Raw genomic sequence first — 288,358 nt, 5'->3', positions numbered from 1 at the left:
TGTGAATTGAACCTTTTTTTTTTTTATGGTGTTGGGGGTGTGTGTAACAAGTCTGCTTAACTTATTTGGTTTTGTTTGCTGAGATCAGAATCCATCTCAAGCTGTTTAAACACTAAGAGATTTTGTTTATCAGTGTGCTAACAGGAATTAATACAAGGAAATTTAGCAGCCATCTTCTATGTGTGGTTATTATTCAGATATGCAGAAAAAACACCAGGAACTCAATTATCATTATTCTGCTGACACAGTTGGAATCAGGACTTACTAGAAATCTACAACTGCTTGTCATGACATTTCCAGGCCACTTTCAAGACCAACATTTCCCAGACTGTGAAATGTGGGCTAGAGGGCTGTAGAGAGATGACTGTTTAGATGGGGTTGGCTTTCCTCCCTGTATAAGTAAATGGAAATGAAGAGGAGGACCTAGTGCCTGGCTACCTCTGCTTGGGGTCGCTGCTACATAAAAATAGTTGAAACTGCTTTTTGGGACCAGAGTTTTTAGTGAAGCTGCCAGTGACCAGTAGAAGAGGACTGTCCAAGGGAGATGAAAAAGATCTAGTATGGCCAGGGAAGAAGGGTACCTTGTAGCAGAGAAGCCCATCAAGGAACATGGGAGAAGAAAGATGGGCTTGTGTTAAGGCACTAAACTAGTACTTGGGAAATCTGGGTTCTGCTCTTGACTCTTCTACCGACTTCCTATGTGACCTTGGGCAAGTCAATTAAACACTCAGTGCCTTGGTTCAGAGGCAGCAGAAGGTTGCTTTCAGTGGGGAACCAGGATGGGTGTTGTGCATGGGGAGTGAAAGGAGCTACCGCAACTTGGTGGGGGGTAGCCAGCTCCAACCTGGGAAAGAGGGTCCCAGCATTTTTTGTGTCTCTTGCTGGCTGCTTGATGTATTTGCTCCCAGCTCCAGCCCCAGCCCAATCAACTTGCTTGCTACTTGCTCCCTGGTCTCATCCCAGACACCATGGCAGCCACTACAGGTCCCCTCTCTAGCCTCCACTCCTTGCATGTGCACACACTTAACGGAGAACACTGGTTCCCAGAATGTGTAGCAAAATGACACCTTGGGATGGAAATTTAGATCAGCCCCATCACCTCCTAATTCTGCTGTCCCTGCCTCAGTTTCCCTTATGTAAAATTATATAATGAAAAGAAAAGCAATAAGGAAAATTAAATTATAACAATGCCTTTGTCTGCCATGTCTATGTAGAAGGGAAGCTCTTTGGAGCATTGACTGGATCTTGCTATGTGTTTTGTACAGCGTTGCACAATGGAACCCTGACCCCTAAAATAAGGGTACATCTACACTGCAAAAAAACCCCATGATTCTCAGATCCTGGATAAACTGAATTGGGATTGTTGGACTTTATTGGGGCTGAAAATAGCAGTGTAGCTGTTCCTGCTCGGCACTGGATCTCGGGCTCTCAGGCCTTCCCCTTCAGCAGTTTTCAATGCCTGGGCTCGAGTCTGAGTGAGGAAGCTACATTTTTTTTAACCCCATAGCACAAGCTTGAATCAGTTGACCCGGGTTCTGAGACTCGCTGCTATGTTTTTGGTTGTGTGTTGTGAGGTTGTGTGGGGTGGGCTTTTTTTATTTTTGGTTTGTTATTTTAGTGTAGACATACCCTAAGAAAAATAATAAATAACAGATGGAGAGAGGAGTTGAAATCAGCTAAAGTTGACACTGGTTAATTTTTTCAGGGAGAACAAACCATTTATCACCATAAAATGCATAAATACTTACTTACTTTATCATGACAACAATTGCTATAGTTGCCTCAGAGATTGAGTAGGAGTGAGGTGCCTGGTGTGACAGTAAATGGGGAAGGAAGATGAACTTTGAAACAATCTGTGTATTAAAGTGTTGTCCAGATTATGAAAAAGCTTGAGAACTCCTGTTGTTGCAAGCTAGAGAATCTTCGATCAAGGATGGGCAAACTTTTGCTACTCTTAAACTCATTTGAACAGTATAGGTTTGAAATTCACATCAAAACATTCAATCTTTGATATTTCTAAGGCACCTGTCCTGTTGGCAACTAAGCATTGTTATATTGTTTGCATTCCTCTTAGTGGAGAAAACAAGGGGCAGAGTGAAAAAAATAAAATGGAAAAACAGTGCTAGAATGGAGAAGAATGAGGAGGGGGGGGGGAGAATCTGGGGGAGGGGAAAGAGACACAATCTAATGAAAAAAATGGATGCAATCCATACACTGTATGTAGGCCACCTAGTTGTGCCAGTTTAGATTAATTCAGTATTAATTCTTCTGCTCCTAAGAGAGAGCACAGACTTCCCTTAAACTAGCAAAACCTGTTTTTAATTGAATCTCTCTTAAAAACAAAATCATTGAAACAAATTAGTTTTAATTACAGAGAAAAGGGGGTTGAAAACTTGTTCAAGGTTTGCCAAGTCAAAAATTAGTTTGAGAGCTTCTCAAAATCCCAAGCTCTGTCAGGTTTTCCCATTTTTATTTTGGAAATAGTGGGATAAGATTTGAATCTGAGAATTTATCTGATTATCGGAACTGAATGGCTGAACTATTGATTCACCAACTTGTGCTGATGTGTTATGAGCTGCAATGGAAAATGCCATGATATTATGCAGCACACCTCTCAAATACTCTTTATTTCATGAAATGTCACTCCTCTGAGTCCCATAGTTCCCTACATTTCACATAAATCTGGTGGCTGTTCATCATCTTTATTCAGAAAATTGTTTACATCAGAACCAGAGGATCATGAAACTGAAATTACAGAGAGTCATATACACAAAATGTTTCCTATATTAATAATGTTTGTCTTTCATTTGGGGGTTTGTCACCGGTTGCATCCCACATTTAAGCATTGCGGCGATGAGAGAGATGTTGCACAGCACAAAATAAAGCAGCCCCTGCATTTAGCATTTAATGAGTGGCTCCTTTACTGTAGGTAGGATATTGAGGCCCATCTCTACAGGGAGGTGGCATAGGGTTCTACCTAACACTCAGAATCCATCTCCTGGAGGAACGCTTGAGTGTTGCCAACTCTGACAATATCTGGATTCATGTTCATCTCACCTTTCAAGATTTTTGGAAAAACTAGCTTCTAGCCCTCATGGTTGCAGAGAAAAGCTGGAAAATGTAACCCAGGTTTAACCTAAAGGCTCAAAAATCAGCAGGCAAATGAAAAATCTCAATTTCATTATTTTTGTTCAAATCTCATGATTTTTAAGACATCATATGATTTTTGAACACCTGTGGTTGGCAATTCTCTGTCTCCCTGGCTGAGCCTGTTTAGCATTAGGCAGCTGGGATCTTGCCATGGTGTTGAAGGAATGAAGAAGAGGTATGGGAGTGCACAAAGGACTCTACAGGAGGTGCAGGATTGACAAGCTATTAATTCTGTCTGGGGCCATGTTCCTCTTCCCACACAACATGACACAGACCCATCATGGGGAAGGAGGAAGCAGCAGCTGAGGACCTCTAAAGGGAAGAGAGAGAACAAACCATGTGGGTAAATTGGAGGAAGGCACAAAATCAGTTTTGATGCAGTGTGGAGGGTGGGACATGACTCGGGGTCTGTTTTGCTGGGAGAGGGAAAACACAGTTTAACTCATGGGAAGGTGGAGGCAGATGATCAGTTGGGGTGGGGGGGAAACGAAATTGTGTCAGTTTTTCTGGGAAGGCCTGCAGGGTACAGATTTGCGGGGGGTGGGAGGATGGGAGTGAGAGAGGGGGGCTGTATTCTAGTGAGAATGGAATCAGTTGGTGGGGGGTGTTTACAGCATATGAACTGATCTAAGGGACAGACTATTGACCCTTGTGGGGATGGACAGTGGATGGGAGTTAGGAGAAGTGATTTGAGAGGTGAGGGGGAAATGAACGGTGTGGCCGATATTTGATAGAAACTCTATGAGGGGATGTTTATAGAGTATCAGTTGATTGGGGTTTCAGAGAATTGATTAGTTTGGGGTAGCGGATGTATTGCATTATTGGGGCTAGAGGCCAAAGAATGAATTGGGAGTGCTGGTGGGAAGAATATGAACTGAGGAAAAAATGAGCTGTTTTTTGGAGCCTAGGTTTTAAGTGTGCATATGTTGATATTTTAATAAAATTCAATTTGCCACTGGCAAAGTATTCAAAATAATTAGTGGGTTGGCTTCCTTTTTCTGTGCTTGTTTCTCCCTAAGTTCTTATTTTATTTTTTTTCTAAAAAGCAGGAAATTGTACCTATTTCATAATGGGACAACCCCAGTCTCCCCATCTAAGGCCCCAGTCCTGTAAATGAATCAACATGGGAGATCATTGTGCCCACACCGAGTCCCCCACAATTTGAATGGAGCTCCACACAAGTACAAAAGGTCTGCCTGAGTGTATCCAGCTTGCAGGATCAAGGCCTAATTCTGGATTTCCTCCCCATTTTTGTTTACTTAGCTGTGAGCCTGAGGATACTTGTACCCACAGTTGGTTTATGTAATGGGGGTTTAGGCTTAGTGTATTCAAAGCAGAATCCAATGAGGATATATCTGCACTCAGCATTCATTAACTTAATAACCCTGTACAATATCCACCATCATAGAACACCGACCGGCAGAATAATAACTCAGCAGTAGAGTTATTTTCTGTTGTGTTTTAATTTTGGCTTGCCTGAGTTATGTAAGTTTCCAAGAGCTTGTGTATTTCAAGGCTAACCTGTGGTCACACCATTTCTTTTTAGGGAAATGAGATGTAACACAACCCAATCTGTTTGAAGCAAGTGAGATTGCTGCTCCTTTATTTTTTTTATCATCACCATTGTTTCTGCTCATTGGTGTCTCCCGCCCACTCTTTTAGCAGCTGCTTACTGTGACAACTTACCTCCAGCTAAGTGGGAAGATGAGCAGCTGCTTGCAAAACCAAAGCCAATCTTCTGCCTGGATCAGTTGGCGAGGGTTCTTGTGAAAGAAGTGAGGACTGCACTAAATGATATGTGCTGAATTAATTGCACCTACTACCAGCCTCTTTCCAAAACTTACTGGGAAACGTATCCATTTGTGTAACAACAACAAAAAATCACTCACTAATCATCTTTTGAAGGTTAAAGATATTTAGAAACTCAGATCAGTCTATTCATAGGAACTATAGCATCACTGATGAGTTTAAAAAAATCAAATTACATTTGTTTCCTTTCAGACTGCTTTCAATCAGGTTTCTGTGAAAGTGTTCATGTGTGGCTGTCTGGGTGTGTGTGTGTGTCTGGGTGTGTGTGTTACCCTGGTGTTTTGGGGGATGACTCATGTTGTAATTCACTCTATTCAGCTGCATAAATAATACTGATAGAAGAATAAGATGACATTCAAATATTTGGATTCTTGCTACTGTTCTGTAGCTAGCTATTGTCCTCCCTACCCCCCATCCCACCATCATCATCTCTCTATCTTTAGGCTGTGACGTATGGCAGGCTCCTCCAAATCCCTTATCTTCTTGTGGGCAGGCAGCTTGCTCATCCTCCTCATGACATAGCAGATACAGAAAGAATCCCCTTCCTGCTGCTGTTGGCTCTGGCCTGGCCTAATTCTGAGGCTTCTGGATGCCTGAGAGCAGTAGTTCAATTAGGTCAAAATAGGGGTCTGGATGCTGTCTAATTCTGGTGACTGCACAGCTTAATGTGAAATGCAGCATCACATCTCTTGTGGTGATGGAAAAAAAGGAAAGGGGACAGAACAGAGACAAGAAGTTATTTGACAGGAGTTCATGTCTGCAAAAGAGCTCCTGGGGCAGTCATACATACGTTCAATGTGTACATTGCATATGGTCTTCTTAGCTGGGTAGGGTCACATCTCTGTAACTTGAGTAGAATGGAGAATCTGCAGTGACAACAAAGGAAAATTGAAGTTCTGAGAGCTCTTTGCCAGAAAATGTTGAAGTAACTATTTGCTGCATCCTGGATATAACTTTACAAAAGACCAATTAATTATTATTTATTGGCAGTAGTGCCATCCATCTTCCCTCAAAAGGAGAGAGAATTAGCAGCCGTGGGATGTCTGCTGTCTCCCCTTAGAGGGCTGGGAACAAACTGGAGGCATATCTTTGGATAAGGAACTCCCAACTGGCACATCTCTTCTTTGATCAGGTGGTGTTACTGCTTCCCATGTGTCCATTTCTGGAAGCCCCAGAAACTCTGCAGGTAGCACCAACTCCTCCTACCAAGCCCAGATCAGTTCCTTCTGCTTGTGAGTCCTCACCTTGACAGCCAAGAAGGAGGTTGACCTCTAGCAAAATAATGTATTTTTTAACCTAAAGAGAAGTGGGAAGAGTGGGGACGCTCTCTTCGCTTTAACGAAGGACCGGGAGCTGTGCTGTCCAGAGAGCACCCTGAGTATAAGGAAATACCCATTCTCACACCTGAATAGGGTTTTCAGGAAGCCAGTGCACTCTGGACTGTGTCTCAACCACAGAGTGAACGGTGAGTCTACAGTTCCACCACCGTAGGGTGTCTCAACTCCAGTACAGTTTTTAAAGGGTTTTTCCTTTCCTGCTGCTGCAGTGTTGGGAGATGGGACTAAGATCTCAGATATATGAAGATTTGGAGGAAAGCAGGTCTTACTTGCTGGCACCTTGGAAGAAGCAGTATGGTTGTGCAGGTCACCCAGACATCTCCTTTTGAGAGAGCAAGCTAACCAGCCATTCATGAAGACTTCAGGAGAGGAGAGGTAGTAGAAGGCCATCAGATCATCACTTGTTCCCAAACCTCCTGAAGATGAATCCAAGTAGGTGACAGGAACCTGGAACCTGCCAGAGCAGGATAAGGAGTGTCAGGGTTCTTAGCTTAATCTTCTCTACCCTATTCCCCAGGAGGCAAGTGTGGGTGAGAGATGTTCTCTTTCCCCATCTATATGATACAAAAGAATTGCATCATTAGACGACTGGGACAGAGTGCTGCTTCCCAGTTGTTGGAAGAGCCTTCTTTTTCTCTATCCTCTTGTGCTTGAGAAGGGGCCGGTCTGCAGGCCAGGAAGAGCAGCTGCTGTTGCTGTTGGCAGTAATCAGGGTGGGTGAATTACATGTTCAACCACACAAATTTAGCTGAAAATTATTTAGCTGAATTCAGATGGCCAAATATTGTTGGTGTTTGTGTTGCTCAGCATTTTCCTTTCATTCTGTTCACCTGTGTCCAGCTGCAAATTACTCTAGGGGATGGAGGCTGAGCTGTGGTATACAGAGGCTGAGTTTCATCAACCAAAAAATTTGCATCTTCTAAATATTAGAAATCATCTGTCACAAAAGGAATTGAAATTGGCAGTCAGAACAAGTATGAACCCAGCCATGAACATCCATTTGGAGGCCCTGGGAGTAAATCCATATGCAGTGTTCGACAAAGGTATTTCAGTGCAAAACACTCTGGGTACTGTAACTTTTAAAAGTAGAATAATATTCTGGTGCATCTGATTTCATGACACATGAAATACTTTCTGCAAAAATCTTCTGTTTCTTTTACCAGCTCTCTCATATAAAAGACAGAGGAACGTGAGCATATCCTTTTAAAATGGTTGTGACAATAAAGTGACACACTGCCATTTTTTAATCTTCATGCCTACATCGGTCTTGAGACTGGTTAAACGTGCCATTCTCTGTTATGTGACCGTTATCTTTGACACTGAAATGAGTTATCACAGAATGTTAATGCCTCTCATGTTCTCCTCATTATACATTCTCATTTTCATGACAAAGACTGTAAGGGGAACAGAAAATGGTGCAAAATTAATACATTCTCCTGACAATCTGGAGATGGCATTGCATGGTCCTATACAGAAGGCACAGCTGGGGACCTGACAACAGCATGTGCACAGCTGCTTGTTTTACAAAGTTCGAAAGATTTTCCTTGTGGTTTTGATTGGGGTTGTTTTTATTATTTTTTTGGTGTGAATGTGGTTAACATGCTTTCAGTATCCAGGAATATCATTTTTAGCCAAATCTGCATACACTTTTGGATTGCATACCCCAATGTTGTGTTGTAACGTATATAGTATGTATGAGAGAAGAGGTGGGTTGATTAGTAAATATAGGTAACTTGTGTCCTGAGCTAAAATTTAAAGTTTGTATTTAATGCTCTAATACATTATATTGTTGTTATTTATAACTACGGGCCAATACGCTGATGTGCTTGTCATTTGTTTTATGATCTACATCATAATCTTGATTATGTGGCAAGCAAATTGAACTTTACAGCTCTCTTTGACTTCCTTAAATCATTACAAAACTCCCCTCCAAAAAAAAAAATCTGTGAAGGAAGTTCAAGAACAAAAGAATTGTATATAGTTCACTTGACTATGGAGCTAAAGAAACTGCTTTATGGTAGTACTGCTATTGGTCTCTTACCATTCAAAACCTTGGCATGCATCAGTGAATAAATACATTTTTAAAAATATGTAGCAAAATAAGTGAGAGAATTTTATTTCATAACCTCTCTGTACCAAAAATCCCCAGTCTAATACATCTCTAAAAAATCCAGATTCATTATACATTGATATGCCTAGGTTTCTATTTCTGAGCATTGTGAGGCTAAGGAGATGGTTTTAGGGGTTGTTTTGGAGGAAAGAAAAAAGACCTGGAAGACTTTAAATGATCAGAGCCAGGCAGCTCTGTGGCAGATCACTGTTACTAGCTAATGAACAACAGCTGAATGGAGGCATGTAGCCAGCCGAGATTGGGATTCCCCCAGAAGAGGCTGCTATAAGCATTTCTAAAGATGACTATACTGATGAATTAATAGATAATGTTATCACTCAAATAAAAACTAATTAGTGTAAAAATAAAACGATGCACTGAAATTTTAGAGATTGCTGTTTTGAGGAGGATGTTCACTGATCAAATATAAATGATAAAAACATCAGGATTTGGCAAAAAAAAAAAAGAGAATGAGTATTAGAACATTTAAAAAATCATGCCAATGCAATGACATGGATCAGGTCTACACTTAAAAGTTTTGCCAACATAGTGATGTCAGTTAAGGTGCTGATTTTATTTTTTTTAAACATTTTTATACCAGTATAAGTCCTAGTATAGCTTTTGCTGGTATTGTTATTTTTTTGTGGGGAATTGATATAAACTGTACTGGCAAAAGCAGTGTTTACTCAAGAAGGGTTTCCTGGCATTACTAGGACTTAGTAGAAATGAATAGACCAGAATTCAGGAACTGAATCCAGTTTCACACGGGGTAGAGTTCTCCATTGCCACATCTGGACCTAGGGTTGATTTCTGTGCACCTTTTCTATTACTGCCTGGTATGATGAAGGCCTGGGAGTGCTGCGTAGGCAGTACATTCAGAAGCTGGCAAGAAGAGAGTCCTTTCTATCATTCAACAGTGAATAAGGGACTTGTTGTTGGGCATCTTGGCCTCCACAGGTGGGAAGATAAGTTATGAGTCCTCAGTGGTAAAGAACTAGAGTGAGAGGAAAATGAGGATGAGGTGAAATTAGGACTGTGTCAGGAAGAATTAAAGGAAAAACAGTAAAATGAAAAATTAAAGCATAAGCCTTTTGAGATGGTTGAAACTACTGCAGTCAGGCAAAAGAATAACTAAGAAGAAAATTGCATCATATATGAAAAATAATGAATACACTTTTTCCCAACAGCATTATTGACCCAGAGCCTAAAAGAATTCAAGAAGATTGATACATTAGAATGTGTTCCTAAGGTCTGAATAATTAGAATACACTTGGAGTGCCCTAATTAACAAATTTGGGGAGAGGGAGGGTAAAGGATAAAAGAAACTAGACACTAGTTTTAAGGTCCCCCGGAGCCAGATGGAAAAAGATATGAAATGTTTGCTTTGTGACCTGAAAGGATCAAATGCATTGTTTTGCACAGAACTGAAGGGAAAAGGGATAGCTGGCTTAGAACTTGTAATCAATAAACAGTAGCATGCTGATTCATAATGCCACAGTATGATTCAGATGATGACACCTTCAAAAAATGAAAGCAGAAAAGAAAAATGGCAGAAAAAGGTAAGCAAGAGTGACACAAGAATGATAGGACTAAGGAGCAGAATGTTTGATTAGTCTCTATGCATTTTGGAGAATAAAATTTGAAGATGACTTGGAAAACAAGTTACTGCATTAAAAAAAGACAAGTTTTCAAAATATTTAGAAAAGCAGCAAAAATATGCAGAAATCGTTTTACAAAGTCAAATAATATAAGAGTTTGCTTGTATACTTCCTCTTCCAAAACTTCATATTAGCGTGCTTCCCTTTCCCCCTTCCTCCCCCCCAGCAGTCCAGAAGCATTGCTTTGGCCTTTCTTGGTGAGTGCATTACCACAGAAATGTAATATATGTGTTCCGTATGGTTTCTTGTATTGTATGTGTGGGTTGTGGTTGTTGCTTGAGTTCCCATGACTATTGAGTGAGGAAGTTAGGTATAATTCCTGGTAGCATGGTAGTTTAAGAGCATAAAAGAACAGCTCATATTTCAAAATGTTTTTTCTGAGATCGTTACAAAAATAAAAAACAAATGGTGAGGTTATCAGCTCTCATTACCAATTGCCAAGCAAATGTAAAAACACCAAAAATAGCCACAGGAAGCAATAATTTCTATGACAAATTATAGCGCTATTTACTTAGTGTGGTAAGTAATATAGTTTTGATCAAAGATAAACAGTTTAAAAAGTTACATTTGTTTTGTTGTGGAGGAAAAAGGAAATTGCTATTCCCTTCAGGCTGATGTACCTTGTAAAGCAATCTGTCTTCAAACACAGAATGAAAGAGAGCCAAAAAAAATCTCTGAATTACATGACGAGGCCCTTGAGATGCTGCTAGTTGCTCTGCTGTTGAGGACCACAGATGTCTCGTATTGTGGGTCATACTGTGCATTTTCTTTGGTTTTTAAAATATATTGTAAAGTACCATAGATTTATACATGTTGGGGGTTTTTGGAGTGCTCTTTCCTCATTATTGACCTAGTTCAATCAAGCACTTAAGCACGTGTGTCAGACCTACTTCAGTTGAATAGGACATTGGTTCTCAACCGGGGTACATATACCCCTGGGGGTACGCAGAGGTTTTCCCTGGGAGTACATCAACTCATCTAGATATTTACCTAGTTTTACAACAGGCTACGTAAAAAGCACTAGCAAAATCAGTACAAACTAAAATTTAATACATTGACTTGTTTGTACTGTTCTATACACTATACACTGAAATGTAAGTACAGTATTTATATTCAATTGATTTATTTTGTAATTATATGTTAAAAATGAGAAAGTAAGCAATTTTTTGTAATAGTGTGCTGTGACAGTTTTATATATTTATATCTGATTTTGTAAGCAAGTAGTTTTTAAGTGAGATGAAACTTGGGGGTACGCAAGACAAATCAGAGTCCTGAAAAGGGGTACAGTAGTCTGGAAAGGTTGAGAACCACTGGAATAGGACACGAGCAAACCCTGGCCCTACTGAAATCAGTTGGGAACTGGGCTATTGACTTATTGACTCTTAGATGCAATTCAAGAGTTGTTACTTAGTACAATTGTTGGCATGATTACTCCCTTTAAGAGTTTCTAGGTGAGATTCTATGAAATGCCTCTTTGAAGCACAGCCCAGAACTTGCAGTTTAGGGCAAAGGAAAGATAAGGTGGCTTTAAGCCATCTTTATTCCCTCCTTATCCTGGGCTGTTTTGCAGGCTGGAAAGGCCACTGGTGTAATTAGACAGCCTTGGAGGCCTGTCTAAGTTATGGCATCCTCCCCAGGATTCCATAGGGGCTGCAGCACTGCCTGAAATCTGCAGCATTGTGTGGTGGAGCATCCTTTTCCCAACATGCCTCTCCATCCTCGAACCTGGCCACCAGCACACACACCCCTATGCCAGATCTTGCCAGGTGATCTTTATAGCTGTGTTCTACAGAGCCTATGCTGGGGGAATACTTCCCTGGCTGGGGAGGGCTTTTAGAGCAACTTTACATTGCTCTGACTCCTTTTTCATGATGTAAAGAGGCTGTAGCAGGAGTGACTATGTCATCATCTGTTTTAAATGTGCTACTTAAAAAGCTTCTGTCTCCCAAATATCTCAGGAAACTGATAGAAAATGTCCTTTTTATAAGGTTCACCCAGCTATGACATAGGAAAATCAGGACTTGCAAAAGCTGTATAGAGTGCATTGTGAGGTGATCTCTACGATGCCAACTCCACACATCAAATAGTCCATTCTAATGCACTGTACTTAAAAAGAAAAAAGTCAAACTATGGTGAATGCTCAGACTAAAGTTAATAAAAACTCTTTTAAAAGCAAAATTAGTTCTAGTGAGAGACTGCTTTCTTCAGTAGTTCTCTTGGAAAGTCGGGTTTGTAGGTCATAGTCTATGGCAGTAAAAAAGAAAAAATATTCCTTTTTCTTAATTTTGAAAAATGTCATTATGCCTTGGGAAGTATTACAATATTTTAGTAATCAGCTGCAATGCTCATTAGTCTGCTTATTATATCTGAAGCACTTGTATTTGTTGAAGTAGCAGCAGCTGAGATAAAAGAAATTTGAAAGTGAAATCATACAAATTTGAGTCAGTGCCTTTTTCAAATTGGAAGCCTGCTATATTACCCTTAATGAGCTGATGCCCCGAACTCTAAAAGTGGATTCATATCTCTAACCTCTTTTGAACTTCTTATTAGAAACTACTGTATGATGTGAATTTATTAAGAGACAGGAGACAGTAAATAAGAAAAAAAAGTATTTACTAATTTTCACACAGTTATTTATCACACCTCAAATGTTAAAAAGAGGAACATGAATCACTCAGTAAAGAAGAAAAAGGAGTAGCAGTAGGATTATTTTGATTTAAAACAAGTCTGATCGTAATCATACAGATTGCTAATAATGTGAGACTAATATATGTTGGCAGAGTTCATCTACTTGCAGAAAAATCAGGTGGAGAGCGTATATTTTAAAATCATTATATTTAAAAAAAAAAATTAACAGATTTTATACTGGTTCATCCATAGTTTAAACTGACAGTTGCAAGATCTGTGAGGCTCCTAATCAAACCAGCAGATTTATTTTGGAGTTGTTGTTATAATGTAATATTCAAAAATAATAATTAGAAAATTCTTAAAACACAGATGAAACAGTTAATGGGGATTTGTAAATCATGTGAAAAAGTGTGGGGACTTACTTGTCTTCTGGAGCCTTATGAACCTCAAATAAACTTTCTAAGTGCTAAGTAATCTTTGATACCGTCTGCTTCTTTTTGTGCACGGCACAACTTGTCCTAGATGAGTGTTCCTTGGATGGAGGGAGTGACTGGAGACTGTGGGATCTGCCCATGCTCTGCCATCATGACCAGATTATATTATCGTTCCTTCTCCTTTTCTAGGGCTTCCTTTTCTAGGGCTTTCTGCTCCATTACTTGGTGGTGGTGAAGTGCTGCTTTCTCCTCTCCCTGCCTCTCAGCTTCCAGGGCCCACTGCTGCTGCCTTTCTGCCTCCCTCTCCATGGCTGTCATATCTGCTTGCCACTTTTGGTATTCACACTCAGTTTTTTTGTTCTTTCTCCGACCTGGCCTGCTCTAGCTTTATAGTTGCCTCACTGGTGCTCATATTTTACTTTACTATTCTATCTCCCTTACCCGAAATAAACAAACAGAAAAGAATAAAACGCTGACCTTTCTTGTGACTGTTCCCAGCCACCACACTTGAGACTCACTTAAAACTGTTAGACCAGTACTTGAAGTGTAAATCTCAGTTAGACTAACAAGCTGTGTATAAATCCTGCTTTGTCTACACCACTGTCATATTCCTGGGTGCAATCCAGACCAGTGAGGGGTTGTGTCACAACCTACACTGCAGCCTTGAGTGCCTCACAATGTTTTGTTGTTGTAGCTCCCAACCTGGTCCACTCACAAACAGCCTACCAGCATGCAGGTCACACCCTGAGTATCTGTGGATAGTTGCAGCTCTGACCCCAGCAGCCTGTCAGCAACACACAAGTCATACTCTGGCTTCCACCAGCCTTGGTTATTACCTGCAGGTGACCCCATCACTCTCCCAGTCCTGAACTTTCCCCCAAAAATGTGTGTTCTGCACTGTCCAACCCTCTCCTGGGCAGTTCAGATATTAAAGGCCTGTGTTCCCTGTAAAGGGTCAATATTCAACAGTTTTCTACTTTAGCTGGAGTCACTCAAATAGTTCAGTTTAAACACGGCACTGGATTGGTTTAGATTAAAAAATAAAACAAGTTTATTAACAAAAGAAGATAGGATTTCAAGTGAATTCAAATATCAGGTATTAAAGTCAGAAATGGTGACAAGAGAAATAAAGATAAAATGCTTTTTAGTAGCTAAAACTTAACAAGCTAGACTTGGTTCATGGTAAAATTCTTACCATGTGTTCCCAGCAAACATGGCTGACCAAATTTGCAAGTGAGGATCTCCCACCGAAGTCAAAGGGCTGATTTCTTTATCATATGAGGTGAAAAAAAGAGAGACTGTGGGGTTTTCTGTCCCTTTCTTTTGTAATCCAGTGAACCTTTGAAGTGAATTCTTCTGCTGGTTACCCTTCAACAGGGCCGGCGCAACCCATTAGGTGACCTAGGCTGTTGCTGAGAACGCTACAATTTGGGGGGCGGCGACCATGGTGGTATTTCAGGGTGAGACCTTCCGCCGCCTAGGGCGGCAGAAAAGCTGACGGTGCTGCTGCCCTTCAAAGCAAAGTTAATTCAAATAGTAAAGAAGGTGACAGAGTCTGCTGGGGAAGAAAGCTTCATGTTCTTTCTTCTCACCTGTGTTTGCTGAATTGCAATTTTTTTTATCTCCTGTCATCTCTTCTCCCTGCTGTCTCAAGGATTCTGTTTGCTACTTATCTGTAAATTGAGGTAAACATACATTTCTTTGTTCAGGATACTTCTTCCTGGGCAGGGCTATGTGTTTTTTTGAACATGTGCTAAGAACATCATACAGAGGGATTTCATAAGTTTACATATAATGTTGCTACATACGTTTCACCATGATATTATTGACCAGCCTGTTATTAGTTAACAAATTCCTGGTGTCGTGCGTATAGAAAGAAATTCGGGACAGGCAAATGCTTGTGTTGTAGAAGTGGAATAGGAGGAAGGCATCACTCTTAATTAGGCAATTCTAAAGTGATATATAATGCTGTAGGAAAAGTACCAGATCAGAAGAAATGAAAACATTTATGTTTTAAAAGTTTCCTTTTGGTGACCTTAACTATGCTAATTTGTCTTTGATGAAGTGTGACACGGACTGTCAAGTTAAATGGTCAACATACTCATTATTTAAAGAATAACATTTTTGTAGCAGTAATTCTGGATGTGTTCAAGACATAACCTTGTTCATGGAAGCCTTATAGTTTTCATGTAAGTTAAACTCAAGGCCTCTGGAGTCTGCAGCTATTCTGGACCAAAGGCTAGAGAAAAATAGAGAGAATTCTATCACAAGTATTTTGTGACTGTTATTCTAACACTAGGGTAAAGACAGGTATTTGTTCATGAAGCCACATGTACAGAATCAACTGTTAGAATATTTGGCATTCTAAAGTTTCACAGCTATCACCATGATATTCACTCCTCGTAGATTTATTAATCCTTTCAGCCTATTTATTTATATGGCATAGAGAGAAATTTAAGTGGCAGGCAGTGGGACCAATACATACATTGCATCCAAATCCTTGTTTTATAGTTTCACTGTAGTACTAAAATAGTAACATTTGATCCATCAGTCCAGCACAAAGCAGAGAAGATGGTTTAAAGCCACAATGGGAGATATTACATAGGATAAGTTTTTAGACAGACGTCTTATGTCCAGGACTATCAAGCTGTGACAGTTTAAATAAAAATGATTTTTAAAGAAACTTCAAAATGTTTTTAAATGTATCTGAAGTAAGGGCCTGCAGCTAGTCTGCTTATCTACTAGCTCAACCCCCAGGCAGTCTAAACAGCTCAGCTGGGCCTCGTTTGTGCCTCCTGATTTGCCCAACTGCTCAGTTGACTGAGGAGGATCAGCAGAACTGCTCTGAAGACCACCACCAGGAGCATCAGCTCTCAAAGCATTTGACTGTGCTAGTTAGCCTGCTCTTGCCCTTGTTCCTGTTTGCTCCTACCTTGTTCCAGTCCTGCCCCAGCCTCACTCCCCGCTTGGACTTTGCTCCTGCTCCTGCCTTTCCTGACTCCGGGTTACCGAGTTCTGACTTTTGGGTCTGATCTGGCTTGACCTTTGGTTCCGTCATCCAGCCTCTAACTCTGAGTATTTCCCTCGGCATTGGGTACCTGACTCATGCCCGACCCACTAGGCCAAACCACCCACATCCTGGTCCCAAACAGTATGTCCTAATGAAACACAACAAAATCCTCAATCTTCATATATCCCTCCCCAAACTCTTAAAATGAATTCAAAATAAAGTAATGTCCACCAGATGCGTGAGATTTGAAAGTCTCTTTTGGCATCAGAGCATGTGAAACACCAATCAGAGTCACCAGGTCAACAATATTCGTTTGATGTTTATATATTTCACTAATGCAATTTAAGAGCATTGAAAAGAGCAGTCCACCTCTCCCCAAATAAACTTCTGGTGATTTTAGTAGGACAGGATTACCCATTAAATAGCTATTTATTAGAAAAAGACCCAACCTAGAAAGTTTGGATCCAGAGTTGAACTATCCCAAAGTCTAGCATGTTAAGAGCCAGGATTTTGTTTTGACATATATGCAGACAGACACCAGAAGCGAAGTTTGGTTTCAGATCCTGTCTTTCCTAAAGATTGGGGTACTCCAGGCCATCTTTATACCAACATTGAGAAAAATGAACAAATCAAAAAACCCAACTAAACAACCACCAAAAAAAACCCTAAAATAGTATCTTTTAATAACTTTGGGAAGGGATTTGCCATACTGAAACAAAACATTACTCAGCTAAATCAAATATGAGCTAAGATCGCATGTAGTATCAGTTTAATATCTTATCCGTCATCAGGACACTATATCTTGCTCTTGCAGTGGGATGAGCTTTTAAACGTCCAAATGCACATTCTACCACCCTTCTGCACTTGCTCAGCCTATAGTTGAACTGCTCCTTACTACTGTCCAGGGTGCCTATGTATGGCTTCATGAGCCATAGCATTAAGGGGTAGGCTGGGTCCCCAAGGATAACTATAGGCATTTCAACATCCCTAACGATAATTTTCTGGTTTGGGAAGTAAGTTTCTTCCTGCAGCTGTTCAAACAGACCTGAGTTCCTGAAGATGCAAGCGTCATGCACATTTCCTGGCCATCCCACGTTTATGTCAGTGAAACGTCCCTTGCAGCACCATTGAAAAGTACTCCTTGCGGTTTACGTACTGGCTGCCGAAGTGGTCCGGTCCCAAGATAGGGATATGCATTCCGTCTATTGCCCCACCACAGTTAGGGAACCCTATTGCAGCAAATCCATCCGCTATGACCTGCACATTTCTCAGAGTCACTAGCTTTGATAGCAGTAGCTCAGTGATTGCGCTGACTACTTGGATCACAGCAGCCCCCACAGTAGATTTACCCACTCCAAATTGATTCCCGACTGACGAGTAGCTGTCTGGTGATGCAAGCTTCCAATAGGCTATCGCCACTCGCTTCTCAACTGTGAGGGCTGCTCTCATCTTGGTATTCTTGTGCTTCAGGGCAGGGAAAAGCAAGTCACAAAGTTCCATGAAAGTGCCCTTACGCATGCGAAAGTTTCGCAGCCACTGAGAATCATCCCAGACCTGCAACACTATGCGGTCCCACCAGTCTGTGCTTGTTTCCTGGGCCCAGAATCGGCGTACCCTGGCATGAACCTGCCCCATTACCACCATGATGTCCAAATTGCCAAGGCCCAGGCTTTGAGAGAAGTCTGTATCCATGTCCTCATCACTGTTGTGATCATGCTGTTGTCACCTCCTTGCCTGCTTTTGCAGGTTCTGCACATATTGCAGAATAATGCACGAGGTGTTTACAATGCTCACAGCAGCAGTGGTGAGCTGAGTGGGCTCCATGCTTGCTGTGGTATGGCGTCTGCAGGAGAGCAGAGTTTCAGCGGAAGCGGTGGAGGATGACGGTTAGCACCGTGCACATTTCCCGAGGAAGAACACACGTACCCGGGAGCCCATTTCAGACAACATGGAGAAATTTGTTATTGAGGAAAGAGCCGCAGAGCAGAGTTGCAGAGGAAGTGGTGGAGGATGACAGTTAGCACCATGCACATTTCCCAAGGAAGTCCACATGTACCCGGAAGCACACGACAGACAACATGGAGAAATTTGCTATTGAGACAATAGCAGCAGAGCAGAGTTGCAGCGGAAGCAATGTATGACAACAGTTAGCAGTCCTATTGCACCGTCTGCTGCCAGCAGCACCAAGGACACAACAGCGGCAGTGTCGGTGAGCTGAGCTGAGCAGGCTGCACGCTTGCCATGGAATGGCATCTGCGCAGAAAAAAGGCGCAAAACAATTGTCTGCCATTGCTTTCATGGAGGGAGGGGCAACATGTACCCAAAACCACCCGCGACAATGTTTTTGCCCCATCAGGTGTTGGGAGCTTAACCCAGAATTCCAATGGGTGGTGGAGACTGCGGGAACTGTGGGATAGCTACCCATAGTGCACTGCTCCGTAAGGTGATGCTAGCCACAGTAGAGAGGACGCACTCCGACTTAATGCGCTTAATGTGGACATATGCAATCGACTGTATAAAATTGATTTCTAAAAATCAACTTCTATAAAATTGACCTAGTTTCGTAGTGTAGTCACACGGATACTGCAGTTAATTCCTATACTAAATAGAGGGCATTACAGCAGTTCCTCCAATAAATCAGTGGTAACTCATGGTAAATATTGACTTTTTAATAGCAACCACTGTATAATTAGAATTGTTATTGTTGGGCAAAAAAATTATCCTTCCCCACTCAACATCCAGCTATGTTATTTGATTAATTAAATGAATCAGTTTCTTGTTTCTTCCACACTGCAATTCTAGCTGTGTCTTGGCATTACATCATTGGTCGTCATTGCATATTTATTATAATATTTACAATCAATACTAGCCTAAGTGTTTGCTGGGTAGACAATTAATCCTTGCTTCAATTTTTAAATGATTTAGGGTTTTTATTAACTTGTTGCCTGTGAAGGAATCCAGAATTACAGATGTTTTTCAGTTACTGCACTCAATAGTCTCACTTGCTCTCTTTCTGTCATGGATTTTTCTCCAAAGCATGATGCCTGCCAGCAAGATCACATGAGAGGAGGTTTGGATTTTATTTTAAACATTACTTTTTTAAAACCCTGCTCCTAAATGAGAGTCTAGGTAAATTGGTTCATGGCTTCCTTTCATTTGAAGGTTTGGACTAAAATGTAAAAACAGGTACATTTACTATCTAAAGGTTAGGGTTTGACTTTTTTTTAATGTCTCCTGTGAAGAAATGTAGCCAGATAGTAATAGTAGCCTTTTTTTAAACCAATAATTGGTGTTGGTAATAAGAGCTGTGCTGACTACCAGCTGTGCAATCGCCCTCAATCCTGCAGTGAGGAAGGGAAAAGGAGTCTGCAAATGATTACCAACTTCAAGTATTCCTTGCAGTCAAAGTTTCATTAAAAAAATTAGTAAAATACCTTTTTGCTTTTAAAAATGTATCCTGGGTTTGAAAGAAAGTCTGTATAAAGAGTTTAGAATAGAACTGCTACGAACTGCACAAATCAAGGGGTTTGCCCAGTTGGGCTGCCGGCCTACATTGTAGACTCAGTCTTTAGTAAAAGGGCTTCTCCTCCCAATTAAAGAATAAAGGTTGAGGTACCTGCAGTCCTTTCAGCACGTTTGGAGTGACTTTTAACCCCTCTTTTTTCCCTTTTTATATGGCTCTCTCTGATATAACACTGTCCTCATATGTCAATGGCGCCTAGTAGTGCTGTTGTAGGTCAAACTGGGCTAGCATTTTCGTTACAAACTTTTTTTCCTGGGATTTTGTAAATCACGCAGAAAACTCTATTTCAAGCTAAAACTTTACATACACACACTTTGGTCATAGATTATCATTCTTACTTTCTATTTCCAGTGAAAATTGGCTGGACCATTTTCAGTTTTCCTGACTATAAAATGCACAATTACCATATTAAAATGCAGTAATTTTTAATAATGAAATTTGCCATTTGTTTTTAAGAAGTAAACTAACACAAGATTTTTGATGAAGATCAATTCTGGGTACAATAGGGGATATGAATCAGGATTCTTTGATTCCATTCTGGACTCAGGCACTGACTTGCCAACATAATGCCTTTTATCCAGTGCTCTCCAAGAGTACCACAAACATTTAATTCTCTGTAGCTCTGAGAGGCACAGTATATTTTTATTCCCATTTTACAGTTGGGTAAACAGAAAAGCAAAGAAGCTTAAGTGGCCTGCCTATGATCACTCCGCAAGACTGTGGGAGAATAGGGAAAAGTCATTTAATCTTTCCATCCCTCATTTTACCCACATATAAAATATACCTACAGAACTTCATAGGATTGCTGGGAGAATGATATGCTTGGAAAATGCTTTGAGGATCCTTGAATAAAAGGCATTATAGAAGTACAGATTGTTGCTATTTATTACTAAGGGTAATAAGCTATTAGCATTTTTTTCTGGCTGTGCATAATGAAAGAAGTTATATTCTATAGGGAAAACAAAAGACATTTTATAATTGTCTAGATTAAAGCCTATTTCAACTGGGACTAGTTGCTGAGTAGGGGACCCAAATTATGTAGATTTCCTCCAGGGTATGCTCTCCAGAGCAAATCCAGCCCCTTTCTTTGTGGCTGTGGAGGAGCTGTTGGCAGCAACACTAATATGTTTCCACCAGGGGAGGTGGGACCTGAATGTGACACTGCTGTATTCAGTGTTCTGTCCTCCATGATCTCCCTGGCTGGCAGTGAGCATGGAACATGGAGGAATGCAGCATTATGGAAAAAATTCCTGTTCTCTCTCCCACGGAGGAGAGAGAAGACTATAACAGTAGTGTGGCACAAAGCAGCTTTACAGCTTCTCCATAAACCCCACTTCCTCCCCACTCTCATCCCTGTACCTCTCTCCAGGCTCATCCTGGCTACTCAGGCTGTATGCTGGGTTTAGGTTTTGGCCCTCCAGGTAGTATCATCACAAAGGTGATTAATCTCTTGCCAAGGGCACTCATTGATTCACAGAAAGTAGTGAAAACAGGTTCTGGGGAAAAGCTTTCATGATCTGAAGGTGGGATGGCCAACTATGTTTAAACTTGGGAACTAAGAAAATGGTTAGAATGAAGTGAAGAAGAGTATGTAGGAACATAATACTTAAAAGCGGGAGGGGGAGACTATTACACCAATTGAATTCATCCCACTGCAAGAGCAAGATATAGTGTCCTGATGACGGATCAGATATTAAACTGATACTGCATACGATCTTAGCTCAAGGGGTTAGAGTAAACAGTAAAAATGTGAGAGGAAAAATAATGAAAACAGAGAAAATTTGTAAGAGGAGTCTGATAACATTATTTATAACAAGTATTTTGGTAATAATTTCACTGATTAAAGTCTTTAACCTATAAGAATATTGCATAGGCAGTTACACCTGGGGAAAGAATCATCGAAACTTTATTTTAAAGGGTGTTATATAAACTTTGATGTTACTGGAAACCAAGTTAATGAGCCACGGTGCAGAAGTGTATCAAAGGATTTAAAATGAGAGCAAGAAACTACAGGACTACCAAAACATCCAACCTCTAAATCCATGAATAATGTTTCTCTTAAAATTACTAAAAAATAGTGTTTTCTCTCAGTTTATATAGGTTTAAGAGAAACTTGCAAATCTTTAAACCAGACAAAAAGATTAAAGTTTGTTTACAAAACTGTGAATGTAGAATGGAACTCAGTACATACAAATAGAAAGGGAGAGCTTACATTGTTTGGACCTGTATAAGGGGAGGAATTAAAAAAAAAAAAAAAAGGCTGCATTCTAGACTTCGTGGCTTATAAAATTCTGGTATAAAGAACTAACATCATACACTTTTGTATGTTTTGTTTTTGTTTTACTTGTAACATTTTTAAAATTTGAAAGTACTTCTTGTATAAATTAGCAGTTTATCTGTGTGGAATAAAATCCTAGAGTTACTAGGTTATAAAGTGAATTGTTCTGCAGCTGCAAAATCAAGTGCCTTAGCTGAGTTAATGCTTTTCATTTCTTTTGCATGTGTCAGCATTAATGGAGGCGAGCTTCTGTAAAGCCTTGCTTGTGAAGATGGTGCTGAGCAGACTAGATTCAGTTCTGTTGAATGCTTTTTGCAAATTTTTTTTTTTTTTGAATAACGCACAAAAGGAGACTTCAAATCAGGCTGAACTTCAAGCAAAAGTTAATGCTATTCTCTTTTGGGTTCAACCACCCACTTTGCTTAAGGTCACTAGTTGAGGCTAATGCTGCACAGAGGGGCTGCAGCAAACTTGGCATCTCCTTGATTAGGCTCCCTGCTGATCTAATACACATACCAGCTCACTTGCCAAGTCAAATAACACATTTAGTGAATTGGAAATAAGATTTAAGTGAGCTAGCACAATGCGGCTTCCCCTCTCATCTTTTTACCGAATCCTTCTCTTTGTATGCTAGATTGTGAAAACTGCTCTTGTTAGAGGACTTAATCTTCATTTTTTCCTGTAGATTATTTGGAAACAGGTCAATTGAATGTTGGAGCTGCTGACTCCTCCTACCAAAGAAAGAAACCGCTTGTGGCATACTGATTGCATCATTTAAATGAAAGACTCCTATTATTAAAAAGAAAATACTGTCATATAAGGATCTCTCAAAATGAAAAAAAATCTTGATATTAAATGCAGCCCTTTTTTAATAATGTGTTTGTTTCTTTGTCTCCTAGTCTCTCTTCTCAAGATTGCCTTATTAACTGCTGGTGAGTAGTAATTGACCGGGTTGATCACATCAGTAAATCTTCATCTCTTGTGGCTGTACTACTGTCATTAATTCTTAAATATGGTAGGATGCAATAGAGTGACATTTCTATAAGATATTTCTATAGTGACTTTCAAAAGAACAATCTAAAGCACTTCACATAATTGACTTTGAACTATTTTATCTTTTAGTGAAAATATTGGGAGAGAATTTAAGCCTTCATAGCTTGTGTTTTGGTTTGCTTTTATGTTATTTTTAGAAAGGGGGAGTCATTGTATGCAGTATAATCTGAGATTTAACATAGATTTATCATAGATTTTCATGCCATCCATGCCATAATAATCTGTAACTGTCTCATATCTCTGTGTTAGGTGTTCAGGGTTATGATGTGTATTGACTCTTTTATGATCTACTTATCTCTTCTGGTCATATAGATTTATGTGCATCTCTTCTATGACTAAATCCTGAAATATAAGAGCTTGAATTTTGAGGTGCTCAACTATATTTTACATAACACTAAAATACTGTAACACAATACAAAGCTGAAAATGGAGAAAATGGCAGTTATAATAGCATCTCCAAAGAAGACAGAAGATTTTAAATAGTACATGGAAAAAGTAAAATATATCTGTATGAAATACAAGTTTATGCAACTGCTGGAAAAATGGGTTCCTATTTTTTTTCATGGTAATAACCAGAGCATGTGAATTCTAATGAGCTGAGTTACCATATATTAACATGCAATTATAGTTTCCAGGGCACTAGTATAACATCATGGCATGTAGGCAGGGCCAGTTGTAGGGGCAGATGCTGGGGCTTTTTTCCATTCTGATTGGTTGGCGTTTTCTTTTCCTCCGCTGATTAGCCAGAAGCAGGTTGTGTGGGGTGTTTTTGTACTCAGCCTTTGAGGGAAACATGGGGGAAGTCATGCTGAAAACTTTTCTGCATTGGCCAGCAAACTGGTCAGGCCAGTCCTGTGTGAAGAGCTGGCAGTGAAAGTCACTAAGCCGCTGACTTCCCCAAATATCTATTTGATACTAATGGCAAGATTGTGACTTGCCCAATGTAGTTGTGGTTGTGCTTGAAAAGTGTGTATTTCTCCCCACATTTTGACCCATCCAGATCCCTCAAAGATCTTTATAGTTGAGCCTCAGACTTTGCGATATGTGCAGTCCTTTCGCAGTTTACCATCCCTCACCAGTTACTTCATCCCTGAATCTTTTTCTCACAGAAACTCACTCCCACAGAGAGAAATTATGATGTGTGGGCCAGGAACTCCTGGCCATCAGAGCTGCCTTTGAGGAATGGCAGCACCTCCTCAAAGGAGCTCATGCTTGTCTGAACTGATCACTAGAATCTGGAGCATCTATAGCCAACACAATGGCTCAGCCAACATCCGATTCATTGGGCCCTTTTCCTCTCCTGAGTTGACTTTATGGTTACATACCATCTGGGGGACTAAGAATGGTAAAGTAGATGCCTTGTGTCCCAAGGATGAGTACCGTGAAGTAGAGCAGGAAACTCCCACCACCATCATTAAATACTCCCACTTTGTCTGCAAGACACTCCCTTGCCACCTGATGACCATTATCTATTCCTTACTTCCAAGTGACCCATTCGTGGCCCAGTCTGCCATACTCTAAAAGGAACACTGGTGCTTCCCCTTTCAAGACTTCCTTTATCCTGGGGAATGTCTCTACATTCCCAAGGGAAGCTCCTAGCTTGAGGTGCTAAGGTTGTACCATGACTTATCCATGGCAGGATATTTTGGCCATTTAAAACCTAGAACCTGATCACTAGGTACTTCTGGTGGCCAACCTTATGAACTAATGTCAAATACTATATTAGGTCATACAACCTCGGTGTCCATATGAAGAAATCCTGAGGGCTTCCTTCAGCCCTTTCCCATACCGCTGCACCTCTCGATGGACTTTGAGTTACTGTGCTTTCAAGGGCACTCAGTTATCCTCTCCGTAGGGCACCTCCTGACCCAAATGGCCCATTTTATTCCCTGCTGTACAGTTCTGTCTTCCCATGAAACTGCTTGAGCACATCTGTTGATACCACATCATGCTAACATACATCATTTTGGATCAAGACCTCACATTCTTTTCTTGGTTCTGACAGGAATTTCTCTGCCTTCTTGGCCCCAAATCCCTCATCTCGACAGTCTACCATCCGCAGACAGATGGCCAAACTGAAAGAGTCGGTCTGAATCTGGAACTATACCGCTGCTGTTTTTTGAATTTCCATTAGGATGATTGGTTTTCACTGCTGTATTTGGCTGAGTTCACATACAACAACTCTACCCTCACTTCAACTCAACACACCCTATTCTTTGCCAATTTTGTTGTCCACTCCCATTTCCATCCAAAGTTGCACAAAGACTTTGCCATACCAGAGTCATGGGCCTGGTCCACCATCTACAGTAAACATATCAGGAACTCAGGTGCACTAACTTGCTGCAAAAGAAACAAAAAAGTATTACACCACCTGAAAGCGACAAGCTGCCCCTAGTCTTGTAATAGGAGATAAGGTTTGGCTCTCAACTTGAAACCTGAGAATCAGCCACCTTTCAGCCAAGCTTGACCACCAATACCTCCTGGGTCCTTCTGAAATAATCGAACAAATAAACCCAGTAGCCTTCAATCTTCAGCTCCCAGAATCCCTCAAGATTCATCTTGTCTTTCGTCTTTTTCTCCTCAAACCATTAGTTGATAACTGCTTCCCGAGCCAAGTAGACCCTCCTAGTAATTGTCCACAGTGTAGCCTTAGTGATGGGTTGATGTACTGATTATTCTCTTAGAGAACAGTGGTCCAGAATAGCTCAGATTCCTGAGGGCTACAGTATCAGGAATATTATCATCAGTATCATCGGAATGAGAGACCCTAGAAGCATACAAGACACAATTGAAATTCATAACAAGTCCCTTTATTAATATATCCACTATGCAGATAAACAATCCCATAAACGTTGAAGTACCATAGCAGATTGAAAGAGAATGCAAAATGTTTTAGCCCTATGACTAGCCTCACTCACATGTCCTGCTAGGGGAACCTAGAATATTAGTCATTATCTTCATCACCAGTGGTTGTCATCCTAGCATCTCCTGATGTTTTCTTTCCCAGAACACAGGCCAGGCAACTCCTTTTATCCTGAGTTATGTTTATGCCTACTAAAGCTCATACATATGCATAAGGATTCCAACCCCTTTTTCCTTATCCATACTTCCACACCCCACTAATTTAGGAGTGCCCCATTTTTCACAGGCTACTTTCATTAGTTTCTCTTTTACTCCCTTACATTTACATTAAATAGTTACCATAGCAATCAGTAGGTCCTGTATTACAACATTAATTACTATTATATATTTCACTTCTAACTCCTAAATATACTTGATATTTTGAATTCTTGGCTACAAAACGTCCATCAGCCCTTCGACTCCTGATGGGTCCAGGGGAAGCTCCAGTATCTGATAGACTGGAAGGGGAACAGGTCAGAAGAGAGATCCTGGGATCCAGAAGAAAATTTTCACACTTCCAACCTTCTTTGGGAATTTCACCAAAGATACCATGATGAGCCAGGGCCAACTGCCCGTAGGAGAGGAGGGTAGGCACTGTCAAGAACTCAGCTGCTTCTGTGCCAACCCAATGAGCTTTGCTGGACCCAATAAATACTTACTAAGTGATTGTGCTCCCTGATTGGTCAGAAGAGCCAACAGATCACCACTGAAGCCCTGTAGCAACAGTATCACAGTGGCTGCTCAATGTGTTCCATGCCTGCAGCTAAATAAGGCCTACTCCCTTTCTAGCCTTTGCTCCAACCCTTGCCTGCTCTGCTTCAGCCCTAGTTCCTGCTTCCCTCTGAACGCCTGGCTCTGCCCAGTGATTTTTCTCCTGGCCATGCCTCTGGCTCCGTCCTTTGGTTCTTTTCTGGCTTGTGACTTCTGGCTCCTGGTTCTGACCCAGAACCAGGAGCCAGAAGTCACAAGCCAGAAAAGAACTTGGCTTCCCTCCTAACCATGGCTCCAATTCTGCCCTCTGATTCTTCTTTGACCACTAGGCCAGGCTCCTGCTTTGAGCACTAGGTCATACTGACTACACATATGTGTGTGACAGCCTAATGGTGCAACTTTAATTTGGCCTCTTTTTGAACCTGCATTATGATACAGTCTTTAATTATGTGAACAAATCCTATTGACATCCACATGACCTCTGCCTCACTCAGGGCACAGGATGAACTGTGCTCAGGGAATTTAAGGGTTCTTGCTTATAAGACCCCTGCATCATATCTAATCAAGGAGACAGGGGCTTGCAGGAAGAGAGAGGGTAGTTTTACTGTTAAAGCACTTCACTGCCATTCTCCAAGGTGGCATTCTATCCCCACCATCTACAAAGGAATTCCTATATGATGGTAGGCAAGACACTTAAACCAACATTTGGTGGCAATTAACTGCGTGTTTCTCACAAATACTGAACATTTAAATTGCAACTGAAATCAACAGGGAACTGTGATTTAAATGTATAAATAAGGTGCTATGAACTACAAAATACCCTGAAAAATCCATCTCTAGGCATCTCATGTTGGGAATTCAAACTAGTGGATGCTTTTGGCAACTTTAGATTTAGTATCTCTGTTCCTCAATTCTCCATGAGGATGAATACCCCTTTGTGTCATATGGATGTTGCAAAGATAAATTCACCAATTGTTTGTGAAACATTCAGATATTACGGTGATGAATGATGAAAACCCTGAGAAAATTAATTTTGGATTCAGTGCAGGGCTTGGATGATGTGCAATAAATAAATCATGGGGCCACATACTGAATGATGAGCATAAAAAGAAATACTGGTTACCGATCTATTCTGTGATTGCTGTCTGTGCTGTGCACTGAATGAGTGTGAGGTCCTTTTTTTTTTTTAAACCATGAGCATAACATATATAAACAGGCAGCCCCTTAATTCTGGCATAAACTAACTTTTGAGTGCTTGTCTTTGCAATCTTAGCCCTTTAACAAAGTTTATGTTATATAATATATAATATATAATATATAATATATAATATAAGTTTATGTAACATAATATATCTTCAAAACACTTCCCTACTTCATACATGTTCTATAGCTCTCTTTGGCTTCTGTGAGTGTGAGTATGTATATATATATATATATATATAAGAAATTAAATTAGTTGAGGATTAGGAGATGTTGGATCTCCTTATTCTTCTCCTGAGTGCCACATGTGTCTTCTAAAGCCATAGTTTTAAAAATCCACCAGCTCAGGCTTCCACATAAATGTGCCCTCTAGCATTTTTTGCTGACAGTGTTAGATGTTAATATATTTCTGTACTCCTCTCTGTTGCTACATTATTTTATTACTATTACTTAATTGCACTGTTTTTAAGCCTGATATTTACATCTAACCCTTATTGAAGACAATAGCAAAGTTTGAGGTACTGCACTTTACAACGTAAAACATACAGTTCCTCAGCAACTTATCTCTTGATTTTTCTCTACTGGTTAGAACTGTATTGTTCCTTAATGCCTTAGCAACAGCTTGATGTCTGCTAACCTTAAGGTAAGTTTTTAATGCAGTGAGGCACTTTTACCTCACTACAGCCTTGTCAGTAGAGGAAAATAAAAGTGGCATATTAATGTTCCTCTGGTTAGAGAATGTACATACTCTCCACCAATGTTTTTCCTCTTGTTGTTTTCCTTGCAACTCTTCAGAGCAACTCTTAGACATTAAGACCATTAATAATAAAACTCCCATCTGTTATTGATATCTTAAAGTACCTGCAGTACCTTTAAATTCAGTAAGCCCCTCATCAAAGTGTAATGGGTGGCTGCTGAGAGCAGCTGACATCCAGACAGCAGATGACATGAGACAGGTGTAAAATAAAAAGACTGGTATTGGGGGATCATGACATCCTAATACTTCCCAGGTTTGGATAATTTTGTTCCACCTGCCAAAGTTCCCCCTCGCAGTTTCTATCATACAAAATGTTCTTTCCCATTTCGAACAGTTTAGTGGTTCTGAGCATTGTTAAGCACATCTGCTCTATTTCAATATGGGTTGTAATGAATCCTGCTGTGTGTCTATAACGTCTTGTGTGTGTTTACACAGGGTACCATTAGCATAAAGCACTTTGGGATCCCTCAGGATGAAAGTCACTATATATATATTGGACTGCAAATGTAGCATATCATTTATTATTTATGTAGATCATAGGATAATTTCTCCATACCATATTTGATCTTGTTTAAAAATGAATGCTAACCTTAAAGGATATCATCAAAGTGTTTTTGTAATTATTTTTAAAATAGGCTTTTACTTGTTTTGGGGTTTTTTGTAATTAGAATTATGCAAAATTTGATCACTTTATTTTGAAAATTTTATGTACATTTTGAAACTTAATGTCTCACAATTTTGGATGCTATACATTTCAGTTTGTGCCATTTACACTCAGTGGTTATTTTTTTCCTGGAAACATGAGAAAAATTCTAATTTCCATGTGCTTTTGATGCCAATATTTCTATAATAAAAATTGGCTTATTTTTCTTAGGGAAAAAATGGGCATTCCTTAGTGGAATTTTTACACCAAAATTGACATTTTTGAATATCATAATACAATTTTTTAAATCCACAATTTAGTACAAAAATGTCACATTCCCAATTAAGTGCTTGAAACTGTATTTTTCTTCCTCCATTTTATGTGTGCACGCACATTGGCTTGTTCTGATATGGTTGCTGCTGGCCCGCTAAATAATCAGTTCTTTTGGGGAAGAACAAACCTGTTACATACTGTATTTTTAAAAATATTTTTAAAAATTATTTATATGAACTAAATCTTTCCCCTTCACCAAAACCACGTAACAGAGGGGGAAAGGAGGGTGGGGTATTTTATTTGCCTTCACTTCTCTGCAACTGTGAGGAGTCAAGGTAAAAATTTCAAGAGCACCTATGTGACTTAGGAGCCTACGTCCAAATGAAAGATAATAAACTTTAGGCTACTAAGTGATTTAGGCACTTTTGAAAATTTTACCACAGAAAATAACTTTTTAAAATCAAAGCTGAGATTGTTACACAATCATGTGACTCCAAGAGCTAAGGCTTTAAGGAAAACACCAAGTAGCATGAGATTTTGTGATAATTTTATCAGCTGGCAACACCTACTGCAGGGTTCCAGCTAGTAGGATTCTGTGTTCCCTGTGCAGACTCCCCATTTGAGAAAGTCTTTGACAAGGCTATTTAGGAATATAAGCAGTTGTGGTAGAAGAGGGAAGGTCCTCTTGTGGATTAGTAGTGGTTAAAAGATCACAAACAAAGAGTAGAATAAATGGTTAGTTTTCACAGTGGAAAGAGAGAAATAGTGGGGTACCCCAAGGATATGTACTGGGACCAGTGCTGTTCAACATATTCATAAATGATCTGGGGAAAGGGCTAAACAGTAAGGTGACAAAATCTGCAGATTATACAAAACTAGTCAAGATAGTTAATGCCAAAGCTGACTGTGAAGAGTTAAAGAGTTACAAAACTGGGTGACTGGGCAACAAAATGGCAGGTGAAATTAAATGTTCATAAATGCAAAGTAAAAACATTGGAAAACATAATCCCAACTATGGATACGAAATGATGGAGCCTAAATTAGCTGTTACCACTCAAGATGGAGACCTTGGAGTCATCGTGGATACTTCTCTGAAAATATTTGCTCAGTGTGAAGTGGCATCCAAAAAAGCTAACTGAATGTTAGGAACCATTAGGAAAGGGATAGATGAGACAGTAAATATCATAATGCCACTATATAAATCCATTGTACTTCCATGTCTTGCAAACTGCATGTAGTTCTGGTTGCCATATCTCAAAAAAAGATATATTAGAATTGGAAAAAGTACAGGGAAGGGCAACAGAAATAACTAGGGGTATGTAACAGCTTCCATGTGAGGAGAGAGATTAAAAAGACTGGGATTGTTCAGCTTGGAAAAGAGATGGCTAAGGAGGGGGATATGATAGAAGTCTATAAAATCATGAATGGTGTGGAGAAAATAAATAAGGAAGTGTAATCTACCCCTTCACATAACACATGAACCAGGAGTCACCCAATAAAATGAATAAGCAGAAGGTTTAAAACAAACAAAAGGAAGTACTTCTTCACACTACACACAGTCAACCTGTAGAACTCATTGCCAGGGAATGCTGTAAAGGCCAAAAGTATAACTGGTTCAAAAAATAATTAGGTAAGATCATGAAGGACAGGTCCATCATCAGCTATTAGCTAAAATGGTCAAGAGTGCAAGCCTGTAATCTGGGTGTCCCTAAACCTCTGACTGCTGAAAGCTGGAACTGGATGACCAGGGGTAATTCATTCAATAAATTGCCCTGTTCTATTCACTCCCTCTGAATCATCTGGCAACCACCACTGTTGGAAGACAGGATACTGAGCTAGATGGACCATGGGTCTGACCCAGTATGGCCATTCTCATGTTCTTATTTGTTTACATCTTACACTGGTTCAACTGTGGCAATGGCTTCTTATATAGTTACAGAGAAGGCAAGACTTGTCCCTAAGAAAAAGAGAGGAGTCAAAGTTTGAGCACATCAGCTTCTCCAGAGTTCTAAATGTGTAAATGTTTTTAATGCTGTTAAAAACCAAGTGACTGTACTAAAGTATTAAGTTTAAATCTGAACCTCATTGTAGCAATTCCATTTTAAGCTAAGAATATGAAATTTTATTAGGAACTGTAGATATGTTTTCAGAACATGGATATGTGTGATGTCATTAAAGACAACACATTATACTGTTCATCTATGGCAGCCAAAAAATTTTTCCCCTGTCCAAGAGCCTTTTCTTTCATTAAATTAGTGACAAAGTGAATACAGAGATATGAAAGGTCATCTTTTTTTTTTTTTTTGAGATTACAGCTCTAGGGCATGGGAGGCTCTTTAAAATAAAAATATAAAAGTAAACATATACACTCAAGTAACGATAACTGCAGCAGTGATTACCTGGGAAGCTTATCTTCCAAAGTCACCACACTTTTCACATATCAAAGTAGTAGAATAAAGAAGCAAAAGAAAAAAAACATTCTAAATATAAGAAGAAAATGAAGGATTATATTTCATGGTATTTACCTGCTGCTTTAGTGATTGTGTATTACTCCTGAATTTGCTTTTTTGACTCTGTCTGAAATTCAAACTTCCATATAAACTGCCTGTAAACAAACCACAATCAAATATTATATTTGATAGGACCAGAGTTTGCAAGTTTTGCTAGACTATATCTTTCTTTTAAGCTATTCCAGTTCTGGCTCTTGTACTAGTTTCTCTAGTAGTTCATTAGCTATTTAAAAAAATACCTTCAATTAACTAAAATATTTACCAGTTGTAAAAAGAAATATGTGACTGAGAGAGTGAATTTATAACCTTACACAAAGGAGCAAAAGAAATTCATTACTCAGTACTGGACATATTTTATGTCCTAGTTCTGCATTCTACTTTGTTCATCTCTATTCTGTCTGAGCCTTCCTCCCCACATAGATGCTTTTACAGTGCACATACTATCAACAAATATGAACTCGTTTCAATTTACAACACTGTAAAAGTGTTACCACATTTTCTTATTATCTGAGTTGATAGACTAATTAGAAACAGTCAAGGTTATATCTAGGTGTTCCAATAAAAATGGTTCTAATTGCCCTGAGACTAAGGATAATTCAATTACAAATCTTTTCAATTTGATTCATTCCTTTCTTCCTAAGGAAGGATTATGTTGATGGGTTTCAGGTAATGGAACTTGGTGGCTTCGGAGGGGCATTAAAACATCCTTCCAGCTTTAACTAATGTGATTAAGTTTTATGAAGTTTGTTTTTCTTCTTAAAATCTTAGAGGTCAAGTACTCATGTGATTCCCTTGAAGCAGTGGTTGAGAGGCTGGTTAAATTGAGGAGGTGGTAGTAATCTCTTGAAATGTGCTCATTAGAGTTCTAAAAAGATTTGAAAAAGTCCTTTTCCCACATCACACGACGTAAGTTAATAAATGAAAAAGGCATACTACTTTTCAAGTCCTTAATTTTAATTCCTGGTATAGAACTGCTTCTTGGATAACACCCTTTTATTGGATCACACTTCTGTGATCAATACTGGATAGATAGACAGGGTTGACAAATATTTTGAAGTTGAGTTCAAACCTTTGCCCTGTCAGTAATCTAAACTAAACTAGATATTTACTGAGTCAGCAAAAAAGATATTGCCAATCTTCCATGGAGTGGGAGGGGAATTTGTATAGCTTATCATTTCTTCTCCAGTTTGTGGATAGAAACATAGGTTTCCAAAATATTGTAGTCACTTATGTTTACAGTTGTGCATGTCCATACTGTTTTTATAGAATCAAAATGATAACTCTTATTAGAAATGTAGTAACTCAGCCCATTAAGGTAGCACTCAAATATTGTGCTTATGGGTAATTTGGTATTCTGAAACATCTGAAAAAGAGCCTGGTAGATATTTGGTATCCAAATAAATCATTTTGTGTCATGAAATACACCTAACTGCTTTGGAACATTGTAAAGATTGATGATGTGCTTCAGAGGATGAGTGAAATACAGGGTCTTAATTCTGTTTTAAGACCTGGATTTATCATTGCCACCACTAGCTCTGGCTGAATAGTGGGAGTGGGAGAAATGCACTGAAAAGATGTTTTGCAAATCCCAAATCACAATTCAGTGCAATTCTTTTTGACAAAGGGATCACTCAGTTCACCAAAAACAGATTCTCTAGTCACTGTACTGCAGGCTGGGCACTGTGCTGCTTTATTCAACTGCATCACAGTCGTGTGTGTGTGTGTGTGTGCATGCGCGCGCACAGAAGGGAATTCCCACCCAAAAAACAGGAAGTAAGGGAGGGATGGCAAGACAACTTTACTAGAATGGTCAAACTTTTTACTTTCTGCTCCACAAACATTCAGGTGATGGAGTTGTGTTGGCTTGAATGTTTGAGGAAGTGAATTTATTCATATGAATGTATTCTGAAAAATGCTTGCCTAGCTAAATTGTATAAGTTGTCATTGGATGTTTGACAGGGAGACAAGGCGAATACTTTGAAATCAATGGCTTTCTGGCCCCAAAACTCTGGAACAGCAGCAGCAGTAAAGAGGAAAGGGACAGGCTGGGTTTGGAGGTGAATGCTCAAGCATCAGGAGTGTATTATGGTGAGTGGAACTGGAGTCAGAGAGCTATATTCCCTGGAGGGATGTTACTGAGGGGTCACCAGCAGGGAATGCAGGGAGCTAGGCTGGAAGCAACACAGACATATGGGTGGAACAGTGCATGAGTCTTAAAGTTCTAGTTGTTCACCTTACCCTGCATTCAGCATTATTTGTTGCTAAGGAAAGGAGGAGGTCCTTTCCTGGAGAAACTTCAGATATCTTTCAGCCCCAGGAGAAATGGCAAATGTTCTTCAAATATTAAAGTGGGAATCAACTCCCAACACTACTGCCTTATGGAACAACCTTTAGCTACCGCACAGCTATGCATATCCTTCTGCAGCCACATTGTTGTCCTCTGATATCATATGAAAAGGCTGCTGATAGCCCTGCCACTGTTAGGATGAAATGGAAAGCCCAGAAAGCAACAGTACCAGTCAGAAAGAAAGGAGAGTTCTGAGGCTACTTTAAATTATATTTAGGACTGGCCCAGATTCTAGTCATGCAAGGGGGCATAAAAGAGACATAAAGCCACCTTTGCTCCACCTCGGAGTTGCACCAAGCACGGTTTGGGTACAATTCAGGATTGTAGCCAATTATTTGTTTGTGAACTGTTTGCAAATAGAAAAAAGTCACATTTGATTAAAATTTTGTGCAATTTAATATTTTGATCAGATCGACCTACCACACAGTTCATTCTCTATGACATTCCACTGATTCTAGATTCTGTCAAGAAGTTACACTTTCTATCAGACTGGCTCCCAAATTCATTTTTGATGTAAGCAGGTGCAATCTCATTGAAGTCAATCGAGTTGCATTTTCCTGTATCAGAGATGTACTCATCTCAACAAGAAGTCGAGAAAGATGCATTTAGATATTGGTGGTATCCTGAATATGCACTGAGTCTCAAGTGCAAGCATGTGTAACATCTAGCTTTACAATCTTATGCTTAGAAGCCAAAGTTTACTGTTAATGAAAAATGTCAAACATTTATTTCTTGGAATTTGAACTTTCAACAAATTGGACCTTCCTGATCTTATATTTCTGCAAATTTGCCAGAAGCTGGGAATGAACAACAGGAATGGATCACTTGGTGATTACCTGTTCTGTTCATTCCCTCTGGGCACCTGGCATTGGCTATTGTCAGAGGATGGGATGCTGGGCTGGATGGACTTTTGGTCCCATCCAGTATGGCCGTTCTTATGTAATTGTTTTTTCCAGGAGTTGGGTCATATTTTTTCCTGATTTTGTCAGAATAGTCAAAATGTCCTTAGATCTTGCAGCCTGCCACTAGCAAATATTTATCTTTTAAATCAATGTTAGTACATAGAAATTAAAAAGCATAGCCTATTGCTCAGATCATGCTGGCACTATTGTCTGCAAAACTGAATCCAGGCTTGTTGGCATGCCACATTCAAAACTGGTGCTGCAAACCCTGCATTATTTTTATATATGTTAAAAAAAGAAAGCTATAATGTTCAGTGGTGCATGCTTTGCATTGACACTTAGTGTGGAACTGGGCTGTGCAGAGCTGGTGGGCTGGAAGATTGCCCACTGTGCTGCAATTGACATTAGTGGATCATTTGGCCACTCTTCATAGAATATCAGGGTTGGAAGGGACCTCAAGAGATCCTCTAGTCCAACCCCCTGCTCAAAACAGGACCAATCCCCAACTAAGTCATCCCTAGGTTATGCCAGGGAACAAAAGAATCTGGCCAAAGGCAGAATGGCCTAATGGATAGGGCACTGAAGTAGGAATAAGGAGACCTCTGGCCTCTGATCTGCTGTGTGACTTTGGGCAAGTCATTTTATTTCTGTTCTCCTCATTCCTGTTGTCTGTCTCTTCTGTTTAGACGGTAGGGTCTTCAGCACAGGGACTGTCTCTTACTGTGTGTTCATACAGGTGCCACAATCTTGGTTGTGGCCCCTCCTGCTATGATAATACTAATAGTACTAATATAACTTTGTTAATGGTAATATGTGATTTCATAGTGATGATAATTTTGTCTTTATTGCTGCAATCAGAGCCTTTAGAGAGCAATCTGAGTTCTCTTGGTTTCGCATATTGCTGCTGTATTTCTTCTGAATCCTAAAGCACCTTGAAGTAAACTTGGCTGCTTGTTACATATGCTTGCAGAGCCTTAAGATTCCGCTTCTCAAGGGAAGTCCATTGGGTTTGGTTCTTGCACCCCTTTAGACTGTACAATAACTTTCACATACTTAGCTTTAGTATACATTTTTCACTAGCTCAAGACAATGTCTAAAAATGTATTCTCCTTAATTTATGATATCACATGCATGTTCTGGTAATGCATCTTTAGTTTGGAACCAGTATATTGGTTTACTGTTAGATTATACTGAATTATCAAGGAGTTTTATTCTTTGGTCCACATCTTAAGGTCCCGTCAAGGTTTCCATTCCATATTGTTGTTTACTGGACTCTAAATATGATAAAGTTATGAAATTGTGTGTTATTCCCTCTAATATTTAATTTATATAAGGGAGATTTCATCTTGGGTTTTGGTGTCAGGAAGGACAATGAACAAAATGACACCTCTCCTTTTTGTAACCTACTCTCACATTCTATGTTTACTTAGCATTTTCTTCAAAGCTTTCTTCTAGGAATAGTTCTCTAGTTGGGTTACTACTCCTGATTATCTGCTCAAATTATGAGCCCTTCCAGTACATCAAATGATAAAATATTCAATGAAACTGCTGGACCACTAGTAAAATGAGTCTACCACATTGCAGTAGGAGTAAGGAGACCTCTGGCCTCTGATTTGCTGTGTGACTTTCGGCAAGTCATTTAATTTCTGTTTCTCCAATTTTCCCATGTGCTTCTGCATTTTCATATGAAAATTAGCATAGTTCATTGTGATGGTCAAACCAGGCTTCTACTGCTATCTTTGCCTTGCTTGGATATAAGGGAATCATGCTTATGATCTATTTTGACTTATATAGGGTCTTTGCATGAATTAAGTTCACTTCAAACTAAAGTTATTCTATTTGACTGTATAAATGTGCCCTAATTACATGAACAAAACTGTAGCCAGATTCCTGAATCAGTGCGGATTAAAACATCGTTTCACAGCCAAACAGAAACATGTTTCTAATCACTGCACTTGAATTATTGTTATGTAGCTCAGGGCTTGTATTAAAATCGCTGAATAATTGCAATCAGATTATTATAATCAAGTACAGGAACAGTAATTACAGGTTACAGTCATTTTAAGCTGCCCTGGAAGTCCCATATACTGATCATATGCATATTAAAAGTTTATGTTAGTGATAAAATTAATGAACAGGATTGCAAGCTCCTGTCTGTGAGATAGGTGTCACATATCTTACTGTACAGGGAGTTGTGTTTTGCATAGCAAGGACATCCAGCATGTTTACATGTTTTTTCAATTTTCACACAAGCCAGCTATAAACAAAAGGGGATGCGGGGGGGACGACGGGGGTGGGGGGGCAGGAGAAATCCACTTCTCCACTCAATGTCAGAGTAAACTGCTGCTTTACTGAAGCTTAATTTAATTCCCATTCGAAGACATCATTTTACTTATTATGGTGACTGTGTCCGGACCCTCATTTATTTTATAACTATTTATTATATCCACTAGAAATTCATGAAGTGGTCTGGGAAAGGCAGAGAGGGGAAGAAATCTTGGTCTTTTCCAATTTGAGGGCATTTGAGACAAATGTTTAATTTCTGGAAAAATTATATTTTATTTTAGGCAGAGAAGAACAGGAATTAAGAGAACTTTTCCAAACCACTTCATATGGTCTTGTTTTGGAGAGGCCATAAAATAAATAAGTATTTCTGATTTCCAGAAGAGTTGTATTAAAAACAGAAACTCCTGCTGCCTTAATATTCTGATTAAAAGACAAAACCCCACTGGTTTAGCTATAATAGCCTTGTTCTTTGATTCCAACAATGAATATGGAATATGAGATATGAATTGGATTGTGATGGTCTGGATCTAAAATTAGAAGCAGTAGAGCTTAGGGCTATAATCACAAAGAAATGTCTCTTGCACATGTATGCTAACCACTGAATAATTTTATTATGGTTTTGCTTCTGATTTACAAAGAAAATGGGAACATGATAACATTGAGATTAAGACTAGCAAATATAAGCACAACGCCAGAAGCTGGGACTGGACAACAGAGGACGGATCACTCAATATATTTCCAGGTTTCAGAGTAGCAGCCGTGTTAGTCTGTATCCGCAAAAAGAAGAACAGGAGTACTTGTGGCACCTTAGAGACTAACAAATGTATTAGAGCATAAGCTTTCGTGGACTACAGCCCACTTCTTCTATTGCCCTGTTCGGTTCATTCCTACTGAAGCATCTGGCACTGGTCACTTTTAGAAGACAGGATCCTGGGCTAGATGGACCATTGATCTGACCCAGTATGGCTATTCTTTTGTTCTTGTGTTAAGGATGTACGAGCATGAAAAAAAGCCTTTGCTATATATAAAGGTTCCATACCATACATAGATCACAAAGAGAATTTACTTCAGCCCTTTATTCGGACCTAAAGCAGGTGATAAATTTATGACAATTAAATGTGAATGAATAAGAAAATGGCATTTGGGAGGACAAGATAGACCAATAGAATAATCCTGTGCCAGCCTCACAGACTTTCTACAGCCACCATGACAGTCAGCATAAGCCAGATAAAAGGCCTACCAAACACCCAGATGCTGCTGCTGGAAAATTACATGCTAGAGCTCAGCATCTGGGCTGCACAGCTGCCAAGTTCACCCCATGGGTGCCCACAGTGCTTGGCTCAGATGCTGGATCAGACAGAAGGGGAGTGGGCAACTTGAACATGCTGAACACCTCAGCTAACAACTAGAAAATACAGAGCCAAGTGAGTAATAAAATTGCATGAACCTGCCAATGTGGTTTAGAATTCATGAAAATACAAGTTTAAGTTTAAAAATAAAAATCCTTAGGATTTGTTAGGCAAGAAATCTCTGTCTAAGTAGTCAGGAGTAAGAACAAAGTTGTAATTGGAAATGGGATGGAATGAAATACCCATTCAAACCACCTACCTCTCCGTGTCACCAAACAATCTGAGAATAGTCTAAAAAAAGTTCCTGTATCTGGACCGTAGGAAGTCCTATACAGTATCAAGGCACTGGCCCAACATCTGGTCTCTAACAGAGGACATTGCAAGAATAGTGGACAGTTATGGAATAATCTGCCCATCATGGAACATTCTTCTGTGAGTTAGTGGTTGGTTTATTCAGCAAGAGAGTTTATGTCCCTTCTGTCTGGTGTTTGAAGAATAAGAGGGGAAAAAAGGGTGATCATCAACATCAAAAATGGTCCTTAATCTAATTGTTGATTTGATTTGTTTGTTTTATTAAATAAAAGGTCTGCAGTATTCTACAGTAATTCTTCAGAACACTGCAATTTACAACAGTACCACTAGCAATTGTTTTATCCAAAAGTATAAGACAAATATATGATTTTCATATGTAGAAATCAAAATGAACCTGTGGATTTTACTGATACTTTTAACCTCCCATCCTCCACCTGGCCACTTCCCAAAATAATAATAAGGCTCCGAGCAAAACCAATATGGAAAATTTCAGTCCAAAATAATTTTGTTTGAGAAAGTTATGTGCCTCTGAGGAAAAAAGAAGGGTTGTAAATGGAAGCTACATTTAAACTAGAGCTATATGACAATCACTAATACTCCATCTCTTGCACAGGCTGCAGGCATTAGCTGACAGCCTTGTAGCTGGAGACCAGACCTGGTCACCTGTATGTTAGTTTTGCTAAAAATAGATATAAGAACTATAAGAATGTATTTAGTGCTTAGATTCTATGAAATACTTGTAGGTTGCTACATGCATTAATCTCACATAATGTCTACATCCCATGTTATAAGGTATTATTTTAACTTGTGCTCTGTATCTGTAAAAATTCTTGCTCTGAAACTATAACCAGTGGTGCTGGAACCCTTTTAATAATGGGGGTGCTAAAAGCTAGCCCCCTTACCCCTGTCTGCCCCCCCCCCCGGGTGGGGCCGGGAGTAGTGCCATGTCTCCAGGATGGGGTGAGGACCCAGACAAGAGTAAGGGGCAAAGGCTGGGGGCAGGCATGGGGCCAGGAGCAGAGCTCCAGGCACAGGGCTGACAGCCAGAACCCTGCATGCGAGGCCAGTATCAGAGTCCCAGCCATGAGGCCAGCAGCCGGGACCCTGGGAGCAGAGCCTTGAGAGTGAGGGGCTGGGTGTGGGGCTCTGGGCATGGGGCCAGCACCCCAAGGTCAAAGCCCTGGTCATGGGACTGAGAGTGGGGCCCCAGATGCGGGGCCCCGGGCACAGGGCCAGCAGCCGGGACCCAGGCGCAGGGCCCTGGGCGCAGGGCCTAGACCCAAGCCCCCACACCTCTAGTTCACCCCCGCAGTCAGGAGAGAAACATTACCACGTGTGAAATACTGGTTTGCCATAGGAGGTGTTATCTCCTGCCCAACAGAAGAAGGCCCATAGACACCACACAAACCATTGTGGAACATTGGAGGACAAACAACTTTGTTGATTGCTCCCCTCTACACATGAAGAGGAGATGTGCATATGAACTTGTCCCATCATCTTGAATTCTGGGGGAAGGGAATAAAAATCTGACAAGAAGAAACTGCATCTCTTTTTGGCTGTTTGAATCACTGTAAAGCCAGAAATCTCCAAGGGCTGCCTCCTTGGTCTGCCCTGAGAGACACATTCAATTGACAGATCACTACAACTCTGTAACTGTTAGGATTTAGATGGTATCTCATTGGTGTGTGTATGTTTGCTTGCTTTAAACTGTAAGTAGCTCATATTCCGTTTTCCTAGTTAATAAACCATTTGATAGTTTATTACAGGATTGCCTACAGGTGTTGTCTTTGGTGTAGGATCTGGAGAGTCTAAGTAGACCATCTGTGACTCCATGGCAAGATAGTTATAGTGATCCAGGAATTCACGTTTGTTATGGGTTTGATGAAATTTAATTATAGAGCACACCACCATTCTGGTGTGTCTGCCCTGTTTTTGACAGTCTGCCTTGAGGGTAAGCAACTCACAGTTATGAGCCACTCCATACAGTGACAAGAATTTTCCAATTATTGTCTAAGTAAATGTCCAGTTGAGGAGCAAGTGATTACTTTCCCATGGACTAGCACAAATATTCAGCTCCAGCTCTATGCTTTCCTAGAGAGAGAGAGAGAGTGAGAGTGTGTGTGTGAGAGAGAGAAAATACGTTTTGAAGGGCTTTCATTGAAAACCACTCACTAATTGGTCAAGCAATGTATCGCACTGTATGTGTGGAGGGATAGCTCAGTGGTTTGAGTATTGGTCTGCTGAACCCAGGGTTGTGAGTTCAATCCTTGAGGGGGTTACTTAGGGATCTGGGCTAAGTCAGTACTTGGTCCTGCTACTGAAGGCAGGGGGCTGGATTCAATGATGGCTCCTTCCAGTTCTAGGAGAGAGGATATCTCCATTAATTTATGCAGTGAATTAAAAGCTGCAGACTAAGGATTTTGGCAAAAATGAACAGAGGCCTAATGCTCTAGTATATAATGAACTACTGGATCTATGAACTTTTTTCATGCCTTGTTTATGCAAAATAGTTCAATGCCCAGTTAGAAGAAGGAGTAGAGTCTGAGATCTCTATCAAAAACTGATTCAGAGTGGTAGCCGTGTTAGTCTGTATCAGCAAAAATAACATTATCAGGAACAGTGTTATCATGGTTCACCTATAATGAATGGTAGTTGCACTTGAAATACAGAGAAATGTATCAAGAAAAAGCTCCCCCATGTTGTTTACTCATTCTTCTGGGTTGATAATTTGACTCTGGTTAGTAGACACCTGAAAATTTCTAGCAGCAGGAAGGGATTTTTTTTTTTCTTGCAAAGTCACCAAGAGCTATCTTTTAAAGGCCTGTGGCTTGCACGCTGTTAGTGAAATGCATGAACAGTGACATTCTGATAAGTTCTACAGTTTGCTTAAAAGACCTGTGGATAGATGCTGGACTTATAATGATTATAGTGGTGCCGATAGATGGTACTCCATTTAAGTGACTATGAATGTTTCCCTTATAAATGCTGGATTTCAGGTATTTGTCATCCAGTAAAACAGCACTAAGGCTGAAATATGGAATACAAAATTGCAGCACAGAAACTATTTTTAAATTTACAATTCAGCCTTTTTAGGATTCATTGTGTAATGGTTAGATTAAAGGGTGAGAGGGTAGATTTTAACCTGGATATTGCCAATATTATGACTCAATGTGTGACATCTTGGGTAAATCACTTGATCTTCAGAAGCGACTCAGTTTCTACCCAGTTCTATAGCTGGGTTAACAAAGACATTTTTGGAAATGTTACATCGGAGCTGAGTTTTTGTGAATTGAAGAGAGAAAATAAAAATTGGTAGGGAAAAGGGGGAAGAAAGCAAAGCAAATAAGACTCCCCATTAGGGTAAGGTATTTTTACACTGCTGCTAGATAGAATAAAAGCCACAGCACCACTGACACACTAGCAAGAAGTTTCTGTATAGCCATTTAAGCGCTCGGAGTACATGTCTTCTCTAGAAATTTTCCCCTCACTTTACATATGCTTGAGGTTACAGGGAGTGCCAAGACCAAACTTGTAGAAACTGTGGCCATAATGATGTTAAAGAGAGGGTTGCAGTAAGGAGTTGGAAAACATCAATTCAAGGCCATTTTGGCATAATAATAATAATCATCATCATCCAAGACATTTTGTTGTTCTATAGAACCAAGGAAAAGGTAAATTTTGCTAAATTCACCCCCCCAAACTGTTCTAGAAAATGCTTTATATGAACTTTTCTGAATGTATGTAACAAGAGTAGCTGGGTCTGTTCTCACATATTCACATTAGTTTTTGTTTTCTTTATTCTGTTTTAATGTCACTACCACAGCCAACCAAAAATATGATAGCCCAGATCTGCATTTAGAGTAATGCTAATGTGCAAAGCAAGACCATCCATAATTCTAAAAGAAGCTGCAAGTAGAAAACTCACTTCATTGTGTCTACTGCTATATATGTAACAGTCATGGTAAGCCCCCTGCTTCAGTTTGGAGAGATTTCCCTTTAGTTCTCTTGCTAGAAATACTGTCTTTTGTGATTGATGATGTTGACTTGAATGCACAAGCACATCATTTTAGGATGGCACAACAGAAATGTTCACTGGTGGTGAAATTATGAAACAACAAGGATGATTGAATAAATTCTGTAGGAATCTAAAACGGGGCTCTGTGTAGGAGCTGTTACCTATAGACTGTTATCTCTAGACTTCCAAGGAAAAAGGTATGGAATAGTGGGTTTCAAGCTTAGAATATTCTTCTAGGAACTGAGAGCTCCTACTGACGTCAATGGGAATTGAGGGTGCTCAAGCCCCTGAAGCAAGATTTATCTAGTCAATCTCAGCAGAGTTTATGAAGTGGTCTTGAAGTGAAAGGGATATCATTGCCCAGAGAGGAAATTTCATTAGTTTTATAAAAATAATTTAGGACTGGGACACATTTATAATGTCATTTCTTCCTTTGAGAGAAGTTTTTCAATAGAGAACAGATGCAAAGTAAATATTGAGATAAAATGAACTGAATTTGCCTTTAGAGGCATGTTCTATTGACTGTACCAGGCCACTGACAGGGTTGCTGGGAATGCACTTAAATCAAAGAAGTGACCGAGTTTGACAAGTCGTCCTCCAATGGCTAACTGGAATTGTTAAGGATTAGAAGAGAAGCCAAACTAAATGTATGAGACTTATTTCCTATCCAAAATCCACATAAAAATACTCCCAGTTTATGACCACTCTACCAACCAGCATTCCAGTGAGCTGCACCATGTCTGAATAAAAAAATGTACAAGTAAATAGCCCTGTATGGGCATGACTGATGATGTGCATTATGTGTGCCAGTTAGAGTGCTGCATCATGTTTAGCAAGGCCGACCCACCCACCCCTATGCCCATCCATCACTGACTTCCCTCAGACACACCCTTGTTTTCTGTGACCCTGGGCCACTTTAAAGGGTCAGATAATAATCTTGGACTTGGATAGGGGAGTTGGCGGGAGCATGAACTTCCCTCTTGTACCCCAGAGTTCGAGGGCAAGGAGTAGATGGGGAGTGGTTGGCCTCTTGGGTTGGCCAACCCAGACACTCAATAGCTAGCCAATCCATCAAGCAAGTAAATGACTCCCTTGGGGAGCAAGGAGGAAGTAGGAGAGGAATTGTGTTTCAGAGGTCTCGCTCTGAGGAACAGTGTTTCCCAGAGCTACTCCTGTGATGGTGGTGCTTATACACCACCCCCTTCTCAGAGATGTGATCTATCCCTTTACTTGTAAATACATTTATTTACCTGTTATTAATTACAGAATTTTAAATATACAACTTTTTGCTACAGTGCCCTACTTGTTCAAGTCCCTGTCAGTTCTTTCTCTACTTCCACACTCCCAACTTGGACAATACAAATCAGTGAAGTCAGATTTATTTTAGTTTATAATCATTTATATTTTCAGGTGCTTAGAACTGCAACGTTTAATTTTTAAAGAATGCAGGTATTTATTTTATTTCCTTAGGATTTTTTTTTATGGAAATATTTGTATTGGTCCATTTTTTTAAAAGTTTGCTTTCACAAATCCCTGTCATTGGAGGTTTTTAAAGAACAAGTTGGATAAACACCTGTCAGGGATGGTCTAGGTCACTGGTTCTCAACTAGGGGTACGCAGAGGTCTTCCAGGGGGTACATCAACTCATCTACATCTGTGTTGCTCAACCTGGGGCTTAAAGGTCGTGGGATGGGTTTAAGGGGGTGGCAAATGCAGGGCTGGCATGGGGCAGGGAGGAAGCAGGGCAATTTCCCAGAACCCCACACCACAAGGGGCCCCTCAAGGCTAAGTTACATGCTTCAGCCCTGGGTGGCAGGGCTCGGGCTTCAGCTCCACATGGCGGGGCTTGTGTTTCAGAGGTACAGTAGTCTGGGAAGATTGAGAACCATTGATCTAGGTTTACTTGATTCTGCCTCAGTGTATGGGGCTGGAAGGGACCTTGCAGATCATTTAATTTAGCCCCCTGCACCAAATAAACAGGACCAAATAAATCTGGACCATTCCTGGTAGGTATTTAAATAACATCTCAAGGTTCCTTCCAGCCCTGCCTTTCTATGATTTTGTGATTCTAAAATCTGAAGTTTGCACCCACTTTTTGATGGCAGTATCCCTTTAAATAAGTCCTGCTACAAACTATTGTAAACTTCAGGATAGTAATTATTACCCAGTTTGAAACAACAATGCTTTAGGAGAAATCAATTATCACTTTTAGAGTTCTAGTTGTGAATTGCTGAAATTGGGGAAGATATAAGATCCTTTCCTTACAGCCTTGTTTTGTCCATAACACTCAAGCACTTATTCCATTTTTTTCCAAACCCAAATTAGCAACATAGCAGTTAGCTATGTTGTCACTTGTAGCTGCTCTGATAAAAGAAAAGTGCATATAATGCAAGAGGATCCATAATCCAAGTCCATCTACAGTTTTGAAGATTTTACAGGCGCCTTTTCTTTACTGTTATCTTAATTTTCCACTAACATGTCATTCTCACTCTGCCTGTATCTCCTTGATCTTGGGAGTGCTGCTTTGCCTATCCAGAATTGGCTGCTGTGTCAGACTGAATATCTCAACTATATTTTCTTTCAGTGGGAGTTGAGGAAATTCGGCACCATGCAAGATCAGTCCAAAAGCAGGCTAGAACATGTTAACAATGGGACTAGCCTGTCTAAGTAGCCTAGTAGCGGTTTCCATGAAGAAAAAGGTTTGTCAGCCTTGAATCAGGATAATTTTTGGTTAGGTTCAAACATTACTGAAGCTTATTGTGATCTTTATGCTCATTACAGTCTGGACAACAAACATAGCATACCTAAGCTGTATATGAATAATAATAAACCCTCACTCAGTAGTACATAACAATACCTTTTCCTGCAGTAGGGTCTCATTCTGACTTCGCTTCTACTGGTTTTTACTGCAGTGTAACACTATTAACTTTGGGGCCACCAAATCTCTATAGTTCTGCCACTCAAACAGATGGTGGGAGAGGAGAGAGGGAGTAAGCCCACTTTTTAGGGGAAGATATTGAAAAATTCACCAGAAAAATTCACAAGTGGTTTTAATTTTGTAATCTTTTTATATGTTCACAAGTTATTGAACAATAGCTAAAAATTAACCCATTTGGAAGTTACATTGGAAAAAGCAACAAGGAATAAACTCTGCAGAAGAGTGCTCCCAGTGAATCCAAGTACTATTGATTAACGCTGTTGGGGGGGTGGGGGTTGTTTGTATTTTGTCTTTTTTTTTTTTTTGAAATGATAATTAGTTTTACATATAACAATTTGTCATTGTATAAAAGGGCATAGGAGCAAACTTTACAAAGTGAAGAATGAGGAATTTTTAACTGGTGCCAGGAATTTGTGCACATTCCTTTGCTCTCAATAGACAAGAATTAATTAGCTTTGGTGATCAGTAAGATAAAAGAATCTAAGTATCTGAATTAGTTAACACTGGCAAGATGTAGAAAAAAAATTATATCCAATAAATTAAGATGTACACACTGGCTTAATGGCCAAAAGCTAGCTTGATCCTCATTATTAGGAATGGGAACGTTTTCCAAAATATGACATTTCCCCATAACGCCTATTAAAAATGTCTATTTGCATTATTCAGTAAAGGTCCACTTGCTGCCACACTGAAAACATTGACATATACTATATTTAGAAATAATTTTGCATGCCATCTCAATTATTCTGTTTTATTTTTATTACTCGAGTCATTAATATGAAAATGACATCTTTTGTTTCTGGTTTTGTGGGTTACTTCTCACATGAAATGTTTTGTTCGTGATTATTTTGAGAGCAAATAGAAGATGTTATATAGCTGTAGCCTATTGAGTTCTGTAGGACCCCAGATCTGAGCAATGTGAATAGGATTTGGCCCTGTGACTTCAGAAGCCATTGGCTTGTTTAACTGGTGGGTAGGGGAGGGGAAAGCTCCATTTTCATTGATATAAAAGAGAAGTGACAGATCCCAGAGAACAGAAAATTTTCAGATGCACATATAAAGTCCACCCCCTTCCAAAGAGTGACTACAGAACATCCCAAGCATGGCTCACTAACGTAAAGTAGACAACTGGACTATATTATAACTAGCAATGGGGAGGGAAAGAGATAAGCAGGCCCCTTCCCTTGTGTCGCCCATCAAGACCTGCACAGAATTATAGCCCTTGTGTAATGCCGACAGACCCCGGTTGGTAGTGGCCAGGATCAAACCTGGGATCTCTGGAGCTTAACACATGAGCCTCTACTGCATGAGCTAGAGATTGATGAGCCTGCTACAGCCTTGGCTGAAGATGTGCATCTTGCTCTGCTCTGCTCAGACAATTCAGACAGGGTGGCTCAGTGCCTGGGAGCAGAACAGGGAACTCATATAAGCAGGACCCCCATGCTATTGCTCTTTCCCCGGCCCAACTCCTCCCCACCCGGAGAGAGAGTCACCCCGAGTGATGAACTTGACGGCTTCTGCCCCGCATTCCACCCTGAAAAGACACATCTTTAGCAGGCTCATCAATCTCTATCTGGCCTTGCTGTCCCTAGAAGGGGACAGAGTACCACAATGGGTTACACTTGCACAAACAGGCATGGGTTACACTTGCACTTGGAGAAGATCAAGCTTCTTCTGATATGCTTCCCCCCCCCACACACACACACACCTCCCATCAGGCCCGCCAATGGGGGGAGGGGGATCAAATGGGGTGATTGTCCAGAGGTACGGGTGATTTAAAAGGGCCCAGGGGCTGCTACTGCCATGGCAGCTGGGAGCCCCGGGCCCTTTTAAATTGCTCGGGCAGGCCGCAGGGCACCTAGGCACGCGAGACCACTCCGGGCACTTTGGGGGGCCCTGCAGGCCTGCGTGGGGGGTGACAGATTCATCACATCCACCCTGCCACCTCCCCGCCCCCGGGACGGCCCTGGCCCTGGGGCCCAGAATTTCTGTTGGTGGTCCTGCCTCCCATGTGCTCCCAAAGCAGTTTGCCAAAAACAGGGCAGAATGTAGGCAGAGCTATGGCTACAATCTAACCACCCCTACATGCCAGCCAGCAGAGATGACCAGCCACGTGGGGGCAGTATGTTGCACTCCTTAAAATAGTATACCAGTTGTGTTCATGTACTCTGTCAGAGGGCAGGTCTTCACCACGAATAGCGTAGCTAAATTCGACGTATCGGAGCCGACTTACCCTGCTGTGAGGATGGCGGCAAAATCAACCTCTGCGGCTCCCCGTCGACGGCGCTTACTCCTACCTCCGCTGGTGGAGTAAGTGCGTCGATTCGGGGATCAATTGTCGCGTCTCGACGAGACGCGCTAATTCGATCCCCGAGAGATCGATTTCTACCCGCCGATTCAGGCGGGTAGTGTAGACCTAGCCTGAGGTGGTGCATGTCAGCACCACCCTTTACTATAAGCTGTGTGTGACTGTCACAATCTACTCACACCTTGAAATAAAAATGGACTACAAATACTTACAAATAAAGAAGTATGTGTGTAGGGAGGGAGAAGTAAATATATCCAAGGGAAGGAAATATAAACAAATTGCAAATCAGTGTATGTACTGTGATATCTACATGCTGCATGCTGGATTTAACAACTTAATGTAATGTAGTACAAAAAAAATGTCTAAGATCTTGCTTTACACAATACCTACATAATTATAAATTAAGACCAGTGTTAGATTTAAGCTTGATTAATAAATGCATTTAGTTACTTTACAGCTGGTCCAGCTTTGCAGTTTTCATTGAGATTCATGAGATACTTTATAATGGACTAAAGAAGAAGGGGAAGAGTCTAGTAATGGCAATGTAGAAATGCATCTTTGGATGATACATTTCAGTTTAAATCATTGCTATGTAATGTATAAGAATTTATTCTTTTGTTTTTATCAGAGATGGGTTTTGGGCCATGATGACTCTTACTTGTAGATCCTATATTACAGTCAACCCAAGCTGGCAGTGACCAAAAATGTTAACATATGATATAACGGTTCTAGGTTCTATATGAAAAGAGTGACAAAACCCCCACTACAGATAGACTTTGGGCTTGTCTACACAGTCCATTAGTCCAGAGGGGTGTAAATTCTAGTGCTAGCATGTTGCACACTAGCTGGCCCATATGGACCCTGCTGGCATGCACTAAAAGTTCCAGTATGTGTATTAATGTAGAACTGGAACTACCTAATGTGCGCTCCGGGACTTTTAGACCTTGCTAGCAGGTCCATATGGGCCAGCTAGTGTGCAACAAGCTAGTGCACACCATAATTTACACCCCTCTGGTCGACTAATGCACTGTGTAGACAAACTTTTAGCTGACACTTTTATAGGTAGCCAGAGAGACCAATGACTGAGCATGAAACACTGAACTAACCTCACCCCTTGAAGTTTTACATCCACAGCAGGATTGTTGCATAGACGGGGCAATGTGGGGAAAGTGCTGTGTTTCTGCCTATTTTGTATGTGTCTGCCACATAAATAGTGGACCAACTCTTCAAAGTTGTCAGTCCAACTTTCCTGGGCACTAAATTCTCTCTCTCTCTTAAGTTAAAAGATAAATGCAGAAAATGCACTACATTAGAAATTAGGCGATCCTACGGATTTTCTATTTAGGTTTCAGGTTCTGCTGTTGACCACAACATTTAGACAACTTGCAAAGCTAAACACAGCATCTTCTGATGCCCATGATTTGGGAATGGGGTCTGGTAGTGTGGAGCTGTTCTGGGGCTGTCAGTTGAGGTTGCAGAATGTTATTGCAGCTTGCAGTATTTTAATTTTGGCAGATTGAAGCGCAGTAGATGGCTCTGTGGCTGGCTCAAATTTCCATGTGAACTCTTAAACCAGTTGTATTCTGCATTTAGGGAGAATTGTCTTTACATCAATTAATTAATTAATTAATTGTAGTTCTCCATGTGGTATTAGCCAGTCTTTAATGAAAAACATTGTATCATGAGTTAATCTACTTACTTTGTTTTGTTTTTCCTATGAGATTTTAGCATTTGAATAAAGCCAAAGTGAACTTTGGCTAACTCTGAAGTCATTAGTTATTTGAGGTGGAGAATCCATTTTGATACATTCTCCCCTTAACTCCCCCCTTTCCCGGAAAAATACATGGCAAGCAAAAAAAAAACCAGTATGATACTAAAACCTGATTACTATAAAGGGAGTAAAGTAGCATTTTAGACTCAAAAGAATCACCTTGCCATGTTCTAAAACTGCATTTACAAGTCTAAAAAAACCTGAGTCTTTAGGGTGTGTGTGTGTGTGTGTATCTTCTTTTTAAGAGGAAAAAAAGGAAAATGAACTGTTTTCAGAAACTGCAGAAGCTGCATTATCTGTGTACAATGTGGATATAATACTACATTGGTCAGCAACCATAATGTAAAAGGTAATGTGTAAGAGGTTTTTATACGCTTCTCAGAACTATAAAGGAAGTGTGAGTGGATTTTAAACATTTTGATTAGCACCACAAAGATTTTAATGCTTTATTTAAGCAGTTTGCTATAGGGCAAACACATTTGGTAGACAAGTAAAATGAAAGCATGGGCATCAGTTTCCCTGTTTTCTATTAAGTAATGTTGCGAAGTAAGCAGAAGTTGGATTCAGATATCAGATAATTATCTCCACACTATGTGTCACAGTAAATAATTTTAATTGGTTTAACTTCAGGGACCATTACTAGCCTAATTAGAAACATGAAAAGGCTACAAGTATTAGGGAATATCCTGAAGGAATGAGAACATTAGCAATTCTGTCAAGCCATTTTTAAAATAAGTACATAGTAGCAGTCACATTTCAGTAAAAGGCAGATAACTTGAAAGGTGCTTTTAGAAAAACAGTACTTGTGGGTTTGTAATAAGAACTCCAAGGGTAAGCATAGAGATTCTATAGCAGGCTGGCATGTGTTATTACTGTGTTAAAGACACACTAATTTTGTTCTGATTGCTTTTTTTAAAAAGATATAGAGAAAGTTAACCTAAGTCACACAAGAATAATAGAGTTGTGAGATGTTGGGGGGTGGGAGGGGAGAATCCACACAGCAAGCAAGTTCACTTGGATAAAAAAAAGGGGAAAAAAGGTTGGGAATCTGGAAAAACTTCATTGAAAATCTCTATCAGTCTCTCCAGTGTTTCATTGGAGCTCTGTAAAAATGACTCTTTTGGTCTCTTCCTTCTCTTCTTCTCTGCCTCAAACCTTGGCTCTTGTACAGTGAGATCATTCCAAATGAGATCATAAGGAAGTGATCTTGTAGTAAATGTTACCTTTGGTTGCAGTGCAGCTCCACTGCCTCTCGTGCCTAGAGCAGTTTTTAAATTTCCTACTGCCTTAATGTCTTAGAGGTACGATCTTTGCCTCATTTGTCATTGTAAGCCAATGGGGAAACAGCAGTGAGCTGAGAGCTCAAATCTCTACTAAATAGTTCAGTTTGAAAAAAATACAGAGAGGCGTAGCTTTCCTTCGCTCTGCATTAAGCTGGCCACTGTGACTGTCAAAAGAAATTTTAATTGTGCCCCTTCATTTTATTGATCAGGCACTTAGTTTTGTGTTTACTCTGCACATGGTAACTTCTTGTTGCTTGCTCGTCCCTCTTCCTAAATGTTTATTTGTATCATGTAGGGAAACCTGTCCACAAGGGGTGTTTGGGATTTTTGGAGTGATCAAACAGCTCTATGAAACAAGTTGCAATCATATATCTTCAGGAACAAAAAAACAGGAAAAGAGAGATACAAATGGATGGAGGTGCAATGAAAGAATTGCCATACTGAATCAGACTACTGATTCATTCATCCAGCCCAGTCTCTTAAGGGAAATGTAGTAGGTGGTTCTGAGGAATGTGCAAGAAATATCATAGCAGAGACTTATGAAATAACCAGCCTATTGGGGAACTAGTCTAGTTAGTTGTTGGCTTGAGCTCCACAGAGTGTGTGTGTGTATTCTCCATTATGGCTAAGAGTAATTAGGCTTCAGAAAAGATTTTTCTAGACATGTACTATATAAATATGTGATATCTATATATCTTCTATCTTTGTACCTCTGGGTAATCACATACATATCCAGAAAATCTTTTCTGAATCCTACTAACTCTTAAGCTTAAAGATATTTGGTGTCAAGGAGTTTCACAGGTTAAATATATGATCTCCTTTTATGAGCTTTATATTAGTTGCCTTCCATTTTAACTGATTGTCTTCTTGTTCTTGCACTATGAGAAAAAGTAAAAGAAGGGCTCATTTTAGCTTCGCGATATCATTCATTGTTTTGTATACCTCTACCATGTCCCCTTTTTTCATCTCCCATTTCAATCTTTACAGTCTCTTCATACTGAAGTCTTGTCATGCCCCAACTTTTCATGTAGTTGTATTTGACAAACTGTGTAAGTTCACGTGACAAAAATGATTTGGGGATGTTATAGCTCGATGGTAATTTTGAAGAGTTTGAGAGGTGTATATAATTCAAATAGGCTTTAAATGTACAATTTAACTTTAAAGCACAATTTTATAAATTTAAAATTCAATACATTAGATAGCTTACCCATTTTGCTATGTTTTCTGTTATTTAGGTAGTCACTAATGACCATAAAATTGTTTCAGTTCATAATTTTGTCTTCAGAGCTTCATAAACATCCAGGGGGAAAAAATCCATATTGAAACTTGGCTCATGTACTGAATGCATATGAAGAGCTCTAATTGTGTGAGAGTAATTACTATATCATGAACACATAAAAAACAGATTTTCAGCAAAATGTCTCCCTATTACACCCTGAGCTTCCAGCTGTATCCTCTATTATGTTTAAAAAGTCTTTTTTCTGACTCGACATGGAGAGATTCAGGGCAGTTGAAGCTTGGATCTAGAACGGGGCAGGTGTAGAGTCTAGGCATGGATGGCCCTGTGTCCTTAATGGATCTTGGGTATGTCATATATGTTTGAGGGCTGAACTGGTGCATGCCCCGTCCCCAGTGGATGGTTTTCAGAACATGACAGAATTTCCTTTCCCTTGGGTATCCATCCCATGGTTTGCTTCTAGAAGATGACAATCTTCACGCTGAGTTTTATTCATCTCTGTGTAAGAGCCACAGATAATATATTCTTGGATGAGGAGGGTTCATCTATGGAATCTTTTCATTAATGACTAGAAAGAAGTGATGGGAAGAGGGAAGAAGAAAAATAGGAAAAGAATACCCCAAGTTGTACATTCCAAGAAGAGTTTCTTTCTAACCAGAAAAGAGAATAAAACTCCTTGGAGTCCACTGTGGACTATATATCTAAAGTATGTGGGAAGATATTATGGCGATGAGGGCTCTAGATAAAACATTAGATAGAATGTGATATGTGCCTTGCTCCACTTAAGAAGCCTGGAGTCTGGATCTGTGACCTTTTTGGATACTCAGGCCCCCTTAAGTTTTGCCATACAGCTCAGGGATGCTGCTGCCTAAATTAAGCTGCACCAAAGAGAAATCTTGTTTAACAAAGGAGAGAACATTGTGTCACCCTTACAAATTTTGGAAATTTTAATACTGCAATTCAACATTTAAACCTATTTCTGTTTAAAAAAAAAAACTTAGCAGAACAAAGTTCTCATCATCATTTTGTTTTTTCCTTTCTTCCCTGTCCAAACTACATTAATGTAGGATTCATTGTTTCATGGTGTGTCTGGTATTTTCATCTGAACGTGATTCTACATTTTCATGCAAGGCTTTACCATATACTGTAGCAATGCGAATTGGGGCTTATATCTGTGACTATCTCCAAGTTTCTTTATCTGTCCTAGGCTGCAGGTTTCTTATCTGACAGCCTCATAATTATAAAAGTAGCTGCATATTAATGATTCAGTGCTTACATAAACAACTGGCCTTGGAGAAATCTAATGAACTAACTTTGCAGGATTTGATCTTGCCTAATTAAATGTAAATAATGTTTAATGTTGTGTATGACAGGATTTCTCAAGAAACTTATGACACTTTTTATGTATACAAAACAATATTATGAATGCAGAGTTTTTAATTGTTATCCATCCCCTGCTCAGGTAGTAAAATGCCAGGTAGTTTATGAATGTTGCGTACCAATGTGTACATTGTATCTTTATATTTACGGGGGGTGACATTCTTAAATGTTTCTCTTTCCTTTTGAAGTTGGCAATTTGTGAACGTAATCTGCATGTTTGACTCTGAATCATATTTTTGTAAAGAAATGATCTTCCCTTGGCATTTAGCTTTTTCTTGCCCTCTACAGAATTGTCAATTATCAATGTGAAATAAAACATATTGGGCCAGATTCTCAGCTGGGGTGAATCAGCTTAGCTCTGTTGACTTCAATAGACATATATTATGTATGCAGTGTGAGGTCCATAGGGGATTCCATGAAAATGTACCATCATTTTTTTGCCTTCAATGGTGCTATGCCATTTTATACCAGCTGATGATCTGGCTCAGGGACTGTATCACATACTTATGGTTCTATCCTGTCTTTTTAAGAGCAAGGTATACCTCTTCTCTCCTGTGGATCTTCTCTGCACAGTGCTTTGCCCTACCCAATCAGTATATTAAAAATATGCATTTATACAGGGTTTAGCCAATGATGGATTTAAACGAAGACTTCAAATATATGTATGAAATTCAATTTATGAAGCATTTTAAAGAAACAGCATAGTACTTGTCTTCAGGGATCTATTCTTTATTTGAGTCATGCATGAACATGAATATACAAATGCATGGAGAGAATAAACCCTTTATTCACAACTGTGAACTTTAGAGAGTTCATTCTAAAGCTGCAGACTCAGCCAGTGAGTGGGCACTTGCAAGAAACTTCTAGAATTCATGACTAATGGATAGTGAAACAGTTTCCTCTGTGTGTGCTTGTGTATATATATCTGTAAAATGCAGGCCTATGGAAAAGTCCTATAGAATTTACTAAAATATGATAACCGTATGTTTTTAACCATCCTATAGAATTTAAAAGAGTGCTATATAACTCTACAGGAGGATTTTTTAAAAAAATCTACAAATGATATAATCCTAATTTTAAATTTTGAAGGTTTTAAAACAACATACATATAACTTTATGTATGAGTGTGTAGCTATTTACACTATGTGGGCGAAAGTCTGTGTTTCATTTCTAAAATGATCCCGGGAGGAGGGGGACTAAATGTAGCTGAGGTCTGGCTTGAGAAATTAACTCATGGAGGGAGGTCTCATTTCTTGGAGGATAGGTTTGGAAGGTAAACAGATTATTAGGTTGAAAACAGCACATTTGTGCTAAATAAGATAAATAAATAGATCAGTAGGCTAAAAAGACGCCATGTCTGAGCCAGCTAAGATAAGAGGGAGAACATGGAGGGAAGCATTTATTAACACTGGACAAGATAATTTAGGAATATAGAGATGAGGTTAAGAATAGGCTGAGCATGGACAATGCATGCATAGCACATGCTACAGCGGGATTGGTTCCTGCAAAGTAACCAAGCCAATCCCCAAATGTGTATTGCAACATATAGTAAATGCAACGCAATGTGTAAATGTATATAAAGGAAGTGTAGTATACCCTATGCCTACCCGTCTGCTTGAATTTGATCAACTCAGCATATGACAAATAAAGGAATCTGAATGGCAAAATCTGGAGCCGAATTGAGTGTTTTGGATGCTAGAGAACTGGATGATGTGTTCTTCCAGAAACGAAAAAGGTGTTCTGGATAAACTGAATGGAAAAGATTTCGGAGGAAATGCCAACACTAACGTGGCTTTAATCCTCCTTTGTCCTAATCCACCATCCTCCCCTGGTATGTGGCCCCCTGCATAATTCAGACAGCCCTAGGGCCCAGCTAAATCATGACAGCTACCCTGAAATGCCTATGTGATGCAGTGCAGCCCAGAATCTCCAGGTGCTGCATGCTACGGTTTAACTTCAGTATGCCTATATGAGTGTCCCCAAAGGTCTTCATTCTGATCTCACTTTCACTTGTGTAAATCCAGAGTAAATTCATTGAAATCATTGGATTCACAATGTTTTTCCAATCATGGTGTATGTGAGATCAAAATCAAGTTCAATGTGTACCTTCCTTTGATTGCTATCATAACACATCAAAGGAGCATTAGTGACTGTTTCTATTCCAGATAGTCCTGGAACCACAAGGGGAGAGGCAATTCTTGGTTTAGTCTTAAGCAGCACACAGCATCTGGGCCAAGAGGTGAATATAGTGGAACTGCTTGGTAAGAGTGACCATATTGGAATTAAATTTAACATCCTTGGGGGGAGGATACCAAACAAATCCATCATAGTATTTAACTTCAAAAAGAGGACCCATACAAAAAGAAAAAACTAGTTAAATGGAAAATAAAAGGAACAGTCACAAGAGTGAAATGCCTGCAAGCTACATGGAATGTTCACCCCAAATTTAAAAAAAAAAGGAAAAAAAAAAACAAAACCTGCCATCATGGCTAAACAGAGTAAAAAAGGTGGTGAGAGACAAAAACACATCCTTTAAAAATTGGAAGTCAGATCCTACTGAGGCAAATAGAAAGGAGTGTAATACCTGGCAAGTCAAGTGTAAAAGTATAATTAGGCGGGCCAAAAAAGGAATATAAAGAGACTACCAAAAGACACAAAAACTATCAGCATTTTTTAAAAGTACATCAGAAGCATGAAACCTGCCAAACAACCAGTGGGGCCACTGGACAATCAAGGTGCTGAAGGAGCACTCAAGAAAGATAAAGCCACTGTAGAGAAGCTAAATGAATTCTTTGAATCAGTCTTTACTGCAGAGCATGTGAGAGAGATTATCAAACCTGAGACATTCTTTTTAGGTGACATATCTGAGGAACTGTACCATACTGAGGTGTCAAAAGAGGAGGTTTTGGAACAAATTATTCAACAAATTGTGCCTAATAAGGCACAAGGACCAGATGTTATTCATCAAAGCCTTCTAAATGAATTTGAATATGAAATTGCAGAACTATTAGTGTGGTGTGTAACCTATCACTTAAATCAGCCTCTGTAACAGGTGACTGCAGAACAGCTAATATAATGCCAATTTTTTAAAAAGCTCCAGAGGTGATCCGGCAATTGAAGGCTGGTAAGCCTGATTTCAGTACCAGGCAAATTGGTTGAAACTATGAAAGAACAGAATTATCAGACACAGAAGAACACAACATGTTGGCATGGGTCAACACAGTTTTTATAAAGGGAAATCATGCCTCACCAATCTATTAGAATTCTTTGAGGGTGTCAACACACATAAGGACAAGGGTGATCCAGGGAATATAGTGTGTTTGGACGTGCAGAAAGCCTTTGACAAGGTCCCTCACCAAAGGCTCTTAAGCAAAGTAAGCTGTCATAGGATAAGAGGGAAGGTCCTCTCATGGGTCAGTAACTGGTTAAAAGACAGGAAACAAAGTAATTTTCACAAATGGTCAGTTTTCACGTGGAGAGAGGTAAATAGTGGGGTACCCCAAGGATCTGTTCTGGGACCAGTGCTACTCAACATATTCATAAATGATCTGGAAAAGGGATAAATAGTGAAGTGCAAAGTTTGCCGATGATATAAAATTACTCAAGATAGTTAAGACCAAAGCTGCAAAGAGTTACAAAGGGATCTCACACAACTGGGTAGTTGGGCAAGAAAATGGCAGATTAAATTTAATACAGTAACTCCTCACTTAATGTCCTCCTGCTTAACGTTGTTTCAAAGTTACGTCATTGCTCAATTAGGGAACATGCTCGTTTAAAGTTGTGCAATGCTCCCTTATAACATCGTTTGGCTGCCTGCTCTGTCCACTGCTTGTAAGATTCAATGGAAGAGCAGCAACTTTACAAGGGAACATTGCACAAGTTCCTCTTCTCCGCCTCCTCTCCCTCCCTCCCTCCCAGCACTTCCCCCACCATCAAACAGCTGTTTGGCGGCACTTAGGACTTTCTGGGAGGGAGGGGAAGGAGCGGGGAAGTGCAGTGTCTCTGCTCCTGCCCCTCCCTCCCAGAAAGTCCTAAGCGCCTCCTAACAGCTGTTTGGAGGCGCTTAGGACTTTCTGGGGCAGGGTGGGGGAAAGGAGCAGGGATGCGGCATGCTCCGGAGAGGAGGTGGAGTGGGGATGGGAAGAGATGGGCCTGGAGTGGAGCAGGGATGGGAAGAGGTGGGCCTGGAACATCCCCCAGCAAAGTCGGCATCTGTTCTTTTCTGGGGAAGCTGCCTGCAGCGGGCTCTGCCTGTGTGAGGTAATCCAGGGGCACTTCCCAACCACAGTACAGTACTGTACTGCCTTTTGTCTGGCCAAAAAATATTTCTTTGGAACTTTACCCCCCGCATTTACATCTAAATTTAAATCTTATCGGAAAATTGGATTCATTTAACATCATTTTACTTAAAGTTGCATTTTTTAGGAACATAACTATAATGTTAAGTGAGTTACTGTATTGATAAATGCAAAATAACGCATATTGGAAAACATAATCCCAACTATACATACAAAATGATGGGGTCTAAATTAGGTGTTACCGTTCAAGAAAGAGATCTTGGAGCCATTGTGAATAATTCTATGGAAATGTCTGCTCAATAGTCAGCAGCTGCCAAAAAAGCTAACAGAATATTAGGAACCATTAGGAAAGGGATAGAAAATGAGACAGAAGATACCATAATGACACCGTATAAACTCATAATACACCCACACTTCGAATATTGCATGCAATTCTGGTTGCTGTTTCTCAAAAATATATATTAGAATTGGACAAAGTACACAGATGGGCAACAAAAATGATTAGGGATATGGAACAGCTTCCATCTGAAGAGAGATTAAAAAGACTGGGACTTTTCAGCTTGGAAAAGAGATGACTAATGGGGGATAAGGGTCTAAAAAATTATGAATGGCATGGAAAAAGTGAATAAGGAAGTATAACTTACCCCTTCACGTAACACAAGAACCCAGGCTCACACAATGAAATTAGTAGGCAGAAGGTTTAAAACAAACACAAGGAAGTACTTCACACAATGCATAGTTAGCCTATGGAACTTGTTGCCAGGAGACATTGTGAAGGTCAAAAGTATAACTGGATTCAAAAAAGAATTAGACAAGTTCATGAAGGATAGGTCCAACAATGGCTATTAGCCAAGATGATCAGGGATGCAGCCCGATGCTTTGGGTGTCCCTAAATCGCTCACTGCCAGAATCTGGGCCCGGACAACAGGGGATGGATCATTCGATAATTGCCATGTTCTGTTCATTCTCTCTGAATCATCTAGCATTGTCCCCTGTCAGAAGACAGCATATTGGGCAGATGGACCATTGGCATGACCAATCTGACCATTCTTATGTTCTTAATCATTTTCTTAGGTACAACTGCTGTAGGAAGATATGCTATTGCTTTCTTTTTCATATCTTTCCTTATTACTACTTTCATTGTAGTAGCATATGACAGTTCCTGCCTCCACTCTTCCCTCTTTCCTCTCTTACAGGCAAAAATGGTCACATTGGAATCAGTGGAAACTCCCCTGCTAATTTGAATCACACCAAGATTTGGTTATTAGAGGAAACTTTGCAACTTTTATTGAGCATTTTAAGCACCCATCATCCTTTTTCCCTCTATCCTTCCTTTACTTCATTATTGTATGGGATTTTTGATTCATCTATACTTTTTCTGTCCTCCAAATTTAGGATCCAATTTTCACTCTTTCAGTCATTTTCTCATTTATTCCACAGTATCAGATTTTTTAAATTGTTATTTATGTATCTATACCAATAGACTTTTAAAACTGGACAAAAAGCCAGGAGCTATTTTGACCTTTTTATTATTATTATTATTTAGTTTTATTTAGTCTTGTATTTTCCTCCTCATTCCCACTTGACTGCACTCAGTTTCCATTAACTTTCCATTCTAAGTGTGCGTGCTGATGAGTACATGAGTAAGATTGAGCTACAGATCCAATGATGTGGAAAGCTGAATTAGATCTTCAGTAACATCCCACTAACATGCACACACATACACAGAGTGAAATGTGTTTACTTTACCTGTGGGAACAGAACAGGCAAAACTACACAGGAGAATTGCATTTTCTGCCTTTTTGCAAACCAAGCAAAAAGTCAGATTTGCAAATTTGTGACTCTGTGCCAAATCCTGTTTGGCCATTCATTTCAGTGGGAGCAGGTTCAAAGCCTCTGTCTGCATCCATTCTGTGTGTGAGCGGGGGGATAACAAAAGAGCTGATTTTGTTAGGATTTCTAATATTTCTACTGCCTAAGAGAGACATATATTACAGTATTGGCCATATCAAAGGTTCTTTAGGTGATCTAAGCCATCTAGGGAGATTCTGAAGCCACAAGAATGTGCTTTTATTTTAAATTCTATAAAAAAAACCCACAGCACAATGAGTAAAACATCAAGAATTTGTAAATGCCTTTATTTTGATGGAATTCCCTAAATACTGTACAAGGGACTTCTGATATGAAACAGCTGTTTCATGTGTAGCCACATCCAGACATAAGTAGAAATGCTGCTCAGACACTTGAAGTCATTTCAAATCATCTTAGAGCTTCTTCAGAGCCCTTAAATATTAATAAAAGTCAACAGCTTGCAGTGCACCTCACTTTGCCCTATAGGGACTATCATTGGTCAGCTTCTTACTGTTTGTTTCCCAGTTAATCAGATTACTCTATCACTGGTACATGTGTACACCATGCCATTAGTGATCAGGGCCTTTGAAGAAGAGGTAGTTCTGCTTAAAATGAAGCATTAATCCTAGGCTTCCAGATGGGGGTCTTTCTCAACCCCACCCACCAGTAAGAGATGAGGGCAGAAGTTCAGATTAAGATCAAGGGTTGAAATCAGCCTTAATAAGTGCTACTGCTGTTTCCATTTAAATTAGCCCTATGAGTCAGAAAATAAGCATCCCGAAAAGAAGGTCAATGAATTTCTTTGGGTGGGCAATATTTTTTTTTTTATTTTTATTTACCTATGTACAGAATTTTATGTATTGTAAACCATAATGGGTCAGAATCTGAACTTCACATACACCTTTATAAGTCCAGAGTAACTCCACTCACTTCACCAATTAGTCTAGATTTACACCAGTATTGATGAGAATCCAGCCCAATGTGTTTAAGGTAATTTAAAACAAAACAAAACAAAACAAAAAACCTTTGCATTAGTCCTAATGATTATCTAAGTGAATAACACATTTTTTACTGTGCTGATAGCACATGATTTTACTTTGAAAAACATACCTATTCGGTGTTGAAATGGTTAATCTGAAGAAGCCAGGTTATTACACATTTCAATTCCAGAGTCAAATATAAAAATTTCTATTATAGGGACAATTAATTACATCTCAAAATGGCAAATGTGCATCCTTGTCAGGTAGAGTGTACTCTGATGGCCTTTCCTCAAACACTGAATGTGGAGATTTGATCTCTTCTAATGGTGCTGAGAAAAGGGTAATTACGCTATGGTCAAAGCTAATTTGCTTTCTGCCAGATGAACTGTTGTATTTTATTGTACGCTGACATTTTAAAGTAATTACGGCACTGTTGACCTTAGACAATTCCAGTTGTATCGCTGTCTACAGCTGCAGCGTTCTACCTTTGGCTGGCAGACAGAGGCTGTAACGAGGTAATGACACGGACAAAGAGCACCATATGGGGCTCCTTTGAGATACACAAAGCCCAGTGAAAGGAAACAAGAAAATTTTAACATCATCATTACAGTCACACATTTTTACAGCCTTGAAGGATCCCATCCCCCCAACACACAAAATACTCTAAATACTTTGCTTGCTTATATACTATATATCTGTGTGTTTTTCTTCTGTAAATGGCAGAGTGCATTAAGAAGAAAGAGGTCAGGTAGAACCGAATGTGACGGACTGGTCTTCCACTGACATGAGTTCAAAGGCTAAAGACTATTGATTGAGATAAAAGCCTGGGTTCTTATCTAATGTTAAAGACACTCCTTGTTGTCTGAAAGCTGTGCACATAATTAGGCTGAAGAAGAGCACTTCAGCGAGAAAAATCACTATAAACTGAGCTTCATTAAATGTAGATATTAGTTAATTTAAAGGAAGAAGTTATTATTCATTGATATATTTTAATGAGCTATGTCTGGCAGTCTTTTCTATGCTAAGAAATATAAACGTGTGGAGAGTGCTTCCTGGCTAATGTAGCCCTGCTAAGACAGCAAAATAGATTAATATCACTTGGAGAGAATAATGCTTCATCCTCTTCAAATAAAAAAAGGTGCAGGATATTGAACTCCAGAATTTATTGTAGTGAAGAGCTGGTTGAAAACTGAACTTTGCTGTCACATTAAACACTTTTGTACTCTTTAGTAGCATATTGAGAATTGGGCTATAGAAATGTCAACTTGTTCAAAGCAGGGCATTGGACTTCACCTATATCATATCCTGTAACCTGCTAATATGGTGATTACAAAGAGAGAATGGAAATCCATTGATTTCTTTTGGAGTTAGTTTTCCATTATTGAGGTTTGTTAAGAACAGTGAGAAAAGAGAGATTGCAATTATTTTATTGGGAGGTGGCAGGAATGTTACATTTACAAATTACGATAGGCAGGCAGGCAGTGTTATTCTTGGCTTCAAATTGATAGGTTAAAAAGTTTTATTTTTTAAAAGTTTTGTTTTCAATTTGGCATAGCTGGTGTGCTCGTAGCTGGGCTTCTTAGAGGTCAATAGAAAAGTAACATGTGCATTCCACATTATTTGCCTACTGAGAATTCCATCTGTTTCGGACATGCATAAACTGGGAATGGTGTTTTTTAAAATTGAATTACTTAAAATGGCCATTTCTGAGTCGCCTGCTACTTGCTGAAAAAAGACATCATTTTGCTGCACTGGAATTAGGGATGCCTAGTAGTCAGATTTCTGAGTCAGTCTCCATCATCATGTTTAAATTTTAGATTTTGAAAGATACATGTACCATGTTCTATTTAAGCTCTTTTATTGTTTTAAGTACTTAAAAAGAAGGTTTTTTTCTCTTTCTTTTTTGTTTTGTTTTATCCTTTAAGTATTTTTATTATCCTGTTTCAAAACAGCCAGCATTCTTGGAAAATACAACAAGGGTTGGTAATCTACCGATGAGATGCTTTGCATAATCAAATTCCAAGAGGAAATTCTTTGCAATATCCAAAAGATGGAATGGCATGAGGCATAATGCCAGTTGTTCCATGTCAACAGAATTGTGAAAGAAGATCTTCCAAAAATACATGAATATAAATGAAAACGAGGGTTAAAAGGCATCACTGAGTAATAAAAATGGACAGTAGTTTGTCCCTAATGCATTGTTGAGATGATGCAACAGGGAACAAATCCTTTTCCAAGTGTCTGGTCTACACAGTTGGGATGGTGCTAGCAGAAGCGCCGCCAGCTTTTCTCCCTAGGCGGCGGAAGGTCCTGCCCCGAAATGCCGCCCCCCCCCTGCCGCCGAAATACTGCCACGGTCGCCAGCTCCCAAATTGTAGTGCCCTAGGCGACCGCCTAGGTCGCCTAATGGGTTGCGCCGGCCCTGGGTGCTAAAGATCTTGTCAGGTGCAGTGAGAGAACAGTCTTTCTTTGCACCCAGGATATGGTGTACAAGTAGAACTACTCTGTGGATGTTACTCTAGCTTTAGGCCTGGAGTAAACTTTGTAGTCTTTATGCATGCACACGTGAGGGTCAATGGCCAAGTTGATCCATCTGGCAGCAGATCTATCTACCCCAAAGAGCAGTTGCACACAGATGTTCAGGGATCACCAGTGGAATAGGATTTTATGATATGCAGGGGAATGCAGTCCCCCCCGCCGTACCGTCCCCCCACCCCCCGCCCCCGGCTCCTAAAATCCTGCTTCCAACCCCTGCAATGACTCTGCTGCAAGGAGTGCCCTCTACCGCTGTGGAAAAAGAGTCAGGATTTAAGATTTAAAAGTTTGTGCTCCAGTGTAATGTGAGGCTAGTCTCTGCAGTCCATTTTCATCCCCAATTGCATGCGGTATCTGGTCTTGATGTTCACCCTGCATGTTGCAAAAACTGAAGTTCAAATTGGGACTCTCATTGTCTGTAGACAGCAGCTCTGCTAGATTGAACCAGGAGGGGAGCAGCTCCCTAGCCAAGCTAAGATTGTGTCAGCTGGAAATTACTTTTTGCAGTTATTTTGTAAAGAATTATAAATTACATCCTAATATTCTTATTTTATGCAGGTTCCATGTGTGAAATGCATTGGCTGTTATTCATGTAATTTTATTACAAAATGGCTCAGCATAGAACATGAGTCATTTGTAATCTTTGAAATTAGTAGAAGGGAATATATTTTTCTGAATTATTAGCCCAATCTTATTTTGTGTGTTGAATTTTTGATGATGCCAGGGTGAAATCCTGACCCCCATTGAAGTCAATGGAAGTTCTGCCATTGACCTCAGTGGGGCTAAGATTGCACGTCTAAAGTTTGGATTCTAATTCATTTGATCCTTTTATAAAAGCTTGCTTGGAAGATGTAGAATTTAGTAGACTGCATATTACAGTTGCAATTCATGATAGAAAATTAGATTTAATGGACTGGACAACTGATGCCAGGAGAGAGGGAAGAAATAAGTAGGATTGGAAGACATAGAGGGGTAGTCTGGAAGCAGGGCTGGATCCAGGCATCAGCGGAGGAAGCACATGCCTGTGGCAGCACATGCTAAGGGGCGGCATTCCATCCATTCTTGGGGTGGCAGTTTGGGTGGCACTCAGAGAGGCTTTTTTTTGGGGTTGGGGCGGCAAAAATGGTAGAGCCGTCCCTGTCTGGAAGTCAGAAAAACAGCCTAACATAACAAATCTGATGGGCCTTGTAGGTGAGAGAGAAATTGGTGCCCCCTTCGCACCAAAAGGAGGCACGTGTGGAAAATGGAAGTTCAAAGATGATGTCTGAGAGAAAATGGTCACTATGGGGCTCTCAAATCAGAGTAATATGCCACTTAGGAAAGAGGAGAGAGAGATTTTTATATGTAACACTGTAGAATGAAATGTTCCTGATGCAAAGAGTCAAGATTAGCTAAGAACAATAACTAGCAATATCAAGAAATCTGATGCTGGAAAATCTGCCTGTGTTCAATTTTATTATTAGTTGCCTTGAAAAAAGCTAAATTCTTCAGGAAAATTTCTAAAGTAATTCACAAAACAACAAAAACTTTTTTTGAAAAGTTCTAAAGGTTATTTTTCTTTTACAGCAAAAAGATTCTCTTAACCATACTTAAACGGGCTAGTTTTCCATGCAAAGCTATTTTGTGCCATAAAAAAGACAGTAACTCTAATCAAGTATATAGATTCATTAAGGACCATACTAGAACTATGTCAAATATGTGACCCTCCAATCTGGGTGCAGTTAGCTGAGGCAATACTATCTCCTCATTACTATCTTGAATTTATTGTCCATGAAATAGACTGTTGCCTGCTTTTCTATCAAAACAAATATAAAGACTAATCTGGCACATAAAAATGTAAGTCAGAATATTGATTCCTGCTAGAGATCTAGATATACTGTACAGCAAATATAATACTCTTTAGGAATTGCTGATATCTTCCATTTAAAAAAAAATATTTTCTTTCCTAGGGATTCATTGTATGGAAAGTTTTCATTAATTTCATGGAAAAACAGGCAATCATTTTATGACTTCTTTGTAAAATTTAATGTGTGTTCAGAAGTTTTACAATGGGTGAGTCTTTTGTTAATGTGTATTGTATGCTGATCAAGAAAGCAAGAAAACAGAATTATGAGAGCACTATGTTGTACATATTTTTACTGTTTACATGATTAAAAGAACATTCTCCGGTAGCTTAGACCCCCAAATTTAGATTTTTCTATAAAGAAAGTTTAAAAAAATATTAACCCTAATAACATTTTCATGAAACTATTTCATTGGAAATATTTTGATTTGTTCGGATTTAAACATTCCGTTGCAACCCCAAATTGCATCACTGAAGCTGATGCAGGAGACTGAGGAAAGGGAAACTGACTAGTCTGTAAAAAGTTAAATAGATTTTCAGCATTATTTCAGTGTTAATAATCTAAAGTGGTTAGCAAGAGCAACACATTGGTGCACTTGAAGTGGTTTCAATATAGGGGACTAATTCTGTTTCCAGATATATATGAAAAGGAGAATAAAATTAGTCTGCTTCTTTTAAATTAACACTGATCCTTCTGTTTTGTTGCAATGTTATATAACTTTGAAGTTGGTAAAAAGGTAGGGTCTTTTATTTTTATGAAGACTTCCATAAAGAGAAAATATTAAAAAAAAAAAACAAAAGGTAAATAATGTTCACATTGTTTGTTGTTCTCAAATGTATTGCAGTTTTTACTTTAGGGAAGGGGAAGGCTCCCAAGCTGAAAGATATCTCTTAAATAGTGGTGGTTAAAATCTGTTGTGAATAAAAATATATATATATTTTCAAATAGACTTTTTTTTTAAAAGTTTTATTTTTTTTTCAGGTCTTAGCTGTAGGAAACTATTCATGTATAGGTTAGAATGATAAAAGGTTAAATTAAACACCATATCATCAGATTCTGTTTTGTTTATTATGTAAGGCTTGACAAACAGTGAGAATTTTGTTTCCGACACTGCAAACTGTCTCATTTCTCTCTGTAACCTACTCCTGCTGTAATTTTGCAATAGGCTGAGAATGGGCTTTCTTCTGAATTTGCTTTTCACAATGTGATCATTTCTCTTTCATAGATTAAATAAGAACTTTGGGTGGACAGCCAAACCTTTCTTTTCACTCTTGAATTTTATGGAACTGTGCTGTGGGTGGGTTGAATTGTGTGTCTTTTCAGATTTTACACAATACAAAACTTAAATATGTCAAGTTAGAGTCTTACATCCTAATTTTTGAGTCTAGACTGCTTTCTAAAATCAGCCAAAAAGTAGCAGTGAAAAGTAACATTCCTATATATATTTGTTTTACATATATATATTTAAATGTTATCAGGTGTAGGTAATACATATGTCTCCCTTTGCAAAGAGGTAAACAAAAGAGAACCTACAGCAAGGGTTTCACTTTATAAATGGAGAGATGAGGATTACCCCCAAATAATTTCAAACAAGATTTAGAAAGGTGATAATAAGAATATTAATTATCAATTGGCTTATTTAGAAGCACAGAATGAATAAAACAGTCAATATGAAATTAGACATTTTAACAATGAAAACATAAGGATTAGAGATAAAATCCTGTCCCCTTTGAACTCAATGGGAGTTTTGCCATTTGACTTCAGTAGGACTAGGATTTCACCCTAGGGTTTTCTATTCCAGTTTTTTTTAAAAATAGGTTTCATTTAACTTCATTGTATTGAATCGTCTATGTTAATTTTGGCAAACACTTGTTTTATTGGAATGAACATGCATTTCTTGCTTTGTCTAGAGAGCCCAAAGTCTGGGAAGTAGAAAATTGTTTCCCCTTCATTATCCTAGTATAAGTCAACCCATATCTTTTAAATCCATCATTCCAGAAGTAACTATTGTGAAAAGGCCTGGCATTATCATCTCTCTCCTATTTATAATGTTGCAGGAAGATTTCTGGAAGCCTTTCTTTACCCTCTTTCTATAAACTGAAAATGATCAAATGTTGGATACTTAATTGATTTTAGTGTCAGTCAATGTGTGAACTGAGCATGCAAGGTTTTGTTGTTTTTTTGGGGCTAGTTTTATTATTCTGACACACTTCTTTTCTATCTTTTTGGTTTTAAGTGCTGTGTGTCATTGTTTTTTGCAGCTTTTTTCCTTCCAATATATAAACTGTGAGTAATGTTTTAACTGAAGACTCATCTTAGGGATTATTTATTTAGGCAAATCAGAGTGCTGGGCATTTGTGACTGGAGATTCAGAGGCTTAGGACACAGGTCTTCAGGTGTGAAAAAAGTCAAAAGACAAGTTGTTCTCATTTCCATTTTGGCCATGCATCTATTAAAGCTCTTTCTCTGTTTTGATGAGCTCATGAGCAGATTTAATAGCCGGAAACACTCCAAAATGTGATGTTCATCCAGAACCTAGTAGTGATGCATGCTACCCCACTTTATTCCAAGCCCAGAAACTACTTAGGCTTCCCTTAACTTTAGAAGCCCTCTGTGCCCCTTGGGCATCCTATCTAAAGAATGGTAGGCAGTTTTGCCGCTGGCCACTCTCCATTGGGGTTTCTATGGGAGGGGGGCAGACAGGTTTACCTTGAAAATAGGGCTCCACAGGTGCCTGCTGGTAGAGGATGCTGAGTGGTAGGCCTAAACTCTGTGGCTAACCTGGCTACATGCTTTCTGTGCAGTGCCACCCAGTCTGAGTCATGCTAGCTCTCTTCCATTCCTTTGGTGCAAGGGAGGTTGCTCTGCTTTGCATCACTGTAACCTTTTCCCACACTGACCTTCTGCCTTGGGAGTCCTTAGCTGGATTTTTACACAGGCATAAATCAGCATAAATTCTAGGTGAATGTGGCTAAATAGCATAGCGGATGTTCGGTGTTTAAAATTGTTTAAAATCAGATAGTTTTAAATGACTAAATTCATAGAAACTAGCAATGACAAAAACATATTATGTCATCTAGTTAGTCTCCCTGACCATGTGGAATTGCCTTGTACAGTGCTGTCATTGTCTTAGTTGGTACAAAATCTGTGGTGGGGGACAGGGAGACTTATTTTGGGGTGGGCAAGAGGGAAAAGAGGACACTGCTTCAGAGGGTAGGGCTAAATCATGAACAGTTGGCAAGTGAGAGTAGATTAAATGGCAGGGAGAAATGGGGAACTAATAATCTCTGGATGGAGTGGTAACTGGTGAAAATTCATAGCTATAGTATATGGAAAAAAAGTCCTGGGTCAAACAAGACATGAGTCAATCATTACGTGGACCATTTTGCTTGTACATCGTATCCCTTTTCCCCAGGATTCACGTGCTTTTTATCGTTTTCCTATATGTCTGTGTGGCATATTTTGAGTGATGTAACATTAATAAAAATTAATAATACGTAAGTTTTCTGGTGCTTCAGTCCATTCTAGCTTTTAAATGATAAAAGTTGTGTTCAGTTTCCTAGAATTCTAAGAAGAAAATGACAGAGGGTCCTGTGGCACCTTTAAGACTAACAGATGTATTGGAGCATAAGCTTTCGTGGGTGAATGCCCACTTCGTCAGAAGAAGAAAACAGAATTCATATAGCTTTGCTGTCTAACTATTTCTTTGAATGATAGAAATTCAGATCTGATAACAAAGTGTACCCCAGACTGGCACAGAAATCTGTTTATGCAGGTTATAGCTGGTTTAAGAAACCTCTGAACTGTCGAATACCATCTGAATTAATGAGACCATATAGATCTAAGGTCCCTAAAAAGACCCATCCAGATTAGTGTCTATTAATCCTGTGGTGGGCTGCTCAGTACTGTAAAAGTGACAACACACATGGGTTTTGTTTAAGCCTAATTTTATAGAGTTAATCAACTACCTTGATTATGGCAAAGAACCATATCTTGACTATGTTAAAAACTTTTCTCCAAAATATAAATCAGATATTTTCTGAGAGGAAAATTTTAGGAAGAAAAATCAAAGCCAGAAATATAATATGGATAGAGAAAAAATGTGTTCACGGGAGGGAAATCTACAACATGACTTGTAGATTTAAGTCAAATACAAATGTCTTCAAATATTTGAATTAGTGACAGAATTGATACTTTCTGTATTCCCCATACATTTCCAGTTACATATTGAAGAAGGCAGTATCTTTTTCATTTGTGTTAAATAACATCAACTGCAAACATCGAACAGCTCTAGTGTGTGTGTGTGTGTGTGTGTGTTTGAGAGAGAGAAAGAGAGAATATAGCTATCATATAGATATGAGCCCAAACCAAAGCTCCATGTCTGAACTCTCCTAAGCTTTGGAGAAGTTCAGATACAATCTGGATCAGATTTTATGTCTACCTTCTCTGTAATGGGCTGAAACAAAACCCAGGATCCAAACACTGCTGAATGTTGGGATATTTTTTTCTTGTGTTTGAGCAGAGCAGAGAGGACAAAAGACTGGAGCATGTTAATGTGGAAACCCAGTAAAAACAAAAATGAAGGAATTAGCACTGGCTTATGTTAAATATCAAATGTCATATAATGCTAAAGAAATAATTCCATAAAAGAAATTGATAACTTGCTAAAATGCTATCTCAACGCCTTGTCATCCTTTTGCTTGATATTAGCATCATTTTTAAAACGATGCTCCAAATTAATGTATTTCAGTTGAACAAATAATATTACTCAATTAATAATCCGTTTAAAATTGTTTTGCTTTATCAAAACATGGTGCACAATCAATTGATCACAAAATCTATTAGGTACCTAGCCTTCAATTTGCTGCACATTAACATTAAGCACTCAAAATAAGAGGTTATTTTGGAGTGATTATCATGATTGTAATAAGGCCTGACACTTGTGACACTTCAAACATGCAACCACCAACAGTTCCATTACAACAAAAGAGCTCCCAGCACAACACATTTTAATAGTCAGAAGAGTTGTGAATTCACAGCTTTGCACAGCAGGTGTGGCAGCACATCTTTGCACCCCTAAATACACATGCTCATCTAATCTGACAGATTAGACAATGGCACAAAAACCCCATCACTGATGTTTAAACAAAGACTTCATCTCTGAAGAGACAAAGCTCTGTACTGAATGTGTTGCCACTAATAATTTTTCCAAGTTGAAAACAATGTATATATTATTAATGAAAAACAAATTGAGGCAGGAACGACAAATGCACATTGGCTCTTCTGACATTTTAAAAATGTGCTTTTTCTTCCCCTTTAATATTTACCTTCATATCATCCTGTAAAGGATCTTGTTAATTAGTTGCGTCTTGTGTATGCTGCACACAACAAAGGCAAGGAAGCTAGGAGACCACACTAGGGGAGATTAAAAATCCATCAACCCAGACAAATATAATTTTCCTATTTTTAGTTCTTGAATCTTTTTTTTCCCCAAAAATGCTGCATATTAGACAGAAGCATTAATGTTCATAGTCACCCCCACCTTGGTACTTTAGAAATGTATTTTAGGAGGTGGAGGTAGAAAACCTAATTTTCTTTTCAACTTAACAGCAACTGAGCATCAAAAAGTGAGGCTAGAGATGTGCATATTTACCATGAGGGAATGAACTGGGCATTAATGGGCTCTGGAGGCTTATTTGGAGACAGCTGCACTTATCATGAATCAGGAAAGGGAAATAGCAGCCCTGGTGTGCTGTAGGTCAGTCACAAATGTCGACTTCAGAGAGCTATAAATCTCCAGCATTACTTCAGCAGCCGACTCTCAGAACACCCTTCTAGCAGTTTCCTATAATTTAAAGATTATGTAAGGTGTATAGTGAGTGTGTTCGATGAAAATATTAATTTAGAGATAAATCCTGTAAATGCTCTAAAGCAGCAGCTTCTGCCGAGCGGGATCGTCTTCTGGTACACTTCAAATAGGAATTGCTGCTAGTTTTGTCAACAGTAGGAGGTCATGGAAGGCTGCCAAATACAACAAGGCCATTTTCAATAAAATGCTTTCAGTTCTAAGTAGTCACAGAATATCTTCCTGTACTGTTTTATTACTGATATTTAAACTTTGATATATTGTCTTAGACTGACAATTCCTTGAGTCAGAAATCTTAATCATGAAATGAATTAAAGTAAAAAAGCAATTAATCTCAGTTAACTCCTTCTGGCAGGTCCAAAAACATATTTTTGTTGTTGATTCTGAGTGTTTTAAAGGCATTATCCAGTCTTGCAGATTTTTTCTCCTACTGTGAGACCGCTGGCTTTCAAAATCCAATGTTTACATGTTGAAATTTTAAGCTTTTAAGAAAAGTGACAAAACTTCTCTGACTAATTAACATTTTAATTACTATGAAATATGAGGGGATACCGTTGTTTTCATTTCAGGCAACAGAAATGGAACTTTTATGTCTTGAAAACTGAGTCTTGTTTTGAATATATGTGAGAATACTTAATCTCTGGCTAGTTGGTAGGAAGAACTTTTTAAAATATTGAAACAGAAAAAAAAATTCAATAGAAGTTCTGTTATTTTTTCACAAGATAAAATGAAAACTATGCTTTTGCTAACTTGGACTTCATTTGTGCCCCTATTTTCTATGTGCATTGATTTCATTAGGACTTTTTTTTTTGTAAAGTACTGCTCATCTTGAGTAAAGGTGGCACAATGGACCCTCAATGAGGTAATAGGAAGCTTTTTGGATTTGTCCATTTTCAGAAAAAGACAATGTTAAAACCATCATTTCTGCAATTCCAAAATCATCAGTAAAACAAATACTGTATACTGATGCTCACATGGAATATTTGACCTGTAATTTTCCTAGAAGTCCACACTGATTTGGCTGGACCTACTGTATTTCTTCAACAAAGCTGGTCAAATGTGTTTAGGAATGTCACCCTTCAACAGTTTTGGGGAAGACTAATAGGTTGCCACTGTGATGACTACTAGAAGTGCCACCTTCTAGAGGTAGTGGTTCATAAATTGACCTTTTAACACTAAAGCTCCTTCAAGTTCAATATAAACAATTGTGTCAGCCAGCTCTTGAGTGAGAATGCATGGAACTCTGGGCAGGTTGAGTATTGTATTTCCTGACCATGTTGGGTTACTATATTTTCATTATTAGATTATCCTTTTTATTTTTGAGGGAGTACAGCCTGGAGTGCTTCTAATCAAGCATCAGTAGAGGGAAATGTATATTGAATACAGCTATCTGTCTGATCTCAAAATTTCAAGGATGGTAAGTCATTTTAAAAAGTAACTTTGAGCTGTATGGTTTTAAAAAGCAGATTAAAAATAGACATGTCATATTTCTGACTAGAGTGTGTCTCTTTGGAACAAAACAGAACACCTGAGTATTGCTAGAGCGGGAAGAGATTTGAGAGAAAATATCTTTCTCTATATTATCAGTGTCTTTGACCGCATTTTACACAAAATCAGTGTGACGGGTTGGATTACAGAAACCCCCTGGGAGCTGCCACCTGATGTGCCAACACTACTTTTACCCCTGCTTTTCTTGCCAGCTTAGGACTCCAGCACCCTGTTTTGCTGAGCCAGACACTCCCATCTGCTCCAACAAAGACCATGGGTCCGAATTACTTGCCCCAAAGCTGCAGGTTTACCTGAAAGCAGCTAACAGAAGTGTTCTTGTCTTTAACACTCAGATGCCCAACTCCCAATGAGGTCTAAACCCAAATAAATCCATTTTACTCAGAAAACTCATAAATTGTTCGCCCTCTATAACACTGAGAGAGAGAGATGCACAGTTGTTTGCTCCCCCAGGTAATAATACATACTTTGAGTTAATTAATAAGTAAAAAGTGATTTTATTAAATACAGAAAGTAGGATTTAAGTGGTTCCAAGTAATAACAGACAGAACAAAGTAAGTCACCAAGCAAAATAAAATAAAATGCACAACTCTATGTCTAATCAAACTGAATACAGATAAGATCCTCGCCAGTTCCAGAATACTCCCTTTTACAGACTAATTTCCTTTTAGCCTAGGTCCAGCAATCACTCACACCCCTTGCAGTTACTGCCCTTTGTTCTAGTTTCTTCCAAGTATCCTGGGGGGTGGAGATGCTTCTCTTTAGCTAGCTGAAGACCAAATGGAGGGGTCTCCCAGGGGTTTAAATAGACTTTCTCTTGTGGGTGGAGACCCCCTCCTCACTCCTATGCAAAGTCCAGCTCCAAGATGGAGTTTAGGAGTCACTTGGGCAAGTCACATGTCCATGCATGTCTCACAGTTTTTACAGGTAGCATCCATTGTTTACATGCTACCTTGAATGTCCTCAAGTAGACTTCTTATGTGGATTGGAGCATTCCAAGATCCATTGTCCTTTAAATGTTTCTTGATTAGGTACTTAATTTCAACATTCCTTTCTCCAGGAACTGACCAGATGTTCTACTATGGTTATTTAGAAATCAAGCCAGTACACAGCCAACATTAATAATATTCATAACTTCAAATACAAAAATGATACATGCATACAAATAGGATTAATACATTCAGTAGATCATAACCTTTGAGATATGTTACATGGCATATGTAGCATAAAACACATTCTAAGCATATTTCCATAAAGCCTTATGGGAGGTACCATCACAATCAGTTGCACTGTTTTCCCTGTACATCCCCTATCCCACAAAGGCAGCGCCTCAGTGGAGCCAATGGAGCCATATACTTGTAAACCTAAACAGTTGTTGGGAGTGTTGGGACAGTAGTTTTGTGTCTTCAGCTACTTTTAATTAAAAAAAAAAAAAAAAAAAAAAAAAAAAACTGGCTGGATACCACATTAGCAATGTCCCTATAAGCAATTAAATTTGATCAACCAAAATTCTTTGTTCTATACAAAGTTATTTTAAATAAAATCATTTTATTTATTGCTTATTCACTAGTATTTTAGTTTGATTTGTTTTTAAGCCATTTTATATGAATATCTCATAGGGTTTAGGTCCCTGTAGACCCCTAAGGGCCATTGCAGACTGTAGCACAGAAGCTTAGATTCAGTTTCGTTATTGCCAACACGTCAGCAGAATGTTTGAAGCTGATACTGCTTGGGGAGAAGCTGATCTTCTCAGAGACGTCTGATTTTTGGAAAGGAGGCCATTGGTGCTCCTTGCAGCCAACTACTAAAGACATGAAAATGTTGCTGTGTTAAGGGAAAAAGAGTCCAGCATTTTTTTCTAAAATTATTTTCTGGTAAGATCCGTTACTGGGGCAGTCTGCACAGTTCAGAGAGAAGTTACTTTAGTATTCTACAGGTTCCTCCAAGGCTGTACTGTTTAGCAGTTTAAAATTAAGGAAACTGTTTGCCTACTATTTTTCTTAGACATAAGAAAACCTGCCATGTTTTGAATCAATCCACAGCTACTCCAGTAGCTTCCATTATTTCTTCTTCTTTAAAGTTTTGTGTTAGTGCAAGTTTATAATATATTAACACACATGCACATATTTAATACTTTTTATTATCCCCGTCTCATTTAATGTACATCTTCCAACTTCTGCAACAAATAAGGTGGGGATCTATGTTGTTATATAACCCTGATTCATCCCAAGAGCAAGTACATCTTGTGCACTGAAAGAGACAGGAGTATATATATTAAAAATACTATAAAAAATAGTATGTGATCATGTAATTAAAGGCTGTATCATAATACACATGCACAAGTGAGCCAAATTAAGTTCATTAGCAGAGTTGGAGCCTTTACATCTACTGCACAGACCCAGCACCGTATTATTGCCTAGGCCGACAAGGCCTAGGCCTAGGGCGGCAAATTTGCAGGGGCGAAAGCTCCCCTCCGCGCCCCGCCCCCTGCTCCAGCTCATCTCCGCCTCCTCTGCAAGCGCGCCGCTGGGTCCTGTTTCTCTCCCCTCCCAGCGCTTGCCCGCGAAACAGCTGTTTCGCGGGGCAGGGAGGGAGGGGGGAGAAGGGGGAACGCCGTGCGCTGGGGAAAGAGGCCGGGCCGGGTGCGGGGATTTGGGGAAGGGATCCAATAGGGGAAGGGAGGGGGTGGAGTTGGGGCGGGGACTTTGGGGAGGGGGTTGGAATGGGGGCGGGGAAAGGGCGGAGTCGGGGTGGGGTCAGGGCGGCAATTATTTCCCGGCCTATGGGGCAGCAAAATTATTAATCCGCCACTGCACAGACTTCTTCCACTTGAGCCAATGGGGAGTAACTGATAGCAGTAATAGGTTGTCTTTGTGTGGAGCAGCACTAGAAGGGGGTTGAGATACTTGGCCAGTGGGTTTCACAGATATTTACTAACAGCAGAGGAATGCTGAGACTCTGGAAGCTTGGGTTACATTCAGGGCCGGCTCCAGGCACTAGCTTACCAAGCAGGTGCTTGGGGTGGCCACTTCAGAGAGGGGCGGCAAGTCCAGCTGTTCGGCGGCAATTCGGCGGATGGTCCCTCACTCCTGCTCGGAGCGAAGGACCTCCCGCCGAATTGCCGCCGCAGATCGCGATCGTGGCTTTTTTGTTTGTTTGTTTGTTTGTTTTGTTTGTTTGGCTGCTTGGGGCAGCCAAAACCCTGGAGCCGGCCCTGGTTCCATTCCAGGATCTGGAGGAAGAATGTTCTCCAGTGGTCATAAATCCTTCTGCTAGTTTCCTCCCAAGCTTACTCCTTTCTGCCCCATCCTTTCCAATCTGACCCAGTCCTGTCTCTTCCCCACTTCTGGCTCCTTGTCCTAGTCCCATTCTACTTGCCAACCAAGTCCCAGTCTCCAGTTCTCAGGTTTCTTTTCCCTGTCCCAGACTCCTTGCCAGCCCTAGAATTCCCCTCCAGGCTCTCCATCCAACTCTCTTCTTGCCAGCCACTCTCAGTTCTCTCCACAATGACTTCTTGTCCCCAGTCTCCTTGCCTAACTTTCCCAATTTCCCCATCTTCTGGCTCTCTCCCTTTTTGCTCAGCCAGTCCCAGTTCTCCCACCCCCCCCACCCCCAATTGGCTCCTATCTGCCTTCCCTCCTTCTCCACCATCTTTCTTCCTATTCCCCACCCACTGGTTTTCAGTCCCAATCTCTTTGCCTAGCCACTTCCAGTCTCCCTCTCCCCAACTCCTCATCTAATCTTGGTGCCCCCTCTCCCTCACCAACTGGTTCCCACTCCTACCGGTTCCTAGTCTCCTTGCCCAATCACTACCAGGCCCCTCTTCCCCTGGTGCCCAGTCTAAATCTCCTTGCCCTACTTTACAGCCTCCCATCCTCTGACTCCAAGGCTCCTTGTCCAGTCAGTCCCAGTATCTGCGCTCTCTAGCTTCCAGCCTCTGCTTCCCCAATTTCTAGTCATAGTTTCTCTCTTTCTACTCCCCAAGCCCAGTCTTGGCAAAGTCCGTGTCCTAATCCACTAACCCTCTCTACACACACACACACACACACACACACACACACACATTACCAGTCTGGTTCTTGTCCCCTCTGCATTTGAGTCAGGTGGCTTCATCTTCCATGCTGCACTGGAGGTCATTGTGAGCACAGGTGAGACAGGCTCCCTGCTTTCATTTCTGGTGCCTCACTCTACATTGGCTTGGAGCAGCTGAGGGCTGCAACTACAGGGGAAGTCTGGCTTTGCTCAGGTAACTCTGGGCTCAAGCATGTTCAGTCACTCTGTGGGGATGGCACATGGGCAGTCTGCTCAGCACTAAGAGCTCTGAAGGGATGGAGTATGGTCAGTGTGCATGAAATCGTCAGAGATTTTAATTGCTAAACTCTAAGACATCTCTACTGAGCATGTGCAAACTAATTTTTTTCATGACTTATAACTTGGCTGAATTTTGGCAGATATTCACAAAAACAGCAAAAGATGCCTCCCTCCCTGACACAAAGACTACCTTCCTTTCTAATTCCGAGTCCCTGTCCCCAGGAGCTAGCCTTTCTCAAAAAAAAAGGTAGTCATAATATTTTAACATTGCAAAATAATGTAATTATCCCTAACATCATTATTGGAAACCTTTGAACCATCTTGGCTGAAACTTTCCCTAAAAATTCAGTCTGAGGCCAACACCTAGCAAGGAAAATTTTAGCCTGCATTGTAAAAATGTGCAAAAAGCTCTTATATTGGGAAGTGTCAGCCAACCTTAATAATAGGCAATGTTACCAGCTCTTCCTATAATATATACATGGGTGAATACATGTATTCAGGAATAAAATACAGGCTAGAGGTAGATATTAAGCATACTAACATATGTCGGTGGTACCTGTAGTTCATTTCTATTATAACATTTTATACTCTTTTTATACATTTTATACAACTCAATTGTACCATCACCACACTTTTTGCTGACTATATAAAGACTAGTGGTAAACTTTTCTAAAGTGCCTAAGTCTCTGCAATGGGATTAAGACTCCTAAGTGACCTAGATTCTTTTGAGAATTTGCAAATAAGCATTTGCAAATAAGCAGAAGCATTCTGACATGGATGACCAAATCCTCCTGCTCGCTATGCCCAAGTAGCGATGCTGCGGTCAAGAATGTTTCAAGGGTTGGAAATACAAATCTACTCCTTCCCCCAGACTGTAAAGGCATTATAAAACCCCTCTGTAGCTACTAATGCAGCTTCCCTGCTCCAATAAGGACAATAGCTAGTAGATCCTCATACTGTCAGATCCACCAGCCTGTAATGTTTGTACCATTTCCTACAGTGCAATGTATTCAAGGTGGCAGGGCCTGACAAAAGTCATCCTAGGAACTTCAGCAACTTACTGAAGCAATCTTGGAACCATTAGCAATTATCTTCAAGAACTCATGGAAGACAAATGAGGTCCCAGAGCACTGGAGAGGGGCAAACATAGTACCTAGCTTTAAAACAGGGAACAAAGAAGATGCGGGGAACTATGGACTAGTCAGCCTAACTTTGATTCCTGGAAAAATACTGGAACAAATTGTCAGATAATCAAATTGTAAGCATCTAAATGATAATAGGGTAATAAGTAATACCCAGCATGGATTTATCAAGAACAACGAACCTAATTGGTTGGTTTGACAAACCAACTTAATTTCCTTCTTTGACAGGGTTACTGACCTAGTGGATGGGGAGAAACAGCAGATGTAATATTTCTCACTTTTAGTGAAGCTTTCAACACAGACACACGTGACATTCTCATAAGCAAACTAGGAAAATGTGATCTAAATGAAATTACTATAAGGTAGGGGCAAAACTGGCTGAAAGACTGTACTCAAAGAATGGTCATCAGAGGTTCACTGTCAACTCCGAGGAACGTGTCTAGTTCTGCAATGTTCTGTCCTGGGTCCAATTTTTTTTATTATACAATATTTTTATTATAAATATTATACAATATTTTCATTAATGAGTTGGGTAATGTATTGGAGAATATGCTTATAAAATGTATGCATAACACCAAAGTGGGAGGAGTTGCAAGCAGTTTGGAGGAAGGGATTAGAATTCAAAACAACCTTTACAAATGGGAGAAATGGTCTGAAATCAATAAGATGAAATTTAGTAAAGACAAGTGCAAAGTACTACACTTAAGAAGGAAAAGTGACATGCACAAATACAAAATGGGGACTAACCAGTAGTACTGCTGAAAAAGATCTGGGAGTTATACTGGATCACAAATTGAATATGTGTCAACAATGTGATGCAGTTTGAAAAAGGCTAATATCATCATATGTGAACAGGAGTATCATATCATATATATGTAAGATGGGGGATAATGCCTGCTCTACTCAGTAATGGTGAAGCCTCAGCTGGAGTTCTGTGTCCAGTTTTGGGTGCAACACTTTAGGAAGGATGTGGACAAACTGGAGAGCAACAAAAATGATAAAAGGTTTAGAAAATCTGACTATGAGTAAAGGCTGAAAAATCTGAGTATATTTAGTCCTGAGAAAAGAAGACTGAGAGGGGAGTTGATAAGTCTTCAAATATGTTAAGTAAGGGCTGTTATAAAAAGCACTATGATCAATTGTTTTCCATGTCCACTGAAGGTAGGACAAGAAGTAATCAGCTTAATGTGCAGCAAGGAAAATTTAGATCAGATATTAGGAAAATCTTTTTAACTATAAGGATAGTTAAGCACTAGAATAGGCTTCCAAGGGAGGTTGTAGAATCCCCAGCACTGGAGGTATTTCAGAAAAGGTTGGACAAACACCTGTCAGGGATGGTTTAGGTACATTTGGTCCTGCCTCAGCACAGGAGGCTGGACCAAATAAACTCTTGAGGTTCCTTCCAGCCCTACATTTCTATGATTCTGTTATAGTAATAACCAATGATTATTGAAGTCAGTGGAAGCTGCTAGCTGTTAAGCACTTTTGAAAATCTGTCAATTGCCTAAATATGGATTTTGAATGGAGTTTGACTAACATTTTCAAAGGTATATATGATAAGTAGGTGCCCAACTCCTTAGGGCATGTCTTCACTACTCGCCGGATTGGCGGGCAGCAATCGATTTTTGGGGATCGACTTATCGCGTCTAGTGAAGACTCGATAAAATCGATCCCTGATCGCTCTGCCGTCGACTCCGGAAATCCACCGCGGCAAGAGGCAGAAGTGGAGTCAATGGCGGCGTGGCAGCGGTCGACTCGCCGCTGTCCTCACAGCCAGGTAAGTCGACCTAAAATACGCAACTTCAGCTATGCTATTCACATAGCTGAAGTTGCGTATCTTAGGTCGACCTCCCCCCTCTTCTCCCCGTAGTGTAGATCTAGCCTTAGACTGCTAATGGGAGTTGGGTACCTAACTATCTGTTGTGCTTTTGAAAACCTGCCCTTTAACGTTAGGCTTCTTTTAATCTTGGCATCAGTGAGTGGGAAAGACAAATTATGTTGCTCTAAGGAAATGAAAAGGCTTGACACTGTATGTGGATATATTTTTCCTTCTGAATCGAGACAATAGACCATAGACAATAGACCACACTTGAAGAGTGGGAAAAGCTGTCCAGGCATCCCTGAATAAATGATGGATTTAGGTATGGATTTGTACATTCCCATCTGAGGCAATGAAACTTTGAGTGTTTCTTTTTGAGGCCACTCCATTGATGTGATATGTGCACAGCTCTACTGAATATATATAGAAATACACTTTTATGATATATACTAGAAATGATTCACAGCTTGAGCCTATGGTTGTCACCTAACTTTTACTCTTAATACAAAAATGATAGAGGGCCTTATTCTTCGTTTGCTGGGATAACTGTAGAATTTTCAGCATATGTTGACACCAGGTACTCATGGTCATAGATCTTGTAGTGGCTATATGTATTTTAAATGAGCCTATCATCATGATAAGAAAGAGGTGCAGATAACCCTCCTCTAAGTTCTCCAGAGAGAGGAAGGGAAATTAGGCCCTGGGAGATAAAACTGAGAGCAAAGGGAGCCCATGAAGTTCCTCTTGGGCCTTTTTCCACCGAGCGTGAACATCTTTTGCATTTCCTGAATAAGAAGTCAGGTTATGACTCCTAAACATGGATGTTCGTAATTTTTATTAAGTCTCTCTTTAGATTTGTAACAAAGCTCTACCCATTAGCATGCACAATAACTTCAGATGGTTATATTAATGTGGTGTCTGTGCATTCCTCGTTTATTTCATGCTTCCTGCAGTGTATCATTTTTTGTTTTTAAATAATGGGTCTGAAGCTAGCTTTCCGCAGTTGCACCATATTTAAGGTTGTATTGTCTCAGCCGCTCCTGGAGGCAAACTCCCCAAAGGAAAACCAGTCCATTAAACACTCAGCTGTTCTGACTCTACTAGCTCTGTGGACTTACATTTCTGAGCCACCAACATTACAGCATGGAGAGTCGAATGTCTCCTTCCAAGACAAATCAGGGAGATCATACCACAGGGGTATAACCTTGGGTGTTCCTTAGTGCTTCCGGCTGCCTCAGTGGATGAGGGCTAAATGGGCACAGCATCAAAGCATCTGCGAGAAAAGTCTGTGACAGCTGGGCTGTGGCTATCACTTGCATTTGGATGATATTTATAAAAGCATTTCTTTGACATTTTCTGTCTGACAGAGCATGTTAGTTGTAAAACCTCACTGTCGCAAAAAGTCTGCCCAAATTCAGTGAGTGCCAGCAAGCCTTATAGAGAAAAGGGAAATGATTTACCACAGTGTCTATGGCCGATAGAGACCCTGACAGAGGGCACTAGCAGCAGAAAAACTTCCAGGAGTGGAAGTTGCTCTGCACATAAAGCAATCCTTGTGGCATGGCAACCATTTGGGTCAGCAAAGCCCCAAAAGTGGGAGGCATTACCAAGAAAGGATGGTGGCAAAGTATCTATTGATTCCCTCAGTAGTTCCTGGCTGTGCAGTTGCTTTGGAGATCAAATGAGAAGCTGCTCTCCCCCACCCACAAGGAACATGAAGGAAGGGCAGTAATTGTAATACAGCCTTCTTTCACTTGTGTTGAATTTCTTCTGAGGTGCAAGGGACCTTGCTGGTACAGGAAGGAGTAAATTAGCTTAGTGAATCTAGCTAAAGGATTTCATGCAATGAGGAATTGCTCCCACTTCACCATCTTCAATGAGAGTCTCATTTGGCTCTCATTTGAAGGCAGGACACAAAAACATATGTAATGGCTGGTTTGATGGTTTAGTAGATTACAGTAAACATATGGGAGAGATGGTCCTGACAGATTCATTTCACCTGCAACAAGCTTCAATGTATGGAAGAAGCTTTTTTTAGAGAGAGCAGCATTCTATATCAAGTTCTACACACTGTTAAAATGAAATAATAATTTGAAATATTAAACATAACATCAGTTAATGCCGTGTCCTAATAGCAATAGTTCCCTTTGTTATGGACTCTGTAATGAAAATAATTGACCTTGATGCCATAATATACCCTTGCTTTTAGACTGAGATGCAAAACCCAAATTTCTGAATAAAGTTACATGTGTTTAAGCCTCCTCAGGGCAAATCATCCCCAAAAGTGCATAGATATGTTAATTTGTGTCCAGTCATGAGCCTTTTAAAAGTTAAACAGGGAAATGTTTTTTTACAAGCATGTTACTGCATTCAGAGAAAGTGCTTCCATGCAGACACTGCATTTTGCTTGGATCCTCATATGTGCTCCCTTCAAATCTTCAAGTCCGCATCACTGCACTGATGCAGAGGAAAGGGGAGCCAAGGCAGAAGGAGCCAAAGGCTGCCAGCAGAAGATAGGGAGAGTCATCTGACCATCATTAGAAATAAGAATCTACATGGAGAGTAGCAGCTTGGAAGCGAGAGAACCTCAGAAAAAGGTCACAGGAGGCAGAAGACACAAAATGAGATCTTAGGGAAGAAATCCAAATGGGGAAGAGCATCTCAGAAGAAGGGATTCTAGATGCATGAGTGAAACAGTGGAGATCATATGGTGGTAAAGGAAAGATGTTCTCAGAAGGGAGGAGGAGACCCCAAAGGAGAGCCTACAAAGGGAGACAAAAATGGGAGAGAACCCAGATGAAAGTAGGGGAAATGGGGAGACTTTGGAAGGAGAGGAAGATTATGGACCTTGAGTGCAGAAAAGAGAGGGGTGAATTTTGGGAGGGTGCAGCAAGAGGACAGAAGTCCCAGAAGTTGGCAAACAGGAGAACAGGCTTGACATCTCCTCAGTACCAAAGACATCAGGATTGATTACATCTACCAACTCCTTCCTAAAGACACTGGAGGGGTAGCAGGCTATCAGACCCCACTTAAGATGGCAACAAGTGGTGAGAGACAGAGGGAGGAAGTGGTTGTGGTGTGAAGAGAGTTTTATAAAATCTAGAGAGGTGCCTCCATAGTCTTGAAAAATATCTTAAATTTAGGATACTCGTCTAAACTTTATGCAGCTCTTTCTCGTTGTTTTACATGTTTGTTTGTTGCAATGTTGATGCTGGGTTTATGTGCATTATTCAAGTGACATTGCAATGTTGCATTGGTATATCACAGTATCAACATGTTCTGATGCAACATCACAATAAAATAGGTGGGATTCAGTTTTGTTTGTTTTCAGTATTAGCCACTCAGTATTGGGGATGTGGAATGACATACAACAAGGACCTTCTACAAAGGATTAGGGCATGGATAGAGAAGGAGGAAGGTTTAAAATTCTCTATGCAAACTCCCCTTAGCACCATACAAATATTCCTCCAGCCCTTTTCTGAAAGTTGGCACTGCTGATTTTTTTTTACTGTATTTGGTTATGGCTTTTGATTCAAGTAGGATTCTGGGTAAGAAGTGTGAAATTCATTACACATCTTAATAGGTGCTTGTTTAAGAAATAGTATATGTATCATGTTCTGCATTATGGTGTTACATTGCATGGGTTCATGTACATTAAAGTTATAATATGCATGTTGAGCTTGTATTGTTTTTGATGATTGCATCCAGGCTAAAATATATAAAATATGTTGTGAAACTTCTTAAAGCTTATGAGGTTTAATGCTGACTAGAAAAAATAGTACCATTTTCACCAGGATTCTAAAGTTCCTAAAAGTCTTCTTCCCCCCTCCCCCCTTCACAAATTGATTCTTGTTTGTATTTTGGCATAAAGTTTCAAAAATATTAGGTATGCAATGATGTGAGCAAAATGTGCACACAAGTACCGCCATTGCTTGAGCAAATTGGGTAAATCAATGCAAATGTGCCCAATTGATCAGCATGTGCAATTAAGTGCTTTGTGTGCACAGTCATAGCAATACGGCGCATAAAATAGGCACATTTGTCCATATATTTTGTACGTAGTTGCATGGCTAAAGTTTTGGAAAATCTGGGTTTTCTATGTGGAATTCTTTGACATCAGGTGACCAAGTACCCACAAAATCTGGCACCCTTGAAAAATACAGGGCATGTGGTTTTGAAAAAAATCAATAGTTAATTTGCTCAGTTTTTGTAAAAAGGAAATGTAGCACTTTCAAGCTCAGGTTCAGGCCCTTATATCTTAGCACTAAAAACACAGAACTAATGCAGTAGAAAGAGTTGCAGCTTGTAACAATGAGCATTATCATTTTTAAGGAAATATTTTTTAAATGCCTTTCCACATTAGCCGGCTCTGAAGAAATTCTCAAGATGTATCTAAATCCAGCTGACACTACTATGTTTTATGGCTAGACTAACTTTGTGACTTTGAAAGTGTTTCTTCACATTGCTTTTATATGACACCAATTTCACTGTGCACCAGAGGTGACTGTGAGACATATTTTGTTGGTTAAAAATATTATATTAATGGTTGTCTTCCATACAATTTTCAAATAGGAATCAATCAAGTCTTGTGTGGTGATGTGCAAATTTTCAGTCAATTTGAACTGATTTGGCTCTTCAGAAGGTTAAGGTAGTTTAATGGTTGAAAGCACATTGCTGTGCAGCAAGCTGCAAAAGTCAAAGGGTTAGAGGATTAGGATTTCATTTCCTGTTAGCCGTTGCTATGTCTGTTTTCTGTCCAAACTGCTTCTTGTTCCCGTTTAACCCATGCTTTTAAAGACAAGAGGGGTTGAGAACTTGTGGGCCTCAGGCTTCATTTTAACAAGCCATCTCTAGCACTTTGGTGCGTAATTTGTCATAAATGTCATAGGTCAGGGAATGTTAGAAACCTACAGCCAGCAGATGGTCATTATGATAGCAGTTACGCTTCAAAAGCAAAAGATGCTTTGTGATATTTACTTTAGTGTGTGAATGTTACACCTCTGTAGAATATTTTCAAGTTCTCTTTTAAAATAAGCCTATACTTTTAAAATGGATTTAATAATAGCCCAAGAGCCAAATCCTGTTCTCTTTATTCATAGGAATAGTCCTGTAGGGTTTTGTAAAGTGAGTGGGATTTGCCATGTATATTTATCTGGGGCAAAATTTATTTAGTTTACAAACAACAACAATAATAATCCTGAACCTGTATGCCAAATAACAGCCAAACTTTTCAGTACTCAAAGTTTAGTTAACTTCAGGGTGTTTTCTTGTTTACTTTTGTGCACCTGTCTACTTACTTTTTTCAAGTGAGACCTGAGGTAGGATTTCCAAAATACCATTAGATGAACTTGTTCTTGCAGCACAGAAATTTCAACCCAGCCGGAATCAGGATATACTGAAAATCTTTCTTATTTAATTTCATCTGGTACAGTACAATCCAAATACCTTAACTAGAATTGAGGCTCCGTTATGAGGGGTCACATGCAAACACTTTAGGTGTTAAGAGAAGTACAAATATAAATTTCGAAGGCCCATCTACAGCCCCAAAGAGCTTAAAACCTACAAAGATAAATGACATGTGAAGGGTAGGAAGAGAGGATACAATCAAATACTAACATTTTTATATCTACATACCTACACTTGGAATTGCACCTTTATTATAAATAGGTAAAAGAAGTGTTAGCTACTCCCTCAGGGGAGCCACAGTTAACCATCTGATATTTTTGTAGGTTTTGAAGTAAGGATAGTGGCCTTATGGATCAGTTCAGTGACACCATTCTGTGCGTAAGGGGAAGTGTGGGAGGATGTGTGAGAACTTCTGTTTGACATGCAGAAAAACAGGTGGTAGAGTCTGGCATTGCTCACAGAGTGTGGGAAATAGGTGAGCAAAACAATAAAAGACAAGCCTATTGGCACAAAATTTCCAGCCCAGTTTCTTGAACTGAACAAAGTTTGGATATTTGCAGATAAACTTCAGATATGACTGAATTTTCATATGCTTATCTGAATCAAACCATTAATTTTATCTTTGTATTTTAACTTTTTGACTTATAAATATAATGGTATTCTTGAAAGCTTTAAGTTCAGCAATAATAAATTAACAAGGTGGCACTGTAAATCAGAGAAACTATTTAGTTCTGTTAAAGTTATGCTATACTTCATAGAAAGGAACAAAGTGATTGAGCCAAGTGTTCATAATGAGCATCAGGATTCTGTGAAGGTCACCCAGCATACTTACACTTTGCACAGGTTTATCATCTGCACACCCAAGAAAGATAAGAACATAAATTAATAATATATTTAAATTGTGCAGACTTTGGCCATGTTTCCATTTCCTTCCCCCCAAATTAAAAATCAAAATATTGAGGATGTTTGCATCACCCTGAGGTCTTGATAGACATCTGGAGGCCATTCTTCCTCTGTCACTCCTTTAAATGAAACATGGGTATTAAAGTCCCCAAATTTCAGGAAGAAGGAGGAGAAACAAAAAAACAAACAAAAGTGTTTTTGACCTCAAAGAGATTCATTTCACACATCTTGTGTTCTTCCAGGCTTGCACAATCCAGGGTCTGTAGTGGTCTTTTAGTGGACTACAATTCCTATCAGTCACTAGGATAGGTTTCATCTGCAGCCAACTTTATTTAATCACTTACTTCATAACTAAAGCCTGTCCCAGTGATTGATAAGTATTGAATCCCACTCCCTCTCAAATAGTTACTGCTGGTCACTGGATTGTATAGGCTTTGATAGATGCAAGAGAGAAACTTTGGAGTGGGATGGCAGAATGATATCCTGAGTGCTGCAAAACTTTACATGGAGGATGTTTATTTTGTTTTAATTCGGACCATTCGTCACCAAGAAAATTCTGAAGCTCATTAGAGTTTCTAGATAGCAGGTAGGGCTGAAGCACTCCTCACAACATATACGGCTTACCAGACCTTCATAGATTTTTCCAGAAGGAATCATTATGAACATCTAGTCATAACAAAGACCATAGAACCTCACTCAGTGATTTCTTCATCAAGCCCATAACTTCTCTTTGAGTTATAGCATATCTTTTAGGGCTTGTCTACATGGTGGGATAATGCGCTCTACGGGGGTGTTATTTCTAAAACGTGCTAACATGATGAGCATCAGTTGGTACATGTAATCTCTGCTGGTGTGCACTAAAGGTTCCCTCGTGCACTTTAACATAGTTTCAAACAGCACTACATTAAAGCACAGCAGCAGGGTCTACGTGGACCAGTTAATGTGTATCACAGTGCACTTAGAAATCACACCCCTATAAAAGTGCATTGTCCCCCTCATATAGACAAGTTATTAGGCCTGGTTTACACTGGAGGGGGGGTGAGGTGGAATCGATCTAAGTTACGCAGCTTCAGCTACATGAATAACGTAGCTGAAGTTGACGTACTTAGATCGACTTATCATGGTGTCTTCACTGCGTTGAGTCGACTGCTGCCACTCCCCATCGACTCTGCCTGCACCTCTCACCAAGCTGGAGTACAGGAGTTGACGGGTGAGCGCTCAGGATCAATTTATCGCATCTAGACTAGACATGATAAATCGATCCCAGCTGGATTGATCGCTGCCCACCGATCCAGCCGGTAGTGAAGACATACCCTTAGAAAGATATCCAGTGTTGATGAGTGCCCCCACATAGAGTGAACATATTTTGCCAGGCTAGTTCATTTTGCTACTCTATTCAGATCAGAATATGAACCTAGCTTGATATTATTTTTCCAAAGAAAAACTGAGGAAACGTCATGTTTTCACACAAATATAAAGCATAGTCCTAAATAACAAATATATCTGCAGTCTCTATGCTTTGATTGCTGCGTATTGTCTACTGCCTTTACAGTAGCTCAGTAAGACTGAGATGGGGAAAAAAAGATGTTAACATAAACAAATTAAGAAATGTGCTTTGAAAATGCAATATAATATGAAAATTGTGGATTTCACAGAATACTCAGTTATCACAGACATCACAAAAAAGTCAGATGCTTAATAATCAATAAAAAGAATAGGAGTACTTGTGGCACCTTAGAGACTAACAAATTTATTTGAGCATAAGCTTTTGTGGGCTACAGCCCACTTCTTCGGATGCATAGAATGGAACATATATTGAGGAGATATATATACACATATAGAGAGCATGAAAAGGTTGTCTTACCAACTCTGAGAGGCCAATTAAGTAAGAGAAAAAAAACTTTTGAAGTGATAATCAAGATAGCCCCCAGTACAGACAGTTTGATAAGAAGTGTGAGAATACTTACATGAGGAGATAGATTCAATGTTTGTAATGGCTCAGCCATTCCCAGTCTCTATTCAAGCCTAAGTTGATTGTATCTAGTTTGCATATCAATTCAAGCTCAGCAGTTTCTCGTTGGAGCCTGTTGACTTGGACACAAAGTACAATCATTGGATCAGATGCTGAAACATAATGAGTAGGCAGTGAATTATTGTGGGGAAAAGGGCGTCCTACCATTTAAAAACATGCTTCTCTCAGCTGGTACCAAGCTACCACAATGATGATACATTCTCTAGAACTAACTTAGGTAAAATAATGGTGGTATTGGATACAGGATGTAGATGACTGTATATAAGTATGCCATTAACAAATTTTTACAAAACTTATGCAATAAAACACCTTGTTCTCTCAATATGAGAAAAGCCAGCCCAAAGATACCCAATACTTACTTGACCCAAATATTGATCTATCTCCACATTGCCTTGAGGTCCATCAGCTTATTGTGGCCACAGAACTATGCTCCAATCTCACAGGGCGACTATCAGCATGACTTTTTCTGTGGAACAGCTGCTGCTGTAGCATGGGGAGAAGAAAGAAGATTTAGTTCCTGATCCAAAGCCCATTAAAGCCAATGAGAGTCTTTCCATTTTCTTCAGTGGGATTTTATCAGGCCTTAAATAGGAAAAAAGGGATCTCAGAGCTGAAAACCCAAGAGCACTCTGTTTTGCCAAATTCTTGTTCCCTGAACAATTGGCTAGTAGTGGTGGGTTTCCCCAGTTTATACCCCTCCCATGGTAGGTGAGAGAGTGTATGTTAGGAAGGAAAACATAATCATGAGAAGGCAATCAAACACAATACACTAAAATTTCCAGAAGGGGAATGACAGAAGCATGTTGGTGGGGGACCAACTCAGAATTGATGAAGACAGTTTTAGGATTTAGCTTAGGTTTTGCTTAGGAGGAGGTTGTGTGTGCATGTTCCTTATCTGTTAGACTGTGAATTCCAGTTGGACTAATTAGGTATTTATGCAATTAATTTAATAGCTTCAGAATGCTGAGGAATTTAATAAGAGAATTCAAGCAATGGTTCCATGTGTGCAGGGGCTTTTTTATAAATTCTTTTGTATTATAATCTTTATACATGTCTTGCAGTTACACTGATCCTAAAATTAGATTTTAAAAATTACCCAATGAGAAATATTGCTGATATAGTCTCTAAGTCTCATTTTGTCACACTTAGTGATAGGACCATTACACATTGTGTACCAGGTTCAGCTATGTCTCTTCACAAATTGCTTCAAACATGGCTAAGCAGTTTGCAACAATCACCTGCCCATAAACCTCACTTCTTTTCTCTTTCCACTCTACTCAGTTCAAGCGAGATTAAATTTATGACAGAAACAAATTCTACAGGAAACATAAAAAACAAAAATATACAAAAAATAATCCCATGTTGCTGAGTTATAAACATTACAAATAAGTATTGTGAAGTTATCTTTTCGTTGGTGGTGTAGCATCCAAATAGCAGCTTTCTTACACACTAATCTTCAAAAGTAGAATTCTGCAGTCTAACAGACAAATATAGTGCATATTAAAAAATAGGCCCTGGAAGAGGAGGTGGCCACTAATTAATAAAATAGGGACATAAATAGCTATAAATATTTAAGCTTTATAGTTTTTGTTTGTAGAGGTAGCTATTAGCTTGTTTCTGAGATGGTAAATTCCTGCATAGTACAATGCAGTACTATAGGCAGCACCACTGTGAGTGGAAACAAAGAGCCCCAGGCAGCCCCACCCTCTACCATTCTCTCCTGCGACAACACCCCTTGTTCACAAAGCCCCTTTCAATTATATTCTTTGTTTGTAATGTTTACTTTTTTCATTCAAATCTCTCTCCCTCTCAGTCCCAGTCTTTCAGACAACCAGCTAGCTGGAGCCAGCGCACACAGAGAGAGCAAGAGAATGAAATATAACACATGCCTATCTTTAGAAAAACAAAGCAAAACCAATCCAAAAACCATCCCAGCCTCAGCCCCTTAAATAATGTGTTTAAATAAATTCCAGTTTTTACCAGGAATTTACAATTTTGCCCCCATATATTACCCACATATCAGTGTTTCCCATCTCCCAGCACTAAAAGAGGCAGCCTGATCATACAGATATAATTTGCTCAATGAAGGTCCCTCTTCTTAAATCTGTTTTCTTTCCAGTGTGGTAAAATGGTTGTTTGGAGATGAGTAACACTTCTCACTGGCCAAAGATGCCAGAAGTAAACATCCACTGTGCTCTGTTCCAGGACATCTCTGCTTTTAGCCATTGTTTAGTTTTAGTTTTTGTTTTACTTACTTATTGTTATTATTAACCAAAAGTAGTTATCTCCCTTCATGTTTGGGATATAATACAAAGTACATATCACATTGTACCACAAAATGTGACTGCCCTGCTCTAACCTGACAAAATATGATAAAGGTATGGTGCTGCAAAAGGTTTCTCATGTGTAGATTTCCAGGTGCAGATTTACAACTGTAGAAAGGAGAAAAAACAAATACAAACTGTATTCAAAAAAGCTTTTCTTAGTATCAGTAGGCAAAATTAATCAAGATACAGGCATGAATGGTTTGATCTGGAAGTGAGAATTGTCACTCATGCTGATGTTACCCTACAAACCTGGGAAAGCAGGTTGTTGGGCAGTTTTATGGGGCTGGACCAACAGTTATATGCTGGTTATGGGTATGATGCATACCAGCAAATTATATATGAAGGAGTTGCTTTTAAAGTGATAATTAAAAATAATAAATAAACAACACATTTATCCTTGGAGAATTCTCCTTAAAATTGTCCTTTTAATTCCAATTATCAAAGATTTGCACACAAATATTAACATTTTCAGTGTAAAATACTCCTCCTTTGTTGCAAGTGTAGTTTCTATATTTATTTTAACTGTAAAAACAAACCTTGAGATCAGAAGATACAGTTGAATAAATGACAAACTCATAAGTATACATTTGAGATGTCAAAATTGTACTCAGTGACTTAATCAGATCTATCTGCTTGTCTTAAATATCAAAATAACACAAGCCCAGGATAACTAATTCCATTTATTTCTTAAGAAAAAAAGAGCATTCTTCTTAAACAATTGAACCAAAAAGGATACTTTGAGTGTGTGTTTACATATAATATAGCATATAATTACATATGCTGTGAGCTTTGGCATATATTTACAACTCAAGTCAAAGTTTAATTAAGATATTACTATTTTATTGTTATATTTTATTATAAATAATCAAAAGAGAAAAGTTTTCCCCCTTTAAATTTATGCATCCTCTGTTATAAAAAAAAACCTGGGTCAATAATATCTTCACAAAATTACATATACTCTCAATAAGGAACATCTGCATTCAAGCCATTATGGACCTTAAAAGTGGTAATAAATTTAGTCACTGGTAAATGAAAAGGTTTCACAGATGACTTAATTTGCTGTGGGAACCTGAGTTTCCTCTGATGTGTAGCCTCCCTATTTTGCAGCCTGTGACCTTCTGCACTATCCACCTGCTGGAAGCCATGTTTGATTCTCTGACCAGGGAGATGCCTGCTTGACAGCAGAATGGTATCATAGGACAGAGTGATGGAATTTTTCTTTCTCTGTCATCATTAAGGGGGTTCCCCCTATGGTGAAGGGAATGAAAAGTACGATTTAATGTTCTCTGGAGAGTGGCAGGGGAAAAAAGGCTCAAAGCTTCACATGCTGCTTTCTGAGTGGGCTATTTCAGTCCTTGTGGCGAATGGGATGTCCCTGTGGAATTTACCATAGACTGGCCTGAAAAGAAAAGGATTAAGACCCTTTAAAGGATGGAAATGTAACAAAAGGAGCACTTTTATGATGTAGCAGCGTAAAATAAGGGGCTCTATTGTGCAGCTGATTGCTAAAGATCTTTGAATTGAGCAGCCTACGTTGTAGGCCCTGTTCCCTGAGGATTTAGAGGCTTGTGCAAAATGATATGTCTACACTAGAATAAGAATATGGCTCTAATTTAGGGGCAAATAAGAGATTATTCGTTTGTTTCTACATCGTTTTTTTCTACACCTACCGAAAAGTGGCCTGTAGGGAGATTATACTCTAGTGAAAGTTGCTGCTAATTAAAACAAGTAATTAGTGTTCCTCCAGGCTTTGCGGTTTCACTCACTTTTGCCCGCCAGACAACATTAGTTTAAAAGCAATCCAATTGCTAGCAATAACACACTGTAAAAAAGTCATTTAACAAGTATATAAGTGTAAGGTTACAGTTCAGGCTTTGATTTATCTTTTCTGGGCTATTTAGAAATGCTATAGCAAAGTTAAAGGGGGGGGGAGTTAAAATGTTATTTTTTTCTTTACAATGTTTTTAATTAAAAAGTCATGTCATTGCAGTTACAAAGATGACACAGAAGCTGTAGGAGAGAGCGTTCCAAAACAACATTAGGAAACCAGAATTGGATTTAATACATTTTTCTGAGAGAACCCTCACTTAGCATTTTGTAAACAGATCATTTCATTAAGTCCTTTTGTTTCCTCTCCCGCCGCTGCTGAAATGAGGACTTTTTATCGACTCTGACTTTCATTGAAATGAATAGGAGCAGTAGAGTTTAACATATTATTACCTCATGTTGTCATAAGACAAAAATGATTATGTGTATATGTTGTTGTTCTACCAAAAGGCTTTACAATCTAAGGAGATTAATATCAAGGTTCAGATGCGGCACTATTTTAAAAAAAGTGATGATGTAGATATTACCAAAATGTGGAACATCAGTTATGCCTCTGGTCCATTTGGTTTCTTTGCTCTATCCTTCCGTAATTTCCTGCTGCTGACCATGTGTATCAAAATGTTTTCTAAATCAATGTCACAAAGAAATATATTCTGTAGTTTATGTACAAACATGATATTTCAGTTTAGAAGGGACAAACCAAAAGGGTTAGTTATTTTTCAGAAATGGGCACATATTGGCATATGTAACGCGTAGCTGGAAAATCAGGGACAGCAATCAAAGTGTATGCAGATGATTTCTTCCTTTAAAAAGAAGGCACTGTTTTTTTCTAATGCTCAACCAATTGACACTGATTTTATTTTCAGTTTAGTTTATCTGGTATTTCTGTTGATGAATGAAGCAGAAAGAGGATATGATTTTTGATAAGCTAGAAAAGCATTTTACACTGATAAATAGAACAAGATTGTATAGCAGTCACATTGCAAGGGATGTTATTCAACAACGAAGTGTCATTTAAAATGGGATTCCCCACTCCACTGCCTCACTCCCCCCGTCAGATACCACTGGAAAAATCTGTGCAATTGGACCTACTGTTTTTTGCAGACAATTTTAAATACACAAAAAATGCAGTTTATAATCACAAGCTAAAAAAGAGGAAATATCCATTTGTTTCTATAATTCCTCCCCCCCCCCCATTTTTTACCCTCCTGCCAAAACTTTTATAATGCGTCTGAAGGACATCATCAATCAGGTTTATTTATGAGGAGTGAGGTAGGGTTTTTAATAGGGTGTTCGATCGCAATAAATAACTATTTTAGGAGAATGCATGAGTTGAATGGCAGGATTTTAGTTTTACACACTAAGCACAATATTATATGAAAGAAATGAGTTTGTTTTGTTTGACATCTCATTCTAAGAATAAACATAGTGGATAAAATTATATTCTGCTTTGGCTCTTTCCCCTCCTTTAGTGATAGGCACATGGATAAATCACCAGTCCCTTCAATTAGTAAATATGACACTGAAGGTTTTGTTTTCCCTTTTAAAAAAGGTGAAATGTTTTTGTTTCTTTTAGTAGTTTAATTGATGTATGTACAGATTGTTTGTTTGCTTCCAGACCTCCTCTTGATATTCAGAGCTATCCACAGATAGCTTTTTGCATACTAAAAAGCTTCCCTTAAAAAAAAAATCAGCATTCAACAGTTTGTTATTGAATTTAGGAGACATATATAATTCTATTTTGATCCTAGAGTCTGCATTTATTCTCAGTGCCAATGTGCTATGGACTACAACTATAGCAGAACAAAGCACGGGGCAGCAGAGGGCAGAATCTGCTACAACTTGTATGGCCATAGTAAACTCTTTATAGCACAGAACCATAAGGAACAGTATAATAGCTCTAATTTTATGTAGTAAGCCATATTTTCACAACAACTCCATTATAATACAAATGGCAATCTTCAGAAGTAATTTAGGAACAGCAACAGTATTAATGCTGACTCCAAGAAACGGAGAACAATTTCCCTATGCAATCTAGTTTCAGTGCTCTGATGTCTTCTGTAAGTGATTTTAATGCTGCTTTGATTCTATTTTAAACACAAGTTGACCTTAAAATTCCACCATAACTTAAATGTGTGTTTCTTATGCAATTCTGTTTATTTCAAGTTACTGTTTTTTCACTTACGTTGACTTGGAAATGGCTGCATACTCAAGTTTATTTCTACCCAGGGCACTTTTCTAAGCCATTTCCAGTATACCATTAGTATCAAAGTGGAGAATCTCAACATCTTGCTGCATATATTGTATAGTGGAGTGACCAACAGGCATTCTGAAAAATATTTTAAAAAACATAAACTATCCAAATAATTCATTTTAGTTTCTTCCTGCTGATGATCTGAAAGTATTAGGTCACCAACATATATTTTTAAAGGTGGTTCTTCAGCACTAAAATTGTCACTTTCTTCCTCCATTCTATACGAAGACAGTGATCAACTTTTGTAACCTTTCCTCACGTAACACCCAATTCTGAAGTCAATCAGCCACCGTGACCCTCACAGCTTAGCACACATTCCAAGGAAACAATGTTCATATGAAGTGACATGGTAGAAATTAATGCCTGGCCACTTTTTCACACTCTGTTACACTTCTCTTTTAAGTTTCTTCATCAACAGGTATATGAACTGGTTTTAAGAGGGTCTTTTCTCTCTCCAAAACTCTACTTCATGATATTTTTATAGTATTTTAATGGACTTTCAGAAAAATACTTTATGACATTGAACTGAGCCAGTAAGGTTAGTGTCTAAATGTCAATAACAATTTTTGAGGGCATCTAAGCAGACCTGTTTTTGAAAAAGATGTTCCCATTAATTCCCTCATGATTCTCACCTTTCTGAATGCATTCATAAAAAGACCATATCTTTACTGTTGTTCCTAAAGATCATGGCTGCACTGAAGTCAAAACTCCCTTCAGTGATTTCACCCATCTGTTTTTGGTGGACTAGAAGAGTTAGCATTCAAAACCAGCAAATTAAATATAAAAGTAGACTGGAAAACGTAGGTGTACGGTCCATAAAATGTGTGTCCCAGATAACAAAAGTAGAGACATATTGTATTTTCATTTTCCTAGCTGTAGTAAGAAAAAGTAATTATAATGCTGAATGAATTGTTTTTTTCAATTTGGTGGCTAAACCAAAAAAGCTACCCTTTCCCCTCCTGCCCTCCATCCCAATTGGGTCTTTTTAAACTGAGACACTTTTTTTTTTTTCTCTCTCTCCTGTGAAACAAAAAACTGAAAAAATGTTCATATGTTGATTCAAAATGACATTTTGTTTAAAAATTGTCAGAATTGAAATGCCAAAATAGTGTTTTAAACAAATTGTTTCAACATTTGCAGAATTCTTGTTTTCAGGATTTTTTCAGCTGAAATTACTGAATTTGCAAATAGTTTTGGTGCCCTGAAAAATGCATTTTGTAGTTAATTTACTATTTCGCCAAAAAAAAAAAAAAAAATCCCAGCTTGAATTATGAATTTATTTCAGGTTGCATTACATTTTAATTGTAATCTAGTGGATATAGCACAGATCTGGGAGTTCGGGGTTCTATCTATTCCTGGCTTTGTCGCAGTCTCAGGATATGTTTCCTGTTGAGCTGGAAGGTGTAATTTCCAGCTGGAGGAGATGTAGCCATACTAGCTGTGACCGAGCTAACATGCTAAAAAGAGAGTGTAGCTGTGAGTGGCAGGAAGGGTCTGAGTATGAACCTAGCACCTTGGACTGCGTATTAGTCCCTCCTGCTACTTGCATCACCCGGGCTGCACTCTATTTTTAGTGTGCTAGTTTAATCAGAGCAAATAGAGCTATATCTCCTTGAGTTGGGAATTACCTTCCGGCTTGATGTGTAGACATAACCTCAATGTGTGACTTTGGCTAAGTTACTTAACTTCACTGTACCTCAGTTTCCCTCTCTGTACAATAGGGATAATCACTTAGTGGGTGTTACAAGGGTTATTTTATTACTATTTAGAAACCACTCTGTGACCAGAAGGAAAGTACAAGATAAGTGCAAAATATTTTGACAAGCTTGACTCCAAGACCTACATACAGTAAGGACTAAATATTCAAATTTGGATTTCAGTTGGTGTCCAACTTGACATGCCTTAGACCTGATTTTCAGAGATGCTGAACACACACAATTTCAGCTGAAATGTATGGAAGCTATGCTGCTCTGCACCTGTAAAAATCAGGCTCAAAGTGTTTCAAGCTGGGCACTCAGAAACAAAGTGCCCGAAATCAGTGACCACTTTTGAACACTTGGGCATATATGGCCAACGGGCGATTCGTACGTCATCTTCCAAACCCTCTCCTGGGACACAGTAATACCCTACACATGGCTACAGTAGTTATAATTTCTCATGAGTCTGTTCCTTCTTCCAGTTACTTGCTAGTCCTCAAACCTCAGCAATACACACTATACCTCTTCCCCTTCATGATATTAGTGTGGATTAGTGAGCTTCTTCTGTACATTGAAGTCTTAAGTGTCCATAATAACTTGTTGTCCCCAGTGTTCAGCTCCCTGCTATGACTGGGATTGATTCAAAGCAGCCTGACTCAAGTCTAATTTTACCAGAACAATTCCACACATGATTCACTGAGTGTTTGTGTTCACTTTACAATACCAAATGTTAAATTATTTCAAACAGTGGGTGGGTCTGATTCTCAGCTGGTCTAAATAAGCACAACTCCATTTAAATTAACACTTCACCTCTGGGACATCACCTCCATTGTTAGAAAGACCTGGCCTAGGTTACCAGAAGTTAAAGCTCTGTTTGGAAAATTTCCAAAATCACAAGAAGAAAACAAGAGCTGTGTTACATTTTGTTAGTAAGGCATCTTTAAAAAAATCAGGTCACATCTTGCTATACCAAGTTACACCAGCTGAGGACTTGTCCCCTTGTTTTTAAAATGATCTGCTAACACAAACTATCTAGCAAGTGCTATCTTTATGTGGTGCTGGGATATTTCCAAAAGTAATTGTATGTGAAAGTCATTGAAGTGGTGGTCCTGATACTGTGTACGTGTGTATTTTTGTACTGGACTGTAGGTGTTTGATGCCAATGGCAGGTTCAACCTCCTTATTGAGGCCTTCTCTATGCTACAGAGTTTGGTCTACACAAATTACAGCCACAAAAGATTTTATGTTGTTCAGGCGCATTCACACTTGGCTGCTTGGGAAGGTGCTGCACATACTCACCAGGAGTGCTTATATTGATGCAAAGAATGGTGCACCATCGGTAGGTATCCGAGTGTGCCCGTGCTGCCAGCTGGCACAATGGGATACTTTAAGACATTTTCACAATGCTTTGTGGAATAGTAGCAAATCTCTCAGGGATTCTTGGGAGCTAGGTATTAAGTTAACTCTATGCCACTTTCCACGTCACACAATACTTTCCACATCCCATAATTTTAGTTCTGTTTATCTAGTTTTTTTAAACTCCCATAGTCCTGAGTGGTGCTTTTCAGTCTCCACCATCTTTCTGACAGAAGCATGCAGCCTGCAAAGCTCAGCACGATTCTCATGTGCATTGCTAATCCAGGATGCATGTTCTCTAGTATTTGCACAGCTTGAGGGAGTACTGCTACAGTTGGGATTGCAATGACAACAATGTGGAGATGTTCGAGCACAATAACTGGATGTTAATAGACACAGCCAAAAAGGTGTCAGGTTGTTGCTGGCATCCACGGGGCAGCTCCACACAGTGGAGTGCCATTTTGGGCCCTGAGAAATGAGCACAGACTGTTGGGATTGCACTATGATGCAGGTTTGGGATGATGAGCAGTGGCTGCAGAACTTTCAGATACAAAAGGCCACATTCTTGGGGCTGAGTGCCAAGCTTGCTCCCATATGCGCCGACTCCATGGATGCTCCTGGGCTGAAGCACCAATGGGAAAAAATGGTGGGTAGTGAGCACCCACTGGCAGCCCCCGATCAGTGCCTCCCACCCCTTCCTCACACCTCTCGCCCACCACGGATCAGCTCTTTCGCAGCATCAGAAGGCGCTGGGAGGATGGTGGAGGAGCAAGGGCGCAGCATGCTCAGGGGAGGGGACAGAACTGGGCAGGAAAGAGGTGGGGTGGAAAGAAGCAGGGTGGGAGTGGGGCACTGGGGGAAGGGCTGAAGTGGGGCGGGGTCTGGGCAGAGTGGGGTGGGAGGAGCATCCCCCCGACAGATTCAAAACTTGGGGCCTATGCTTGTTCCAGTCATCCACTGCAGGGACACCAAAATGAGAGCTGCACTGATAGTTGAGAAGCAAGTGACGATCACATTCATGAAAACTTGCAACACTGGATTGCTACTAGTGAGCAGGCAATCATTTCGTAGTTGAAAAATCCACAGAGGGGACCGTTAAGTTCCAAGTATATAAGGCCATTAAATATCTCCTGCTACACAGGACTGTGACTCTTGTTAATGTACAGGAAATAGTGGATGGATTTGCAGCAGTGGAGTTCCCAAACTGCGATGGGACAATAGATGGAATGCATATCCCTTTTTTGTCATGAGCCTACCTTGCCACAAAGTACATCAACAGAAAGGGCTACTTTTCTACGTTTATGCAAATGTTAGTGGATCACCAGAGATGCTTTACTAATATCAATGTGGGCTGGTCAGGGAAGGTGCTTGATACTTGTGTCTTTCAGAACACAAGACTTTTCAAATAGCTGCAAGCAGGGATTCTTTCCTGACTGGCGGATTACCATTGGCAATGTCAAAATGCCAATAGTGATTCTGAGGGATCCAGTCTATCCCCCCTTGCTTCCCTGACTAAGTGGCCACCTTGACCGAGCCAAGGAAAGATTCAACCACCAGCTCAGCCCGTGCAGAATGACTGTCCAATGTACTTTTGGTAGATTAAAGGGATGCTGGTATTCTTTACTCATTAGATCGGATATCAGCGACAAAAACATCCTAATGGTTATAGCTGCATGTTGTATACTGTGTAATATCTATGAGGCGAATGGGGTGGGGGGAAACTGCCACCAGGGTAGATGGAGGTTGAGCAGCTGTCTGCTACATTTGAACAACCAGACACAAGGGCTATTAGAAAAGCCAACCGTGGAGCTGTGCAGCTGAGGGAGGCGTTAAAAGAGATTTTAATAGTCAAGTTCTGCATTGCTTTCATGAAATAGTGTCTGTCTTGTGTACTTTAGATTATACATTATATGGGTCTTTGCCTCCTACTATGTATTCTGCAATGCTTGGTGTGAACTAATAAAGATACTCTGCCTTTCCAATAACTTTATTCTGTGACAAACAGCAGTTAACAAAATTAAAGTGCAAATAAACACATACAAGGTTTTTTAAAAAAACGGTTGAAGGTGAACCACAGTTTACGATACGAAGTGAAAACAATAAACAGTAAACATTTATGTCCATATATGTAAATAGTCATTCAGTGTAGTTCATTGTGGCTACTAGTTTTACTAGTAGCTATGGTTCTCCTTCTTGTCCCCAAGTGTGGAGTGATAAGGGACAAGTGCCATATTTACCATATTTACTCCATGCTCAGTGCTCTCAATACCCCCAATGATACATTGGGGATATTGAGAGCACTGAGCATGGAGTCTTCCAATTATTGAAAAGGCTGCTGATTCTGGCAACTTTGAGCCTGCAGTACTTGTGTTTTGTTACCTGAGCAACCCAATTATGTGCTGCAGCAACTATTCTCTCTTCATTCTTGGTCCTTCTCCTCATTGGCATTTTCAAGGGCCCTCCAAGTTCTTTGATCACAGTCCCAAGGCAAATGTGGCTTGGAGGATCTTGCAGAACATATCCTCACTAGCGCTTTTCTTTCTCCCGATAAGGGGCAGATGTTCAGTGGGCATGGAATGGGGACCCCTCAAGGCCATCGTGCCAGAATCTACTGATAAAACCAGACAGATACGCCATTGCATGTTGCTATAAAGTTTAGCCCCTCCTCCAAGAGTATGGGTATAGGGAAATGGCAGTGAATATATTGGCACTATATTCACAGGCAGAGGTGAATTTGGCTTATATCCCACTCCTGAAGATTATAAAGGATAATCTCCCTGGGCCAGTATGCTGCTAGCTTGTTTACTTCAGCAATGCTAGCTGAATTCATTGCAGAGTGGCATGAGAATGTCTACTATTATAGGAGAAGAAACAAGGCTGCCATCCCTGGAAATCTTTGGGAGAGGCTTGCAGAGTATTTTCATGAAAGTTTCAGTGAGATCTCAGACAAAACATGTCCCCCACTGCCTAGCCCAACAAGCCAAAGAAATGAAAAATGGATGCCAATGCTACCTCTGTATGTTCTTCCTCTGCCTGAGCACAGGATACTGATCTGATGTGGATTGTGTAACTGGACTGCCACACTACCCTTTTTAGAATGTATTCCCTAACATTTTTTCCCCTCACATACAAGTATGGATATTAGGAAACACAGTTTCACTAGGATGGTGGTGAAGCACTGGAATGGGTTACCTAGGGAGGTGGTGGAATCTCCATCCTTAAAGATTTTTAAGGCCCGGCTTGACAAAGCCTTGGCTGGGATGATTTAGTTGATGTTGGTCCTGCTTTGAACAGGGGATTGGACTAGATGATCTCCTGAAGTCTCTTCCAACCCTAATATTCTATGATTCTAAGTAAAGCAATGAAAAGTTAATATCTTTGAAATCAACTTGCAGATGGGCTGGCTTCCTTTTTTAAATCGGAAACAAATGGGGGAGGAGAGGAGGAGTGAGTGAAGGAGGGAAATTGGTTTGAGGGAAAGGAAAAGTTTGGCGGGGGGGAGGGGAAGAATCATAAGAAATAAAGCAAATACACGCTTACCCAAACTCCCTTCATCAGTAGGCTCATCTGTGCTCACCAGGCGGGACTGATTAGATACCTATAGAGATTCAAATAGTTCTTGGCTTTCAGCATGGCTTGAGTCCCTTGCAGCATCTCCCACTCTTCCTCTCTTTGCTGTTCATGGTAGGACTCTCCACCTTGGGCTCCTCCAACATATGCACAGTGGTCTCTCGATGCTGCTGGAGTCACCGCCAAGTATGACATGCAGTTCATGTGAAAGCAGCAGGACTGCAGGGCAGGACTGGTTTCTTGTTGCCCTCCATTGCTTTGTGTTATCCCTGGTGTAGTTCCTTCACTTTCACATGGCACTGCTGCTGATCCCTGTTGTGGCCCCTTTGCCAGCATCCCTCATGCAATTTTCTCATAGATGTTGATGTTTCTACAGCTGGTCCAGAGCTGTGCTTTCACAGCATCTTCTCCTCACAGGCCAAGGAGATACAATATTTCTTGCCTGCATCTAGCAGTTTCTCTCTCTCTCTCTCTCTCTCTCTGTGGTTGTGGTTGCTTGGGCAGTCAGACACACACAATGAAGGTGTGCTGCTAGGTGTGCATGCCAAGGTGGGCAATCAGGAAAAGTCATTTCAAAAATAATATTGGGGCTTTGCGGGGGAAGTCTTATAGTCTCCGTGACCCCTAGGCAGTGGAGTTCAAAACTGCGAACAGAGCAGGCCCCATTGCGGGGGACAGGTGCATTGTGGGACAGCTGCTGGAGGACTGTGTACCAATTAATGGAAAATGCACACTCATACTGCTTCAACCTAAGTAGGTCGACCATGACTCTGCATCACTTGACGAGGTTGTCTTACTGTATCACCATAACAGGCTGCTTATGTGGGAGGGAGACAAAATTTGTGTGGACACATGCTTAATTATGTTAACACAACTGGACTTACATTGACCTAACTTTGTAGTGTAGACTAGACCTAAAAAAGTAGTAAAATATGTTTCTGCTGGTCATGGCATTTGAATGTGTTCAGCTTGCCTCACAATCTATATAATTTCAGAATCCATTTCAATAGCATCTGATCATTGCCACCTACAAGTGCTCAGTGAGATGCTTTTCTGGTCTCAAATCCAGTCCAATTCATAGTAAACAGTTGCTAGCATTATACAAACTACCATCACAATTAGCCTCATTTGGTTCATCTGTTGGCAGTCTCAGCAAAAGTAGCTGAAAGGTTAGAAGAAAGAACCTGGTGGCAGCAGCCAGGCAGGGTGAGCTGTGAGTGCCCTGGGTGAAAGCGCATTCAGGATTCTGGTTTGGAGCTAATAGAAATCTGAGGGAAAAAAAAAACACACAAATTTAGTAATCGTTGCACTGTAAAAACTAGGATGACTAGACAATACCAAATGTATATGGCTTTGTAATTTTGCTGCAGTAAGGAAACTGCAATATGTGTGTGCCCCTGCAATTGTGTGTATGCATGGTAAAAAATAACCACTCAGAATTTTAGTCCTTTGCTACATATTTTGAGGGTTTGGGGCACGCATTGTGGGTGCAAGTTGGTCTTTGGCATCAGCTCCCATTTGTTTCAAAGAGAATATCACTGGTGTAACTGAGGGCAGAATTGGGCCTTCAGTGTTTAGGAGCTTGAGGGGCATTCTGAGAGAGCTCAAGATGTTATGGGCACAGAGACAACTACTTCCTCACTTCTATTAGTGGTCTTGCCAATTTCGGGGATCCTCCAATGTCCTACAACTGTTGTTATGGCTCCTATGCCTCCTCACTAAAATCCATAGCTGCTTCCGGTCAATCTCCAGCTGGACTACAGGCAGCTGGATGACCAGCCAGTCCTGGGATCAATGAAGCAACAAAGGCAGCTTGACCTCCCACACTCAACTGAATTGTGCTGTGAGTTCCTTAGCAGCAGCGGAGAATTGGGAGCATTACTATTTTACAATGTCAAATTTGATCCCTTGCAATGAATGGAAACATTATTTTCTGGTATTTGCTGTAAAGGCAACTAGACTTAATTTTAGATCACTTGTTTGAGTTGAAGTCACTATCCCTAATACAGGATGTTCAATGGCCAATGTAGAACATATTATCAGTGCATTTTCACAACATCCACTAGTACAGCTTGCATCCTTGCTGGCCACTTCTGCAAAAGAGTTAAGGACTGAATGAGCACAGAGAATGAACTCCCTTCTTCCACCTGGAGTTGGTTCTTCCTGAACAAGGTTGAAGCACATCAAAAACAGGGATGGGAAACCTTACGTTTTCACTGCCTGTGTGTTACTTGTTCTGTGGATAAATAGAACATAGGCCTTGAGTCTCTGGAGCTGTCAATCCAGCATTTTTCACAGGCACTAAATTCATTTTCAGAATTTAAAAGAAATTAAAACAAAAAACCCAATTACTTAGGCATGGCTTGCAAATATCTACTTTAAACCTAATACCCATATCTTTCTCATCCTTAAATATGAACCCTGTACCAGGATCCGGTAACAGCAAGTTAACTTCACAAAAAAAGGAAGCTCCATTAAGCATTTTATAACCATTCGTGGAGCAAAATCATGTCTCAAAATTGTCTGCAAATTACAGCGTACTTCAGTCAGGAACATATCTATCAGGGATGTAATCCCCTCTAGCATTGTTGGAAGAATGCCCTGTGCATATGAGAACAAAACCAGAGTTAATTTTAGAGAGTGTAGGTTCCCAAATGTTATGTACCTTCTACTAGCTTGAGAAGTAGAAGAACGTGTAAGGAATTCTAAACCTTGAGGAGTGGCAAATCTTTATATTTCCTTTTTGAGTCAAATTTCCCAGTACCAAACTGATCTTAGGGTATGTCTACACTACGAAATTAGGTAGAATTTATAGAAGCCAGTTTTATAGAAATCGGTTGTATACAGCCGATTGTGTGTGTCCCCACATAAAATGCTATAAGTGCATTAAGTCGGCGGACCGTGTCCACAGTACCGAGGCTAGCGTCAACTTCCGGAGCGTTGCACTATGGGTAGCTATCCCACAGTTCCCGCAGTCTCCGCTGCCCATTGGAATTCTGGGTTGAGATCCCAGTGCCTGAATGATGCAAAACAGTGTTGCGGGGGGTTCTGAGTACATGTCGTCAGGCACCTCCCCTTCCGTCAGAGCAACAACAGACAATCGATTCGCGCCTTTTTACCTGGGTTACCTGTGCAGACAACATACCACGCCAAGCATGGAGCCCGCTCAGCTCAGCTCAGCTCACCGTCACCATATGTCATCTGTGTATGGCTTCATGAGCCATGCCATTAAGGGGTAGGCTGGTGGTACTGCATTGCTACACAGCAGCAGCTAATTGCCTTTTGGCAGTAGATGGTGCAGTATGACTGGGAGCCTTCATCGGCAATCTGGGTGCTGGCAGACGTGGGGCTGGCAGATGTGGGGCTGCATTGCTACACAGCAGCAGCCCCTTGCCTTTTGGTAGAAGATGGTGTATTATGACTGGTATCCGTCATCGTTGTATTGCAGTGGCTGAAACAGTCCCCCAATCGCTGCCTTCCCAATGACGATGATGGCTATCAGTTGTAGTATGCTATTTTCTGCCAAGCGCCCAGTATTTTCTGCCAAGCACCCAGAGGATGCCGAGGGCTATCAGTCATGCTGCACTGTCGTCTGCCAGCTTAAGATGTAAAAAATAGATTTGTTCTGTATTCATTTGCTTCCCCCTCCCTCCGTGAAATCAACGGCCTGCTAAACCCAGGGTTTTGAGTTCAATCTTTGGGGGGGCCATTCTGTGTGACAGTTGTTTGTGTTTCTCCCTGATGCACAGCCACCTTTGTTGATTTTAATTCCCTGTACCTGTACGCCATGTTGTCACTCGCCCCTCCCTCCCTCCCTCCGTCCGTCAGATACTTTGAGCCTTTTTTCAGACCAGACGCCATAGGCGCCAGATCACCGCGGCAATTATGAGCACTATGAACACCACGCACATTGTCCTGTAGTATATGCAGAGCCAGGACATGCCAAAGCAAAACCAGGACCAGCTGAGGAGGCGATTGCAGTGCAGCGACGAGAGTGATGAGGAAATTGACATGGACATAGACCTCAAGGCACAGGCCCCAGCAATGTGCAAATCATGGTGTTCCTGGGGCAGGTTCATGCTGTGGAACGCTGATTCTGAGCCCGGAAAACAAGCATAGATTGGTGGGACCGCACCGTGTTGCAGGTGTGGGACGATTCCCAGTGGCTGCGAAAATTTCACATGCGTAAGGGCACTTTCATGGAACTTTGTGACTTGCTTTCCCCTGCCCTGAAGCGCCAGAATACCAGGATGAGAGCAGCTCTCACAGTTGAGAAGCGAGTGGCGATAGCCCTGTGGAAGCTTGCAACGCCAGACAGCTACCGGCTAGTCGGGAATCAATTTGGAGTGGGCAAATCTACTGTGGGGGCTGCTGTGATCCAAGTTGCCAGGGAAATCAAAGACCTGCTGATATCAAGGGTAGTGACTCTGGGAAATGTGCAGGCCATAGTGGATGGCTTTGCTGCAATGGGATTCCCAAACTGTGGTGGGGCGATAGACGGAACCCATATCCCTATCTTGTCACCGGAACACCAAGCCACCGAGTACATAAACCGCAAGGGGTACTTTTCAATGCTGCTGCAAGCCCTGGTGGATCACAAGGGACGTTTCACCAACATCAAAGTGGGATGGCCGGGAAAGGTACATGATGCTCGCGTCTTCAGGCACTCTGGTCTGTTTCGAAAGCTGGAGGAAGGGACTTTCTTCACGGACCAGAAAATAACCGTTGGCGATGTTGAAATGCCTATCGTGATCCCTGGGGACCCAGCCTACCCCTTAATGCCATGGCTCATGAAGCCGTACACAGGCAGCCTGGACAGTAGTCAGGACCTGTTCAACTACAGGCTGAGCAAGTGCTGAATGGTGGTGGAATGTGCATTTGGATGTTTAAAAGCACGCTGGCGCAGCTTACTGACTCGCTCAGACCTCAGCGAAAAGAATATCCCCATTGTTATTGCTGCTTGCTGTGCGCTCCACAATATCTGGGAGAGTAAGGGGGAGACATTTATGGCGGGATGGGATGTTGAGGCAAATCGCCTGGCCGCTGATTACGTGCAGCCAGACACCAGGGCGGTTAGAAGAGCACAGCAGGGCGCGGTGCGCATCAGAGAAGCTTTGAAAACTAGTTTTGTGACTGGCCAGGCTACGGTGTGAAACTTCTGTTTGTTTCTCCTTGATGAACCCTCCGCCCCCCCCCCCCCACCCGGTTCACTCTACTTCCCTGTAAACCAACCACCCCACCCTCCCCTCCCCCCCTCGAGCACCACTTGCAGAGGCAATAAAGTCATTGTTACTTAACAGTCATGCATTCTTTATTAATTCATCACACAACTAGGGGGATAATTGCCAAGGTAGCCCGGGATGGGTGGGGGAGGAGGGAAGGAAAAGGACACACTGCAGTTTTAGGGCTATGCCTATCTGATACCGTCTAGCCCTCAAGGAGGAAAGAGTTAAATTCACTTTTTCAATTTCCTTTACTTAATGTACCACCATGATAGTGTTCCATATGTATGACCAATAATGGGTACTAAGGCCTGGTCTACACTACGAGTTTAGGTCGAATTTAGCAGCGTTAAATCGAATTAAGCCTGGACACGTTTACATGGCTAAGTCCCTTTTTTTGACTTAAAGGGCCCTTTAAACCGGTTTCTTTACTTTAGCAATAAAATCGTCCTTAGCGGGTCGGAATTGAGGTAGTGTGAACGGAATTCGACGTTATTGACCTCCGGGAGCTATTCCACAGTGCTTCATTGTGACCGCTCTGGACAGCACTCTCAACTCAGATGCACTGACCAGGTAGACAGGAAAAGCCCCGCGAACGTTTGAATTTCATTTCCTGTTTGCCCAGCGTGGAGAGCACAGGTGACCACGGAGAGCTCATCAGCACAGGTAACCATGATGGAGTCCCAGGATTGCAAAAGAGCTCCATCATGGACCGAACGGGAGGTACGGGATCTGCTCCCCATATGGGGAGATGAATCAGTGCTAGCTGAACCCCGTAGCAGTAAACGAAATGGCAAAATATTAGAAAAGGTCTCCAAGGCCATGAAGGACAGAGGCCATAACAGGGACGCACAGCAGTGCCGTGTGAAAATTAAGGAGCTAAGAATAGCCTACCACAAAGCCAGAGAGGCAAACGGAAGGTCCAGGGCAGAGCCACAAACATGCCGCTTCTACACGGAGCTGCATGCCATGCTAGGGGGTGCAGCCACCACTACCCCAGCCATGTGCTTTGACTCCTTCAATGGAGAAACACACAGGGAAGTGGGTTCGGGGTATGAGGAAGATGAGGATGAAGATAATGTAGATAGCTCACAGCAGCAAGGAAGCGGAGAAACCGGTTTCCCCAACAGCCAGGATATGTTTATCACCCTGGACCTGGAACTAGTAACCCCCAAACTCACCCAAGGCGTGCTCCCAGACCCTGAGGACACACAAGGGACCTCTGGTGAGTGTACCTTTGTAAATATTACACATGATTTAAAAGCAAGCGTGTTTAATGATTAATGATTAATTTGCCCTGGCAATCACGGCCAGTACAGCTACTGGAAAAGTCTGTTAACGTGAATGGGGATGGAGCGGAAATCCTCCAGGGACATCTCCAGAAAGCTCTCCTTCATGTACTCCCAAAGCCTTTGCAAAAGGTTTCTGGGGAGGGCTGCCTTATCCCGTCTGCCATGGTAGGACACTTTACCACGCCAGGCCAGTAGCACGTAGTCTGGAATCATTGCATAACAAAGCATGGCAGCGTATGGTCCCGGTGTTTGCTGGCATGCAGACAACATCCATTCCTTATCGCTCTTTGTTATCCTCAGGAGAGTGATATCATTTACAGTCACCTGGTTGAAATGGGGTGATTTTAAGGGGACATTCAGAGGTGCCCATTCCTGCTCTGCTGAACAGAAATGTTCCCCGCTGTTAGCCACACGGTGGGGGGGAGGGGTGAAGTGATCATCCCCGAGAATTGGGCGTGGGGAGGGAAGGGGGTTAGTTGGGTTTGTGCTGCATGTTAACCCGGAAACCCTAGCCCCTCTTTTTACATTGCAAACCCATTTTAAATGGCCAACCCAACGGGTGCTTGGTATGGGAAACGAGGGCGCTACTGTTTGAAACCATTCTCACATATTAAGAAGGTTAAAAAAGCCAAAAGACTGTGGCTTACCATGACTGCCTGCAAGCCGAAATCTGTTGCCTGGCACTGCATGAGTGATCTCTCACACCAAACCGGCAGGCCCTCAATATAAGAGGAAAAATGCGACCTTGTAACGAAAGCACATGTGCTGTGTCATGTGAACAGCAAAATTTAACGTGAAAGAGTGTACCCATTGTTCTCTAAAATGTGTCTTTTTTAACCACCTCTCCCTTCTCCTCCACCAGCTGCAAACATTTCTCCTTCACAGAGGCTAGTGAAGATTAGAAGGAGAAAACAGTGGACTCGGGATGATATGTTCTCGGAGCTCCAGATGTCTTCCCACGCTGACAGAGTACAGCAGAATGTGTGGAGGCAGTCAATGTCAGACTACAGAAAAGCACAATATGAACGAGAAGAGAGGTGGCAGGATGAACAGAGCAAGTGGCGGGCTGAAGATGATAGGTGGCGTCAGCTTGCAGACAGAAGGCAAGAGTCAATGCTCCGGCTGCTGGAGCATCAAACTGATATGCTCCAGCGTATGGCTGAGCTGCAGGAAAGGCAGCAGGAGCAGAGACCGCCGCTACAGCCCCTGTGTAACCAACAACCCTCCTCCCCAAGTCCCATTGCCTCCTCACCCAGATGCCCAAGAACACGATGCGGGGGCCTCTGGCCACCTAGTCTCTCCACCCAAGATGATTGCCCGAGCATAAGAAGGCTGGCCTTCAATAAGAGTTAAAGTTTTAAACTGAAGTGTCAAGTATCAGAGGGGTAGCCGTGTTAGTCTGAATCTGTAAAAAGTAACAGAGGGTCCTGTGGCACCTTTAAGACTAACAGAAGTATAGGGAGCATAAGCTTTTGTGGGTAAGAACCTCACTTCTTCAGATGCAAGTAATGGAAATCTCCAGAGGCAGGTATAAATCGGTATGGAGATAACGAGGTTAGTTCAATCAGGGAGGGTGAGGTGCTCTGCTAGCAGTTAAGGTGTGAACACCAAGGGAGGAGAAACTGCTTCTGTAGTTGGATAGCCATTCACAGTCTTTGTTTAATCCTGATCTGATGGTGTCAAATTTGCAAATGAACTGGAGCTCAGCAGTTTCTCTTTGGAGTCTAGTCCTGAAGTTTTTTTGCTGTAAGATGGCTACCTTTACATCTGCTATTGTGTAGCCAGGGAGGTTGAAGTGTTCTCCTACAGGTTTTTGTATTTTGCCATTCCTGATATCTTACTTGTGTCCATTTATCCTCTTGCGTAGTGACCGTCCAGTTTGGCCAATGTACATAGCAGAGGGGCATTGCTGGCATATGATGGCATATATAACATTAGTGGATGTGCAGGTGAATGAACCGGTGATGTTGTAGCTGATATGGTTAGGTCCTGTGATGGTGTTGCTGGTGTAGATATGTGGGCAGAGTTGGCATCGAGGTTTGTTGCATGGGTTGGTTCCTGAGTTAGAGTTGTTATGGTGCGGTGTGTGGTTGCTGGTGAGAATATGCTTCAGGTTGGCAGGTTGTCTGTGGGCGAGGACTGGCCTGCCTCCCAAGGTCTGTGAAAGTGAGGGATCATTGTCCAGGATGGGTTGTAGATCACTGTTGATGCATTGCCCTAAATAAGGGCTGGTGCAGAGCCACAGTAAAAGTTAGGCTGGGAGTGTCACACTCCTTTCCCACTGCTCCCTTCAATCCATCAGTCATCTCGACATGCTGAAATGGAGTGTGGAGTAGGGTCATGGCATGACTTTCTCTCTGTCCCTTCCTGGCTCCTTTGGGATGAAGTGCACCCTTGGAGAGCACACACAGGGGAGAGAAAGTAAAATTCCTTGAGCACTTCCCCCTGTACCCATACGAGGGCCATTTAAAATCTTATTCCAAACTGTTGGAGTCTCTGAATTTCCTTCTCTGAACAGTTATGTTCCTATTGGCTCCTAGAAAAGCACAAAAGGTTCATTTTTACAATTAATTTTCCAGCCAGCACCTAGTGTCAGAATCTGGAGAGAGATCTGCTGAAAAACTGGTCTGGAAACTGATAGCTGAGAAGTAGTAGCTTCTAGAAGCTGCTAACGCAGATGGATGTGTGTTTGCCCTCTAAACTATTTGAAAATCTTTCTGTGTTAAATGAAAGGTAAACATGTTAAGGAAATCCAAATAGGGGCTTCATAATTCTTCAGTACACAACAGGCAATATTTGGCATGAGGATGTGATTGATTTGCACTGGTAAAAGCTGTTTTGATTGATTCTCTGAAGAATCATGCTGGTAAGAGCCACAAGAAGGAAAACAGTGAATTTCCAGAGAGAGAACTGTTACAATAAAGTGCTGTTTGTAACTGAGGATTTTCATGTTAATGTAAATTGGATAGCTTTGGTGCTTATGTGTATCGGCTTGATCAGCATTTACTTGCTAACAAAATTAGAGAGGAAGAAAAACATAATAGTATTATTGCAACTCATTATATCTAGAAATGAAGCCACATAGCCTGAAAAAACTCTAACTGGTTTTAAAAAAACGCAGCAGCTCATCCGTTTAACGGCACAGGTTACTATGAGTATATCACTTCTGTGCTTCACTTTATGCACAAGCTCTCCATTGAATACAGAGCCTGATTCAAGGTCTCTTTCCCAATACTCGAGAAAGGCTCTATTTCCATCACCTTTCATGAGAGCTGCTCAGTGTAATTGTTGATGAATAGGGGGAGGCTTGAGAGTGGAGGAGAAACACATATCCCAGGAGCTAGACATAAACTATAGCATTCACTCCTGCAAGACGTAAGAATGGCCACAGAACTGACCACTTCAGAATTAAACACAAAAGCCCTCTCTTGGACCGAGATGAGCTTTCTCATTTCTTTTACTGAGAAAATCTATTCCTCATAGATACTGTGACAGACCCAGACCAGTGGGGTACAGGAGTCTGGTAAAGGGCAAATATACTGGTCACCGGATGGGTAGTTTTCTGTTCCCTGAGTGATCAGAGCAGGGGCTGCACTAGAGTAATCAGGAACCTGCTAGAACCAATTAAGGAAGGCTAATTAGGACACCTGGGTTTTAAAAAGGAGCTCACTTCAGTTTGTGGTGCGAGTGTGAGGAGCTGGGAGCAAGAGGTGTGAGGAGCTGAGAGTGAGCGGGTGTGCTGCTGGAGGACTGAGGAGCACAAGCGTTATCAGACACCAGGAGGAAGGTCCTGTGGTGAGAATAAGGAAGGTGTTTGGAGGAGGCCATGGGGAAGTAGCCCAGGGAGTTGTAGCTGTCATGCAGCTGTTACAGGAGGCACTATAGACAGCTGCAGTCCACAGGGCCCTGGGCTGGAACCCGGAATAGAGGGCAGGCCCAGGTTCCCCCCAAACCTTCCAACTGACCTGGACTGTGTGTTCTTCCAGAGGGGAAGGTCTCCGGGCTGTTCCCCAACCTACATGGTGAATCTCTGAGGCAAGAAAATCTGCCAATAAGCGCAGGACCCACCAAGATAGAGGAGGAACTTTGTCACAATACACAGTACACATGCACACAGCCACATGCAACAAAACTAGGGTGACCAGATATCCCAATTTTACAGTGACAGTCCCGATATTCAGGGCTTTTTCTATATGGGTGCCTACTATCCTCCACCCCATCCTGATTTTTCACACTTTCTATCTGGACATCCTAAACAAAACAGGCAAAAATATGACTATCAATGAATCAAACAATTTCTCCTGTGAAGTGTGAAGGAAGAAAAAAGATATTGCTCTTGTTATACAGCCTTAATATCTATTTTTAAATACATAGACGAAGCTCAGACACATTAATGGGAATCGTATGTCAGATATATTTTACTTTAGTAGGAAGAAAAGTTCACAGAGCATTAGCAGATGTCATCACCCCAAAAAACAAGCCAGAAATGACTTTAGGATTTAATTTAAGTTCTAAGAAGTTATTATGTACTTGGAGCCCACTATAATGTAATAAGGAATCTACACATGAGAAATTAATGTGAAAGGGAAATGTTTTCTGAATACCTAGTGAATTTAAAGAAAATGGGAAGAAAATGTAATTTTGATTATAGATAAAGAAATATATCGTTAAAGCATTGCATGACATTGCATTGACATTGCATGTGAAGCCGTTAGTTCCCAGACGATCAGTGTAAACCACATGTACAACAGATTTAATATTATTATATCATTATATATGCTCTAACCAGATATCTGGATGATATAGTCATTACAGGTGTAAATGAGAGAGATAATTTGAGAGACCTGAAGTCTGTTGAAATATTTAACAAGATGTGACTTCTGAGTGAAAAAGGAGAAATGTGCCTTTGTCCAGTCAAAAGTGATTTATTTGGGTGATGATTTGATGTGGAAGGCTGAAAGTCTCTCCCAAAGAAAGGTGTAATGTAACTATTCTTAGGAATCTGAGAGGAGCATAAGAACATAGAAAATGCCATTCCAGATCACGCCAAGGGTCCATCGATTCCTGTATGCTGTCTCTGACAGTGGCCAGTTCCTAGTGCCGAGTACCTCCATAATGGACAATTATGAAATGACTTGCTCATGGAGGAAGCTTATTCCTAATTTATGCAGTTTTTGGCTCACTTTTTCCCTGAGACATTAGAGTTTTATATCCCTTTATGCATTTTAATCTTATTTATTAACTTGAGATGATTTTATTAGTCATACCACAGACATGATCCTCTTTGGGAATCTCTGAGCTTCAGTTCCTTGTGGCTGTGAGTTTCACTGACTCATCAGTGATAAAAAGTATTCCTATTAGCAGTTTTAATGTTGTTGCCTTTAGTTTCATTTGGCATCTTGGTCTTTTGAGAGAGTCATGCCTACCATTCGCTTGTTTATATCCCTTTATCAAGTCTCTTATTCATCTTCTATCTAAACAACATAGCACTATTTTTTTTTAAATCTCTCTTCACATGCTAGTCTTTCCATGTCTCTAATCATCTTTATTGTTCTCCTCCGACTCTTACTGTTCGGAATGACCAGAATTCAAGGGAAAGGTAAGTATTCTCTCTTTTTCCCCCTATATATAGCCCATCCCATATGTGCTCATGTCTTCCCTCTTCTCCCCCTCAAACCACCCCTCCCCCCCCCCCCGTGTGCAGGGTGAGCAGAGGCTCTCTGAGGCCTCTCAGCACCCTGCCCAACCTCACATAATAAAACCATTCTGCTCACAATCTGGTTCCTGCTTCCCTCTTGCTTTAGGGTGGAGAGTAAGCTTTGTCAGCCCTTCTGCAGGCATGGCACTTTCCCCTTTTATGCTGGCACCGTGGTTAACCTTGGCAGGAAAGTAAGGGGCACCTTCATTGTGAGTGAGTGCAAAGGAATTAAAATACATTTGAGTTAGATCTTATTCTTTGCAGATCAAATGTTGTTGAACTTTGAATATTTGGAATCAGGATATGTAAGTAAAACATCTCCCTTTTCTCTGACATGGAGGATTTGATTTTCCTCATTAGCCAGTGATGAATCTATTTCAGGTTTTTGGCCATCCGTGACTGCTACACAGAATGAAGACAGTTGAAAATGATGCTTCCCAGTTATGTCTTTTGCCTGCCTCAACTCCCCAAAAACTACCACCATCTAAAAGCTTTATTTGTACAGCAGGAAATAAATTTTGTATTTGCATTTTTTTTCAGTAATTTCTCAGTGACTGAACAGAGGCTAAAATGAAGTCTAGAAGCTTTGTCCATTTTGGCTAGAAGTACATGAGATACAATTAGACATGAATTAAGACAAGACTAGCTTGCATCTATGTCTAAATAAATTCTGGATACAGCACTGTGCTGACACGCTGCTGGAATGAACAGCTTCTAGAAGCTGGTAAATAATTGTTTTCTTTCTGAAATTCTTTTCTGATTTAAATAATGGAAGCATTTTGCTAAGGAAATATAAGGTTTAAAGCTGCACAGAGGATGAAGTTGTCCTCCATACAGCTCCATACCCAATATTTCCTTTGCAGAGGAACTCAAGATTTCAAAATTTGTTTTTGTTCAGATTCAGAACAAAACTCCAAAATTTTGCATAAAAGAAAATTTGGATCGGTCAAAATATTTTGTTGAGATAAAATTGAAATGCTTTGCTTTAATTTAATTATAATGCAAACAAAAAAATCGAAACAGTCATTTTGAAAGGAAAAAATCACACTTTCATTCTGAAAATATCAAAATGGGATGTTTTTACATTTTTTAAAACTTTTTTTTTTCTTTTTCTTCCAAACCAAAATTTTGACAAAACTGATACGATTTCCCAAAGTGTTTTTGATTTTCACAGCAGTGCATTCTCTGACAGAAAACTGTTCCATTGACATTTTTCCCACCAGGTCTTGTCAAATGTGTGTTTCAGGCCTCAGTTTCCAACAGTCACTTTTGGGGCAGAGAGACTCTTTAAAAATATATTATTTTAAATTGTGTGATTTAAATCAGACATAGGTAATTTAAATTATATTAAAGCTGTTGAAACTACAATAAATACAATATATGTGTGTATTTAAATGAGACAGGTAGATGAGTCCATTTAGAAAAGCTATTCAAATTAGTACAGACTGCTGGGAAACCATGACATAATTTGGTGTTGCATATATGCATCTGTACTTTGACTCTTTCAGCAATATTATATATTCTATTTTTTGCTTTTAGAACCATTAGTTTAACTCTTCGGAAAAAAAGAAGTGCCTTTAAAAATAAAATTAACAGACTTGCAGGGTGATATGTTGATGTATCTATCTGAAGCACTAGCTTTGGTTTTACATGTTTTCACTACTCAGTAAATTCGGGATTGTGTCTAGCTGAGGGCTCAAGATTACATTTGACAAAAGAGACTGAACTTTTAACCTTTCAAGAACCCCGATTTTAAAACTATTACTAATAACTGATATTCCTTTTGGCTTTTGTTTCATCTAAGTAAATTCTAAGCCTCACTGAGCATGCAGATCTATATATGGTGGGTGTGTGTGTTATATCTATATATCTATATATATATACACATACACACTATCAATCTGAAATGACAAGAGGAGTATCTTCAAGACTTACTAAGGAAAGCGATCATAGAAGCCCCCACTTCACTGTGATTGCTAACTGGCCCCTAAACTAAGAACTTCTGTGTCTTGGTTTCCAATGTGAACTCATTCACTCATGTACAAGTCAAGGGGTATTAGGTCATCCTCTGATTTCTAAACTCACATTGCCAGTTCAGCTATACTGTCTGCCATCTAGTTACTGTCTAAGATCAGGCATCACTTCAAACTGATTGCACAATAGCATCTCCATTGTTATTTTATGATTCAACTTATAAAGTTGACAGGAAAAGAAGCCAAGTAAGAATAGGTTTCTAGAACTCTATTCACCTTTTGTCTTCATGCCCTTATATTCAAGATCTATAAATGGGTAGCAATCCAGATCTATCTCTGTGAGAGGTTCCAAAGTGGCATCTCTCTTTCTTACTCAGAGGAATAATGTGATGAGCACTGAACACTAGAGGGGGAGCTTAACCGTTCAGGAGAGTTAAATCTCCAGACCCTCTGGGAGAGGATCAGAATGATACTAAAGCTACTGACTTAAACAAGCAAAGTTAAGGCTTGGGCAGCTACGGTTCAGAAGTCAAGAGGTCAAGAATAGTAGAGAGCCAATTTATTGTCATTTTCCAAAAGGCAGCAAATCATAAGTAGAATTGGGAAGTTTAGGCTTAGCTTCTATGATGATGTGGTATATTTCAAAAACCTCTCTGGAGGCAGTTTAACATGAAGAGTAGGATTACAGGGATTTTTTTTCCCAAGGACTGTCTGTCATTTAAATGTCTGAGGAATGATGGAATGAATTATCATAAAATTTTGACAAATTTGATGGCTCAACCAAAGGGGGAAAACAGACATTCCACTTATTGGGTTCTAATAAAACATGACATTTAAAATGAGTTTACATGGCAGTTAGACCTTTGCTTTTTTTCCCTCTGAGTCAGAAACGTTTGTATGTGGAGAGCAGTTATTTGTATCTGACGCTTGTCTGAGATAGGAAAACACACTTCTTTTTGTCCTCTACTCTATGTGTTTTAATGACTTTGTGCTTGTTTTGCCTATTGCACGTTCATAGACTCTTAATTAAAAAATCTCACCTGTTTATGCTAGAATTTGCGCAAATCCTTTAGTAAAAAAATGTTAATATGTATTTATTGCATGTTCTTTTATAGAATTTTATATAACTGTCACACAAACATCACATTGTTTTTATTTTTCATAGAAAAGGTTTCACTTTTTTACACTTGTTGGTGATTGAAATGTTCAAAACTTTACAATATAACCATAAATCTTTTTTACTAGTACTATATTTTTGTTCCAAATGAAATAACACTAGGGGCCAAACTCTAGCCAGCCTGTTCGCATGTGTGCAATGGTGCAAATGCATATTCATGCACTTTCCAGGTGCAAAGCCTTTCAATTGCCTTTTAAATTCTCCTCACCAGACATTCACAGGTGATAGAACATGTACCCACAAAATCCAATACAGGGAAATGGGGTTTGCTCGTGCACATTCTAACACGTGTCTATGGAGGTACTAGAATCATTTAAATGCATGTGAATGGGTTTGCAACTGGAATGTGTCATTCATATATGTGCAAGTGCAATTATGAGTATGCAAAACTAAAGTTCCAGGGATGAAAACCAAGCTTTTAATTCCTAAAATCAAATTACTCCAGGCTGCTCTAGTATGTCTACAGTGTTGTTTGGACCATGCCTCCAAGCCCGGGTGGACAGATGCTCACTGGCTCTGCTCGAGCTAGTACACTAAAAATAGCAGTGTAGATAATGATAGGTTTCAGAGTAGCAGCCGTGTTAGTCTGTATCCGCAAAAAGAACAGGAGTACTTGTGGCACCTTAGAGACTAACAAATTTATTAGAGCATAAGCTTTCGTGGGCTACAGCCCACTTCTTCGGATGCATATAGAATGGAACATATATTGAGGAGATATATATACACACATACAGAGAGCATGAACAGGTGGGAGTTGTCTTACCAACTCTGAGAGGCCAATTAAGTAAGTGAAAAAAAACTTTTGAAGTGATAATCAAGATAGCCCAGTACAGACAGTTTGATAAGAAGTGTGAGAATACTTACAAGGGGAGATAGATTCAATGTTTGTAATGGCTCAGCAATTCCCAGTACTTATTGATTGTATCTAATTTGCATATCAATTCCAGCTCAGCAGTCTCTCGTTGGAGTCTGTTTTTGAAGTTTTTCTGTTGTAAGATAGCCACCCGCAGGTCTGTCATTGAATGACCAGACAGGTTAAAGTGTTTTCCCACTGGTTTTTGAGTATTATGATTCCTGATGTCAGATTTGTGTCCATTAATTCTTTTGCATAGAGACTGTCCGGTTTGGCCAATGTACATGGCAGAGGGGCATTGCTGGCACATGTGGGATCAGAGGATAATGGCCTGTAGAATGTGGTGTTAGAGATCTGTCTTAGCAGCCTCTTGGTCATATTCCAATTTATTCATGATGACGACAGCACCTCCTTTGTCAGCCTTTTTGATTCCGATGTCAGAGTTGTTTCTGAGGCTGTAGATGGTGTTGTGTTCAGCATGGCTGAGGTTATGGGGCAAGTGATGTTGCTTTTACACAATTTCAGCCTTTGCACGTTGACGGAAGCAATCTATGTAGAAGTCCAGTCTGTTGTTTCGACTGTCTGGAGGAGTCCACGCAGAATCCTTTTTTTTTTGTAGTGCTGGTAGGGGGATTCTGTGGGTTAGTATGCTGTTCAGAGGTATGTTGGAAATATTCTTTGAGTCGGAGATGTGGAAAGTAGGATTCTAGGTCACCGCAGATCTGTATCACGTTCGTGGGTCTGGAGGGACAAAAGGAGAGGCCCCGAGATAGGACAGACTCTTCTGCTGGGCTAAGAGTATAGCTGGAAAGATTAACAATATTGTTGGGTGGGTTAAGGGAACTACTGTTGTGGCTCCTTGTGGCATGTAGCAGTTTAGATAGTTTAGTGGCCTTTTTCCCTTGTAGAGAGGCAAAGTTTGTGTTGTAAATGGATTGTCTAGTTTTTGTAAAGTCTATCCATGAGGAAGTTTGTATGGAAGGTTGTTTTTTTATGAGAGTATCCACTTTTGAGAGCTCATTCTTAATCTTTCCCTGTTTGCTGTATAGGATGCTGATCAGGTGGTTTCGCAGTTTCTTTGAGAGTGTGTGACACAGTCTCTCAGCATAGTCTGTGTGATATGTAGATTGTAATAGATTTTTTACCTTTAGTCCTTTTGGTATGATGTCCATCTGCTTGCATTTGGAAAGGAAGATGATGTCTGTCTGTATCTGTACGAGTTTTATCATGAAGTTGATGGATTTCCACTCCATATGGCTAAATGCAGTGCCTTGCATAATGACAGGTTTCAGAGTAGCATGGCTCAGCCATTCCCAGTCCTTATTCAATCCTAAACTGATTGTATCTAGTTTGCATATCAATTCCAACTCAGCAGTCTCTCGTTGGAGTCTGTTTTTGAAGTTTTTCTGTTGTAAGATAGCCACCCGCAGGTCTGTAGCATGGACAGTCACACAGGCTACCCCCCCAGCTCCTCTGGTGGTCTCGGGTGACTAGCCCATACCACGGTGTCCACACTGCTATTTTTAGTGCACTTACTCGAGCAGAGCTAGTGTGCATCTTTCTACCTGGGCCAGGAGCATGCTCCCAGATGCAGTGTAGAAATATCCTTTGTGGGATCACTTTTCCCTCCACCTTCCTTTTCCACTCCTGCATATCGGCTGCACTCCATGACCGCCCATGCAGCTGCGAATGGAGTTCACAAGAGATGCAGTACAGAGTATGCTGCATTCCCTGGAGGGTGTAGCACGGAATGAAGAATTCCTCTTGGCACTGTCCCAGAGACAGTGCAGCTAGTCATTGCCCCCAACAGGGACATGCCTAAGTGGCATAAATGGAGCCTAAATAATAAATATAATAATTAAAACAAGATACAATCACGTTTTGTTCCTTCTTCAATTTGTTTACTACTTTGTATGCAGTGCTCAGGGCCGGCTCTGGCTTTTTTGCCGCCCCAGGCAAAAAAGCCTCCGGACACCCCCCCAACCGCCCCCCCCCCCCACCAGCGCGGCAGGGGAGGGCGCCGGTGGGGGAGGGCGGCCGGAACCCTGGGAGGAGGGCAGAGTGCCCGGCTGGGGCTCCGCTCTCCCCGGCGGCCAGAGCGCTATGGGGACGGCGGTGAGTCCCGGTCGGGGCTCCGCTCTCCCCGGCGGCTGGGAGGAGGGCACCGGGGTGGGAGGGCAGCCGGAGCCCTGGGAGGAGGGCAGAGTGCCCGGCCGTGGCCCCGCTCGCCCCAGCGGCCAAAGGCGGAGCACCGCACCGCGCCGCCCCCCTCCAGGTGCTACCCCAAGCACAAGCTTGGTGGGCTGGTACCTGGAGCCGGCCCTGGCAGTGCTAATTCAATATATATTTACTAGAGAATTATATGTTGATATTATAGCTGCAAGGTAAAAGATTAGCAGGAATTAGGGAAGCATGGATCTGGTATCTAACATGGGTGCAGGTTTCTTTCTTCAAGAGTCTCTATAGAGGATTTTCCATCTTTCCTCTATTCTTTATATGAGAGGTAAGTATTTTTATTCCCTCCTATGAAGGCCCTGCCTCATGGTGACCAGTTAGCCAGACACAGCTTTCTTGGGAATGCTAGCATGGATCTATTCAGATTTACAATATTGCTTACAAAGATCTTAAATCTTATCTAAATTGAAAGTCATTGGCTTATTTAAAACATGTTTTTTTCTCCAGTTGGCTATTAATGATGCCTTATTAATTTTGTCATACATATAAATCTGTTGTTTTATGTATTTAAGGTAAAGGTGGGGGGGGTGGCATTGTATGTCAATAGTGAGATAAGCTGTAAAGAAATAATAGTTGATGGAATAGATAACACGGAGTCCGTCTGGGCAATACTCACACTGGGTAAAAGGACTACTAGAGCCTCTCCAGGGATAGTGCTTGGGGTGTGCTATAGACCGCCGGGATCGACCCAGGATATGGATAAAGAACTATTTAATGTGTTTAGAGAAGTAAATACTAATAGGAACTGTGTAATTATGGGGGACTTTAACTTCCCGGATATAGATTGGGGAACAAACGCTAGTAGCAATAATAGGGCTCAGATGTTCCTAGATGTGCTTGCTGATCAATTCCTTCATCAAGTGGTAGCTGAACCGACAAGGGGGGAGGCCATTTTAGATTTGATTTGGTGAGTAGTGAGGACCTCGTTGACGAAGTGATAGTAGGGGACAACTTGGGCTCCAGTGATCATGAGCTAATCCGATTTAAACTAAATGGAAGGAGTAACAGAATTAAATCAAAGACTAGGGTTTATAATTTCAAAAAGGCTAATTTTAACAAATTAAGGGGACTGGTAAGGGAAGTGGATTGGGCAAACGTATTAAGGGATCTAAAGGCAGATAATGCATGGGATTACTTTAAGTTAAAGATGCATGAGCTGTCAGAGGCCTGTATCCCAAAAAAGGGAAAAAGATTACTAAGCAAGAGATTTAGACCGAGCTGGATGAGCGACCGACTCAAAGGGGTGATTAGGAAAAAACAGAAAGCGTACAAAGAGTGGAAGAGGGGAGGGATCAGTAAGGAAACTTACCTTAGTGAAGTCAGAGAATGTAGAGATAGAGTGAAAAAGGCCAAAAGCCGTGTAGAGTTGGACCTAGCGAGGGGAATTAAAAGCATTAGTAAGAGGTTTTACAGCCATATAAATAGGAAGAAAGCAAAGAAAGAAGAAGTGGGACTGCTGAAGACTATAGCCGGAGAGGAGATTAAAGATAATCTAGGCATGGCGCAATATCTCAACGAATATTTTGCATCGGTGTTTAATGAGGCCAATGAAGGTATTAGGGATACTAGCACCGTGACAGAGGGGCATACAGGATGGGGGATTACCATATCCGAGGTAGAAACAAAATTTGAACACTTTAATGGGGCTATGTCGGGAGGACCGGACGATCTTCATCCGAGAATATTGAAGGAATTAGCGCGAGAAATAGCAGGCCCATTAGCGATAATATTTAATGAATCTGTAAACTGGGGGGTGGTTCCGTTAGACTGGAGAATAGCTAATGTGGTTCCTATTTTCAAGAAAGGGAAAAAAAGTGATCCGGGTAACTACAGGCCTGTGAGTTTAACATCTGTAGTGTGCAAGGTGCTGGAGAAAATTCTGAAAGAGAAACTAGTTGAGGACCTTGAGGTTAATGGCAATTGCGATAAATTACAACATGGTTTTACAAAGGGCAGATCATGCCAAACGAATCTGATCTCCTTCTTCGAGAAAGTAACGGACTTATTAGATAAGGGAAATGCGGTGGACCTAATATACCTGGATTTCAGTAAAGCGTTTGATACTGTACCTCATGAGGAATTATTGGTTAAACTGGAAAAGATGGGGATCGATATGAAAATCCAGAGGTGGATAAGGAATTGGTTAATGGGGAGAATGCAGCGGGTCGTATTGAAGGGTGAACTGTCAGGTTGGAGGGAGGTTACCAGTGGAGTTCCTCAAGGTTCGGTTTTGGGACCCATTTTATTTAATCTATTTATAACTGACCTCAGAACTGATTGCAGGAGTGGACTGATAAAGTTTGCGGATGATACGAAGGTGGGAGGCGTTGCCAATTCGGAGGAGGATAGGGATATTCTGCAGAGAGACTTGAATGAGCTTGTGAATTGGAGTATCAGAAATAGGATGAAATTTAATAGTGAAAAGTGTAAGGTGATGCATTTAGGGATGACTAACAACAATTTTAGTTACAAGCTGGGGACGCATTGGTTAGAAGTAACGGAAGAGGAGAAGGACCTAGGGGTCCTTGTAGACCGCAGGGTGACTATGAGTCGACAATGTGACGTGGCGGTGAAAAAAGCCAATGCGGTCTTGGGATGCATTAGGCGAGGTATATCTAGTAGGGATAAGGAGGTGCTGCTTCCGTTGTATAAGGCGTTGGTGAGACCTCATTTGGAGTACTGTGTGCAGTTCTGGTCTCCCATGTTCAAAAAAGATGAACTCAAACTGGAACGGGTGCAGAGAAGGGCCACTAGGATGATCAGAGGAATGGAAAACCTGTCGTATGAAAGGAGACTAGAGGAGCTTGGGTTGTTTAGTCTGACCAAACGAAGGCTGAGGGGGGATATGATTGCTCTCTTTAAATATATCAGAGGGATAAATACAAGGGAGGGAGAGGAATTATTCCAGCTTAGTACTAATGTGGACACGAGAACGAATGGATATAAACTGGCCGTGGGGAAGTTCAGGCTTGAAATTAGACGAAGGTTTCTGACCGTCAGAGGGGTGAAATATTGGAATGGCCTTCCAAGGGAAACGATGGGGGCGAGGGACCTGTCTGGTTTTAAGATTAAGTTAGATAAGTTTATGGAGGGAATGGTTTAATGGTAAAACATATTAGCCAAGGAATACCAAGCAATGGCAGGTAAATAGTATAATGGCTAACAGGGGTCAGGCTGGAGACTCTTGCCTACATGCTCGGGGTCTTACTGATCGCCATATTTGGGGTCGGGAAGGAATTTTCCTCCAGGGTAGATTGGCTGAGGCCCTGGAGGTTTTTCGCCTTCCTCCGCAGCATGGGGCAGGGATCACTAGCAGGAGGGTTCTCTGCCAATTGAAGTCACTAAAACACAGGATTTGGGGACTTCAACAGCAGAATCAAGGGAAGGGGTAGGGATGGTTTTGTGGCCTGCAGCATGCAGGGGGGTCAGACCAGATGATCATAATGGTCCCTTCTGACCTTAAAGTCTATGAGTCTATTTAAAGTTGTGTAACCTGTTGCAAATAATGTAAGAGATATAAACCATCATGCTTCAGGACTTATGCCAACCACTAACTCAGGAGTTTAGGAAAAAAAATCACCCAATTGGTATGCTCTTCCAGAATTGTCTATCTTGAGATTTCTTGCATCTTCCTTTGAAACCTATATAATTGACTATTGGAGACAGAATACCACTACACTGATCCAGTCTGGGAATTCCTATGATTCTAGTGTTTCAGGAAAGGAGCATATCAGATGGATGATTATAAGAGGGATAAGAAAAAGTTTACATGTGGTGCAAATATAAGTTCTTTGTTGTCCACATCTAATATATCCAGATACTACTATGATAGCAGTATCCATCTGAATAGACCCATTCAAATGATAAAACATTAAAGAGAATGAATTTGGAAGGAAGAACAGGCCACAACATGCATACAGACAGACAACGACTAGCATGTAGAGCCATAAGCCATCTAGTATATCTTGGTTAAATCTTCAGTTGTTCCCGTCAGTGGGATGATGACCCATTTTGAATTGCCACCAGATTCCAGGTTGGATATTTGTAAGAAAATAAAAGTAAAAATACTTAATCACTAAGGCTAAATTTTAAATATCAACAAATAAATAATACTGGCTGAAATCTGAACACTAGGGAGAATCACCATGTGGAAGAAGGTGACAGTTTCCACAGGAGACAGAAACCAGCATTATTTAATTACAACATATTAGGCCACATTTTTCTCTATTTTATCAGTGAATCCCCACTGACTTCAATGGAGTGGCACCACTGTAACTAAAATGAGAATTTGACCCATTATTTTTAAATGCTATTAGTTTCTCTTTGGACAGGATCTTCTTACTGCTGTGTCACTAACCCTTCTCTCCTCTCCCAGTTCTTGTTTCTCCCTGCTGCTTGAGAAGGAAAATACCATATATAGCAGGGTTGGGGAGATCTTATTTTTCTTTCTCTCTCATTTACTTACGTTGCTGATGCATCATTTTATAATGAACTGGACAAATTGTGCCTGCTCTATGCTAGGTGTTCCTATTAATCCAATTTTGGGATATGAATCTTTTTCTTTCTACCTTGAAATTGTAAAACTAGATGAGTATGTAAGCAAATGTATGAACATCAGAAAGATTAAATACTACTTGACACTGGAAAAAATGATGCAAAGAAAGATAAATCAATTATTAGAAAGCAAAACATTTCACAAACTAAGTATGACCCCAAGAGTTGTAAATCTGGATTTACATTAATGGAAAACTGAACCTAGAACCTAGTGAGTACTATTTGGAGAAGTTTTGGTTAATGAAGCAATCAAAATGGGAAAGCTGTTTAGAGAGCAAACATGATGAAGTTAAAAATGGCTCAAATGACTGTTTCAAAAAAATCAGTTTTATAAAAGGAAGTACTTATCTTTTTTTTTTCTTATTTAGACAACAATGAAACCTTATTTAGCAAAATTATCATTCTATTGGAGAATTGGCACTACTACTGCTATTCACATTTTTATGAAAATGCTTGGGAATTCTGCTGCAAATAAACACTGGAAGAAGAACAAGTTGATGAGAGATCTGAGATTTTGTGTGTCAAGTTTATTTAACTACAGTGTAGCAAGATGACTACAGTAGTGCACACACCATGATTGTCTTCTGTACATTCATAATTCTGGATTGTACTATTGTGTCATGCAGTAGTTGGTTTTGTGATGGATGAATTGGAGGGAACCACTTGTGTAGTCCAATAGAACTTAATACAGATAACTATTACAGTAGTCATGGTCAAATCAACATTTACTGGAGAAAACAAAGTGTGATGTCTCCAGTATTAGTATTTGGTAACTGTTGGCAAGTGCTGACTTTCTAACAGAGACAATTATGACTCTAAATTAAATGGCTATATGTAGTTAGAGCCAGATTTTTTTAAGGTGGCCTCACAAATCGCACCTATAATATTTCATATCCAAAGTTTCGTGCTGTCACATAGTATCAAAATATGCTGTTGTTTGTTTGTTAGGGTCCCTTGTAAAGTGACTCACAGTTGCATCTAGGTCTGTGGCAAGCTAGGCTGGAACTACAAGGGAGTGGTGGCTCCCAGCTACTGGTGTGCGTGCGGGAGTGGGAGGGGGGAGCTCCTTCAAAGACATTCACACCCTTTGAAGTCCTAGGCTGCAGAAAAGCAAGCTAGTTTGGTGTTGCAATGGAGGAGTGTATCCCAACACTAGTGCAGGAGGATTATCCTTTGAAAGGACCCTTCCCCCACCTCCTCCCAAAAGGTCTGTAGAGGGATGGGTAGATCTTGCACAGTGATTGTGCTGTGCTGCTACATATACTCTATCTTTACCATAAATGCTTTGCACTCTATGGTGAAAGTCACAACAATCTTTACTAATTAACATACAGTTTTTTGCCACTGTTCCTAAGTATGTCCTCAGACCTGGCTCCCTCTGTGTATATCTGTCTATAAAAATTTGCAGAGTAGAATAATTTTAAATTAAATTAATGGAGATATCCTATCTTCTAGAACTGGAAGGGACCTTGAAAGGTCATTGAGTCCAGCCCCCTGCCTTCACTAGCAGGAACAAGTACTGATTTTGCCCCAGATCCCGAAGTGGCCCCCTCAAGGATTGAACTCATAACCCTGGGTTTAGCAGGCCAATGCTCAAACCACTGAGCTATCCCTCCCCCCACAATAATTTTGTGTATTAAAATCACAAATACTATCAATGGTGAGAGAGTCCCAGAGTGTCAAAAAGGTAAATAGCCTATGGCGTCTTCATTTCTAAATGTATTGCAGAGTTGATCAATACTGGCTTTTAAAATTCACTAATTTTAAAAATAGTTTATAAATTAGTAAATTTTCTGAAGTTTCAGCAATTGCTGGACTTTAGGCCCATTTCCAAACTCCGGGGCTAAATTCATCACTGGCATATGTGGGTACAACTCTATTGAAATCAGTGACTTCTTTCAGTTACACCATTTTGAATTGGAATGTTGGACTCACTATTATTATGATAGTACCAAGAGTCCCCAGCTGAGCCTAGGGCCCCATTGGGTTAGGCACCATTCAAAGGCATTTTAAGAATTATTCCCTTCTCCAAAGAGTTTCCAGTCTAAATACACAAGACAGATAAAGAGTTAGCAAGAGGAAGGGTTATTGTCCTCATTTTACAATTCAGGAACTGACACACAAAGACTTTCAAAGGCACCTAATGGATTTAGGAGTCAAAGGCCTGTTGAAAGTCTATTGGACTCATGCACTTAAATCTCCTCCAAACAGCTTGCCCAGAGTCACACAAAGTCAGCACACAGCTAAGATGTGAATTTAGGTCTTCTGAGTACCACATGAGTAATTTAACCATGAGACCATTCTTCCTCTTTTAGACTGTGAACTATGTTCTACCTTGCCTTCACTGAGCTGTTAGATGGAGGATTCACCAGTTTTAGTGGCAAGTTTATTCCTACGGGTTAAACTTTGTATTTTTGTAATGTTGCTATGGACACTAAACGAAGTCGTCATTATTTTTTTAATGTTTTAATAGTGCCCTTCATGTAAGGGACTCAAAATACTTTACAAATGCTAATTAATTAATAACACCCTCCTCCCCCATGAAGTAGGGGTAAAATTTTCAAAAGTGCCAAGGTCCCATTTCCAAACATGATTTAGGAACCTAAGTTCCTTGGGTGCTTCTTAAAATTTTGCCCTGGGCAACTATCTTACTCATTTTACAAAGGAGTAACAGAAAAGTTAAGTGACTTGCTCCAATACATATGATACACTTATATAACTGCTCAGACTTCTGTACTCCCATCCATTCCTCTGTCTACTAGGGCACATTCCCAGATCACACTTTTCATTAGTGGCCTGTAATAGCTAATGACCCAACAGGATATGTGAGGAATCACGTCAGTGGATGTAGCCTGTACAGCTCAGCTAAGTGTTAAATAATTTCTAGACATCATTCATGACCAATAATAAAATGCTGTTAGGATGAACCTGAACAAAAAGAGGATAAGCCGAATTGTCTATACAGTGATTTAATAGAACAGTTTTAGAAGTCCCCAAACAAGAAAACTCCTCTCAGGCTTTAAAAACCTGGGGAAGAATAAAACATTGAAGAGAAGAGCTGCAGAATGCTTATGGGAACTCACAGTTGGAAGGATACTTATTTTCACAAAGTTAAATACAATCATCAACATTAGGATGCTTTGAAGGGAAAAGAACTCTGAACTATTTATTTAAAATGTTCTGATTGGCCATTAATACCTACGGAAAGGTCCATGATGGGTTTCAATTTGAAGCTCTTTATAAATTATTAGTGGCTAAGATTGACTCAGAAAAATATTTTTGTGTGACTTGATAGTAGAAAGTAACAGAGCAGCTATCAGGGAAGTGAAAATAAGTACTGATCCTAACAGCTCTTCAAACAGGAACAGGGGAAGCAATCAAAAAGTAGAATGGTACTTATTGTGATTGTGGGTGAATCTTGGTAGAAAACTAATGGAACTCTCCAATCTCTCACTGATATTTTGTATTATGAAATCACGTTAGTCACTCCATAGTTAAGGTTGAAGTTAGTTTCCCATTAGAAGCATGATTTTTAACTCCGTGTCTCTTAATTTCCTTAAAAGGAAAACAATTCTCCTAAAACTTTCCATCTTGCATCTCAGACAAAGGTAGGGTATTTGGGGGAAGTCTGGAAATCAGAAAAGGCGTTTTAAATGTACAGCATTATGAAGGTTTTCCTTTCATTCTTTAAAATGTTTGTAATGATTAATGACTTGGCCATGAATGCCAAATGTTGTTGTTGGTGGTGGTGGTCTTGCTGAGGAGAAGGGCCTTCTAGTATATACTGAAGGGGTTAGTGGGTACTGAGAGATCTAACACAAATTTGAGGACATGTGATGGTAACATCCAGTCTTAGAATGCAGCTTTGGGGAGGCAAAAGAAGTGACTGCATAGAATGGGGACAGGACACAGTTAGAGTTTGGAGGGAGTAGATGAAGGGGATGTGAAAGTGGGATAAAGGATATAGGAGAAGGTATGGGGATGGGTGCAGTGGACTGGGAGAGAACAGAAAATGGTTTGTGGGAGTGGAAGTGGAGTGGGAAAGGTAGACTCTCTTTCCCATGTTAAACTTTCAATGCTTTAGATGTTCCTAATTGTAGATAAAAACCTTCCTGTCTTCCTCTTCCATTCCTTTCATGGTCCACTACCACATATTTCACCCAGGCAAAAAAAATCTTCCTTCTGCTTTCCCATCTTCCTGTGCATGTGTGCACACATTAATTACTGGGAGATTATAAATCACTTTTCTTATTCTAGAGAGCCCTTTCTAGCACAATATAAAGCTAATATATACTACAATGTTACTCACTAAAAAAAAATTATGGGAGAAATCCTGGCTTCATTGAAGTCAATGGCAAAACTATCGACTTCCATGAAACCAGGATTTCACCCATAATATTTTATTAGCATTCATAGGTGCTACACAATATGATGTATATAGTTAAAAATACAATCTTGAAAAGTCACATACGCTTATCCAAACCTACCACACCATATCATAACACCAACTTGTGACTCAGATCTGTTTATTGGGATCACTTCACCCATAACTGTGTTGAAACAGATTAGTCTCATTCATAAAAATGTTCTTCTGTTCCAACAGTAAATCACACCAAATTGTGAACCTCTTACTCAAACTGGTGAGCAATCACTCAGTGAAATAGTCCCAGTGTAGTCGGTGAAATTATTCCTGTGAATAACTGCTCATCAGTGTGACTAAGGGTTCACAATCTTGTCCCACTATGGCAAAACTTATGGAACTCTGACATAACTTTGTCTTGGGACTATATATTTTTTTCAAAATCTTTAATACATAGTTAATTAACCATGTGTAAAATCAATGCTTTACATTGAGATGCCTTTCATCCAGAAAAATCCTAAACTGCCCAAAAGATTGTGGTTCAGGTCCTGGCTCGTACTTGACCTTTTCACACCAGTCCAGTGATGCAAAGGGGCCATAAAGCTGCCCTAACTGGACAGCAGGGGATTCCTGTTACCTATGGGAATTCCCAGTTGGTGTAAAATCAGTATAGCCAGTTATATGCCTCTCCCTCTCAGCCCATCTGGCCTAGGGGACTTTGCCGGGTTGTGGCTGGGAGGAGGATGCATGCGCACCAACAAACCTTCTCTAGCATATTGCCCCTTGAACTGTTGCAGGTTAGAATGGCCCTTAGCATGCTCTAATTTGTACTGGGGGTTGAATTTTCACCCATTAGACACGAGGGCACACACAGCCACCTTTGCCCTCCCTCCACCTAAAAAACTCCCTGCTGGCCATACCAAGTAGAGCGTAGCCAGAGCTACTGACTGGGGTCTGTGTTTATTTGTGTCGCTTCACCCACACCTGTGTTGAAACCAACTCTGGATGAAATATAGCTGACATTCTACACCAGCAACTCTACACAATAATTTTTTAGGCAGTTAAGTTAATTTCTTTACTGGAAACTGGGGGATTTTAGTTTGGCAGCATGTAATTGGCTAACATGGAATTTAATCAGGACACCTAGACTAATACACCTTTCTTGGCCACAATTGATCAGGACCTTGGTTTCATATCTCATCCAATAAAAGGAAAATAGATATTTTGCTTGTCTGCATCTCCTGTTGTTAAATGCAGAATGTTATTTTGCCTTCATTATTCATTTAGATGTGCTAACTGTACATTGTGAATACTTCATCTCTTACTTATAAACTGGCTCTGTCAATGTAAAATGCTTGTTAGTGGAAACTCAAATTAGTGAACCTGCTTTATTAAATCACAAGGGAGTCTGATGAGGGAAAAAATAGCAAAGAAAAAGACCCAGGAGTCATTGGTATAATAGCTGGTTTATAATGTGTTAAATGTGTTTATTTGCACTTCCAAAGTTCAGATTTCCTCATACATTTTCATACTGATGGAGATAAAATGCTAAAGTCTTAAATCCCTCTATGCCATGCTGAGTTGCTAAGGGCTGTTGAGTTTTTGTTATTTCTCCTCTCGAGTTAGCTCTGATTATGCCTGCTGAGTGAAAAATTTGTATTTGCCGACAGAAATAGGAAACACACCACGTGCACTTACACTCAGCAAATGCTCCAATACATCACAAAGGTTTGCTCAACCCACCTTCAGAAGCCAAATCGAGCATGTTATTTTCTGTTTAGATCTGATTCTGAAGTCTATCAGTCAGAAGTGTTTCCCAACCTCTGATCAAAGCAAGGCCTACAAAGCTGCAAGTGTTCATGCCCAGTCTCATTAGAGGATTGGATAGAGTGACCCAGGCCTTCTAGCATAAAGCTGTGAGTGAACTTCAAGTATGAGAGTGCATCAATCAAATTCAAGGAAGGCTTTTTATGTCATTTTTTTGTTTGTGTTCTTTTTACTTTGCCTTTAAGTTCCTATAGGAATGCCCTTTTGGGCTGTACAGTCAAGGAGCATTCAATAGAAACAAACAAAACAAAACATCTTTCAGAATGGGTAAGCTTTACTTCCCCTTTAAAAAGCAAGAAGGTTTACTGTGAAAAATTGCCTCATTTGGTGGTTCTGTATTAATTATTTGTGCTGAACTGAATAATATACCAAAAAGGTCATGAAGCTGCATCCTGTATCTTTTATGTAAAACTGGGTGAAAGAGTCAGTTTTCCAGAACAAAGGGTTTGTGCAACTTTTCACTTTCTCCCCTTGTGTTTTCACTACTGCTCATTTGGGGGCGGCGAGTGAGAGGGGGGAGATGGAAGAATGATACAGCCTGTTAGGAGACAGCAAGGCTTGTTACAGAAATTCGGAGGCACAGCATAGTGCAGTATGTGGGTGATTCTGTCTCTAAGCAGCATTTAATGCACTGAAGATCTTTTAGTAATTAATCTTAAAATGAAAACATGAAAAGGAGGATGAATAATGTTACATTTTGCCTTCTAATACTATTAAAGAAGAATATGACAATGCAATTAGCTGTGATTATTAAATTATAGGTATTTTTGCTTTGATCAAAGCCAAGAATCCAAACGTAACTGGAATACTGTGATGACTCTCCATGGAAATTAAATTAAAATGAGTTACAGGAATTTGTTTTTTTTTTGTATTAATTCTTTTGTTTTTCAATCTTTGGAGTGCAAAGTGAGCAAATTCTCTGAAATCCTACAGATTTCTTTATGAATTTTGCCACCTTAAGGTATTTTAGCTTATCCTACAAGAAACGAATATATAGATTGGTTACGGTACATTTCACCATTGCTCAGATATATTGCTTTTCCATGGGCATTCCCTTTGTCTCCATGCCACTTGTTCATTCCTGAACACAGAATGTGAATGAACCAAACACAGTTCTTTGCCCACCCATATATATTATATTTATATATCTGTGTATGTTGAAGCAATATTTAATGTGAGGCCGTAATTCCATCACTATTCTACCATGTGTTTTTTCCAGGCCTTCGGATGTTCAGAAGAACTATGCAGATTTTAAAAATGAGTACTAGAGCATTTATGCCACTTGATGGTGCCCCAGGTGTGCTTCCCCTGTAGTGTTTGATGGGGAAACTGTGTACACTGCTACCTTTTTTTAAATTAGCACATTGTTTTTATGCAATGAGCTACCTGGTAAAACATTTATACATTTCAGCGTATTATTTTTTCCTTGAAGCTAATATTGAGCTTCTCTTTTTTGGAGATTTCTGAAACATGTTAAGTTAATTTGCTTTTAAACTACTGAAAGTCCAAAAAACTGAGGTTTAAGGAAACAAAGATTTTTTTCTTCCCTCCTCCCCAGTCCCCTCCCCTTCCCCCCAAATAGTATGTGCTTTATTTTTGTCTGGGAAATAAATATTTATTAAAGTCCAATGAGGATGATTTCCCAGGGAGGTTATCATCATATTTTTTTAAAGATGTAAATCTTTGCTGTCTGATGAAATAATATTGGATCAAATTCTGTGCTGATGTAAATAGGTGCAACTCCATTATATTCAACTTGCTTCAGCAGAAAACGTGACTCTCTGTTTCAGTAAAGCTCTGAATAGCCTAAGGCCATTATTAAATGTTGTGCTTTGAGGTTTGTTTTCTCCAGTGTCTTGTTTTTATTTAATGCTAAGCAACTTTTTCATCTCCCTCTAAGTGAACCCTAGACTAAATCTAAAAAGTCTGTTACAGAGAGGTACTTTATACATGGTGTCCTTCACCACTATGGTTTTCATATGTGAATTTCTGGCAACACTGTGTTCCTTGCTGGTGAAATATTTTAGGCTACTTATATAGCTAGCTGTGGATTTGGACTATTTTTGTAGCTGTCCCCAAAACATTTGAACTAGACCTGCAGCTGTAGGGGCCAGAGTACAGAATGTGGTTTCAGAAGAATTATGGTGAATTTCAAAAGGGCCCAGGGGTTTGGTTTGGTTTTGAAAAGAATCCAAGAATTTGGGAGCTAATTTGATCACCCCATTAATCTTGCAAGATCGAGTTTGTTTTGAGTTCTCCAGAATTTCTCTATTCCGGCCACCCAAACAATATTGTAAAATGCTTTTTAAGTGCTCCTACTTCAGTGCTGATTCAGGAAGCATGGAGTCATGAAGACATAAGGTTTTTTAAAAAAGAGAGAGAGAGAGAGAGAAGAAAAGGCTCTCTAAACAGTAAAAAATGTTTTCTGTTCTATATTGGTTCATCCTGTCTTGGTTCAAAGGTTTAGGAGTCCTAATATGGAAATTATAGAGTCCTCATTTCTTTTGAAGACTCATTGGCTGCCATAGTTCTTGACTGGATGGATCATCCAATCAATACTCACTGACAGAGATTTTAAAAACATGGGTGCCTGTAGTTAGGATCCTAAAGCCATATTTGTATGTGTAACTAAGAAGCCTGATTTTTAAACATGCTGAGCACCCAGGTCCTTTGTTTTTAAGCACCATGTCTTCTAGCCTCCTTCAGAGCAAGTTTAGATGACACAATAGTAAAAACATCGGAGCTCTGTTTATACTACATCTTTCACCATTCCTACTACCAACTGGTCGTGAATTTCTGGTTCTAATTTTCCTAGTGTAGGCAAGGCCAATGTGACAAGATAGACATTCCTAGAACAGCATCTGTAATACTGTAGGAGGAGAGCAGCCTTAAAGAGCACTTTTAGACCCAAACTATACAGACTTTTTCCCTCAAAGAAAAAGTTGAAGGGCACTGAAGAATGGAAACTGCATTTTAAAGGCATTTTTAATATACGAAAAATGTAAGTGGTGTTTCTGAAAAGTTCTTGTATACAGTGTAGCAAGTGGTGGAGGGTAAAAGACTTTTGTCAGTGAACACAGAAGTTAAAAATTGATTTTATTCCTTTTTGGTTAGATTCTGATACCTTTATTCACACTTTTAAAAGTGTGCAGTAGTGTGACTTTTGCTGCAGTTCCAGTGGAGTAAGGCATTGCTCGATACAACTAGGGGTATTATAATCAGGCTGTGGGAGATTTCTTGCTTTTTATAATATCTCCAATATGATTCAAGGGAGAAAAGTATTAAAAGGTTTTGATTTTGAGTTCCAACCAAAGCTCACTGTCTAGAGAGGCACCTAAACACAATGAAAAGGAAGACATTGGAAAGAAAATGTAGGGCAGTTGTGAATATGGCTCTTACAGCGTCATCATCTACAGGTTCTGTAGCATAATCCAAACTCAAATTAATAGCTGTGCTGCTGCTATTGATATGCCAATGTCTAGTTTAATGGAGGAACTATGAAGTAGCGACATCCCTTAAAAATTGCAGTATAGCTGCATGTCAGCCTGAAGAGAGACATCATAAAATGATCATCACGTATGAACCTATTGTCTCTTCTTTTGCCAATGAAATATCACTTTTATCTGGTGATAGAAAAGGCCTCCCAAATTCAACAACTGTAGCTTAGCTTTTCATAATAGGCTTGGATAATAGTCAGTTATGAAGTTGTTAACATGAATATTGCCTGGAACATAAATGTGAACAGACCTCAAGAGGTCTGAGAATATGTATTCATTGGTAAGTTTTGACCTCTGTCACTTGCTAGAAATTATTTTCTTAAAAAACAATGCAGGTCCCCGAATATTTCTTATGTAAGCCAATGGTATAGAATTGTAATTATGTGAACCTATACTTTTGCAGATTAGGAACAGTCAATGTATGGTCAACAAGATCATCCTGTGATTGTATATTTTGTGTTTCATTATGAAAGGGTAGAATGCAATGGATACATGTCCCATTAGTAGGCAGTATAAGCAGTTAGTAATAAAGGGGTTAATTTTTTTCTACTCAAACTTTCTTCTACAGTGTCTGAAAAGCACTATATAAATGCTTTTTTGTATAGTGTTCATAAAGTGCTATATACATGCAGTATTTATTCATAAGCACATGGTCTTTTGCAAATAGGAGAGTAAGTGTGGCATGTCTGAAATCCATAATGCACATCTGTAGCTCAGGCAACATCTAGACACAATACAGTATTCTGAGCATTGCTAGGAGCAAGCAGTAGTAATGCTGAACACCATTAAGGTCTATCAATCTCTTCTCCACTATTGAATGAACTGTGAAAAGTTCAAGCTGTTAAATAGCCAACAGGAACTACCAACCTTGCTTTGGCTTGATGTCACCCTTGCCTGTAAAATTTCAGCTAAAACAATGTACTCGAGCTTTCTTCATTGTAGAAAAAGCTAAAGAAATGTGAACATGAAGTGAAGGATGATGGCAGAGGAATGGTAAGAATAATCAGCAATGAGGACGGGGAAGCCCAGTGCAATGGGTCTCTTCACAACAAATGTAGATGATTTCCCCACCTCTAATTCTTGCCTTCCTCACATCACCAAAACACAGTCTGGCTTCCACCTGTGCACAAGCTATGCATATTTGTGTTGTACTAGTCCATGTGCATAATATGCCATCAGCCAGTGACTCTGTTTTGTAGTTTAAGAGATAGGTTAGAGGACAAGCCCACATTATGCTTAAACAAGAAGAGATCTGTGGTGGGTTTGGGTTATTTTTGAACTTTTTAAATCTCGTTTCATTTTCATATAGGGCATGTTCTGCTAGTATAGATATTCAGTTAGCTTCTGACATTGATAGTGCCAGACATGGCAGTAATACTGTAGACTGTCAACTGGTTTAAAAAAAAAAAAGAATACGAGGTTGTTTCTCATTAGATTGTTTGTTTTCAGATAGGAAGATGTTTGTGCACCAATATATTGTATTTGACATTTTGATGAATTAAATCAGGCAACAGGTGACCAAGAATATCCTGCATCTCTAATCCTTATCCTGTACTGTTTTGATAGGGAATGGGAGAAGGATTATTTACTTACTTTCAGTTTCAACATTGCATTCTCTATCATTCATTTAAGCCATCTCTCATAAACTGATTTTTTTAAATACAAACTATATTATTGTTGGTTGTTTATTTCTTACTACCTTGTTTTTTCCTCTAAAATATTCCCATTTGAATTAAATTCATTTGGGTTTGCAAGTTGCAAGACTAGCAAATCTGGCAAGGCTCCTACTCCTTCATTCTTCCCTCAAATTATATCCTATTGCAGATTCTATCACTCGGGCTCCCCCATGAGGTGAGGGTGTGCACCTCTCTCATACATGACATCCCTGTCCAGCTGCAGGTGTCATCGTAGTTCCAGTCTGGAGTGTGGGATGTGGTCTACCTTCAAGGGGTGACCACAGTCCAAAATGGGGGAAAAAAGCAAACAAAATAATCCTTCAGACCACAAAACAGTCTCCGCTCACAACCATGATTCCTTACAAGGCAACAAGTAAATAGTCTGGGTGAAGGGGGCTGGATTCCTACTCCCCTGTGTGTATGAGAGACCCAAGCTAAAACATGCTGGGCTATAATTAAAAGAAAAGTAAATTAATGATGGTCCCTGTACCTCTCCAGGCAGCAGAGGCTCTTCAGCTGCTTCCTTGTTAAGCAGCTCATGCTCTGTAGGGCAAGGAAATTCTGAGCACTGGCTCTGCTTCCCTTTGCATCCTCACTTTTAAGGAGCCACCTACTTCCAAGTGCAATGGGCCTCACACTTGCACCAAGTTGGGCTGATTGTACCCAGAGAAGCTCTTTAACCCCTTATGGACCAAAGTGGGAAACAGTTCCACCTCATACCATTAGGTCAAAACAACACCTGGGCATGGAGGACTTAATCCCACGCCGTTTTCCTTAGCTGTCAGCTGTTCACCTGTTGCTTTCCAGGTAGAATTTCCCAACTCTTTCTAGGGGGCTGGCAATTATACAGACTGAGATCTATCAAATACATAATCAGATAAGATTTGCTTCTGCAGTTAGCAATTACATTGTCAATAACGTTTTCACAGAAAAGCTCGGTTAGAGAGAGGCTAATAATAACTAGAAGAATTTTCCTTAGTGATGCAGGTTGGTATTGTGGAGGGTGGAAGGTAGTGTTTATTTGTTTAAACTAATGTCCCTGCAGCCATATTTATGTCTGAAGGGAATAATACTTTGAGACAAGAAGAGATTACATTTATGATAATAGTACTTACAGTGATCAAACACTCATTGATCAACAGGTGCTACAATGTTTCTGATGCAAAACACAACCAACAAAGAATCCTGACAATTTCCTGAACAACTGATAAAATTCTAGGAAGAAAATTTGTGAGAAATGAACAAACACTTGACTGAAAAAGCAGTAGTAGAAAGACAAAATGAGGTGAGTGTTCTTGAAACTGCTTGCAAAATGGTTGACAGAAAAATTATGCACAGACTTTTAAGGGCATGTGCAACAACACTACCACTCAGGCAATCCGTAGTTCTAAATAATGAATTTGAGACATTGTCCTGTGACATTTTGCGAGTTCATCCAGACCAGTGGCTCTGCCACTGTCTGCCCTGTAACTTTGGGTGTCTTTAGGCTTACAGCTTTGGCTCAGAGCTCTGACAATAGCAACTGGCCCACAGCACAAAGGTGCCTCACTGGGCTTCCACCAGTACAGTTACTCATTGCAGGGTGACCTCAACAATGCTTCCAATCTTGAATCTCCCCAAAACTGTCTCCCATACAGTGTTCAGTCCCTCTTCCTCACAGAGGTAACACCAAGCCTGCTGTCTCCAAAAAGGCACCATAGCTTGTTAGCTCACCTGGGGTTATACACTCCACATTAATACACAGTCCTGAGATTGTTTGTAGTAAAACTGAGAATAAGTTAGTTAACAAAGAACATAGTTTTAAGTGACTTTGAGCAAGCGTGAAAGAGATATGAAAAGGTTACAAACAAAACAAAACTAACATGCTTTCTAGTATCTGAAATTTAATTCTAGGAAGATATAGCATTGCCTAACACAGTTTCTTACTCCAACCAAGTTGTCATAATTCTCCAACTAGTTTAGCAGGAGGACCTATCTTTCATTGATGCAAAGCTCTAGCTTCTTTATTCTCCAAGGTGACGGTTACCTGTAGGGTTCTCTCCCCTTCTCTTTATAGTCCAGTAAACCTTTGAGATACATTCTTTTGACAAGTTAGCCCAGACCAAGTTCTTCTCCCCTGCTGCTTATTCTGCAGGGTGGAGGCACCGAACCTGTTCTTTCACCCTCTGCTTGATTAGCTTGACCACTTTGTTTACTTTAGATGAAAATGTACTTCTATTGTCCTTTCCTTGCAAAGCTTGACCCTGGCAGATTGGCAAATGCACATTCCTTTGTCTCAGACAAACTTGTTTATCTGCTCTACTCAAATTGTTTGGTCTAACACAGCAGCTCTCAAACTGTGGGTTGGGACCCCAAAGTGGGTCGCAACCTTTTTTTAATGAGGTCGCCAGGGCTAGTGTTAGACTTGCTGCAGCCTGGGGCTGAAGCCTGAGCCCCACTGCCCAGGGCTGAAGCCCAAGCCCCACTGCCCAGAGCCAAAGCCGGAGCCCTTGGGTTGCAGTGCTGGGTGGCAGGGCTCAGGTTACAGGCCCCCACCTGGGGCTGAAGCCCTTGGGCTTTGGGCCCCCCTCCTGGGGCCATGCAGCATTTTTTGTTGTCAGAAAGGGGTCGCGGTGCAAACTTCATTGCACTGTGACCCCTTTCTGATAACAAAAATTGCTATAGCACAACTTAACTCTACATGCTAACCACATATACATTATGCAATAATATTAATCACTCCTGTGTCACTGGCTTTCATAAAGGATCTTACTCAATACACTTTATAGTATAATAATAATAATATATACAATCAATTGAATCAATAACTTATTGTTTGGGATTCAGTCCCCCTGTTCTCTTCCTCGGGTGTCTGGACCCTGACTGTCAAAGTAATCCAGGTCATATTAAGTTGGTGGCACATAGATGCACCACCCTCGAACAGGTGCTGAATCACAAATTATTGCCTGGTTCCTCACTCCGGGGCAGAAGTAACTTACTGCAGCCTTTTACAGCATGCAATTTACTACTTGCATTATGCTGGCTCAGCTTTCATTGCTGGCAATTTGAAAGGTGAAGACTTGGCACATGGCACATGTTTGGTTTCTCCCATGCCTCACTAGTCTCTGGCTATTCCCTGCCCACTTGCTCACAGGGGCCCTGTAGTGAGGTGGTGGGATACCCCACAGCCCCATGGAGGGATGAGCCTCCCCTAGCACCAATGTGGGCGGAGCCAGTGGATCCTGCGCCTGCCCCCCCAGAGGTCACGGCACAGGACAGGAAGTATAAAAGCCCAACTGCAGAGCTCACTTGAAAGAGAGCCGCCGGAGAGGCCAGATGACTGTGGCCTAGCTCCAGGTTGAAAGACACCAGCAGGCTGCGGCTGACCCGAGAACTGGCCGGGCCAGCCAAGCCTACTCCTTGCCAGCTATCCCGAGGAGCAGCCGAGCCTACTCCTTGCCAGCTACCCCGAGGAGCAGCCGAGCCTACCCCTCGCCAGTTACCCAGAGGAACCGATGGTGCTGGAAACCTCCGAGGACACCTCACTAACCCAGGTACCTTGTGAGGGGGAGTCCGGAAGTAGCCCGGGGGCAGCCGACCCTGGTCTGGCCGCAGCACTGCCAGAACCAATGTCAGTGTGTTGCGGTCAGGATCCCCACTGACACAGCAGCGAGTCTTCTGCCGCTGCTAGGGCCCCGGACTGGGACGCAGTGGAGTGGGTGGGTCTGCGTCCCCCCTGCCACCCCACTCACAGGTGGCAGTCTCCCCCTCGCTCCAGATGCTCAGAACCAGGAGATACTGACTGTTTGTTTGCTGCCCCGCCCTGACCCAGGGCCTGGGCCCATAGCAAACCATTGTGAGGCGGTGGGATACCCCACAGCCCCACAGAGCGACAAGCCTTGGCCGAGCCCTTCTACAGGTGGTACCAGAAGTGGGGACCTTGCCCAGGATGTGGGCACGAGCCCTTGACCGCTGTGAGAAAGGGACTCGGTCCCCTGCAGGAGACATAGATTTGTCCAAACTTTTTACGCTCCTGGCAGAGAGTCAGGGGCGACAGCAGGCCGCCCTGCTCCAGCAGCAGCAGCAGGCCGCCCAGCTCCAACAGCAACAGCAGCTCGTCCAGCAGCTGGGAGCACAGCAGCAGCAGCTGATTCAGGACCTGAACGTGCAGAACCGAGAGTTCCAGCAGCAATGCTTGCAGCAGCTGGCGACGGCACTGCCTCACCCATGGAGCCCCAGCCGGGAGCCACGACCAGGTCACCCCGTCCCATGCCGCCCGTGCGGCTGACCAATATGGGACCGGATGATGACCCCGAAGCTTTTTTGGTGACTTTTGAAAGGGAGGCAGATGTCGCAGGGTGGACACCTGACCAGTGGGCAACCTTCCTGGCCCCCCACTTGATGGGGACTGCCCAAACTGTGTATCGGGGGCTATCCGCGGAGGACACCCAGGACTATGCCCAGGTAAAGGTAGCTTTTCTAGACGCCTTAGACGTCAACCCGGAAACCTTCCGGCAGTGGTTCCGGAGTCTGACCTACACTCCGGGTGCCCGACCCCGGTTGGTGGGTCAGGAGCTGAGAGACCTGGGCAAGCGGTGGCTGCAGCCTGACAGGCGGAACCCCGATGAGCTCACTGAGCAAGTCATCCTTCCACAGTTTGTCCATATCCTCCCGTCGTGGGGTAGGGTTTGGGTCCTCCATCATCGGCCTCCAACGGTAGCCACCGCTGTCGCCCTCATGGAAGACTTCCTTGCGGCGGAAGCCCCGGTCGGACCGGCTACACAGGGCCACTCTCCAGGTCTCGAGCGCCCTAACCTAGAGAGGAAGGGAGCGCCCAGATCGAACTGCGAAATCCTCCACGGAGGCAGGAGCCCCATTATAGACATCCTGAGGGACCAACTCGACAAGCCCCCGTGGGCCCGGAGACAGGGAGCAGCCGGGTCCCTCGAAGCCCCCCCAGGGGCTAGGGGGGAGGCTTGGCCCGACCTGGATGACCAGAACTCGGGCCCTGCTTCTCCTGTGGGAAACATGGACACCTGCAACAGGACTGCGCCAAGATGGATTGCAGCTTTGGGCACGTTTGCACAGGGGAAAACCGCGCCCGACCGCCTCAGGCCACCAAGGTCATAATGCCTATAGTTGTCGAGGACTGCCTGACGTGGGCCCTGGTTGACTCTGGCTGTGGCCAGACCCTAGTCCGCCAAAGCTTCGGCCTCCCGGCAGACCCCACCTGGGAACCATCCAGTTGCAGTTCATCTATGATAACGTCCGGCCTTACAGCAGTGCCCGAGTCCGACTAACCGTGGATGGGGTCACGCGGACGATGGTGGTTGGCCTGGCCCCATGACTCGCCTACCCTGTGATCTTGGGATGTGTTTGGCCAGAGTTCCCTGGCTTCCTTTGTTCAAACGCTGAGGAAAGCCCCGATGTCACCCCAGCATTGGAAGGGGACTGCCACGAGGACCCCACAGAGGAGGCGGAAGAACCAGACCCTAGTAGGCAGGAAGGAGCCACCGAGGACCCCCCACCAACGTCTGCTGACAACCCCAGGGTCAGCAATGACTTCTGCCGGGACCAAAGGGGGGACCTTACCCTTAGTCGGGCATATGAGCAGTGGCGGCCGTGGATGGAGCTCTGATTGATCCAGGCTGGGCCAAGGTCTGGCCCCATTTCGAGCTACACCACGACCGCCTCTATCGTGGGGACCGAGATCCCCGCACTGGAGAGGTCCAGACCCAACTGCTGGTGCCTCGGTGCCACCGACGAGCGGTGATGAAACTCATCCATGACGTCCCGGCTGCAGGGCAGTTGGGTCAGGAAAAGACCCTTGCCCGAAATCTGACCAGATTCTTCTGGCCTGAGGTGCACCAGGAGGTATGGAACAATTGTAGTTCCTGTCCGGAGTGTCAGCTGGCTGCTCCCCCATGGACGGCCCTGGCCCCCCTGATCCGTATGCCCATTGTGGAAACTCCATTTGAGCGAGTGGCCATGGATTTGGTGGGACCTCTCCTGAGAAGCAGGGAAGGGTTTCTGTACATCCTGGTCATTGTGGACTATGCTACCCGTTTTCCCGAAGCCGTCCCGCTCTGGAGAATCACCAGCAGGGCCATTGCTGATGAACTCGTCGAGGTCTTTGCCCGCGTGGGCTTGCCCCAGGAAATCCTCACTGACCAGGGCACCAACTTCACCTCCAGGCTGCTGCGGCAGGTGTGCAACCTCCTGGGGTTTAAGCAACTATGCACATTACCACCCGCAAACCGACGGCCTGGTGGAACGGTTCAACCGTACCCTGAAAGACATGCTGCAAAAGTTTTCCCCAGAGGACCTGCGCCCATGAGATCAGTTGCTCCCGCCTTTGCTTCTGGCTGTCCACGAGGAACCCCAATCCTCCACGAAATTTTCCCCCTTTGAGCTGTTATACGGCCGTCATCCAAGGGGGCTGGTGGAGCTCATGAGGGAGACATGGGAGCAAGTACCATCACCAGCCCAGGGCCTTCTGCAGTACGTCCTCCAGCTTCAGGGATGTCTCACGCAAGCAGGAGCTCTAGCTCGGGAGAATTTGAAGGAACGTCAGGAAACTCAGGCTCAAACGTATAACCGGGAGGCCCGAATCTGCGAGTTCGAACCCGGCAACCGGGTTCTGCTCCTCCTGCCCTCCAGCGAGTCAAAACTACTGGCCCGGTGGCAAGGGCCATATGAGGTGGTTCGGAAGTTCGGGCCAGTCACCTATGAGATTAACCAGCCGGCCCGGTGAAGAAAAGCCCAGCGATACCATATTAACTTCCTGAAGCTCTGGCAAGAATGAGAAGGCCTTCTAATTAATCCACAACGCCTCAGCTCGGAGAATCCCTGATGGAGGAGCAGTGAAAGCAGACTGGATTCTCCTGCAGGCATTCCCCAGAACGTTCACCACACAGTTGGGCTACAGGACCCTCGTTTACCATACCATCCAGATGGAGCCGGGGGTGGTGATCCGGGAATCAAATAGGCCCTTGCCACATCATATGTGGCAGGTCGTTGAGGAGGAAGTCCGGGCGATGCTAGTGCTGGGGGTTATTGAACCGTCACAAAGCGAATGGCGCGGCCCGCTAGTCCTGGTTCCCAAACCGGATGGCACGCAGCGCTTCTGTATTGATTTCTGACACGTCAATTCCATTTTGAAATTCAATGCATACCCGGTGCCTTGGGTCGATGAATTGCTGGACCGCTTAGGCAAGGCCCGCTTTCTCACTACCCTCAATCTGAGCAAAGGATACTGGCAGATCCCCCTCGACCCCGCCTCTCAGGAAAAGACCACATTTGCCACCTCCACGGGCCTCTACCAGTTCACTCGAATGCCCTTCAGGCTCCATGGTGCCCCGGCAACATTCCAGCAGCTGATGGACCACCTCCTTCAACCTAATCGAGAGTACACAGCCATGTACCTGAATGATGTCGTTATTTACCGCTGCCATTGGGAGAACCACCTGGAATGGGTAGCGGCTGTCCTGAGGTCCCTGCGGGCAGCGGGATTAATGGACAATCCAAAAAAATACCGTATTGGGTGGCAGGAGACCACCTACATGGGGTACACTATCGGGAGGGGACAGGTGAGACATCTCGTGGGAAAAGTTCAGGTCCTGGCGGCACGCCCACCACCACCCACCCACGAAGCGCCAAGTATGCCAGTTCCTGGAACTTGTGGGCTACTACTGATGATTCATCCCCGATTTCGCCTCCATCACAGCCCCTTTAATGGGACTCTTGACCAAAACCAACCCCTGACGTGTAGAGTGGACCCCGGAGTGTGACGGCGCCTTCCAGGCCCTCAAAGACCGTCTCTGCTGTGAGCCCATCCCGTACAGCCCTGACTTTAACCGAGAGTTCATCCTCCAGACAGATGCCTCGGAGGTAGGACTAGGGGTGTCCTGTCTCTGGAGGTGGATGGAGAGGAACACCCAGTCGTATACCTCAGTCGGAAATTGTTTCCATGAGAAAGGAACTACGCAGTGATAGAGAAGGAGGCCCTGGCAGTAAAATGGGACTGTGATGCCTTGCGTTACTACATCCTGGGGGCCCCGTTCATACTAGTCACCGACCACGCCGCGCTTCAGTGGTTGGCCAGAATGAAAAATAATAATATGAGGCTAACGCGTTGGTACCTGGAACTACAGCCGTATGCTTTTACTGTCCGCCATAGGACCGGTAAGGACCATGTGAATGCTGTCTTCTTGTCCCGCCTGGGAGAGTTGGACGAGTCTGGCCCCGATGGATGGGAGCCAGCCTTGAGAGGGGGTGTGTGTAGCGAGGCAGTGGAATACCCCACAGCCCCGCGGAGGGAGGAGCCTCCCCTAGCACCAACATGGGCGGAGCCAGTGAATCCTGCGCCCGCCCTCCAGAGGTCACGGTGCAGGACAGGAAGTATAAAAGCCCAACTGCAGAGATCATTTGAAAGACAGCCGCCGGAAAGGCCAGATGATTGTGGCCTAGCTCCGGGTTGGGAGATGCCGGCAGGCTGCGGCCGATCCGAGGATTGGCCGGGCCAGCCAAGCCTACTCCTTGCCGGCTACCCCAAGGAGCAGCCAAGCCTACTCCTTGCCAGCTACCCCGAGGAGCAGCTGAGCCTACCCTTTGCCAGCTACCCCGAGGAGCAGCCAAGCCTACCCCTCGCCAGTTACCCGGAGGAACTGATGGTGCTGGAAACCTCCGAGGACACCGCACTAACCCAGGTACCTTACGAGGGGGAGTCTGGAAGTAGCCCGGGGGCAGCCGACCCTGGTCTGGCCGCAGCACTGCCAGAACCAATGTCAGTGTGTTGCGGTCAGGATCCCCACTGACACAGCAGCGAGTCTTCTGCCGCTGCTAGGGCCCCGGACTGGGACGCAGTGGAGTGGGTGGGCCTGCATCCCCTCTGCCACCCCACTCACGGGTGGTAGTCTCCGCCTCACTCCAGACACTCAGAACCAGGAGATACTGACTGTTTGTTTGCTGCCCCACCCTGGGCTCATATTGAACTATTGGCTCAGCCCCTGCCTGAGGGCCTGAGCTCCTGCCTGTTTGCTGCCCCGCCCTGAACCCAGGGCCTCGGCTTCTATTGAACTATTGGCTCAGCCCCTGCCTAAAGCCTGAGCTCCTGACTGTTTGTTTACTGCCCTGCCCTGACCCAGGGCCTGGGCCGATAGCGAATTATTGCGAGGCGGTGGGATACCCCACAGCCCTGCAGAGGGACGAGCCTTGGCCGAGCCCTTCTACATGCCCCAATTCAGAACAGTCCTTGAACACATGCTTAAATCTCAGAGAGGTCAAGTTAAGCATGTTTTTAAGTGCTGTTCCGAATTAAGCATGCATTTTTGTGTTTCTTGGGGAGTGCCAATGGAGTGTCCCCAAGGAGTGGTAAACGACGCAGCTCGTACATGGCAGTGGGAGATGGTTTGTGGCCATGTTAGAGCTAGTAACACACTTGCTCTTTATTTGCATTTGGTTCTGACTTTATTAAATGACTAATATCTTTGCCACCCTCTTAATGTGGAAAAATATTTAGAGTTGCAATGTTCAGTAGATGATGAAAAGGAAAAACATAATAGTCAAGTCTAACCTAAAATCTAGTTACCTGTAACATTGGAACTTCAGAAGTATTTATTTTTATTTCCTAGATACTCATTAAATAAAGAGAGCCATAGATTCTGACAAATCTTCTGTTGCCCTTCAGAGATGCATCATCTACTGCTTGAGGCCAAGAAATGAGTAGTTTCCATAATTAGTAAGGGAAATTGAATAATTGGGCTGTGGTTTATGAGGGTTCTTTCTCTAAGAAGAGAATCCATGTAAGTTTCAGTCAAGTGGGTTTACTTGATTTATTTTTTTAGCACACAATTATCCTGTGTTCATTTAACATAAATTATACACTTGGATATTTATTTTCTACTTTTTTCCTTCTTTTCTCACAAGCAAAACCACAGTATCCTGTGATCATGAACATTTTCTGCTCACGTTTTCTAAATGGAAATGTGCCTTTATACGGTGGTGAGAATGATTTCTAACTCCGATTATGTTGTGAATACAGTTTTCCAAAAGCAGTAAAAGAAATAAATACTTTTCTTCCAATAATTGGTTAAAAAAAAAAAGGGATATTTCAATGAAATTCTACCTGGTGACAAAACGCCAATTTAATTCATAGATTGCTATAACAGCGATTCTTTAAATCTCAGTTGTTTTATGCTCAAATAAGTAAAAAAAATCTAAATCAGCTTACAGATATTTTCCATGTTATGCACAAAAATACCTCATGTCCAAGGATTTCCTAATCGGCAATGAAAATAATAGGGGAAAAATCCATTTCTCAGATACTGTACAAGGAGAAGAGGAGGGAGCTGGAACCCTCAGTAAAAGTTCTGATGCTTCCATATTTGCAAAGGAGGTTACAGGCCTTATCTCTTATTGTAGTGTAAATTCATTTGAAGAACTACCAACTCCAACAGGCAGTTGCTCTGGAAATAACTTTGAATACAGCATACCAGATCTCCAGGTTACGAAAATTAAAAATAGAGATAGTGAATTCTGGTAGCTGGCAAACAAGGTTGATGCCATTGCAGAAATGTCCCAAGCATATGATTATTATTTAACTACAGCAGTGCCCAGAGGCCCCTATCAGTACATATGTGCACACACATAATGAAAAGAACCCCAGCCCCAAAAGTTTGCAATATAAGTAAAATCAGAGATAACAGGTAGATAAAACAAAGAGATGGAGAACACAAGATAGCATAATAAAATATCTATGGACTGAACCATGATGAGTGCTACTTTTTCATGCATTGTCATGATAGCATTTTTGGTTGTTTCTGAGTTACTCAGCACCAGGCATTATCAGGTCCTTAGGGACTATTTATATTCTAAGAGATTTGCGGTCAAAGAGCCTCAACCTGAACCTGCAACCCCTATACATGCAAGTAAGTCCCACTGAAGTCAAGGCACTTTTGACCTGCTTTTTCTGTTCTGCTTTCTAACAGAAACTTCTGCAGTAGGTTTCCAAATAGTGGGCCCTAATTCAGCAAACCCTCCTATGAAAAGTCCCAGTGGAATTTGCTCAGAAGAGTAAGGGTTTTCAGAATCAGGCAGAGTATGTTTTCAACTAAACCTGAAATGTGAAAATGTCTGCATCATTTATTTCACAAATGTTATATATTGCTCCTAACTTTATATTGACTACTTTTGCATGTTAAAACTCTCTGTGAATGGTTTTTATTTTGTTTCTGACATTCTCACTTACCTGTAAAAATAATTTCACCAGCAAACACATTTATTTTCTCATGAATCTGACATAGGACACAGCACATTAATCTTACTTGATTATGTTAGTGAGAGAGGCAAATCCTAATATTCTGTCTATGTTTAAAAATTCTTTATTTATTGTCACATGAAAAAACAGCTGCCATATTTTAGTTGAAAAACAAAAAACTCCTTTATCAATTATTTAGCAGAAAATGGTGTATTTAATAAAAAGTACCTAATTCTTGTCCATCTTAGATTCTGATAAAATATCTTTTTTCTGACTTCAATTGGAAAACACGGGACTTTACATATCTTAAAATGACAAACACTTACGTATTAGTGTTTTAAAATTGCAGCTGTTCCAGGACTTCTGTCTAGAGTAATCCAAGAACCCAGGGTTTTCATGCATCATTCATAATATAAATCTGTATTTTGCACATATATAACCTTAGAGTACATAGAGTGTTGCGCGTAATATTACTGAAATTATGATCTACCTTTTTTAAAAAAAAAAAATGCTTTCCGGTAACTATTTTGTTAGAAAATGAATCAATATTCCTTCCGAATTCACATCCACTCAATAGCTTAACGGAAGTGTTGTTCGGGAGACTTTAAAAAAAATGAAGGCAAAGAAAGAAGCAGGAATGGAAAGAAAAAAATTATGCCGCCTAGCTACAAGCTGCAGAGGGAAATTAATATTCAAAAGGTTAAGGTGTCTGTGAAATGTATGTAATGAGTAACACTCATAGTTTGTTACTATAGGTTCATTGCCTCTAATGTTGAGGACGGCACATGGATAATTTACGATTCCCATTGTCCTCTCTGCAGGGATTAATTCTGAATTATTTATGTACCTATATACGCACAGAACTGAAACATTTTAGTTAAAGTCAGCCACTCACTCATAGTCTTGAAATTATGCAGCCCTTGTTGCTAAAAATGATGTTAGCCTCTTGTGATTTAAGTCATAACATTTTATTTTCAGTCCCACTGAGAGAGAAAGCATACGCGGGGGGAGGGGGAGGATATATTTTCCTGGAGAAATCTGTGAATGCATTTTTTAAAGATGTAAATAGATAATGGTAATTTTGTTGAGTCAAATTATCATCGTAGCAGGCATGTAAATAAACCTTTGTTTTATTCATGATTTGTGATAATGTTTATATTGCTCTGTAAGATTTTTTTTTTCAGATGGCTATCTTTAAGTACAAAAGCTTTGCATTTCAATAAAGGGGGTTCTGTCTACTTATTAATTAATCAAAGAATGGAATTTCATTTTGGGAAATTGGTCTCAAATGTTCAGAATTCCCACTGAATCACCTGCCCTTGGTATAAATGAAACCTTCACTGCAGTTTCCATTTGAACTCCAGTGATTCCTTGCTGTTCTAAATGGCTCTTTTGGCTGCATCAAAATTCTTTAATCATGGAAAAAATGCAGACATTAAACATTTCTTAATAAAATATTAGATTAGGGAGTGTCTTGAGATCTGGGCTAAGGATAGTATTTGATAAAGATCTAACCCAGTCAGCATGAGCAGGTCACATGCATGTTATCTGAACCTAGATATTAATTTAGCATATTACACATGCTTTAAACCATTTTCACTTTATCTTGTTTTTTTTTTTTTAATGTCAACTGCAAGCATGCTTAGACCTAATCCAATTGTTGTGATGAGGCAAAAATATTGAAATATATACACTCTAAGAAAGAGGATAATTAACAAAAGGAAAAAAAAGGAAATGAAGCTTACATTAGAAAAACCCAGAGTCTTTAGGGTTTCAGGTAAATGGCCTGCTTTTAAGAATTCTACCCCTAATAATTATGATACATCAGAAGTAGAGAGCATAGCTTGTGGTTGGGGTATTTAGTACAAAACAGATAAAGATTTAGCATTATCTGAAGTGGAATCTTATATATATATTATATATAAGATTAATCCTCCTTCCCCTCCACCCCCTTCTGTACAATTCAACAATTGCTAATAAATTAGAAGGAGGGGCATATTGATGTACTGCTTGACTGTAACACAAAGAAGTGTAGTTAGCAAAAAGCTGCAGTGGGTAATGAACAGTATTTTAACTCGGCAGTTTAACCTCGGTGTCTGTCAGCTGTGACCTTTTACCAACCCCAATGAGAGCCTGATTTCTCACTTTTGCTACTCACTGCTGGATGAGTGAATGTAGAATTTGACAGCAAGAGGTTTTACATGAAAAGGGAAGGTACTTAAAAAGCATGTTTTGTGATGATAGGCTACATTTATTCACTGTTCATTACGCTTGGTGCAGCAGCAGCGTTGGTGGATTGATTGGGTGTGAGCAGCTTGTCTTCTGTGGAAGTGAAGAGGCGTTATTGACCTGCATGGGAGCTGGAGTGACCTCTAGATGACCCCCCCCTTTCACCTGAAATTGACCTTGAAAACAACCTAGGGTTCACCCCATTTTGAATAAATAAAAAAGTGTCTTAACAGAATGTAGATTATTAGAATTGACATATTGCACATTTCTCCTTTTTCAACTTTTATAGAGGTACATGCGTAGGGGGTGGGGAGAGAGTGTTGCCTTTTAAATTTCCAGATCCTGCAGCTGCACGGCTTGGTATTTGTACAGATTTATGGAGAGAGGCAACTAGACTTTCTATTGCTTGATGCTAAATTTTACCATTCATCATTATTGATTAGAGCCTACACTCTATGACAGAGCCCAAACCTTACTATGACAATTGCTATTTCAGTTGTTATGGGCCATAATGGGCCATAGGGATGATTTAAAAGAGCACAATAGCTATCTGTAATTACACATGAATAATCCATGAATTCTCTACCACAGTGCGTATAATCAGACCCTAGGCCGAGACATTTGTACTTGTTTCCCCTTCAGCGACTAGACCAGAAGGTACCCTTACATGCAAACACAGTACAACAGGCAAATAACAACTGTTTCCATCCAAGTCCAGTCTTGAGTTTTCTTTCTATGTTCAAAATAAATCAGTTAAAGTGAGGGTAATGGATTATTGCATTAGCTCTGATGGTTCAATCACCTAATGAACTTGACTTCTTATAATAAAGGGAAAGCTGTGGCTGCCTTATCAGTTGCTGTTTAGTGACACTGTTTTATTGTTTGTTTATTTTATATTCATCCTTTTTAAAACCCAGTGACAGCTGCTACTTTGGTAATTCTCCTCTGCACAGAAAGGCAAAGTGGAAGGGATGTGGAGATCAAAGAGCTACTTTAAAACCTGTGTCATAATTTTTCCATGGCTTAGTCAACAGTGGGTGCTATCAGAGCCATTGCCTGACTTGAACTGTCTCCCAGCAGCTTTTAAGCATTAATTTGCTCAATCACCAATATCCCCAGTGTCTGAGACACCCAGTCCCTGCTTAGATGTGAATCTTCCAGTTGGCTGCATGACACGCTGCTGCCTTGGCAGCATTACATGGTTAAGGCGAATGTGGGTGAGGTTGGCCAGATTTTTCTATGTGAAATACCGTATATCCCTTTGTCACTCCTGCTTCATTTGGTGCTAATCTTAGCTGGCAAGGCAGACAATGGGAAAACTCATTCACAGTTCTGTAGCATCCTTACTGGAAGATATGATTTCCCCTCCCCTCAACCCCCAGCTTGTGCCCTACTTACACTATGATTGCTCTACAGTGCCCCATGTTAAGCAAAACATGTTATCTATTATAATCTACCAATCTTTTACATCTTTGCCTTGATGAACAACTGCAAGTGTCCTCTTCAACTTTCAGGGCCTGCTAATTACAGTTATTCTAATCCAGGATTGTAGCTGGAGGGGGGGTGTTGTTCCTTTTGGTTCTTGGGGGCCAAAACATTTCTTCCAGTTTAAGTTTGTTTCAAGTTTAGTTTAAGTTCTTCTAGTATTGAGCATGGTTTGAACATTCTGCTCAATGGGCCTTGCTTCAAGATTAAAATGTAACACTTCAAGCTTAAAAAGGAGCTATCGTCAAAGGAAATAAAAGACAGCACAATTTTATCCTAAACAAGTCATGCAAATGATTTTTTTCAAATATTATTTCCTCCTAACAACTGCATTTATCTGTACATCAAGTAAACACAAAGCAGAAACGTGTTTTCTTTAACAGCTGAGACTTTACAGGGGGGAAAAAAGAATGACTTGTAATTGGTATGACATTAGAAACCCATGTAGTAGCTCAGTCAGCTTCCATCTCATCTTTGTTCCTACCTCTCTATAAAGGATAAGGCAGTTTTGCCCAGAGGAGGAAATAAAAGAGAATCCTCGTTAAAAGGTACATTAATGAAAAAAGAACAGCTTTATTGGGGACATGTGCAAAAAAGGATGTTTGAGTACTAAATGATAATTTACTTTTGAGGTATATTAAAAAGGTTTAATCTTACTGATCATGAGTTAAATTGGATGTTTTAATCAGTTAGTGAGTGCCAAAAATAATTATGTCAGAGTGCTTAGTCTGCAGAATGTGTACACAAAGCATATAAATCCTTTCCTTCCCCAGGGATTTCTCAGAATAACACAAAACTAGAAGACAAAAGCAATATCAAACTCATATAAATTAACATTGCAAATGATCTGAAAAATACAATAAATAACATGATCCTATCACTTTAAATATGCTATACAGGGAAGAGTGTCCAACACAAATATATTCATTAATCTCCTATATCCTCACTAAACTTTTTTGGGAAACTTTCCTTACATTTACATTCAGGAGTTCAATTGAAGGTCATCCCATGCATGGAGCAAATGGGGCTGGTGACTAACTATGGAAATCTGTCATCTTTTCTGAAATAAATGTACAAAACTGCATTTATTTCAAATGATTTTCCCCCTTAGAAAGGTAAGTATGTGTTGGTATTTAGTACCCACTCTAAAAATAAAAACAATGTAGAGATGGATCCTATGATTCAATTTTGTATCTTCACATAGATGCTCATAAAAATTTAATGTGTAAGGAATCTTTTTTCCTTTCTGTAATAAAATCCAGATAGCTGCTCTGTATGTGTGTGTGTGTGTATGTACGTATGTGTGTGTGTGTGGTATATATGTGGTAATTACTGTAGGTGGGATGTAAATTTGAATGACATGGGAGTTAGGTAGGTTTAATCCTTGCAGCTTTCGCAAAATAGTTTTGGAGCTGAATTATTTGTATAATCCTTTTACTTGGAAAATGGATATGGCACATACCCCTCTTACCAATCACATGCAATGTTTTGGAAAGCTTTCCTGGAAGCAAACAGCTTTCTGAAATGTGAAAATTATTTTCTTACAGCTCTGAATTTTTCACTCTTCATTTAATTTCTACAGTTCTTTTTTTGATTGTTTCAGCCTCCTCACTCCTCCTCTCCCAGGTGAAGAAACCTTTCTCTGACAATGGTTTTGTTGAATTAGACAAAACAGCTGTTTTAAATATATTCCTTGCAGTCTCATTCTTTACATATCTGCCTCATCCAGCTGCTTGCCAACAGGGAAGCTACTGACTATGAGGGAGAGCTGCCTCCCATTCTAAAATAGTGAATTGTTGAGTGTCAGATGATCCTAGATGCCTTCTAGCTAGGATGATTGTGTCACACTACAAGATCTTAAATTTATTATAAAAAGCCACACACAAGACTTGATTTTCCCCTCACTTACACTAGTGTTAATCCGAAGTAACTCAACTGATGGCAATGGAGTTACCTTTGTGTAGGTGAGAGGTTGACTCAGACCTTAATTTCTTAATTCTGCCAACTTTCACATGTGCTTGATTGTATGCCCATAAGTAGCCCACTGAGCTTTATGGGACTGTTCATGTCTGTAACTTTTTGTGGGATAGGTTCCTAAAACTAATATAAAAACCACTAGTCAAGTTTACTGCAAGTTATATGAAATTAAGTATATTCATGCTAGTTTTGTGCCTTGATTTCTGGTAAAGAGGAAAAAAGATATCCAGATTAATTTTATTTCTTTATTTCAGTTGTCAAAATAATTCCAAAATGAAAATCATTAGTGTTGCTTTTCCTAATGCTTGAGGCATAATTATCATAGCATCTTTGACTGCCTTTTGTGTCTTGACCACTTTCTCTTTACCGCCAGCTTCATAGTAAACAAAATAGCTTCAGGCACAAAAAAGATGCATTACAAATTACATACAGAGCTTACTTTAAGGTGATGTAGGCCAACAAATTCAGTTACCAATTAAAAACTGTGCTATTGTACTGAAAGATTACAGTGGGTGATTTTTGCATTCCATATATACTGTGATGTTTTAGTATAATTGAGTTAGAGATGGTGTGTTAATCTTAAGTATGAATGTCCTGATTTTTGTGGATTAAAGTAAAAAATTCATTTTAAAAAACCTGTTTATGAAATTTTGTTGAAGCGCAGTAATTACAACAAAGAAGCATCATAGAAAATATTTCAATTACACAGTCTAGAACAAACCCACAGTGAGAGTTTTCCATTAGTTTGATTATTATGAGTCGAAGTGATGTACTAACCAGTAGAGTAGTGGTTTTGGATTCTACTATTTCTTTCAAAGGTAAGACTCCAGAGTGATGTGGTGAGGTCTTTATTATACAGTACCTAGTTAACCATATGTAAAATAAATGTCCTAGGGCCAGACTGAAGTGAATGTCCTCTCTGAGAAAATGATAATGTCATTATCTACTCAAATATACTCATCCAGACAATGTCTGCCATTAAAAAATAACCAGCATTAATTTTAATGATTGGTGAACCGCAAAGGTTTGAAGGTTTTAATTCAGGTTGGATATGCACCAAAAACCACTTGTTAGTAAGATTATCTGTAATTTCTGGGGCCTCCCTTTTTTTCTCTCTTTCTTCTCTGGTTCTCCACTTTGTAGGGTGCAAAGAAAGAATTGGGGGTGTGGTTGGTTTAAATAACTATTTAGGATCTGCATACATTACCCTTACTCATGCTGACAAATACTTACCACCTCCAAATAGTCCCAATGGAATTCACCCACTGCAGATTTTTTTTGGTCCATTTTTCAGCCATACTTGGAAAATGGAAAAAAAAAATCATTGTTTATATATTGTTTTTTTGGGAGGTGCTTTTTTGGGGTGTTGTTTTTTTCTTTTTTCTCCTCCCCTTCAATGAATAAAAGAGGGAGGGGAGGAAGGAGAAGGAAGGCAGAGAAATGAAAAATGAAAATTTTGCAAATGTTCACAACATTGAATAAACAAAAAATGTTCCTTTTTAAATCTACAAAAGGAAATATATTTATATAATATGGGTGGGTCTTTGCCATGTACAATAGTGGTAAGGAGGAAAGGTTTAAGAGAATAAGAGTAGTTGTGGAAAAAAGAGAAAGGGTAGAAGAAAGTTTTCAGTACATATCCAACCTAAATTAATCCTTCAAACCTCTGTGATTCACCCATTTAATGTCTTAATTCTGGGCATTTTTAATAGTAACCAGTATCTGGACCTCCCTATTTGTATAGGCAATATACTTACATTATCTTTGTCTCAGGAAGGACATTGACTTCTGAATGGAACTAAGGATATATATTTCTGACTCACTACTCTAGGAGATAGAAAAGAGGAGAAGTAGAAAACTGAAGAGATGATGTAGGAGGGAGAGGGATTGAGAGGGTGAAATAAACAGTTGGGAAAATGGGAGTATAGGGTTATGGTTTTGGAAAACGGATGGAGAGAAAAAAATATGGGAAGGAATCTAGGTGAGGGAACATGCTAAGGGAAGAAGAGATGGAGGAACAGAGAGGAAATTAATCAAAGAGTGAAAATCTGACTAATTAAGAAATGGAAAAAATCTGAAACGAATCTGGGTGATGGGAACAGAAAACAAGTGAAAGCAATAAATAAATGGAAAGAAGCAAACAAAGACAATTTCGGTTATTTCTAAACATTTACATATTTTTATACTTTACTGGCAGTATGTTGGGAGCTGAAAGGGTCCTTCATCCAAGACTAGCCTGATGTATGCGGGAAGAATTTTTCTCTCACTGTTTCCCAGCCTTGCAGTATGATCTTAAGGCTGGCTGAGGCCCAAGTGTGTGGTAGAAGGGCATTTCAGCAGTTTCCCCGCATTCAAGTACTGACATGATCAGTCCTGAACTTATCACTAAGTTCTAAGGTTTTGAATCAAATCCTATTTATAAAGTTGTAGACTCATAAGAGCTTAAAATTTAGCCTACTCAAAATGACTGCACCACGTTTTAGAGACTTAGCAAGAACATTAGAGAAAACACACACAAACACCTTTGTGGTACATAAATATTCAAATCATTCTTTATACACATATCAGCATAAAAAACCCACATCTTAATATGTCAACCAGTTATTTCAGTCTCAGCTTTTGCTAGTCCTGCATCCCATCTCAGTTATTCACTTACATCCAGAACAATATATGTTTCCAAGGACACAGAACTCTCTCTGCTAGGACCCCAGTAGAAGGTGGGATGTGCCTTTTGTTTATGATGTGAAGATTTGCACATTTAACAGGGATGACTTCAGAGTCAGTGAAGGAAGGATGTCGTTGGTACTTGATATCATACTGAAAACAAGCATTTAATACAGAAGTTAATATACTTGGCCAGTATTTTTCTGTGCTCTGCTTTAATCAGAGATATTTGTGTTGGAAAAGGGGCTCTCTCCATCTCACAGGTTAGCTTGTTCTTCTGCTTGATAATACAGTGAAATAATCATGACCCATTGTGTGTGAAATCAGTCTGTTGGAAATGGTGTAACTTTTGGATCTCACTTCAGGATCGAGCACGACAAGATGATGGACTTGGAAGGAACAAATCTTTATTTAGTTGCATGTACTGTATTTTATTCAGCTCCAAATTTCATATGAGTAGTTATGGAAAGCAAGTCCAGTATAAGGTAAATGAATATACTTACAGTTTCCTGTATTTGAAGGTTTTCTCCTTTATGATTGTCTCTCCTGAAAGATTCCCAATATTATTCTTTGCTTATCCTCTGTGTCAGACACTCTACAAATCAATATTGTTGCCTGAAGTTTCATGGCTTTTTTATGTGTTTTTTTTATTTAGAGTGATTTGTATGGCCTTAACTACTGTGTGTGTGTGTGTGTGTGTGTGTGTGTGTGTGTGTGTGTGTGTGTGTGTGTGTGTGTGAGTGGGGTCATCAATTATACTCAGATTAAGCTTTTTCTTTCCTCATTTCTTGAAATAAGAGAGTTTTATTTCCCTCTTTACACTTTTTATAGGACTAAAAAGTTGAATATTGTTAACCCTTGATTGCTTTTCCAATTTTTTCGATTGCCAGTGCTTTGTTTACTTTGATTATGGCATTCACAATATTCCTAATGGATAATCTAGCTTTTTTTTTTATGATCTTGAGCTGCCGGTTCATCAGGGTGGCATGCTGCTGAACAACATCTGTTCTAGCTCTTCATTTGGTGGCAAAAACATACCAGTTGAGGTTAAGGGTCATTCTTCTCTGCACTGGTAGCTAGTTCCATAATGTGGCTCCAACTCTGTGAAAGTTTTGTCTCCTGCACTCACAAACCTTCCCCCAACTGGTCAACAGCTTTTTATTGTTGTGTTGAAATGTAGCTGGCATGGGAGGTCATGGAGGGAGAGGTGATCCCTAAAGTAGCTAGGGGCTAATCCCATGGAGATCTTTGTCTATCTTTATAAAGACCTCGAACTGGACTGGGACATAAATTTAGAGTCCCGGCACAGGGCAGATCACTGGAGTGATGTGCTCATGGTGCTTATGCTCTGTGTTGCTAAGTAGATGGGTTGCTGAGTTTTGTACCAGTTGGAACTTTTGCAGGGGATGGCTTTATTCCTAGATATAATGAATTGTGTTAATCAAGCCCAGAGGTTACAAATGTGTGGATCACTGTAAGCAAGTCTGGGTCTGGTATGATGAGGCACAGTCTTCTGGCCATCTAGAGATGGAAGTGGAAATTTTGTGCTGCTAAGGAGCATCCATGGCTATTTAGGCATCCAGTAGCTTTTGAGGCATCAAAAAGAACCCCAGGGCTCCAGACTGATTTAGTGCTCTGAGAGCAGATGCCCTCCAAAGTAAATTTTGTACAGAAGGCAAGTTCTTCAAAGTTCTTTCCTCTTCACACCAGATCACTCTCCTTCTCTCCCTCCCCCCTCCCCAACCCCCGCACCTCTGGATTCAGCTTGAACTTGCTTCCTTTCATCCAGCACCTGATTTTTGCTCTTCACTGAGAAAACCGGCGAAGTTGCTGCTTGTATTTGATATAAAGTGGATATACAGCTGGTTGTCATTCAAGTTATCATGGTATTTCAGCCCATTTAGCTCCCTCAAAAAAATGTTTTTGAGAGGATGAATAGGATGGGAGAAAAGATTGAGCAAGAGGTGAGGGTTCTTGAATTAAAGGAACAATTATGCAAAAACTTCCCGCTGGGTTTAGCCTGGGGTGAAGGACTTAAGCTGTTTGATGCTTCTTTCATATCTACAGCCTCTTTGGAGGTAGGACAGGGGTATTTAATGATCTATGGTAACAAATTCCATAGAAAGATCCTGCAGGATGACTATGGATGTACTTTCCTGGTCTATAGGCCATAGGAGGTCATCCACCAGCACAGCAAATGCTGTCTCTGTGGACCTTGTCATGGCTTGAAGTCTAACTAAGAGGAGTACAAGAAATGGGCAGCTGACAAAGAGCATTACATGCTGGGTTTTTTTTATGTCTTCTCAGTTTAAAAAGGGAGGTTGCACACTAGACAGAAGTTTGTAAGGTAACCAGCATTGAGAGATGGTTTGACTATTGTTTTCTGGTAATAGATTTCCCTCTTCAAAGGATCTATTGACAATGGGCCTGATTTTTCCTGTCTGGCACCTTGTGTATATAGTTATGCAGAGTGCATATGAAGTGGATATAAAATACTATTCTAATGTACATAGACCCCAGCAGAAGGAATTCTTATAAACCTGTGCCACTTCTGGGAAGGAGGCAAAAAGATCTCACTTCTCTGATACCAAGGCAGCAAAGTTGCACCACATATAACTTTCCCATGCAAGTACTAGTCATAGAAGCGTTAACGACAAACAAGGCCACCTCTAATCTTTGTCCTTTGTGGCAGATAAAAGCGAGTAGAGAACCTCTGGATGATGCTGTTTATATCTCCTAACAGAGATTTAGACTAATTCTCTTCTGCTCTCCCCCTTGTGTGGTCAGTTACACTTGTGCAAAGTGGATGCAAAATGCCTTCAGTCAGGAAATGAGGGCAGAGTGTGAAGGCCAGGAATTTGATTTAAAATTAAATTGTTGAGTATACATTTAAAAAATGCAAAACTGCACCACCCCATGAGTAGTCCTGGAAGTCATAATGCCTCAGATAATTCTATTCACTCTCTGCTTTCAGTTTGCAACAGGAAAGTTGTTGTTTGCTGGTGTCATACAGTACCAGCAAATTATGGGAACCTCATATGTTGTCCCAGCTTCCACCAGAACTCAAAGTTCAAGGAGTCTGTGCAAAACGGGGTTCTTACCCTCACTCCTCTATGGAGATATGTAGACCGAGTTACAATTTAGCCCAGGAAAACTTGTATGAGGTAAAAAATAACAATGGTGCTCAACAATGACTGATTTGAATTCTGCTTAATGTAAATAAAAGCTATTGGTTTTTGGACGAGTCCTTGTTTTCCAAGTTTCAGAACAGAGTGAAAAGTTTTTAGCTAATTTACAAACCCCTGAAAGTCTGAGTTTACTTATACACAAATACTGACAATCACCTCCACAAAAACACCATGATAATATACACAACATAATTCTAAAGTGATGGGGAATGGCAAGATTGAATGTTGTGTCTAGGAAACAGAAGAAAGCAAAACAAAATAATCATCACTTGTTTTTAAAGCAATAAATATATACTTTTTTGTTATCAGTTTTCAGCACAATGCTGAAAAATATATAATTTTTCCAGTTGATTTCCTCCATTCCAGTTATTGTTTGAGTGTCTGACAGCCTTAAAATGATGGCATTAGAGCTGCAGTAGAAATTTCAGATGTTGATGTGAAAGGCATTGGACAGTAGGTGTGTGTTTTGGAAAAGATGAACTAAGATTTAATTTTTTTTAAATAGTCTAATGGATAACTTATGCTATTTCATACATAACCATTACAAATAATTTGATAGTGATAATAAGGTTGATATTTTAGCATTTAACTAGTAGATGCTAGATTACCAACAATAATAGGTGCCAGTTGTAGTATTTCATAGTTGGTCTGGCAAGACTGGAGTTAAAACAGTTATAAGGAAACCTTGAGCAATGTTTTAGAAAGATGCACACTGCACACTGTCTGTGTGGACCCTGTTGCTGCACACTAAATGTTACCTAGTGAGTTTTGATCTCCTCTGCTTTGAATGTATCTCCGAACTCCATAAAAGGAAACATTCATTCAGTTGGATCAGCATAGGCCCAGATTGTCTTGGTGCTCTTATCTCCTCTAGTATCTTCTAATCCTAGCTACTGTAGCTAACTCCTGGGTCCCCCGGCTCATGCTCCGTTTTGTACAGGAATGTGTCAGTGAACACTGAACATAAGGCATTTTGAAACTGGCCAATGAAAAAAGTCAGTGCAAGTGAACTGACTGACTGGAGTTTCACGTTCTAGTGATTCCAGTGGAGCCATGACTACTACGGGGGATATGAACAGCAGGCACTGTGGGGAAGGTTCCAGCAAGTGGCGGACTACTGTCATTGCTAACCAGTCAAGAATCCCTAGAGGATGGACCTTAAGAATTGAAGAATTACCTTCTTTAAAACGCATTTTAAAAGGTTAAGTTTTGACCTTTAGGGTCACTGGAAGGTCAGCAGCTATAAAAACTAGCAGAGGAAAGACAGAGAGAGAGATTAATCAATTTTCTGTTAAAACTAGTCATTGGACCAATTTGTCTCATTTTCAGTTGGGATTGCTATATGGGATTGTGTGAGTTATGAATTGTCACAACTATTTCTAAATAGGGACCATTGGAAAAGGAGATCCAGAAATATGATTTCATATGAAAAGTGTGCCATGTTACATGATTTTGATACAAAAGGCGGTTTCCCTTTGAGTTTTCAGGTTTAGTTTAATTGACTATGTGGCTGTGAATCTGCACAAACTGAGACCGATATCGCTTACTGAATCGTCTGCAAGTTATGACCACTAGCTTCTAGATGCTACAGCTGCTCACTGAAATCTAGGGTTTTAGATACCTTCCCTGCCCCCGCTCCCTTCACAAAATTAATAGAAGTTACATGTCAAAATCCCATGTACTCCTCTGAAATGTAGGTGTAAATATCAGCTACCAGTGTGGCTGTAAAATAAGGTGGTGCACACGGCAAAATTTCAAGGAGAGCTGTAGGATTCAGACCTTCAACTTTCATTCATTTTGTGGGAAATATGAAGGGAATGTCTCATCTCTGTGCCACTCTTTTGTGAAACTTCACACTTCGAAGAGAGAAACTTGGAAGAAGCAGTTTCAGCAGCTTGGAAGGTCTTTTAAAAGCTAGTAAATTAGTATAATACTAAAACTACATTGTGGAGGATTTAATGAAGTTGTTGTCCATTTCCTGGCAGATGTGCCTGGTCATCACAAGTCTCTGAGAACAGCAACCACAAGAATAACCTGCCAGAAGCTCTTCAGGTAGGGAAGATGGTGTTGGCCTAAGGGAGAAATCATACTCAATACGTCCTCAGTGTGTGTTTTAAGGAGAGCAAGAAGTCAAACTCTTCTGGAGTAATATTTAGAAGGCAACCAAGTTGTGTCCTTCTATGTTTTCAGAGTTCTATAACAAGTGAAGTAGACATCCCCTTGTAGCTCAGTCTAATAGCTCTAACAGAACTAAAGTAAGATCTGGAATCATATTACTATTTTACTACCATGCCAAAAACTCCCTCTAACAGACACATGTATTTATGTCTCTAATCATTAACATTTTGTACATTGTATATTGTAACAATACTGAAACGGGAAATTATAGTAAACCAGTTTGGGCAGCAATCTCCTTCTACCAACTAACATCATTAATCACTGTGGGCTAGATTATGACTTTAAACCATGACCTGCATTCTTGAAGAGTTCACAGGGACCAGGATAAAGCCAAAGCCCCTGATTCAGCCATAATTCCTCCAAGAGCTCCTTGTATGTGCTCAATAGGGGGCAGCAAATCTGCCACTCTTTGAAAGAGTGCAGCATGCCATGGCTCCATTTTCACTCCACATCTCCCTGCAGTCTTTTGGCAGAGCCAGTTGGGAGTTGTGCCATCACTCTTAATGGAGATTATGGCTGGTCGTTATGTGGTAGTGAGAGGGGCTGAAGATAAAAATTATCCTTGCACACAGGACCAGTTATTGCTACTAAGTACTTACCATTCACATCAGCTCTCTCTCTTTCTTGTTGATGTAGTCCATCAAAGCAGTGATATTTTGGTTGTAATAATTTTGTAGAGACTTCAAGCTGTATTTCTGATTCCTTCTGAACTCATGGCCATTAGATTAGCTGTACTGTGTTAGCTCTGGAAGCATTTTCTTTGACCAGGACTTGAGCAGATTCCTATTTGCCTCTTTGTCATGCTTTTACCTGCTCATGAGCATTCAAAAGGAAAGAGCAACTTTGCTGTCTTGTCATAATATATTTTCTGCTTCATTTTTATGAGCTGTTATTATCTTAATAAATCCATTGTTGCTTGAGTTAAGTACATTTCCTTCAACTGGCAATCTTCTTTTTCAGATATTTACCCACTAGCAATTTATTGAGAGATTCCAGACTGGCCTCACAGTGTATTTCTATACACAAGTGTTGCCAAACACAAATAGTGATTTGTCCTTGTTTCTTTGGGTACCAAAACTGTTCATTCTGGTATTCCATTTGACCTGGCATATTTTGAACTATTTGTAATATGATCAAAATTCCAATGCTTTGAATTTTATGCTGGATTCTGCATCACAGACAATTTTTAAATCAATATTTGATATTTTTTCTAAAAGATCTGCTCTAGGAATTATTTTGGGGAAGGTCTATGGCCTGTGTTACACAGGAGGTCAGACTAGATGGTCACAATGGTTCCTTCTAGCCTTAGAAACTATGAATATTGTTAGCCATGATCATGAAGCCCCTGATCAGAAATTCCATGTCTTGGGGATTATATTAAGAGGTCACACATTTTGCCAATTATTTTCTGGTTTGTTGTGAGGATTGTTCTTGGGCTGCAGTGATCAATACATTTGACATAATGATAGATTCAAAACCATATTGGTAATATGGGTTTTCATACCAAAACAGCTAAAGGTTTCTCTAGCTCTCCTTTTAAATAATTCCATACCCTGATGCCCTTCATGAATGTGACATGTTTCATAGAGTCTCATCCTCCACAACCATTAAATCATCAAAATCAGACCAATAATAATGAACTCAGGAATGTGAATTCTCTCTTTTGCCTCTGGCTAGCCCTCAAGTATCATCCTTTACAATACTAGTAGTTCTGCATCTTCACAAGTTTCTCGTATCTGTTTCAGTAGTTTATCAGAAGAGGTTGGAAAATTTTCAGTAAGCATGTGCACTTGTATTCTATATCATGAACCACATTAATCTCTGCTTCTGGTAAATGTGCCCTAGATAGTACATCTACCACAATGACTGTACTATTTAGCATGTGGTTTAGATTAAAATGGTACCTCTGTAATCTCAACCCCAATCTTTGTATTTTAGAGGTTCCCCCCAATATTTTCTAGGAAATGTCTCTGAAGTTTGATGGTCAATTATTATATTATCACAAATGATATACTTCAGAGTTATTGGTGACACCTTTCATACTCAAATACCATATATAATAGAGGCCAGAATATCTAGTCCATTCTGCTCCCTTTGTGACACTTAGGATGCATCAAGAGAATGCAAACTGCCTCTCTCTCACCAAACAGGGATTTTCCAGTGTGGGGGAGTCCCAAGCAGCCCTAGGGAGACTGGTGGGGATATGGCCAAAGTTTTGCACTTCAGCTGTCCCTAGATGGGGGACAGCCCCTTGAAGAATATTAGCAGCTGGTGGAGTTAGAGCAGCCCGTAGGCTGCTCTAAACTTTGCCAGGGTTCTGGCCAACATAAACCCACTACAAACGGTTGTGTGACAATAAGCAATTTGAGAATCTTTAATATTTGGAGAGTTAACCTGATGGACATTAATGGTGCCTTTCATTAACGTGGTACCTACAGGTATGAATTAAGCTGATACACTAAAAATCTTTATTATGTTTGTGTTGGAAGAAATATTCCCTGATGTCCACCCCTCCCACACACTCCTACCATAGCTCCTCCAATTTTGATATAGCATTTTTTTTTCTGTTTGAATTGTTACTCTGGAAGCAGAAAGCAATTGGATCAGTATCCTGTAATAAAGCAGCACCTACTGTACTCTTGGAGGCAGTTTGTTTGAATGTTGTTTTTAATCAAATAATGCAAACTAAAAGCTAAATGATTGCTTTAGCCTTTCTGTTGTTTCAGTGAGGAACATGTCATGTTGGCAATCAGATTTTTGGCAATGGCTAAGTAGTGTAGTTCTTGTGAGCATAGATGGCAGTATTTGGGAAAATAGGCAACCTCTCAGGAATCTCTGTAGTTCCTGTTTATTGTATGGTCATGATATTTTCATGATAGTCTCTGCTTTAGCATTAATTCTTCAGCAGTATATATTCTCAAATATTTTAGCTTTAGTTTGACTGTATGGTATTTTACACTGCTACCATTAAAACCTTATTTGCTTGGCACAGTCAGAACTTTTCTTAGTCTAACATGTTTTTTTCCTTTGCCTTTATCCTAGATTAGGACATCATGGATATAGGTAGTAGAACCAACTATTCTTTCACTGCTGTGTTCTTCTGGGACTCTTCTGGTGTGATAGAACTAGCAAATAGCAAGCAAAGGAAACACTAGTTGCCAAAGGAAATGGTAAGTGTGATGCACCTGAAAGTTACCTCATCAAAAAGGGCACTTGCCCAATCTACAAAATCAATTTTTTTTACATTTCTGTAAAGCTGCATCCAGATTATTTCTTTCAAATTCAATTTCAATGGTCATTGTTATAAGCTCTAATGCAGTAGCTCCCATCACATGCAGCTTCTATGATTTATCCTTTGACTCTGCATCCACTAAATGAATGAGAAATCATTACTGGAACTTCAGGTGGAACAATCTGTGCGAAAATCAGGCCATCATTCATTTATATGTCTAATATATGGATCTCCAGTTCCATCCTGTTGTAATAGCTGTATCCTATAGAGGTGATGTTTGCTTATATTATATAGAAATGTGTTGAAATTTAAGAAGGACAAAATTCTATTTCCTAAAAGAAGGCTTGACGGTAGTCAAGCGAGGCCTGGTAATATACGAATAAAGTGAAGTGAGACAATTCAGAGGCAAGTTAGGACATAACCCCAGGTTATGTTGTAAAAATGTTTGTTTCTAACAGGTTTTAACAAGCGTTTTAGATGTAATGTGAATATTTTGGGAGAACGCTATCTATATTGATATTGGTATGACATTTACTTTGACCTTAATTAAGAAGATACTTAATGCTAACTAGCCAATGAGGGGGTAGAAGGTATTTTAAGTATGTAGAGGAAATGTAGATACTTTAAATGGCAGGTTTAATGCTAATTAATTAAGGGGGTGTTGTTATAATTATAAAAAGAGTAGAAGGCTAATTTTAGATTAGGTATGCCCTTCCGCCAGTTACTGCTAGAGAAAGGATTGTACCCTTTCTTCTCATCCAAGGACCAATCACCCCTGGATGCATCATTTTGTCTTAGAATGTGACTAAAAATGCAGTGTATGGTTATATTGTAATGCCTGTTTGTTTAATTAACTATTTTATATTAAATAAAGTCTTTAATTTTATCTCTCACTGTGTCATTCACAGTCCTCCACTAAATGAAATTATCTGAACTGCCCTGGAGGCTTGAACCTTAAAGAATTCAGTTTGGTTTTATTCTTGATTTTTAAACTACTAATTGAGAACACATAAATCAAAGGTTACAAGCTTCAAAGCAGTACCATGGTTACTGCTATCTGGTGTGAGAGTGCAGCAGACCTGGCCTATGTCTCAACACTCATATGTTTTTTTGATTCTCACAGTTTGTGGACCCACTGCTCTTCCTTTCCCACTCCTGTGAAAGGGTGCTGTATTTTCTATAGAGATTTGCTGTGGAGCTCCCATATATGGTGTGCAGGGGAATTACAGAGCCGCTTTGCATGGACCTTACTTCTGGGGAGCCTAACGTAATGGAAACGTAGGGCCTTCTGTGGTTATGCATCTGGGAACAGATAATTGCACCCTAAACACAAAACAATGTTAGAGACATGCTATTAGAGCTGCATCGGTTATATTAGGAATTAGTACACTAATGCAGGTTAATAAAGCATTGTAGAGACTTCCACTCAAAACTTCATTCTGTCTTTTCTTTCATTGTTTCTATAGGTTGCCTTTCTTCTTATAAGATTAGGGTCTGCTTTAAGTTTATCCTGAAGGCTCTGTGTTAGGTTACAATTATTTTCAGTATTTTTAGGTAAATGTTTTAAGACTTGATTTAGGTTTTAGAATTTGTTTCTCTGGGTTCAGGATCTAATTTAGTTTTGTTTTTTGTTTTTCATGGTTCACAATGTGATTAGTTTTAGGGCTAATTTTCTTCAAACAGTTTACAGCTATTTACCAAGAGCTATCCTCAACCAAAAACTAATTTAAAAGGAAACGTTACAAAGAAGAAGGAGGGAAAGTAAAAAGAAGAATGAAATTAAAGGCTGTCACTTTTTAAAAGATGTGACATTGAAATTTTTCCAGATCACATACCTACGTTGTCTAAATAATTTTACAGCCTCTGAATTCTCCCCACTAGTCCAGACATTTAAAAACCTTAGCAAGCTCAGTTCTTAATCTTGTCATCTCTGCATCATCTTTCAGAAATTAACTGATTAAAAAATGAAATCAAAACTTGTGTGCCAACCATCCACCCACTATATGGTATTGTCTGACTACAAACCAAAAAACAATAGTAAACTTGGCAGCTTTCTTCAGTTGTTCAAGTGCCAATTAGACGGCCACTACCAGACCAGAAATAATAATGATATTATTTCATTTATTTTATTTGTTATTAGTTACCACTGAAATTATTTGACAGAATTAGCAAAATGACATGCTCTCCCCTTCTTTCCTATGTGTTTTCTAAAAACTCAACAAAATCTATTATCCAGCAATAGGCATTCATTCTCCATTCAACTGATGTTCCTTTTGAGCTTTGTGGAACATGCCTTCTACTGTACTAATGGTCTTATTTATTTCAGGCCTGTAAGCAAACGTTTTCAGCCAAATTCAGCTGAGCCCTACATTTTTTACAGGAACCCAGCTGTGACAAAAATAATAAATAAAATAAATAAATAGAAAAAATAAGGTATTCAAGGGAAGGAACTGTTAGGGAACATGATTTAAGGCCTGAACCAAACCCCACTGAAGTCAATGAAGTCACTTGTGGGTTTTGGATCAGGCCCTTGGTGTAAGAGAGACTGGGATAAATTAAAAAAAAAAAAAAGAGCCCAGTTTGCACACTCAGAACATGCTTGTCCATGCCCAAAATAGTCATGGTAATTGCATGCCCCAATGTGAGTCTCCAAGCAGGGTGGCTCTAGCATTTTTGCCGCCCCAAGCAGCAAAAAAAAGCGGTGGCAGCTCTACCGCCGCTTCATTCTACGGCGGCAATTCAGCAGCAGGTCCTTCGCTCCGAGAGGGAGTGACAGCCCGGCTGCCGAATTGCTGCCGAACGGCTGGACGTGCGGCCCCCCTCTCCATTGGCTGCCCCAGGCACCTGCTTGCTACGCTGATGCCTGGAGCCAGCCCTGTCTCCAAGTACAACTCTATATATACATTCTCTATATCACTATGGTGCCCCATTTTTGAAAATTAAACCCTTAAACTCAATCCAGATACCATATCCACCTAAGAAGGCCCTAATAATGGTTCTACATTTAGTGAGACTATCCTTCCTCAGTTTCTGCTTTCTGGGCTTATCAATATGAAAACTCATAATTAGTCTCTGACATCCTTTTTTAATGGGTTCTTCTATGACTCCAAAGTGCTGAACTCAGGCTGAAAGTGGGGAGTCGATGCACCAGCCAACATGGCTAGAGAGATGCTTCCAAGTGCACTTGATACACCTGTGGAAAGATGTAACATGCACTCATCCCAACATTGAAGTGACAGTGCTAGCTAGTATGCAGAGGAGCCAAGGTCATGGTTTCCATCCCACCCCAACACATCTCTGAGGTGCTAAACATTAGCAAGTCCTCTGAGTGCTTTGGGATGTGTAAAGCCTCATTATGGTCTCTTCTTGCACTGGATTGGTTCAGGAGAAGGGATTCCCTGCACCTTGCTTACGCTAGCACACTCATGCAGATACAGGTATGAATTAGCTATATATTTTAAGGATATAATGGAAAAACATAGAGTTGTTTCTCTATGAAAGGCGGACAGTTTCTGAATTTCAGTGTTGCAGTTTTGAAAGAACAGTTCTTTGTATGGGTGTACGGTGTCAAATTCATCCTTGGTGTAATGCCATGAAAGTCAACAGAGTTACTTCAAGGATTACTGTCTTCACTGTACAGTTCCCTGTTGTGTTTTTCAATAGACAGCAATATTAAGGTGAGTGAACTTTTAAAGGCAGAGAGCTTAGAAGTTATGAAATATTGGATGTGTTTGATTACCCCACACTCTGTTTTATTTTATTTTATTAATCTGCTTTTTCCTCAGGGGTTATTTTTCCCCAGAAGTCCTCTAACACAATTATTATCCAGATTTTTTCAGAGAAATTTTTCTTTCTGTCAAAAAAGTGTAGTAAAAGATTCATCCATTGTAAAATTTTTGTAGAAATGTGTTTTCTTTAATCAGTGCTTTTTACATTCATTGGAAATAAAAAATCTCTTTACTATGCTGAAGGAATTAAGCTCTGACGAGATTGTTTTAGTTCTCTTGGTTTATGATGATTTGTTAGCTCTTGACTGCAGAAATAATTTTGTTGTTTACATTAATCTATGGTGGCAGTATTAAGTTCACATCATACATAAATATAATTATTGATCATTACCAGCTGTAATTCAGTGTTAGAATTACAGATTTACATAATTGTGCTATTAAGTGTAAACTTGAACTTCATATCTGGGGTCACAAATAACTGGAGGCAGTAGAGAAAGAAATTTCTGATTATATGTCATTCATATTTTAATACATACTGTTGCAATTTTGATCAGTGTTAATGTAAATATTTTTATGAACTATACAGCAATGAGATGCTAATGGCTGGAAATTACAGCAATATTGATCTAGCTAATAAAATGGAATGCATTAGTAACAGAGAATATTTATTATCCACTTCAAAAATTAGTATGCATCATCTTCCCAGGGAAAATTTGTGCCATCTAGGTTTGAGAAAATTTATTTTTCTGGATATGGTCTAAGCTTCCTCTCAAGTAAAAATCAAACAGACACAGGCTATCTTGTTTTTGTTGCCTGCAGCTTTTCCACTGATAAAGATTCAGAGGGGAACAGGCTGAGTAAAGGAACTCTGTTCTGTAATATGTCCTGGGCTCCTCCTGATGTAATCTGTACATAAGAAAAGATACTCTGAAATGATCAAAAAGTACAATGGGCCTCGTCCAAAAACAATTTTAAAGACTGTGTGTGTGTGTGTGTGTGCGCGCACACACAGATATGTATAGTGTGAATATATAGACGTCTCATGAACTACCTCAAGTGAAGATTGTGAACTAAAGACTCAATTCTGATCTCGGATGGTATGCAGGCAGCATCTTGTAAAATTTACAATTGCATAAGATCTCTGATTTGTTTTTGAGATACAGGGCAATGCCAACCCCCCGACCTGAGATCAGCTGGAGTGCAATGTATTACAAAAAGAAGCATTTAGCCTCCCCCCCCCCCTTTTCTTTTGGGTTCTGGGGGAGAGAGGGGATTTAGGTATGTGATTGTGATTGTGCTGGGTGTTTTCAAGCTAGGAGGGCACATACTCTACCTAGAATTCTTTCCTTGGGAAATATAAACCAAGTATGGCCCATCCAGCATCACAAGACCCATTGGACCGTGGAATAGTTTTCCAAAGGAAGTAGCTGATGACCCATCATTTGCAACATTTAGAACTAGATCCGAAAGGAGAACTAACAAATAACTCTGGGTTCAATCCTTAAAACAAACCTGACTGGAAGTGAGGTAGACCGAATGTCAAGGTCTTTTTCCAATCTCACATTGCTATGACCCTATCTATGATCATGCAGTCAGAGTTTACCTCAAAGTGCAATTTTATCTCACATTATAAAGCATATAAATCCAATCAGATTAACTGGCTAAACAATCAGTTAACTTTCCTGTGAAAGAGAATGTGATGAAACGTCCAAGAGGTCCCTCCACTATCACTGTGGTCATCTACTCTAGCCCAGATGCTTAAATTGTACTTATTCTGGCCAGCAAGTGGAGATGAATACCTGAGATTTTGATGATATTATCTTGCTTTTACACCAGGACCAAATGAAAATCAGGCTCTGGGGGAAGGGGTGAAGTGGGGGCAGGGCCTGGGCAGAGATGAGGGGGAAGCACCCCCCAGCTGATTAGAAACTCAGCGCCTATGTCCCAGGCCGCGCACCTCTCTAGAGACGTCCCTGATAGTAATGATATTTGTCTCACTATTGGCATTGCTGGATTTTAAATTACCCATTACTAACCCCAGGGCCATGCAGACACCCATATGTCTCAGAATGCAATGCTTTTGCACAGAAGAGCAATCAGGGAATTATGGTATGTAGGTGTGATAATCTGTACCTCTATATTCACCCCTTTTGCAAGACTAGGTTAAATTTTGTACAAAGCATACTGGGTAAGGTATCATTTGAAAACTCATGATTTGCTGATCATTATTGTCCTGGTAAAATATGTGTCTCCTGAACATCAGCTAGAGATGGTACTTGTGCTAGAGAAAGGGCTGTAAGAGGAGAGGGCAGATGCCCCAAATCATCTCTCCCTTGTTCTCTACTCACGCCCAGTATCATCAACACTCAAACAACAAAGGAAGCAGCACTGGACAGGGAGGAGATCCTGACTACTGGAACATGGGGTGAGAGAGACCTTTGCTTTGCATTCACTTAGCTTGTTAAGTTAGGTGCTAGTTGTGTTTTAGTTTTTAGTTCTTTGTAACCAATTCTGACTTATATGCCTCATTACTTGTAGTCAACTAAACTCTATCTTTCTGTAGTTAGTAATTGTGTTTTATGGCTTTATCTAAACCAATATGTTTGGATTGAAGTGCTTGGGAAACTTTGTTTGGGATAACAAGATTTGTGCATATCATTTTCTATTAATAAATGATGGACTTTATATGAGCTTGCATTGTCCTGGTGGGTTATGGGCAATAGAAGATGCACATTTCTGGGGGAAAGTCTGGGACTGGCAGTTTGCTGGTGTTGCCCTGCAGTGTAATTCATAAGTGGCTGGATTTAGCACTCAGCTCTCTATGAGCTGAGGGGTGAAAACATTATCTACTATTTGGGAATGATTACATGCTGGAGGCTGTGTGTGAACAGACCAGGAGTGGTTATTCTCACAGTGAAGCAGGGTAAAAGGTACCCCAGGTAGGAAAATCAAGGAGACACGGCTACTCATCAGTCCAGATTGTACCCTGGATAATGTCACTGCAGACAATTTTAAATACACTTTTTTTCCATGATTACCTTACGTGTTAAATACTTTGCATGGTGAAGATAAGCATTTATCCATAATACCTAGTTTTGATCCAGGTCATGATATAAAAACTTTCTAAAACTTCATCTTCTCCCGTTTTCTGTGAAAGCCTCTGGTCTTACACACAAAGTCAACCAGAAATATCAATTACTTTTATTTTATTGAACACATCACAAGGCTGCAGAAACTATAAAAGGAATGCTAAACTCCATTGATTATTCCTTTAGATACATCCAGTTCTTTTCAAGGAGATGTTTCTCCTTCAGGCATGCTCTTTTGCAGGAGAGCAGGGAAACCTATTGCCTTTCACTGCATCTTGGGCTTGCCCTTGGCTTGCATTTGCGCCAAATTGTTTAGCTGTATTTATATTCCACTGCATGTGCCCTTGCAACATCACTGATATCTTAGAGCTCCTACAACCATTTAGTTTTCTTATCCATTGCCTCTCTTACCACGTGAAAGGCTTTTGAAGTATATCGGTATATTTACAGTCAGAAAAGGAAAATAAACAGGAGACACAAGTAGGAGATTCAGATTCTAAAGGAACTGTAGAAGAGGGCAATTTTTAGAGGGAAGGCTGTTTGGGGAGGGCAAAGAAAATGTAAAGCAAAGAGGGAGTAATTATTCCCATTTCTGGCTCCTTCACATGAACTGTTTAGTTGCACCTGGGTATCATGTAATTAATGGTGGTAATAGAAAGGGGTTCTATGTGTTATGTGTTGTCCTCATAAATTGAGTTAATCACACTGACGTTGCCCTAATGATATATCTTCTGCATTTATTAGAATTTGCTTCCAATGTACATAACATTTCTTGCGATGTTTTGTGAGGAGATTTCCTTTGGTCCTCCAGTCGTGTGTTTATTTTGGGAAGGGGATACTGAAAAATGTACATAAAAAGAGGATCTAAAGGAGAACTAATTATAAATTTGAATACCAATATAAAAAATAGACATTAATAAAATAAATATTTGGGGTGGGATGATTCAACACCTCATTTTCCTTTGAGACCCACAGAAGAAGGCTCAGGCTTGCCCTCCAGCGTCCTTTGTCCAATCCCAGATTAAGGTGCTCTTTATATTTGTCTCATAAGAATATGTCTCAGACTATAAACAGTTTAAGCTAAATTCCATCTGCAAAAAACTCATGTGTTTCTTCAGTGTTAACTGAGACTCTTTTTTAGAAAGACATGTTCAGAATCCTTTTTGCCCTCTTTTGTTAACTTTTCCATTTGGTATGTATTGATGAACAAACTGAGGAAAGCAAAACAACAATAATAAAAGATAATTAATTGAACACATAGTGCATACATTTAGAAAAATAATACTCTCTGGAAAATGCAAAGCATAATCCATAATGAAGTATGAAAGAAATTTGACTCTTTTTCTGTTACATAAAGATATAATTTCCTCCTTTCTTTTCTTCTTCCTTTGTTTGCTTGTCAGACTTTGGAAGGTTCAACTTAAAAAAAAAATGTTGGGACTTAACAGAAAAAAAACTCTACTTTTGTTCTTGATGTTAATGCTAACATTAAGTCAGTATTTTGCACAGCTGTTCACACTTTTATAAAAGTAAAGTTTCCCTTCTGATAGGAACAATGCATTTTAAGCCTACTTTTGCAGGAGATTTAGATGTGTGAATCAGTGCGGGGAAGAATTAAAGATGTGAAATCAAACACAAAAGTGAAAGGTGAAAGGTCACACAACACTTAAACTATATGGAAAAATAAATAAACTTTCAACATAGACTCTTAAAAATGAGACAAATAGACAACAGTATTAAGAGAAATATAATTAAGAAAGGCATCATTTATATCAAAATATTTACTGTAACTAAGATTTTGAATCCAAGGATCTATTAAAGCATCTGTAACCTTTTATGATGTGTCATCATTATCAATCTATATCCAGCTAAATATTTATTCACATGGTATTATAGGGCATTAGAGTTTAGCTTTTGGACTATCAAACATAAGGGGTGAAATCCTGGCCTCACTGGAGTCCATGGGAATTTTCCAGAAATCAGAATTTCACCCATTAAGTAACACACACTTAAGTATACTTTTAATTAATAATAAAAAGGATTATTAATAATAGTAATAATTGATATTAGTATATGAAAAAATTGTGAATTGGTTTAGCTAAAGTAAGAACAGGTTCGAAATCTGAACAGTTATTTTTTCAAAGTTCAAACATTTTAAATAACATTTCCTCCCGTTATTGTTCTTATTTTGATTGTACTTTTTCTTCCTGATTTTGGTTAGAAGAGGAAACATCAAAATATCACATACTGTCCTGTTGTTGTATTTCAGTCTGATTGGCTGTTCAGAGATTCCAAGGCCAGAAGGGACTGTTATGATCATCTAGTCTGACCTTCTATAAAACACAGGCCAAAGAACTTCCCCCAAATAAATCCTAGAGCAGATCTTTCAGAAAAATATCTAATCTAGATTTAAAAATTGGCAGTGATGGAGAATCCACCACGACCTTTGGAAAATTGTTCCGGTGTTCTCACTTTAAAAATTTACACCTTATTTCCAGTCTGAATTTGTCTAGCTTCAACTTGCAGCCATTGGATCCTGTTATACCTTTCTCTGATAGATTGAAGAGCCTAATTATTAAATATTAGTTCCCCTTCTAGGTACTTATAGACTGTAATCAGGTCACCCCTTAACTTTCTCTTTTTTAAGATTAATAGATTGAACTTCTGAGTCTATCACTATTGGACATGTTTTCTAATCCTTTAATCATTCTCATGGCTCTTTTATGAACCCTCTCCAATTGTCAACCTGCTTCTTGAATTGTGGACAGCAGAACTGGACACAGTATTCCAGCAGTACTTGCACCAGTGCCAAATACAAAGGTATTCAAAATTCCCCTATTTATTCATCCTCGGATTGCACCAACTGTTTTGGCCACAGCATCATGCTGAGAGTTCATGTTCAGTAGATTATCCAACATGACCCCAAATCTGTTTGAGTCATAGCATCTCCCAGCCTGTAAGTACAGCCTACATTCTTTGTTCCCACATATATACATTTACATTTAGCTGTATTGAAATGCATGTTGTTTGCTTGTGCCAAGTTTACCCAAACAATCTTGATCGTTCTAAATCAGTCACCTGTCCTCTCCATTATTTACCCACTCCAGTGTTCCAAGACTTATTGAACATCACCTTTAATGGTACAGCAAACTCCTTAGCCAGCTCTTTTAATATTCTTTAAACTGAAAGTTATCTGGACATTCGTATTTAAAAATGTCTAACTTTAGTTGCTTTTGTTTCGCATCCTTCAGAGATACTGGTGCAATAGAAAGAGTATTATCATCACTATATGATGAGACTGCATCATCTGTTTTCCCCCAACAGAAATATGTATTGAACACCTCTCCCTTTTATGCATTATTATTGATCATTCTAGTATTTCCATCTAGTAATAGACTAATACTATTGTCAGGATTATTTTTGTTCCTAGTATATTTTAAAAACTCCTCTTACTGTCCTTAACTTTCCTGATCATAGATTTTTTTTCCTTGTGTCCCTTGGCTTCCTTTATTTTCTTACAATTCCCAACTTCTTATTGATATTCTTCATTACTTCATATATATTCTATATACTACATATTCATTTGTATTATATTCACTTATATTCATTTTATATATATATCACAAATGGAAGAAAGGAGAAGTTGATAGTAATGAATATTCATTACTATCAACTTCTCCTTTCTTCCATTTGTGATATATACACACACACACACACACATATATATATATATAAAAACAGCTGCCTTCGCTTCCCCTCTTAACAAGGTTGGTTTTTTTAACCTGTATAGTGTTCTTCCTCAGTTGTGGGATTGTGTCTTTTTGGGCATCTAATAAGGTGTTCTTAAATGATTCCCAGTTATCATTCACATTTTTCAGATGAAAATTCTTCCTTTCAGCTGATTTGGCTCATAATTATTTTCAGCCTTGTGAAATTGGCCCAGTTAAAGCACCAAGCATGGATATATTATTAGTCTGGACCTTCTGCTGGTTGCTCATTCTAAATGTGACCAAATCATGATCAGTTGTACCTAAGCTCCCATTAACTTTTATTTCTGTGATCAGTTCTTTATCTGTTAGGACAAAGTATAATATAGAATTCTCATTTTGTGAGTTGGGAAAGGTCATCTATGGTGTTTAGAAATTCCAAGGATGTTTTAGTATGGTGGTATGAGACCTCCATCATATGTCACTCAGATTGAAGTCCCTCATGATCACACAGCTATTGTTGAACTACAGTGCCAGTCTAAGAGGAATGTTCTGAGGCCTAATTTGTTAATGTTTGTGTAACCCAGGATTACGGGGGTTACATTTGCATTAAACCTTGGATGAACTGTGTTATGATGTTGACCAAAAATGTTTATTTTTATCAGTTCTTAGCTAGATGGATATGACAGTTCCCGTCAAATATGGATCTTACTACAGTTGTGCACAGAAGGTTACAAAAGCATGGCCTATTGCAATGTGTTCTATGTGGGCTTCAACTAATTACAACTAGATACCACCTGGAAATTACAACCAATGCAGAACATGGCTGCCCACTTACTCAGTGGGGATCTGTATAAGGTAATTTTGCAAAATACACAATAAAGGCAACTATCCTGAAAATCGGAAAGCTGGTAAAGGTGATCTATGATAAAATTCCAAGCATATTTCCACATTTCAGAATAATATTCAAAGTTTCAAATGTGGACAAGTATGTTATAAAAACAGCGCAACTTATTCATGAAGCTAGAAAGTTCAGAAGTCTTAGAGTCACCAATTGACCTAATGGGAGACCCAGGGTAACTATCCAATGGTATAATTTGGCTATTACTCAAATTAATTACAACCATATTGCTTTTTTTTCTCCTGCTTGTAACTTTGACTTCCATTGTCATACTGTTGGAAATGCAATGGTTTCAAACATTAAGGGCCAGATTGTCAGCTGTGCAAAGTTTACACTTGGTGCAGCTGAGGACAAAGATGGTGTAAGACCCTAGAACCCAGCCTGTAGAGCTACCAGGCAGCTGACAGTTTCAGATTGCCACCCAGCAGTAGCTGTAATCAGCTTATGCTCCACTTTCCATGACCTGCTGTGGACACAGATCATAGGAAGTTCCTCCTCAAGGGTTTGACAGACAGCACTCCCATTGCTCTTGATTTCACTCCTTGACCTATATAAACCCAAGAGGTGTTTTAGGAAGTCTGGATCTTTTGTAGTGGCTAAGACCATTCTTTCTCCTTGTTTGTGAATTCCTGGGTTGATACTGGCTTGATTTGGACTTTGCCACCTGATTTGGACTCGAACCCTTAGTATTTACCTTGGCCTGGACCTGACTATGAACGTCTCCACTATTCCTAGCCTCAGGTTTGCCCCTGGTCTGATGCTTGGCCCTGACTGCTTTTGTTGGGATCCTGACAAGTGACTTTAATTCACTTTTCTATTCCTCTGGGTGAGCTGTGGGCAATAATTTAAATAATAATTTAATTATAATTAATGGAATAATTTAAAGCAAGCTAGGGGCTGGCATATTTACTAGGGATGTAGTGGAACACTGTGACTTCCCTCTGCCCTTCCTCTCCCTTCTACACCCATGATATGCCCTCCATAGAGAGAGGGCTTGGGCTCTAGCCCAGTATTTGCTACAGGAAATTTCTTGCTACTCTGTCATTAAACTAGGTAATAGCATTAGATTCAATTCACACCCTTATTCCACTCAGCCCTTATTTAAGTGACAGGAAAACTTCATTTAATTTTTACTCCTTTCTGGGTCACACCTGCAGGATTATAGTTGTAGGCTTGTCAACAGTAAGCTCTAGCGAGCCCAAAGTTTTGTTGTCAATACCAATGACAAAAGCGAGTCTTCACTTAAAAAGGAATATGTTACATTGTTAAGGAAAGAGCAAATACTTCATACAAGATGACTAGGCAATGTTATTTAAATATGGTATTAATACTATACAAATTAGTGTGCTACTGTACCAGTTAACCCCTCCCATTTATTGAGGATCAAATTGGAAGTCAAATCCAACTGAGAAAAATAGAAAGGAATATATACTCTGGAAAGTCAAATGTAAAAGTATTATTAGGTAGATCATAATTTGATGAACTACTAGCAAAAGACACAAAAACTAACAGCAACATTTTTTTAAGTACATCAGAAGCAGAAAGCTTGCCGAACAATCAGTGAGGCCACTGGACAATCAAGTTGCTTAAGGAACACACTTTGTGAATGTAAAGTCGTTGTGGAGAAACTAAATGAATTCTTTGCATTGGTCTTCACCACAGAGGATGTGTGGGAGATTCTCACACCTGAGCCATTTTTCTTAGGTTACAAATCTGGGGAACTGTCCCAGACTGAGGTGTCAGTAGAGGAGGTTTCAGAACAAACTGTTAAATTAAACAGTAATAAGGCAGATGGCATTCATGCAAGAGTTCTGAAGGAACTCAGGTATGAAATTGCAAAATACTAACTGTGGTGTGTAACATATTGCTTAAATCAGCCTCTGAATCAGATAATTGGCAGATAGCTAATATAATGCTGATTTTTAAGAAAGGCTTACCAGCCTATAATTGCCCGGATCACCTTTGAAGCCTAATTTCAATTGGTTGAATTGGTTGAAACTATAATACAAAACAGAATGTTCAGACACATAGATGAATGCAATATGTTGAGGAAGAGTCAACACAGTTTTTATAAAGGGAAATCATGCCTCACCAATCTATTAAATTTCTTTGAGGGGGTCAACAAACATGTGGACAAGGGCAATTCATTGGATATAGTGTACTTGGACTTTTTCTGAAAGCCTTTGATAAGAGCCTGACCAAAGGTTCTTATCCCATGACAGCTTACTTTGTTTAAGAGGGAAGGTCCTCTCCTGGATCAGTAGCTGGTTAAAAGATAGGAAACACAAGGTGGGAATAAATGATCAGTTTTCACAGTGAAGAGATGTAAACAGCAGGGTTCCCCAAGGATTTATATTGGAATGGTGCTGTTCAACATACTTATAAATGATCTGGAAAAGGGGGTAAAGAGTGAGGCAAAGTTTGCAGACAATAGAAAATTACTCAAGATAGTTAAGTCCAATCTGAAGCATTACAAAGGGATCTGACAAAACTGGGCAACTGGGCAATAAAATGGCAGATAAAATTCAATGTTGATAAATTTAAAGTAATGTACATTGGAAAATATAATTTCAACTATAGATATAAAATAATGGGATCTAAATGAATTGTTACCATTCAAGAAAGAGATCTTGGAGTCATTGTGGATAGTTCGCTGAAAACATTTGCTCAATGTGCAGCAGCAGTCAAAAAAGAAAACAATCTTAGGAACCATTAGAAAAGGGATAGATAATAAGACCGAAAAATATCATAATGCCATTATATAAATCATTGGTATGCCTATACCTTGAATACTTCATTCAGTTCTGGTCACCACATCTCAAAAAAGATATATAAGAATTGGAAAAGTACAGAGATGGGCAACAGTCAATGATTAGGGACAGGGAACAGCTTCCATATGAGGAGAGATTAAAAAGACAGGCACTGTTCAGCTTGGAAAAGAGATAACTAAGGGGGAGTATGATAGAGGTCTATAAAATCATGAGTGATGTGGAGAAAGTGAATAAGGAAGTGTTATTTACTCCTTCACATAACACAAGAACCAGGGTCACCCAATGAAATTAACAGACAGCAGGAAGTACTTCTTCAGATAACACATAGTCAACCTGTGGAATTCATAGACAGGGATGTTGTGAAGGCCAAAAGTTTAACTGGGTTCAAAAAAGAATTATATAAGTTCATGGAGAATAGGTCCATCAATATCTATTAGCCAAGATCGTCAGGCACACAACCCCATGGTCTGGGTGTTCCCTAAACCTCTAACTGCCAGAAGATGGGACAGGAGATGGATCACTTGATAAATTGTCCGGTTCTTCTCATTCCCTCTGAAGCATCTGGCACCGGCCACTGTCAGAAGACAGGATCCTGGGCTAGATGCACCATTGGTCTGCCCCAATATAGCCATTTTTATGGTGTTATGTTTATGTTAAAGAAAGCAAGACTGAAGAAGTGTGTATCACAGTTCAGGAAGTTATACGTGGTTATCTCTCTTTTTGTGTTGGATCTTATCACGCACTTGTCTTTTGTGCCATTTTTTTCCAAGGCATTCTCCTTTGATAAGAGCCGCGTTTTGGTCATGGCCTTAGTTTGGACCTGGACTTTGGTCATCTCCCTCGTTCATCAGCTGCAACTACTTAACTTGATACAGAAACATTATTTTGGCTGCCAGTAAATTGAAATAATAATTTCACAATGAAACACAAATAAAAGGATATAAAACATCAGTAGAAGAAAGAGTCAGAGACAACTGGAGAACAGCAAGATATAGGGATTGGTTCAAGGCTGATATTAGCAAAAGGAGTGCAAACATACGATTCCCAGAAAAGCAAACTCCTGTATTTACCTGACGTCTGGATGATACGCATCTCAAAACTTTGGCTGTTATCCCTGAGCTGCTTTTTGTTAAATATCATTTCCATGACTCTTTGAGAAATACATTGTCATAATTAGTTACCCCTCACCAGCGATGAACACTAGAGTTTTTCTAAGGTCTTATATGATAAAATGATGAGGCTCTTCCTCTGGCCGGTTACAGAATAAGCTGGACTTGAGCAAAGGTGCACTTCAGAGTCTTAGAGCATGTCTACAAGAGAAAATATTACCAATTACACAAATATAGTTATACTTGCTATACCTTGAAGATAAATACAGACTGGAAAGGGACTAGAACTATGGAAGGCTGCATTAGAATAAAATTGCTTACAAATTTGCTGACAAGAGATAGAAAACATGTGATTGTGAAACATTGATAGGAACAACAAGAAGCCAGTAAAACTAGATGGTCTAGAGTCTGTGCAACAATTTAAATACTTCGGTTCAGCATTGAGCCATGATGGGAATGTGGATGAGGCTGTTGGAGCCATAGGAAAAGTGCTTAGTGTAAACGGAGGGAGTTGAGAGAAATTTTCTAAGATAAGAATATGACAATAAACTAAAGAGCAAAGTGTATGAGATCCTGGTTAGGCCAGCCATGATGCATGGATTGGAATGCTGGCTAGTAAGGAAGACTGAAGATCAGCTACTTCACACTGCTGTAATGAGATGCTAGGTAAGATGAGAGCTGCTAGGCTACACAGTGAAATGATACAAGTCGAGTAGCCCCCAACATGGTAAAGCTGAGGGAATATTGACTGAGATGGCCTGGTCACATAAGACAATGAGATGTGGGATAAGTTGGTCAGAGAGTACACAAAAAAAAGTAGTTATAAGACAAAGACCACAGGGAAGAGCTAGAAAAATGTGGTTCAAGATGCTGAAGGAGGACATGAAGAAGGTTAGTGTCAGCATGGAAGAGTGCTTTGATATGAATACTTGGAGATGAAGACCAAAAGGCACAGACCTGGATTGATGGGACATGGCAAAGGCAAAGAAACGTAGTAGTAGTAATATATAAACCAGCATAACTGGCATGAGGACATTCTTATTACAGTATAATAAAGAGTGGCTTGGGGGAGGGGTGAGCGGAATAGCTTAAAATTGTTCCAAATCAAAATAAGCTAAACCAAATAATGCCCCTCTTACACCAGAATAAGAATGTCCACATGGGTGTATACTATTATACACCTGGAACTACCAACATTAAGGACTCTCAATGCCTTTTCATAAATGCTGTGACCTCATTCACCAAATAACTCAAAAATGACTAAGAATGACAGAAAACTGAACATCCACCAAGGAGATCACCAAAGCAGGTGATAGCACCTACAAGATTACTGCCATTGCCACAAAGGTGAATATTAATATTACTCCAGGTGAGGTACAGAAGCACTTTTGTCATGATGCTACCGAATAGCCTGGTGAATAATGGTAACTGCACCTGTAAATTCCATAGGCACTCATAGTGTGTACACAATATCTGGGCCTAAAACCTTTGGGGGGAGGTGCAATATCATTTAAGAAGTGTGAATCTTGGTGTTACAAACATGTTCCATACACATTAATTTCAAAAACTTTCTTCAGGGATCACATACACATACAATGACCTGTGCTTTTTTATCTCATTCAAGTTCACACCACTGGATGAGATAGTGGTTCTAAACAGGGTATGCAGGACAAATAGGGCCTATTCAGTAATAATGCCATTTTGAGTTTCTTTTTTAAATTAATAGAAAATGCACACATTTCTGTTCCTATGTGGGAGCTCTTCACTTTTCAGCAGATGGCACTATATAGTACATTGTACTGTGCTTTTCACTTTGCTTACAATATCCTTTTGCCAACTTACTTAGAAAACATGTTGAGAGTGACACAGAAAATCTTTGGATGATCTGTGAAAACAGGAAATATATTGACCCAACTGCAGCAGGAATAGCAGCAGTCTCTTATCTCGCCAGAAGCAGGAAGTTCCAATTCACTAGAACTTATTTCTTGTGTAAATAAAAAACAAACATATTTTATGATTTTTAGTGCTTTAGAGAGAGTGGCTGAATTTGGATAGAGCTGGGCATGTGCTAGACAAGCATTACTTTGCCAATGCACCGCAGTCCTTTCTTGCAACAACCTTACTATTTGACATCTTCCTTTCCTAAGCAGTGACTGCCAATTGTATCAAATAGAGGTGGGATTTTGTGTTAGACTAACTCCACTAGGAATCAGTTCAATACGCACAAAGCTACACTTCACATGTAGCATATGGTTCAAGATTACATCCAGCAAAGGGCCAATGCTGGACCTATTCCAGACCCTATACACTGTTCTGTACAAGAGTTTCCAGGGGAGAATAAATTTCCCCAATGCAGAAGTGTAGGGCCAGCATAAGTGGCCTTACTTGCCCCTTTGAAGCCTTCCCGGGGACTTCCCGGGACGAGGGGTGGAAAGTGGAGAGAGTGTATTTCCAATGTGTTGAGCTATATGGGATTTTGGACTGCCACACAGTCCAGGAGAGCCTATCATAAGTTAGTAGGGCTGCTCTAGTTTATTCTGAGCACTGTTTCAGCCCCCATAGCACCCAGAATATCGTAGGGCACAATGGTGGCATGAAGCCACCTTTGCCCCACCTAACCCCACTTTCTGCAGTACAGCACAGCACAGAACCTAGTCCTACACATGTAGAACTGAGGAGTCAAATGCTCACAATAATTTGTACAAGTCACCATATTATATAGTCTCCCTTTACCTTGGCACCTTAGACAAATCTTGGACGCATATCTCAAAAAGTTAAAGCATGGCTGATTAAACACTCCCATCTCAGCTAACCCACAATGGGGTTCTTTGCTTTATATGATTCAGAGACAACTGGAATAATATCAAGTTGTGCACAATTCTGTTTGCTAGCAAAAGATTGTCAAGGTAGATTTGCTTTAACTTCCATCCATTAAAATAAATTGCCAAGTTTGTCAGTAATTTTGTCCTTTCTTCCCTCTTTCCTTACACCTCCTCCCCCTGTACTCTCTTCCTATAATTGGTTACTTAGGAAGCTGATGTTAATGACACACATTTATAACAGTTTTTGCCACATCTCAGGTCCCTAGATCTTTTGGTTTAACAATTGCAAACTGAATTTGAAAGGAAGGAAGATGCTATTCCCGTAATTCTGCCAGAAGACATAGCTCTTATCCTGAATCTGAACCTGTGAAATTGTTGAAAAGAAAAGAATGTGTGTTGGCAATAGTGCTTGATCTGTGTTTCAAGAGCACAAGTGAAACCAACCTCCCATGGGTTGCAGACAAAGATCACTAAAAGGATGTTCTCATAAGCAAAAAGCTGCGGGCGCAGCCTTCTTCCTCTTCCTGTCTCAATGTACAGAAGTAGATTTCAAAATAAGAGTCTGCAAAACTTTCAAAACTCAGCGCTGCTCTCTATACATAAGTCTTTTATCAAGGAAAATATAAAATCGGGGTGTAAATTGGTGCAGAACAATTGATTTCATTAGAGCTATGCTAATCATAGTGACTTCTGTGCTCATGAAATGTTCCAGAATAACAGAATATAAAAATAAATTCCTTCTTTTTGATCTGCATACATAGATGGTGAGGGATGCAGCCCCATAGCCCCATGCTCTGGGTGTCCCTAAACCTTTGATTGCCAGAAGGTGGAAATGGACAAAAGGGGATGGATTGCCCTGTTCTGTTCATTCCCTCTGAAGCATCTAGCATGGCCACTGTCGAAAGACAGGACCCTGGGCTAGTTGGACCATTGGTCTGACCCAGTATGACCAGTATTCTTATGTTCTTGCATTCTTACAGATAGGTGATATACCAAATTTATCTTGATTTTAGACAGTTGTTTTTCTGTAAATATAAATATCATTATTTAAATCAGTGATTCCTAAAGTATGGAGTGCACTCAAATGGGGAGGCCCAAAGGACTAGTTGGATAACATGAAAAGATTGCTCAATTGTTCTTTAATTTTTTAGGTTGTAAAATTTTGTAAAAAGAAAGGCTCTAGCTTTTATGGTTTAGAAGACTACGTTGAAAATGCAGAGTGTAACCAATGTAGGGACATCTACCAGATTTTGTAGGGATCCTGAAACCATAGGTCTAAGTTCGGAACTTCACCATTCATTTCAAAGAGTGCTCAGTCAGATGCCAATGATAATACTTTAAATATCAGCGGTTAGCTATTTCACAGCTCATGAAAGCATATGAGAAAGGAGAGGAAGGGTCATATTATGAAACTCTACCTAAGTGTGTAGAGGGGGATGAACATGGAAGACGTATAAACTAAAATGCGTAGGTTTTTAACAACACTTAATGGGATTGCATGGGAAGGGAGCAATAGCCGTCATTTTCCTCAGCTGAGGCTCAGAAGTTTAGAAATGCTGATTTAACTGATTCTGTATTTCTGCTTGCCTCATTAAGCTGGTCAAAAGACAAGAAAAGTTTTAATGACATTTTGGGGGAAAAATTTGTCCCATATTTTGAACAGCTGTTTTGCATAGTTAAAATAGAGAAAAATAAGGCCTCAATCAATGGGGACGCTCTAAGTACAGATCTTACCATGAAGATTTAGTTACAGGATCAGAGCCTAAGTTTTTCTTCACTTGCTGTATGCATAGGCGCCGACTTCCCCTCCTTCCTGTGTGTGCTCGACACCCTCTCGGCCCCTGTCCCCATCCACACTCCACCCCTTCCATGAGGCCCCACCCCTGCCCCTATTCCAACCCCTTCCTCAAAGTCTCCGCCCCCTCCCTGCCCCATTCCAACTCCTTCCCAATATCCCCGCCTCCTCCCCTGAGCACACCATGTTCCCGCTCCTCACCCCTCACCCCTCCACCCCCGGAGCATGCGAACACAGTCAAACAACCGTTTGGCAGTGGCCTGGCATGAAACTCTGGGAGGTAGGTAGAGGAGCGGGGACATGGCGCACTCAGGGGAGGAGAAGGAGTTGGGGCTCAGGGTGAGGGGAGCTTGGCTGCCAGTGGGTGCAGAGCACCCACTAATTTTTCCCTATGGGTACTCCAGCCCTGGAGCACCCATGGAGTCGGCGCCTATGCTTGTATGTACAATTTAGAGTGGCCTCTCCTTTGTGCTTTTGGGAGAAAGGTGTAAGTTGCATTTCTAAGGCCACATTCTCTGGTCAAAGATGTCAATGGGAGTTGCCAATTTGAAGCTGCCATCTTGGTCAACATATGAGGGACTGAACTGTGGTCCTCCAGAGCCAAGGGCATGATATGCTACAGTTTGAATTGAAGAGTCTAAGAGAATTGCATCCTCTATAGATGAGTCACAGAAAGGAATGTGTAATGCACAATGACCAGTGAATTAGATAAATATGTTTCGAAGCTAGTACAATATATGGCCCTAAAAGTGTACAGAAATGATTACTCACACACTTGCTATTTTAATCAGTTTTCAGTATATTAAAATCTGTGCATTTAACCCAATCCCTACCCCAAAAATGCTCATTGGATGAAATCAATTAATATTTTAAGAAAAGTCATGTAAAATTTCAGTTACATGGTCAGCAAACCATAATATTTAGAATAGAGGCTCATGAATCCTGCACATATGGTGGTTGGTTGATAATCTGTTCTTTTTTTAACACAGTGCTTCTATTTGAAGTATCACCCTCCAAACTGATACAACTGTCACAGATAACTTAAAACAAAAAATCTGTTCTTTAAAATAATTGATGTGACACTGTGAACAATATGTACTTTTTCACTGTGTACTGTCAGATTCTCTGCCAATGTACTGTGCCGTAGTATGTACCACTTGCAATATGACACTCAGAAACAAGTACCTACTCTTAGAATCCCATTTGCTTACAAGTAAATATTATTAATTATATATGAATGGTACATCATCTTATATATATGCAATCAAAATATGTAATGTGATACAACAGGTATGACTGCAAAATGCCTAGGTACCTGCATTTGTGTATGTGAATTGGTATTGGCTTATGACCCTTTTGTACATACGACGACTGAATATTGAACACACAAATTCAGTTTTAAGCAGGTACAATGAATGAGCAGTTTTAAAGGCTCACCATTTGCCCATGGTTGAAAATGTAATCCATAAGAACTGTGTATTAGCTGAATCTTTCATATTAAAATGCACACTTATGAGCATTAAAATAAAATATATACAACTCCACTCATGAAAATACTGATTTATTTTAAACTTGAATAGTTCAAATTCCCTTCCTCTTACTCATGATCCTCTGTTCATGTATAAGCATCATAAGATACTTATTTTTAAAAACTAATCTCTACTTGTTGACCAATATAATTTGATTCTTCTTGATCCTGTAATATTTTTTAAATAATCACTTTTTGCATATTTTCTAAAACTAACTTTACATTTTAACTAGACTTGGGTTTAATCCTCGGAAAGACTCTGTGTGGTGTATGTTACCAAGCTGTGCTCTATTGAATTTTTGTGAGCACGGCAACTTCCGTAGAGAGATTTATCTGACAGCCCTGTAAAAATGTTCTGAGCTCTTGTTGACTGGACTTTTTTTCAAAATAGCCAAAGGGATGTTCTCTACTGTTTTTAGTGCAGTTTTGGCTAAATACAGGATAAGAAATTAAATTAGTTTCTTCTTAGATAAGTCCTTTACGGAAAAATAAGAAATGTTTTGTTAGCTATTGCTAAATAGCTAATAAAAAGTTAATGGCATAACAAACTGTGTTGACACACAAACCTTTACAGCAGTCTTCCGCTTTATTTTTCTGACAAAGATTTTGCTAGTTCTGCATCTTAAATAGAACCCATAGGGACATGGAATCCACCCACCTCCTTGCAACACAGAGGCTGTGTTTGTGGCAATATTACAGCCAGTCCACAACTTTTATTTCACTTTTCTGGCTTGTAGTAATGTGGATGTCCCTCTGTGCCTTCATAGACACACATGGGAATTGTGAATAGTGGACCAGCACAGTTAGCTCACTAACCATGCTCTCAGCCTACTCGCAAGCCACCTAATGTAGTTCTGTGGAGTGAGACACTGCAGAACTAAATCCTATGGTGAAGAGGGTGCTGAGGAGTCATTCTGAGTAGCCCAGTCACAACTCAGCCCTCCCACATCGTGGAATGGGGTCGTTCCTCTCTGAGCCTCAGGATTTGACCTTAAATCAAGATGAAAAGAAAATAGATTCAGATATTTAGTCATCCACTCAACAGTTTTGCACAAAATAGAACCCAAAGGAAACTTAGAGCTACAGTGCATTATATCCCTCAGTATGACTAAGGATGCCATAATATCTTTCAGCTTCAGTCAGGCAATATCCAGAGGCTGTTTATTTAAATTAGTTACCAGTGACCTTGACTTAACCCTTACTTTAACTATATGTAACATTAAACATCAACAATTCAATTGGCTAAATCCCCAAAAGCAACTGAAATAGGAATAAAAACAACAAGGAGTCCGGTGGCACCTTAAAGACTAACAGATTTATTTGGGCATAAGCTTTCAAGGGTAAAAAAAGCTCACTTCTTCAGATGCATGGAGTGAAAGTTACAGATGAAATAGGAATAAAGCAGCAAATGCGTAGGAGCAAATGAACCAACAATACCAGTAACATAACAACAACAAAAAATGCAAATACTGACCAAAATTGGTTTGCTACAAATTAAAATATTCACTTGATATTGTGGAACAAGCAATAGCAAAGGTATCATTTCCAATCGCCAGGGGAAATGGCTAGTTTATTCTCTTGGTTTAATTTTCTCTGCATAACTGTTCTGATAGTTTTTTGTGATGAAAAATCATAATCTCTGACTGTAACGGAAATCTGGTTATTATGTCTTAATTTCTGTATGCACATTTTCCTTCGTTGACAGATTGAAATTCAAATGACAATAGAAAGCACAAGCTCTCAGTATTCACGTCACTAAACCATACCAGCCAAGAATAGTGCTGCATCAAAGCTTACATTTTTAAAAGCTAAGTTTCAGGGGTTTATGGTGGTAAAGAGAACCTTCCAAATCTAAATAGAAAGTAAAGAGAAGGGTGCATTTTTCTATCTACAGCTATACTGTGGGTTGTGAACTCCCACTCATGAATAGGTTGTTAACTCTGAAGTTTAACAATGAACATTTAAATGTCAGCATTAACAATTTCACTCCTAATTATTTTAGCAAAAGTATTCGGCTAATGTACTTATTCACTTTTGTTGGATTTAATGCCTACATTAATATATTTACAGTGTGGCAATAATGCATCTAGGTACCAATTGTGGTATGTGACAGGTATTTGGGACAATGTGGTGACTGTTTTCTGAGGTGAGAAAGTAAGAGTACAGGGCTGGAAAATGTTAGGTTATTTCTATTTATTCCCACAAAGGTCAGGAAAGGTAGTGGTGTATCTCCACTTGGATGTTAAACACATCAGTCACCTAGGTTCTGAATCCCAAATTCTCCTTTGTTTTTTGATTTACTAAAAGTCCCTACTTTCTCCCACCCAGCTATCAAACCCCAAGTTTTCATCCCTGACAACTTCCATTATGCAATTAGACAAGGCACTATTTATTTTTTAATTTATTTGAAGCTGCCACAAAATTTAGCACTGTAGTGCCTCAAAAGGCAGCATACTTAGTTGCAATGTTTAAGTATAACAGGCTGTAGAGTACTTGGGGTATTTATTATGAGACAGCTGGCCAATATGCATTAAACTCCTAGATAGTTTAATTCCATGATTAGCATTTTCCTTGTGAGTGTGTAACTCGACTGTAGCCTCTCCAGATCTTGGTTTGAACTGTGTGTTAAAAATGTGTGAACAATGCTAAGACTAGACTACTATAAGGCTTGGTTTAAAATGGGTAGCCATGGTTTGCATCCATATTATAAAACTTCTTAACTATTGTTGCTCATAACACTGTGCTACTCGTATATTATGGAAGAGGCTTGCCCATGCAGTGAGAGAGAAATAATTTCAAACACAATTCTGGATAACATGGTTCACAACTGCTCTAGAAAGTCTCTTAGATGTGTTAAGACTGTTCCCAACAGAGTTGTGTGGGCCTGTTAAAACAGAATTAGGTTAGCTTAGCATTAACATGGATGGTGCTTTTCTATAGCAAAGGTGAGCTAGTGGAAGTCATTTTTGTATCTAACTCATCAAACTGAATATCTTTTAAAAAATACATGATTAGAAACTTCAAATAGTAGAGACACAGTGAGCCCCCTATTCTCCAGACATGGTCCCTATGCCCGAAGCTGGGAGGGGAACAGCATAGAGCACTGTGCCAGCTTTATACCATCTTGGAATTGCCTCTACAATGGAGGAGTCCTCTGGAGGCTAGTTTAAGCTGGCTTTAACAGCTCATTTGCACCAACAAACCAGTGCAATTATGCCATTTCAGAACCAAGGATCTGTCCCTGTTCACCTAGCTACAAGCCATATGTATCTGCAAATATGGACATTACAAAGACCTAACAAATACGTAAGTATTAAACCTCTTTTTTGGAAGAAAATATTTTTTGAAACAATTATACATTGTTTTCTTCACACTATTACTTCTTCCTGTCGGTTTCTTCTTCTCTTTCCAACTTCCCTCTAATTTTTGTACCGTGTAGTCTAATTAAAAATATTTAAATAATGAGTAAGTTCATACTGAAAATGGCTATGTTGAATTGAAGATCACAGTTAAAAACTTCACCACCAGCTGGCAAGACATCAGGCCTGTGGCATTTCAAATGATACAGTTCAATGAAAACCATGTCAAAAACTATATGTGTTCTTAGCATAGCCATTTTTTAAAGATACAGTCATTCATAACAAATTTTAAATATTTTTCATGTGTATTTCAGTACCTCCCATAGACAGAAATAGATAATGGGTGAAATCACTGCCTGATGAATATTCTCTACACTAAAAGAACAGGAGTACTTGTGGCACCTTAAGTACCACAAGTACTCCTGTTCTTTTTGAGGATACAGACTAACACGGCTGCTACCCTGAAACCTGTCATTCTCTACACTGTTTCTACAAGGAACTATCTTAGATAAAAACTATGCTTATGTTTTTGAATTTTTGTTTCAGAGCACAGCCTGTACAGTTAGCAAATTTTCTGCATGTTTAATGCTGTGATTCAGGGACAAGATAAAGGAGCATGAATACAGTGTTGTAAATTTGTGTCTTGTGCATCTATGACCTAAGTCGCCACATACAAAAATTAAAATTACATTGATTCTGTCCAGAATTGCCAAATTCTCACCTCTTCCTTGATTTACCTGTATCTAAAATAGACACTGTAATTGGTACTTTCTTCTAAGATAATGAATTTCTATATCATTGAGAAATAATGGCATCACTTTCTCTTCCCATGGGCTAGTGTGAGATTTCATATCTAATTGCTGAACCAGGGGAACAATGTGGAATAACATACAAACTTGTCTTGGTTGCCTAGAAGACAACACGTATCATCCCCATCATTAAAAAAAAGAACCATTGGGAAACCCACATTCGTTTGTTTTCTAACTAAGGTCTTTTGACATGAACAGTATTTCTACATGGAACAGACTAGTTGTTCCAACTTTCCTGCATTGGGTGAAATATTTGGGGACAATAGAAAAATAGTGAAGAGAGGGCTTCATGCGCATGTACATGGGACAACGGTGGGGAAAAATGGATGTCCCTCATTTCATGGGTCAGTGTCTGACAGAGTCTCTTATGCTGGTGTTTTGTTTCCATATTACAGTACTGAAAGATAAAAGGTATAATTGTCACTATTGAAAAGTCAGCATCTGTCAAGTTACCACACAGCTGTATCTGGGTTTTCATGTTTTTTTCCTTAGGTTTAGAAAAGGAATTCACTGTGTGATAATTTACATGAAATGCAAATGTTGGCTTTTTAATGGAAACCACTGAAGGTCTGTGTCTCATAACTATATTTTTGTACATTTCCCTGAAAACAAAATGGCACTTAGAAAGAAATTACTGGATTTGTTGCTTTAGCTGATGGTGCTAAGAGCATCCTCAATCTTATCAATCTTCTTCATCTTTATGTAGAAGCAGTTTCTTTAAATTAGAAAACAAACTTTTTTCTGTCATGTAAACTAAACAGAAAAAGAAGCATTTTATTAATATGTAAATTAAATGAAAATTCACCATAGTATTGAACAATAGATGTACTGATTGCATACCTATAATTAAGGTTGCCTAACACTTTCCATTGTAAGACCCTGTCTTCCATTGCTTATAACTTTGCCAAACTTTTAGTTGTTCAGGCTGAAATTTCCCATACAGGGTGTCTCTCGCAGGTTGATTTTTTTTGATAGTTTCAGTTAAAATGGTTTGGCTGTTCTGAGAATGAGGTCAGGGGAAAATACGTTATTTTGGCCATGTTAAAAAAGTTATACAGCCTTTGCTTTGGAGCAAGAGTTTGAAATTTGGCAGGGAGAGTATTTGGGAAGTGTTTTTTTGTGTCCTTCATGAAAAATCCGCCTAAATTTGGCCAAGCTAATAAGCCTTTGAAAAACTGCAGTTTATACATGCTCTGTAAAGATTTGCTAGGATTTGGCATCTAAATTCTCTGAATATTCTCTCTGCATTGAGCATGCACAATCCCTATGCAGCTTCTACATGCTTACCAGAGTGCGCACACTCCATCCCCAAAGATAATATCAGATAATCATACAGGGGTGTCATGAAGATAAATTCATTAATATTTGCGAAGCACTCAGATGCTATGGTGAGATCACTGTAGAAATGCCCATGAGGAATTTGTAATCAGCACAGATGGGTGTGAAGTAAATGAGGATTGAGGCCACACACAGAATGATGAGGATTTAAAGAAATATTGAAGAGCTACCCTCGCAGTGACCATCGTCTGTCCTGTGTACTGAATGAAGTAGGGGAATAAATAGTAATGTGATTGTGACAGATTTGGGGCTGCTTGTAATAATTTATGAATGCTGTATCTTGACCTGATTATTATGGTGTTTACTGTATGCAGATATTGAGTTAATTCACTAACAGGTTTGTCAGGAAATGCATCCAGTCAGGGAGACATGAATCCTACTATGTCCCTCTCCACAAACACTTGAGGAACAATGCAGAACCATTTGCTTTGAGGCTCTGGCTTGATCCCATACTGGGCTTGTCAGAGGGGATTCCCCAGGGAAGACTCAGTACCTGTGAGGGGCAGAAGGAATGAATGCCTCAGGAGGGTTAAAGGTACAGGCACACTCTCAAGGAAGAGGCAGAGGGTTAGAAGAGAGAGACTGATTCCCTAACAGGGCCGGCTCTGGCTTTTTGGCCGCCCCAAGCAAAAAAAAAAAAAAAAAAAAAACCTGCTGCGCGGCCGGAGCAGGGGGACCAGCTGAGGGGAGGGAGCAGGAGAAGGGGAGAGAAAGGGGTGGCCAGGGCTACAGCAGCCCCTTCCACGCGGCAACCTGCCACGCGGCCCCTTCCGCTGCGCCACCTCCTGCCGCCTGCCAGGAGGGCTCCGCTCCGGTCAGCGGGGAGGGAAGGAAGAGGACTGCCCTGCAGGGGCGCTCTGGTTCTCTGCGCCACCGCCCCCTACAAGGCGGCCGGAGCGGAACAACAACAACAAAAAAAGTGGCCGTGCCTAGGATTGGGCGGAATGCCGCCTCGAACAATCTGCCGCCCCAAGCACCAGCTTGCTCAGCTGTTGCCTGATACCGGCCCTGATCCCCAAACTTCCAGAGGTTAGAGATGACTCGAGAAATATTAGCCTAGCTAGGCCTCCATTTGGGGATGGTATTCTTTTCTCTAATTAATGCTTTGCTGTTCCTACAGTTAAGATTAAACAATACTTTGTTTTAAGAAGGTTGTTTTGCATCACTATATTCACCACCAGTCACACAGCTCCCTAAGGGAAGAACTGCAGGTACCAAGTCTGGTAGGACCTATTGGGTAAAGACAGTTGGTACACAGGGTGCTGTCACCCTGCATTCAGTCTAACAGTGGACGAATCACAGGATTCCAGCCCAGGGAGCTAAAGGCATGAGGCCTCATATCTGAGGCAGGTGCACTGAGAGAGACCAAAAAAGGGGCCAGAGTTGCAGGTAACCCTGTAAACATGACCATGATCATGTAATTAAAGACTGTATTGTAATATCTGGGCAAACTTAATGCTGGCTTTTCCTAAATTTTGAGTGCTTCATTTTGCAACTGAAACATTCTTTTAATTTTTTAATGTAATTTTATTTTCTTTGGTAATGTGGATGTAGTTTCCATGGAGTAAATAAATGTATAAGTAAAATCCTATTTTAAGAATTGTACAAATGAAAATGGGTGCCATTCATTTCCTTGAAAAATATTCTAGCTAGAAGTTAAGGGTGGCTCTTTTTTAGATGGATCTTGGGGTTTGTTTTGCTGTGTGAACATTTCAATGGCTTGATCTGCAAAGCATTCTATTCTTCAAGCAGGCCATGTAAAAATTAGTCCCAGATTCTCACGTCAGTCAAATTGGACATAAAGGTTCTGCTCTTGCCCATTTCAGCTGAAACATAGCCAACATAAAAGGGAGTTGTTTTACAGGTTAATAAACTTGGTGCGTCTCCATCCAAGACAAAGCTGAGAGTTTCACAGATCATGCAACTAGGAGGCTCTGATTCAGCAAAGCATTTAACCATATACTTAACTTGAAGCATATGCGTAAGTCTCTTTAACTCTAGTGCAACTTAAACACATGCTTAAAGTTAAACATGTGCTTAAGTGTTTTATTTTATTATTTTATTTGATTTTTATTTGATTTTGTGAGCACCAGCAATATGCTTGATGCAATACAGAACAAAGAGAATTCCATCTTGGAAACCTTCAGTCAACAAAACTCCCATAAAATTAATGAGAGTTTGGTTTGAGTAAATGGACATTCAGATAGTTGACGATAAAGAAATTACAATCATTGAAATCATGGTATTATAGAAGAATTCTGAAAATGTCATGGATAGACTGCATAATCAATGCAAAGGTATTGGAGATGACTGGAACTCAGCAAACGCTAGTCAGAGATCTTATGAAAAAAGATCTGATTTGCAGGGCACATTTTAAGAGGTTCAGTGGACAATGCACGTTTACAGGCACTGCAAGGGAAAGTTGATAGCAGAAGAATACGAGGCAGAAAAAGAAGTTCTTGGATGGATGATGTGGTATTCTAAGTGGATGAAAAGAACTATTCATCCACAAAGAGATTAGCAGAGGATCATACAGAATGAGCTACCATGGTTGCAAACCTCCAGTAATGGAGATGCCACAAGAAGAAGAAAGAGCACAGACAGTCTGAGGTTCTACAAAGCAGTGTTGGATTAGGTATTAATTCTCATTTGGGAGACACATTTTAGGAGCTGATGTGCAATAGCCATCTATAGTAAGTGGCTTTTTCACATCAGAATGTTTTCTGAACACACTCACTTAAACTCAAGAAAATCTCATTTTATAAAACTTGTTGAAAAATTCTAAAGGGCTCTAAAGAGCTTTTGTAGCCGGTGAATCTGAAAAACTGCCAAGATTTCAACAATTAGTATGCTCAGTCTCTCCTAGAAATTTATAATTGAGTAGTTACTGAGACTTCAAGATTCTTATATAAAAGCATTAACCTCTTCTAATGTTGGACATGCTATTACTGAAGTATTCTGGTGATAAAGGAATATTTTTAATGGTTCCGGAGCAGCCTCAGGAAACATGTCCCTGATGCTGAGGGAGATGGGAGATTGGTGGTGAAAGGCCAGCTATGCCATTTGTAAACCAAATGGTGATTCCTTTATGCAAAGAATATATATATAAGCAGCACTTTAGCAATGCATTGACAGCAGGTATCTGCCTCATTACTTTTTAAATTTATATTGGTGCATCATATAATCAATTATTTAGTCCTATCAATATTAAATGTATATACACTTGTGTGTAAAGATACTTATTTTTCCTAAGTGTCTCAGAACTATATTTCCTGCAGATCTTTCACTTGTGGAAGTCTGGGTTTTGATCTGTTTGAGGATACCAACTGAATAGACCTTCTGTAGAGATTTCTAAATATCATATGTAATGCCATCCATTTTGTAACCTTCAGTGATTTTTATTCCAAAAGACTATAGTGAAATATGTTGAAAATTAGGTTAAAGTGCTTTGGTTAGGCCATGAGGCTATGCCTGTTCATGTACAGTCCTCATCTATTAATGAGCATTAAAATCCACCAAAATCCATTTTTAAAGTTAAGCATGTAATAAGAAGTATAATTATTTGGATAGTTTTATAAATGTATATGTTGCACATATCAGTAGCTCTGCTAGATACATACAGAAATTCAAAACTGCACCTCTCCAATATTAAAAAGATTACCTTATTGTCTATCTCATAACCCTAACCACCATCTTTCCCATCCTGAAAAGCTTGAAAACAAGATGAGTCTCTAAGCATATGCTAACAGTCACTAAACTGTCGACAAAGTACAGATGAAGTTAGAACTTTTCCCTGTTCCAAATACATTTCTACAAATTAATCTCCAAACTTTCTCCTATTTCAATCTTTTTTTCAAATGGCGAGGTGGAAGATAGCAATGGTAATGAAGATGAACTGAACGACTAATTAGTTAACCATTGGGGGGATGATATGCATAAGTAAGTCTTGCTGTCAGTGATAGTCAGAATTAAATCTTTCTGTCAGTGATATTCATAACTAGTAACATTTAACTGATAGATTTATGAGACATAGTGATCTGTCTCGATTACTTGCCAGATGCTTTACTTAAGGTGGGTTAAAGAAAATCACAGTTTTTATTTCATGCAAAGTTGCCTAGTTCAAACTTAAACAAACCATTCTCCTTCTTTGCATGTTTTCCCATACCATATTTCCTGTGCCCTAATCTTACACAGCAGTCACATATATTTGGATGAGGGCTTCAAACATCTTACAGCTGTTGATTTTTTAGATATTTTCCTAATGCTCTTAAATGCATTTTACAGATTTTGCTGACACTGATTATATGTATTTTAAGATATCTGCACTAAAGGACTCTTTGCTATTATTTTGTGAGGCAAAAATCAAACCTGAATTGTGGCTAATTTGCAGGTTTAGCCTCACAAAGGAAGTATTTTATTTTATATCTACCAACAGTTCATAACTGTGGGTATTTCAATCCCAGAACATATCTAGTGCTAAATTAGCACATGACCTAAATGCCAGAGTTGGCCCTAGTGAGTTAATGTCACAATTAATGTAGGGAAAGCTTAATTGTAAACTTGTACTTTGTCAAGTATGTATAATTATGACTATTCCCAATTAAGATGATGAACACATCAACTGAGAGATTTTTTTCCTCTTCTGTACAAAGTTCCTGAGTTCATTTAATAATGTTATCTAGCTTCCATTTTCATTTGTAAAAATATAAAATATTGTCCCATGTAACTTTGCTTTTGATGAAAAAAAAATGGTGATTCTGAATATTTGTCTACTGCTGTAACATCTCTGGTCATGAACTCATTAGACTTTATAGGATAAATAGCATGGGGCTTGTCTGTACTTGGATAGGAAACTTCCATGATAACCGTGGGATGCTGCTGGAGGTGTAGTTGTTGATTCAGTAGGTGGTACTCTTGCTTCTGATTTTATCCTGAATTAATGTCCCAGGATAGTGTCAAGAGTATCATAAAATAGAGGCACTTACAACTTGTAGTATTGGAAGGACTCTGCAGTTTCAGGAGAGAAGTATTATTAGTCCTCGTGTCCTGGACAAATCCCATGTAAGTAGATTGGAATTACACACCCAAAATTCTCCTTGCACTTCCAGTTGAAATTATTAGTCCCCAAACTCCTTCCATTTACCTTCTTATATCAGAAATAGTTCCTGTGAAGTTAATGGAATTATATTGGTATGAAACATATGCAAGAAAAGATTCAGGCCCATTTATTCTTTTTAGCTTCCTATTTTCTAGGCTTTATAATGTTTTTAACATCCATTCTATTCCACCATAGAGGTAGCTAGATTTCAGTGGTAAGTAGATTGATTATCCTGTAACCATGAGGTTTGTAAAGCACTTCATATTGTGAGTTATTCTGCAAATATAAAATACAGCCTACTTGTGTTATTTACAGCTTAATAACACTCCTAAATTAAATAATTAAAAGAGCTGTACAAATGTGCAAGATTCTAGGTATTTTCCCACTTCCATTTGTACATCTTCTGCAAAAAAATTAATACATATTATTTTAAAGTAAATATTCCTTGAGCTAGCAAAGGTATTAGAGTTAATCACTGCAGTATTCCTTCAGCATGGCATTTTTACATGACATCCACTTCCAGGATTACATTTTTGTTTTGACACACACAATAATGTTTAACTGCTGGGTGGAATAAGATTACCACCTCAAATGCTTCAACACAAATGTACATCAGAATCTCTAATATCCTTGCTGTCCTTCATGGACAAACCCAAAGAAGTGCACAGACATAATGTCAGTCACTTTGATGAATAATTTAATACTGCTGTATTTTGAAATATGAACTTCCAATCCAGCAAAGCACTTGAACATGTGCTTATTGTCACAATTCCATGCACTGGTGTAGCTCCACTGGTGAAAAAAATACCCTATGCAGACAAGGCCTGAGAGACAGCCCTCAGAGTCACAATTCCTCAGGAGCTCCTGTTTTGAGAGGGAGAAGTATGTTCTGTAGCCCCATGTTTATACACAGCATGCTTTCCTCACCTTTCCTAGGTCATGAATCCACCTACTCTGTACCCTTCCCTGCCCACTTGCTTTTCATGGAGAAGAATCAGGCATGCAGCCCCTGCTATCCCACTCCCCACACAAACCGAGACTCAGGATCAAGATGGGATCCGTACATTCAGGTGTGAGGGAGCCTTATGTCCCATTACTCCCTTGCATAGCCACTTAGGGCTTAATCATAATTCAGCCACAAGTGAGTATTCCTCCATTTTTGAGTAATTTGAGCCCAAAATAATTCTTGAATGGTACTCTTTTTTTAGCTACGTGGGGTTTTTGGTTTTTTTTTATTATTATTTTATTATTGAAATCATTTTTGGGCTCAAGCCAACCAGAAAATTTCTTCTCTGAAGATGAATGTTTGAGAACACTAAGTTAGTGAAACCGGGAGGGAGTGGGCGTGTGAGGATTATCATGGGAGTTGAGTTGCAATCTTAACTCCTATGAAAGCTGTAGCACCTGGGATCTTCAGACATGCCTGTTCAGATACTCAGGAATCTGACCATTATAAAATAGATATTGAAAATGTCAGAAAATTCTAGTGACTTTTCTCCCAGCACCCCATCTACGCCCCTGTGATTTCTACAGTAGTTGCAGGACAGGATGTTTCCCCATCATCCCAAAGTGATGTAAAGTTCTTTTGAAGAAATGTTGAAGGTATTTTTTGTAAGCTCTTTCATATCGTTGCTGTCGCTCTTCTGACATGCTTCCACGGTGTGTGTGAGTTAGCCTGTGTACTAATTTAAACTAAGAAAGACAAATGTATTTTTAAAAATTGTCCCACATTGTTAAGCAGACTGATCACTTTGTGTTCTGGCTTTTGTGAGCGATGAGGTAGGGGGTGTCACTATATAACATTTTAGATTAAAAAAAGAAATATTCAGCATTAAATATTTAACATTAAAGGTCCTAGAATTTAAAAATAAATCTACAGTCTTTCTTCCAAAAATGTTGCTGTCAAGAACTTCTGTTTCTTGTTAAGAAAACAGGGTATTATGAGAATACTATATTTATCAGGGAAACATATGTAAAAATATTAGGGACCTCTAGTGTATCCTATGAAAGGATTTTAACTGCTGAACAAAGGACAATAGTATAATATGGGTTATATTATAATTAGAGCATGTGTTTCTAGCTATGGGAGGCCGAATGATGACATGTTTTAGTAATACTCCTTAAAATGTAATTTCTTTTACCAGAAATGAGGACTATCCAAAGAGTTCTCTGAAAAACCTTCTTGTGACATTTGACTCTGTAAAATTTGTGGGATACACATGCATGATTGGTTACTAGATGAAATCATATTACAATCTGATATATGTTCCTTTATAGAAATGCATTTGGGCTGCTCCAAGCATCTCATTAATTTGTAAACTTGTCTGCTTCTGAGATAGTGCCTTTCCATTGACTTCAATGGATATTGGGTCAGACCTATGTGACTTATGTGAATAAGAGAAAGGGATGGAGGCGGGGAGTTACTTTTTGCTTGAGAGACATGATTTAGGTGTCTAAGCAAAGGCCTGGGAGACAGGAATTCCTGGCTCTGAAATCCAAGCCCTCTGTAACAAATCACTTTGGGCCAGTTAGTGCATGGCCTATGTGGGTGTTCAAGAGAGCCTCTGCCCAGTGGCCAGGCTAGTCCGATGCTCAAGAAGTGCAGGAACTATGTAAGTCAATTGCCAATAATGGTTGGGATACAGTCAGCACAAGCCCCGGGCCAGGCCACATCCCAGAGTTAACCCCACACTGTGGGAGAACACACTGCTCTCTTTCAAAGAGTGCCACAGTAGCATTGCTCTCCAGGTTCTCCTTGCAGTGTTATGCCAACATTGAGCAAATGGACTTGGAAAATCCTGTTGGGTGAGCGAGGCCCTGTCCTGCACCCATGCAACCAGTGGCTTTATATCCACTAGGCAGCCCTTTATTGTGCCTCTCTTCCCCCCAGTTGCTGTTTTAGTAGAGCTGGTTGAAAATGTTTCAAAAACTTTATTTTGCCAAAACCTAATCTTTTCACAGAAATGTATCTGTTTTGTTGAAAAGCTTTCTCAGGCCTAGCATATAATTTGAGGGAGGTGATTAAGGCACTCATTGGATATGAGAGACTCAGGTTCAAGTTGCTGCTCCAAATTAAGCAGAGGAGGGATTTAAATCTGGGGCTACCACATGCTAAGTGAGTTTCCTAACCACTGAACTATTGGCAAATGAGACTATCTTTCTCTTGAAAAATGTTGAAAGATCTTGGTTTCATCCCAATGTGGAACAGGAAACAAAAATTAAATCTTAATTTTTTTTATGGGCTGGGAAAAACATGTCCCACCCAGCACTACCTTTTAGTGTAATAATAAATAAAAGGAGTGGGTAGGGGTCTGGTTATAATATCGATCTGATCTCCCTGGTTATAGGGCTTAGTCCTGAAAGGTGCTGAGGTCTATTCTCAGGGGTGTTTTGAGAACTAACTTGATAATATGCTTGTAATATTTATACAATAAGTTCTTAGTTTTATTATTTAATCAATAGTGGTGATGGGAAGGACATCTCCTGACTGTTAATGACCAGCTGGAGGAGTTTAAATTTATTACAGCTAGCTAAGTTAGTTACCGGCCTCCAGCAAATGCTGATCCCAGACACTCACATTGCTTTGACAAGTTATGATAGAATAAATATGTAAAGCAAAAAAAATGAATTATTTGTTTAAAAGTTACCTGCTCATCTCCAAGGCTATAGGGAATAATTCTGAGTGCTGTCAACTCTCAACAGCAGCAGGGGAAGCTGATGGCTCTCCATATCTCAAAAGATCAAGCCTATAGCTTTCTATTTGCAATACTATTATTTTCCTACATTTTCTTCACCTACCTTCTCTATTCTTACCCTGGCAATTAAAGATCACTACAGTAACCAATAGGAAAGTAGCTCTTACTTTTGCATTGTTCAGTGACACTTATATTTGCACTAAGCAGGAAGCAACATTGATTATTTGAGCTGAATATGTGATATTAGAAGTAGTCTGTTACATGGAAATAAGATGGCTCATAAATGATGCATACAAAAATGAGAATGTTTTTCACAAGGAAAGGGATCAAACCATACGAGGCAAAGTCATCAGTAGCTTTATACAGTCCCTGAAAATAAGACCATAAATGTTCCTATATTTAAAAAAATAATAATTTCTATTATTTGGATGACTTGGAAGGACATTGCAACTGTAGATAATTCAGAATTCCATGAAGGTCAGTAGTAACCAAAAGTTGTTATTTTACGCTTGTTCAGTGGCCTATGTGAAATGAGTTAAGTGGCTTCTTGTCCCCATGACTAAAAACACCAATACATTTGGCACTACAGTAGTCGGCACCCTTTTTCAATTCCAACAGAAAGGTGATGGATTGAATGGACATAGAAATTAAAATAACTTCTCGCTGCTTGGAAATGGGTCCTCCAAGTCAAGGTTGAGCAATATTGTCAAGAGAAGAGAAGCTGGCACTGTGGCTATTCATGCTGTATCTTTTCTGTGAATAAATGGAAGATTTCAGTTTCCAGGGCTATGAACAGCAGCGCATTTCAGGAGCTCTGCATCCAATCCTACTCTCATTGTAGTCAGTGTTGAAATGTCCATTGATTTCAATGGTGGAGACCAAGTCCTAAATACATACAAAAATAAAGAAATACAATTTATATATATTGTTTTTTTTTTCATTTACAATTTCAAAGCTGCTTTTATTTTGCTAGTCCTAGTGCAGATGATTGTGGCTGAGCATGATTGCCAGTGTAGGTGTGAAAAAGAGAGACATATTGTGTGACAAAAATATTCTCAACCTTTCACAGATATGGAAATAAATGTGAAAGTTCTTGGTGGGAAAGGCCCCTCACGAATTAAAGTGAATCTACTATGTTTGCTGCAGCTTTGAATGTGGTCATTTGGGGCATGGAAGATGACTGGGACCGGAAGTGAGACAAAAGTTTGGTTTCCCCTCACGTAATATGGAGGCAAGAATGGTGTTTTCAGAGACATTCTAATTGTTTTTAAGCAAATTATGTGATTAAATATTTATCTTCATAATTGTAGTCAGATGTTAGATATTCTTATGGAATGAAATGCACATAAAAAGATGATTTTGTGAGCCTGACTCCAAAAATGCTGATACTGTAGGTCTAAGCAGTAAATGCATTAAAGCCTCTACTGATCCTACTCCTATTCAGTGTATGAAGTTACTCAGCAAATTTATTTGATGAGTTAAGTGAGAGTATACCTTCTAATTTGTTTTCATCCTTAATTATCCATTTATTCTTTTGATTCATATACAGTAATTTCATACCGTTGATTCCCTCTTGACCTTGTGCTTGTAACTGAATCCTGAGATCTGGCTTGTGGCCCAGGAATATGTAGAAAATTGTTTTTATTAGCAGCAAGCTGCCTTGAGCTGCAGTGCTTTGATTTAATGTTATAACTGTACTAAAAGTAGCATAGCTTTCCCATGTACTCTCTATTCTGTTCAAATCCCTTGTCATTATAACAGATGTTTGGATTATTGTTCTGTAAACTATGTCAGAATTTCAATCTCTAGTATCTGTTTATTATTCTCCAAGGGTGATATTACAAATGTTCTCATGCACAGTTAATACTTATAATACAGCCTGTCTTTTTCCCATAAAAGCTCTGAGCAGAAAGTTTTTGATAATCAGGGTAAATATAACTAATTTTAGAAATAGAGATTTTAGTTTCAAATGTGTATGAGAAACTAGTTGCAGCCAGAGGTGGGTAGGTACAATCCTTGGGATATCTGTGTATATCTGGAGGCAGGGAAATTATTTGGGTTAACCACTCTAGAAAAATTATCTGAAAAACCCAAATTAAAAGTTTTAGGTACTGTATGTACAATTAAAACTGAAATATAGTCATTTAATTATTTTGTCCTCAAGCCATAATAACCCTTTTTATGATACCCCATTCCCTTCTGTAATTTTACATTAATCACCTAATTGCACACTAAGTTATGAAAAGCATGTTTGCTGGAAGGACATATTTAACTTTACTGTTATAGAGTGTGCAATAATAATACGATAAGCTGATTATTAGAGTGAGAGAGCAGGAAAGAGTAAGATTGTTGCAAAGATTTTAAAGATTTAGAGGGAAGCAGCTACTACAGTTTTGAAAGAAGATGAACTTTGGTACAAATCCTCATTAGCTCCAAAAATAATACCCACTGTTACTGACAGCTCTTTTTTATAACATTTTTAAAGCCTGAAATATTACTTTCCATCTGCTTTTTGAATGACTTATAGTAGCATTTTACACAGGTCTGAAATGTGATTTCTGGAGGTGACTTGATCCAATTTGAGGTTGTCTGCTACTAAACTCCCTGAATTGCTTTTGGTTCTCACACAGATGTATATTTTTAATTCTTTCACATAATAAAAATAGATATAAAAAGGTCTAAATATTTTCAAGTCAGATAAACCATGTTGTGTTACCCATGTTTCAAGATAAGGTTTAAAAAAAAAAACCTAAAGACCTCTAGAGTAATTCTACATTCACACAGATGGGGGTTTAAACTCAAGGCACAGATAGGTCTCTGTGGAAATAATTCATTTCTGTCTTGTATTTCACTCACTTTTTTCCTTCTGCTTTTCACAAGACCTTTATATTTTAGCTAAATTTGTTGTTGATTATGGATTAGATTTTTAGAGATGCTTAGCAACTGAAACCAATGGGGCTGTGAGTATTGTGCACCTTTGAAAAAATTATGTCCTATATTAACCTTTTTTCCATCATCCCTAAAGCAGTCTTCAAAGCCTTTGGGGAAATAAAAGGAGGGGGACATTTAGGGTAAAGGGTCAATTACCAATTTAATCAACCCCACAGAAAAAAGTGCTGTAGCTATACTTCATTAATTTTGCCTTAAAAAGGGAATATAATTCCAACCCACTTCAAAGATTCTGCTGGAATCCCTACATGTATTATTTTTGCATTTGGGATACAAAAACAAGGTCAGCTTCGGAAATGATGAATGCCTTTTTGCTGAAAGCTGTACTGAACGTCCTTGAGTTTAATCAAAACTATTTGTTTTTAGTCAGCTTTGCTGTTGTCTCTTTTACTCTTGTCCACTGATAGCTTGACATTAATGACATCATAAATCATGTGAAGTGGCGGCTTGGGTTTGGTAACATTTCAAGTGTTTGTTGAGATGTCCTGGACTATCTGAGAAGCTGGTGTGAGGATGGATATCAGCCTGGCCTAAACCTTCAGTCAATGGCATTGTTCTGTTGTTAAAACTGTGCAGTATGATTATTAAAAGGATGGGCTTTTATCAAAGGGTCTTCCTATGTCTTCCTTCTTCTATGCAAAGTTTGTGATGAAATTAGTGTGTGATTATTTTTATGCTTTCCTCTGCAATGTCAGCCCCTCTAAAACCCTGTAGAGAGTCACATATGACATAGAGGAATTTGTTCCCTCTGCTTGTCAATTCCCATGGTCATGGCTTTTTGAGGAAGTCAATGGAGTAAATTTGTTCTCTTCCCATTTCTACATTGTGTAGTCAATTGGTAACTGAGAAATGTGCACAATTTGCACAAATCTGTCATTTACAGGGTTTTTTTAAAAATGGTAAAACATAAAACAGCACTTTGAAAATGTTTCCTTTGAAAAATGTTTAGCCTTTATCAGTTATTTGTTTCGGAAAGATTTCTCTGGATCATTGTATGTTTTATAGCTTGTTATCTGCATGACTGTGTTCTGAGAACATGCTTTCCATTATCTTTGTACTGTACTATTAGGAGAATGAAAAGTTCATCCTTTAGTTGTTTATTCCACTGGATAGTTTGCAGATTAGTATATAGAGCATTTATTCTCTTAGCAGTCCTATCCCCTATCAAATTTATTCACTGAGAAGAATTTTATTTCATTGTGAAAAGGATCCTCAAACAAGTGGCTATGTTAGAGGATGTCTTTTATTCAGTCACTTTCTAATATATGTATTTGAAATATGTTGTGCTACGGGGGGGAGGGGACTGGAGAGCCACCATTTACACTACAGTGTAGCACTTTGGCCCCAATTCAGCAGTCTGTGCCTGTTCAGCAAAGCACTTAAGTCCAACAGATGACAATGGGACTTCAACACATCCTTAAAGTATGTCTGTGTTTAAGTTCTTTGCAGATAAGGACCTGAATGAACTGCAACTGGAACTACTTGCATAGTTCAGATCTTACTGATGCCAATGTTCTGTGGTTGATCCACATACAGTAACATGAAAATATGGGTATCGTCTCATTAAAAGGCAATGAAAATAGGCAAAGAGAAATCATATTAGACACACATGGTAATTTCATATACATGCACATGACTCAGTTTTCCAGCGTAAAATAAATACAGAACGTTTGGAGTGGTTCTGATCTGTTTCACCAGTGTAAAGCAGAAATACATTGGTGAAACTATGATCAGAATCTTGTCCATTACAGTGCCAATGCATCCATAGAGCCCTAAATCTTTTCATTCATTTGAAAGTCTTTCCTATCTCAAACCTTCTGGCAAATAAACTGAATTTTTAGCATCTAAAATGTCAAAATTAGCGGTATGCATAAATATACTATGAAGTAACTTTGTATTGCAATGATTCAAACGTTCACTGCTAATCTGCGGACATATCTCCACTACTACAATGGTCAATAGCCCCCACACACATGCAACATACATTTTGAGATCCCTGGGTCCTACACATGCCTATCACAACATATGGTATACCCTATCCAATGCACTAAATTTCTGAATGGCAACTATGTAGGGTGTAACCAGACAATTACTGCACTCTTGAATGAACTCATACGGGAAAATTATGAAAGAGAAAAACACCATATCACCTGTAGGTGAACACTTTTACAAAATGATCACTGTATATTTGACCTATCAGTTCTCATCCTCAAGGAAACCTGCTCAACACTTTCAAAAGATGAGCCTGGGAGCTTAAATTCATAACTTTACTAGATACTAAAAATCAGAGTTTTAATAAAGTCACTGGATGTATGGCTTATTGCAACAATCTGTAACTCACTAACCTCCCTTTTTGTCCTTTGACTACAGGAGCGCTAACAGACCACTTCACTTTGACTGGTCCCTTAGAATATGTGCTAACTACTTATGTTAAATTATCTGTTTGATCTTGTACCTGTGGCACTCTGAGCAGCTTTCCCAGACCTGAGGAAGAGCTAGCTCTGTGTAGCTCCAAAATTTGTGTCTCTCACTAACAGATGTTGATAAAATAAAAAATATGATTTTGAATCCAAAAACTTCTCTCATCAATGTCATGGGAAATATGTATTTTAAGTCTTTATGTTACTTATGTTCTTACCTCACCTACCTTGTACTCTAATCTAGCAATGGAGCAAAGGTTCTTGAGCTCAGTTTGTGTCAGTCTCAGTAGAAAACCCCTTAAAACTTATTTAACAGGTCCTCATCAGGGAATGTAGACGACAAAGTGTAATTTATAATACACTCCTAGAAAAAAAATCACCTATTCGTTCCAGGTAGAAGTGCAGTGCTGAATGAACAGCTCCGTTTTTACCTGGAGATTTCAGTTTCTGTTTGATCTTTTGTTGGCACTTTACTGAGTAACTTCAAGCAGTTCTGAATCTATTTCAGCATGAACCAAGCTACAGATCATGTGTACATAGTGAATGATGGTAATTACAGTGACGGGTCTAGGATAGTATTTATTTCTCACTAATAGACAGCACCTGACAGTCTTTGTATATCAAGTTGTTATTAAAATCCTGTGTCTGGATGCTAAGCTGACTTATTTTATAACTAATCTTCTTTTACAACTAATCATGAACTATGTATAAAGTTTGGTAAGTAAATTCATCTAATTTGACAAGGGATGTATTAAAATGAAAGAATTTGTGTCATAAAATATACTGTTGTAGCTTGTTTTTGTGATTGTCAAATGTAATTTTATTAATATGTTGCTGTAAACATCTTTTCAGTAACTTTAATCTTGTACTGAGACTGGATTTGCATGAAAACACATAATTTTATTACTTCTAAATGTATTTTGTGAGGATATTTCTTTTAAATCTTCTTGGAATCATCATGCCATATTGAGAATAGGGGCATACAGAAATAATCACAAATGACTGTCATTCAAATCATGTCACCAGTCTAACCTAAGCACCAGTCTAACCAAAGCACCTAACCAGTCTAACCTAACCTCTTCCTCTTCCTCCTCCTGATAAGAAGACTAGAGTCCAAGTTCAGTTGGAAGTGGGATCTGGGCAAGAAAGCCACGTGGTTTCCTCCATGGAGCAATTCTTCATGAAGTGGTTTATTATGTTCCCACTTGTGTTTCTGACAAATTTAAAATAGAAAGTTGATTTTCTTAAGTACAGTGCTTGACATAGTATGACTGATGACAAAAAGTCTCACAGCTGCCATATGTCCTTGTTAAAACTATGAGATCTGAATTTCATTATTGCAAAAGCCAGGTAACTTTAGTCGAATCCTAAGACTGGGTTTTATCTAATTGGAAATAGGCAAGAACAAGCAAGAGGGAGAGAGAGAGTGGCCCAGGCTTACAAACAGGCTATTCCACCATGAAAATTGCTAAGCACACTTAATTCAGATTTATAACAATGAGGGTGGTCAATACATGGAAGAACTCCTCAGCAGCTCCCAAGATCAAACTCCATAAAAGGAAAAGGGAGAGTTTTGAGGTGGCATTTCATGTTCTTTGTGTGCCTAGATACTGCCCTTTTACTTCAGACGTTACTTCCCTTCATTCTATACCCAGAACGCTTTACATGTTTTTATTTATAGATTCATATATGGCATACCATTGCTGCCTTTCCCCATGCTCTGATATCAACCATTGAAATTAAACAGCCCAATCCTACATCCTTTATTCACACAATTCTTACTCACAGTTCTTACTCACACAGTTAACCACAGATTTCAATGAGAACATTTGCCTTAGAACTGTTTGCACGAGTGAGTGTTGCAGGATCTAGAGCACCACCAGCCAGTGTGCATGTTTGTTTACAGTTTATTCATTTTCTTACCCTCGTACACAGTGTATTTGTCCCTAGGTACATTCATGCAGATACATGAATGGTGATCATGTTCACCATGCGTTAGAGTACTTAGCCCCGTGAAAGCATTATTGATATGTTTGTCAAAAAACCCTTCTTTGGGCCTCTGTTTCCAACTTCTAGAACCAGTTATAAAATCACAAACTGCAAAAGTTCAAACAGTTCTCAAACATATCCACTCATCCCTAATTTGGAAGCCTCTAGAAACCAAAGAGGGTAGGGGCTTCTTAATGCAAGAAGAGTAAGTAGCATTGAGGGGTCAGAAAGAATTTGGGTGCCTCAGCTCAGACTATATTAATTCACTCCATTCAATAAAATATTTCAGGTAATGGAAATAAAATGGATCATTTTAAAATACATCACTCCGTTTAAAGATATGCATTTTTAAAATATGGTAAAACATTATAGTCTTATGAGAGTGCTGACTGTTAAAGCAAAATCACAAAATGACATATGTACTCTACAATAGTATTTCACTATAAAAGCATGGACCCCTGCTGGCATATGTAATTTAATGTGTAGCATGCCTCTCCTAATTCAATAAGGTCTCTACATCCCTTCTTTTATATTCCAATTGGATTCCATGTGCTAAAGCCATCAAGATTTTCAGGATGAAATGAATGCTTGTATTAATCCAGCAATTTCCATTTAAAACACAGCATCGATTTGATTAATAAGGTTTGATGCTGAATAATTATATGGCAAATATGTAGGATGTAGGAAAATCACAGATGTGACCACCAGCAAAAGTCTTGTGGGAGAAGAGGGTCAAAGGGAAGCAATGGCCATGACTGAGGTGATGAATTCTTTGGCTTTTCTCTTATGCAATTAACAAGCAGTGCTTCTATTAATTTGCCACCCCTAGAGTCTTCACTGGTCAGATGTGTCAGGGTCATGGGTCACAGGGGCAGAGCAGGGGTCAGCATCACAGCAACACTGAAACGAAAAGGGAAAATGAAAGAAATCCAAATTAAATAGTAGAATATACGTTCAGCAGTACGTAGGAGGAAAAGTATCTTGATAACGTTAAGAATGCTGTTTTAGAATAATAAAAATGTTCCCTGCACATTTAATTCAAAGTAATCAATCTGAGGTGCAGTGCTTGAGCATCCAATAAAAGAAAATCAATGTGGTCTCTACAAGGGAAGACAAACAATGCTAGCTTTTACTAAAGGGATTATAGGTTAACATTTATTCAGTGTATTGTAATCTGATGTCAAGTGGTATAAAATCAAGCCAACAATCCATTACCACCTGTTATAGGCGAGGTGCTGATCTCATGCAAATTGACTTTTCATAGAACTTATTAAATCATTTCTGTGTTCGAGCTATGAAACATTTTTCTACTTCAATAAATAGTATTTCATACTTGTATTAAGAAATATCAAAAAGACAAATATTTGTCATTTCAAAGCACAGTTTAACTTTCCTCTTGCTTTCCTTGTGCTTCCTATCATTAATTAATCAAATGGAATGTGTGTTGTCTTAAATTTGTAACAAGCAAAAATAGCATTAGTTCAAGAGCCAACATAATGCAATAGTTCTGTCTCTCTTCAAATTTGCCCTGCCTACCTCCCAAGAACATTATTAATTTTTAAAGTGTTAAATATAATAAACTGACAAGAAATGCCATTTTAAAAGATCCCTGTGCCATTTAGGAATAATCATAACAATTTATAATAAAATGCAATAGAAAGAAAAATAAAGACAATACAAATGTTAGACATTAACTGAAGCCACTGCCAATGAAAATCTTTATCCTGCTTCCCAACAAAATCAATGGGGAATTTTGTCATTGACATTGGTGGGAGCAGAATCAAGCCCTTTAATGAACTATGCTAAAAAGGAGCAAAGGCTTTTAAATGATATAACATAAAAAAAGATTTGTATTAAGCAAAGAATTTTTTCCGGGTGTTAATTCATAGCAATATAGGTATTTCTAACGTGTAGCCTAAAAACACAGAGATAGATACATTTCTCCCGTTGACTACTTGTTTACTAATAGCTATTTATTCTGATCAGCTGGAGGGGGAAAAAGATATGGTGCTCTTCTGAAATATCTGAAGAAGTTAATGATCTCAAGTTTAACATCATGAAAGAGCTAGAGGAATTGTCAATGTTAACATTATTTTTGAAACAGCCTGGTTTCTTGTTAGGGTTGGGTCACTTTTATGTTTGAGAGAAAACATTACCACATGTTTGAAAATACTGCTGATATTTTGCAGATTGTAATACACTGCAGCTCTCTGCTACTTCAAAACATTTCAGCATTCTGTGGTGGTGGGAAGGGAAATTGAACTTGACACTATTTTTATTATAAAAGCTAAGTTTAGTTTTACCACCCTGGATACAACAGAACATTTTCGTTGTGAAGGGTTTTTTTGTTTGTTTGTTTTCATTTTGGCAGTTTGTGTATTTTACCTCTGGACCTTAAAAGAAACCTAAGCACAGATAGTCTCAGTGCAGTATACAGGAAAAATATCTATTGCAGAGTCCAAACTTGCAGTCTGAATGCACCCAAAGCTTCTGATTAAGTCAGTGGGAGCTTTGATTGTGTAAGGAACAGAGGATGGGAGACAAAATGATCCAGTGGAAAGGGCACTGGTGAAGAATCAGGAGAATTGAGTTTTGTTCCTGGCTATCCTTATGACCAGCTCACATTATATGATGCTGGGCAAGTCAGTTTCTCTCTGTAAATGGGATAACTATGCTTATTCTCCTTTGCAATGTGCTTTAAGATCTCTGGATGAAAAGGTCTATATTAGTGGTAATATTATAAGAATAAGCCCTGTACTGTAAATACATTTTAGAAGTGTGCCTGTACCTCAAAAATTATTTACTGGTTGGGGAGAAAGCAACTGGATCCAGGATTTTGGCTTGGCCCATAGTTGAAATTGGAGCTCACCACAAATTTTGGATACAGATATAAATCCTGGGCATGGTCTTATCTGGAAGTTTTGTTCAGGCCTCTCCCTGTTTAAGTGTATTTTTTTTCTTCCTTCTTTACTTTTTATAATGGACACGACTGCTCCAGACCAATGGCTTTTTAAAGTGCAGGACTTTTTCAACACTTTCTAGCAACCAAAGCACTATTGCAAGAGTGAATGCTTCCTGCCAAAGTAATGATCTCCCCAATTCAACAGTCATTTTTGTGATGCCATCAGCATTGCTGCTGAAGCTGCCCTGCATTTAAAAGGCTAATGTTTATAATTTAAAATTAAAATGTCAAACCCATTTTTAAAATCCTCTAGAATATATGGTTTATATTTTTTGTATCCTCCAAAGAGAATTTCAGGCTTTAAGTTTTCTACATTTTTATTTGCGAAAGATTATCTTGCTATATAAGTCCAAAACACAGGAAATAAGCTTTCAAATGGAAAGACCGTAATACACGAATGACTGGAATGGTAATGGTAAAAAAAAAAAAAATGTGAAGCTGAAAATAACACTCTATTTTACAGAGTTTCTCTATGCCTCATGCTAGGCTTTAAACAAAAAATAGGAAACATTTTAGCATATATAAGAAGGAAATTGTAGAAAAGTATATGGCACTGAAAGACATTTTTGATGGTTTTGCATTTTTATGCAGAGAGGGCCATAAAAGGTTGCCAGTCAGGATTTGTAAAATTCCAGTTAACAGTGGGTTTTAGATAGATATAACCAGTTAAAGGTGATTGAATATCAAGGGTTGAGTAGTGCTTATTATACCTGCTGTTGTGAGACTTCTATTCATTATTGTAACAAAATGAAACAACATTGCAGCTGTATGGGACATGGTTGTAGTATTGATTGGGTTTCTCAAAAGTCTTCTCTTAGGATGCAGAGTGCAGTCAAACATGCACAAACATCATTCAGTTCCCCTGATTCTGTCATGTGTTCCGTGTACCTCAAACTAAAGCAGCCTTAAGATACAGGAAAATGCCTCTTTAGTTGAAGGCAGACAGGGCTCTAAGCCTGACTCAAGGGGGTTATGCAGATGTGGTGACCTTTCTTCCAGAGACCAGATTTTACACTCAAATTGCCATTAAAGCTCTATTTTCCCTAGAGGTCCACAGTCAACTTGTGTGTTTTCTCCATTAGGGTTAAAAGTCAGCGTGGCACCATGCCCACACTGCATACTAAATGGAATGAAACGTAAATAAACTGTAGAATGGCTTTCCATCCAAGAGAAATTGCATCATTTTTAACGTAAGCCATTTACTAGTGTGATAGACAAAATGTGTATCTAGGATAAGGTAGAATCTTTTGCTACTTACACACACAGGGTCAATATACAGGAAATGCTGCACTTTTCTTTTCTAAATTATCTATAAAATACAATCTTAGCAATAGCAATAACTATCTGCACCCTGTATCAGTAATTTACCCTCTAAAATGCTGAAATTAGATGTATTATCTGTTCCTTTGGGGTAAACTGTCTCCCAGCCTCCCAAGAGAGCTGAAGTAAGCAGGGTTTGTTCAGGGAATTCATACAGTGCCTGGAGTTGGTAGACTCCAGTCCCCTAAACCTTTGATCAGTGTGTAAGGCAGCTCTGTGTTCCTTCCACAGCCCCTGGACTGAAATAAGGACCTTGATCCCTGTATATCCACTATGCAGAAGTCTGTAGACGGGCTGAAATTCTGGCCCCACTAACTTCAATACAGGCAGGATTTCACCCTGGATCTTTCGAATCATTGACCCACTGGCCAAACCACTGCTCCTCCTCCCTACCTTCCCGACCCATCATATATACATACCCGAACACAGACACAACTTCATCCTCCAACTACCCTATATTAAACTGTTGCAGAGATCTAATCCACTGCACACAGGAGTTGCAAAATTCTTGTCCCATCACTCAGTAAAACCAGTCATACTCAGTCTGCCATACTCACAGTCCTATGCTGCTGGGTTGATCCCATGTGTTCTGCAGAACTGGTATTGTACCTAGTTGTAGAAGCATGTGTATATGCAGAAAGCCTATGTCTTGCTTCACAAGGACTCAAGTCACTATTACTATGGGTATGTCTACACTGCAGTATAAGCCCAGGATTAGTAAAACTCGATTTAGTGTAGACCCTGGGTTTGTTAACCTAGGGCTTGAGTGTCTATACTTATTGGTAATGTCAGTTTAGGAATTGTTGAAACCTGAGTCCCAGCCTTGGGCTCCAGCATCTACATTATGCAGGCCTCAGTCCAACCACCAATATTCCAGACTTCCTAGCATCCTCCAAAATGTGGCTGCTCTAGCCCTTTGTTCATGGTGCAAAGTGGAAAAACTTTATTGTTCACCAAACTTGACTGTCCAGAGGACAAAGAAAGTCAGCCCATGGCATTGTAGGATACTTTTGGAAGACCCCCAGAGCATGAGTCCAGTGGATCTGTGTCTACAGTGCAAAGCAATGGGGCTTGAACCCTAGATCCTGTCTTGACTCAGACTTGGACCATCCACCTCCATGGGTTCCAGGGACACTGTGTCTGAGCCCTGAGTTAGTGCAATTTGTGTGTAAACAAAAGCATGGGGGGTGGGGATGTAGGCTTGTGCCTGAGTTCAAACCCTGGGCTTGCAGCGTACACATACCCTATGTCTGCACAACAGGAATAGGCAATGCATCATATTTCAAATGCAGCATTTAAGAAAAAGTTTCAGATAATGGAGTTTGCAGAAGATGTAACACCATATTTATGTATCCATAGGTAAGCTCATATTCCTTTGGATGGATGGGGGGGACGGGGACAGACATACTAGAATATTGTGAATTCTTCTTAAATTAGAAACAGTTTATTAAATCAGAAACAAGAAAGAAGTTGATTCACAATCTTAACAGTGAGTTCCCAATATTGCAAGCATAGGACATTGTAGGTACTTTCCAGCAATACAGCTACCAGCAGTAGTAGATTGACAAAAAGCTATTTTAATCAAAAGTATTAATTTGAAATGCATATGACAGTTTTCTCTTGATGAGAGGGGTTTCTTATCATGTAAACCTTCAGAACATGGCTGCAAGCAAACTGAATTCAGCTTCTTTTTTAAGGACAACTGTCATAAAACACAAAAATTAGTTTAGTAGTCTGATTTTTGTCACAGGTTGTATAGTAGCTGGGCACTTCACTGAAAACCAGATTAAAGTTTTAAAAAAAAATTCTTCATTACAGGGCACCATGGTTGCTGGTTAACAAGACTGGGGACAACGTGAAACTTTAACTGGAATTTGTATTTTAAAGGAAAAATCATATATTCTCAGTTGGAATTTGTGTTAAAGTATTAACTCCAACTTCTTTATTAACCTGTATTACAAATTGCTATTTGATATAAGGCTGTCAGATCTTAGCTCAAAGCTAAATTAAACTCCATTCTAATTTTCCTTGTAGCACTTGAAATGTTTGGATCTCAAGGAAAGTGTTATACAGAAAAGATTGTGAAGTTGGATTCCCCAAATAAACTCTAAGGGGCAGCACAGAAGAGAATTACTAATAACATCCAGCTCAAGTTTAATCCAAGTTGTTCCTGAACTAATTTATGTCAGAAATAGAAAAGATATTTTAAAATAAAAAATATTAAATATTTGACTATAACCAAATCCCAAGAAATGTGGGTAGAACTTCTTAGCCTGTTTTTCCAAGATGTAGAATAATATTTTACATGTAAACTACCCAAATTACCTTTAAACTGTTTCATACCAACATTTCCCAATGGACTGTAGAAACTATGGACCAACCTTCCCTCCTTGGGCAAAGCCTGAATAAATTTGCTTCGCCCAGAGCTTCTTCCGCAAAAGCCACATAAGCCATGCTACTCTGAAGCTTGCTGTAGTCTCTGAAGCTGCTGAATTTATAATTCTACTTACCCCTTGGTCCTCCTTATCTTCAACCCCACTGATTTACTTTGCAAAGCTGAATTATCACATTTTTGGACCTAGGAGGATTGTTTTCTTTTTTCTGCATTATACAATATAGCTCAGTGAACTTTCTCTACAGTCCATTGCCCAAAGACCAAATTCATCTCAGTGAAACATCATTAATTTCAAGGGATCTGCTGGCTACTGAGCTCTTTTAAAAATCTGACCCATTTTGTCTAATTCTTCTATCAATGGTGTGGGGTGCAGTAGTTGTTTGGTTTCCTCTCTCTCTCGCTCGCTCTGCCACAAAAGGAACAGGAAGATGCATGAGATCAGCCAAAACCACAGATGTCTTTAGAGCTGCATGCATGACCCACAGAACTCAGGACATCCTTGGAAACCTAGCACCTACACACTGTTCCCTTGACACCCGCCTTCTCCATACATAAATTCTCTATGGCAGAGCAGGTCCACCAGAGCTATGTTGCTATTGCCTCCTCAAACCACACTCCCCTTCCTTGGCCCCACAGAATTTTCCATGTGCACAGGGAGATGATACTAAAAGGCGCAAAGATGTGATTTAAAGATTTAAAGTGGATCATCAGTCTTAACAGTGACATTATTTGTGCTTGTCGATTTGTTTCAAAATCTTAAAGTGTTCAGGTGTAGGAGTGCTTTTTAGATGTAATGCGTGCATGTTGCGTATGAGTTTGTTTGTTTGTTCAAAAAGAAAATCCTTCATGGAACATTTTAAAATTAATATTTATTTACCTTGAAAAAAATGGTGGAGACAGATCATTGTAGACCCAGACCCACTGGATTCATGCTCAGTCTAGGAGTCTGCCAAAAGTATCCTATAATGCCGTGGGCTGACTTTCTTTGTCCTCTGGACAGTCAAGTTTGGTCAACATGTACCAAAAAGACCAGAAAGACCCTTTACAGCTTCCACATAATATATTATTTACTTGATCGACTGTGGACAAGTTCCAAAGAGCATATTCTGGTCTACCAGATAGTTATTTTAAATATTATGATGACCAGAACTTAAGAGGTCAGTTTGGTCTATTGCAGAGGTTCCCCAACTTGTTCTGCCGCTTGTGCAGGGAAAGCCCCTGGCAGGCCGGGCTGGTTTGTTTACCTGCCACGTCCGCAGGTTCGACCGATCGCGGTTCCCAGTGGCCATGGTTCGCTGTTCCGGGCCAATAGGAGCTGCTGTAAGCGGCGCGGGCCAAGGGATGTACTGGCCGCAGCTTCCAGCAGCTCCCATTGGCCTGGAGCAGTGAACCGCGGCCACTGGGAGGTGCGATCGGCCAAACCTGCGGATGCGGCAGGTAAACAAACCGTCCCGGCCTGCCAGGAGCTTTCCCTGCACAAGCGGCGGAACAAGTTGGGGAACCTCTGGTCTATTGGAGTCATGTAGAAGGTTATGTACCAAGGTCATTCCAGCCTTGGAAAGCTAGTCAAGTTTTAATGTCCATGTCGCATGAGAGCCCTTTATGTGATCAATTAGCCAAATCTGACATGTTCCTCTGTAGTTCTGCCAGCAGATGCCAAATGGCGCTATAGAAAAAAAATGAATTTTCTTGCAGTTTTCTAACTGAATGTCAAACAATATCAATTGGCTTTATGATAACTGGCAGATTGTTCCCTCTAATGCTGTGGCAGCGGAGGCAAAAGCCCATCTACTCTCTGAGTCCAGTTTATACTGTAGAGTGCACTGTTTTCCCTAATGTACGTTCAATTGAGAGAGCAAAACTGAGGACAGACTTACAAAATCCTCACTTGTGAACACTGGGAATATTCGTCAATTTGTTTTTCCAAAGTTAATAGAAACATTTTATAGAATGGGGGGGTGGAGTAACCATTAATACAGTATCATGGATGAGATTTTAAAATCCTCAAAGGAAAGACAATTTCAGCAACCATAACTCAACTCTCTTGCATACCCATAATCCCAGGACTGTCCCACAAGGCAAAGTTGCTATAGGTGGAAAGGGATGGTGGCGCTACCTCTCTTAACTCCACCCAGACATGATGGATGCTACCCTCAGTATTCACCTTCCTTTGGCAGTAAAACTGATCAAAGAAAAATGTTAGTTCACAGTAAAGGAAACATTCCAGTTACTCCCAACTATATCGCCCCACCACTACTGATAAAATTAGCTATATGTGTTCTAGAGAAACACTGCTTCACCATCAAGTTTGTTATGAGGCTATGGTATCTCAACTACTTCAGTATCTTGTAGACGTGTTCATGCACAGCGGAGTGACTTTCTGGGATCTGACTGGTTTTCTGTTCAAAACCAAGGAATGTCAGGATTCAGGACAAATCGCTAGCTGGTCAGTCATCAAACATTAGCACCACCTTGTGGTGCTTGACTTGCCCAGCCATTTATGTGGCTATGGCACAAATGAAGATTCTGTAATTCAGTGAGTAAAAAGCAAAATCTTAACATGAAAATGGAATCATCTTTGGGTGATGGAGCTTAACATTTAAATATTATTAAAAGCAATCATTATTGACTTGGTATATCATAATTGCTCAGTCTGAGCAATTTCAGTTTAGCACATAAATTCCTGTTTAGTTTAATATTGATCTGCTGTATGATATTGGCTGTTGTTGTGTCAATATAAATAGCTATATTAAAAATGAGTGCACATGCTTTGTGATGATCTTTGAACACTTAATAAATCAGCAATTTTAAAATGTAAAAGAAATATCATGGTACAAGAGGATGTAAAACATGCCATAGGATAACGCTCACATTTTGCTTTTATTTTAATAGCTTTTTTCATTTATTAACATGTAAAAAATACAAGAGTTTTTTTTTGGGGGGGGAGGGGTTGTAACATAAAAACCAGGCAACCTGATGTTTTAAAAATAATATAAAATAATAATAAAATTGCTCCTTTGAGTGCTTGACCCTCTATGCCACATTTCCACCGCGCATTTTTATAGCTGAGTTATAAACCTATGACAAATAGGGTCTTATAATTTACAGAGGTACAAGTACACTCTGTGTATGCCATTATATTCAATGTAGGTAACATCAAAGAAAAAATACAGCTGATTAAGACAGTCAAGCAGACATGCTAACTTTTTAACCCCTACCAGAATATAACAAGGGATGAAGAGGCTGAGTTAAACAACACTTCATGGCAGTATTATAATTAAGCGATTGTAAGCAGTAATAAATGTCCTTGTAGATGAAACAACAACCTTTAACCCACCTAAGAACAGCTCAGAAAATAGAATGACATCACATGTACCTGGAGCATATTATATCTGTTACTGCTGTGAAGCTTTTTTAGGACTTGTGGGTTGATTTTGGCAACCTTAAATCCATAAGAAATACCAGTTTTATTATACCTTTTACAAACATTAGACTTCAGCTATCAGAGCTTTGAAAGCTTATTTATAACTGTCCCACCTACAGCCACTAACCCTCATTCCTTACTTTGGACGTAATTAAACTTCACCAGATCCCCATTAACCTGTTCCTTTGATCTCTGCTGTGATGATATGCAAAGCCATCCTATAAGGCCTCATCTCTTGCTATTGGTTAGGATTTCTGATAACTGTACGCAGAGTTCTGAAGAAGCAAAACCTATTGAAGATTTTCCCAAGCTATGGACAAATCCAGCTCAAAAGACCAATTTAAAAAAATCCACGTATCAAGTGAAGTGTCTTCATTAGGGTCTAAGGCCTCAAAGAAAATACCAGTCCAGGGAAATTCTGAAGGTCTGTGGCTGACCTTTCTTTGGTTTTAATCACTGAAACTCCCGACAGCTTAATAAGTTGAAGGTGCTGGATCACAGTCTAACTTAATAAGGCCCACAGCAGAGCCTTGGCCACCTCTGATTGCTCCCATAAGTCTTAGCACATCTGGTACTCTGTCCTTGGGTGAGAAATGTTTTCCATAACTTTCCTCATACTCACTACCCTGCATATAAATTGTTTTTATTAAACCACAAATGATACAGCACTGTATATTTGTGTGAGCTTTTGCAGTTTTCAGCCTTCATCCTACCGAGAGAGATGGTTGTTTTCTCCAAAATAGAATTAAACACAGTTTATCACAAGAATCTTTGCTTTCCCCCCTCCCACTACTTGTTTTGCTGTGAATCACATGGGTCAGCCTAACCTTCAGCTATGACACAAGATTAAAGAACTAAAGAATGCAACAAGTCTGATAGGGATGATCTGCAATGTATCGTATTTGTTCTTTTAAAATATGTATAAAGGGGCTAGGTAAGGAATTGGGCAGGAAGACCATAGCATTTAAAAAAAAACAAGCAGAAACCTAAGTATGACAAATAGAAATGGTATTTTTTTGTGTACGTGGCTACTGTATGTACAGTATGTATAGAAGTAGATGTTAACATACACACAGATAGAGTGTCAAGTATCAGGGGGTAGCCGTGTTAGTTTGTATCCACAAAAACAACAAGGAGTCCGGTGGCACCTTAAAGACTAACAGATTTATTTGGGCATAAGCTTTCGTGGGTAAAAAAGTTTTTTACCCACGAAACCTTATGCCCAAATAAATCTGTTAGTCTTTAAGGTGCCACAGATAGAGTGGTTGCTAATTATAAGTCCACATTTCAGAAAGTTTACCCCATACTCATTTTTTTTTAAGACTCTGTTTTTTCTTATTCTCAATGTAGAAGAAACTGCAGTACCTCAGAAACTATTGTTTTGTTAGCAGTGACATTTTAATAGCAACTGTATGAGTGTCTGTGTGTGCACATACATATATGTCTCTGTGTGCAATGCATATGTATAATATATATGTATTCATAAATGTGGTAAGTGTGTATATGTATAGATAGGTACTATGTGACAATAGGATAACAAACATTTTTGAGAAAAATAAAAAAGTCTCAGCCTAGGTCGAGTGATTCTAACAAATCTAATTGAATCCAATCTCCCAGGGTTTTTTGTTGTTGGTTTTGTATTTTTCTATTTTATTCTAATCTATATAAGTTCTTATACTGCACTTATTATCGAGGTATCTAAGCACCTCTCATTAATGCATTAAGCAATGTGACTAACATCTTAGAATGGGTTCTGTTCTCTCTCATCCTCTATCAGGGGATGAAACTGTGTGTGTGCTCTGTGTTCTGTTTTGTTATGTTAGGGTTTACGTTTCAGATGGTGGTATTTTTTAAATGTATGTGCTGCTCTGTGTTTATGTCAGAGAAGGCGAGGTCAAAGAGGTGCACCTTTCAGTTGGAGCAGAAGATGGTGAGGTTTGTGATGGTACCTAAATCCTGTTGGACCTGCACCTGAGAAAGCTTTGTCTTCTTTATAGACAAGCTTTACCAGTTGTCTTGTGGGTTTCCGCTTGGAGGAATGGTCATTTAATAACATTTTCTAACACTGTGAATCTAAATTCTTTATTCCAGCTGTGTGCTACAACACTAGCATTCACCAACTGGCTGTGAAATAGTCTTGGAGGTGTGTGGATCTAATTAGATCAATTGTAAGGAAGGCTGGGGCAGATGAATAGTTTTTGCAAGGACTGTTCCAAACCCCACACTTTTACTTTGCAGTTCATATTGCTTCCGAGAGGGTAGAACTCCTTAACAAGTCGATGGCACAAATAATTGACTAATTATTTATCTGAGACTGGTCAAAAAAAATTTTGATGAATTAAATGTAGAGATAATGAAATTGTATCTGTGAACAGTTTAGTTGTAAAGAAAGACATAAATTATTCACAGTGGTCAATTCAACCAGCAGGGTTGTAAGTGTTGTTATTTATTGTTTGTATTATAATAGCACCTAGAGTCCTCAATAAGGACCAGACCCAAATGGTGCTAAGTCATATTCAAATACTGAATAAAAGGACACTCTCTGTCCCAAAGAATTTGAAGAGCCTTTGTGTAAACAGAGGTTGATACCAGAGAATTCTGCTAATTGAGGCCCAATGCTGCAAGGACTTAGGCACATGGTTAACTTTAAATATGGAGAGTAGCGCCATTGACTTAAATGGGACTATTCACAGGGTAAAATCCTGGCTCCATTTAAGTCAATGGCAAAACTTCAATTGATATCAGTGGGGTCAGGACTCCAACCACAGCATGTAATGTTAAATATGTGCATAAGTCTTAGCAGTATCAGCCCATCCTTCTTGCTCCCAGACACAGCCCAGCATGTCCCCTATGCTAGGGTTTGCAAAGGGCTCCTTGGAGGGCACCCTGTCTTCTTCAGTACTTGTGCTGAGGGAATCCTCCCATAGTCACATCCAGGGCTTTCAGGGCCCCTTTATGCCACTTCAGCTCTTTTAGGTGCCGAAAGGGGCCAGAGAAGGGATAAAGATGTCACCTGGGGATTTTGCTCTTCTGAGAACAAGTTTTTGAACTCCATCCTGGTTTTCTGTTCACTGACCTGCTTCCCTAACAAAACTAGTAAACTGGCCAATTGATGCTCAGCCACCACTACCCCCACAATTGCTTTGACAGAGGATCCTCTTTCTTTCATGTACATTGCAATCTTTTCTTTTTTATAACACGCTGCATTTAGCGGGAAGGGTAACAGACAGTTATTATCAAACTGAGAAAAGCATTCTACTGGTTTCAAGGTCTCAGAGATCTTTTTGCTGGGTCCAGGCATAAGACAATTACAGGTATTTCTTGCTTTGGCTGACACAGCAGTTCTTACAAGGAAAAATAATCCCAGCCTTTTGTGATATTGGACATTATTCTGCCTGATATAAACCTTCTATGAGATTTTCTTCTTGCCAGTTCAGTGTTACTAATAACCTCGACATTATAATTTTCCATATAGTTTTTTTCTTTACTTTAAAACATGATCAAGCTGAAAGCCCAATAAATAAAATTAATAATTATAAACTAAACAATGAAATTATCTTCCAAAAAGGTTATTCTCAGACCTGCTTTTCAATTTTGTTGATACCTGTCACCAGCAGAAAATTCAAATCTCCTTCAGAGAAAAGCATTTGAATTTTATATCAACAATAAAAGTGTTTAATATCAACAGCAACAAATGACTCAGTTTGGTTTGACTGAATATTTCCCTGTGCCAATATCACAGAAGCGGCATAACAGCCCTGTGCCCTTGTGTCTTATTCCGCAACAGATTCATAGGAATGAAAAAGGAAAGTATGTTTTTTGTGGTTAATTAGAACTCAGAAATCATGGGTTCAATTCCTCACACTTCTTGTGTGACTTTGGACAACTCATTTAATTTCCTTGACCTAGATATTCAATGGGAGTTAGGTGCCTTTGGAGTTTGAGGTTCTGGTCTTTTGTTCCTTAGTATCTGTTCTGTAAAAGGGGATAATACTTCCTTTCTGACACTTTATTCTGTCTTATTTACTTAGGGCTTGTCTAAATAGTGGGTTAATGCACACTATGGGGTAATGATTTCTAAAGCACACTAACATGCTGCTCATTAATTCTTCCATGTAGACCCTGCTAGTGTGCACTGAAAGTTCCCTAGAGTGCACTTTAAAACAGTGTTGTTGTGACCCTTTAATGCACACCAGCAGGATCTATATAGATGCATGTTAGTGCATTTTAGAAATGTCACCGTCATAGTGTGCATTACCCCACCTTGTAGACAAGACCACTGATGTCAATTTCTTGGAGCAGGGACTGTTTCATACTCTGTGTATGTACAGCACCTAGTACACTGGGGCCTTTAAGGGTATGTCTACACAGCAACTAGACACCCATGGCTGGCCTGTGCCAGCTGACTTGGGGTCTCAGGGCTTGTTTCATTGCTGTGTAGACTTCTGGGCTCAGCCCAAGCCTGGAAGTCTACACAGCAATGAAACAGCCCCACAGCCTGAGCCGAAGTTGGTTGGCGCGGGCCAGCCATGGGTGTCTAGTTGCTGTGTAGACATACTCTAAGCACTCCTGACTACAAATAGTAGTAGTAATAATAATAACTGGTCCTCCTAAAATGGAAACCAATCTGAATCTCTAACTGAATTATTAATATGATTTGAAAATGTTTTAATAATTTTTATTTAATTAATTTCCTTTTCATTTGTATCCACTAATAGTTTGTTGGTTCTGCCCTGGATGGGAAGCAAAATTGCCAAAATATCACAGGAAAGGCCATCCTCATGATATTTTGAAACCATACAGAAGTACCAGAAATCTCACAAATATCTGGCCTCACATGATTTCCACCTCAATTGTGCAGACTCGTATATGTGAAATTAAGCGTTCAAGCTTATGGGTCAGTCCAAACCTCTTGAGGGTCGTTCATCAAGATAAATTAACCAGATCACCAATGCCTTTTTTTAAAAAAGGATTTTATTCTGATGATGATGATAATTGTTTATGTGGCACTAAACCATAGGGAAGACTTGAAAGCAGCAGTGAGCTCATGCTAATCACCTCTCTGGATTCTGCATACTGCACTGTTTAATACAGCAAAACCTTTAACTCGTATCCTCCCCCCTTTTTTCCCGTATTAGCAGCTGCACGCTGAATATGTTTTAGTCAGGGGAGTTAGGTTGGAGAATCTCCTCTGTGCAGCTGCAGCTATAAGGTGGGTTTTAGTGGCTGGACTACAAAGCTGGGGGTGGGGGAAACTGTTTAAAAAAATATCACCTGGCTTCTTGCCAGGTGAGAACTTTCCTCCTTTTGTTGGAGGGGTCAAGGCTCTTTTTCTTTTTGTTCTTTTGGGTTTAATAAAATCTTTTGTACCCCTTACACTCCCTCTCCCTTGGGTGGTCTACATGGCTGCTGATTGAGGTCAGCTACAAGAGACGTAATGTCTAGAGTACAGTATAACAGCCTTGATTCTGGTGTTAAAGTTACAGCACTCAGGAGGCTCGAGACATTATTGTTCTTGTGGCTGACTGACCTCAGCCATGAGAGCCCACCTAGTGAAGGTATTAGAGAAATTCCTTGCCCGTGCTTTGTGAGCAGAAGCAGTTTTGCTTTTAGGAGTGAGTGTCTACCTTGATAGCCAAGGTATTGCAGTTAAACATGGGAAGCCTAACTGGCCTTCAGTGTTTATCGGGGTTTTAAAAATGTTGGCTCCATAGTCATGTGGAGGCTTGAAGGTGAAAGGGATCTTCTGTGGCCAAGCAACCATGCTCTGGAATTATTACTGTCTGGGGCCCGTCAGTAGGTGAAGTGGACCAGAAAGGTTAGAGAAACTTAAACAGCAGATTTTTTTCCCCCAAAGCAGTCAGTTTGGCTTTTAATAGTTATTGACTCCTAACCTGTTGCTGATACTGCTCTTGCATTTCCATTTATTTTTGCTCTCCAAATGGGGACATTTTGCAAATTTAATTAACCATTCACAAATCCTTTTTGCACTAATATTGCTTGAGAGCCAGATTGGGGAACAAAAATCCTATCCTCCCTTGTGTGGCTTCATTGGACATGATCCCAAATGCACAGCAATAAGTGGGACTTGACCTGCACTCTCACTGCTCTCCTTCCCACACACTTTGGCAACAACCTGAAGCAGTTGGGCTGGACAGGACTTGGTAGATGCAATGGTGGAAGAGAACACCACTTCAGCCAAGGCAGAGGACTTAGGGCAGTAATATTAAATCTTACACAGCTTGACATCATCAAACTGAGTTGAGAAGAGCCACTACATCATGTAGAGACGTTGACAATGTGTTGTGATGTTTTCTGCATGTCATTGTGTTGTTGGAGATTGTACCAGCTTCTGTTGGTGAGAGAGACAAGCTTCTGATCTGGCCATACGTATCTTCCTAAACTCGAAAGCTTGTCTCTTTCACTGTCACAGTGTAGTTGGTCTCTGTGGATAGGAGGCAGCTGGAGGGAGGACGGACTGAGACAGGCTGAGCCCCAGGGAGCAACGCTACACAGAAGTGGAGCTAACTTCTGTGGTGGGTCCCTGGAGCAAGGGGACCAAGGGCTTAAGGGCTCTGTGGCTGCAGAGCTGATGGAGGTGGGGAAGTTGCCAGCAGCTGGAGTGGCAAAGATCAATGGGAGGGGTGGCCCTGAAGCCTGGGGACCAGGTATTGAGTTAAGACTGTGTTCCTGTGTTCTGTTTGTTTCTTAACCTTTGTTACAGAGGAATAAACCTCCTTGACTAAGCTTGGGCGTGGCAGTGCATGCCTGGAGCCAGAGAGCAGCAGTGGCCTCCAGTGATGCTCACCAACAGAAGCTGGTCTAAAAAAAGATATTACCTCATCCACCTTGTGTCTCTAACATCATGGGACCAACACAGCTACAACAACACTGCATACAATTATGTTGTTGGAACCCATCATCACATTATTTAGTCAACACTGTGGCACAAACATTGCAACACAACTTTAAGCCATGATTATTTTGTGTCTCTGTGTTTAATACCCTTTTTCACCTCTGCCTTCTCCCGCATATGTGGGGTGCAGGGTTTTTTTTTGTTTTTTTTTTTGCCTATCATCACACTCCTGGCTATTAGAAGGGAAGGTAGTGTTTTCCCTCTTTCCACCCTCCAGCCCTCTGCAACTGCAGGGTGGGAGAGGAATCCTCTCTTTGCCTTCCCTCCATCCTTCTGACAGCTTGAAAGCAGAGAGAGGGGTTCCCATTTCTCAGTATACTGTCATTGTTCCCTGTGCAGCCTTTCATGTTTTGAGCAGCTTATGAATGCTCTTGTGATTTGTGCAATGCCTGATGCCAGCTGAAAAGGAGAGGCACTCCAATCAAAGCAGCAGCCTCTGAGACCTGCATGAGGTACCCCAAAGAGCTGTGTGTGTCAGTACCACCAATTTACCTTATTGCACGGCAACCAACAAATCATCACAATTCTTTTTCTGGATAATGCATATTCTGGTTAACAGGGTTGTAATATGATCACATATGAGAGATGAAACTAGTGATGCCAGAATTGTTAACTCATGCATCTCACAGGACCCTTGTATGGATTTTATGTTGCTTGTTGCTAATGATTACTCTCTCAGATCTTCCTTGTATGCAGCAGCTGCTTCCTTTTGTGCCTGTAAGTGCAGGAAGATGTGTGTATAGCCAAATCAAAAGTATCCACATTAGTTGAAAGCACCTTCCACTTTACGTGTAATTAGAAGACTAGCCTAGGTCCCTTGTTAACATTCTTCATTGTTAGGATAGTAAAGTTATGAAATGTTTTCCAAGTAGGAACTGCAGATTTAAATGTTTTATAAAGCCTATGATTTAATTGAAGTATTAACCTTGGTGTTGGACTGGTTCAGTGGTTTTCCCTCCTGACTCCAGTATGCCAGGAAATGCAACACATGATAAATATACATTCCTCTGAGGTCATTATTGCTCAGATTCTGATCTGGCTGCTGCTTGGCTGATGACTCCAGATATATCAAATCCTGATATTTAAAAAGCAATGCTGCTGATTTAAAAGGACCCTTTTGACATAGTTTCTAGGATTCAGAGTCTTTGGAAATTCAGACTATTAAATAGTATATCCTAGATCAGCTTCATCTGGTGGTTTGTACTGTATACTGCAGGGGACCAAGAATTGCATTTAGGATTCTTGTCCTTTTGGGTAGAGGGGCTGGCAGGGGAGGGAAGACATTGCTCATGGTGCATTGGGATGGGAGGAGGGGACCCAGATTGAAGAGACATGTGAAATTGCCACAGTGGTTATTTTTTATTATTTCTGTATATTATCCCTCTTCTAGTGCCTCTCCAACAGTCAGCAAGCCTATTGACATACCCCTGGGCCAGATCTAGTAATAGGGAAAAACCAAACTGAAATCAAAATCACTTATAAAAGCAGATACCCTAAGGTGTTTGTTATGAACAGGGTTCTTGTGTTTTCTGTTCTGGGATACAGATGAAGTATGAGCACTGGGCTAAGGGATTTCTGAGTTCTAATCCCAGTTCTGAAAGTGACTCCATCTTCGGTCTATGGCAAGTCACCTAAACTTACTGCCTCAGTTTCACCATCTTTAAATTATGGTTAATGGTAGCTACCTTATAGGTAGCTGGTTAATACGGTAAGGGGCTCTGAAGATAAAAGCGTTATACAAGTGCAATGTCATCTTCATCGTGTTCCTATTATGCCTCTGGCATTTAGGGCAGTGACGAAGCTCCTCCACTCCTGTCTGTTTCTGGCAAGTCTTTCAATGGTTCCCCAGCTGTGCCCCAGGTTTTTCAGCTCAGCTTCCACTGCTCTTCGCCATGTTTTTTTCAGACAGCCAAGTTTTCACTTGCCCTTCTGGTGTCCATCTTATTGCTACTCTGGTGATGGAATTAGTTTCCATCCAAAGCAGATGACCGATCCATCTCCAACACTTCCTGGCAATGATGGTGCTCAAATCCTCTTGGCTGCACTGTGTCAATATATCTTGGTTTGAGATTGTTCTGGGCCAAAAGATAGGGAGGATTTTTCTGCGGCAGGTTGTATGGAATAAAGACAGTTTGGACATGTCATACTTCTCATTCCCCAGCATTCTGCACTATAAAGTAGTGTTGAAAGTACGCAGTTTGGTTTTTGTGTTGTATTTTGATGATTTCCAAATTGTATTTAAGCTCCTGAAGGTGTTCCTGGCTTTATTGATTTTGTTCCGGATGTCCTGGCTTGTTCCACTGTCCTGGCTGATGGTGCTGCCCAAGTATGTGAATGTTTCTACATTAGTGAGAACATAATCCTCTATCCGTACTGGTGATGGTGAGGCAATATTAAAGGTCATGATATCTGTCTTATTGTGGTTGATTTTCAGTCCAATTTGCTGGCTGAATGCATTGAGTCGAGTTGTTTTTTCTTGTATATGGTGCTGAGTATGTGATAGGAGAGCGACATCATCTGCGAAGTCCAGGTCTTCAAGGGATGAGAAGAGTGTCCATTTAATGCCTCTTGGCAGGTCTTCTGTTGTACGCCATATTACCCAGTCGATGGCAATGTACAGTATATTTATTCTTGTCTTATTGTAATGACCTGTATCTGCTTGTCAGATTACTTCATCAGGTAAAAAAACAGAGTGCACTGAAAAAGACTGTGCAGGCGCAGTAGGCATGATGAAGAAGAGACTGCCTGAATGCTCGTTGGCATCAATGGCATTTAATATTATTATTGTTTGTTTATTATTATTTATTTAATTTAATTTAATTTAATTTATTATTCACACTGTGGTCGCTCCTAGAAGCCCCAGTCAAGCATGTAATCTCATGGAATGCAGTGGCCAATGGATCCTTGATCAGGACTCCATAGTGCTAGATACTCTACTTACATATAACAAAAAGAGAGTCCCTACCCCAAAGAGTTTACAATCTAAGTATAATAGTTTTTGAAATTTCTTCCCTCCTGTACTGCAGTACAGCAATCCATTGGCCACTGCATTCCATGAGATTACATCTCTTTCCAGGCAAATAGGTGTGTCAATATTCAGCCACTCAGTCAATCTAAATGTCTGACCTGTCCCGAGTGTTTAATATTATCAGAAATTTAAATATAAACCCTAAGGGTACATACGTAAATTTAAATATAAACCCTAAGGGTACACAGCCAGCTGTGTATTAGTAGTGTGCTATGTTTTGGTCCAAATTTGGCACTTTTTCATTAAAAATCATTACAAGGAATATTGGCACCAATTTGAATTTCTTCCTGAGTATGTGCGGAATAACCATCAGAAATACCTCAAGATTTTCAGCTGAGATTTTCAAAGGAACCGAAGGCACTTAGCTCCAATAGGCTCCTTTGAAAATTCCCACCTTCATCCTCATGATGATTCGAGTGCAAACGTGTAGCATTTCTGTATCTGCCAACTCATGTGTGTGTGTCTTGTAAGAAAAGATAAAGTTACTGGACTTTTCTGCTGCCCCTGTTGAGTGTCTCCTAAAGAGAACATGAGACTTCCAAAAGGATTTTGTTCTGAGCATCCTTCCTGCAGACAATCACTTTTCAGGAAAAGAATTGGCTGTAGCTGTCTTCTACACAGACCTCCACAAGACCTGAGTAAGTCAATATTATTTTATTAATGTGTGTATTTGTAATTGCTTTGGGGGAATAGTATTCTCGACGGAACACTTTGCCACTCAATTGTCTTATGCTCGCCTCTCATTAAATGTTGTCATATACTTTTAGTATTTACGGAAAGTACTGACATAATCATTCAGGGCCATTTTGTGCAGGGAGCTACAGATAAGAGGGATGCTGGGCTGTGAACAGAGGCAGAGAAGATAATTAAACTGAGAGAGGGCATATACTCACTCATGATAACTGATGTTGTTGTAAGGTTCCCATTGGGTTTGTATCCTAATGCAAACCGATGGAGTTCTCATCTCTCTCCCACTAGAGTCATTTAATTGTTCTCATTTCCTTTCATTCACCATGTGATTGTTGTCCTCCTCCACAGCTATACTTGGGTGACCTTCCTCTTCTTCTTTCTTGACCCCAAATCCAAAGGACCCTTGATCCACACACATTCCCTTCACAAAGACTATTCCTGGTTCACACCACTAATCAGATTGCATAGACCCTACTGCTATCTTTTTTTTCCTTTCTTCATTGACAGCATTTTCCTTCTGTAATTTAGGATGGGGGCTCAGAGGGTCTAAGTCCTTCTCTATTGTACCCCCAGAAGTGGACTAATAATTTGTGATGCACGTGCTGGAGTGGCCATAGAGTGCTGAGCCTGCCTGCTAAGAAGTTCCAGAGCACCTATTTCCTACTTTGTGGCTCATTGGCTGAGGTAAACAGTGCACTCTGTGGCCCAACATACCAACAATTTTGCACTGACAAGAAGTGGAGACAAGAAGAAAGGCTGCCAGACATGTTGGATTCCCATAACTGGATAGCTATAGTAGCACAAAAATTGGAATATCAATATTCGCTTCTATACAGAGCCCTAATGTGTTTTGCATTTAAAGGAGTTTAGATAATGGGCTCTTTGAACTTTATACTGGGAGAGGAGCAGAAGATGTCTACGTTGGGAGCAGCCACTTTATTTAACTGGGTTTCACAAAGAGGATGTCGGAGAAAAACAAGCAGAGGGGAAAAAACAGCGTTCTATTAAATTGTGGGCAAATCAATGGCTTAGATCACAAAGAACCCTATGCTAAACTGAACTGTGGTTTGGTTTTGGTACCAAAATAGGTAAAATGAGAACTACCTGCAAAAAGTGACTCCCCTATTGCCAACCCCCATGCACATTGGGACCATATGGAGATTAGCAACATAGGTACTAATATTTGGTAGACAATCCTAACTGTGTGTGGTAGGACTTCTTGAACATGGAGCCTTCCTCATTTGCTTATATGGCTGTTTTTTTTTTCTAAATAAGAGTGTGCACTGTAAATGAACTGAGGTTGGATTTTGTGTGATTGTGTTTGTATATGTAACTGTAGCCTAAATTGCATAGGGGGCGAAGGAGAGTAAAACAGGTTTACATAATCATCACAAGAGAGGATACCAGTCCAATATTGCATCTATAGTAGAATTAAACACACCTCTAGAAAGTACAAACAAATCTTATCATTCATATTCATATTGTCACCTGTGTCCCATGTTTTATGACTTTGATATCTAGTTTGTGAATTACAAGGTCTTTCGGGTCATGAGGTCTGTAGCAGAGGGATTTGTTCGGTCAGTAGGCCTAGTGGTTTTGGCCTCTGACCTCAGTCTCTATTTCAGTTCGCTATGTATTTTGCTCTCTAGATGAGGTCCTTGCTGGACTGGCTTCTTAGCTTGTAATCCCTTGCCCTGCCATTTTTGGGGCCAGGAGCTGTGGCTCTGGTGTGGGTAGGGGGACTCAGGCCCTCCTGCTTTACCAGGTCCCAGCCCACGGCCCTGAAAGTGTAATGTTGTGGTATGATCTGGGTTCAGCCGCTGATCACATTCCCCTTGGCCACTTCCTACCACACCCTTTGTCTCAGTTTGGGGTGTGGCCACAACTGAGTTACAGTCCTTGACTAAAACCCCATAGTCTAGGGCCGATGCCTGCACAAACCCCACAGTCTAAGGCCAATGCCTGCAACTGTTGGGTGCCCTTGCCCCTGGTTCTATCTCTCCCTAGGGTAGTGTCATAGGGGGCAGGACTCACAACCAGACCCCTTCAATAAAAGTTTCTTCTCCTGCCACTGCACAGTGGTCTTCTTCCAGAAAATGGCTTCTTTATTTTCTCTCCCCACCACCCTCCGGAACTTGTACTGGTCCTTTTCCCAGGAGCATGCTGAGCAGTGCCTCAGGGACGGGGCCTTCCAGGCCTTGAACTCTTCCAGCCCTTACTTTGCCTTGACCTTAGGGTGGGAGTCTATAGATCACATCACAGGGCCTTCTCTCAATTACACAAGTGTAATTCCATTGACTCCCTGATTAACACTGGTTTAAATGAAAGGAGACATAGGCTGCTTCTATTTAACTTGAGGAGTCATTTTGAAATAGGGCATTCTAAGAGCATGATGAAGAAGGAGACATGAAACTGGGAAGAGGAAAGAAGGATGGAGAGAGAGGAAAGGGCAAAGGAAGGGGGTGAGAGGAGGAAATTGTAAACAAAAATAGTGTTCAATGGACAATGGAAAAAGTAGACAACTCTTTAAAAATTAAGGCTATTACAGCATCTTGGATTTGTGGTGAAATACAAGTCCACCGTACCTTGTTCATGTAATTTATGATGTCATCATTAAACCCCTTGATGGCATTATATCCATGTAATTCACAGTTGCATGGCATTCTTTTCTATATACTGTACAATAATTCAATGTGTAGCTAATGGTTACAGAGACACACTCACATACAAATATAGATATGTGTGTTCTGAGACTATAGTCTGCAAAGAAACCAAGCATTTTGGATGTGATCAATTGTGTGAGTAAAAGATAAAAACCCAGAGTTTGAAGAGACAGGAGCTGAGAATCAAACTTCCGTATGCTATTTGTTAAGTACCAGCTTTGTCCTAAAGCATTATCTAGCAGCAAGATGCATGATACAGAAAACATACTGTCCCTAACTATTTTTAATGGATTTATTATATAAGTATTGAAGGACAAAATACTTGTAGGGTTAGCCAGGAGTCATTGTTGATGGGAAATATGTGAGATCACACAGAGATTAAGGAGGAAATATATTCAATTCATCCAAACATTACAATAATAGGATTAGAAAATAATAGGATTATAAACACTAAACCTTTGGGGATAAATTCTACTGTTGAGGAGATCTGTGGCTGGATCTCTCGATTGTCTGCTGATCTCTGCATGCAAGCAGGATTGTAGGAATCATTTGGAATCCTTCCTGACTTTCAACATGGATTTCAGTGTGTCAGCATCCATTTGAGAGGGTTTTCTGGAATGGTCTCACAACTCAGACACATGGTTAATATTTATCCAACAAGTCACTACCATATCTGAGTGTGAGTTGTTAGTTCAAAATGTTTTGTTGTTGCTGCCACACACAGAACAAATGAGTTAGAGAATAATTTGTAATGAAAGAGAATAGGTAAAAGCTATTACTGACATCTCTGTGCACAAACACCAAGGACATTGCTGATAAGAACGGCCATACTGGGTCAGACCAAAGGTCATATAGCCCAGTATCCTGTCTTCTGACAGTGGCCAGTGCCAGGGGCTTCAGAGGGAATGAACAGAACAAGTAATCAACGAGTGATCCATCCCTTGTTGCCCATTCCCAGCTTCTGGAAAACAAAGGCTAGGGACACCATCCCTGTCCAGCTGGGCTAATAGCCATTGATGGACCTATCCTCCAGAATTTATCTAGTTCTTTTTTTGAACCTTATTATAGTCTTGGCCTTCACAACATCCTCTGGCGAAGAATCCCACAGGTTGACTGTGCATGGTGTGAAGAAATATTTCCTTTTGTTTGTTTTAAACCTGCTGCCTATTAATTTCATTTGATGACCTCCTTGTTCTTGTGTTATGAGAAAGAGTAAATAACACTTCCTTATTTACTTTCTTCACACCAGTCATGATTTTTACAGATCTCCATCATATCTCCCCGTAGTTGTCTCTTTCCAAACTGACAATACAAACATTGTTTCACGGTAATTATTAGCTATCCTTTATTAGCTAATCAGACAATGGGTGTGATTCTCCACTGCCTTGCACCTTGTGTAGTCATTGACATTTCATATTCATAGATTATATGGCCAAAGGGGACCATTGGGATCATCTAGTCTGAGTTTTTGTATAACACAGACCATAGGACCTCCCTGAATTGTTTCCGGTTTGAACAGTAACATATTTTTAGAAAAACATCCAATCTGGATTTTAAAATGGCCAGTAATGCAGAACCCAACATGCCCTTTAGTAACTTGTTCCAATGGTTAACTACTCTGACTGATAAAAATGTGCACGTTATTTCATTCTGAGTTTGTCTACCTCCAACTTCCAGGCATTGTGCAAAGTGAGGGCAAAACTCGGTAGTGTGTTACATTCACTATGCACAAGGGTAAATAACTAGTTGCAAGGCAGTCGAGAATTGGGTCTAGTGTTTTTCAAAAAAGGCCAAAGATTATATCATTTCTGTCCAGGACCATTGTCACTAGTGAAAAGATTCCCATGCTGGCAGATTCCTAAGCAGTGGGCACAAAAGGATCATAGTGAGGGCTAGGATCTGATCCTTAGTATTGAATTTCAATGTGCACCAATTTGCCATACTGAGGGTATGTCTACACTATGAAATTAGGTCGAATTTATAGAAGCCGGTTTTATAGATATCGGTTTTATACAGTCGATTGTGTGTGTCCCCACATAAAATGCTATAAGTGCATGAAGTCGGCGGACCGCATCCACAGTACCGATGCTAGCGTCGACTTCCGGAGCATTGCACTGTGGGTAGCTATCCCACAGTTCCCGCAGTCTCTGCCGCCCATTGGAATTCTGGGTTGAGATCCCAATGCCTGATGATGCAAAACACTGTCGCGGGGGGTTCTGGGTGCATGTCATCAGGCCCCTCCCCCTCCATCAGAGCAACGGCAGACAATCAATTCGCGCCTTTTTACCTGGGTTACCTGTGCAGACAACATACCACGGCAAGCATGTAGCCCGCTCAGCTCAGCTCACTGTCACCATATGTACCGGCAGACGTGGTACTGCATTGCTACACAGCAGCACCTAATTGCCTTTTGGCGGTAGACGGTGCAGTATGACTGGTAGCCTTCATCGGCTGTCTGGGTGCTGGCAGACATGGGGCTGCATTGCTACACAGCAGCAGCCCCTTGCCTTTTGGCAGTAGATGGTGTATTAAGATTGATATCCGTCATCGTCGTATTCCAGTTCAATCAGAGGCACCTGGGCAGACATGCTTTGTCTCCTGGAGACTCAGTCCTGCCGGCAGTCCTATTGAACCGTCTTGACGATGATGGCTAGCAGTCGTAGTACAGTATCTTCTGCCAAGAACCCAGAAGATGCCGAGAGCTATCAGTCATGCTGCACTGCCTGCTGCCAGCTTAAGATGTAAAGAATAGATGTATTCATTTGCTTCCCACTCCCTCCGTGAAATCAACGGCCTGCTAAACCCAGGGTTTTGAGTTCAATCTTTGAGGGAGGGGCCATTCTGTGTGACAGTTGTTTGTGTTTCTCCCTGATGCACAGCCACCTTTGTTGATTTTAATACCCTGTACCTGTACGCCATGTCGTCAGTCGCCCCACCCTCCCTCCGTCAGTTTCACGCCTTTTTTCAGACCAGATGCCATAACACTGGGATCATGGAGCCCGCTCAGATCACCGCGGCAATTATGAGCACTATAAATATCACGCGCATTGTCCTGGACTATATGCAGAGCCAGGACATGCCAAAGCAAAACCAGGACCAGCAGCTCGGCGATGAGAGTGATGAGAAAATTGACATGGACATAGCCCTCACACAAGGTACGGGCCCCAGCAATGTGCAAATCATGCTGTTACTGGGGCAGGTTCATGGACCCGGGAAACAAGCACAGACTGGTGGGACCGCATCGTGTTGCAGGTGTGGGACGATTCCCAGTGGCTGCGAAACTTTCGCATGCGTAAGGGCACTTTCATGGAACTTTGTGACTTGCTTTCCCCTGCCCTGAAGCGCCAGAATACCAGGATGAGAGCAGCCCTCACAGTTGAGAAGCAAATGGTGATAGTCCTGTGGAAGCTTGCAACGCCAGACAGCTACCGGTCAGTCCGGAATCAATTTGGAGTGGGCAAATCTACTGTGGGGGCTGCTGTGATCCAAGTTGCCAGGGCAATCAAAGACCTGGTGATATCAAGGGTAGTGACTCTGGGAAATGTGCAGGTCATGGTGGATGGCTTTGCTGCAATGGGATTCCCAAACTGTGGTGGGGCGATAGACAGAACCCATATCCCTATTTTGGCACCAGAGCACCAAGCCACCGAGTACATAAACTGCAAGGGATACTTTTCAATGCTGCTGCAAGCCCTGGTGGATCACAAGGGACGTTTCACCAACATCAACGTGAGATGGCCGGGAAAGGTACATGATGCTCGCATCTTCAGGCACTCTGGTCTGTTTCGAAAGCTGGAGGAAGGGACTTTCTTCCCAGACCAGAAAATAACCGTTGGGGATGTTGAAATGCCCTTCGTTATCCTTGGGGACCCAGCCTACCCCTTAATGCCATGGCTCATGAAGCCGTACACAGGCAGCCTGGACTGTAGTCAGGACCTGTTCAACTACAGGCTGAGCAAGTGCCGAATGGTGGTGGAATGTGCATTTGGACGTTTAAAAGCATGCTGGCGCAGCTTACTGACTCGGATAGACCTCAGCGAAACCAATATCCCCACTGTTATTGCTGCTTGCTGTGCGCTCCACAATATCTGTGAGAGTAAGGGGGAGACATTTATGGCGGGGTGGGAGGTTGAGGCAAATCGCCTGGCCGTTGATTACACGCAGCTAGACACCAGGGCGCTTAGAAGAGTACAGCAGGGAGCGGTGCGCATCAGAGAAGCTTTGAAAACCAGTTTTGTGACTGGCCAGGCTACGGTGTGAAACTTCTGTTTGTTTCTCCTTGATGAACCCTCCGCCACCCCCCACCCCCGTTCACTCTACTTCCCTGTAAACCAACCACCCCATCCTCCCCTCTCCCCTTCGATCACCGCTTGCAGAGGCAATAAAGTCATCGTTACTTCTCATTCATACATTCTTTATTAATTCATCACACAACTGGGGGGATGCTTGCCAAGGTAGCCCAGGATGGGTTGGGGAGGAGGGAAGGAAAAGGACACACTGCAGTTTAAAACTTTAAAACTTTAACACGTATTGAAGGCCAGCCTTCCGATGCTCGGGCAGTCATCTGGGGTGGAGTGACTGGGTGGCCAGAGGCACCCGCACTGTGTTCTTGGGTGAGGAGGCAATGGGACTTGGGGAGGAGGGCTGTTGGTTACACAGGGGCTGTAGTGGTGGTCTCTGCTCCTGCTGCCTTTCCTGCAGCTCAGCCATACACTGGAGCATATCAGTTTGATGCTCCAGCAGCCGGAGCATTGACTCTTGCCTTCTGTCTGCAAGCTGACGCCACCTATCATCTTCAGCCCGCCACTTGCTCTGTTCAGCCCGTGATTCATCCCGCCATCTCTCCTCTCATTTAAATTGTGCTTTTTTGCACTCTGACATTGACTGTCTCTATGCATTCTGCTGTGCTCTTTCAGCGTGGGAGAACATCTGGAGCTCCGTGAACATATCATCCCGAGTCCGCCGTTTTCTCCTTCTAATCTTCACTAGCCTCTGCAAAGGAGAAACATTTGCAGCTGGTGGAGGAGAAGGGAGAGGTGGTTAAAAAAGACACATTTTAGAGAACAATGGGTATGCTCTTTCATGTTAAATTTTGCTGTTCACATTACACAGCACATGTGCTTTCGTTACAAGGTCACATTTTTCCTCTTATATTGAGGGCCTGCCGGTTTGGTGTGAGAGATCACTCATGCAGTGCCAGGCAACAGAATTTGGCTTGCAGGCAGCCCTGGTAAGCCACAGTCTTTTGGCTTTTTTAACCTTCATAACATGTGGGAATGGTTTCAAACAGCAGCGCCCTCATTTCCCATACCAAGCACCCGTTGGGTTGGCCATTTAAAATGGGTTTGCAATGTAAAAGGAGGGGCTAGGGTTTCCAGGTTAACATGCAGCACAAACCCAACTACCCCCCCCCACACACACACACACAATTCTCTGGGATGATCACTTCACCCCTCCCCCCCACTGCGTAACAGCGGGGAACATTTCTGTTCAGCCGAGCAGGAACGGGCACCTCTGAATGTCCCCTTAATAAAATCACCCCATTTCAACCAGGTGACCATGAATAATATCACTCTCCTGAGGATAACAAAGACAGATAAGGAATGGATGTTGTCTGCATGCCAGCAAACACCGGGACCATACACTACCATGCTTTGTTATGCAATGATTCCAGACTACGTGCTACTAGATAAGGCAGCCCTCCCCAGAAACCTTTTGCAAAGGCTTTGGGAGTACATGAAGGAGAGCTTTCTGGAGATGTCCCTGGAGGATTTCCGCTCCATCCCCATACACGTTAACAGACTTTTCCAGTAGCTGTACTGGCCGCGATTGCCAGGGCAAATTAATCATTAATCATTAAACACGCTTGCTTTTAAACCATGTGTAATATTTACAAAGGTACACTCACCAGAGGTCCTTTGTGTGCCCTCAGGGTCTGGGAGCACGCCTTGGGTGAGTTCAGGGGTTACTGGTTCCAGGTCCAGGGTGATAAACATAACCTGGCTGTTGGGGAAATCGGTTTCTCCGCTTCCTTGCTGTGAGCTATCTTCATTGTCTTCATCATCATCATCTTCCGCGTACCCCGAACCCGCTTCCCTGTTGCGTGTTTCTTCATTGACGGAGTCAAAGCACATGGTTGGGGTAGTGGTGGCTGCACCCCCTAGAATGGCATGCAGTTCCGCGTAGAAGCGGCATGTTTGCGGCTCTGCCCCAGACCTTCCGTTTGCCTCTCTGGCTTTGTGGTAGGCTTGCCTTAGCTCCTTAATTTTCACGCAGAACTGCTGTGTGTCCCTGTTATGGCCTGTGTCCTTCATGGCCTTGGAGACCTTTTCTAATATTTTGCCATTTCGTTTACTGCTACGGAGTTCAGCTAGCACTGATTTGTCTCCCCATATGGCGAGCAGATCCCGTACCCCCCGTTCTGTCCATGCTGGAGCTCTTTTGCGATCCTGGGACTCCATCGTGGTCACCTGTGCTCTCCCCGCTGGGTAAACAGGAAATTAAATTCAAACATTTGGGGGCTTTTCCTGTCTACCTGGTCAGTGCATCTGAGTTGAGAGTGCTGTCCAGAGCGGTCACAATGAAGCACTGTGGGATAGCTCCCGGAGGCCAATAACGTCGAATTCCTTCCACACTACTCCAAATCCGACCCGCAAAGGCCGATTTTAGCGCTAATCCCCTCGTCGGAGGTGGAGTAAAGAAACCGGTTTAAAGGGCCATTTAAGTCGAAAGAAAGGGCTTCGTCATGTGGACGTGTCCAGGCTTAATTCGATTTAACGCTGCTAAAGTCGACCTAAACTCGTAGTGTAGACCAGGTCTTAGTCATTTACACCTGTTTTGGGACCAATTTCACACAGAGGTGTAGCTTACACCATTTCAAATCTCTGTGGAATCTTGCCCATGGATTTTACTCACTTATTCCAGGCTGTATTTGAGAACTTCCACTTGAACTGGGATGCTGACATTATGTTATTATATGTGTGAAGATGTCCATCAATATCTTTAGCAATGAGTTGGGAAATCAGTTGGCCAAAAGTCAGAAAAGTGCAGACACACCGTTTGGATTGTGGGAGAATTTTTTGGCTTTCAGTATATATTTATCCCCTAAAATACTTCAGCTAAGCTGCTTATCTGAAACCTTCTCTGTGCATTTTATGGTTCAATTTGGTCTTTAATTATGTCCTGATCCTACAGTCCTCTTATGCAAAATTACCAATGAATTCAGTGGGATGTAAGTTGAGTTTGGATTCTGGGATTTAGTTGAGAGATGATAGGTCTCTCTAATAAATGGACTGCATTTTTTCTCAATATATTCAAGGGATTCCAGTGGTTGTAAAGCAGTGCCTAAGTTAGTAAATGTATTGATTGTGATTTATTTGTTTTTAGCGATATAGCTGCTGCAATGCATCTTTACTTAAAATTGTTTTCTGAAGCATTTTTTCACTTCCTTTATTAGCTAATTCCTCATGGTGACCATTAAAAGCTCCATAGTCTCTTTCAATGAGGACCTTGAAGAATAGTCATTTGGAATTCCATACTGAGAAAGTTCCACCCAGCAAGCAGAAAGAGCAAAGATGCGAGACAACATGATGTCCACATGTACACACCAATAGTCCCCCCACCTTCATTTTAATTTCTGCCTCTTTATGGTGCTAGTGTGGACCACAATAATTTTTCCATAACATATTTGGAGCCAGGCCCAAATGCAAAAAAGCGAAAGACAAAGCTCACTGAATGTATGAAATTGTGCATTATAGTGAGAGTGAAGGAAACTTCAGAAAACACCAAGTGCTTATCTAAAAATATTTTATAATTAGACCCAAATCTTCATTATGAGTCATACCTTGGTTGGGCAGAAACTGGTCCTATATGGGGTAACATGCAGGCAAACATGGGACAAGGTTGGGCCCAGCCTTGTACAGGTCTTGCAAGGGAGAGAAGGTGCATAGTGCCTTCGCACCACCATGTGTACCATGTGTGCAGGGCCCAGGAACAACAAAGAATGCCAGGACTTTGCAAACTTGGCATCTGCAGCACAAATAGCTTTTCCAAAGAGGACTTGCACATAGCAGAGTGACCAGTGGGAGACAGCACACAATATGCTGTACTAGAACTGTGTGGCAGAGAGGCTATGCTCCAGGAAGCAAGTGTGCCTACTTCATGTGCAGTGCTCTTGGAGCACCTGTTGAGGTGAGAGCCTCCGCAACATTGCATACCCTGTAGGAACTGCAGCATCTCAGGAACTGTGACTACAGTGCCAGTGGCTTTTGAAAACTGTACATTATTGCTCAGTATAACAATGGGTTGTCTACAGGTTGACATAGTTTTATGGTTTCATATTTTAAAGGAGGGTGCCAGTAAGAAATAAAAATACCAAAACTAAAAAATTGGAGAGTTATCCATTCTGGTAATAGCTATACACTTGGATCTTATATCCACAGTTTGATTGTACATCAGTTTTGATGTGTCTGTTTCTTCAAAGGAAGGATACTGATCTTGATGAATAGCCAAGAGGTAAGATCATTCTTAAAGTTGTGAGTGATTAATAATGATCACGCATAGTTGTTGGGTTTTTTTTTCTCCAGGAATGGAAATAAAATATATCATTCACATTAAGGGTAGGAGTTTGGCAGAATGATTCATAGTACATTGGTAAGCATAAGAAGTCAAAGTTAGGGACTTCCCAAAGGTGTCAAGTAAAGTTATTTATAATTTGTACATATAAATATTTAAAAAGTGTATGCATGTATGGATGTTCCTTCTAAGAGATTGGTAGAAATTATTTATTTGTCCAAAATTAGAGGAAGCAAGAGCTACTTTGCCTGGCAACCCGTGTTGCAGAGGATGAGTGAGTAAAGTTTAAATAAACCACTGCTCTCCTGTGTCACTGGTCCTTACAGTTGACTCCAATGGAGATTTTCTGTATTGCCCTTAAATTGGAGGATCCCAAGGGGTCGAAAAGCCATACAAGTAAGGACTAGCATAATACAGTGGTCTGATATGTACTCATTACACAATACAATGTAATCTTATTAAATTATTAACTGGTTACTGCACCAAAGCTAGAAAATGCAACTGCAATAATGCTGCAAATGCTTTAAAAATGTCAATTTCCAATGCTAAAAATATAGGCTCTACATGGAGGAAAAAAATGTTTGCATGTCAAGTCATGTTCCTTTTTTGTCCTCTTGACCAGCTGTCTGTTGTTGGGCTACAGATTGTTTTCTTTATCCACAAGAGATGCTGAAAATTAGTATCCCCCATTTGTGTGGTGCAGTGTATCACATCATGATCCTCAGACCCCCTCTTGCTGCCTAAGACAATAGAAATCAGGAATAGCACCTGAGCAAAGGATTTGCTCTCTAAGAATGACGTGCCGACTGCACTTTTCTTCAGCACTCCTAATGGCAGATAGCTGATGCACCATTAACAATGGCAGAAAATGACTCTCTGCAGTTCTTCTCAGGTGGAGTAGCAAACAGTAGCAGTGATAAATGGAGACAGTGGTGATGGCCATGCTTAAGTATCTTAGGGTGCATGCCTAAAGAAGAAATGAACAGAAGACATGTATCGTCTAATTTTTAGCTATGGGTGAATTTAGGTAGGTACACTTATCTAAAGAAGAAACGAGAAGGGCACTGGGCATGCATGTAAAGGCCAATGGATAGATAGTTCTAATAAACTGTACTTTGGAGGGTATTTTATGCTAGCATAAATATCCAGTATTTTATTAACTTTCTTAACATAGTAAATATTATGGAGGCACTGGTTTCAGATCCATATTTAAAGGTACGTTGAATATTAGGTCTATCAATGTTTGTTAGGAACAGATTGAAGGCCAGATTGTGGCATTTAGACAATAGCCCAGTGCAGAGCCACAAAATCCCATGGGGCTCATGGTAGTCCCGGGTACAAATAAAATTAGCTCTCCACTGACAAGGACCATGGGGAAAGACAGTAATGATACCAATGCCAGCTCTTACTCAAAGTGAATTCCCCATGTGGTGGAGGTATCCAGGTATCCAGACATGTTTATCTGCCTAAACCAGCTTGAATGAATTTGGTCCTTTGTATTACCTAGTGTCTTCATCTACGTATGAGTATTCAACTCACCAATCAATCTGCCAAGTATTAACCATCTAGAACGGCACCATTAGTTTTCATTTTGAGAAGGGTGTTTGTATAGTAGGGACAAGCACAGACTGGGTGATTGGAAGTTACATAGAGGTGACTCGCTATTTCTTACTCATCCCAAGAATTTTAAAAGAGGTGGAGATCTTTGTTGCTGTATGCTTTTAACTGGGTACAAGGGATTCCAATAGTTCAAGCAACCAATACAAAGACAAAAGATAGATAAAGAAGATGGGTGAGCAGGTGCAGAATAAACAAGCAGCCTTCCTTGATTTTGGTCATTTCCAGAACTGTACTTTACCTTTTTTGAAAGTTCTGAAATTTTTATTTAACCTTCTATAGTATATAAGGTTCTATATATTTTGAAAGCCCTATACTTCAGTGATCTGGTCAGAGCCAGAAAATACAGGAACTAAAATACTTTAGGGAAAGGCTGTTCATTTGGTATTTCATGCCTACTAAGAAGTAGAAAATTTGAGAAAGGATCTTGTTCTATCAGGATACCTAATCACATTTCCCCCCTTACTTAATGACTTCAGATAAGTTCCCCCAATTCTAGATTTCCTAATGCACCCTGTCATCAAGGTGTCTATCCTTCCCATTTTCATTTGGTCTTTGCTTCTCTATACTATACATCAATGAGAACCATTGTTAGTGCTAAACAAATATGTATTATATCTAGGAATCAAATCTAGACACTAGACCTTCTGAAATTTACTCATCACTGTATTTCATACTCAACATAGTTCCTTTTCTACATCATTGTGGCCAGTTAGAATGAAAGGAAGGTAATGTTAAAACTCTGATTATGCAAGTATTGTTATAGTCTCCCATTGTGAAAGCTGAAACTAATGTGTATATTTTAAAAACATCCATTTTTAATAACACGCAATTTATCCCCTGGAGCTAGGAACAATTCATTTTTTATTCACTTCATTCCCTTCTGACATAGATACACACAACCGTCTTTTTTTTTAATCTGTTCACACTCCAGCAAGGTAACTAGGGTAAGGAAACCATACTAAGCAAATAGGAGGTTTAGAAAACAGGAATGTTGTGGAATTTATTAGATTTAGATTCACAATGTAGTGCATGGATTTTAAGTTCAAATGGTGTAAAGAACATTTATGAAATGGGTCACAAATTCTTCAAGAAAAAGTAGCAACACTGGCTGACAATTAACTACAAAATATTTGTAAGGCAAATGGGAGAGTGCAATATCTTAAGCGATAGCATTTATTCCACTTTAAAAGGAGTTAAAATAAATGTTAATAATGTAGGCTTCACTAAACATCTTTCTTTTCAAGACTTTATTAAGGGAACTGTGTTTACAAAGCATGAAGCTGATGAGAAGCAGAAGAAAATTAAGAAATTCTAGGTGAGTCAGCATAAACAGTCAGCTGGATTCTTTCAAAAATGTACAGAGGGGTCAAATAAATAGATACAATGTTTAAAATTGGACTTCATTTAATGAAAATTCCTTGTTATAAGTACTGGACTCCCAAAGATAACACAAAGCTCTTCAGACAAGTACTGAAGTCTGAATAGCAGCTATGTATTTAGAAGTTAGAATTGTAAACCAGCAGGGAATTAGAGCATATGACTTACTTAGCATCCCAGCCAGGGAAGCTTTTGTGACTGTGAGCTGATGTTAAATTGAAAAGAAAGGAATTTGGAGGTAAATATCCATTTGACTTTTTTTTTAAACGTCTATCTTTCATAGTTAGATTTTCTTCATTCCACCAAAAATGCAAATTTATTTCAGGTATTAATTATATATATAATTGTCACTCTTCTAGAAAGAAAGCAAGCTTGAAGTAACATAATTCATCTAAAGCAAACACACTGTGAATAGTATATCGCCATGGCTATTTACAGAGAAGCATCAAATAAGACCTAAGGAATTTTCTTTGTCATTTCACAAGTGCCCTATCCATCTTTATTTAACCTTTGACACAGAATTTAAAGTACAGAAAAAAGGCCCTTTAAAAATGATAAATCCTTAATGGAATATTGGGACACTCCTTGAGAAATACTTCACATGATCTGGCAAGAGTCAGCACCATTCATTTCTGCTTAATAGTCAGTAGGAAGAACAGTGCTAACATATCACTAGCATATCACGGAGACCCACTAAAAGGGAATGGGCTTTTTCTTACGGGTTCAAGTTTTACACGGTCTCCTACTGGAACAGAAGATTTCATCCATAATATTACAAGGCAAGAAATAATCCATCCACCTCTCCCTCTTTGGTCTCTATAATGTTGTCCTTAAAAATAAGACAATCATCTGTATGCTACTCATCATCGGGCAGGTCCTTGAAAGACAATTATTTTATATGTTCTTGCAGGTTCTTTATTGAAACAAAGGACACCACAGGTTTCAAGATAGATGACAGCCAAGATACATAAACTTTATTGTTATTATTGCCCATTTGATGAGCCAGTGTCCCAAATGCCTGTCTATTGGCCATTCAAATGGAAAACAGAAGCCTGTTTATCATCTGGCTAATTATACTGAAATATGAAATAAGACTCCCTAGAGGGAAACTCCCTCCCATTTCTGTTTCTTACCCAAAACATAAGCGACTTATGAAATGAGCACGTTCCAGTGCTCCGTTGTTTATCGCAGAGAAGCATATCTGACTGTCGACCTCTCGTTTCTGAATGGCTCTCTCGTTGTCAGATGCATAATCATAGTAGAAGAGGAAAGAAGTTTCCTGACATTTTCAAACTTCCTTTTATCTCTATTCCTCACCTCAGGAATGAGATAGTAACCAAAAGCAAGTGCTGTAGAAATATTTCTGAAAAGAAATCTGATGGAAGCAGAATTGCAGAACTGGATTCTTCAGGATATTGATAATAGGACATTGTTTCTTTCACCTCTAGGCTGCTGTTTCAATTCCAGTCTAGATCATACTGAATGAAAGCAGCTACCATATCATTGATGTTTAGTAGGCACTATGAAATGAATTTGATAGTCTCATCCCACTCCTAAAGGACAAATATTGACATAAAACCTCCAGCAATACAATTGTTAGTCATTTCAGCATTGAGGCCAAGGATACTGTGCTGTGAAAAAAAAGGAGGACTTAGATCCCAAGGGATCTCTAGGGATGTCTGACTTGCAACTGTTACCATCACTAAATTTACATTAAAATTGAAAATACTAATTACAATAAAATAATAATAAATAATCTGGTCAAAGTATTCATTTCCGGTTGATACCATAATCTGAATTTTCCAAATTTAGCATTGCTCAGACTTTTACCGAAAATTAGGGTTGTTCAGATTTGGCTTTAAGATTTGGGGCTGTTTAACCCTTATGCCATCTATGAATTGTTCCCATACAGATCAACTTTATTTCTCTACATATTAATTTTAAGATGGAGGAACAAGAGAGGAGGACCCCTGTGTTCCAAACTTCTGTAGTTTGCTGCATTACCAATGTGTTTTTACATTTTTGTCCTTTATCATTTTTCTATTAGTGTCTTCTCTTTGCCCATATGTAAGAGCCATTCATTCATTTCTATAATCTTTTCTTCTTTTTGTGTATTTATGGACAACAGAAAATGGAGGATTTCTAAATTCTGACCACCAAAAAGGGCTAGAACCATTGTCCTCCTTTGTGAATATTGCTATACCTGATGTAGTGCGCATTAAAGACTATATTTCAAGTTCCATCTAGCCTGTTCTACCATTACCAGAAAGGAAAAAGAACTTTTATATTTAGTGTTAAGCATCTGACGAAAATGTACAACAGACCATTCTTAGCAGGAATCTCGTGTCTTAATAGACCACCTCAAAGCATCACCATATATTAATTAGAAAATCTCCTCTGTTAGGCAACCAGTCTGAATGCTTCTTTAACACAGGTTTCACTCTGCCTAATTTTCTTGTAGTTAAGTTTTATGGAGTTTTACAAACTTTCACAGAATGGCATGAGCTTTTCTAGCTGAATTGCAATGCCAAACATAGGTGAGATTATTGTGCTGGTGAGCTAGGGAGGGGAATAGGTAAAAAGCTGTCCAGATGCAGCCAATATTAAGACAAGAGATTGGCTGCTAAAAAGGGTCTCTTGTACAGATTTCAATGTGTGTTCAAAAAAAAAAATCTTGAGATATTTAATATTTCTTGTTAAATCTAAATAACATGGATCATTAAATGTCATGTTTAAAATGGTCAATTTCTAGAACTCAGCTCTCGTGTATTTGATGTCTGCAAATTGCATCATAGACAAACAATCCTACTAGTTTACTAGAGCTGTATTTTTAGTAGTGAATGAAATTGGGGCCTCTTTATATTAGGTGGTTAGTAAGGGACTAGAACTGGGAATTGAACCCAGGTATCCTGAATTCCAGTCTAATGCCATCACCCATCTTCTTCTTCTTCTGCTAATAGTTGTGTGTATTTCTTGCACAATCAAAGAAACTGGGAATATTATACAGCTATTGCTCTTTTCTATGATAGCCCTTCTACATTTGTATTTCTATCTGTATCTCTGACTTGTTGAACATGTTCTACGCTTAAGATAAATAAGTTTTATCATGTGCCCATATTATTTTTACCTCTTTATTATCACCTAGGACTTTAAATGATGGAATGTAAAGGTTCTCTACTCTCATGCTTAGTATGTCAACTGAAATGAAACAGTTGCTTCTCTTCTCAAATGCAGCCTGCAGTGATGTATCTCCCCCAGCTCCACCTGTCTATCTCCCTTCTTTGAATCCATAGAGGAACTGGTGCTCACAGTATTTCAGTTTTTATCCATCTCGGGCTATACATTGAACAGCCCCTGTGGGGCACTGAAAGTTTCCAACTCCCACTGAAGTCAGGGAAAGGTGAGAGCACTCAACACTTTCTGGTCCAAAAGGAAACTGTTTATAACAAATCTGTGTCCAGAGAATAGTTTGCTCCCTCTGTCAGCCAAAAATATTTAGCAAGGGGTGTCTTATCATTTTGCCCTTAGGTTTTCCAGTAGCCACTGTCAAGCTGTCTGGAGTGGCTCAAAAGTATGTGTTCCAACCTCAGTGCAGACTGCTAAGAAGCAATGCATGCACCCCAAATTGGTTGTGAGTTCTCTACTTAGATTACAACAACCACGTATAAAGTGTGAACTCCTCAGAAATTACAAAAGTCTTAACATGAAGTCACATACAGTCCCCTTGGGTACTCTGATCTATCTTCCCACCCAAATGTAAGCTTTCTTTTGTGATAGGTGGTCCCTTACACCAAAAATTACAACAATATTCAGGTTATTCTCAGTCCCAAAGGATCAGTCACTTACCCCAGGTCAGTTGCACCTTAGATCTCAGACCAAAGAAGATTGTAGCCAATCCTATAATAAACTATCTAAATATTTATTAATTAAGAAAAGGAAATTAGTTATTTACAAGGTTAGACAGGTAAACATACATATGAATTAGTCTTAGTTCCAAGGATGGTTGAAGCTTCTATAAGAAGAAAACGCTATATGTCCTTCAGAGCTAATCCAGGCTAAGAGCTGGGATCCCTTGCTTATGCTAAGAAATCTTTGCTCTCAAAAGTCCAAGCAGCATAGAGACCCAGTTTCTTCCTTTCAGATATTTTTATTTTCTTCCCCCCAGAGTTCAAGCTGATGGTATGAGTTCTAGTGGATGTGTGGGGAGTAATCAAGAAAGTCTTTTGTCCTCTGATGTTCCATAATGATTTGTCTGGCGTCTTGGCCTTCTTTAGTTGGGCAGAAGATAACACCTCTTGTGTCAAACCAGAATTTCACAGCTTGTTAATGCTTCTCTGATGATGGCGGAGGTTTACAGTTTTAGAGCAGACACTTTAATATTACCTTATAACTAGGGCCCTTCATTTTTGGTTTTTATTGTATTTAATTTTTCCTGGGAATTTATCGGTGTTTATTACTACAACAACAATACCGGGTGAAAATTGAATAGAAATGGAAAAAATAGAAACTATTACTAATTTTTCTGAGTAAATATCTGGATTTATTTTGGTGGTCAGAAGGACAGGGGGAAAATATTCAGTAGATTAGTGCTTTGATTAATCGAATTCAATGTGGTTTGCTGCGGAACTAAAACAGAACTCAAAATACAATGCTACCTCTGAGTTTAGGGAAACATTGTATGTCTAATCCCCAATAAAACTTTTCATCTGAATAAACAATTTACTGTTGTAGACTTAGAACTATTAACCTATAAATATTTGCATTTAATAATTGGGCCACACCATTTGCAGTGCATACACTCAACTTTATCCTTTTCTCTTGTCTTCTCCTGTTTCTCCTGGCCAGGCCTCTATGTAGGAGCCGGAGGGAGGACATGCTGCTGCTTCCAGGAGCTGCTTGAGGTAAGCGCCACGAGGCGCCTGCACCACTGACCCCTCCCGTGCACCAACTCCCTGCCCCAGCCCTGATTCCCCCCCTCCCTCCAAATTCCTCGGTCCCATCCGGGAGCACTCTCCTGCACCACAAACCTCTCATCTCCAGCCCCACCCCAGAGCCTGCAACCTCCCTGTGCCCAACCCCCTGCCCCAGCCCTGATCCCCCACCTGCCCTCCAACCCCTCGGTCCCAGCCCAGAGCACCCTCCTGCACCCCAAACCTCTCATTTCCAGCCCCACCCCAGAGCCTGCACTCCCAACGGGAGCCTTCACCCCTCCCCTCCCCCGCACTCCAACCCCCTGTCCCACCCCGATCTCCCTCCCGCTCTCTGAACCCCTTGGTCCCAGCCAGAGCACCCTCCTGCATCCCAAACCCCTCATCCCCAGCCACATGCCAGAGCCTTCACCCCCTCCGTGCTGCACCCCAAACCCTGCCCCAGCTCTGATCATCCTCCCACTCTCCAAACCCCTCATCCCCAGCCCCACCCCAGAGCTCACACCCCCAGTGAGAGCCCTTGCCCCAACCCACATGCCCCAACCCCCTGCAAGCAACAGAGGAAGGGGGATGGAGTGAGTGGGAGTGGGGCCTTGGGGGGGGGGGGCAAGGGTGTTCGGTTTTGTGCAAGTAGAAAGTTGGCAACCCTACTCCTGGCGGAGCTAGGTCAGGGAAAGCCACATGGGCAGCTGTTGGGAGCCTGGGTCCCTCCACCTGCCCTGGGCGGGGGAGCCAGGGGGCAGGGACATAGGCAAGGGGCTGCTTCCCCTCCCCCCCTCCCCGGGAGGACTCACTCCCCGGCCTCATTCCGGCTTCCAGCTTGGCCTTGGGGGAAGAGGAGGGGCGAGGGTTGGGGCTCGGGGAACAGGGGGCCCGGCCCCCAGCCCTCCACTTTTGGAAAGGCTCTGAAGCCTTTGGTTGCCTCTCTAATCTTTTGCGTGACTGCAGTTCTGAAGTGAGCACTCAAAAGCTTCTCACAAATTACTAGGCCCACCTAGTAATGTAATATGGCACATTCACAAATATCTTCCAAAGTTTTTAAATATGGGCCTTTTATTATGTGTACAGTATTGGTAAATGCCTGTGTAATCTTAAAAGTCAGAACTATACCACATTGTTCAAATGCAGATTCATAGTTCTCTAAAATCGGGGGCCTGTTCTGACTGAAGGTTTTGGCTTTGTCCATTATTTACCTCCGATTCTGAAAATGCTGTCCCTTCACAAAGATAATGACAGTTTACCCAAAAATGTAAATATCTTGGTCTAAAACCCTATCTGCACACATTCCTTGTTTTTAGGTGTTTAAAGGTTTCATGCAAACTCTGGAACTTATAAAGACCATCTCTGTCAGCTGCAGAAACATCTTTTCCTTGTAGGTGGAAAAAATTAAGGCCTGGTCTACACTACGACTTTAATTCGGATTTATCAGCTTTAATTCGAATTAACCCTGTAACCGTCCACACAACGACGCCATTTAATTCGATGTAAAGGGCCCTTTAAATCGATTTCTGTACTCCACCCCAACGAGCGGAGTAGCGCCAAAATCGATTTTAGCAATTCGAATTAGGGTTAGTGTGGCCGCAATTCGATGGTATTGGCCTCCGGGAGCTATCCCACAGTGCATCATTGTGACCGCTCTGGACAGCAATCCGAACTCGGATGCACTGGCCAGGTAGACAGGAAAAGCCCCGCGAACATTTGAACTTCATTTCCTGTTTGCCCAGCATGGAGAGCACAGGTGACCACAGATACCTCATCAGCACAGGTAACCATGCAGGCTGATAATCGAAAAAGAGCACCAGCATGGACCGTGAGGGAGGTACTGGATCTGATCGCTGTATGGGGAGAGGATTCAGTGCTTGCAGAACTTCGTTCTAAAAGACGAAATGCAAAAACTTTTGAAAAAATTTCCAAGGGCATGATGGAGAGAGGCCACAATAGGGACTCTGAGCAGTGCCGCGTGAAGGTCAAGGAGCTCAGACAAGCCTATCAAAAAACAAAGGAGGCAAACGGTCGCTCAGGGTCAGAGCCGCGGACATGCCGCTACTACGCCGAGCTGCATGCAATTCTAGGGGGGGCTGCCACCACTACCCCACCTTTGTTCGTGGATTCTGGGTCGGGGATAGTCTCGACGCCTGAGGATTCTGCCGATGGGGTAGAGGAGGAGGAGGAGGAGGATGAGCTTGCAGAGAGCACACAGCACTCCATTCTCCCCAACAGCCAGGATCTTTTTCTCACCCTGACTGAAGTACCCTCCCAAGCCTCCCAAGCCAGTACCCAAGACTCTGACCCCATGGAAGGGACCTCAGGTGAGTTTACCTTTTAAAATATAAAACTTGTTTTAAAAGCAAACGGTTTTTAATGATTACTTTGCCTGACTTTGCATTCGCGGTCAGTTCAGCTACTGGAAAAGTCTGTAGCTACTGGAAAAGTCTGTTAACGTGTCTGGGGATGGAGCGGAAATCCTCCAGGGACATCTCCATGAAGCTCTCCTGGAGGTACTCCGAAAGCCTTGCCAGAAGGTTTCTGGGCAGTGCATCCTTATTCCCTCCTCCATGGTAGGACACTTGACCACGCCATGCTTGCAGCAAGTAATCTGGTATCATTGCCTGACAAAGCCTAGCAGCGTATGGTCCCGGTGTTTGCTGGCATTCAAGCAACATCCGTTCTTTATCTTGTTGTGTAATCCTCAGGAGAGTGATATCACTCCTGGTAACCTGGTTGAAATACGGGAACTTAATTAAGGGGACAGAGGTGGCCGTTCCTACTGGGCTGTTTGCCTGTGGCGGAAAATAAATCCTTCCCTGCAGTTAGCCAAGCGCAGATGGGAAATTGGCCCTGAAGTTTTCCGCGTTTGGCTAGCAGGGTTCTTCCCTGTTACCAGCCACGCGGTGGGGGGAGGGTACCGTGATCATCCCAGAGAATTCATGGCGAGGGGGGGGGGGGTCGGCGGCGGGGGGGGGGGGTAGTTTGGTGCCTGCAGGGATCTTCCCTGATACCAGCCATGCGGTGGGGGGAGGGGTACCGTGATCATCCCAGAGAATTCATGGCGGGGGGGGGGGGGTTAGTTTGTTTTCTGGTGCTGCTGAATGTTAACAGAAAAACCGCAGCACTCTACTTGCCTGAAGGGGCCCAGACAAGCCCCCCCACACTGCCCCCCCCCCAACTGGCTGAGATTGGCCAGGCTTCTGCAGCACTCTACAGGCTATGCTTGGTATGTGGGAAAGGAGGGTGCAGAAGCTGTAAAACAATGGCTTACCATGGCCGCATGCAAGCCGAATTCTGTTGCCCAGACCTGTGATCTCTAGCAGCAAAGCCACAAGCACTCAGCATTAAGAGGCAAAATGCGACCTTGCACAGAAATCACATGTGCTATGTAATGTGAACAGTGTTGGTCACCGTGAAAGAGTATAAGCATTGTTCTGCAAAATGTAGCTTTTAAAACAATTCTCTCTTTTTTCCCCTCCCTACAGCAGCTGCAAATTCCTCAAGCCTCCCTCCTCCATCCCGAAGGTTATCACAGATAAGGCGTCGTAAGAAGAAGACGCGGGAGGACATGTTTTCTGAAATTATGCAATCCAGCAGGAGTGACAGAGCTCATCTGAATGAGTGGAAGGAAACAGTTTCAAAGTATAGGAAAGAAGTCAGTGAACGTGAGGAGAGGAGGGACCAACGTGAGGAGAGGAGGGACCAACGTGAGGAGAGGAGAGACGATCGAGATGAGAGATGGCGGCAGGAAGACCAGAGGATGAAGGATGCAACGCTGGGGCTGCTCCGGCGTCTGGTGGAGGTTCAGGAACGGCTGCTGGAAAACAGACTGCCGCTTCAGCCCCTGTTCCACCCTCCCCCCTCCCCATGTTCCGTATCCTCCTCACCCAGACGTGTAAGAACGCGGGGGGGGAGGCTCCGTACACCTTCCCATTCCACCCCAGTAGACAGCCCAAGCAAAAGGCTGTCATTTTTTTAACCTTTTCTTTGTGGCTTTTTCCTTCCCAGCAATCCTCCTCCCAAATACCACCCGGGTTCCCTCCCTCTTTTTCTAATCTATTAATAAAGAATAAATGATTTTTAAATGATAGTGACTTTATTTGGTTTGAAAGAAAGCTGGGGGAAGGGGCAGGGTGGGTTCCTTACAGAAAATCAGTCAGTAAAGGGGGAGGGTTTTCATGAAGGAGAAACAAACAGATATTTCACACGGTAGCCTGGCCAGCCATGAAACTGGTTTTCAAAGCTTCTCTGATGCACAGCGCTTCATGGTGTGATCTTCTAATCGCCCTGGTGTCTGGCTGCGCGTAATCAGCAGCCAGGCGATTTGCCTCAGCCTCCCACCCCGCCATAAAGGTCTCCCCCTTACTTTCACAGAGATTGTGGAGCACACAGCAAGCAGAAATAACAATGGGGAGATTTCTTTGGCTGAGGTCAGAGCGAGTCAATAATGAACGCCAGCGACCTTTTAAACGGCCAAATGCACATTCTACCACCATTCTGCACTTGCTTAGCCTGTAGTTAAACAGCTCCTGACTCCTGTCCAGGCTGCCTGTGTATGGCTTCATAAGCCATGGCATTAAGGGGTAGGCTGGGTCCCCAAGAATAACTATGGGCATTTCAACATCCCCAACGGTTATTTTCTGGTCCAGAAAGTAAGTCCCTTGCTGCAGCCCTTTAAACAGAGTAGTGTTCCTGAAGACGCGAGCGTCATGAACCCTTCCCGCCCAGCCCGCGTTGATGTTGGTGAAACGTCCCTTGTGATCCACAAGTGCTTGCAGCACCATTGAAAAGTACCCCTTGCGGTTTATGTACTCGGTGGCTTGGTGCTCCGGTGCCAAGATAGGGATATGGGTTCCGTCTATTGCCCCACCACAGTTAGGGAATCCCATTGCAGCAAAACCATCCACTATAGCCTGCACATTTCCCAGAGTCACTAACTTTCGTAGCAGCACCTGAGTGATTGCTTTGGCTACTTGCATCACAGCAGCCCCCACCGTAGATTTGCCCACTCCAAATTGATTCCCGACTGACCGGTAGCTGTCTGGCGTTACAAGCTTCCACAGGGCTATCGCCACGCGCTTCTCAACTGTGAGGGCTGCTCTCATCTTGGTATTCTGGCATTTCAGGGCAGGGGAAAGCAAGTCACAAAGTTCCATGAAAGTGCCCTTACGCATGCGAAAGTTCCGCAGCCACTGGGAATCGTCCCAGACCTGCAACACTATGCGGTCCCACCAGTCTGTGCTTGTTTCCCTTGCCCAGAATCGGCGTTCCATGGATAGAATCTGCCCCATTAACAACATGATCTCCAAAGCACCGGGGCCTGTGGTTTCACTGAATTCTGTGTCCGTGTCCGTGTCCATGTCCTCATCATGCTTGTCGCTGCGCTGCCGCCGCCGCTGCCTCCTCGCCTCGTTTTTCTGGTCCTGGCTGAGCATAAACTCCACAAGAACGCGCGAGGTGTTTGCAATATTCATGAGTGCTGTCTTGACCTCAGCGGGCTCCATGCTTGCCGTGGTATGGAGTCTGCAGTGTTCACCCACCCAGGAAAAAAGGCGCGAAAATGGTTGTCTGCCGTCCGTTGCTTTCATGCAGGGAGGGAGGGAGGGAGGGAGTGAGGCTGTACCCAGAACCACCTGCGACGATGTTTTTTGTCCCATCAGGCACTGGGATCTTAACCCACAATCCCAATGGGCGCAGGAGACTGCGGGAACTATGGGATAGCTATGGAATTGCTACCCACAGTGCAACGGTGCAGAAATCGACGCTAGCCCCGGTACTTGGACGCACACCACCGAATTACTGTGCTAGTGTGGCCGCACTCATTTCGACTTTATACAACCTGTTTCTCAAATCCGAATTATCTAAATTCGGATTAATCCCGTAGTGTAGACATACCCTAAGACCACAAATTAACTTCCTCCTGTTTTTCTTGTTGCATTCCACTTACACTCCCTCCCTGATTTCTTCATTCTTCTCTAAAGATTCATAATGTGCAGTAACACCTGCTGGGGCAGTAACAGAAGTTTGAGCTTTCCCAAGCTAAATGGTGCCCTGCTAATGTTTAAAGTGATATAGATCAGTGTCTCAACCCCTTTCACTGCTCACCCTTAAGTTATATCCTTTCTTTAAAAGATAACCACACTCCAAAGCAGTCTTCATTCCTAGTGTGGCAAGACTTAGGAACTTGGTCTTGTTTGCAGTTATGAACCTTAACAAACTGACAGGACTAAGAATAGAATCATTGTCTCTCTAGTACAGATGGTCAACAGGCGTAAGTGAGATAGTGCTTTGAGAATGGGCCAGATCTACTTTAATTACTAAATAACCTAGCATTCCAGGTTTGCAATCTCTCTGCTCAGATACTTACTGCTAGTATATAAACTCTAGTTAAATATCTGCCAACTTAAAATGAAATATTTAAATAGCCCTATTAGCTTTTTGAACCTTGCTCAGGAAAACCTGAGCATTATTTATATGGATTTATGGAGACGTAGAAGCCTAAAGTAATGTTTCAGCACTAACAAATGTGGGTAGAAGTGATTTAAAAACAAGCTGATCATGCATTAGAACAGGGGTCTCAAACACGCGGCCCACGGAGCTCTTCCCTGCGGCCCGCCAAGCTCCCCCCCCTCCCTCCCCAGAGTTATTGTATGTGGCAGCTAAGCTCCCTGCTCGCTGCTGCCCAATGTTTGGGGCTGGGTCTCTCCCCCGGCCCCACCTGCCACCCCCACGCGTCTCCCCCGAGTGTCCCCCGGCCTCACTTGCTGCCCCTTCACTGCCCCAGAGCCTGCAGCTCATGCTGACTCCATTCTGCTCTGCCGGCTTCCGGCATCACCTGCTGCAGCAGGGTCCTAGTGCCCCCCTTCACTATGGCCAGGGCAAGCTGCCCTTCCCCTGCCCTTCTGTTCTAGCCCTGAGCCTCTCCAATGCCCCAAACCCCTCATCCCCAGCCCCACAGCCCTCACCCCTGCACCCCCCCATCCCCAAACTCCATCCCAGAGCCTGCACCCCAGACTCCGTCCCCCACCCAAACTCCCTCCCAGAGCCTTAGGCAGATGGGGGTCGAGTTTAGGGGGTGAAGGTTCTGGGCACCACCAAAATTTCTTCAAACCTGCCACCCCTAGAAGAAGCAGAGCAGGGGTGGAGTGGTGGCATAGCCCAGTGCAGTGGGGGGGGGGGGGGCTTTAGCAGAAGTAAATCTAACTAAGTGCATGTTTTGTCCTTTGAGTGAGGTGCATTACTGTTGGTGACGCTTAGCACTTTCTAGGAGGGAGAGGGAGGAGGAGCAGGGAGCCACGAGCTCAGGGGAGGAGGTGAAGAAGAGACGGGGCAGGGGCAGGGCCTCATGGAAGGGGTGGAGTGGGGGCGGGCCGGGAGCAGCGAGGGGGGGTGTCAGTGATGCGGGCCAATGCACTAGTCCTCATGTGGCCCTCGTGGTCATTAGAGTTTGAGACCCCTGCATTAGAACAACAAAGAGCCAAAGGATTAAGGCAGTCAGTGAAGAGGAGAGTGTGCGCAAATCTGCAGGGAGAAAAAAGAGTTTGAGAGGAGCTCCTAAAGAAGTTAAACACACAGAAATGTTAAAAAACTTACCATGGTGATTTTTTTGAACCAACAGGTAGATTACAATATCAAGAATGTGTAAGTGTTCTCAGCTTTAAATATATCTGATCTCTTCACTTAGGAAAAAGAAAATAAAGGGGAAATAGTTTTCTAACCCCTATGGCTTTGACAGCATCATTTAGCACTGTTATCTATAGAAAAGCATTTAATGAGTTGAACTGGGAACATTTCTCAGAAAAAAATATACTACATACAGGTGGATACCCACGTGGACCAGCTTAATTATCTCTACTGCAATGAACTGGTTGGTGTTTAAGTGTTCATAAAAAACTTGTGAGATATTTCCTTGTTATGTACGCACACTTTTTTTTTTTTTTTCCTAGTTGAGAAATGCCAAGAAGTGATAACTCTGAGTCTGGGAATTGTGCTGACAGTCAGCTGTCATTCATTGTCCTTTATTCTGACAACGCCACGCATTCAGCCATGGATTCATGAGTTTTTTCCTTTCTCTTTATTTTTAAAGGGGATGGGGGATGGGGGAGTATATCAGAGGATTCAAACCTGAATAGACTTTTGTTTTGCTCTTTCTTTTGCCTCCTGACTGTGTCAAATGCAGTGTCTCTCATGCAGTTTCACTCTTTAGAGAGCCTTGACTGGGCCGGCTAGTTAGTATTCAGAAATGAACCAAAGAGGATAAAATTCTTCTCTCTGGCTTGCTGAGACTGCAAATAAGCAATTACACTAAAAGCTGTGTATTGGCAAAAGAAGACTTGCAGCTTTTGTGGTTGTCTGGAACCTGCCAATATATTTTAAAACTTTTAGAATTGCATAAGAGAGAGAAATATCCAGACATTACAAAGGACATATGATGGTTAATACACTTGTAAGGTATTTGCAGGAAGACAGCTCAGCTGTGTGCTGTACTCTGTGAACTGTAGGATTTGCCATTTAATCTTGTTTACTTATTGTAATGAGAAACAAATGAGGGGAAGTTAGCAATGGAAATGGAAAATTCATCTTTTCCTGAAATGTAATTGAGATGTTTCACAGAGAGGCATACGTGTTAATATGATAGATTCCCATTCCTATTTAATTCCTTGCTTCACATCAACTCCCTCTTCCACAGCCCCCTTTCCATTGCATCATATTCAATCTTCTCATCACCACCCTCAGATCTCTGTCCCTCCCTACTTATCGATTTGTGTATCTGATTGCATCACTCTCTGCTTTGCTAGTATTGCTACTACCCTGGACTTTTCTACTTCTCTAGCTAGCACATTCATGCCTTCGTCCACGCTTACCCTTCCACATAAAACAGATGAGCAAAGCTGCTACAATTTTTGTTCTTGTGGTGTCTTTTGTGCAAGCATTTGCTGACTTGGTGGGGCCAGAGGTTATGAGTACCTAGCCCACTCTAGGGACATGGCCTTTATCACCAGCCCTTTACAGCTCGTTAGGCCTCATAAACCTTCAATTCACCCACGTCTTTGTGTTATTGTTTTTAGTGGAAGACTTGCCTCCACCCTGTTGATCCCTTTGTTCTGTTGGTCTACTGTATTGCTCATATACCTCATTTCACCTAACTCTCCTACATCAAGTCAGCTGATGACTGAGGCTCTTTCTAAGTCCTCCTGGCCCTGGCCTTGGTCCCATCTGTCAAGGTATACCAGCTGTTTGCTGCTACTCTTCAGTTGTCTTCAGTTTCATCTCCACAACTGTCCTGAGTCTGTAGCTACTTTATATAACCCGTGTTGCACTGCAGCTTGGACTGTTGCCTTTTGTCATTGCTTTGTATGTTCATTTGATGGTTGAACCTAGCCCTTCTGTGGATTCAGGTCCTCTGTTGTAGTGGACTGTCTGCTTAGCTTGATGTTGTATTAACTGCTTCTGTATACTGTCCATCATTTCTCTGCTGGGCTAAAGCAGACTATCCCTCTTGATTCTCAGGACCATCTGTCTCTATGCAGGGTGTGATGCTGTCTAAACAGGTTACCAGCTCTGTGACGCAGACAGACCAGCTCAGATCACAGCTGATAGAAATCAAGAGACATATGCTGATTGCATTGTTTTCATCTTTCTGTATTCTGTACCTAATTAACCTTAGACTGAAATGTGTGTTAATGTATAGATGTGAATTTACTTGATGTGTAAAACTGCATGAAAACTAATGAAGAATTGTTTCTGGCTATCACATTGTGTTTACATTATATTTCCCCCTTGGAGACTGGAGTCTTGGAAATGTAAATGAAGGAACATGTTGACTTCAAAATGTGGGTCATTGTGTGTTCAACAATGGAGAATCTACAGACCCAGGCTGTGCTGAAAACACTTTTCAGACTGTTTTCAGCTATAAGAAGGAAGCAATTCTGAGTCTCTGATTTATTTGGATGCTGTCAGGGGGGTGTTCCAGGTACAACATGAAGGTCCCATAAAGCCATTTTGGCAACCCTGAGAGACCTATGGGAAACTAGCAGATACCACATCACTACTATCATTTCAACTTACAAACTCTGACTCACCTGTTATATAGTTTACCTGCTTTAACCCCTCAATAACTCTCATTTCTTTTTCTTAAAGATTTACTAAAAGATTGGCTAACAGCATTGTTATTAGCATGAGATCCAGAGTATCTACTGACCTGGCATGAATGACCAACCTTTTGGGGTTGGAAGAATGTAATGTGAAGTGATTTTTAGTTTTAATAACTTTTTATCACAAAGTCCGGCTTGTCTGAGTGGCAAGATATGCTGGAGAGCCTAAAGGAAGCATCTGTGGCTCCACAGTAAAGCTAATATAGTACTCGAGGAGTGCATGCTTGTAACTGGTTTGGTAAGATCTAATTATAGAATATGCCACCAATTTGGGATGTCTACCCTGTTTTCTGACAGTCTGTCCTAAGACTGGCACTCTCAGTTGTGAGCCACTTACCAGGCACCATGACACAGGGCTACTATCTCATCCCTGCGAGCTTGTATTGGAATGGTCCAACACTGCCAGATAAGGATCTCTTCCTGTCTGATTTTCCTTTGTCATCAGTCTCTTGGCTGTTTTTACTGCTGACTCTACCTATCCATTGCATTGAAGGTAGCCAGGGGAAGACGTCCTGTGCTAAAATTCTCATTTATCGCTGAATAGTTTTAATTCTGCTGCAGTGCCAAATGGCGGACATACTGTGCTCAGATTGTTTGGAGATTTGTCCGGTATGCCATACCCAAAAAAATGAACCTTTAGTTTCCTGATTTCAGTTCTTGCCTGATTATTCTCCAGATAGTACACCTTCCAGAAACTAGAGCAGTAATCTACTATGCTCGGGCATTCCGTGTAATTAAAAGTGAATAGATCTGTTCGGACCTTCTCCCCGGGTCGGGTTGGGATTTCATGAGGCATAAAGTCTCCTTCTGTTGTTGATCACTATACTCTTTGCATGCCTCACACTTTTCTATGTATGATCTCAATGACATTCTTGTCTGTCTGGTAAATACTCTTCCTGGCTTGTTTCAGGCATGTCTCCATCCTAAGGTGTAATATCTGTCTTGATATCAATTTTTAATCTCTTGGGATTAGCGGTTTGTCCCTGTAACAGGGTGGCTTGCCCATGTGCTGGAGAGCATGGGGCAAAGCTAGCCCTGGTTACAAGATGAGCCCTACATGAAAGGAACCAGGTGATTCCAATATAAAAGGCAGCAAGAAACTTCTGGGCAGGTTATGGAACTAAGAGAGGAACTGAGCCTGCCAGAGACAGGAAGGCTAGCAGTAAATTGGAAAAGATGAGAAAACTGCAACAATGAATGTAGATGCCACAGGGAATAGTAAGAAGGTTCCTGCAGGGCCCTGAGTCAGCAGAGGAAGATACCAACTGAGAAAGCCTATGGATAAAGAGATAAACTCAAGGCAAGAAGTCCTGGGAACCAACCAAACAGACAGACATTTGGGGAGGCGGGGCTGTGCCCAGCTGAAACTGGGATGAAGATTGTGTGAGTTTTTGTTTGATTTTCAAAGAGTATGTTATTTTGGACTACTGGGAGAAGGATACTGAACTGAGGTTGTGGCCTGGAGGACCAGTGTGTGCCCAGAGGACTAAATAAATGGGACCCCTTGTGGGGATTGTTTAAAGTACCTGTGGTCTGGAGTTCTTAAAGGCTCCTGAAGAGTGGGGGAGAAATAAAGTAAGTAGTCACTGTGCTATAGTTCCCTTTAAATAGAATCCCATTTTGAACCCACAGCTCATCCTTCCCCTGGTAGTAGGGGGTAACATCCAGTGGCGCTTGCCATCTGGCCAATCCTGGAATATGAATGATTTTACTGCCTGAAGCACGCCATCCTGCTCAGTGCTTTGTTGGATTCCCTGGAGCCTCCCATCACAGATGATAAGGTATTGTAGCATGTTGATAAACTCTGTCTCCTGTTCCACGGAGCCATCTGTGTCGTACTGTGGAAGGCATACCCTAATCAGTGTATCTGCCACCAGTAGTGACTTTCTTGGGCAGTAACTTATCCTCATACCATAGTGAATATGGCAGTTGAATCAACAGCTGCCTTGTTCTGCATTACATGTATATTGAGAGTCTTTGAATCTGCTAAAGTCAAACTGTCAATATATGCATTGTGTTCTCTTGGGTGCACTCCTAAGTGGTTTCTTCATGCTGCTTTTTGATGGCTTCCGATGAGACCAGGGCCGGCTCTAGGCACCAGCAAACTAAGCACGTGCTTGGGGCGGCACAATTTCAGGGGTGGCATTCCGGCCCCCCCCCCTTTTTTTTTTTGCTTTGGCAGTTGCGCTCTCGGAGGTTGTTTTTTTTTTTTGCTTGGGGTGGCAAAAAACCTAGAGCCGGCCCTGGATGAGACTGCATGTCTACTTGTGCCCAAAGGTGAACTAATTAAATTGTTCCATTCCAAAGAGCACAACTCATAGCTCCTTTTGAGCATCTCTCCTTTCTCTGTCTGTCAGAGCTCTACTAGAAAATGCTGTGGAGTGCTGACTTTGCAGCAGTATTACTCCTAGGCCTCATTCTGAGGCAGCACTGTGGCTCTAGCTGATCCATAGTACTTTAGAACTGATGCCTAATTTCTGATTTTCTTTACTCTTTCAAATGCCCGTTACTGGGTCTCTGACCATTTCCATACTGCATCATTGTGTGTTAACTATCTCAAAGGTTCACCGGCTTAGATATGTGTGTGCAGAATCTGGAAAGATAGCTGGCCATCCCTATACATCACTGAACTCTATTCACATCCTTTGATCTGCGCATTTCCTCTCAGTTTCTCAGTGTCTGTCCTGAGTCCCTTGAAAGTCAAGTAATGCCCAAAGTAAGGGATCTGAATGCTCGTCATCTTCAGGGAGTTTGCATTCAGGCTAATATTCTGCTCCCAGCACCTATTTAGGAATAGTCACTGCTTGGTATCATGGCCATAGATTGAGTCTTCCTTATCTCCTTCTCCTACAATAAGAATGCCATCAGCTACAATCTTGATGTCCTGGAGTCTTTCTAGTGCCTAGTTTAGTTTACATTGGAACACCTGTGGGACTGGACTGATGTCCATAAGCATTCATACCCAGTAGTACCTGCCAAAATGTGTGGCAAATGTGGTTGAGTGTTGGGTGGCTCATTTAGTTCAATATGCCAGAACCTATTCTTGATATCACAAACAGTGAACACATTTGCCCTACATTGTTCCAACAGTATGTCCTCGATCATTGGTAATGGACAATGATGTCTTTTCAGTGCTCTGTGAAGTGGTTTGTGATCAATGCAGATCCTAAGTTTATCTAATGGTTTTCTCACCTCTACTAGGCTGCTGATCCACTCTATGCTAGTTTCAACAGGTGCAATAACACCTCTTCTTTGCAGGATTGCCCATTCCTTCTCAGTGGCTCCACCAGGGCTGATAGAACTCTATGTTTTGGTAGTCTCCTGGGCTGTACATGTGGGTGGGGGGAGGTCTTCTTTGTTCAGTTTGCCCCCTGAGTGTACATCTGCTTGAAATATGTCCTTATCTTTTGTTAAAGTGCTATGCAGGACCCACACGACTGTTTTCCTTCCTCTCCCAGATTAGAATATTCTGGTGGTGTACTGCAATCAGATCCACTGCCCTGCTGCACAGTAGTGGGTGATACTCCTTTGTGTCAACACTCCTGTGTGTCAAGTGATAAGTCTCTTGATTTGTGTGTTTCTTATCAATGCCTGTATTTGCCCACTGGCATCAAAATGGTTTTATTGTACATCACCAGCACTTGGTCACCTTTTTCCACTCTAATATTGCAGCTTATCAGTGTTGCTGGGATTACACTACAGGTGGTTCCATGATCCAGCTGGTACTGAATTTGTCACTGATCTAAGAAATATAGTAGCAAATATGGCAGTTGAATCAGCAGCTGCCTTGTTCTGCATTATATGTATATTGAGAGACTTTGAATCTGCTAAAGTCAAAGTGTCGATATTCTCATCTTCATTGGAAGTCTTTACATCTTCAGTCACTGAATATACTGCTGCTTTTCATTTCCTGGGGTGGCTGCTGCACTGGGATATAAAGTGATTCTGTTTCCCATGTCCCTTGCACCATTGCCCATAGGCTGGGCACATTGTCTTTCTGCTTATTGTGTTGCTTTCCTCAGTAAGTATCGTGGACCATGATGCCTGCATTCTCAGTTTGGTCTGTCTGTGTCCTGCTTCCTTGGTTCCTTTAGCTTGAATCTGTATATTTGTTCTGCACTAGTGGCTGACACTCTTTTGATCCTTTCCATGAACAGTTCAGCTGCTATTTGGTGGCATTTCTGTAGGGTTTGATTATTATTAATAATTATTTTCTGTTTTTCTCAATGATTTCTCCTGTAGTCTAGAACAGTGTGTCCCACGACCTATCCTACATCTCCAAAGTTATATGTGGATGCCAGACTTCTTAGCTCTTCAACATAAGTACCTATTCCCTCTTCTGCTGCTTGGTTTTGGGCAGAAAATCAGTCTCTCTCTATTGTCTCATTCTCTGGCGTCACAGTATTCATCAAACACTTTTATCACTCTTCTAATGTTTCAGGCATTATTCTTGTAATAATGTCTCATGCCTCATTCTTGTTTCCCAATGAGATAGTTAAAAAAAAAAATTACTCTAATTTTCCCATCTTTATCCCCATGGTCAGCTCTGTATACAGACTCAGTTCTTGCTTCCATGCTAATCCAAGGTTTTTTGGTAGTCTGAGTCTCTCCCCATTGCCTATTTGCTCTGGTTCTAGATCCTGCTTTGTTTGCTTGTTAATCTAGGGTTACCATACGTCCGGATTTTCCCAGACATATCCAGCTTTTTGGTCCTCAAATCCCCGTCCGGGAGGAAATTCCAAAAAGCCAGACATGTCCGGGAAAATAGGGAGGGGTCATGGGGCTTGGGTCTGGGCTGGAGCCACTGGGGCCGGAGCCAGAGCCGCTGGGACCAGGCGTGCTCGGCCGCTGGCCGGCGCTGCTCAGCCAGGACCAGGGCTGGGCTGGAGCCGCTCGACTGGAACTGGGGCCCGAGCCGCTGGGACCGGGGCTGGGGGTGCTCGGGCCAGGGCCGGGGCCAGGCCAGAGCCACTAGTCTGGAACCGGGGCCTGAGCCGAGCTGGGCCAGAGCCACTGTGACCGGGGCTGGGGTGCTCCGCCAGAGGGAGTCGCTCGGCCAGGGGGCCGGACTGGGTGATTTTCATAGGCACAGTATACCACCTGTGTGAAATCCCATTGACTTCACTGGGACTCTGCACAGGCATAGAAGTCCATTCACACAGATTACAATGCAAAATCAGGGCCTCAATGGCAAATAATGTACAGTATGTACATTTCAAACTTAAGCATACATGAATATCTAAAGCAAAAGAGTAGCAATTGCTGCTCGGTTGACTTTATATTACTTTGAAAATTCTGTATTTTAAAATATGTTTAGAAAATATATCATAGCGGAATATATATTTTATGGGTTAATGGATATTTGGAAGTAGCTTCTTTGAAAATATAGAATATTTTGTAGGCACAGAAGCATATTATAAACACAACAGATGGGGTGGTCCAATTACTGTAGATTCTGTAAATCTTGACCTTTCACACTTAATGTCTCTCTCTCTCAAAAGACAATAAATCCAGTCTCATAAATCAGATTGGGGCGGGGGGCAGAGGGGGGAAGATGTTATTTACTTGTCATACTGAAATGTGAAGCATGTATAGGCATAGAAGATCTGAGCTAGGCATGCTGGTTTATATAAGCAGAAGGAAAAAGTGGGTGGGTAGATTTTATGTTCATATTGGATTTTTCTAATGGAATATGGTACACATGGACATCATTTCTATATGTACAAACCTTCAGAATTAACAGTTACAGGGAATATAATTATACCTCTACCCCGATATAACGCGACCCGATATAACACAAATTCGGATATAACACTGTAAAGCAGCACTTCGGGGCGGGGAGGGTGGGGGCTGCACACTCCGGTGGATCAAAGCAAGTTCTATATAATGCGGTTTCACCTATAACGCGGTAAGATTTTTTGGCTCCCGAGGACAGCGTTATATCAGGGTAGAGGTGTATATCCTTAGCTATAGATAACTTTCCAAGGCAACATTATTAGTTCTTTTTTATCAGAGGTTTTACAAAATCTTCCTACTGCCCTAAAAGGTATGTACATATATTGGGATTCTCCTTATATCTGATTAGATATTTTTCATATAACTCTTATATAAATATTATCAGATGCTTTTTTTTCTCTTTAAAAGCAATATTACCTACATTTTTCTCAGTTCCATATGGTAATAAGAAATCCATGTAGTCAAACAGTGAAAGTAAATGTCTTTTTCTTCTCTTTATGAGGGGATACAACAGTAGGCGATGAAGTATTTAAGCCATTTCAAAGTCATGTAAACTATCCCAAATATGCACTGGGAGGAAGAAGAGGCTGCAATTCATTATTTTCTGCAATGAAATGACATGCAAGAGAACATTTTAAAGAATCCAGTGACTTCATTTTCATTGTACATTGAATATCAGTGGTTCCATACCATGAATGTTTTGTCTATTTAATGTATAATGAACTTTTTGTTAAACAATGGATTTTTTTTTTCTTTTTGGTCAAAAGGCAAACAGTTTTGGGGCTGTCTTTTTGTGATAATAAACTATAGTGGATTACTGCCATTTTTGATGGACTTTTTTTTTTTTACCTGAATAGCTCTTAAAAAATAGCTTTTGGGTTAAGTTTAGAGATGAGAGCAAGAAGGGTAATGTCGTGGTGCGCGTCTGCCATAGACCACCAGGCCAGGAGAATGAGGTAGGCGAGGCTTTCTTCGGACAACTAACAGAAGTTTCCAGATCACAGGTCCTGGTTCTCATGGGGTCTTCAATCTCCCTGACATCTGCTGGGAGAACAATACAGCAGTGTACAGACAATCCAGGAAGATTTTGGAGAGTTTTGGGGACAACTTTCTGGTACAAGTGCTGGAGGAACCAATTAGGGGCCATGCTCCTCTTGACCTGCTGCTCACAAACGGGGAAGAATTGGTAGGGGAAGTAGAAGTGGTGGCAACCTGGGCAGCAGTGACCATGAGATGGTCGAGTTCAGGATCCTGACAAAAGGAAGAAAGGAGAGCAGCAGACCCTGGACTTCAGAAAAGCAGACTTTGACTTCCTCAGGGAACTGATGGGCAGGATCCCCTGGGAGGCTAATATGAGGGGGAAAGGAGTCCAGGAGAGCTGTCTGTATTTTAAAGAAGCCTTATTGAGGGCGCAGGAAAAAAAACATCCCAATGAGCAGAAAGAATAGCAAATATAGCAGGTGACCAGCTTGGCTTAACAGAAAAATCTTTCTACATGTATGTTCGCAACAAAAAGAAAGTCAGGGAAAGTGTGGGACCCTTACTGAATGGGGGAGGCAACCCAGTGAGATGATGTGGAAAAAGCTGAAGTACTCAATGCTTTTTTTGCCTTGGTCTTCACAGACAAGGTCAGCTCCCAGACTGCTGCTCTGGGCAGCACAGTATGGGGAGGAGATGAGCAGCCCTCACTGGTGAAAGAACAGGTTAAGGACTATTCAGAAAAGCTGGACATGCACAAGACCATGTGCCTGGATCTAATGCATCCGAGGGTACTTAGGGAGTTGGCTGATGTGATTGCAGAGCCATTGGCCATTATCTTTGAAAACTCGTGGCGATTGGGAGAGATCCCGGATGATTGGGAAAAGGCAAATATAGTGCCCATCTTTAAAAACGGGAAGAAGGAGAATCTGGGAAACTACAGACCAGTCAGTCTCACCTCAATCCCTGGAAAAATCATGGAGCAGGTCCTCAAGGAATCCATTTTGAAGCACTTGGAGAAGAGGAAGGTGATCAGCGACAGTCAACATGGATTCACCAAGGGCAAGTCATGCATGACCAACCTGATTGCCTTCTATGATGAGATAACTGGCTCTGTAGATATGGGGAAAGCAGTGGACATAATATACCTTGACTTTAGCAAAGCTTTTGATACAGTTTCCTACAGTATTCTTGCCAGCAAATTAAAAAAGGTATGGATTAGATGAATGAACTATGAGGTGGATAGAAAGCTGGCTAGACTCAATGGGTAGTGAGCAATGGCTTGATGTCTAGTTGGCAGCTGTTATCGAGCGGAGTGCCCCAGGGATCTGTCCTGGGGCTGGTTTTGTTCAACATCTTCATTAATGATCTGGATAATGCAATGGATTGTACCCTCAGCAAGTTCGTGGATGACACTAAGCTGCGGGGAGAGGTAGAAACACTGGAGGGTAGGGATAGGGTCCAGAGTGACCTTAAACAAATTGGAGGATTGGGCCAAAAGAAATCTGATGAGGTTCAACAAGGACAAGTGCAGAGTCCTGCACTTAGGTCAGAAGAATCCCATGCACTGTTACTGGCTGGGGACCGACTGGCTAAGCAGCAGTTCTTCAGAAAAGGAACTGGGGATTACAGTGGATGAGAAGCTGGATATGAGTCAACAGTGTGCCCTTGTTGTCAAGAAGGCTAATGGCATATTGGGCTGCATTAGTGGAAGCATTGCCAGCAGATCAAGGGAAGTGATTATTCCCCTCTATTCGGCACTAGTGAGGCCACATCTAGAGTATTGCATCCAGTTTTGGGCCCCCCACTACAGAAAGGATGTGGAGAAATTGGCGAGAGTCCAGCGGAGGGGAATGAAAATGATTAGGGGGCTGGGCACATGACTTATGAGGAGAGGCTGAGGGAACTGGGGTTATTTAGTCTGCAGAAGAGAAGACTGATGGGGGATTTGATAGCAAACTTCAACTACCTGAAGGGGGGTTCCAAAGAGGATGGAGCTTGGCTGTTCTCAGTGGTGGCAGATGACAGAACAAGAAGCAGTGGTCTCAAGTTGCAGTGGGGGAGATCTAGGTTTGATATGAGGAAAAGCTATTTAACTAGGAGGGTGGTGAAGCACAGGAGTGGGTTACCTAGGGAGGTAGTGGAATCTCCATCCTTAGAGGTTTTTAAGGCCTGGCTTGACAAAGCCCTGGCTGGGATGATTTAGTTGGGGTTTGTCCTGCTTTGAGCAGGGGGTTGGACTAGATGACCTTCTGAGGTCTCTCCCAACCGTAATCTCCTATGATTCTATGGCTCTAAACTCCCCTTGGAAGTTAGAATTGTTGTTAAATTCCTGCTAAATGGACATTTAAAGTAGTTCGTCGGGAAAAATATTTTTTACTATGGGATTATTTATGTAAGACAGATTGCGCCACTCTTACTCAAATGGAGTAGTATTTGAGGTCCAATGCAGCAAGATACTTAAGCACATGAATATTTCCATTGACTTTAGTGAGATTATACATGTGTTTAAAATTATGCCCATGCTTAAGTACCTTGATGATTTGGGGCCTAAACTACTACTCCATTTATAGAAGAGAGACACAACCAGGCCTATATGCATTGGGAATGGACTACACCATTTCCAAGATCAGTGCAAACTTCATTTGAAGTGAGACCAATCCAAAATTGTGGAGCTATAAAAGAATTAGAAACCAATACAATAGACTGGAGACAAAACCATTTATACAGTTATCTCCCAGTGTATATTATAGTTCAAGACCATGGGAAATGTAATATCTTGCTGTTGCCAGATAATCTATCAACTTGGAATATTTTTTTTTCTTTTTAAAGCAGTGCTGCTTATCATAGCACAGTACAAGAGTCTTTCTTTTTGGCGTGGTCTATCCATGATGTTTTGCCATTCAGTAGCAATGCTGACACACACAGGAAATGACAGATAACATTAGTGTAATACAAGAGTTAAATCAAGACCAAAGCACAGATGTATTTCTAGTTGTTTTGAAAGCATTGACCTCAGCAACTCCACAGGATTTTATGAAAGTTTTAAAATATTTGGAGGTGCTCCCTTATATAAAAAAGCTGACTTGTCATCAAATGGGTTTGAGATGCCTTTATCAAGAGCTAGCTTCATGCCTGTTTGTGAAAGAGGAATTTTTTAGGCCCTCATCCATGTGAGCTGAGAGGTTATGGGGTGTCAGGAGTCACGACTAAGCCTGAGATGCCAAAATGTGCAAAAAATGATAAATGGCTAGAGAGCCGGAAAACAAAAAACAGGTTTGCAGTAATGGACAATCTTTTAAACAGCCCTTCTGTCCTAAACCTCAAGGTTAGCATGTATACAGACCTGCTGTATACTTATGGGAAATGGTCACTACCTGCAAATATTTCAATATTAAGTTTAAGTTATAAAGAGGAGTTTGAAGAATTATGTTCAGATTCTAACACAAGAATCTTCATCCTCTGCTAATGATTTAATGGCTTTTGTTTATTTTATCTATTCATATGATTTAAAACCCATACTAGATGCCTCATGTACTGGTAAAAAGCTCCAGTGCCTGCCCAAAATCTAAAGTCCTGTCCCTACATTCAGTTCTCTGTGGGTGGGCCCCTGCACCCATGTGGAGGCCCGTTCTAGGAATCAGGGCCTAAGTACCGCATGTGAATGTATCAGTGCATACCCCATCCAAATGAAGCATAAACCAAAAGACAGTGTCATTTTTTTTCTCAGAGTGAATTATAATTCACTAAGGTTTGTTAATACTTAAGAGGAACTGATATTTTCTTGTTATTGTTTACAGAAGTGGTCCTTTCCATATGGGATCATGGTCAGCCCCAAAAGAATCAGATAGCTGGAACTACAGTGTCAGTTCTATTGCATTATTTACATTCTCTACAGCTGTTTATGTCAATGCAGCAGAGTGAAGTAGATACCATATTTTTTTCACATCAAGCACTAAAAATAGATAAATAACCAGACAACATGCCACACTAGGACCATTTTCAGTCCAAAAGCAACTATGCAGAGGACTGTTCAATTAGGCTCTGTAGTTACTTTTAATGAGGGCTGTTACAGAATAATTGGAAACATATGTTACCCATACACCCTCGAAGTGTCTACAGAAGTAGTGTTCTTTTTCCACTGATTAAGACTGATACTCCCAGAATACTATTTATTTGAGACTGAGTACAACCTTGATTTCTGTCCCAAATTAGTTGTTCTTAAGGGACTATCCTGTAATATACATTTGACCCAATACCTTTTTCCTTTACTATGTATTTTCAATATGTTTGGTTATGCCTGATTAGTAGTTGCCCTCTTTCACCAGCTATAGCCTGGATTCATTGGTAACTTCTCCTTAAAAGTTTGAAACCCCCCAGTGTCAGGAATATTAATGTGCCAACACTGTCATATCTATTTCAGCTCATACATATGCAATGTCTTTGTTTTCAAAGATTTATGTGAGACTTTGCTGAAGTGAGGTATTCTACCATTTTAGATAATAGCATGCCAAAGTGATGTTATCTGGCACATTCAGCACTCACTCAAGCAAACAGGAAGGAGCATCCATTCCTTCATATCTTGAACACATAGAAACCGTTATTTATCCTTATTTGATGAGGAAATCTTTCAGGGGGAAATGGTGTATTTTTAGAAGAAGATTATGGTCATCCTGTGGATTATCTTTTAATTAAGAATGGATGATTTGTGCCCACTCTGCTGTAGCAAACGTCTTGCTGCTAATGAAGTTTAAACAGACTTACTTTATTTAATTACAGCTAATCACTAGGGTAAAATGTGGAATTGTCTTTGATCCGCATGTAGAGTGGTAATCCTTGTGGCAGATAGCATCTCTTATTCCTTCAAATTCTTTTCAGTTTCTCCAGGAGGTCTCAGCTTAACTAAGGGTTAATTGAGATAGCTGGACTTGTGTGATTGATGTATTTTTTCAGAGAAGCCATCCTGCTTTTCCATGGACTACTCTCTCTCTTTCCCTCTCTCTCTGCAGTCACCTTCAGACCGTGTAGTGTAGTAGATGCCTGCTTGTTTGACATAAGGGACCTGAAGGGGCCAAGGTCTTGCTGGATCAGTGAGAGAAAGAACAGAAACTGCTAGAGGGAGAGCAGAGGTTAGGAGAGGGCAGCAGAGACCAATGTAAAGCAGAAGAGGGCACTAGTAAACTGACCTATTTCAACCACAACTGATACATTCTGAGCTGATTATCAACTGAGAGCAGAAAAAAGTTGATTTTTTATTTGGGGCAATAATGCACTTTTTCCATGTTTGGCAAATTAATAACACCAATGATTTTTTGAATTAAAAAAAATTGTCTCACAACCAGTCACAATACAGAATCTTTTACTTCTGGCTCTTCAAAATCTAGCAAATAAAATCTGACAAAGTAAAAAGCTGTTAGAAGAATTGGACACCAGAGTCAAAGCCGAGTGACTTCAGATAATCTTTTACCTCAAGAATGCATTTTGTACTCACATGCCCTACTTTAATAACTTGTCTTGCTTTCTAGATTTACAAGTTACTGTGTCTAGTGAACAGCGCAGGATGAGCTATCCTACCGGTTAACTGTTTGCCTCAGAGTTCTAAACTTTTTTTTCCAGCTTGCTAAAACCAAAACAAGACCTTACCCTTCAAAAACTTACACACAAGTAACTTAAGTGGGATTGCTTTTGTGCATAAAGTTATTCAGGTGCATAAAGTTACCAGGATGGATACATGTTTGCCGGACTGCAGCCCAAGTTTCTTTCTGTATTGCACATTTCACAACAATTCTGATTTCATGGGCATTACTTTTATTTTTTAATATTTTTTGTTTCCCCCTTTCTGCACTGGATTGTATGCTTATATAGCCATTGTCTGAACGTACTCAATGTTAATTTAAACATTGTGTTAAAAGAACATAGTTTACTCTGTTTTTTCAATGTGGGATATCTTTTTTGTTTGTTTTTTCTAAGACCGGCTTAAAATGGAAGCATTTACATATCAGCCAATTCGGAACTATTAATAACTCTAATTCAGTGAAAAACTTGTTTGCTTTTATTGACAGGAACTATTAACTCACATTCTGCAGTAGAGGCACAAGAAATAAAATATCTTTTTGTATAAAATTTAAATAATTAAAATAGAATAGTTTGTGGTTAGGTTCCACAATAATGTGTTAAACATCTGCAGTTTTGTGTCTCTGTCGGGATGCATAGCTGTGCTGAAGTCACATCCTGATAACATCTGCACATTAGTGATAGCTTTTGCTTTATTCTTTATGGTCTGCTGATGAGAGATTCTTCAACCTTCTCTCAGTAATCAGAACCCCAGTTTAAAATGTTGCTTGAGACAGCCTTAAGGTGGCTTGATTTACATTTACCAAACATCATAATATATGAAAATACTTTAGTTGAATGTTTTAATCCTGGTGCTCTTTTGGTTCTTTTTTCTTTCATGTGACACTTGTATGTTTTCCCAATGCATATGAACCTCAAAATACATGTTCCATGAAATATGTTTTGTTCCAAATTGTTTCAACCCCATGGTTGAGATAAAACCCCTTCTTTAAAAAAAGTTTTCAGCAAGAAATCGCACCTCTATTCCTGCTTGCTTGGCAACAACAGCTGCATTCACATGAAAAGGCTAGCTTGTTAAACATCATGTAACACTGAATGTAGTGAATATTTTAAAGGTCAGGTATTGACAGCCTCTGAGCTGCTTATGTTTCCCTAATGACCCCAATTACATCCAAGCTGAGTAAGTAGTCAATAAACAATGTTATTAACATATGTAGAAAAAGTGTTTATTTTACATTTCCAAGACAATTGGCAATCTCCTGGTTGTCATACAAATGCAGAAGCTAGATCATAGGGGCCCTTTGATAAATGAGAAGAACAAGAGAATGGTTGTGGGTCTTAGAGACCTCAGGCCTGTCTGAGAAACTTCAGGTTGGCCATCTCACACTCGCACCCACAAAGTGGATTTATCACTGTGATTATGCTTAAGTAAAGAATGTAAAAGAAAAGGATAAATGTAAAAGATTAGTTATACGGCCCCTTCTGCAATTCTCTGTAGAATCGGTTGTATATTTAGCAGGAATATATAAAGACCCTTATGAAACCAATCAAGCCTTAAATTCAAAAGAAGCTATCATTTATTTATATGTTTTACAAGTTCTCAGTAATCTAAGGTAAATAAATCTTCCTTCTTACTTTTAACATTTTCTCTCACTGTATGAATAAACTTTCTAACCCTGTTTGGAATAGTATAGTAACTTTGCAATCCATTATTTGAAGCATGCATAGAACTGTCAAATAATAAATTAGGCACTCGGAGGCCCCATGCTGTACAATATGGAGACAGGAAAAAAGAGATTTATCAAAAGAAATTGTAAAATATTAACAAATGGGACAAAAGGTTTCAGATTCATTAAATTTCCTTTCCAAGCTGCAGGCCACAGCTTTAGTGTAGGTGCATTAGCCTGCCAGCTGCCTCACATTGCAACAATTATCACTGGCTGTTGAAGGAGCAGCTTGACTCCTCTCCCAGCTAGTAAGTAGAAATGGTCGGATAGCAGCCAGCCAGGGAGGTGAATGTAAACCAGATACGGATACAAATCAGAACAATCTGGCAAACAGACCAAAAAATTGAGCCTTTTATGAAGATTATTTTATGGTGTATTGTTACCAGGGGATTGTGGAGGGGTCAGTTAATTTATTAATATTACTGTGTGTGACAGTAGAATCTGCAGGCCGCAACGGAGCTCAGGGTGGAAGTGTACTACGTACTGTATGATACCTAATAGGACACAATCTCTACTCTAAAGAGTTTACAGTCTAAATAAAGTATGGGAGAAAGAGAGTATTATTATCCCCATTTTACAGATGGATAACTGAGATTAAGAGAGAGTAAGGCCCTAGTCCAGTGCATGTGCCTAACTATAATGGGACTAGTCCAGTGCTTAAAGTTTAACTAGATGCATAAGTGCTTTTCTGGGTAAGGTCTTAAGTCTCAGTCTAACCACAAAACCATCCTTCCTCCTTTTAGCTTTTAATCTGATGATGTTCAATACAGATATGCTGTCTTCAAAGACTTGGTGGCCTTTGGTTCACATAAACCCCCCAGAGTTCAATGGCATATATGAAGCTTTTCTGAATTTATCAGACCTAAGTAGTTTTCTGAGATAGGGCGAAAAAGTTAATATTTCACATTAAAAACCCACCTGCACTCTGCAGAAAGAGATAGATAGAGCGAGAGAGAGAGAGACAACATATTAATTCTCATCCATTTATAGTATATAGGAGAGGTTGGTCGAGGATTGAGTATTTCCTCATTTTGTACATTTTTTTCCCAATGGGTGGAGAAGTGGGATAACTTGACTTAATGATGCTTTGTCAACACAGATTTATTTGAAGACAATCATGAAGTGTTTCAAGATATGAAAAATGTTTCAACATGGTTCATTGAGCAGAAAAAAGACCAGTGCCATTCCCAATCCCATTAAACAAAATGTAGTATTCAATGATTGCTGCTTACTGGTCAACAATACCATCTCTTGTTAGAATTTCATGGGGGTGAATGAGCTATTGGACTGGAACGTTTTCATACTCAACTGAATTTGATCAAGAAGTTCTCAATCTTTCTAGAATGATTAAAGAGAGTGCCAAAAGGCCTACTTATCTGTGCAAACAATGTAAGCTAAGAAGCTTCTGTCCCACAATGAGGAACCCGATTGTAGTTAGCAGTGGCTTTCTGATTTGTTTGGTTTTTGTAAACTGAAAGGTTTGATTTGTATTTGGGACTTGTAGAATGACAGAAAGTGCTATGGATGCTACATTGGGAAGAGAAGAAGCTGCATCTCTCAATGGGCTAGTCAGTGGGATGTTAGCATGCAGCAAGCCAGGGTATGAATCTACAGCTCACCAGCTTGCCATTCAGTAAGGTCCCATGTGGACACTGCACCAGTGCAGAAAAAGTTCTGTAGAGCACTTTGATGTGCTCCTCTTTCAAACAGCAGTATGTCAAAACACCCTATGGAAATTTGTGTACTGTAGAAGGCTCCATGGAAGCTAGTGTGCTATAGATCCATACCTACTCACACTAACTCAGTGTGTAGACAAGACCAACATCTGGCATTTATGGTAGTTATGAGATTGCTGAAGAGATGGAGTGAAGTGAATACATTAGAGTGAAGGTTAAGATTGTAGTTGTAATTTTTCTATTCTGAAAACCATATGCAGTCATGGAATGTAAGGCCAGAAGGGATCACCTGATCATCTAGGCTGACCTCCTACATATCACAGACCACCATCGCCCAGAACCTGCGCACTAAACCCAGAAACTGAAATTAGACCATGGGGTATTACAGCCCTCAGGAATGTAGACTATTATGTGCTACAGACAGAGAGAATAGGAAGGACTGAGATGCACCAATGCCCAAGGCCCCTGCAATGGGAAGAAATTAATTAAATGAGGTATACCAAGATGATCCTGGCAAGTGAATTGCACTCCATGCTGCAGAGTATGGCAACCCTCACCCCCAAAGTAACTGCCAATGTGACCTGGAGAAAAATTATTTCACAACCCCATATGTGGTGATCAGTTAGACCCTGAACATGTGAGCAAGACCCAACCAGCCAAGCATGTGAAAAGAGAGATTGCTCAGTGCTATCTCAGTATCCCATTTCCAGCTGTAGCCATCTCTGATCCTTCAGAGGAAGGAGATAAAACACACACACACACACACAGAGAATACTTTTTTGGGGCGTAAAGGGGAGAATCTCTTCCTGACCCCTGCAGGTAAGTGAAAGCCCTTAAGCATGAGATTTTAGGAACATCTGCCATGAGCCAGAAGAGACCCCCAGAGCAGCTAAACCCTGCCTCTCACAATCAAAAGTAACCTCATCATTCGACCCCACTCATATATTTGTGCAGCTCTCTCTTAAAACTAATTAAGTTGTTTTTTTCCCCACAGTTCCTAGTGAAAGGCTGTTCCAGAACCTCACTCTTCCGATGGTTAGAAGCCTTCTAATTTCAAGGCTGAATTTGTTCATGTCCAGTTTATACCCATTTGTTCTTGTGCCTTTAGCTTAAAAAGCCCATCAATCTCCCTGGTGTTTAACCTCCGCCCCCCTGCCCCTCACCCTCCTGCGATGTATTTATAAAGAGCAATCCCCTCTCAGCCTTCATATTGCCAGTCTGAACAAGTCAGGCTCTTTTAATTTCCTCTCATAAGGTAGACCCTCCAGTCCCCTGATCATCCTAGTAGCTTTTCTTTACACCTGTTCCAGTTTTGAATTCATCTTTCTTGAATTTGGGTAACCAGAGTTGTACAGAGTATTCCAAATGAGGTTTTACCAGTGCCTAGTACAATGACATTAATATTTCTCTATCTCTCCTGGAAATGCCTGATACATCCTGGGAGGCATTTGCCTTTGTCACAGCCACATCTGATTGGTGGTTCATAGTCATCCTCTGATCAGCCAACACACCCATGTCTCTCTCCTCCTCTGTTGCATCCAACTGATGAGCCCCCAGTTTATAGCAGAAATTCTTATTATTAGACTATATGCATGACCTTGCACTTTGTCCTATTAAATTTAATCCATTTTTTGGTAATTCATTCTTCAAAGTTAAATTCTTCTTGTATAATTTTCTGATTCTCCTCTGTATGGATGATGCCTCCCAACTTCGTATCATCAACAAATGTCATGAGCACACTCCTACTTTTTGTGCCAAGGCCGTTAATAAAAATATGAAATAATATGGGTCCCAAGACTGATTCTTGAAGAACTCCACTAGTAACCTCCCTCCAGTCTGATCTATCTGCACATGGGACATGAACCCGAAAATACAGAATGTTATCTTTGTTCCGTTATGAATGTTTATCTATTGTCCCAGCCTCTGCACCTTTTCCATCTCTCCATTTTCCCAGTCCAGTTAACACTTTAGCTGTCTATTCTGTGCTCATCAGAATGCCTCCTGCCTACCTCCTCAGTGCTTCAAATGGTTGGAGATCTCATGGCAGTCGCAGTTGCTTCAGTGAGTTCCTCTACTCCAAATCATGGCTTTCTCCATGATTCTTCTGGCCACAAATGGAGACAACAGATATGATTGTGAGGAAGGACTGTCAGAAAAGGTAGAGCAGAGGGAATTCCCATTCACTGGTCAGCTTTGGCTCCATGTCAATCAGTGTAAAGATCAAAAAGGTCCAATGGGTATAGAAGGAGGACTGAGTGGTAGCAGTGGAAATTGAAAGCTCCTTGTGTGATTCTGCATATATCCAGATTCAAAACCTACTTTTAACAGTGAAGAGGTTGCTATCTCTGAAATAGCTAAAGGCCATTCAACTAGTAATCTTTTCCCCCTGTGTTTTATTATATAATTCATAGTTGTGAATTATTTGTTTTAAGGATTGCTGCAGCAAAAAATAACAAAGCGCGTCATTTTCAAAATCACTTGTACCTACAAGTATAGCAACTGTCTTTCCTTTGAATTCAATGAACCTCCCTCATTTTGCTGATAGCTCTCCATATCTCTGTTGTCATTATTACTGTTATTTTGCAGTAATCTGGAGCAAATGGCACTTTTTTTGGCAAGTATATTATACATTATAAAATCCAGAAGAAGAAATTCCTGCCACAAAGAACTTACAGTCTAAAGGCAAGAATAGTTACAGTATAGCTAATAAACAAGGAGAAGTATGTGGATATCAGCATAAATGGGCTTTAGGGCATTATCCAACAGGTCAGTTGTTTAAACTGATCTGAAGAGGAGGGAGGGAGGATGCTTACCAAATACTGCTTTGGGTGATGTTCCAGGCATAGGTGGCAGCACAACAGAAGACTGGAATGCCTGGTCAAAAAAGGGACCTTGATGGATAATCAGCACTGCTGACCAGGCCGTTAAAAGTCTGGTCGATGGTGCAGTGCAGCAGGGCTAAGGCAGGCTCCCTGCCTGCCCTGGCTCCGTGTGGCTCCCAAAAGCAGACGGCATGTCCCTGAGGCCCCTAGGTGCAGGGGAGGCCAGGGAGGTCACACAGTCTCCACCCCAAGCACCGGCTCCGCAGCTCCCATTGGCCAGCTAATGGGAGCTGTGGAGGAGGTGCATGCGAATGGAGCTCCTTGGCTGCCCCTGTGCCTAGGGTCCACAGGGACATGCCGGCCGCTTCCGGAAGCCACTTCAGGTAAGCGCCACCCGGAGCCTTCACCTTGCACTGCCTCCCGCACCCCAACCCCCTGCCCCAGTCCTGAACCATCTCCCAGAGCCTGCACCCCACACCTCCTCCCACACCCCAACCCCTGCCTCAGCCCTGAGCCCCCTCCTGCACCCAAACTCCCTCCCAGAGCCTGCATCCCACACCCCATCCTGCACTCCAAACCCCTTGGCCCCTGCCCTGAGGCCTCTCCAATCCTCCAACCCCCTCATATCCAGCCCCACCCCAGAGCCCACATCCCAACCCCCTGTCCCAGCCCAGTGAAAATGAGCAAGGGTGAGCGACAGAGGGAGGGGGAGCCTTGGAGAAGGGAGGGGGCAGGGCAAGGGTGTTCGGCTTTCTGTAATCAGAAAGTTGGCAGCCCTATCTATATCCCATATTATAAGATATCTGAGCCTTTGTATTACAAGTCTCTGTAACTGTAAATCACTAGACGAGAGAAACATTAACTAGTATGAAATGTTGATCTCCAACCAAAGGTGTTTCTGTCCTGCCCAACAGGGAAGACCCATCAACACTAGATGAACTATTGTGGAACATTAAACAGGACAAAAACAATTGTTGATTGCTCTCCCCAGCCCCCACTTCCCAATGAGTCATGCAAGCGAATTCCTCCCATTAGCTGAGTTTGAAGCTCAGAATGCAAGGGAGAAGGGAATAAAAGCCCCTAACAAGAAGGAACTGTACCTCAATGATGCTTGCAAGCTGAAGGGCAAGGTTTTCTAGACATGAGCAAGAGAACCCTGGGGCATAGCCTGGATTAGCTCTAACAGACATATAGAGCTTGCTTATTATAAAAACTTCTATTACCTTTTGAAACTTAAGATTGTAACTTATGTGTTTGTATATGTTCACCTGCCTTAACCTTGTAAATAACACTCATTTCCTTTTCCTATTTAATAAATCTTCAGATAGTTTATTATAGGATTGGCTACAGGCATTGTCTTTGTGTGAGATCTAAAGTGCAATTGACCTGGGGTGAGTGACTGGTCCTTTGGGATGGGAAGTAACCTGAATATTGCTGTGATTCATGGTGTAAGGGACCATTTATCACAAAGGTAGGCTTACCTAGGCGGCAAGACAGATTGAAGTACCCAAGGGGACCATGTGTGACTCCATGTTAAGGCTGTTATAGTGCCTGAGGAGTTTACACTTGACAATTGGTTGGTGAAATCTAAGTATAGAACTCACAACCAATTTGGGGTTTGTGCCCTTCTTCTGAACAGTCTGCCCTGAGGTTCGTACTCAGGCTTTTGAGCCACTGCAGCACAGCTTGATAGATAGCGCCGACTCCTTCAGAGATCCTCCTTTAAGATTTTTCCCTGTTTCCCAACTTGCTGCCCAATGCACTACCACTGCTCGTCAATGACACTATTTCATTATGCTATCCCCTCACCTAGCTTCTCTCCTGGCTCAATTATAATTGGAAGGGTATGACTGGCTGTCAGAGGGTTAACAAACTGTCACTCAAACTTTCTTTAAAGGAACAGTGCTTCTACTAGTCTTCAAACCCTTAACATGTCCATTTCCATTAAAAGAATTTTAAACCTATAGTGTTCTAAGGGTTTATTTTTTCCAGAAGTTACTCCTGTGTGTAGTTGGAATACTTGTTTGAATGTTTACTGTCAAATAGAGGTTCTCTAATGCTTTCAGTTTTCTGTGGAATTATTTTCAATTTAATCCCTATTAGAATCTATTTTAAAAGGCATTGTATGGAGCTCAGAGTAATGGTTCCATTTCACATCTGTGAACATGACTTTGGAGTTCCTTGTGTGCAGCTGCAATTTGTGAAAGTGTAGTAGGGGGTGGCAGATTTAGCCATCACGTTGCCCATATGGCTGCCACAGGAGCACCGGGGTATGAAGGTCATGAACAAAGTCACGCTCTGCCGTGCCTTTGTTTGTAAAACTCCTTTGACTTAGAATACATGACCATGCAACTGCCGAGGTGCTGCAGCCCAGGTTGTCAGTGAAATACCAGTTTCATTAAGGCTTTTGAACCCTATCATGTTACACTTCAGAAGTAGTGACCAGCTTATTTAAAACAAAGAAGCTTTGACCTTTCTCCCCTTTTGAAACCAAAAACAGATGAAGCTAAAGTGACTCATTTCCGGCTTTAAACAAGCTCTAAGAAACATTTTTCCAAGTACAGTTTGTGGGCTTTTTCTTCTTTCTTTTTTTTTCTTTTCCATTCTTCTTTTGCATAAATATCTCATTCCCTTTTTGTCAAGGTCAACATATTTATTACTTATATTCATGGTGTGGTTCTTTTTTTCTTTCTAGCTTTCTTTTTTTCTTTTCTTCTCTTTTTTATCTGTGTTGTTTATAACCATGACCCTTGCTCCTCCAAGTCTTAAAACAGCTTTGCTTTCAGCAGCTAAATCTGACAAGGTCAGCATTTTTCTGTTTATTCTGAGAATAGTATTTACCCTCTGGGGTTTTTAAAAGCAATTCTGTAAAACATCACTTGGAAAAAGTTTGCAGCATTCATAGACACACAAGCTTGGTGCCCAACAAATACCAACTTTTAACTCTGACTGTGGAACTCAGGACAAAGCCAACTTTTTTCCTTCAAAGAAAAAGATGTCTGAACAATGTAACAACCTTTTCAAGAAAAGCTAACTTATTTCATTCCAAACACTTTGTCAACCTAATAGTAGTTAGTATAATCTATTTCAGCTGTGTCAAATTCACTTATAATGATACGGGACATACTATAGGATCAATTAGTTCCTAGAATATCTTTATTGTTGTGTGTACAGCTGTGGTGTTACTTTTTCTTCAAAAAGATGTGTATTGCAATGACTTTCAATCAAAATGGAAAACAATCCTGTAATCCTTAGAGTGTGCAAATGATTTCTTCCCAGATAGAACCAGTGACACAAAAGCAGAGTGTCACACATATTCTCTAAGTGATATTAAAGTTCCACAAACCATTTAAACAACTTGGACCATCTCATGGGATCTGCAGAAGAAGGTAATCCCAAAAGTGCAGATCTCCCCTGGGTATATGAAAGTGACACTTCTGTGACAGAATTTTTTTCCTCCCTTACCTCCTCTTTGTCTTGCTTAGATACGCCTCCCCTGGAACACCAAGGAGACGGAGCTCTGCTAAATTCAGGGGAGACAAGTGAGGATGGAATGAAGTGGACCAGGAGAGCTGCCACTTTTTAAAGCATTGTCCCCCTGTAGAATGTGAGGATTTCCGTGCATAAATCAAGGTAGGAGATAATACAGCTTTGCAGCTGTAATATCTCTCTAGGTCTCCTCCTTGCTATTACTAAACCGCAGCAGGGGGGCTGAGCCAAAAGTAGTACAGCTACTGTGCAGCAGCACCTGTCTCTTCAAAATGATTCCTATATCCATTCTGAAAGTGTCTCCCCAAAATCTGTGGATCTAAGTAGGATGTGGCCCCCAGAATTCATGGCCTCTCCATCCCTCCCTCCAGAGGGAATGGTTTCAGGAAAATTCTTCAAGGTGAACCTTATGGAGTTTTACTCCACCTCTTCACCTTTGTTTCAGGTTTCCCCATGGGAGGATGATCTGGCCCATTATTAGGGCTGAAATGTTCTGAGTATAGTGTGCTCATCCATCCTTTATTTGCCATTTGTGCTTGCTGTTATGATATGATAGGATATGAGATCAGTAACCAGTGTGAATTTCTGCCCAAATTTTTTGATGCTTGCTCTCAGCCTAGAGGTGAATTCTTCTGGAAAGTTTGGTAAGATGCTCTTTGATTGATTTTTGACTTATCCAAGCATGAAACAAAAATATGTTTTTATATATTTTAAGACACTTTTTCAGATGCTCTTTTTTATAACTTGTATAAGTCCAAGTCTGTCTTATTTAAGAAGTGATTGCTTTCCAAGAGGAATGCCTGCTTTGCTAAGTTTGAAAAAGGGATTAGTGGGGGAGAGGGGTAGGAGAGGGGGAATGGAGCTGTAAACAAGTTAAAACAGCATGGTGAGTATTGAGAATGAACCATTTTCCTGACTCAATCTCAGCACAAACAGAGCCTGTATGTAACTGAGAGGCCACATGATGCAGAAAGGTGAGAGAGCTGTGTGTCAGGAACTCCTGACAGTCAGTGACTTGCTGTGATAGCTCAGCAAATCACTTCAACTCTCTGCCTCAGCTTCCACATCTGCGAGATGGGTATTACCTGCAGTACAGTAGTACTGTGACAAATACCTAATTATTATTCAAAGTGCTATAAAAGTGCATTTTGTTGCTATTATTATCATGAGTAATAGTGTCTCAGGGTAGGCCTACACTACAAACTTGCATTCGTGCAACTGCACCAATGCAGTTGCATCACTGTAGCGCTTCTGGTTAAGACACTCTAAGCTGACGGAAGAGACCTCTTCCGCCAGCCTAATAACTCTGCCTCCATGAGAGGCAGTAGCTATGTCAGAGAGAAGTTTTCCTACTGGTCTACATGAGGAGGGAGGGGTTAAGGTCAGTATAACAATGTTGCTCAGGAGTATGGATTTTTCACACCTCTGAGCTACATAGTTACACCAAAAGTAAGTGTGTAGCATAGATCTAGCCGAAGTATTCATCCACACAGTTGGCTGACAATTCTATTGTAATCAGTGATCATGCAGTCAAAGAAATGCACATGGAGGAAATTCACTTCTCTGTAGGGGGAAAGCACAAGGCCTGTGACCCAGTTAAGTCCTATTTATATACTTTTTAAGGACATAAGTGGTGCCTTCTGCAAAGACCTGAATTTCATCCCTAGTGGGCCAGAGTTTGAGAGATGTCCACACACCTAACTGGTTAGATTTGTGTAGAAATAGCCAATGTGCACATGCCAACAGGGTTTGAATGTACAAATTAAATTCACAATATGGTATATGGGCAAAATCTGGTGCAATATGTTCATTTGTGCAATCATTTGTCTCATACACCTGAAGGACTTGAATTGAATTAAGACACAGGCTGTGCTGCATTTATTTCAGTGTGCAATTACACACTACTTTTAAAGGAGGTTGAAAGAAACAACAACAAAAATCTTGTTAGAACAATGTTATGGTTTAGATTTAACAAGGACAAAAGTCAAAAAATTCAAAGTTATGTTTCTCACAGCACCCATAATTTGGTTTCATTGAGCATACTTGCACAGAACATTTATTTAGTCAGAAAAGTTATCACAACACATAGCAATAGAAAATATATATACACCAGAGGGCTGAGTTACATTTGCTGTGGGAACCATAACTTTGATTTTGCTAACTTCTATGGATGTAAAATCTCATGTGTAATATTGCATTAACATGATTTCACTCACTACCTCCTCATGACATTTCTTGGAATGAATATATTCTGTTGCTTTAACATTTTATATAAAAGCATGGTCTAGACATGTACATGTACCAGTGGAATTAAATCATCAATAATCACTATCTAAAATGAATTACATTGCAAAAGCACAAGCTAATGATTTATCTTTTCTTCATGGGACCGATCTCTATCAGATTGATTTATGTAGCAGCCAATCATGTTTCAGTAAACTGCAGCATGCACATGCATCTTTAAGTGATGATAAACGGTGACTGTCCATTTATTTGTACACTAAGATGGAAAAAAAGCCAGCCAAACAAAAATAACCCACCACACCAACCCAAGTATCATGCCACTCCAAAATACTTTGAGAAGCTCATGATGTCATACCTTCCAGGTTGAATACGTGAAAAAATTAATCTAGCCAAATGAAATCACAAGCAAAAATATATACTGGGAGGCAGTGTTACAATTTTTTCTTCATTTTTATGACACAACCTTATTTTCCCTTGCATGTTTACATTATTTGCTTTGATAGAAGGCACTTTTTTTGTACATTTACATTATTTGCTTTGATAGTAGATGCTTTTGTTGGTTGCTAGAGTGATTGACAGCTTCCTGCTGTTCTGTTTAATTGCCTTTTCTGCTGTGCAAGATTCTGTGTTTAAAAGACAGTTTCATAAATAAATGCTGTGTGTGCATGCTTGTGCGCGCACACTCGAGAATTGTAGAGGTTTCGTTTCTTTAAGTTGATTCACTTACCATTCAGATACAGCTGTCGACATACTTATGTGTATTTTATTCCACTGTCTGGTGTGTTACATTCTGTATATTTTCTCAGCCTCTCTCCTGCTCACTGTATTGAGGCGCAACATGGTACTTGTTTGGATTAAGACACTCTATAGTGTCCCTTTCATTTCAAAGGCAGCATTGGAGAGACTGGAGACTTGTGGGTTTTTTACAGAGAAGAGTATGTTCAGAGTCCATCATTTGTTTTTGTTTTTGTTTATAAAAAGTAAGCAAAACATACACAGAGAAGAGAGAAAATGATGTCTCAGTTACAAACACTTGTAGTCTTTGTTTTGTGTGATTTATCTTTGGACTTGTTCTTAAATGTTTTGAAGATTTTCTTCTCAGTCCTAATTAGATGAATTGTTTTATCTCTTGCATCAAACTAGAGGATCTGCTTTTTTTTTTTTTTTTTTTACTGGCAAAGGAATTTTATTTTATTTTATTGATTTACAAGGGATTGGAAACAGCACAAATAGTGTTTATAGCATGGTTGATTGCAGCTTGAATTTGAAAAGAGTTGCTGCAAACAACCAACTTGAGAACCTAATGCTTTGGTGACATCCTTACATTAAAGACAATCTGGCATAAAATTGAATTTAGTGTTTATTTTCTTGCTTGGGACTATGACTGTGTGTTCAGGGGGTAGCTTATTTTAGTAGTAGATTTATTGTGCTTTGATAAGATAAACCTAAAAAGTTTTAGGGAGTTTCTGACACAATAGGCTTATGTTTGTGACACAGACACATGAAATATATTTTTTGCACTATAAATTGGGGCTCCACACAGTCTATACTAGTTGATAGCAAGATGGATGTCATAGAGTGGTGTTTTCATATTAGCGGGGTATGAAGAAAACACTTGTGATCTGAGACTTACGGTCTAAGAATTCTTTAGGTGCTTAAGACTTCCAGAGGATGTTGTTTTTCTTTCACAATTTAGATTCTTTATCATTACCATTCAGCTGGATAGGTAGAAGCAGACTGTTTCTCTTTAAAATGTTAATATAATCTGTTGAAATTATCCTTCTTTTTTATTTTTTTCAAAATGGAGAAGATAAGTATAGTAGGATAGGAGACTGACAGGTAAAAATATCCTTCATCCAATCACATTAGCAAGATTTGAAAGAGACTTAGGCAGTTTTCACTTAAAATCTGGTATTGCATTGGGGGAAAAAATACACATGCTGCTGTATGGGTGATGACAGTAGCATAGAGGATAGGATTGCATGCTGTTTAGTTACATATTGCTGCTTACCTGCGCTGGACTTTTTTTTCCCCCACCTGCACCTGCATTTTCTTGCATTTTTATCCTGCTCCCACCCGTAAAAGCCTTAGATTTCACAAATTCTGCAAGAGAGAGATTGCCCCTTTGTTAATATATATATATATATATAAACAGAATTTGGACACAATTTTACCATTAAAAGAATAAAAGAAATCTTGCTTAAATCATGTAAAAAAATACTTTAACACCTGTTATAAGAGACATCACATTTCTTTCTATCCATCACTTAAATTTAAATATTTAAACCTAAATAAAAACTTGCTTTCCACTGCTGAATTTCTATTTATGACAAACTGATGAGAGATTTAGTGTTTCCCTGAAAATTACCACAGTTTATTGTTTCTGCTCATCCAATCCCATGCGCAACAAAGTACATTTTACCCACTCCCGCTATTATGGCAGTGAGACCTGCGGGAGCCCAGTCCTGCTTCATGGCTCTACTTCATACTATATATCTACTGTACTTGTTTTACCTTACTATGAAAGTATATTGATGAAGTAAAGCGAGGACGGAGAGGAATCTGGAGTAAATAGGCAAAAGAACCCAAGAAAAGGAAAAAATACAGCACAACAGGCTCCGACATTTTAGTGTATTCCTTTTGATATGCATGCATAAATATCAGATCATATTCATAGCATATTTTGCAACATGAATTGAAAAAGATCTATTTCTTTTTTATTATTCAAAATATTTTAATACATTCCAAGATAGATTTGTATCCTGAAAAGCAGCACATACCAATTAATCCTCACTTTGTTATAACAGATCAGAATGTATGAAAGATGCTGTCAGGTTTTGGGTGTTTTTCTACCCCTCTCCCCCAAACACTTTGCATACTGTAGAGACAAATGTCACATGAAGTGGAAGCCAGTGGTGTTAGCAGAGTACAAACAGGATGTAGTATAGGCCCTTCATCACCATTAGAAACGAGCCAATTCACAGATGCCTACTGGATAGTGAAATAAAAAAACATAATCCCAATTTTTTGCTTTGGGTATATACTGTGGAATGAAAGCATTGCTTGCAATACAGGCAAGATTATCTATGCAAACTGTGCATTAGACAGTTTCTGCCATAAGATCAGTTGGTCTTCTACCTTTCAGTCTATATGCGTTTTTGGACCACCTGGTCCAAAGCCAACTGATGTCAGTTGAAGCATTCCCACTGATGTTACTGGGCTTTGGCTCTGAAAAGAGGGTTTTTTGCCCCCAGTGGAATAAAAAGAAGGATTTTCACATGTCATTTCAATTTACCTCAAAGAGAAAAATACTTCACTTCATTAACACCATATATTTTACTTTCCTTTTCCAATAACTCTGCTGTGTGTGCCAAGCCCCTTTCCTATGGAGTGTAGGAGAAATGTTCCCATTTGATCCTCTGCACTAAGGATGAGTAAAGAAATGATGTAATATTACTTTTCATAATAATGTGCAGAGGGTTTGGATTTTCAAAGCTATTCATGTAATTTTCCCCCTCCCCTAGTGCTCATGTCGGTAATTTGCTCATGATAGAGTTAAATTAAAAACTAGCCCATCCGAATGGGATAAAAGAGTGGCAAAACTCGGGAAACTATAAACTAAACAGAAATGACAGTTATAGTCCCCTTTTACATAAAAAATTGTAAACTATTTCCTGTTGTGTCCCATTTTTCAGTTGGAATGTATTACAAGGAACACAGCTAGATTAGGGAGCTAAACTACTTTTTTTCTTTTTCTTTTCTTTTTTTTTTTAATGCTACATAAATATTATGATGAACATGGAGTTTTACCAATGATGAATTTGGCCTATTAGCATCTCAGTTAAATAACTGAGCTAAGTTAATTCAACAATATAGTTTAATATGCATACACTACACGGATAATGTCATTGGAAAGGAGAAAATAATTAACCTCAGAAACCATTAATGGCCATACTCCTTTAGCTGAATCCTTTTGTATGTAGAATATAAAAACAAGAGGCTAGTTCACATTATTTATTTTTGCTCCACTTACAAAATTCTGACTCTGATAAGTCTGATGCTGGTGTAAATTGGGAGTAAATGCAATCATTGTTGTCTCATGGATGATAAGCCAATATTAGGTTCATATCTGGCCCCTTTACCATAGTATCTCAATGCCTTTCAATCTTCAATGTATTTATTCTCACACCACCCTTGTGAGATAAGAAAGTGCTATTACCCCCATTTTACAGATGAGGAACTGAGGTACAGAGGCTGAGGCCATGTCTACACTACGAGTGCTACAGCATCACAGTTATGGTGGTGTAGTTATGCCACAGTAGCGCCATAGTGTAGACACTTCCTACAGGGACAAAAAGGTTATTTCCATCACTGTAGGTAATCCACCTCCCTGAGTAGCAATAGCTAGAGCAACAGAATCATTCTTCCATCGACTTAGCTGATTCTACACTGAGGGTTAGGTCAGCATAGCTGCAGTGCTCATAGGCTGTGAATTTTTCACACCTGGAGCAACAGAGCTACATGTAGACCAGGCTGAAGTGTCAGATTTGTAAAGGTATTTAGGTGCCTAAAGATGCAGATGGGTGCTTAGCGAGATTTTTACAAGGGCCAAGTGGCTAACTCCCAATTATTTCAAGGTCACACATGAAATGTGTGATGAAGCAGGGACTCAAACCCAAGTCCCAGGCTAGCACTGTAACTACTAGAACCATCCTTCCTCTCAGTGTAAGTGGGGTGATAAGCCCTGAAAACCGGCAGAAAGATTAAGCCTTATTATAGTTAAAATCTCTCTCCTAATCATTGTCTCTTCCACACACCCTTGCCTCACTCTTATTTTCACATCTGGCAATACACATGTGCCATTCCTTCCTCTGCAACCATACACATTAACTATTGGCAATGCCAGTGCTTAAGTTGTGCCAGGGCTGAGCCCCCGCACCTCTAGGCTTGGCAGTTCATAGCCCTGGCACCTCTGGGTTTGCTGCATCATTTATGAAAGTAAAAAATTTGCTTGAGCCCCAGCACCTACTTGTTTGAGCCCCAGTCCTCCTTAATCACAAATTAAGCACTGGGTAATGCTGTGCTACAAACGCCATGTTTGGTTGGTTATTTTTTAATGGAAAACTTTTGAAAAATAGTTCTTCAAGCAAGATTTTTTTAAGCTTTCCTTCATTTGCAAGAGATCTATAATTTTTATTTACTACACTTCAGAAAACCATATTATTGTCACATCTTCTGTGCTTGAGAAGTTAGTATTGTCAATGAAATAAAGCAGTTAAGTGAAATTCACAAAACAGTTAAATGTGATTATGGCTCTCTTTAAAAGAATAAACATGTCAAGTGTCAAAAACATTGTAAGTCTGCTGTACTTCAATTTGAGTCAAAATAGACTGGTTAACATTTGTTCCTCTTCAGTGAATATCTGAAAAGAGAAAATGATACACCTGTTAAATTAACACATTTATTGTGCACCAAGGCTGTTCATTTGTACAGTAAATAAGTTAAAAACTTGAATCTCATGTAATCCACTATTCAGCCTGACTGACTGTAGAACCTCCCTAATCAAATACATCTACATGATATTGTAAGCTACATTACAGTACATTATTAGCTTGTAAAATGAAATTGCTGCAGCATTATGTATTGTACGTTTGAAGCAGTAACAAATTTACCAGTGATAGATGCACTAATGGATATGTTGTATTGCAATAAATATAAATTCAGAAAAGCAATTGGAAAGCATTAACATTTTTGTATATGAGTTTAGGCATTTATGAGGCTGAGCTAGTGAGCAGGAAAAACAGAAGAGGTCATCTTGCGAGCTGCTACTTCATTCTGTATTGTCCAGGGCAAAAAAATGGTGACCTTTTTTTTGCAATAGGACTCTTATGTGTAACATAAGGGGACTTGTGACTGTTACAGAAGTTCTTTGTGTATAGCTGTCATTCCATCCTCTATTAGAAATTGCTCTGTAATTTGCAGCCTGCAGGTAACATGCAGAAGATGCACACCAATATTTTTCTGTGGCCTTTCATATTCATTTCCCCACCTCTGAACCCTTTTTCCCATTTTTCTCCTGAGTTGCTGGATGCCATCTTTACCTTTTCCTGTGCTGTCCTCAGAACTGTTGATTTGTAACAAGCAAAACCACTTTAGAGGACAAATCAAAAGTGAAGTTAACAAGATGGTGTCCCTAGCCTCTGTTTGCCAGAAGCTGGGAATGGGTAACAGGGACTGAATCACCTGATGATTACCTGTTCTTTTCATTCCCTCTGGAGCACTTGGCATTGGTCATTGTTGGAAGACAGGGTACTGGGCTAGATGGACTTTTGATCTGACCCAGTATGTTCTAAGATGTTGGCAAGTAGCAGCTAAAGCAGGCAGCAGCTAAAGAAAAGTGTTGTATACACATATTTTTGGTCTTTGGGCATTTCAATCAAGCATCTCTGAGAAAACAGGTTGTCATTTGCTTTTCCTCTCATGCAGCTGGTACACCTGCACAGACTTTTAGAACACTGCAGGGAACACCTTGTGCCAGGAAAAACAGCCAGGACAACAGGATCTGGACTAAAATGCAGGACAACAGCAACTCAGAGAGCCATAGGTTGGGTATCTAAAATGGGCAATTGCAGCTTGGTAAAAAAAAATTGGGTTGAAGGCATGTGGTGTGAAAGAGAGAGGAAGAGAAGGCCTGGAGGCATGACTTTTGGCAAAGGATGGTTGGTTGGATGGGAGAATGTTGTAAATTGTTGGTTTGTGATGTGGAGACATTGTGA

Source organism: Malaclemys terrapin, chromosome 6 (genome assembly GCF_027887155.1).
Source record: "Malaclemys terrapin pileata isolate rMalTer1 chromosome 6, rMalTer1.hap1, whole genome shotgun sequence".
In the NCBI taxonomy this organism is placed as follows: domain Eukaryota; kingdom Metazoa; phylum Chordata; order Testudines; family Emydidae; genus Malaclemys; species Malaclemys terrapin.
This window is presented reverse-complemented; position numbering follows the sequence as displayed.